The sequence below is a fragment of the Ursus americanus genome, chromosome 30 (assembly GCF_024610735.1).
Source record: "Ursus americanus isolate L20-20 chromosome 30, mUrsAme1.1.p, whole genome shotgun sequence".
In the NCBI taxonomy this organism is placed as follows: domain Eukaryota; kingdom Metazoa; phylum Chordata; class Mammalia; order Carnivora; family Ursidae; genus Ursus; species Ursus americanus.
The window spans coordinates 14,418,849-14,705,791 of NC_142156.1; the positions used below are offsets into that span (position 1 = coordinate 14,418,849).

The 286,943-nt window shown below is 50.2% G+C and overlaps 1 protein-coding gene and 1 pseudogene across 2 annotated transcripts; one reads left to right on the forward strand and one right to left on the reverse strand.

Moving 5' to 3' along the window:
- Positions 1–32,999: 32,999 nt before the first annotated feature.
- Positions 33,000–79,074, forward strand: TBX5 (T-box transcription factor 5). Of its 2 annotated transcripts, none has more exons than XM_087857317.1 (9): positions 33,000–33,072; positions 37,033–37,217; positions 38,884–38,978; positions 41,129–41,248; positions 42,067–42,214; positions 45,654–45,806; positions 53,261–53,352; positions 69,115–69,341; positions 78,055–79,074. In XM_087857317.1, the coding sequence occupies exons 2-9, from the start codon at positions 37,071–37,073 to the stop codon at positions 78,624–78,626; spliced, it is 1,554 nt and encodes a 517-aa protein (XP_087713443.1). In that variant the 5' UTR covers positions 33,000–33,072; positions 37,033–37,070; the 3' UTR covers positions 78,627–79,074. The 2 variants fall into 2 exon arrangements, with proteins under 2 accessions (XP_087713443.1, XP_087713442.1); XM_087857316.1 differs by lacking the exon at positions 33,000–33,072 and adding an exon at positions 34,744–35,331.
- A 44,741-nt stretch (positions 79,075–123,815) lies between these two features.
- Positions 123,816–221,617, reverse strand: LOC123778485 (small ribosomal subunit protein eS1-like; annotated as a pseudogene).
- Positions 221,618–286,943: the final 65,326 nt, after the last annotated feature.

A 286,943-nucleotide genomic window follows, 5' to 3' on the forward strand; every position in this document is an offset into this window, starting at 1 on the left:
TCCCTGACTCCGAAGGATATACCGGCTCCCAAAATTTCCAGATACTTGTGATGTTTTTTCTTCCCTTTGACAAATTTCCCTCTTCCCCGAGGCTGGGATGGAGGGAGGAGAGAGGGGTCTGGTGAAGACGGTGGTGAGAAGGATGGTCAGCTGGGCTTCCTCTCAATGGAAGTGTCAAGCCGATTTCTTGGCCTAGGGAAGAGCCTCAAATTCGGCCCCAGGTTTCCCACATGGAGGCACTCGTAGACTCCCCCCGCCAACTCCCCACCATACACTCAGAAATAGAAAAATTAAAGAGCTCCTTCTAATCATGCAGACACTCGAACTCCAAACTTTCCCCAAATATCCAGATCGTTAAGTATATATAGGGGAGGGGAAGCTAAGCCCCAAATGTCTGGCTCATTGTCTAATTTTTTCAGCCCCATTTACCCAAGGAAGGTATAGATACACATTTTATCTTGAAAGGCAAACACAGCACAACAAAACAAAAAATCCTGTATTCGTGTGTTCGGTGCAAACAACCCCCTCCCCGCCCTTGGCCGCGGTGTGCCCCTTCAACCCAGCGGAGGCAGTGGGCAGCAGGGACAGTCGGGCCGGGCTGGGGACAATTCTGTCGAATTTTTTTCAGCTTCGGAAGTGTCTGTCAGATCTCAGCCTCCAGCGGATACTGTTTTGTGGCAAAGGCGCCAATTTCTGACCCTTTCGTTTCCTGGAAGGCCCCTCTGGGGGAGAGGGTTTCTCTGGCATCATGTCTCTGGCAGAGCCTAAGGATAAAGGCCCATTTTACACTTACAAAGCCCAGTGAATTCGCGCGCGAAATTTCCCCAACCATTTGGGTATTTGGAAAGGAAACCCGGCCGGCCGGCCAGGGGCCAGGGGTCGAATCATCCAGGCAGGCTGGGTCCGAATTCCTTTCCCGGTCCTTCCCTTCCCGGGTGTAGAGCTCTGCTTGGCAGCAGGAAGGTCTGAAAAGCCAGGCGGACAAGTCCCCTCCCCCAGGCGCTCCCTGAAGACCTAGGCAGGTTACGGTCCTCTGGTCCTGGGGGACATTTGTGAGGGCACAGTGACCCCTTGGCTTTCACAACTGGAGGGAGGGGATGAAACGGTGTCCTCCAGCAGCACACAAAGAGGAGGGGAGGTTAGGGTACATGAAGGATCAATCCATCCTCTGCTCCGTTGTTCCCCCCTCCCCAGGAAGCCTGCGGAACAGTAACCGAGTCACAGGTGAGGTCCTGGACCCCAGTCATGGTTCCAAAGGCTTGACTTAGGGTTCATGGACCTCCTTCCTCTTGGAGAGGAGATCCAGAGTTTTTATTGCCTCTAACCAATCCTCTCACTAAAGCCTGCTCTCCACCAGCCGGCTTCCACCTACCCTTAGACTCCGATTAAACCAGGATGCTTTGGGGTGGGGCTGGGAACGTAGTAAACAAAATCAAAATCGTTCTGGAGTCTGAATGCCTGACCGGAAACTCTCCCCTCATTTGCTGAGAGGCGTTGGGCAAACTATCTAACCTCTCTGAACTTCCTCCTCATCTGTGAACCAGGAGGATAACACACCTTCCCTCGAAGGGTTGTTAGGAGAAGCAAGCCATGTCTGCCCTGGGTTCTCAGCCAGAGGGCTGTGGAACACAGCCTGGCAGCCGCTGGTCTCACCCACCCGGTGCCAATACAATAAAATACATCTATATTTTTGGTCTCGTCCAGAAACAGCAGCACGGAGTGTAGGATATCTTCCTACCCAGCTGTGAGGGGGGAATGTCTGCTTCTCACCCCTACGGCTAGTCTTCAGGTTCTGGGTTCCAATCCAAGCCCTGCCCCTTTCTAGCTGGGTTATAATGCTGGGCAAACGCTTCTCCTCTCCGTACCTCCAATGCGCAGAGGGAGAAATGAGTCCCGCCTCCAGGGTCTTTGCGGGGATCAAATAAGCCAGTAGGTGCGCGGCACATGGTAGTGAGATTGAGAGATACAATATCACAGCACGTCGTAACAAACACATAAGCACAGCCTAACACAATATACACATCCTAATGGAAGGTAAACGCGGTATAATATCCGATATTACGATGTGTTATATTGTATTATAATTCTGGGCACACGTGTGCGCACTGGGAGGGACTGACTGCCTTAGCCAGGGCAGGCTTCGCCATTGCAGTGCCCGTGAGGGACACATGGGCTTGCTATCCCCACTTTTCCCCCAGTGGTTGCCGACCGGCGTTTGCAGCGCGCATCGAGCCCTTGGCAAAACGCGAGGACTTTCGCTTTCTCCCGGTGGCGCTGCTCTGGGCTGGATGCAACAGGCCCGGGGAAGTTTTAGGAGACTCCCGGACACTGGGAAACGTTGGTAGGGTGTGGGCGCTCTGTGGCGGCAGCCAGTTACCCTTGGACACCTAGGAGACCGTGCGTCCGAGGGAATTCGCGAGGCGCAGCGCAGGGCTGTGCAAACGCACGCCGCTGCTGGAACGCACCCACCCCGCGGAGCGGCAAGTTTGGGGGAGGCAAAGAGAGGACCGGAACACACCCACCCTCTCCGCTTTCCCTTCGGTTCGGGGAGCAGGCAGCGCCCGCGGGGGAAGCAAGGCAATTTTTCTTTTACGCGCTGTTTCTCGGGACTTGGGCAGTCCCGAAGATGTGCAGTCTAACCCACCACCGAGAAACGATTTTTTGGAGCCCTTTCTTTGGCTCTGCATGGGCATCACACATCAGCACAGTTGTTTGCAGCGGCAGACTCATGGGCGCGAACACTAAATCACTTGCCCAAGGGACAATTTGCCCAAAGAATTATGTGCACACAGAGGTAGGAGCCCACCCCACCTAGCTGGCACGTCGGAATTATTTGCACATCAAGAACCGTTTGCGTATGCTGTTTGCACTTTCCGCGCCGCGGCTGATTTGCGCAATATTATCTGTAGACAGAATCATCTTTGCGCACACACGGTTATTTGCACGCGCGTTAGTGAGTACGCACTTCAGTATATACACGCAAATGAGGGCACACCGCCGCCATTGTACTTGTGCACAGCCTTGGCACGCACCCACACGCTCAGACCTCGGGGTGTTAAGAGGAGCGTGAGGTTGGGATCTCCTAATCGGGAAAGCCCCGGAGTTGAGAGGGGAAAACTCTCTCCAGTTCATTCTGGGTCTTTCTCATCGTTGTTCTTTTTTCCGGACGGAGGTCGGAAGCCAGACGATTTTCGCGCTAGGAGAGGCGGCGGGACAAAGGCCAGCCAGAGGGACGCGGGTTTTGAATAGAGGTCCAGGAAGGGTTCTAGGGTTCCGGGCAGCGCTCTGAGCGCAGAGCTCTCGGCGCGCCCTCCCCTCCTCCCCCCCAGGCCCCAGAGCCAGGTGGGGCCGGGAGGGACCCAATGCCTGCGCTCAGAGGCCCGGGAGTTGTGTTTATTTTCGAGTTATTCTTGGCCGCCGTCCACGCGATTATTTGGAGAGCGCAGGGACCTTCGGAGAGAGCTGGGGCCTTGGGGGTGGGGTGGGGGTCCCTTTGCCAGGCCCCACGAGTTTTATGGCGTCGGAGCTCGGGGGGGGGGGGCGAAATTACAGGCGGAATCAAAATGTGTAAATTATAGGTTTGTGTTGTAAAGAGGCCTAAGCGCGCCCGCCGGAGAAAGGCGCTTGTGGGTTCCTAGCGGACCCGAGCCAGCGCCGCGCGCGCCCCTGAGCGCCGGGCGTTCGCGGGCTCCGTCCCCAGGCGCGGGCAGCGGGGGCGCCGGGAAGCAAGGCCGCGACGCAGGCCTGGGACTCTGTCCCACAGCGCGTGGCCTCGCCAGCCGGAGAGAAAGGGACCAGGCCCGAGGACCAGCGGCCAGGACGGCGGGAGCTGGGGCCGCTGTCGCCGCCCCCGGCCGTCACCGCCGCGATGGCCTTCTGGCTGCAGCCCGGTGATGAGGTTTCATCGAAAATGCCTTTCTGTGCCCAGACGTGAGCGGAGCGAAAGCTCATTTAAGAGTTGAGATGTCGGTGCCGCCACAAAAGCGGGTGGTAGCAGCGTGTTGGAAAGAGTTTCAGAAACATCGCCGTTCAAAGCTCTTCGGACTTAATTTTCCATCATTTGGCTTTTCCTGGGTCTTTCCCGCTTTCTCTTCTGTCTTATCTCTTCTTTCCCCCCTTTCATCACGTTTTCCCTAACCGTCGCTTCCTTTCCCCTCTCCCCTCCCGGGCCAGCCTGCCTGCCTGCCTGGCAGCCTTCCCTCCTGGATTCCCTCTTTCCCATTAGATGCTCAATTTTTTTTTCTTCTTTCCTTTCTTTTTCTCCTCACAGTTGCAGGATTTCAACGCCCCCCCCCCCGTCTTTCCGGTGTCTTTCCCCTTATTTACACCATTTTGCATCCCCTCCCCCACCCCTGTTTTCCTCCCCCCCTCCTCTTCGGCACCCCCCTCCCTTGTTCCTTTCTACTTTAGCTTCTGGGCTTAGAATGTGCTGCTGTTTAACTTAAACGTTCTTGACTATGGAAAACCCAACTGCAGCAGGTTGCATTGGCCTGGAGAAAATTTAGGAAGGGGAGAAGGACATTTTAAGAACCATCCAGAAGTCCTGCATTGGATTAGCGCCAGCCTTTCCAGGACTGGCGTGTGTTGGAGAGGAGGAGAGGCTGCAAGATTACGAAGAGCTCAAAAGTTCCACAGTCAGCTGGACTGTCCACTGGGACGGTTGGCATATCCAGTTACCAGCCCGTCCACCCCGTGGGTTACTGCCCATGCATGCATACCAGGCTCTGCACAGGCCCTCTGCCCATTTGATCCCCACCTTTGTTCTGAGAGCCCAGGAGAAAGCCTTGCCAACAGTTAGCAAGGGTTTCAAGAAGGCAAACCATCCAACGTTAAAATCCTTCCTAAAACCACCTAGCTCCCTTCCTGGATGACAGATTTCTATTCCCTGCCCCCTGAGCCCACGCCTCCCCCTTTGCAACAGCTGTTCATCCATTGTTCTATTTATTAGGTAAATAGAAATCCCATAAATACACCTGAATGAAAAGCGTCATGTTCCATAATTCGCCGTTCAGAGCTACCAACATTCATCTTCCAACCGTTTCACTTCTTTGGTTTGACAAAGAGGGTAGGAATTCCACACGCTTGCCCCTTTCCTTAAGTGATGAGAATATTAACATCTGACCACGCTGCCCCCATAAGTAGCCTCCACCCCATCTACATTTCCAAAGCTTCCTTATTAATAAGAGGTCATTTCCTCCCCAGGCCTTAAACTCTGCCTGCAGTGCAGACCAGAAAGGGAGAAAACGACATCTCTGCCTGTGGCAATACCAGGGTGATGGTAGCCTCCTGCGGGGAGAGGCTGGCTGGGGACCCATGCGGGGCACTTCTGCTTCTAGAAGCGGGAGAAACAGGTGCTCCTGTGTGGAGATCAGGGAGGGGCCTTCAGGAAAGAAATACTGGTAGCACACAGTTCATTTCCCAGAGCACTTGCTTTTTATGTCTGGCTTTCTGGAATGACCCAAGCAGCTGGCTGATGAGTCCTATTTCTTTAAGTCATGATTGCCTGGCTTTCTTAAAGCTTAGAAACCAGTAAGATTGGTAAAGATAAACATGTTTAATCAACACATGGTGCTGGCCAGGGTGTGGGAAACAGGCACTCTCAAAAGTCATGAGTGGGGAGAAGGTAGATGGTTGCAACCAACGGGGGGGGGGAGTGGAATTTGGGATAGCCCCCCAAAACTGGAGAGCAGAGCACTTTGACTCAGCAATTCCACCCCTCCCCCCCAGATAGCGACTCTACAGGTATAATCAATTCTTCATATGCAAAATGACAGATGTATAAAGATATTCGATGCAGCACTGCTTTGATAGCAAAAAAAAATATTGATAGATTGATCGGTTTTAATGGTTAATTGCTAGATTGATCGGTTTAATGATCGGTTTTAATAATCTAATCTGATTAGATGAACTATGGTAAAAGGAACAGTAAAATACTATGCATCTGTAGAGAAGACTTGGGGGGGGGCGCCTGGGTGGCACAGTCGTTAAGCGTCTGCCTTGGGCTCAGGGCGTAATCCCAGCGTTCTGGGATCGAGCCCCACATCAGGCTCCTCTGCTGGGAGCCTGCTTCTTCCTCTCCCACTCGCCCTGCTTGTGTTCCCTTTCTCGCTGGCTGTCTCTGTCAAATAAATAAATAAATAAATAAACAAATAAATAAATAAATAAAAGAAGACTGGGGGGCTTCTGTCTGTATGTGAGAAGAGATCTCTGAGATATAAGTAAAAAAAAAATAAAAGCAAAGGGCAGAACGGTTTGTACAGCGTGTTCCTGTTTGTGGGAGGAAATGCGGTCATGTGGGCTAACGCGTAGACGGTTATACGAGACACTGTGACCCTGCCTCCAGTCTTACTTCTAGAGGCTAACTGGATGGGCAGGAGGGGGAAAATTCCTTTGACTCTATACTCTTTTGTACTTTTGCCCTTGTTTTGCCCTTTGCATGTCTTGCCTATGCCAGGAGCAATTTTTTTTTTCTTTTAGATTTTATTTTTAAGTCATCTCTATACCCAACATGGGGCTCAAACTCACAACCCTGAGATTAAGAGTTGCATGCTCTACGGACTGAGCCAGCAAGGGCTCCGGAAGTCATTTTTTTAAAAGATTTTATTTATTTATTTGAGAGAGAGATAGTGAGAGAGAGCAAGAGCAGGAAGGAGAGGGAGAAGCCGGACATGGGGCTCGATCCCAGGACCCTGAGATCATGACCTGAGCCAAAGGCAGACGCTTAGCCAACTGAGCCACCCAGGTGTCCCGCCCCAGAAGTTTTAAATGAATTGATAAAATATTAGAAAACGGTTGTTGTTCTTGTGGTTCCTTCTACTTCTTCTTTTTTTTTTTAAAAAAGATTTATTTAGTTGAGAGAAAGAATGTGGGGGTGGGGGTGCAGAGGGAGAGGGAGAGGAAATCCCAAGCAGACTCTAAGTGCAGGACCTGGTGTGAGGCTGGATCTCAAGACCCTGAGATCATGACCTGAGCTGAAACCAAGAGTCAGATGCTTAACCGACTGAGCCACCCAGGTGCCTTTAAAAAAAAAACCGATTTATTTATCTAGCGGTTCTTTTCTTAACAGCACCCCACCCCCATCATCACCTTCCCTGCCCCCCTAGCTTCAACATAGTAGTCCCCATCTGATGAACACTCACCACGGGCAGAGTCCTTTAAAAACATCTCATTTCAGGGGTGGCTGGGTGGCTTAGTTGGTTAAGCGTCTGCCTTCCGCTCAGGTCATGATTCCAGGGCCCTGGGATCAAGCCCTGGGATGGAGCCCTGCCTCTGGATCCTTGCTCCTCTGCCCCTTCCCCTGCTCCTGCTCTCTCTCACTGTCTCTCTCAAATAGGTAAATAAAATCTTTTTAAAAAGGCATCTCATTTCATCCCCACATCAGTTGTGCCAGAGAGACATCCTTAGCCCCATTTTACAGGTGGTTAAACTGAGGCTCTAGGGACACTCCTGCCCAGTCACATACTTCGTAGGATGCTTTCATATCCAGATCATCTGTTTCTGAAGCCTGATAAGATCCCTGCTTCAGCTCCCTCCTCCTCTTCCACCTTTTTCCTTTTCCCAAGTGCTCAAGTCCCTCTCCAACCCCTTAATTTCCAGCCTACCCCCCCCCACCACTCACAATCAGTAAATGAAAATAAAATGCTTGCAAGAGGACAGCTAAGTCCAGACCAAAGTGAATCAACGGGTTCTACCGTGAATTCAAAGACGATTGGCTAGAACACACGGTGGCAGATGGCATTGAAGTCGATTTGACAGACAGAAGTCAGTCAGGCACACCCCTTAGCTGTTCACAGGAAACCCACCCGTGGACTCGGTGCTTCAAAAGGATTTGGTCCTGAGCCTGCCCTTCTTCCCTGCAGTTCCCATAAATCCTAGCAGGCCTCCATTCCCGGAGCCAGTGCTAAGCCCTGAAAGGTAATGGGGTGTGAGAATATGGCTTTGAAAATTGCTTGGTTAAGATCCGGATGTGGGGCTAAGATTCCTGTGGGGATCCCTTAAACATAGGAGCTGGGGCTGTTACCGAAATTCCTCTTATCTGAGGTTCGGGCTTCTGCCGTGTGATGCCTTCAAACTTCAAATGCATTCCTTCGCTACCAGAACAACGCCCCAGGAAGATACCAGGAATCTTAGTTTTTTGGCAGGTGGGACTAACTCAAGGCCAGGTCAGCAAATAGCTCTTGAGAGCCCAAGATGTCCAAGCCGCTGCACACCCAGGATGCTGGAGTGTGTGTTAGTTTCACATACACTTGTATATTGTACAGATGACATCTCAGCTCTTCAAAAAGTTATATAATGAGGGGTGCCTGGGGTTGAGCGCCTGACTCTTGGTTTTGGCTCAGGTCATGATCTCAGGGGCCTGAGATCCAGCCCCGTGTGGCACTCAGCATGGAGTCTGCTTGTCCCTCTCCCTCTGCTCCTTCCCTCGCTCGCTCTCTCTTTCTCTCTCTCTAATAAATAAATAAATAAATAAATAAATAAATAAATAAATAAATAAAATCTTAAAAAAAATTTATATAATGAAACTATGTCTCCTGCTCCACTCCTCCCCCCACAGTCCAGTTTCCTTCTTCCCAGGCATTTCCAGCTGTGACCTCTCTTTGGTCTATTTTCTGGATACAATTTATGCACAGTTAATGTCTTCTGATTTGAATGGTAACCTTTCATACTTAACATATAGCCATGGCTTAGGGGGTGAGAGCCCAGGTGCCTGAATCCATATCTTGAGCCCCGACCTTTTTAGGTCTGTGTCCTTGAGCAAGTTCCTGAACTTCTCTGCCTGGGTTTTTCCCATCTTTAAAATGGAATTGATATTAGGACCCACCTTAAAGGTTTCCTATGAGGATCAAATGTGACAAAACACGCCAATACCCAGGATTTTGCCTGACACCTGGAAAACATGCAGGGACGATTAGCTTTTAATGTTTGCTACTAATATCGGAATTAATAATAAATAGTCATGCTCTATTCACTCTGAGTTGCTAGACCATTCTCCTTTGCCAGGTTCTTTCCTGATGTAGGTCATGGTGTCTTCTCCCATTGCTAGAAAAATAACTGAGGAATGCTTTTTATGGAAGAAGCTTACAACCTGTAACCTTTGAAAAAGGAGAAGGACACTAAAATTCTCTAATCCTGGCTTTCTCCAAAAGGATAGATGGGGGTAATGGCGTACAAGTAGAAGTGGTATTTCTGTGACTACTGTGTGTGTGTGTGTGTGTGTGTGTGTGTGTGTGTGTGAGTGAGAGAGAGAGAGAGAGAGAGAGAGAGAGAGAGAGATTGACAGTGGAAGCAAATGCCTAAACCCAGAATTCGGCCACTCCGAATGTGGGCAGACCTCAATAAGGAAGGAAGTTTGCATTAAACTTGAAAATGTTTGTGGTCATATTAAAAAGTAGGGTGGCATTTACAAATTTAAGGCTACTGCACGAACTATAAAAGGTCTATTGACTTTTGAAATGAACTTTTCTGGCTAAACACCCATTCCCTTTTATAAGTGCGTTGGAGCATTGTTTATTTAAATTAATCTTATCTTGGCATAAACTATGGGTGTGGCCTTCGACAAAGTTATTTTCTCTGCGTTCCTTTGAGAGAGCTTCAGGTTGGCAAAGGAGAGGGGGCTGTGCGGTTTAGGGAGTGGTCGAAGGTCTCTATACCTTATGGAGACAACCTTGATCGCTGGGTTCTTCCCTGGAGATGTGTTTTGAAAGTGACTTCCTAGTTCTTTGCAAAGTTCATCATACTTTTGGACAGAGACTAATGCTTTTCTTTTTTGGTCATTAGCAAGTAAAATCCATCCCTCCTCCCCACCAGGAAAGAAGCCAAAGAAACAGGAGGATAGCAAGGAAAATCGCAAATATGCTGAGTGTGAGCTTCTCATAGCAACATAAACAGAGACTTTGTGGGCCCTTTCTTTACACTTGGAACAAATTCTGTAAATACAGAAAAGTGCACAGGTTATTACATCTAATGCCCGTGTGTTTAACACCCAGAAAGAAAACACTAATTAACCTGTGGTCATATCTGCTTCAAATCCTTTTTTAAATAACGGAAGTAAAATATTATAAAGCTGAAGTGCTTTTCCCTTTTCTGATACCATCGCCTTCTCGCTTCCACTCCTTAAATGTAACCACTATCGTGATTTTGGCAAATATCTGCAGTTGCATTTTTATACTTTCATAAAATATGCACTTCTCCAAGAGTGATATAAAAATGGAGTTTGTGTTTTTTCTTAGTTTGCATGAATCTCATATTGCGTATATGGTTCTACAATTCGCTATTTTCCCCTTCCACATATTTCTGATAATTGTATTTCATTAGTACTGGTAAATAGATACAATATATAATTGCAGGTATCATAAACAGGTTTTGCTCGTCCTAATCACTACCCCGCAAGTTATTATATAATAATAATTGCAGCTAAGGCATGCACAGCGCTTTCCAGGTGCCAAGCAGTTTATTTAATGAATTTATGAAGTGCATTTATTTAATGAATTCTCACACCTATGAAAGAGTTGCTATTGTTACCTCATTATTCAGATGAGTAAACTGAGGCATACAGGAGTGCCTTGGCTGGCTTAGTCAGTGGAGAGTGCAACTCTTGATCTCGGGGTTGTGAGTTCCAGCCCCACGCTGGGTATAGAGATTACTTAAAATAATTTTTTAAAAAAATACAACCTGGGGCACCATTCGGCTAAGCGTCTACTCTTGGTTTCTGCTCAGGTCCTGATCTCGGGGTCCTGAGATCCAGTCCTGCAACAGGCTCCCTGCTGAGCCCAGAGTCAGCTAAAGTTTCTCTCTCCCTCTCCCTCTGCCCCTCCCTGCGTCATGCTCTCTCTCTCTCTCTAAAATAAATAAATAACTCTTGAAAAAAAAAAACCTGAGGCATACAGAATTAAGTAAATAGCTCAAGGTCACTTTCTCTGTTGATGGGTATCTAGATTGTTTCCTTTTTTTTTTAATCATTGTAAACAACAATAGAGTAAACATCTTTATACCTGCTTCTTCATATATGCTGGTTACTACTCTCTGTGCAAGAGTTTCTATCAGGTAGAAGCCCCAGAGAAGTGCTGCCGTTTAGAGAGGACGCCCTGCAGATTTTACTAAACATTTTCAATGCCATATTTGCATGTGTGACCTTGGGCAGCCTTGACCTTGGGCAGCCTTGACCTTGCCGATCCTCAGTTCCTTTGTTTGTCGAATGGGGACATACAGGCTGGCTTGCAAAGGTTGAGATGGAGATTGAAAGGGATGTCACATGGCACAGCTAGTCGTGGAGTGATACCCATAGTACTGATAGCTGTTAGAGTCACCAATGAGAATATTACTGTTGCATTACGCTACGACCATGTTGGCCAGACTTTGGTCAAGGATACAAAGTCCAAAGTTGAAAAGTGGTTGTGAGGACCGAACAGAAAAACTCTACTTAGTTAGTGTCTCATTTTATAGGATTGAAAATAAGCCACAGGAACTTCCGGTAAATGTTTCTAGCAAACCACACCAAACACCCTCGAGGGTGTAAAATGAAGCAGAGACTTGAAAAACAGAAATGGGCCATTCTGGGCCAGCTGGTGGCTGCTGTGTGACCCTGGGCAGACCACTCGACCTTTCTGTGTGTCTAGTTCTCCAGATCTCAAGGAAAAAGAATTACGCTTTCTCGCCTTGCAACATAAGGCTGCTGTGAACGAGCAGAAATGGGCAGGTGAGGGGTGGTGGATTGAATGAATCCTTTTTGAATTATTGAAAAAAGATTTGGCGTATATTTATGTTTTAAAAGATTTTATTTATTTATTTGAGAAAGAGAGAAAGAAAGCATGAGCAGGGGGGAGGGGCAGAGGGAGAGGGAGAAGACGACTCCCCACTGAGCACGGAGCCTGAATACGGGCTTGATCCCAGGACCCCAGGACCCCAGGACCCCAGCATCCTGGCCTGAGTGGAAGGCAGATGCCCAACTGACTGAGCCATTCAGGCACCCCCAATCTGGCGTATACTTAAAGATATAATTTTCTGTACCTTAGATTCTGTGTACATATTTACAACATTCCAGAAAATTCTATCCTAACTTTTGAAATTGGTTTTCCTTCGGCGATAAAGAGAACACTTTCTATTAGTGTGTTATGAGATTTTTCTTGTTACTCTGCCGACTTCTGGTTCATGAAAATATTAAGGCTTTGTGTTCCTACATAACCCGAGGTAGCAGAAAGGTGGGAGGGAGGGGAAAATACACAGACACGACTCAATCGAACAGTCGTTTTGCAAACAATTGGTTACTTGACGGAACTCAATTAGTTGCTTTCAAAACCTCGTGGCTGACCGAATTCAGTGTCTTTATCTATCTGCCACCAGTGCCAAGATGTTAACCACCCCCCCAACTAGTTGTGTTTAAGATTTCTTCAATCAGTTATCAGCTAAATTCAGCTTCTTTTTATGTCAAAAATAGCTCACTGGTCGCTTGAGTCAAGCCAGTTGGCATCTCTTCAAACTGGTTCGTCTGAGCCTTGGAGCGGCAGGAAATGCTCCGGTCCTGCTCCTAGCTGAGACCTCATTGATGTCAGTTGGAATGGGGCCATTTTCATTTGCTAATAAAGCCCCACAATCCACGGGGAAGAACCGATGAAAGACGCTGGCTGCTGCGGGTTACAGGGAAACAATACAGCAGATCCTCTGGGGAAGGGGGACGGTCAGAAGGAGACTGAACCGGTCATCCAAACCTCTCTTCCAGCCAAGTCCTGATGGTATCCTGGCTACCTTACTCCTCCGCAGGCACATGGTGTGGGAAAAATCGGACTGGAGACAGGGCGTGGGTAAGGGGGAGAGAGAGTGAGGGAGATTGAAAGCAAGGAGGAGGATGGAATAGAAGTGTTCTGTTTGGGTAAATCAGCCAGGAGAAGACTGCAGAATGCATATCACTCAAACGCAGAAGAGAGAGCGTTGGTGCTCTCTGGCATGGAAAGTTCTAGAGCAACATCAGTTGTTCGTATGGTGGTTGTGCCATGTCAGGCAGAAGTAAGACCTTGTTACTGTTGCGTGGTGGGCATTAGATATGTTTTCAGGAGACGTGTGTCCGGGTGGGAAGCTGACAAGGCGTGGCTGTGGTGGCTTTGTGATATGTTTGTATGGAGTTGAATGTTACGGAAGTCACTCCTCCCCCAAGTTCAGTCATTGTCAAGTGAACTCCGGCATTTTTGCCATCCGCAAGCCTTGCCCGCTCAATGGTCCTTTTTTTCCACTCACCTTCCTAAACCTGAAAATCCACTTTGGACTCATCCTAAGCACTCATGAGTTTGGCGGATGAGTTTACTTTTCCATAACAATCATTCAAATGGGGGCGCCTGGGTGGCACAGCGGTTGGGCGTCTGCCTTCGGCTCAGGGCGTGATCCTGGCGTTATGGGATCGAGCCCCACATCAGGCTCCTGCTTCTTCCTCTCCCACTCCCCCTGCTTGTGTTCCCTCTCTCGCTGGCTGTCTCTATCTCTGTCAAATAAATAAATAAAAAAAATCTTTAAAAAAAAAATCATTCAAATGATTGTACAAGTGTTAATCTCGTTTTCCAAAGTTCATCTTGTGACACCGAAAATCATCTCAAGCATGGCCACGTTAGGGGAGACATTTCAGGGTGAGGGTAAAAAACACAGGGTTTGGTGTCAGCCAGACCAGATTGAAACCCTGGGTCTTACACTGAGCCGCCATGTAACTTTGTTCAATTTATTCAACCACTTTGAGCCTCAGTCTCCCAATCAGTAGAATGGAACTAATAGTGCCATCTTTCTTTTTTTTAAGATTTTATTTATTTATTTGAGGGAGAGAGAGAGCATGTGCACAAGCAGGGGGGAGGGGCAGAGGGAGAGGGAGAAGAAGACTCTCCGTTGAGCAGGGAGCCCAACGCGGGGCTCTATCTCAGGACATGGAGATCATGACCTGAGCTGAAGGCAGACGCGTAAGTGACTGAGCCACCCAGGCACCCCAATAGTGCCATCCTTATGGGGCTCTCGGGAAAATGAAATGAGATGGGGGCATGTATAGTGTTTGCCGGGTACAGAATGACTCTAACGAGTCAGGAAAAGCCTGTCACCAGCTGAATTGTGTCCTCCCAAAATTCATATGCTGAACTTCTAACCCTTGGAAGCTCCGAAGGTGCCCTAGTTGGAGATAAGGCTTTTAAAGAGGTCATTAAGGTAAAACGAGGGTATTCAGGTGGGCCCTCCTGCGTGACACCTGGTGTCCTCACGGAAGAGGAGATTAGGACGCAGACAGAAACACACACAGAAGGAAAGACTGCATGAAGACCCAGGGAGAGGGAGGCCATCTGGAAGCCAAGGCGTGAGGACTCAGAAGAAACCAGCCCTGCCAACACCTTGGCCTTGGCTTCCAGCTTCCAGAGCTGTGAGAAAATAAATGTCTGTTGTTTAAGCCCACAGCCCGTGGTATGCGGGCTCAGGCAAAGGAGTATCAAGCAGATAGAATATAGGTGCCCAGGAGACTCCAGCTTACAGGCCTGGTGATGAGCCAGCTACAGACTGGGCCTGTTTAGATTCAAGACGCAGCTCGTGTTGTTAGATGTTTCTAACGTTCTCTCAGGCCTGAGAAATGAACGTTCATCAAAGAACGTGTTTCAGGCTACTCTGTCTTGGCACAATGCCACTGACCCCCCACCTCACCCCCACACGCCCTGCCAGTCACCAGCCAGACTATTCATATGACTTAATGAATTCCAAAAACACGGACTAATTATTATCACGTACCGGCGTGAACACACTTCACTCCCCACAAGCTGTGAGTGCCGTTGGCAAGGTAGGGCATGCAGTGTCTTACACCCCTCCTCACGTAAGTGGGTGCTTGATGGTTTGATCCCCATGGAAACAGCGGTCAATGAAGGAGGGTGAACTTGGCCCCTTCAGGCCAGGGTGAGATGAGAATTTGGATGGTGGAAAAAAGAGGAGAGGCTATTTCAAGCAAGGAGGAGAGGTTGAGGAAAATCAGATGGAATTGGATTGTAACTGTTACGTGTCCATCTCTTTATGAGACTGTGGTGAGACCATTACGAGTAGGGACAGGGACTCCCTCCTCGGTGGACACGGGTTGTGGCTCGCGGGGCCTGTAGCATAATGGTCATGCAGGAGAAGGTAGCAATAATCGTCAGGACCCTTGCAATCCTCCACATAGCTCACTTCATTGACGGAAACACAACTCAACCTGGTTGAGGCAAAAACACTTAAGAGGGGCGTGTTTTATTGGCTCGTGAAATTGGGAAGTCTAAGGGTGCCTTGGCTTCAGGCATGTTTGGCTCAAGGACCTCAACAATGGGTCAGTGCGCAAATAGTTTTCCGTTTCCTGAGCCACGCATTTGGACGTAGGTACAGACCTCTAGTTACCCCTCCATGGGGGTAGAACCCACCATTTGCTTTGAAAATAAAGACCTGCCTGGTCCTTTCCAGAACAGCACCTGAGAGAAAGCTAGGCATGATGCAATTGACCTTGACTTGCGCAAGCGCCTTATTCGGTCCTGGCTGAGTGCCAGGGTATTAGAACGTGAGCTGCTTGAGGGCAGAGATGATTATTGATTTGAGGCCCTGCTGTAACCTCAGCTCCAGGAACAGCGCTGGGCACACAGTAGACGCTCGGCCGATATTTATTTAAATTACAAGTCCCCGCTTGGTGGCCTTGGAAGTTGATTTTAGAATCATGTGGGGGTGGGGCGCCTGGGCGGCTCAGACGGTGAAGCGTCTGCCTTCAGCTCAGGTCAGGATCCCAGGGTCCTGGGAGTGAGCCCCGCGTCGGGCTCCTGCTCCGTGGGGAGCCTGTTTCTCCCTCTGCCCCTGCCTGCCACTGCTCCCTGCTTGTGCTCTCTCTCCCTTTCTCTCTTGGTCAAATGAATAAATCCAATATTTTTTTAAAAAAGAATAATGGGTGATGCAGTCGGTTGAGCGTCTGACTCTTGGTTTTAGCCTTAGGTTGCGATCTCGGGGTCATGAGATTGAGCCCCTTGTCGGGCTCTGCGCTCAGCAAGGAGTCTGCTCGAGATTTTCTCTCCCTCTTCTTCTCCTCTGCCCTTCCTGCCCTGGACCCCCACACTCTCTCTCTCTTCCTAAAATAAATAAATAAATCTAAAAACATTTTTTACGGAAGAATAACGTGGGGTTAGATCATTAAATGAATTCCAGGTATAGCTCAGATCTACATCTATGAAATGGCTTTGGGTTGGTCCAGAGAAATGGACGGAAAAGATGCTCTCGGTCTTAGAACTGCGGGGCGGTAACTGAATGCCAGCCTTTGAGCTGAAGGGGGGGCGGTGTTAAAGGGGAATAACAGTGAACTAAGTCTTAGTAAATGCAGTCCTGTGGAGTCCTTGGTCTGATTCGCCACTTAGGATTGCAGTCCTACCCCACTGCTAGCAATCGGGCTTCTCCGCTGTGCCAGGCTTTCCACAGCCTTACCTGTCACCCCCGCCCTAGCCCTACAAGGTGGGTGTTCCCTGTTTCATCTTTTCAGATAAAGAGGCTAGACACCAACTTTTCACATTGGTTTTCTCTTCCTATTAAAGGCCAGAACACGCTGTCGTGGGTTGAGGGAAGCACGTTCTCACAGTTCTACACACGGACCACAGAGAGGAAGAAGGGTAATTTCGCTACATCTGGTAGCCCTGGCAGTGGTGTGTTAAGTGTTATACATGGATTTCTTATTTAATCCTCTTGGCAATCCCAGAAGGGTGGTGTTAGCGTGTCCGTTTTGCAAAAGAGGAAACTGAGGCACAGAGAAGTTTAGTAACTCACCCATGGTCGCCCAAGTCTGCCTGTCTGTGCTCTGTGCCGTGACACGCGAATGCCCTTCACGGGGCATCTGACTCCTGAGCTCTCTTGAAAACATGCTTTGGCATTGAGAATCCCTTGCCCACCCCTGCCAGCCTCCAATAAGCCCTTGGCCGAGAAGTCTTGGGTTGTTTTCCTATCACACTGGAGACCATCCCTCTTCCTCCATGTCGATGAAATGAGACATTAGATAGTGCGCGGAAGCATTGCTGTAATGCTCAGGAAATGTCCACTGAACCCAGGAGTGGCCCCATGAAGGCACCCTTCTGGGCAACTGTCCAGACAGGGGCTCCTGAGATGTGGCAATCGGGCTGTGGCTGCAGTGAGTGACTACCGGCTCGACCCTCTGGCCCTCCAAGCAGGTAGGAATGACGGTCAGTCGGCTCTGAGCAAGACTGGCCCCCTTACTGCTTACTAACCTCCTGGGGGTCCCTGGGCAAATTCCATCCTTGCACTGTGCTTTCTTTTTAGGGGTGTGGGAGGGGTATAAGGCTTTCCTATAAACAAACAGAGACTAGTATTCTGGGGCAAAGAAGACATGGTCATTGTGACCCATGCAGGCTGAACAAACATCTTCTTTCATGAAAATGGAAGTGGTTCCAAGTAAATTACTGATGTTTCCTACGACATGGGTCAACACACAGTCACCCACTGTCTCTTCATATAAATCGAGGCATGGCTACCTGTTGAGTTATGAGGACGGGGGTGGGTCGGTGATAGAAAGACTCAACCAGACAGGGTATAGCTGTGCTGTCATGAAACGCGCCTAGATCTTTCCAGGTGTTTGAACCGACACCCTTGCTTTCGGGTTTTGGGCGGCTGAAGACATTTTACAATCTCAGCCTCACTTATGGTCACTTTACAGACACTTCCGTGGGGAATGCAGCCTGAGCTGGTGTCTCATCTGGAAGTTTCCTCTTTCCGAAGAATGTGTCCAACCTTTCCCCGGAGACTTGAGTCGAGTGGTCTGCAGCCGAAATTTTGGGTCATTTGTCTTGTTCGAGGGGGCTCAGCTCCGAGGACGTGTACTTCAGCCGTTCTTCAAAATTGGGGTGAAAGCAAGGAGCAAGGCTAAAACTGGGGCGAGGGGAGTCACTAACAGTTACTGAGCGCTCCGTGGGTTGCAAGAACGTATGTGATGCGTGTCATTTAGGTGTATGTAGGTGACACATACTATTCAGATAGTCATTTAACTAACTCCCTAATATGATAAGGCGAGTTCTGAAATTATTTTGATTTTAGACATGAAGAAGCCGAGGCTCAGAGTTTGTTAATCTACCTAGGCCACGTAGTCTGTAACTGTCAGAGGCTGGACTTGAACCCAGATCGTCACATTGTACATCAGCAACGTGCCAGGCACCTTCGTTTCCCCCCAGTCACTTCCTTTAATTCTTGCAGCATCTTCCCTCTACCACCAAGCTCATGTGACAGGTGAAGAAGGTGAAACTCAGAGAGAATAAGAAATTCATCCAGGGGCTCATGGCCAACGACAGGATCCAGGTCCAAAGCAGCTGCTCCCTCTTTGCTTTTCCAGAATGCCCGCCTCGGAGGCACTGCCCTCGTGATGTCCCTCTGACCCACCATGGCCGCGGATGTTACTTATCCAGACGCTGGAAATGTTCCTGTGGGTCTGGACGTGCGCTGTGGGCGATCACAGATGGTACCACCCCCTTGCTACAAGTTGAATTGTGTACCCCCCCTCCCATTCCTGCATTCAAGTCCTAACTCCCAGGACCTCAGAATGTAACTTTATTTGGAGAGATGTCTTTGGGGTGGTAATTAAGTTAAAAGAGGTCATTAGGATGGGGCCTAATCCAATACAGCACATATCCATATAAAAAGGGGAAATTTGGACACGGAGATGAAGGGAGAACACCATTGCCGCCACCTTGATTGCAGACTAGCTTCCAGAACGGCGCAATGATAAATGTCCGTTGTTTGAGCCACTCAGTCTGTGGCCCTAGGAAACCAATCCAGCCCTGGAGGAAGGGAGACATGGAGGATGACCCTGAGAATGAACTTGATCCGAACTCCACTGATGCTCATTGTCCGCAGGAGCTCCTGCAGGGGCCACGTCTGTGCCTTTGGTGACCACAGAGCGTTCAGGGCGGCTCATTTCTAACTACCCTCTCTAGGGCAAGCCTTAGGACATGACTGATTAGGGTCAGGATTCTCTTTTTTTTTTTTAAAGATTTTATTTATTTATTCGACAGAGGTAGAGACAGCCAGCGAGAGAGGGAACACAAGCAGGGGGAGTGGGAGAAGAAGAAGCAGGCTCATAGCAGAAGAGCCTGATGTGGGGCTCGATCCCATAACGCCGGGATCACGCCCTGAGCCGAAGGCAGACGCTTAACCGCTGTGCCACCCAGGCACCCCGAAGGATCAGGATTCTCTTTGCTTGGAAAGACCGGCTTGCATTTTTACTGGCGCATCTGGGAGCACATGCCCTCGGATATGTTTACCGGTGTCCATGTGCACATGGAAAGCATCAGAGAGACACTTCCAGATATCTGCTCATTTTGAGTTACTGGTTAAATGTCAGAGACTGATCTAGCCCAGTGATTGTGCCAAATGATTCACAATAGCTAACATTTATGGATCGCTCGCCTGGTATTTTTCATTGATTATCTCATGAAACCCTCACCACAATTCCATAAGGGGATGCAATTATTATCCTCTTTTCACACATGAGAAAACAGAGTCCTAGAGATGCCAGAGCCCTTGCCCATTTGGGCAGGCTCTTCCCTGTTGGTGAGGAATAGGCTTCCATCCTCCACTATTTCTGGAGAAAGTCCCTCAGGAATCTCTGATTGGATAGAATTTGGATAAATGCCCATTGTTGAACCAACCACTGTGGTTGGTGGATGGAAAAAGCTAGTGGCCATCTCCCGGCTAAGAAGAGTGAAAAGGGGGTTATTTCCCAGAGAACACCAGGGCGCTGTGGCCAAGGGAGGAAAAGGTTGTGGTCCTCTGTGGCATGGCCCCTTGTGTTAGGGAAAACCTGCCATTGTTCTTCTCAGGAGTTCACGTGTCCTGTCTCACTAAACCCAGGTCTGTGTGTTTTCCATGAACCAGGAAATTGGTTCAGTTAGACCTGGCCTTACGGGAATGATCCCTCACTTCTTGTCCACACAAGTTTCCATGGTTTGAAGCTAGAAGCCCCAATCTATTTCTTTTATTTTTATTTTATTTTATATGTTTTTAGTTTAAATTCAATTCAGAGCTAGAGTTCAGTATTTATCAGTCTTATATAACACCCCGTGCTCATTACATCGAGTGCCCTCCTTAATGTCCATCACCCAGTGACCCCATCCCTCCACTCCCCTCCCCTCCAGCAACCCTCAGTTTGTTTCCTAGGATTAAGAGTCTCTTAGGGTTTGTCTCCCTCTCTGGTTTCATTTCGTTTTATTTTTTTTCCCTCCCTTTCCCTATGCTCCTCTGTTTTGTTTCTTAAATTCCACATATCAGTGAGATCATATGATCATTGTCTTTCTCTGATTGACTTATTTTGCTTAGCATGATACCCTCTAGTTCCATCCACGTCATTGCAAATGGCAACAGTTCAATTTTTTGATGGCTGAGTAGTATTTCACCCCAATCTATTTCTGATGCTTTAAAAACCAACCGTGGAAAGTGAACCCAGGGCCTGAATAATTGTGCAGCTGGAACCTTAGAACTCCTTTCCTTGGCAAAAATGGGAAGGTAGGGATAGTCAGGGCTGGATTCAGATCAGGGCTGTGTATTAGTTATCTACTGCCACGGTAATGCCACGTAACATGTAACCACCACACCCGCGGCTTCAACAATCATGCTTCTTTTTGCTCATGTGACTGGTTTAGCCGGCTGGGTCTGCCAGGTGAGGCTTACTCGGGTGTCTGTGGTCAGTGGCAGCTAACTAGGTGGCTTTCCTGGTCTGGGCTGAGTTGTCTTACTTATCTGGGGCCTTGACTGGGACAACTGGTTGACTCAGCTCTGTGTCCCATCTTCCATCAGGCTGGCCCCACCTTTGCATGGGGATGACAGAGGGACAAGAGAATAGATACCTACAAGGTGTCGGGTTATTACCGTGCCATTGGCCACAGCAAGTTGCAGAGGCCAAATCCAGAGTCAGTGTGGGCGGCGGCCATGCAAAGGCGTGAGTAAATTGGGTCATTAAATGCAATCAAGCTTCCATAGGCCCCCAATCTATTCCTCAAGTTTCCTGATGAAGGCACACCCAGGAAGTGAGATACCCCAGCTAGCAGGGAAACGGGATCCTCTCACTCCCAGCCCTGGACCCTGGCCTCGTGGACATGTAGACCCAGGACCACAAAGCCAGAGGAAGGGCCTGGCTCCATTCGGCCATTCACAGTGAACGTTTCTTCAGGGGCTGGGGGCTGGGGGATGACCGGAAGGGCTGTCTCCTCGGGGAACCGGGCCTGGAAGTTGATCAATGGTAACAGCTTATGTTCTTAGCGGGAGTACAGGAGGTGCTGTCACAGCACGGGGGGGGGGGGCAGCCCCACGATCCTGAAGTTACAAAAGAATGGCTGCTCTCCCTCCCCCCACCCCCCCGGGAAATGAGGCCAAGTCTCGCTGGGCCCTTCCAGCCTCATTCTCCTGCCCTTGCTCTGCCTCCTGGGCCCCGAACCCTTGGTCAGAGGAGACTTGGCTCCTCCTCCCAGACACTGGAAGCTGGTACTACTGCTCTCCAGGGCCCAGGCTCTGACCTCTTCTCCCTCGTCTTCCAGCCCAGGGCCGTACCTCCAGGCTGCCTCCACTCACAGGGAGAGGATCCGCGTTCTTCAGCACCGAGCGTTTCTCATTGTATGCCTCGTGCCTCGATCGTTCTCTTGTTACTCTAAGTCAGGGCCAGACGTTTAAATATATCATTTCTTTTTCCCTCATGATAACCACCGAGCCTGGCATTCTTAGGAGACCCATTGTATAGATGGAGACATCGAGGCTGGGGGAGGCAAAGAGGCTTGCTCAGGTCACACGGCTCTGAAGGGACAGGGGTGGGACCTGAGCCCGTGATAATGCCTAGGAGCTGACGAACCAACCTTGCGGGATTCTTCTCTTCTGCTGGAGACCTTTCCCACCCCAGGTCTCTGCTCACTCCTCAATTCCCAGTCCCTGATCCTCTTTGTACTGTAACACGAGAAAGTCCTTCTCCAGGAGCCCAAGAGAGAAATGGAGGGATTGGTCTGGAAACAGCGGTTTGAGAAAAGCTCCGCAAATGCTCCTTAGGACATTTCCCTCAGCTTCCTAACTCTGTCCCACAAGGAACCCAGTTCTCCCCCTTCCTGCCCCCAGGAGTCTCCACCCGGGGAAATGGGAGGTCACAGGGTGGGCGACAGGCCAGCAAGATCAGCTAGAAACAGTTCTTTCTTTTCTACCAGTGACGGGGTCCACACCCTGGCTTCATAAATCCTTTCTTTTATTTTTATTATTATTATAGCCCAGGGTCTAGCATGGGCCATAAACGGATTTAAGAGGCTGCTAGAGTATAGAATTTAATATATTTGGCATCATTAAATAGTGGCGTAGCAAACCCACTTGGAGAAGGCCGGACCCCTCCCCCAACACCACCCCTCTTCCCCATCTCCTCTCACCCCTCCATCCCACAATTCCTCCTGGCAAAGGTTTCCTGTAGGGCAGCCCTCACTGGAGGGAAGGGTGGCAGGGAACAGAGCAGAGGCAAGAAGGCAGGGAGGGTGGAGAGGACATTGGGCAAATGACCAATTAGGGACACTTGGGGGAAACGGGACAAAGCTTTCTAGATAAGCGTGGTTTTTATCAGTCTATAAAAATACCGCTTTCACTAATCTCCTGGCTCCTTCTCCAGGCTCCTGGGACCAGATAGAAGGGGTGGACAGAAGGAAGGCAGAGGACAAGGGAGGGGTCCTCGGGGAGGGGGGGCACTTGGCACAGGGAGAGAGGAAGCATTTCAGGGCTTCAAGGCTCAGAAAGCCGAAACTATGCTGTGAGTTTCATCCCGCCTCTACACTTCCACCATTCAGACTTCAATCCTTATTTTATTGCGCGGAGCAGGTAGCCCTGTGCGTTTCAGTGATTCCTTATATATGTTCTATGTCGCCATATCTTTGAGTCCATCTGTCTGACACCTTCACATACTTCATTCAACAAGCATTTATCTAGCATCGACTATGGGAGGGGTGCCATGATCTCTGTCCTCAGGAGCTTAGAGTCTAAGCTGAAGACAGATACTAAACAAGCACATAGCAAAAATGATAGGAGGCACGGCCATGAGGAGAGCTGGGGGGTGGGCAGCCGGAATAGAATATGCAAAGGCCCTGGGGTGGGAACAAAGTTTGGTGCAAATGGGAAACAGAGAGGAAGGCTGATGGAATGTGGAGGCAGAAATGGGGCAAGAGATGCGGTGAGAGTGGTGGGCAGGGGCCAGTTCATACAAGGCCTTAAGTATATGAGAAGGAGTTGAGATTCTATCCTAAGACTTCAGAGGTGCCATTTGGAGGGCTGTAAGTAAGCAGGCATGGGACGTGATCTGATGCCTCATTTTTGCTTAGGGGCGGATAGCTCACTCTGGGGCTGCACGAGGCCAGTGAGTGGAAGGGCGATGGTGGCAGTGTGGGGGCAGTGTCCTATAATCTCTCAGCGTGGGTGGCACTGGGGACAGAAGACGGGGGTCCCAGTCCCAGCTCTGCTCCAAAGTCCCGAGGAGGTTTGGCAATTCTCTTTCTGATCTCGGCAGCTCTAGACCTCAGTCTCCCCACATGTGAAATGAGAGCGGGACTAGTTAGAGCTCAGGGCCCACTATAGGGTCCCTCCCTCCGGGACGGGTCTGTGTCAAAGCCCTGGGGCCTCTGCAGGGGTTGGCAGGGGGCTGGGAACGAGGTGGGCTGTAGGGTGAGGGTTTGTCTGGGGATGGGCTTCCTCCTCCTGGACTGGTGTTGTCCAGCGTGGGGGGAGCCGGCACTGTTGAATCTAGAGGTCTGTCCGGGGAACCTCCCCAGGCCTTCAAGAATGATCCCTGGCAGTGCCCACCCAAGTCCCTCTGCCAGGCTGGGGGCAGCCTCTGAGGGCTCCTGCGGGCATGACCGCAGCGGAGGAGATGTGGGGGTCCAGGCTGAGAGGAACGTGGGGTGGACTGTGGACGTGGGGGCTGAGTGTGGATCATGAACGCACAGATGTAAACGCAGCCGTGCGTGAGAGCGCGCATGCCCCCGCACACGGCCTGGTGACTCGGGGGAGGGCTTGTAATTGTGTGTGTGTGGCTTTTCGTGCGTGGCCGTGGGCTGGTGTGACAGTTTGTGATCGTCTGTGTGGCTGAGTTCATGTCCACCTATGTGTGTGACCACGATTGTGTGTGTGTGTGTGTCTGACTCGGTGTGTCAATGTGATGTGGCTGTGTCTTGGTGTGGCAGTGAGGAGGAGACTGTGTGTGTATGTGACCGAAACAGGAGTGTACTTGTGGATATTGCCTGTGTGAGGTTGCGTGAGACTGAGGACAGGTGTGTGTGTGTGCGCGCACTCACGTGTGCACAGGCTGGCTGGCTGTGCACGGCTGTGTCTGCTCGAAGTGACTCCCAAATGGCCGGGTCTGGGGCATCTTGCTGCTTGACCTCTTGAAGACAGAGTGTCCTGCCAGCCGCGTCCGCGAGGGGCGGGCTCAGGATAGCGGCTTCCTCCCGGCACCAGGGGACACAAGTGACTGAGGCTAGAGGCCGAGTTCAGGGGCGCAAGGGGCTGGGAGAGGGACTGGCTCAGCAGCCCAGGTAAGCGCCGTGCCCCCTCCCTGGCTCCAGGAGGATTTGGGCAAACTCCCTGCCACCCCTTCACAGCCTTTCCCTGGCGTCTGTCTGCGGGGCGAGAGGGAGCAGCAGATCCATCAGGGAGGGAGCCCTCCAGGCCCCCCGGACCTGGGGGACAAGGTCAAAAGCTGCCTGGAGTGAGGCACTTGGGGGCAGCCAGGCTGAGCACCGGATCCCTTGGGAACAGACTTCCAACATGCAAACGCGGTTACGATTTAGAGTCAACTCTGTCCCTCTGGGATTGGGGAGGGCCCTGGAGGTGTGCCCAGGGAGTGTGTGCATCGGGCAGCAAGATGGGCCCAGGGGTGGGCTGTGCTTTTGTGTTAACTCCCCGACATCCTTCGCTCTGCCTGCGGAGGAAGGAACCGGGCTCCACTGACCGTCTAGGTGTCTATCGGGGTCCACTTCGTGCACCTGACATTTCCAACCTGCCGAGGGCCTGGGGCTTCCCCTGAGCACAGTGGGGGCGGGCAGGGGGTTCCATTAACGACACAGGCCCCCTCCACTCCCAGGCACCTCTCACCCAGTTCCCAGGAAGTGAGTGTGGAATTTGTTTCCATATATAGACCGCGGTGGCCCAGCCGCCTGCGGACAGCCCCTCTGGCCTCCCGGGTGAACGCAGAGCCGCAGCTGCCTTCCAGGGAGCCCAGGCCTGCAGGCCTCCACTTGGAGTTGTGGGTAAAAATAATAATCATAAAAGCGGTCAATAAAAATGGAGGGGAGCTGGGTGCTGGGTTATGAGCCCAGGACACCACTTGACCTGTGGTGATATTTGGCTGGTGGCTGCCCTGTGGGGGCTACGCACACAGAGCCTTACACACCCACACCCACACAGGCTGGCAGCACTCACACTCGGGCGTGTGCGCCGCTGACTCACAGGTGTTTTCACGTAAGGAGGTATGCAGAAAAAATAGATCTATAAAAGACAGGATGACACATACACACACACACACACCATGGCAGAGAGACCCACAAATGACACACGGCCATGCAGAGAGACTCAAGGATAATGTCAGACTCAGTCACACAGAAGGAGACACACGGCCCATGCCTCCAGGCAGAGAGCAGTTCCTCCAGCTTTGTTACAGGAGATGCAGCCTGGGAAAGAGGTTGGGGACGTAGCAGGACCCATCCTGCCTGCACTCTGATTCAGGCATTCAGGGGTCAAGCCCTCCCTCCTGCGTCCTGGGGACTCACCAAGATGCACCGGGAGCCAGCACATGGGGCCCTCAGGGAAGCTGATGGTGGTGAGGAGCTGGCGTTTTAGAGGTCTGGGAGGAACCCCAGAACCACCCAGCTTGGCATGGTCTGCCAGCAACCGGAGGGAGAGGGGTGTGGGAGATCGGGGGTCTGGAAAGGTGGCAGCCTCCCAGAAAGCGCATTTCTCATGGGGCAGGAAGAATCATTCCCTGGAAGGCCAAGGGACTGGCAGGTCCCCGGTGGAGGGAACTGAAGAGTGGCTGCTGGAAAGGGGGGGACCCCTTGGGCCTCTTTGGGGTGCTCCTCTCAGGCTTTGGATCTCGGAGTCCCCACCTTCTAGAGAAGTCCTTCTCTTCCTAACTAGTGGCAGCCAGGGCTGCACCAGGGGCTAGCCTGGGAAGGGCAGGGGCAAAAGGGGGCAGGAAAAAGGGTCTAGAATCAGGAAAGTGAACGGTCACACCTGGGGAGGCCTCAGGAGTCACATCAGGCCTCTGGGTCTGGGATCTGGAGCTCGCAAAAGGCTTGGGACCTTCCCGAGACCCGCCAATGGGACCTGGAGAGCACAGGGTCCATGCACACCCTGAGTGCAGTGGGTCTGGACCAGAGACAGAAGGGTCACCCTGAGAGCAGGGCATCTGGGAAGGGAACACCAGGGACCGCAGATTTCGGCCTCTGTGCCTCCAAGGGGGGGGGGGGCGCCCTCAGCAGGCTGAGCCCACAGCCACCTGTGGGAAGTGGCTAAGGTTCCCTTTCAGGCTGTCCCTAAAGTTGCAGAGCCCAAGGAATGGCAAGGAGCTGGGTGCATTTCAGCAGAGGCTGTGTGACCCAGGCAAGTCTTCACCCTCTCTGAGCCTGATTATTTGTTTTTAAAAAATGGAGCCGGGGGCATCTCCTCCCGCCTCCCCTCTATCCCACCCACCCCCCTTTCCCTCCTGCCAGGGGACAGTGTGTGCTGGGGTTGAGGCTGTGATGACTGTGGGCCAAGGTCTGGGAACAGAACGGGGCTGGGAACAGAAGGCTGAGGTTTAGAGAGGGGAATGTCAGCCCCTCTGCACCCTCTCTCCCATCCTGCCAAGCTCTCCTGAATCTGGGTCTGCATGCTCACCCAGGCCCTCTCCTGCTTCCTCGGTGGGAGCGAGAGGAGGGGATGGAGAAACGACAGAGAGATCTGAGCCCTTAATCCAACTGCTAGGCTTCCAGCAACTGCCTCCGTTTGACTGAATGCACTTTTATTTTATTTTTATTTTTTTATTTTTTTTAAAGATTTTATTTATTTATTTGACAGAGATAGAGACAGCCAGGGAGAGAGGGAACACAAGCAGGGGGAGTGGGAGAGGAAGAAGCAGGCTCATAGCGGAGGAGCCTGATATGGGGCTCGATCCCATAACGCCGGGATCACGCCCTGAGCCGAAGGCAGACACTTAACCGCTGTGCCACCCAGGCGCCCCTAAATGCACTTTTAGATGCTTATAATGTGCCCATTTGCACTCACCCAGTTTAACAGGCCTCCTCCCATCCCCCTTCCCTTCCCTGGCGTGGTCCAGAAGCCTCGCCCGCCCGTGTACAAGAGTTACTCCTGGCTTCTGGAGTCAGACTGCCTGGGTTCAAATCCCACCAGAGGGTGACTGTGGCCAGAGCCCCAGGAGCCATCTCCTCCTCTAGCTATTGAGCTAAATGAGTGAGGGAAACCGTGGACCAACAGCTCCTAGCCTGCCGTAAATGTTAGCTATCATCACACCTCCACACGAGCAGATTTTTGAGCCTGGAATATCCGCATTTCTCTCTTCATGGCTGTAGAGACTCAAGTAGGGTGCTTCTGAAAATATTAATGGAAAATGCTGGGAGGAGAGACGATGGGGGCTGCCTCGGCTGGCTGCCTGGGGCTCAGACCGGAAAGGAGTGGATGGGGACAATGCGAGCCAGTTGGGAGCTTTTGGGGACATTAGATGCCCCAGTGGAAGCTGTCTTTCCTGACCAGCTTGGAGATGGATGGTGTCCCCTGCAGAGAGTGAAACAAGAGGGGAGGAGGACCCCAGAGGAAGAGTCACCCCAAACCCCAAACCCGCAGCCATGGGTCTCCGACCCACACACAGGCCTGCACCCCTTCTCTCTGAGGCCCTCTCTCTGGCTCCCTCGAGGGCCTCTAAGCTGGTCAGCGCCCTGGCTCTTTCTCGGAGCTTGCTGCCCCCAGAATGGAAACAGAGAAGTCGGCCTGTATTGTGTACTGCCCACCCCCAGAAAAAAAGAGGGGTATTTCGCTTTGCAGGTTCAAGAAGAAAGCAACGGAACCCCAACATCCAATTTTAATGTTGGTTATAGTACACCCACAATGGAAAATGTTTTCTCTAAAAGGCGTATAATGTATTCTTTCTCTCTGTAAGGCCTTCCAGACGTGAAAGCCACAATTTCACGTTCCTGACTTTTCTCGTTCCATTTAGAAGTTAGCCCAGGCAGGGAGCCTCGCCAGCGGACTGGGGTGAATAGTATGCGTGAAGACACCCAGCAGTCCTTGGGTCCCAGGTCCCTGGCTGGGATTTTGGGGCTCGGGCTTGGGTGGAAGCATCCCGTCTGACCGCCGCCTGAGCGCCACCTCTGAGGTCACAGCTGTCAGCTCCAAGCCAGGGCTTTTGCTCCAGACCTGAACCCACCCGGCAGAGATGCCACTATATTTCGATTTTTCTCCTCCGTTTCAAAAAGGGGGTAGTTTGTCAGTCCCTGCCGCGTTGAACCCATGCAGGACACTCGGGAAAGCCCAGAGCGACGGGCAGAAGTAGAGCCTTGCAGGCCTCGGAACTCTCCGGGAAAGCACGACGGTCCTGCGGACGCCCCATTGTTGCGAGCGTCCGAGGGGACTCCTGCGTTGTCATGGTGACCAGGAAAACAAGGGCCCCTGCGGAAATGGTCGCCGGGGAACTTTTCTTTGCCACCAACCTGTCAGGGGCACCCCACGATAAGGCTCGGTCAGTTTCACCCCAGGGTTTTCCGGGTGCGATTGTGCACCGCAGCGGGGCGTCTGGGGTCCCCGCTTCCGGACCCTTCCGTCGGGGCTGCCCCCAAAGGCCAGAAACCCAGCACCGGGAGGCCGGGAAGTCTGGGGGGGCGGCGGGGAGCGGATCCGCTGCGGAGCTCCAGGCCCCAGGCTGAAAGGGAAGAAAAATTAGAGGTCTTGACCAAGCAATCGTTTTGGTGACGGATCCTTCCAGTTTGGGGTCTGGCCGCCCTCGTCACCCGCACCCCCACACATGTCCCTTCACCTCCTCAAGGTCATTACTAGAGTTTTCACTCGCAGCTCCGGGCGGGGAGGCCACTCCGTCCTCCACCCCCACTTCCCCTGCACCCGTGTAGGGCTCCTGCGGCGGCTGGGGCCTGGAGCCGTCCTGGCAAGTTTCTCCCCGAAAGAGAGAAGCAAGGGGTGCGGGCCGTGGCCGTGCTAAGGATTAAGCTGGCTGTCCCAGCGGTAGCAGAGCTGTTTAGGTTCTCTTGACCCAGGCAGGTTCGTGATCTTGGTCAGACCTTGGGAATTTCCAAAATCACTGGCCTGGCTCATTTGGGCTATAAAGTCGATGTTACCTGAATCATTGGCTTGACCAGGAGGGCTCAAGATGAAGTTTCTTAAAGGGGGAGGGGGAAGTACGGTCACCACTCCTCTCCCCTTTGTTTGCTTTGCTTCAGACTGTCCGTCTGCGGACTCCCTGCGGCACAGACAGGAACCCTGTCCCTTGCCCCTTTGAGAAAGCGCTTTATGAAACATCAGATCGGGTTCTCTCCGGTGTGGACGTCTTGCTCTGTGAGGCCTAGGCTGGCTGGAAGGAGGCCCACGGGCAGCCAGAACTGGAGTCGCGGTTTCGTCTCTGGTTTTGAATCCGGCCCTTTGAGCAAGCTTAACACGTGTGGATTTAATTTCCCTTTCTTTCTCGCTTTCTTTTCTCCCCCCACCCTTGTGAGGGAACAAGAAAAATAGTCTGCCGTGTCGACAGCGCGACACCGTTCCCTTTGCCAAAGAAAATTTGTCTTTCCAGAGCCCCGGAGAGCAGTGGGTTCCCGAATTTCCACTGCACCCTCCAGTTGAGGGAGGGGTACCCAGACAGGCTCCCCGCCCGATCTGGAGGTATTAGCCCAAGTCTCCCTCGTACTGGGTCAGAGCCCTGGAATTCAGTATATTTTCCTCCCACATCTTTTGGGGGCTGTGGGGACAGGCTGACTACAAGGGAGGCCTTTCTGCGGGTTGGAGCGCTCAGGCTCATGCAGCCCACGGGGTAAAATGTGGCTCCAGGTTCTCCGTTCAAGACCCTCACCCTTCTCCTCCAGGGAGGACTCCCTGAATTGGAGGGGCAAGAACAGAGAAGCTCCTTCGCGGCCAGAGCGCTGCTCCTTACCACCTTCTCTGCTCTTGGGGTGCTTGCAAATCTCTAGCCTCGAGATCTCAGCTGGGCCTCTAGAATGATGCTCCCACTTCCATTTCTCATTTTATGACCCTGATGGAGGGGGGAGGGAGCCTCAACCGCCAAACTTGGGGGAGCAGGGAGGGATATTTCCAAAGCACAAGGAAGAACACCGATGTGAACAAGAATAGTAGCAATAAGAATTCTCCGTGAAAAGACTGGAGGAGAATATTGGATATTAAAATAATAGCAATCGCCAGTATTCTTCCCAGATGCTTCCGGTCCAAAGGGAAGAAACTAGGAATGGAATAAAACATTGGGAAGGGAGATACCACGGTTCTGGAAAAAAAAATAACAGAGCCTGATTTAACTGGGCAGGAGGGGAAGTGACCCCCTGAGAAACGAGAGAATTTCTCTCCCTTAGTCTGACTCCCTCTTTTGCAAAAGGAGTTGGTCCAAGTTTGGTTTGGTTATATCTATTGTTATAATTCTTATTCGCTTTCCCAGGCCCTTCTGCTCTCCTCCCTACTTCTTGCCTGCAAGAGAGACCCAAGTCAGGCAGGGACGCATTGGAAAAGATCCCCAAAGAGGGTGTCTTCTTAAGCCAGATCTTTTTTGGGAGGAAAGAAAGAAGGTGGTTTGGGACTCGACTTTCCTAGAAACAGAGGCGGGAGTGAAGCATCAACAGTGGTCTCCACTTGCCTTTGCCTGGTTTGGTTTTGTACTTTTTATGAGGGAACCTCACTCTTCTACCCAAGGTGATATTAAAATCAGGGCTGGAATTTTATAAAATGAGGAAAATGCGTTTCGGGGGCAAACCCAGCTAGGGGGCAGGTCGCGGAACGCGGAGATCCTCCCGAAGAAGGAGGGGAGGCTGCATGTTGCCGCCTCGCTTTGGAACTAACTGCCCAATGACTGGGGTAAAGAATGGAGATGCTCAACACGGGTTGAGGTCTTTCATTTATTCGGCCCGTGGTCCGGCCCCCGGAGCGTCCGGAACAGGAGGTCCGGGAAGCTGGGGCTGCGGAATCCTCTGCGAGCCGGTCCAGGGGGTGGCGGGGCCCGCGCCGGGGATGAGAGAGAAGGGAAGCAAACGGAAAGGAACTCGCCCCGCTCGCTCGGAGTTTCGCCTTCCCTTTCCAGCGCCGGCGGGGCCCGGGCCTCCGTTTCCGGCCCACCTCGGCCCAGGGGTCACACGGGAACCCAACTCGAGGCCTCGGGCGAAGGATTTCGGCTTGCACTCCTGGCATCTGGGAGCAGACGCTGCACCCAACGGGCCTCGGATTGGGGAAAAGACAATTGTGAATAACTTGGGAAACGAAAGAGAATTTGGGGGCACAGTCACCGCGACCTGGCCGGGCGGAGGGACGCGCGCGGGTCCTGCTTGCTGGAAGCGGCAGAGTCTGCGGCCCGGCTGGCCCGGGCGCCCGCGTCCGGCGCTGGAAACCACTGCCCGTTCTCCCCGCGGGCCTGACCTTGGCTCCTGGGGCTGCTCGGTCGGCTGCGTTCCTGACTTTTCGCGGCCGCCCCGGCCCCAGACGTCCCGGGCCTGCAGCCAGGGCCTGCTTCGGAAAGCCCTGGAGGTTAGGGGCGAGCGAAACCCGGGATGGAACCCCGAAGCCGGGGGCAAGGCCAGATTCCGATGTCCGCTTCCCTCTCGACCCCTTGGCGGGAAGCTTACCCTTGCGGAAGGCCGGGCGCTCGCTTGGTCACTCCCGGGCCGGCCTAGCTCTTCCCTCGGCGCCGCCGGGGGCGTCTACGCAGTACGTTTCGCAACAGCACCCAGCGCGTTTCCAGCTGTGCGCAAAAGCTCGAGCGCATCCGCCACGGGGCGCTTAGAAGTTATGCCCATTGGTGAGACAAAAAATAATGCTAATCCTTATTACAAAACCAAATAGAGCGTCTCACCCAGTGCAGGCCCGGTCGCTGTAATTTTTCTCTGCAGAAATTTCCCCCCTCTTACCCCCCACCCCACGACTCACTCGCACCCCGCCCCCGCCGGGCCAAGCTGGGACGAGTTGCATCCCGGACCCAGCCAGAGGAGCTCTCACAGAATGGACTTTTTTCTCAGCAAGAACTTTGCGGACGACTCTCTTTCTTCCCCTCCACGCCTCGATCTCATTTCCCCTGCGCGATAACCCGGTGATTACTTCTACGCAGGTCTGCAAGCCGGCGCTGACTTATCGCGTCCCGCACAGAACCAGCTCTGAGCGGCGCCTCGATATTCGTTTGCCGAGAGCTCCTCCTCGGAAAAAAGTAATTTTTTTTAAATAATAAAAGGGCTCCCGCGCCTCCTCCGAGGGACCTCGTTCCACCCCAGAACAATTTGATTTCTTCCCAATCGTGGGCCGACGTGGGCTCCCACCTCCCTTTGCCAAGAGCCCCCTCCCCCTCCCCAAGAAAATCGATCTTGGCTCTATTTGTGCCTGATGTTCGCCACCCCCATTTCCCCAGAGAGCGCTGGGTTTGTTTATTTCTTTATTTATTCCCGTGGCCGAGGCGTCTGGGACTTGTGGCTACGCAGACCCGGGACTGATAGGCGAAGACGGACAGAAATTAACCTCCCGCCGCTGCCCCCCAGTCGAGCGTGACAGCGCGCGGGCCGGTTGCGTGACTCGTGACGTCTCCAAGTCCTATAGGTGCAGCGACTGGTGAGATAGTCGGTATCGCCTGGTTGCCTCTTTATTTTATTGGGGTATGCCTGGTAATAAATAGTAATATTTAATTTGTCGAAGACCACAAACCAGCCTCGAGCTGGGAGGTACATACTACTCTTGACAGACGCTGGAAGAAGGCTTGGCCTAAAAGGGGTCTCTTTTGGGGGCCCTTTGCAAATTCTTCACTTGAACCCCCACTCCCCAGCAAGGCGCCACTGCTGGCTTCTGCACTGGAGAGAAGAGGTGGGATTTTTGGAGGTGAGTGTCCCCCTGGACAGCTATGGGGGGGGGATAGGTTTCGCTCAGCACTTTGCCTGGCTTCCCGCCCCAACTCGGTCCTGCTGGATACCCCCTCCCAGAGATGCTGTTTTTCACCATGGAAATAAGAATGCACTCTCTTGCATTTCGCCTTGGAGTGTCACCTGGCAAGAAGAGATTCCCGCTGGAGGTTTCAAAACCCCAGTTTCACTTGGGGGCCAGCGCAGCCTGCGCTCTGCAGACCAAGTGAATCTGGCCAGGCGGTTACTTGGGGGAGTTCAGATTTGCCCTCCCGGGAGGGGCCCACAAATTATTTATGGGAATCTATTTTATCCGCAAATCTCTGCGAATTTAAAGGGATTGGAGAAGTCTTTCTGGATTTCCCCTTCCTTTCGCCAGAGACGCAGAGATACAAGCTCATCCCGAAGCCATGTTTGTTTCTAGTTTTTGGCCCTGGGTCGCCTCCTTAGCAAGCCCGACGTCCTCTGAGCGGACACTCTGGAAGGGAGAGGGTGTTTTCACACAAGTAAACTGCGGTGGTGGAAGGTTGTTTGCAAACCAACCTGGAAGTTGGAGTGAGAACCGTAGCAGATGCGGGGCTTGCTTTCCCCCCTGGTCGCCCCACTTTCTGGGATGGACAGTCCATTTTGTAATTCTCCAACGGATGGGATGTGTTACAGCCAGCTGGCCACTGATCTCCAGCACATTTCTCCTCTCTCCATCCCTTGGCCTGCAGGCCCAAGTCTCTAATCAGAGCCCCAGAAAACAATAGGGTGAAGGGGTCCAGGAGACAAGGGTGGGAAACCGAAGGGAACCCTGACATTTATTCCAGGCACCAGTACTCGGTGCTCCAAACTGGGTCTGTTCAGGCTAAGACCTACTCACTGTGTTTATGCTTCTATTGACCTCTTCAACTCGCAAAATAATACATTTCAGAGACGGGGAGGGCAGGGAGAGGGGCCCAGGGGAGATGAAAACCCCAGCCAGTCTCCCATGACTGTTTGATTATTTTAATAAAACTGGGTACTGCCTGGGGTACAGCTCCAGCCCGGGAGGTCTAGTGGCCCTGGGGGTGGGAGCCCCTCGGCAGTTTCTGGGCATCTTTGATCTGGGCCCCCAATCCCAATGCATCTTTACCCTGCCTTCACCCTGGAGTGGCTGGGAGTTGGGGTGGTGAGTGGAGAGGGGGAGAGATGTCAGGGCGGCCGTCCGCGGCCAGTCGGGCCAGGCGGGGTCACGCAGCTCTGTCTTGAGGTCAGCGTTGGAGGGAGAACGTGGGCCAGGCTTCAGAGGAGGCTCGAGGCATGTGCATGCAGCACAGTGCATTCAGACCCCATTCTCTGCACAGCCGCGTCGCCGAGATTACTTCCCGGGCAGAAGCCGGCAGGGTTTGCGATGATTTGCGCAGGATTTTTTGCAGCCACTGAGACGAGCTCAGAGCAACAGAGATGGATGGAGGTTTGGGAAGGGGGTGGAGAGGAGGGGTGATCTCAAGGTCTGGGTTTGAGAGTAGTGCTGTGATTTGAGTGTTCGGAAAATCTAATGGAAAAGGTGGTTGGGGGAGGGAGTGAGAAGAAAGAGGGAGGGAGGGAGGGAGGGAGGGAGGGAGGGAGGGAGGGAGGGAGGGAGGAGGGGGGGCGGGAAAGAGGCAGAGGCAGGCTGTGTGCAGTGGGAGTTAGTTGGATAGGCAATTTCAGTACTTTGTAAGCATCAAGGCAGCCCAACGTCACTGAGCTCAGCTGAGTAGGCTTGTATTTCTGCGAGAGAGAGAGAGAGAGAGAGAGAGAGAGAGAGAGAGAGAGAGAGACTGACTCTCTTTCCTCGGATTCCAGAACTTTAACCCTGAAAGCGGCACCCAGAAAGAACCCTGACCATTCCCACAGCTGCCTCCTGTCTCCCAGCTTCCCCTCCCGAGGGGTGCAAGTGAGGAGCAGAGCCCCCGAGGTTCTAACGTGGAGCGTGCTCCCAGACGCTGCCGCTTGCTTTCCTTGGAGCCGTTCTGGCGCCTGACAACGTGCAAGTCTTTAGGGAGAGCAAGCGAGCGAGCGCAAAGCGGACGAGGTGCGTGCTGGAGGTGGGCAGTCGCTGCCGAGGCTCCAGCCGTGGGTGATCCTTTGTAGGCAGCGGTAGCGGCTAGTCTGGGCGAGCAGTCCCCGGCATAAGCCCCGGAGCCACCATGCCCGCGCCCCCGCCTCGCTGCCGGCTTCCCTGCTAGGAGCAAGAAGGGATGTGGTGAATGCACCGGCTTCGCCCAGCGAGGTAACCGCCCCCGCCGTTGGCCCGGGAGGCTCGGGGAGGGAGCCCCTCCGGGCCGAGTCGGCTCCGGGAGGCGCGGATGGCGGGACTCGAGCCCTGCCCGGGATCCTGCAGAGCCCGGCTTGCAGAGAGCTTCTGGCGCCTGGAGCCAGCCGGGGAGGCGCGCGGCCCCGGAGCGGCGTGGAGGTTTGCAGGACGCGCGGCCTGGTTCTGTCAAACCGCATCTAGCTCGCCCCCGCCAGCCCCGAGCTGCCGCCGACCCCGACCGGGGCGCGGGATGCGATTGTCCCCGCGGCCGGTGGCCGAGGCGAGTGCACGTGGGGGACGCCAGCTCCGGGTTCTTTTGTTGCAAGCCGGCTGCGGGGGGCTCCCATCACCGCCTCTCCCGAACCCCGAGGGTGTGGTGAGGGAAGCTGCCTGGGAGTCGGCCTCGGAAGCCGGCCCGCTCGGCCCCACTCTGGATCTGAAGCCCCCGCAGCCCTGGGTGGGATCCAGCCTCTTGCCGAAGCGGCTGTTAAGCTTTGGGGGGCCATCCTTGGCACTCCCTTCCCAGTCTAACCGGGTTCGGAGGGAGGAAATCCTTACTTGGAAACGTGGAGGAGATTGGAAAGGGATCAGAGCGAGAGGCAGGCTCCTCGGGGCTCGAACAGTTCTGCAGCTGTTACTTTTCGTGTGCCCACCTCCTAAGCCTGCAAGCCGGGCCATTCGACCCCTTGCGCCCCACCTAGGAGGCCGATCCAGCGTCTGAAGCCCAGAATTGATCTGGGACCCATCAGATCCTCGCTGCCCCCCCCCCCCCCCGCCAAGCCTGGGCCTGCACTTCCAGCGAGCCAGGCCCGGCTGAAGCTCGGAGAAACTCCCCTCGGCCTGGCCGCTAGTCAAAATGCCCGTCCCGGGCTGGAGAGCCGGGAAAGCCGGGAGAACGCACGGCTGGCCGGGGCAGGCGGCAGAGTGCGGGCCGCCGGCACCCAGGAGCGCGCCTCCCTCCGCACTGCCCCAGCACCGCTTTCCTGCCCTTTCCGTTTGGCTCCTTTTCATTTTTTTACCGTTGCTAAAAGTTGGGGGAAAGAGGGAGGACTCTTACTGTTGAAGGACTTTTAATTTTAAGGCCTGTGACTGATAAAGGATGAAGGTGAATTCTCCTGCGGACCTGGTCTCCCCATGTGCCAATCTTTCCCCTCCTCTGTTTTTGGTTTTGCAAGAGACGGATTCTTGCAGACATTTTGCCTGCTGCGGCAAAATATGCCTCTTGCGAGTTTTACTAAACAGAGCTGTGATGTCCTTCTGTGAATTTGACGAAGAAAAACAATTCTCAAAAGGACATTAGGTTTTTGTTTTGTTTTTGGTTCGTACCCAATGGCTTCCAAAAATACCCAGGCCTTATCTTTATTGGCTCTTCCAGAAGTCCAGACAAATTTGACGGGCAGCTGGCTTATCGTGGGGAGCCTGCGCAGGGGAGATGCGGGCCTCGCCTCCTCCGGGTCTGACCCGGGTCTTTCGCAAGAGGTTGTGCGTGGTCATAAAGTAGTAATAATGATAATAATAAAGGGACCTTCTGCAGCCTCCTTCAGCTGGGAACAGAGGTGCTGGGAGCTGCACACTGGGGGCCCAGCTGCTCCCTCCTGTCGCTAGAACAGCGTTTCCAACCTTCTTTTCTCTCTCTGCCTCTCTCTCTCTCTCTCTCTCTCTGCTTCCTGTCCTCAGAGCAGGACCCTGCGCGGGCACAGGGCGCCGGGCACACCATGGCCGACGCAGACGAGGGCTTTGGCCTGGCACACACACCCCTGCAAACTGAATCAAAGGATCTACCCTGCGACTCCAAGCCCGAGAGCGCGCTGGGGGCCCCCAGCAAGTCCCCGGCGTCCCCGCAGGCCGCCTTCACCCAGCAGGTAAGAAGACCTCCAGCCTCTCAGCCCTTTTGCAGAAACCGAAGGCCCCCCTGTGGGGGAGGGGCAGAGGGGTGGGTTATCCGTTGTCTGTAATGGTCCCCTTTCCTTTCTATCCGCACTCATTCCACCGTGCTATGCCCTGCGTCCCCAAATACCAGTATACTCCCATCCACTTTATTGTGACGATAATCTTTACGGCCAAGAGGATTTTGGAAATACACTGAAGTTGTTAGAGAAGTCTTAATTATCTGGCTATTTGGGGCCAGCTAACAATAGCCCAGATCATTCCTTTGCTGCTGCACTAGGTGTAGACTCAGCCCCAAGCACCTCATTAAGGGCTGGGTCAGCGGCCTCTTCAGGCCGGCGTGAGCGATGGCTTGACCCCTCTTCAGATCTTCCCTAGCCTTCCCCTCCGCCCGCCTCCTCTGTGCGGCCGCCCAGACCCGGGAGTTGCACTGTTGGTCTTGGACCGGGCTCTGGAGGGCTGGCTCACCCGGGCCGGTGGCGGGAAGCACAGGGCTGTGCCGGGAGGTTGCAGGGAGCCACAGACTCCGCTGGCTGGAAGCTGGGCCCGAGTAGAGGGTGAGGCCTCCGCGCACTCTCTGTGTCCTATTCCCCGGGCACTCGGGATGCTCAGGGCGGCCCGTGTAGCTCTGGATGATTTTAATAGGGTGTCAGATGGTGCAAAGCGGGGTGCCTTGACCAGAAGAGATATTTGGATGTAGCCAAAGCCTTTCTTTGGGATTTCGATCGATCGGTGTCCTTCCTGGCTACTTTATTACCTGTCTCTTTGCCCTTCCCGTCTCAGGAAAACACATGGATGGGTGGTTATAGAGAACAGAGGGCGGCGGGCCCAGAGTTTGGGAAACTCAGACTGTTTTTCTTTTTGGAAAAGCAAATCCATTTATGACACAGTTACGGATTATTGCAAAACAAAGATTTTTGTATATGTATTTTTCGCATCGGTTTTGTAAAATAGCTTTGAGTTGAAAGCTGGAATGTTGAATACTTTCGGCTGTGCCCAGAATCAAAACAGCTCGCAGTGAACGAAGTTGGGTGTGGGGAGAACCTAGAAGGTTTGCTAAGATAGACGTTTGAGAATTAATTTTTTTGGACTGCGGGAACCTATTATAATATCGAAACATTTTAAAATTGAGATTTTTCGCGTATGTCTCTGCACGCCATGGTGAGACTAAAGGCATGTTATGCACGGGATCCGCGTGTTTGTGTGTGCCCATCTGGGTGTCTATAGGAGGGTGTTCTGAGTGGGCTTTTTGAGATCGAGTGTGTTTGTTTTTGCTTTTGCTTTTTAGCTGCATCTTGGCTGAAAAGGATTGAGATTGGTTCCCCCCCTTTTCTTTGGCCTCAGTCTGTCCTCTGATGGGCTGATATTTGGGGACTTTTCTCTAGCCTTGTGGTGGTGACATTAGGAGACAGCAGTGCGCTGCGGGGGGGGGGGGTGCACGGGGCACGCACAGGGATTCCTGGGCAGGACTACCCTGTGCTCCAGAGTCCACGAAGCCCAGCCTTGGGCCGGCGGCAGTTCTCAGCCTCGGAGCCCAGAGGCTCTGGAGGGAAGGAGACGTCCGTGTTTGGGGGGAGTTTGGGGAGGGAAGGCCCACTGCTCCTGGGGCTTGTCTGTGTGACTTTTCTCTCTTTCCTGTAGGGCATGGAAGGGATCAAGGTGTTTCTCCACGAAAGAGAACTGTGGCTGAAATTTCACGAAGTAGGCACGGAGATGATCATAACCAAGGCTGGGAGGTGAGCCGGCTACCTCCGTGAGGGGCCTGGGGAAATCCTGTCGGAGACGAGGAGGAAAGGCGGCTCAGAGACCCGAGAGACCGAGATCCAGAGAAGGCAGAGGGGCAGAGAAAGGCGAGAACAGAATAGAGCAGAGAGAGAGAGAATGAATGTATTTTGTTCAACCCGTCTTGGGTTAAAGATGCCTGGAGAACTCCGCCAGTGACCTCCATCCCTGATGGGGGGAAATGCCTGCAAGACAGAGCATTTCTCCTGCTTCCTATAGAAGAAGAATTGAGAGCTTGTGGGGCGGGGCGGGGGGGCTGCGCTCAGTGGAACGATTGGTAATGGGAGAAAGTGGGACGAGGGGGAGAGAGAACGGGAAGCCAGAGAGGTGCGGAGTCGGCACAGAGATGAGACCCGCTTCCAGCCTGGACTCCTGGCCCCCACCCTCCTTCCTACCCTCCCTGACCTTGGAGCGAGTCCAGAGTCCCACCCGATTGCCAAACTCTGAATCTTTGAATGTATTCGCTACCTCTTTCATTGTTTATAGAAAGGAGGGAAAGGCTTTGAAACTGAACCAGGGCTCGGCCGGGCTCTATATACAGACACCGATAAACACGGCACTTTCGGCAGTTTCGCCAAGACACTCACCCCAGCGTTCCCCTTAAAAGCTCGCGGTTTTTAGCTAGAAATGCTAGACGGCAGGGGGAGGCTGGGGGAGGGTGGTGCAGCCCTGTATCTCAGGGTGCCAGTGTGCCCAGGCCGAGGGACATCCTCACCGCATGCTTCCCGGTGCTGGACTGGCCCTCCGCGTCCCAAAGGGCAGAAAGCCCCGAGTCAGCCCCCAGCAGACGTGTGAAGCCGGCGTGTGAAGCCGGCGAGGCCAGTAGGCCCGAGCCACCGAGTGTGTGAAGGGGGAGGGCGGAGCTGCCCCGCCAGACGCCCCCCGGTTCTCTAGCCGAAGCCTCCCGCAATAAACTGACAACAGTGACATTTATTATTATTTGAAATTAAACAACGTCTGCTCCCCCGCTCGGCCTGAGTGAACTAGGAGGCGCGGTCTGTTTATACTGAAGAACTGAGCTCTTCTTCCCATTCTGCCGAGGAAGGAAAGACACGGCCGGGCCCCCTCTGCCCCCAGCCCGTGCAGAGGGGATTTAACTATAAAAGGCCTGGGAGGCCTCCCGCGCTCCCGCCTGCAGGCACACGCGCTCGGCCAGATAAACACCACTAGCCTTGGGCTCCAAGGCCTCCCTTCACTCACCCCTTCCCGCCATCCCTGGGTGAGCCAGGATCCGGCAGCTTGTCCTTGCTGGCTTTCCGGGGCTCACGCCACCCCCCTCCACGGGAGGGCTGGGAATTTGGAGCGCGCCCCAGAGCGCAGAGGGAGTGGGTACAGCGCCTGCAGGGCCGCATCCCGGTTCCGGCCCCGGTCTTTCCGAAACCAAACCCACCTGGGTTTTGCGTTTCTTTGCCGAGGGCCAAAGGGTTCAGACTCTGCAAGAAGAGTGCCAGGCGCCTTGGAGAAGCTGGGGGGCATTTAGGAATACATTTTGGCTAGAGGCTTCTGGCAGAGGCCACCAGCTGAGCTCTACTCTGGGGACGGCGGACCGCAGCCAGGACTGGAAGTGTATGGGCACCCATGGGTGTGCGGTCCCGAGGGCGCACACAGCCCGGTGTCCTCCTGCAGCGGCAGCCATGGGCTCAGTGGCTGGAGCATCTGCCTGGGCGCGGGAGGCCGGCTTTTCCCCTAACAGGGCTCCTTCTGCCCCTAAATTAAAAAACAGGTTTCTGGCTCCGAAAAAAGCGTTTACAAAGAGCAGAATTGGGGGTTCCAAGCAGGGCCTTCTTCATAACTGGTTCTTTCTAGAAGCCTTGGCCTCCAGGTTTCTATTTTCCTCCTGGTTACAAATAGCCACCAGCCTCCCGCTCACCTCTAGGCCTATCTCCTCCCCAAAACTTCAAGGGAAACCTGGAATGGATCTTGCCAAGAGCGGAGCGGGGGCTGCTTTTCTCCTGCGTGCTCCTCCAGGAGGAGTTGCTTCTTCCATTAAGATGTGTAGACCTGCTCTTTACAGTATTGGCATTTAAATTCTCTCTCTGTGTCTTTCTCTCTCCCCTCCCCCTTCCTTTCTCCGGCTTCCTGCCTTCCTCCCCTTCTCTCCCAGGCGGATGTTTCCCAGTTACAAAGTGAAGGTGACCGGCCTTAATCCCAAAACGAAATACATTCTCCTCATGGACATCGTTCCGGCCGATGACCACAGATACAAGTTCGCAGATAATAAATGGTAGGCACCGCCCGGCGTGGGCAGGTGGGGAGGGCAAGGGGGAGAGTGGAAAGCCAGACTCCCCTCCCCCTGCATTAAACCGAGAAGCAGTTTTTGAATTCCCAACTGTGTGGGAGTGCCAGAGGCTTTTGCTGCTATCCCCGACCACCCTGAGAGGAAGAAATAGCAGCCATTAGCCCCCATTTTATAGACAAGAAAACTGAGGCTCTGTGGAAGTGAAGGGCCTGTGTCTGTTGCTACACCCGCGGGGTGTGGATTTTAAAAAGGGAATTGTTTCCAAGCGCTGGAGGTATTTCTGGGGGCATAAAACCATTTACAGTTATTTTTTATGAGTTACTTGCTTTGAACATGCCTTTTTATGAAATTGCAAAGTCGGGCCGTGGTATTTGAGTTAAACAGGCAAGAGAGGAGAGGTCCATTCCTTGTTTGCTCGTGTGGCTGCCAAGCGTGCAGAGGCTGGAAGAGGAAGGCCCATTTGAAAGCCCTCAAGGACTTTGCTTAGACTTTTTTGTCCAGGTTTCCAGAACCTACTGATGATGGTCCATAGGCAGCAAGAGGCCACGAGGCCCGGCAGTGGCGCCCCTGGTGCAGGGGGAGGAGTGAGGTGGAAGAAGAAAGAGCCGGGTGGGGGATTCACCTGGACACTGGCCACAGGCCTTCTGGGCACCTGGGCTTGCGGATGCCCAGGCGAGGCCCGAGGGTCAGGCCATTTCCAGAACATTCTCCTGTATTCAGCAGCCCTTGCCTGGCCCGGCACAGGACCCCGCCAGCACGACAGGGCGCTAAGTCTGGGCGGGTTTCGCCCCTCCTTGGTCCAGGTCTGTGACGGGCAAAGCGGAGCCCGCCATGCCGGGCCGTCTCTACGTGCACCCGGATTCGCCGGCCACCGGAGCGCACTGGATGCGGCAACTGGTCTCCTTCCAGAAACTCAAGCTCACCAACAACCACCTGGACCCATTTGGGCACGTAAGTACCTGGTGCAGCCTGCTTTCAGTCTCTGTCCGTCCTTCCGTCTGTCTTGTCCTCTCTCCTCTCCCTCTGCTGGCTCCTGAGTTTCTCTTGGCTCCTCACACACCCGTTTCTCCTTTCTTTGCCCCACTCCACCAGCCTGGGTCTTTTCTTCTGTCAGCCTCCCTGGTCCGGACTTCTTCCCTTCCAGCTCCACTGCTCTCCTGTGCAGTCCTCTGTGTGGGCCACGGTCCCATCCTCTGGGGCCGCCTTTCCCGGGGAGCAAGAGACCCGAGGCCTGGGGGAGACTGAAGTGCACATCCCTGCTTCAGACCTCAGTCCCATTGGTGATGAGGGGTGGAGGGTTGTGTGTTTCAGATCTCAGAAAACCGGGTCCTTCTAGCCCAGTGGGGACTCAGCACAGGCTGTCCAGGGCTGGTCCCTGGTGGGAGCCATAGATACCTTTCCTGCTCACTTCTAAATCCTGCCTTATTATTGAGATGGTCCAGCTGACAGGGAGACCCCAGGCCACCTGCTCCCTCTTTTAAAGATGGGGAAACCAACCTGCTAGAGGCCAACCTTGGTACCTCTTTTTAGCTGGTATCTTGGGTTTATCTGTTTTTTCCTCCCAAGGTCCAGCTTCTCCCCTACTCCCGCTGCGCCCGGAGCAGGCAAACCTGGACCAGAGTTCTAAACCTGGAGTCCGCATGCCCCCTCCCCACAGAGCGGCCTGGTTAACCCCCTGAATCTGCAGGCAGGGCATTGAGTGTGCTCCCCCCACCTTCCAGGAGAATGTGTAACGTTTAGTAGATTCGCTGGCTTTAAGTAGATTCTTTTCCTCAACGAAAAACAAATGAAGAACAAAACATTGATTTGGGGAAAAATGTCTCTAGATCTTTTCATTGGCAATAATTGATCAGCAGGACAGAACACAGTCTCTGAATTCAGTGTGTTCAGAACCCTTGGCTTTAATGAGCTCCTTTGTCTTTGGGCACTTGGCCCTCATAGCAGCCTAGAAAGGAGAACAGAAATGCGTAGCCTTTATAAATAGGAGTCCAGGGGCGGGGAGGAGACTCGCCCAAGGTCATGCAGCTTGAATTTGGGAGCAGGGATTTGATCTCTCTCTTTCCAAGAGGGCTCTCTGTCCTGCCCTGTGGTCTCTTTAGGGAACATCAACAAACACATGGTCCTCAGTTGAGGCAACTGGGTTTGAATGGATTTGATCTGGAGGAGGGACAGTTTGTGAAGGTCCAAAGAGAGAATCTTCTCCTGTGGGGCCTTGGGGCTAAAACCCTGAACCTGCAGGATCTGTGGTGGGGAGGGGACAGTGATGCAGGCCACTGGCAGCCTCTGCACGTGGTCCAGGCGAGCTTGAACTGCTGGCGGCTGGGGAAGAGAGAAGGCGGGCCGGTTCCCTTCCTGCGCGCCGTGGGGAAGGAGCAGAGGGTGCCGATGGGGCGCTTCAGGGCAAAACGCCCGGCCTCCTTCCCGTTTCAACCAGGCAGTTTGCCGGCAGCGTCCCGTGGGCGGGAGCATCCCCTGGCAGAATGCCCTCCAGCTTGCGGGGCGTCGGCTGGCCGGGGTGACCCGTACCTGCGGGGGCAGAACCCAGACTCTAGGGTAAGCGCCTGGGAGAAATGGGACGGTTTTCCCGCCTGGCTGGCGGCCTCCTGGAGGCTGGGTGGTACCCTTTCGTGGGGGACTCTGTGGAACCTTGGTGCCGGGCAGCGGGACTGTCCTCCAGCCCCACTCGCGCCTAGCTTTCCCCCTGCAGCCCCGGCAGTGCCCTTTGGGGTCTCGTCGGGGTGGGCGCCTGGGGAAGGCTCGCGGCCCCGCAACCAGGCTCCGCACTCTCGAGAATTTCCAGTCCTCCCGAGCCCGCGGAAGAGGGAGGGTGCTCGGGGCGGCCTCGGGCTCCCCCGCTGCCACGCAGCCCTGCCCCCCAACTTCGGACTCGGAGTCCAGAGCCGCCCTAATGAAATTAGGAGCCATTAGATCGCCCTCGCGCTGATGTCTCCACACTGTCCCCGGCCGTCAAAGCAATTTGGCTAAGCCGGGAGGATGGCCGCGCCGGCCGGGGGCTGCGGCGGCCCGCGGGGCCCCACTGCGTCTATCTGTCGCCACGCCGCCCCGGCCGGCGTCGCTATCGGCCAGGGAGGCGGCCCGGCCGCGGCGGCCGGAGATTAGAGCCGCGCGGCCGGGGTCGGGAGCCGCGGGGCCCCGGGTTCTCGCCACTCCCCGCCTCCCCTCCCCCTCCTCCAGGCGGGTCTCTAGGGTTGGCCCAAGGACCCTGCCCCAGGGTCATCAACGCAAATAATCAAAGACACCGGGACAGCCTCCGCCGCTCCAGTTGGCGGTCCTGGGGAAAAAGCAGGCCCGAGTGTCAGCGCGTTAAGCGCGGCGATTGGCCCATTCGGTGGGTACACATCCGAACGCCTTGATAAATGTTCGCATTCGCAGCTTCCCGCAATCATCAAAAGCCAGGCGTCCTCCAAACAGCGAAGACCGTTTTGTTAGCAAGATGCTCATCTCCTAGGACTAGCCCTGCTCCGCAGAGAGGGTGTGGGGTCTGGAGCCTTCCTCCCCCTGGATACTGATTGTAGAGTAGTCGTATTAAAGGTGCAGCTGCAGCAGGAGGACCCCGCTTGTCTCTGGGAGCACCCCAAACACGGAGGCAGTAGAAAGGAAAGAGAAAGAGCGCATTCCCAAAAAAGCGATGCAGGGGTTCTGTCCGGGGCCGAGTCTGGAGATAATTCCGACTGTGGGTCCTGAAACGTTGATAAAGTCTTAGAAAGGGAACCTGGAGAGAAGCAGGTCCTCCTCTGGTGGTGGTGGGATGGGGGGTGCTTCTTCCCCCTAATCTCACCATCCTTGGAGTTCCACTGGCCATCCCATTATCTTCTTTTTTTTCATTGACTCTACTTTGCACGTTCTCCTAACAACGGGCCAAACCTGTGATTTCTATTTTAGTTCTGCAAACACTGGTGTTTTCCTTTTCCGTCTCTTAGAGGGTTTTTTTTGGGGGGGGGGATGTTTGTTTATTTGTTTGTGTCTTTTCCCTTTCATTCCAAAACTGATGCTTAAACTTCCCCCTCGGGCACCAGTTCCTTGCTCCAGACTCCCGTCTCTCTCATTGGGGGGGGGAGTACCCTATGCAGGAGTTAATTTATTAAGCAAACTTTATTAAGAATTCTGATTTACTGCCGTGTGTGCTTTGGGTAGATTCCTGGAATATTACCCTGGCTTTTTGGGTTGGAAATTGTCATTTTTGAAATGTTTCTTTTTAATGAAATCACTGGCCCCTTTTCAAAACAGGAGAAAAAAAAATCAGACCTTTTTTTTTTTTTGTTAAGAGCCTGTATAAAGAGGTGAATTTTAGGGGTGGGGAGAGGGCATTTATCTGGAAACAAAGGGGTTTTGATTTTTCTTACAATCTCATTTTCCTTATTATTTTTAGATTATTCTAAATTCCATGCACAAATACCAGCCCAGATTACACATCGTGAAGGCGGATGAAAATAATGGATTTGGCTCAAAAAATACTGCGTTCTGCACCCACGTCTTTCCTGAGACAGCCTTTATCGCCGTGACTTCCTACCAGAACCACAAGGTAAGCGCGAGGCCCGGGAACCAGCGTGCTGGGGCCGCCTGTGCCTTTGCAGGAAGATGCAGGGGTCTCCTGCGGAAACTTTTAAGCTTTAAGGGTCGCCATTCCCTCACAGCAGGCACCAGTTTCTACCCCAGGGGGCTGGGGCAGGGACCAAGCTACAGCCTGAAGGTTGCCTATGTTTGTACTATATTCATGGGTTTTGTGGGACTCTCTCTCTGTCCCTCTGTCTCTCCTTGTCTCTCTGTCTCTATCTCTCTCTGTCTTTTGCACACACACCAGTTAGAAACAAACTTGTCCAGTCATAGGTGACGCCACATTCAAATACAGGAAGGCATCTCTCTGCACTCACGAAGCGATCGCCCGGAGGAAGAAAGGTCCTTTTATTGCAGGGCTCTGTGCTCTTGGGTGGGGGCCTGGTGCCACCTTTGTGGACCCTCTTTTTCGGGTGAGGGTCTCTGCTCCAGTTTGCCTTTTGGATGCATTTCAACTTGACCTGGGGCAGGTGGCAAAGTTGCCAGAAGCCTTGGGCTTGGATGTGCAAGATGCTTTCCTCATTGTGTCCGTGGTTGCTGGTCCCGGATCACAGTGAGGCCGGGTTGGCATTGTTGAAAACAAGAACGCAAACCAAAGCGACCTGTGCCCCCACTCCCCCAGCAGCTCCCAGGAGCTAGAGCAGACCACAGCAAAACCACAGCTTGCGGAGGGGCGGGGATGCCTGTCTGCCAGAAAGAGGCTGCAGTGTGGTGTAGACAGGAAGGTACAGCTCCATCCTGTCAACGTCAGACCCCATGCTGTTCAAAAATCCAGGCCCTGATTTCGGCATTTCCAAGCTGGACAATGATGCTGGAATAGGGTACCCCATCACTGCAGGTTGGGGGGGTATCTCTTCTTTTTTCCCAGGAGAAAGGGCTCCTCTTGACTTTTCATGGTTCACTTCTGTTCCTTCGAAACTTAAGTGCCCCTGGATTCATTTTCTTGGTGGGTGGGCGGGATTGAGGGATTCTTAATCCTAGTTCTGAAAAGACATAGGATCTGGCAAGGCAAGATACAGGGTGGGGGGCACTGTGGGGGTGCAGGTTGTTAGCTTTAAGTAGTGTGATCTGGGTTGGAGGACGGTGGAAGGGGAATGTAGGGGCTTCCATATGGGATCAGTGAGGGCGGGTCACTGGGGCAACATAAGGAGATAGACATGGAGATGGTGACGCCCTTCGTCCTCCACAGCTCCTGTCCCCACCTGCAAGATAAGGGCAGGGTGGCGGGAAGTTACAGGGGCTGTGTAGCCAGATGGGAGAGCCCGGGGCAGGGGTGAGGGGTGGGTTTAGCACCCTATAGCCTCCTGCCTACAGGCCCAGGTGTCAGATAACACCCCCCCTCCCCCCCAGCGAAGCCAGGGCAGTTACACGATGGTAAGCTCCAAATTCGGATTGTCAGTCAGCAGGCCAGGCTCTGATGGATGGTCCCTTCTAGACTGCAAGTCCTGTCTGGGGACCCAAGTCTTGAGAGCGCTTCCCTCCAGAAGAAAACTCGCTCTCTCCAAAATGCAATTATTTTTTAAAGGGGAAGAAGGATTTTTCTGAATTCCATCCCTGACTTGTCAAACCAACAAGAGCAAAAACATTAAGGTCAAATACTCTGAAAATTGCAAAACTATTTCAGGCTAATTTGGGTCTGGCTGCTAGAAACCTGTTTCCTCTATGGCTATTGTAAATCTATGTTTAACTTTGTGGTGACAGTCGCAGGGGAAAAAATTGGAAAAAATAGCAACAAGGACACTCAGTCTCACCACTCCCTCCCTCCCTCCCTCCCTTTCTTATGTATGCATATACATACACACATACGTATATATTTATATATTTATATATTAATACACACACACGTAGACCTGACAGAGCGTCCAAAGACATATCAGATTTTCTTTTTTTTTTTCCTTTCTTTTCAACTAAGAAAGCCCAGACTCACACAGAAAGGACAGGAAATGGTAGATTCCTGAAAGGGACCTGCTAAAGAAAGATGTGAGTGCTCGGGTCCTTTGGGGGAAATCCCTAAGCTCTCTCTAGTTATGGTCTTAAGGTCCATCAGGCAAGGCTAGATCTGAGAGAGCCTGTACTCTCTCTCTCTCTCTCTCTCTCTCTCTGCTTTTTTATAAAAATATTTATTTATTTGTCAGAGAGAGCGAGCAAGCACACAAGCAGGGGGAGCAGCAGGCAGGGGGAGAAGCAGGCTCCCTGCTGAGCAAGGAGCCCGAGGTGGGACTCGATCTGATCCCAGGACCCTGGGATCATGACCTGAGCCAAAGGCTGCTGCCCAACCAACTGAGCCACCCAGGCATCCCTCTTTCTTATCTTTCTCTTTTTTTTTCTTTCTTTCTTTCTTGCTTTTTGAGGCATAACTGTCGTACGATATGCTGTAGTTTTTGAGGTATACAATTTAACGAGTTTGACGTGTATGTAGCCATGAAGCCATCATTGCGACCACTCGTGAATATACCCCACTCCCCCATATTTGTATTTTTTTTAAAAACATGTCCTCCCCAATGAATATATTTAGAGATCCATGCACTTGAAGGAGTGTCGGCGTAATGGGGTGCGTACATGTGAGATTTGAGCACAGTCTAGGGGATTGTGTGTCTAAACGCTCATGGGTCCAAATATGTGTGTCTCCAAACCCACGTCTGGATAGACGTGTGTCTGATGACCACACAAAGGGCTCACAGATGGGAATTTGGGTATTGTGTTGTTTTGTTTTTGATTGCTTGGGCCATAAAGGTTTTTTTAGCCAGCCTGACATCCGGAAGAGGGATTTCATAGGAGACAACTTTCCGTCAGTCTTCCCCCACCCCATGTTTTAGTTGTGAAATACCAAAGGCGCCTATGTTCTCTGTCAGGAGGTCGTCTAAAGCAGTACGTTTTTCCAGCCCAGTCCAGGGCCCCTGTAGGCGTTCCTCGCGTGGATATAGGACGTGTGACTTAATTACTCAGGCCAAGCAGAGTGTGGTTTGTGGACTCTGTCTGGTCCCTTTATTGTCCCACCTGGGCGAGGTGTTGCGACCCTTGACGTCGTGGGCAGAAGCCACCTGCACTCTTACTTACCCTGGCCTAGGGTTCAGGTGGGACTCTGGGGGCAGAGTCCTAGGTTTAAATCCATTTGGCTTGGGCAAGTTACTGGACTCAGTTTTCCTCATCTGTTAAATGGGGATGATACAAGAATTGTGTGTTGGTCATCGTGAGGACTAAACGAGGTAATCCTTGGGCAATGTGGAACGCCGAGCATTACACACATTCCCACACGGAGGGTGAATGATGATGCCCTTGATTGACGGCCCAACCGATCCACTTATAACAGGACAGCTCCACCCAAAACGCAGGCCCTGGGAAACTCTTTGCCTTCCCTGATTACTTGGGAATCAGAAGACCTGAGCTTTTACCTAAGTTCTTCTTACCATGTTTGATAGACATCTACAAGTGTCGGTCTTTGTGGGTGAGTTCGTTCACCCCCTGAACATGCCATCAATTCAGGGACTCTTTGCCTCTCGTGATGCTTTGGATGCACGAGCGAGGACAGAACCGCAATGCACGGGATTAAATTGCCAGGACAATTTGGGACACTCGTGTTTGGTGTAAAGGGCCCGATGCCTTCAGAATGCTCTTTTTCTGCTCGGATGCCCGTAGGCCAGGTGGACGCAGGTACGTGGCGGGCTTCATGTGTTAGGCTGGGGTCCCGCACCCCTCCGCCATGGGGCTCCTAATGACACGACGTGTTTCCTCAGCCCAGCTGTGATCCCGAGCTGGATTTAGGAGTTATTTCCCCAGATGGCTGACAGCTTGAAAAAGATATTTAAAAAACTCGACTCTTCCGCAGCAATGCCGTTTGCTCTGTGAAACACGTTTTTGTAAGGTTTTCACTGAGGCTGTCAGCAGCGCCCAGAACAAGCCCTAGAAATATTTAGGTGTTAAAAAAAGATCACGTGGGCATTTCATTTCTCTGCTCTTGCAACAATGGCTGTGTATGCAAGCATGTCTATCCCCCGATATTAACTTACTTTGCCATTAAAAGGCATTTTTTTCCTCCTGCTTAAATCATTGTGTAAGGAGTCTGTATTTATGAGGTATGAGCTTTCTGGTTGGGACCAGGAAATGAACCCCTAATAGAGAGACATAATTAAGATTTTTGGCTCTCGTGAGGGTTTTTTTTTTTTCAAAAGCAAGAATTCACAACAATTATTCTCATTAATTTTTACAACCTCTGTCTCACTGGTGGGAGCTGGTATTTATATTTGTTTTAGCCCCCGCCCCCCACCCTCCCCCGGATATCCGGTTTTATGCTGATCTTGGAGGGAGTACGTTCGTTCGTGTGACGAGTGCAAGTCGGTTTCAGTGGAGCCGTTTAGTAGAACTCAGACACCCGAGCGTGTCATGTGCCCGTGAGCGAGCGAGCCAATGTGCGGCATGTTCGGAAGGGAATTCCAGAGCCGGGGTTGTAGGGAATCCGGCGGACATTTTCACCTAACATTTCTCAACGGGAATAATCCTCATATATGTACTCAGTCTACGAACAAGACATACGTAAGATCAACATGCCTCAGTGTCTATGTAGCAAACTGTGCTTGTCCCGTGCAATCCTATTTCGGCAGCTCAGACATCAGGTAGTGGTAGGACCTGTTTGAGGTGCAAGGAATAGTTTCGAGCAAAGGATTTTTGCAGATAAAAATACCAAAACCCACCTCGCCTCCTTTTTTTTTTTTTTTTTCCCCTCATGGTAATTGTTTGTCCCGAGCTCTTGGTGGAACAGTGACATCATGGACTAGGCATTAATTCAGCCCAGATACCACACCCGTGTTGCCTACAAAACTCACAGGGAGTGCAGCGAGGATTCCCTCCACCCCTTTTTGAATGATCTGATTTTTACTTCACATTTTGCAAATGCCTCCCCACCCCCCACCTTTAAAGAAAAGCATGATTTGTGGTCAGTTGGGTTGCACTTTTTTTTTTTTTTTTAAATGACAAAGCCTGAGTGGGGAAGAAAGTTCCACTAGGTGATGGGCTGTTGGACTCAAAATAGAAGTGGATTCGGGAGTGTACATTTTAAAGACCATTTTCCTAAGAGATTTTTACAGACTTTCGACTCATTCTGAAGGGTCAAGTCAAAATCAGAGAGTTGCAGGAGCAGGTCCAGTTTTTTTTAAAAAAAAGAGGCAGGAGGGAACGAGTGGGCACATAAAGACCCACACCTATTTTAAAAGTTTTAAAATAGGTCTTATTTTTTTAGAGTAGTTTTAGGGCGACAGCAAGGTTAAGTGGAAAAGTACAGAGAGTTCTTTTCGACCCCCAGTCCCTCCGTCCTCCACAAAGGCTCCCCCACCATCAACATCGCCCACCGGAGGGGGGCATTTATTTATTTATTTTTAAAGATTTTATGTATTTATTCGACAGAGAGAGAGACAGCCAGCGAGAGAGGGAACACAGGCAGGGGGAGTGGGAGAGGAGGAAGCAGGCTCCCAGAGGAGGAGCCTGATGTGGGGCTTGATCCCAGAACTCAGGGATCACGCCCTGAGCCGAAGGCAGAGGCTTAACCGCTGTGCCACCCAGGCGCCCCGGAGGGGGGCATTTATTACAATCGATGAACCTACACTGAGACGTCGTTATCACCCAGAATCTACATGAGAGCTCACTCTTGGGGTCGTCGATTCTGTGGGTGTCCATAACTATGGATGCGTATCGACCGTTACATCATCATACAGAAGAGTTTTCCTTAAAGTCCTCTGTGCTCTGCCTATGCACCCCTTCCTCCTCGCCCAGCCTCTGGCAACCACTGATCCCTTTTTACTGTCTCTATAGTTTTGCCTTTTCCCAAACGTCGTATGGTTGGAATCATATAACATATTTTTAAAACATTAATTTTACCTATATTTTTTATTGCAAGCACACACACATACACGTGTGTAATCTACTAATCTCATGTTCATTATAGAGTCTTGGAGTTAGAAGGAAACCTTATCAGGCCATCTCTTCTGGAAAAGAGAACATACCCGAATGCCTGCCCCCAAATGGATGACTTATGGGTGCATTCAGTCGTTAGGACTCCTGGTTTCTCAAAGAAACTTGCTCAGTTTCTCAAAGTCTGGAACTCTACTACTGGGGGTAGCTGGGGTGGTTTTTGTAGGTACTTGCGTATGATGGGATCACAGAAAATTGTTCTCCTTTCGATTACCTTTCTATTCACCTATCAGGGAGACAGTTCAGTACCAGTGTGTGTCAAATACGTCTCTAAAAGTGTCTCGTTCCCCCTTGCCACAAAGTGAGGGCAGGCCTTGGGTTTAGAACTTTCTGCGGGGGCCAGTAGAGAGAATTTGATACGATAGTTTTCCTTTTATTGAATAGCTCATGATTCTAGTTTGAGGTAGAGAGAAGTGATATCCTATTTTTTAATAAAATACATGTAAAGCGAAAGTGGTTAGATTTAAACCAAAATACTGAGCAGAGACTAGTGTACAGGTAGATATGATTATTATAGATATGACTTTATATTATACATATAAATAATATATATTATATACTATTATATAATAATAGGATCTGTGAGTCTGCGCTCACACTTATAGACCATGTGTTGATGGTGTCCGTGAACGTTCTGACCATCGAACCCAAGATCCCGTTCTGTTGCTAAGTTTTGTGCATGGCAACGAACATGTCCAAGAAAAGGGCTCTCTCTTCTTTCTCTAGCAAACTGAAGGGCTCAGGAGCTGATAGGCCGCTATCGTGCATGTCGCAATTCTCTCTATGGGTGTTTATTTAATTTGGCGCCCTCTCCCACCTGTGCCAGCTAACTTTGTGACACTGAAACGAACAAGGCATGAGGCACAGCAGAATTCTGAAAGCAGGGGCGCCTGGGTGGCTCAGTCGTTAAGCATCTGCCTTCAGCTCGGGGCATGATCCCGGAGTCCTGGGATCGAGCCCCGCATCAGGCTCCTCCGCTAGGAGCCTGCTTCTTCCTCTCCCACTCCCCCTGCTTGTGTTCCTTCTCTCGCTGGCTGTCTCTCTGTCAAATAAATAAATCTTAAAAAAAACAAAATTCTGAAAGCAACCACGTTTCTCCAAATGGCGATCCCCACGCTGCAGGACGAGCGACCCCACTCACCATGCCCAACTTTCCGAGGGGGAGGGGGGCGCCAAGCGCTGAGGCCTCGATTGTGTTTGAAACACAACATGCTAGGATTAAAAAACCAATCCAGCTGGCGTGAGGCAGAGTATGACTCCAATTAACGGGCAAACCGAAACCAGGTTTTTTTCCCCTTTTAAAAGCGGTCTGATCTAGGGCATTTTTCAAAGCCTCCTCTCTGAATGAAGTGGTGGGTCCCACTGACGTGACTGACTTAATTTGCTTCTTTTGGTCGCCAGAGGCTGAGTTTCCAGCCATCAAGTGAAAACCGACTCTCTCGGTCTCTCTCCTTCCCGCAGATCACCCAATTAAAGATTGAGAATAATCCCTTCGCCAAAGGATTCCGGGGCAGCGATGACATGGAACTGCACAGAATGTCAAGAATGCAAAGGTAAGAAGGTGCAGTGCTGGGCTCCCTTCTCTCCACGTCCCCCCCCCAACACCCCCCAGGAACCCAGAAAAGCCAGCAGCAGCCCAGCGCCTCCCTCCTCCCGCCTTCCTGCCTGCAGAGGCCCAGGCCTGTTGGCCACCGAGGAAAAGGAGAGATAGCCACCTTTAGTCCCAGCATCTGATAACCCCCACATTACTCGGTGGGACAGCCCTGGGCAGTGGTGGGGCGGGGAGGTGGGGAATGTGTCCTCTGGGGATGGGAGGGGGGAGAAGGCACCAGGGAACTTGGCGTTCTCCATCTGCCCAGGGCAACCAAAGCTCCCAACTTTCCCTTTTCTTTGCCTTCTCTCTCCTTCTCGTGAAATCAGTCCTTTCTCTCTCTCTTCCCATAAGTCACAGCCGATGAATGATTTTCTTTTTGGCAACAGCTCTTGGTAAATGAAAGGGAAGTTAATGACTCGATTTCCTGGGGGTGAAATGCAGACAAATTTGACACCACGTGGTGGTCCGGGGCACCGGGGGATTGGAAGCTGGTGATAAAAATTGCTCGGTATTTTTACATATCCTGTGGTCACAGTCGCTGATATGATGAATAGAAGGGTCTGTAGCAAGCACGCACAGTGGGAATTTGGTCTGATTTGAAAGGATTGTACGAGCATTGCCAATTTTGTCCAACATTCTCTCTACCTCTTGATATGCTTCCAAAATAACTTACCATATGGCAAGAGAATTAGAAATACATCTTGATTCCTTTGACCAAGAAAGTGTTCCCCTCCCCCCCTTTGGTGCGTTTTCGTGATTCAAAATAAAATGAGGTCACGTGGGAAGCTTTCCTTTATCCTTTCTGGAAGACATGAGAAGGGTGAGTCTGGCAGGTGGACTTACCCATTCAAAGAAAGATAAGGGATCTAAGAGAGGAACGGAGAAAAGCCACTGTATTGTCGTTTTCACACTGGTTTGGAAATTCGTGCCATGGAAATTGTGTTTAGTGAGTGGGCTTTCCCGATCTAATTTTGTGTGCTTTTATTTATTTTCATTTATTATTGTTTTTTAGAAGCACTTTTTTTTCTTTTTTAAGATTTTATTTATTGATTTGACAGAGAGAGAGACAGCCAGCGAGAGAGGGAACACAAGCAGGGGGAATGGGGGAGGAAGAAGCAGGCTCCCAGCAGAGGAGCCTGATGTGGGGCTCGATCCCAGAACGCAGGGATTACGCCTTGAGCTGAAGGCAGACGCTTAATGACTGAGCCACCCAGGCGCCCCTAGAAGCACTTAAAAAAAAAAGAGATTTTATGTATTTGACAGAGTCGGGGGGGGGGGGGAGAGCACACAAGCAGAGAGAAGCTGGCTCCCCGCAGAGCAAGAAGCCCCATGCGGCACTCGATCCCAGGACCCTGGGATCATGACCTGAGCCGAAGGCAGACGCTTAACTGACTGAGCACCCAGGCATCCCAAATTTTGCATGCTTTTAAAAAAGAAATACATTGTGACCTTTAGGGGTGCACATCTCTGCCCCACTCATCTGCTTTTCTGCATTTATAATCGGTTTTCTTCCCCATCACAGATTAATAAGATGCTTTTTGTGGCTCAAAGAACCAAGTTCTTAAATTATTATTGTTAAAAAATAGCAATTGGCTTTTTCAATGTCTGCATTTTGAAATTGGAGTTGGATTGAGTCTATGGTCCGTGGAGAAGTTGACAACAGGTATCAGGGAAAGCTGGTCGGGGCGGGGGAGGGGTCAACCTGTTTGCAGCCCTGGGCTCACAGTGCCGAGCTGGCACGGCCGCGGCGGTTTATACTCCCATGCCCTTCTGACCGCCAGCTGTCACTAAGGGATTTTAGGCTTTGACAGAGTCTCACCTCCATCCTCCTGCGGGTGAGGGTCGAGGCCGTGCAGGTAGGGACTGAAGGCAAGTCATCCCCGTTCCAACCTGCAAACCAAGGGTTTTCCCTCCTTCCCACAAGGTCAAGAGCAGGTGAGATCATGGATTTGAGGTGTTAACAGTCATCAGGTCCTGTTGATTCTGCCTTCCTAACATATGTCTGAATTCACCCCCTTTCTCCTGCCAGGCTGCCCCCATATTCTTGCCTGCCACAGCCTCCTGAATTACTTAGACCGACCCTTCCAAGACCTTCTCCAGGCAGCTGCCAGAGACATCTTTGTAAAACACACCGATCAGACAAGGTTACTCCAGAGTGTAGGACACGCCCAGGCTTCCTGTTGCCCTCAGTGTAAGGTCCAAACTCCTCCCCGTGGTGGGCCATGCCTTTCCCGTCTGACCGGGCCGCTGCCCTTCACCTTGTCCCCCACCAGTGTCCTCTCTCTGTCTCCATCACAGTGAAGGGGCCGCTCCCCGCCTCTATCCTTCCCACCATTTTTGGCCCTTGGAACAACATGTCTGGTCTGCCTCGGGCTTTCTCCCCTCCTCCTCACTCAGCCACCTCCTGCCCATCACTAGGTGTCCTTGGCGCTGTCCCTTCTTCCAAGAAGCGTCCCCTGACCACAGACTGTGGATGTCTATCCCCAGCACTCCTTGCTGCTTTTCTGTGTCAGGCCCAGGCCCTGCATGTTGGAAGCTGATGGGATAGATGATAGACACGGAGGAGAGACAGGTGGGGGAGTGCAGGTGTCTGAGAACTGAAATGTCAGGACCCCGGGGACTCTCCCCGAAAGTTCTAAACACTGCCAACGGTTAGGTATTTAGGCGGATGACTCTACTTTGGTCTGAATTGGCTGTCCCGATTGTACAGACTGGCTGAGGGGTCATCTAGGTGTCCTGTTTGGGTAAGCACTTGCAGAAAAAGGCCAGAAAGCGTGTCAGGTAGTCAATAGGCACTCCGTAATTGACATGTTGGGTCAAAACCTGCAGCCTAAGAACCACGTGTGTCTTTGTGGCCATGTTAGCAGTTGCGTTGGGGAGCCAGAGGGCTGACCTAAGCACTGACTGGGCTGGGAGCGCGGACCGGGTCATCTGCCAGTCCTGTGCACGTGGCCCCTGGGAAGGAGACAGAGTAAGGCAGGGTGGCTCCAACAGAAGGCTTTGGGACTCAGACAAATCTGGGTTCCATCCTTGCTCAGCATTTACCAGCATGTGACCTTAGGCAAGTGACTTTAACCTCCTAGAGCCTCAGTATCTTCATCTGTAGAATGGGCATAAATGATAGCCTCCACTTTCCAGGGTTCTTATAAGAATTATATGAGAAAATGTCTATAGGGTGCCTGGTTCCTAGTCCATGCACAATATAAGGTATCTGATTTGGGGGGAAGACTCCCCGTTACTCCCAATCTTGCCCTCCTTTGGCATTTATTTTGGGCTGTCGTCCCAACTCCCAGTGACAAGTGGGGAAGATGGCTGTCCAGCATCGGCCGTGATAACGGCCAGGCCGGAACGGCAGGCTCCCTGTTCGTCTTGTAATCCTGTTTCCTGTCCCCCACACACCCGGTGACAGCTGGCCCGCGGGGGGGAAAAAGCAGGAGGAATGACATTTCCTCTAATTCCAACAGTTGGAAGAAGGGAAGAGGGCCGGACACGGACCCGTGGTTCGCCCACATAAATAACGTCTGGATTAGCTTGGCAAATGTCTGGGCGCTCGCCCTGCTATCTCTCCGAGCCCCGCTCTCTGCCTTTGGAAAATGCAGATGGTGTCTTAGTTATTTTTCCACTGTTCATTTATGGGCTCTGGTTACAGAAACAAGAGCTGCTTATTATAAAAATGGGCGAGCTTTGGATAAAGCACAGGGAAGAAGATCAAATTATTTTAAAATCCTGTCTCTAGCTGACCGATTAGAATATGTGCCAAGGTTTTTGCAAAAGGTTAATCTGCAGCTTAAGAAAACATGTTCTCCTAAAAAGCCAGTATTTCCCAAATTGTAGGACCTCTACCCTGGTGACAGATAGGATAATTTTAGAAGGTGTACAGACACGGGCACGTCAGGGTGATTTTATAGACAGTATTGCTGGGAATGAGATTGACTTCTAAAGAAGGAAGGGGAGAGGGAGGGAGGGGGGAGAGGTAAGGCTGATTATTTAAGGGAAAATATTAATTAAATAAGAGTAGAACTGCTATAAAGGTTTCGTGAACTTGTCAAGGTGATATGCAAATGAGAGAAATTTGGAAAATACCCCTAAATGCTCATCCTAACAAGAAAGGTGGGGGAGCTTTCCTGTTGCTTAAAATGACCTAGGCCCTGGTTTTTCATGGAACATTGCTTTCTTTGACCTTTGCTTCAGTCTTTAAGATGTTTTCAGGCAAGTTGGGAACTTCCTAAGGGTCAAGGGTGCTGGGGGCCAAGGCTAGGGCCCCTGGGGGTAGGATGGGGATGAAGGGGGAGGGAAGATGGAGGAAGGAGGGGGGGAGAGGGTGGGAGCGAGGCCTTGTGGGAAGAGTGGGATTTGTGTGTGTCGGGAAGAAGGGTTTTGTGGGTTGGGTCAGGGTAGAATTGGGCAGGGATCTACAAGTCTTGGGGTCTGGAGTAGGGGTCACATTCTGAAGCTCTCCGAAAGCCCGCTGGGGTGGCACAGTGATGTGGTGGTATGGGGGAGGGAGAGTTGCTCGGAGAACATGGCTTTCTGGAGACAGAAGGGCCTGCAGGAGACAGCATCTCTTCCAGTTTTGCAGAAGGAGAAACCGAGGGCAGGAGAGTCCCTCATTTCTCTAGTGCGTGATTTGTCGATTTGCTCTTCGGGGAACGCATTTATGACGTGCTCACGCGATGCCAGGTCTTGAGGCTGCAAAGGCGAATCAGGACCCAGAGGAGCAGGGTCCACTGGTGGAAAGCTCCAGAGTTGGGCTCCCCCGACTCCACCGAGCCTCTACTTCCTCATCTGTGAAACGGGAGTAGTTATGGAACCCACCTCCAGGGCTGGTGCATGGGTGGAATGAGGTAACGCGTGTGTCCTGACGACTGTTGCATCAGGTTGAGAATGACAGATTATTCTCGGGCTGCCCTGGGCCTGGCTGGGAAGCCCTGGGCCGCAAGCTAGGCCGTCCTCTCTCTGTGTGTGACAGTAAACCCTGGACAGCCAAAGCTCTAGAGACCACTCACCCTGTGTGCCTCCACCGCCCGCTAAAGGGACCCAGAAGTGCAGGCGACCTCAGTCCTTCATGAGGCCCTCGGAGGCCGTCCGAGCGCCCCGAATCTCACCCAGGTGCAATCTGCTAGCCCTCGCTCGGTAATGCTTATCAGTATTACTGATGGTGAAAAGTCCAGGCATTGCTTGTCGCCACTGTATGCAAGAAGTAACAGAGAAGCACCTTTATTTTGTTCATGCTTTGTGGGTCAGGAGCTTGGAAAGGGCTCATCTGGGCCGTTCTTGCCTGCCGCCGGGTGTTGGCTGGGGGGGCAGGTGGCCGAAGGCACCAGGCCGGACGTGTGGGAGGGCTCGCTGCCGTAATCCACAGTCAGTGCTGGCTTTCGGCTGGATCTCAGCGGGGCTGTCCCCTGGAGCATGTACACCAGGCCCCGGGGGAGTCAGACTCCTTCCACGGCTGCTGGCTGCCCCCGAGATCGCCAGGAGGAAGCCGCGAGACTGTTTACCAGGCCTTGAAAAATGTGGTGTCCCTTCTGTTGCATTCTGTTGGTAGAACAGGACTTACTGAGGGGGCGCCCCGATTCCAGAGGCAGGGATCCCTCCTCTAGGCAGAAGGAGAGTCAAAGAGCGTGTCTCTGTGTTTTAACACCACCCCCACACGCGCGAAAGCACCGGGCCCGGTATCAGGCCCAGACTGATGCTGGGTTGACGTTAGGCGTTGAGACAGGTCCGTGCCCTCGGGAAGCCAAAGGCCAGGTTGACGTGCCCAGGGCCGCACAGCTGGTCAGGGTGCGGAGGCCTGGCTTGAGCTTGGTTTCTTCAGCGTGGAGAGAGTCTGGTTTTACTGCCCTCTTCCTCCAGGGTTGGGTTCTGAATCAGGGTCCCTTTTGAAAATCCAGTGAAATCCAGGGACTGTCTGAAAATCTCACAAGATATAAATAGACAAAAATTTCAAACCATTTGAAGGGATTCAGGGGTCTGGGGCCCCTAAAAGGTTAAAAGCTTTTCATTGGCACCTTCCCTCCTTCTCCAGGCCTGGCTTCCTGATTTTAAATTAATGTTCAGCTCCTTAACCTCAAATGGTCACTTTTCAAAGGGCTTAGCACTCTTGTATTCCCACGCTGCGGTGAGAGGTAATCGGAACACCCGGTTAATGAGGAGTGATTTCCAAGACAACATTCTGGAGATGGCATTAACTCCCTACTTCTTGCTGTACTTTTGGCTAGCCACACGGCTTCCCCCAGAGAAGTGTGAATTTATGGAAAACAAGACGGGGTTGTGTTTGGGAAGCCAAGCCAGCCTGAGTTGTGAGATTGAGGTTTGTCCCAAGGGGTCCCACGTTGGCTCGTGGTTGTCCGTTGAGGACACGGATGCTCAGAACAGCCCCCTATCCCCCGCCCCGACCTCTTCCCGTTCATCTGCAGCACTGTCCCCACCCTCTCCTCCCCCACCCTCTGCCCCTTCATACCTGCTCTTCAGGCCCAGTGTCTGTGGGCAAATCACTCATTCACATGGAAGCAGTGTTTCTCAGACTTTTGGCAAACATCGAAATTACCTGGGGGTGGGGGGAGCTTATTAAGAAAAGCAGATTTCTGGGTCTCATCCTTGGAGGTTCTGAGTCAGTGGCTCTAGGGAGGGCTCAGAAACTGCCCTTTGACAGGTTTTCTGATGGAGGGGACCCCCGCTTGCACCTGCATAGTCCCTTGGCTCTGCAGAACGAGCAGGGGCATCCGGGTAAATGTGTGAAACAGATCTGGAAATAGATCCCATGTGCTGGACTGTTTTATAAAAAGAACCCTTTGCTCTAAGTGCTCAACTTTGGCTGAACATGAGAAGTACCTGCAGTGCTCCCCCAATGTTTTATTATGAAAAGGGTGAGACATATTGTTTTATTATGAAAAGGGTAAGACATATAGAAAATACGGAAGAATTGTACAGTGAGCACCCACATACCCACTGCTTAGGTACTGCAGTTAATATTTTGTTATATATTTGCCCTGCCGTCCGTCCATCCATCCGTCTGTCCGTCCATCCATCCATCCATCCATCCATCCATCCATCCATCCATCCACCAATCCATCCATCCATCCACCAATCCATCCATCCACCAATCCATCCATCCATCCATCCGTCCGTCCATCCATCCATCCATCTGTCCGTCCGTCCATCCACCCATCCATCCATCCACGCATCCATCCAGCCATCCACCCACTTTTCCATCCATTTGTCCTTCATCCACCAGTCCATCCATCCACCAGTCCATCCATCCACCAGTCCATCCAGCCATCCACCCATCCATCCAGCCATCCACCCACTTATCCATCCATTTGTCCTTCATCCACCTGTCCATCCATCCACCAGTCCATCCATCCACCAGTCCATCCATCCATCCATCCATCCATCCATCCATCCATCCATCCATATCCACCTGTCCATCCATCCACCTGTCCATCCATCCACCAGTCCATCCATCCATCCATCCATCCATATCCATCCATCCATCCACCTGTCCATCCATCCACCAGTCCGTCCGTCCATCCATCCATCCATCCATCCATCCATCCATCCATCCATCCACCTATCCATCCGTCCGTCCACTGACCCATCCATCCATTTGTCTGTCCATCCACCCAGACATTCACAATCCATCCATCTATCCATTCATCTTATTTTTTTATGCATTTCATACTGAGTGGCAGACATGAGTACATTCCACTCCTCTGTACTTCTGCATGCATGTCATTAACTAAGATTCAATTTTTGCTCACGAATCTCTATTTTAGGTAAAATTACATACAGTGAACTGCACAAATCTTAAGTGCACCGTTCACTTTTTGACAAATGCACATTCCTATGAAACCCCAGCCCCTGTGGTAATATAGAACATTTCCTCACCCCAGACATTTCCCTCATGCCCCACCCCAGTTAATTCCTGCCTCCACCTCCCCACCAGAAGCAAGTCGTGTTTCAGCTTTTTTTTTTTTAAACTGTAAGTTAGTTTTGTCTGTTCAGAATTTTGTGTAAATGGATTCTTACAGTGAGTCCTTTTTTACATAAGGCTTTTTTCTCCTGGGGAGCTTTAAAAGAGCCTCGAAGGGCGCCTGGGTGGCACAGCGGTTAAGCCTCTGCCTTTGGCTCAGGGCGTGATCCCGGCGTTATGGGATCGAGCCCCACATCAGGCTCCTCCGCTATGAGCCTGCTTCTTCCTCTCCCACTCCCCCTGCTTGTGTTCCCTCTCTCGCTGGCTGTTTCTATCTCTGTCTAATAAATAAATAAAATCTTAAAAAAAAAATAAATAAAAGAGCCTCAAATCCGGGCTGTACCACAGAACAATGGCATCAAACTCTTGAGGTGCGAGTGGGCTTAGGAGTCAGTATTTTTTTCTTTTTCTTTCTTTTTTTTTAAAGATTTTATTTATTTGTTTATTTGAGGGAGAGAGAGAGTGAGTGAGTGGGGGGAGGAACACAAGAGGGACAAGCAGACTCCATGTTAAGCGGGGAGCCCCATGCCAGGCTCGATCCCACGACCCCGAGATCATGACCTGAGCCAAACTCAAGAGTCAGACGCCCGACTCACTGAGCCACCCAGGCACCTTGGTATTTTTTTTCTTTGCAGAAATTCTTTCTTTTTTAAAGTGAAGGATAATTAACGTACAGTGTTCTATTAGTTTCAGGGGTCCTGTAGTATGATTTAACACTTTTTTACATTGCTCAGCGCTCATCAAACTACTTCTGTGCTTAATCCCTTTTACCGATTTCACAGGATTCAGCCTTTTTTTTTTGAATTCCCCAGATGCAATGCACTCTTACAGCCGAGCTTGAAACCCACTCCTGTCTCTCTAGCCGTCCCCACCCTCAGCCCTGTATCTCAGCCACCCCGTCCCAGTAATGTTCTCACTTTAGAAGCTTGTTTCCCTGGAGACCCACTCCCTCATAGATGCGTGTGCTCGTTTTTAGGGGGAGAGACAGATTTTTGTGTTAGCACGCAGGCCGCTTAGCATTCCTACAGAAGCGGTTGCTTTAGGGTGACTCCACCAAGGTCGTCATGTGAGCTAAAGGTCACTGGGAGCTGTTTGACTTCCTTCTGCATGACCTGGAAGCCCCCAGGGGGTGCTCCTCAGAACCAGGGCCTCAAGACCGTCCCCTTCAGTATGGGAGGCAGCTTGAGAAAGAGCTGTTAGTCCGGGCCTTTCCAGTTTTCTGGCTTCCAGAAAGACCCAGGCCGAACCTCGGAAAGTCCTCTCTCCACCTTCCCATCCTCCCTCCAAAATCATTAAAACAAACCAACAAGCAAAAAGCAAACGACTAAGACAACGGCAGGGTTAGACTTGTCAAAATTGCTAGTTTTAGGAGACGGAACCGAAATGTCGAGTTCCTGTCCATAGCGTCACATCCTGGCTCTTGCTTTGGGGGCTCGCAACCAGGACGTGTGACGTGGGCCCTGTGACTCCCATTCTGTGCGTGAAGAGACTGAGGCAAAGGCTGGCGTCATCCGTGGTCCGTGCAACTACCCCGGGCTTCCTCCGCGATCCCTGCCTCTGTAGTGTTGCTCAAAAGCTTTTTTGGAACCATGGACTTCCTTTGAGTAAGTGATATGAGTCTGGACCTCTCCCTAGAAAAGCCAACAAGTTCTAAATATCTGCTATTTGGTGTGGGGGGGGCATTTAGAGCCTTTGCAAGGTAAGAACTTCTGCTTCAGAATAGAATCCTATGCGGTTTGTAAGCTGGTGTATATCGAGCCACGTGTCCCAAACAGACGCTAAGCCTTTCCTTGCATCGTATTCTTTCACAATCCCGAGAGGCAGGAGTCTTAGCATTCCCATTTTACAGACAGAAGACAGGCTCAGGGAAAGGTGGAACCTTCTGATTTGAGGCCAGGTACCGAAGTGAGGCACGTCCACGCAGCCTGACTTAAGAGCCCCGACTTCATATGAGCACCCTGATGGTAAATTACCTAGAGATTTAACAAGGGAGCCCCGGGTTCTCAAACCAAAGTTGCCATATGTGAGGGGTGCTCAAGGCCGGAGAGGGAGTCATCTTGGAATTTCTTGGTGCCCCTCGCATCCTCCAGCCCTGCCGGGATCAGCGTGGGGAAAAGTGTGCGGCTTCTCTGTGCGCCCCGTTCTCACCATGCCCTTCTCCAGCTTTGCCGGCTGGTGTGAACTGAGTAATAGAACGGCCCTAAAGCACTTTGTAGGCATGGGGGAGACAGCGACGATGACTTGTCGCGAGCTCAGTCCTGCCTGCGCGTCCCCGCCGGTTAGATCAGAATAATGTCCCCCGAGCATATTAGAACGTTAATAAGTCGTGAGAGCTCTTGTGGGATTGTGGGGCCCCTTTCTGAATTTTAATTGCAGATCAGGGTGCTGGCCAGAGGAGGCATTCGCTCCGGGAGGACGGCGATCCTGCAGTGCTAGCCTTGCCTGGCGCGCTGCTCTCTCTGGACCTTTGAGAAGGGCTGCCCACACTGGAGTGAGCCCCCCCCCCCAGCACCCCGGTGCCCCTGCCACCTGCTCCCGTGAAAAGACCAATTCAGTTGGCCGCAGTGGAAAACGTTCTCGGGGGCGTTCGTTAGCTGGCGGCGGGCTACGGATGCAGTTTGGCCGCGGATTTCAGTGTTCCCTTGTAATGTTTTACAACCCAGACCCGGCGACAATGGCGTCATTCACTGCACTCGCTCACGTGGAACAGAACGTGAGAGGGGGCCCGAGCCGGGGAGAAGCTGGTCTGCGGGCTCCGACACCCGGGGCAGAGCCGAGGTGCTGGGAGCCTCCGGCTGGTGTCGGCGGGGACGTGGCCGGGGGCAGATAGAGCAGTGCCGTTGGACAGCCGGTGTACAAAAGGTGGCTCACACAGGAGGACGGACAGATTGACCAGTAGAACCTGACATTGCCCTGTGCAGCCCGTGGCCAGCCGTTAGCACCAGGCTGCCCTTCTGTCGCCCTGTCGCCCTGTGTGCCCGGTTGGTGTGAAAGCAGCCGTTTCCTATGATCAAGTAGAAGTTCTCTGGCAAGGGCTTGGGAATAGCACTGACCTGTGGCCAGACTCGACTCTTATCTTCTTCTTAGCTGTGCAGTCTGGGGCAAGGTGCTCAACCTCTCTGAGCCTCGATGTCTTTACCTCTAAAGTGTATCGCATCCGACCGATGAAGTGGGTGTGTTGCCTGAATCAAAGGAGGGAACGCGCGTAAGGCACCAGGAGGGCGGGTGGAGCGTTAAGAGGCACCAAAGAACAAGGTTGATGAGTTGGGGGGGGACGAGGATGAGGAGCGGGCTGAAAAAAAGAGGCCTTTCTCCTGCCCCTCTTCCCAGACACACAGGGGCTTTTCAGCTTTTCCTTTACTTCCTTTGTGTCCTGGGCTCCTCACCAATGCTCTCGAGCTGCAGGGGAAGAGAGTCGGTCTTCCCACCGCGAGGACGGCCAACAGCGGGTCGTGTTGCCACGGACCGTGTTCCTTCGGTGCATCGAGGAGCCCGGTGAAAACGCCCGCAGCTTGTGTGATTGCGATGTGTTTTTCCCTTTGCCTCTGAACTCCCACACTGATGGAGAAGGCCCTTCACCCTTGCACGCTCCCGTTTTGACACCTGTCAGATGGCCCTGGGGACGTGGATTGCAGGCACTGAGAGCCGTGTTCGCGATTGACGGTGGGGAGGAGGTTTCAAGCACCCTGGAGGAAAACAAGCTGCGAGGGACGAGTGGTTATTGGGATAATATGGCTTTCCCACTTCTGTGAGTGTTAGTAATCAAAAGCAGGATTTGGCCTTTCCAGAGAGTAATTTTGCAATTTGGCAGCGTTGGAAGGGAGAATTCCATGGAGTCCACTGATACATTCTCTTGTAAAATCCCTCAGCCAACATTTTTTTTGGGGGGGAGGAGTTGTTTTCTTTAATTAAAAAAAAAATAACCATCCCCATTAAGAATATAAAAACTAAAAAGAGATTTCCCCCTTCCTGTTGGAGCTCTGGCAGCTCGGTTCTTGAACGAAGCAGACCTAAATAGATTTGCCAGTGAGATTTGACAACTTTTATAATGTTTTATTATTATTATAATTTTCCTTTTTCTTTTTCTTCTTCTTTTTTTTTTTTCCATTACGTAGCTGGAGCCGCAAAGAGAGGACTGTAAAGCTAACTTCATTCCTTTCAGACTTCTAGCCCCGGGGGAGATTCCGAGTGGCGTGGCTGCTCGTGATGGCTCCAGCTTTGGCTCGGAGGGGGTACACGCCACGGGAAGGCTCGGCCAGGGGACCCCTGGGTGTCGTGAGGGCTCTGTAGCCTCATGGAAACTTGGCACACACTCCATGTCCCCTGCCTGGCTACTCTGATGTGCTTTCACATGACAAACAAAGTCAGGGGCCAGGGTGGGTATCGTTGCACCCCGGAGGGGTGTGAGAAGCGGGAGAGGAATCTTGGGCCCTAAGCCCCCTGCTCCTTTAAAAGTCTATTGCATCCTAAAAATGGAAGGAAATCACAAGGTCCTGTCTAGGTGTAGCAAGGGGACGGTTGGGTTCGAATCCTGGTTGTGTCTCTTTCTAGCTCTGTGCCCATGGGCGAGTTGCTTGACCTCCCATAGGCTTTGGGGGCCTCATCCCAGAAAGTGGGGACAAAATCAGTACCAACTTCATAGGGTCACAGAGAGGATGGAAGGGGCCGGTGCAGCGTCCTTCGTGCTGTGTGAGATGTAACGTTCTTGGTATCTGACCTGACGTCAGGTGGACTCTTAAGACGTAAAAGAATAGTTGGTTTCTGGCAAAAGTCACAACTAAGTTGGGGATTTACTGATACGTATTTCTTCTAGGGAGGAGTTTTTTGTTTTTTGTGTTTTTTTTAAAGATTTTTATTTATTTATTTGACACACACACACACAGAGAGCACAAGCAGGGGGAGCGGCAGGCAGAGGGAGAGGGAGAAGCAGGCTTTCTTCTGAGCGGGGAGCCGGATGTGGGGCTTGACCCCAGGACCCTGGGATCATGACCCGAGCCAAAGGCAGATGCTTCACTGACGGAGCCACCCAGGCGCTCCTAGGGAGGAGTTCTTAGCCCGTTTGGTGCCATGGGCCTCTCTGCTGTTCTGGTGAAACGTGTGGGTCACACTTCTCAGAAGAATATGATTAAATGCGTCCTATCGAATGCGTAGATTGCAAAAAGAAAACCAGTTATCCTGAAACGTACTTATCAACATATTTTTAAATGGCGCTATGGAATCACGTGCGCTTTATAAATGTCTTATCCAGTAGCAGGTCTAAAACAACTGTAATTCTGAAGCCGCGATAAGCACAGATTGTATCTTGAGGCATCCGCAGCAGCTGCGGTGGAAATGAAATTATTTCATTTTCTGTTGATGACAGTCGCTAGGGCTGCTAATACAACCGTGGCTTGTTGCCTACATTTGTAACAGAAAGGAATGCTAAATTTCAATTCAAGATTAGTGAAAATAAAGACGTCATCTTAAAAATCCAAATTTAGACCCTTAAGTTTCCCCCTGAGTAAAGGCCTCCCAAGTGAAGGAGACAGGCGTATGGAGCCTGCTTCCTCCTGAGAAATTCTGTGGGCTGAAAGCATGAGTCATTTTGAGAAGGCATAACAGAAGTTTCTATTACGTGCCAGGTATTTTCTCGGGCATATGGTGGGATCTTTTCAACAGTCTCATGAGGCTCAGAAAGGTTAAGTGCCTCACCCAAGGCCACACAGCATTAGATGGCAAATCTTTTAGAGAACACATATCTTTCCGAATCCAACTCCTTTGTTCTTTCCACTATATCCAGATTCTTAAATATCTAAATAAAAATCAGGGTCCAGTGGGTTCTCCAGGGATAGGAAGGTGTCGAGGAGGCTCAGGGTAGAACGCTGTGGTTTCTCCACGTCATCTCTGTGTTCTCCTCATTTTCACAGTTGACGAAACTAAGACTTAGCAAGGCGACCTGCTTTATCTGAGCCCACAGAGTTAGCAAGGACATTGGGCTGGGTGTGCCACAGGCTTGGCGGGGGGGCTGGAGGACTCTCTCTGGGGGTTTTATGAAGACTGGGCATTTCCTGGGAAGTAGCAGCTTTCCTTTTATTTATTGTTTTTAAGATTTAATTATTTATTTGACAGAGACATAGCGAGAGAGGGAGCACAAGCAAGGGGGGGTGGGAGAGGGAGAAGCAGGCTTCCCACTGAGCAGGGAGCCTGATGCGGGGCTCGATCCCAGGATCCCAGGGTCATGACCCGAGCTGAAGGCAGACGCTTCACAGACTGAGCCATCCAGGCGCCCCTGACTTGAACAACTTCTTAGGAAAATGCATAGTCATTGGATTGCTGCAGCTACGTTGTCGTATGCTTTTAAGAAAAGGGGTGCTATCCAGTTGCCTGCCAGAAAGGAGACGCTGGATCACCTCTCCACCAGCCTGCACAGTGTCATTGTGATTCTCCTGCTGGCAATTTCCTCTCCCGGCCCCACACGTTGGCAGCCCCCTCCCCTGCGTGGATGAGCCCGTGTTCCAGGTCAGGCCATTCTCTTACGCGTGCATGCGGAAGCTTCTCTCCATTCTACCTCTGATCTTAGAGCCACCCCTCCTCCCAGCTCCTTTGCAGACTCCCCCTCTGACCCTCCCTTACCCACCTGGCTTCCTGTGGGGCTCCCAGGGCTGCTGAGCCCACCTCCCTCCTTCCCGGGGGGGGGGGGGGCGGTTCTGTTGACGTCTGCACGCTCTCGTGAGGCAGAGAGTGGGCGTACTGGTATGAAAACTCAAGGCAAGGGCATGTGGACGGTGTATCCTAAGAGGGTGAGGAACCACATTTTGAGCCTTTGGAAGGATGCTCTTCATAGGATGTCACTGGATTTTATTCTGCTTGGCTCACCCGTGTGACCACTGAGGCTCCGAAGGGCACATAGGCTGTAAGTGATGGGGATGGGGCGTGAGTCTGGATCTGCCTCATCTTAGATCCCATGCTCTGTTTCCTTTGTCCTTGCTCTTCCTTCTCCCTTCCTTCCTCTCTCTCCCTCTCTTTCTCTCTCCTTTTACTCTCTCAGAGCAATGGCGGTAGTGATGATGCTTGCTGTTCGTGGAGCACTTGCTGTGTTCAGCCTTTCACAACTGGTAACTCATTTCTTCTCTCAGCAGCGCTTTGAACTGGGGATTTTTACTAGCCCTATTTCACAGATGGGAAAACCGAGGCATGGAGGTGAAATTAAATATTATGTCAGTGGCGACAAGTACAGCCGCTCAAAAGGAAATTCGAAGGCACAGGCAGCAAACTACTCAGGTTAGGGGGACCGAGGATCATACCTGACTATCCTAGGTGGTCAGAGACTTCTTTACTAATGTTGGACGAAGACCTCAGCCCTGTTTTAAAGTTGGAAACCCAGAAGTTCAGTCTAGGTGACCGCTCAGCTCTTCCAGCTTTTGAATTAGGGAATTCAAAGACATATACATAAGATTGAAATATTTCAAAATGCCATGTGAAGAGGGGTTCCTCATGGGGGATGCTCATTTACCTTTTGGCATACACGTAGAACTATTCATAAACCTACTCGCCTAACATATAAGGCATGAAAAGTTCGTGCGTGGATATATGTGTCTGTGGCATTTGATGGACTTGGGTATAACTAGATCACTGTCCTCATCAAAGACTCCTTTGTTTATTATTCTGCGATGCATTTCTGGTGGATTCTTTGACCCTGTGGTTCAGCCAGTGGGGGGAAATCTGTATCGGGGCACTGATCAATGTTGTTTCCCATCTTTTCTCTTTCAGTAAAGAATATCCCGTGGTTCCCAGGAGCACCGTAAGACAAAAAGTAGCCTCCAACCACAGTCCTTTCAGCAGTGAGCCTCGAGCTCTCTCTGCCTCATCCAACTTGGGGTCCCAGTACCAGTGCGAGAATGGTGTGTCCGGCCCCTCCCAGGACCTCCTGCCCCCACCCAACCCATACCCACTGCCCCAGGAGCACGGTCAGATTTACCATTGCACCAAGAGGAAAGGTGAGTGTGATGACCCCTTTCTGGTTTTCCTTCCTTTCCTTGGGAAAGAAAACAAAGTACACATAACTACATTTATTTCTTTAAAAAATGTAAGCAATATAAAAATACATGGAAATTGTAAAAAATTCAAACTCTATCAGTAAAAGTGAAGAACCTCCCTTGACACGTCTCCTCCAGTTCTGGCCCCTTCCTTGGGGAAAGCTTATTTGAACCGTCCAGTCCTATTTAATTGATTTACACGTGCACACGCGCGCCTCTGTGTGCAGAGACACATAAAAATAGTTTTGTTTTTACTTTTAACGGTTCACATTATTCTGTCTGTATTTTGCAACTGGCATTTCTCAACCTCGAGAATATGTTGTCGATGATCTTTTCATGAACCTAGAGCTGCCTCGTGCTTTTAGCTGCTGAAGAGAAAATATTGCCTCTAAAAGGATGAAGCAGAGTTTATTTTTCACTCCCACGAGTGAACGGTGTGGCTGGTTCTAGCGTTTCTGGTTGTATTACAAGCCGGGCTGCAGGGATCCTACTGTGGTTGGGTGTGCTTTGGTCTATGTGGTAGGGTTTCTCTTGGGTGGATTCTGAGCTCTTTCCAGATCAAAATCAAAAAAAAAAAAAAAAAAAAAAGAAAAGAAAAAAATCACAACTGATCTTCTCTCCTTTGCATTTTGTCTTTAAATCTAGTTTAAATTCTGCCTGAGACCCTTCATTGTTTTCTTTGCCAAATGAGAAACGGGTGACTTTTCCTACGTCCTCTGAGTCGAGGGCTGTAATACAAAAGAAAATTTCTGGTGGCACATTTTTTGAGCCAGAGTCGAAGCAGGTGTGGTTGAGTTCAGCTTAATAGAACGTTCGCTTGTGTGAACGGCAGACCAGCATGGTGGGGACGGCATGGGCGACAGCACCAGACGACACAGGCTCGAGTCTCAACTCCGCCACCAGCTTCTTGTGTGGCCTCAGCCAGCTGTCCTGGCCTCTCTGTGCCTCAGTTTCCCGCCTTGTAAATGGTACGTGAGTTCCCCAGAGCACCTGATAGTCAGAGCGTGCCCAGCAGGTGTTAGGTCTGATTGTGTGAGTGGCAGGTACGGCTCCCTCTATGAGCAACCATAGAGGAAAAGAAGGGAAGCTGCTTCTCTGGGTAAAGCTTCGAGAAAGCAGATATGGGGTGGGGGGCAGGAACCACGTACAATTGGGATGAATCCCACCTTTGCCATCTGCAGATTTTTATGATTCGGGTCAAGTTCCTTAACTGCTCTAAGCCTTATTTTTTTCTAATCTGTAGATGTGGTCTCATGATTGGACCTGTCCCCTAGGCACGGTGTGACGATGTCATCAAAGGGCGCTTGCCGTATTTAGCACAGGGTTGACCCAACAAGCAGTCCCTGGTTTGCTCCAGCAGCCCCAGATCTTGGTCTTCGAGAGTGGCCTGTCATACCTCCCAGCCTCAGTGGCCATCTCGATGCCTTTAGAAGTCCAGCGCCCAGTATCTGGAACAACTGCTTCCTCCTCCTCCTCCTCCTCCTCCTCCTTCTCCTTCTTCTTCTAAATCAACTCCCTAACAAGAACGGATGGAAACGGATGCCTTGGCAGGCTTCTCTGAGCTGAGGTTACTTGGGGAAAGTAACACAGTTTGACTCTTTGACATTTACTGATCTCGCGTTTTGAAGGAGAGAAGGGCTGTCATTGGTTCAAGCCTGGGGCTGGGGAGCTGACCTGGGCGAGGCTGAGTTTCCAGACTTAACCTGAAGCCCATCCAAGCTCCTTGGATCTCAAAGGCCTGAACAATTATATCACCCCAACAGGCCCCCTGGCCCATCTCCCAGCGTGTCCATGGCCGCCTGGGCTGGAGCCCAGACGCCTGCAAACATGTCAGCCTCTTCAGGCACGAGCAGGGGTTAAGGACGTCCCCTGGGGCACAGGTACCCGCATGAAGATTCTGGTCTATGTCCTATGGAAGGGAAGCCCTGCCTAGGTTCTATGCCATAGCCTTTCGACAACACTATAAAGTACGTGCTATTATTCACCCACTTTACAAACAGGGAAACTGAGGCTCAGAAAGGTAAAATCATGTGTTCATGGTTCCGGAAGGTGGGAGCTCTGCCTGAGCTCCGAGTCACACTGTAGACGGTCCTCATTACCTTTGCTTCACAGCCACAACCTCAAAATGCCATCTTTCACCAGAGATCGGTCTTGAGACTGAGTCAGACGTACTGATTAGAGCTCACCGGGTTTGAATTAGGGAGTTCTGCTGATTAAATGAATGCCAGGCCGAAACAAGGGGAGGAAGAAGTTAGAAAGCATCCAGGTACTTTTTTAGGCTCCCTATGTACAGCGGCATCCTTGTAAGGTGGTGTGAGAGGCTTTGAATGCAAGGGGATCGACCCCTCCGTTGACGTGAGCAGATGACCCGCACACACAGGGTGTTTGGAGGGATCCTCAGGTGAGCTCAGGGTCAACTTGAGGTGGCCGCTGGGGAAGCCGGACTTGGTGGCCGGTCTGCCACAGGACATCACAGCCTCTGATGCTTTCCAGCAGTGGGGCCACGGGCAAGCTGCTTGCTTTCTCAGCCTCAACTCCCTTTTCTGCAAAATGAGGCTTACAGTAGCACCTCCCCCGTGGGGCCGTGATGAGATGGAATGAGGGGGTCCCTGCGAAGTGCCTGGAACCGCGCCCGACACACAAGTGCTCCGTGCGAGGTAGCGGGGCCACCGCTCTGCTCTCAGGATGCTCACGGTTGCAGGCGGGTCAGATGTGTAATTATTCATGGTGACATAATTGTCTGATTAAAATGGCGATCTGATGCTATGAAGGAGACGGGCAACGTCCGTTGCGTGTGCTGTGGGGGTATGACGCGGGAGGGGAGTCGGGGGATTTAAGCCAAGGTCTGCATAGCAGGGTCTGGGTGGAAAAAGAGGGTAGATAGGTGGGGATCCAGGCAGAGAGAAGGGGAGCCATCCCCCACTGGGGAGCGCACCCAGGGCCAGTGTGGCTGGAGCGCAGTGAGGGGAAATGGAGGCAGACGAACAACAGAGAAAGGCAGGAGCCAGCACGCTGCCAGCCCTTGTAAGCCATTTTAAGGACTTTAGATTTTTTTAAAAAAAGATTATTTATTTATGAGAGAGACTGAGAGAGGAAGAGAGAGAGAGAAAGTGAACGCACGAGGAGGGGTAGGAGCAGAGGGAGAAGGACAAGCAGACGCCATGCTGAGCAGGGAGTCCGATGCGGGGCTCGATCCCAGGACCCTGAGATCATAACCTGAGCCAAAATCAAGAATCAGAGACTCAAACGACAGAGCCACCCGGGGGCCCCAGGACTTTAGATTTTATCCTGACCCCAACGGGCAGCCATCAGAGGGGTTTCGACCTGGGAGGGACGTGATGAGGTTGTGTTTCGAAGCAGGTGCTTTGCTGTGACTGGGGGGAACGAGGATTGGCTGCAGAGCTCTGCCGCGAGCCTGTTGCAGGCTCCGAGGCGGGAAATGACGGTGCTCAGCCCCCGGGGCGGGCACGAGAGCTGCGGGCGCGGGTACAGTCAGGCCCCGGGGGACCCGATGCCAATAACAAGGTGAAGAATGACCCCCTTTCCACAGATGCAGAAACAGGCTCAGAGAGATTGAGTGACTTGTCCAGCGTCACCCGGCTCATGAGTGGTCCTGCCCCAAGTTCACGCCACGGTCCGTGCATTTGGGGCACATGGGACGTGCACCCTGCAGGACCCCTTTCACCTTGCCACAAACCTCTGCCCTTCTCACCTCCCTCCACCCCCAAAAGGGAGCTCCTGGGGACAGGGAACATTCCAGCTGAGCTCTGTCTGTCCCGCGTGACAAAAGCAATTCATCATCAGCCTCCATTGTAAGGTGATAAGGACTCAGCAAGGTTTCCTTCAGTTTGGGATTCCCGTGAAGCGATAGCTCCATGGGTGGCTCCCCGCCCCTGCCTGCCCCACTATCTGACTTCCCTTCATTGTCTGTCTCCTTTCCAATGAGCCCAGGAGGCAGGCCCAACAAAATGTCAAAGGGCCAGGCCAGCCAGAGGGTTTCTTGTGTTTGGACCCAGCTGTCTCCAAACTATCTCTCCCGATGGATGGAGCCGAAAGAGCCGGGAAGGTCTTTTATCAATGCCACTCAATCAAATCCAGGGCCCCGTGGCCCGGGAGAGCACTTGTCTGTCTTTCTTTCCCCCTCCCACCCTGATAACTGCCCCCCCCCCCCCCCCCGCCCAACCTTAGAAACCAGAGGCAACCCAAATAAAGATTTGAGCAAAGCCATTGACTGCCCTGGCTATTCAAAGGGAAGTGGGGGGTGGGGGCAGGGAGGAGGAAGGGGATATAGTAAAGGGCTCTGTGGGGTGCTTTTTGTTTTAGAGTAATTTCGAGTCGTTTCCTTCACTGGATCCTCATTCTAGCCCCTGAGCTGGGGTTGGGAGGCAGTGGTGGTGCCCTCCCTCCTCATTTTGCAGGCATAACAAGGGACTAGGAGGTTCGATTAGCTTCTCAAGGTCATGTGGCTGGTGAGTGGCAGATCTGGGATGCATTCGTGAAATAAATATTGGTTGAGCCTTTCTTTTCTACCGGACGCTGTCCCGAGTACGTGGGATAAGGGGAGAGCAAGGGGGCAAAGGTCCCTGCTCTCCCGAAACTTGTATTCTCATCGGGGAGACAGATAATAAGCAAATAAGTAAATGTCATGATTTTCAGGCAGTGGTTCAGCGAGGGTTGGACCCGAGTCTTTTGATTCCCAATTGAGAATCTTCTCACAATACCGATTCAGTCTGTCCCACTTTGAGCTAAGAACTAACATTACGGGGACACACACACACCATCCGTCCGTCTGTCCATCCATCTATCCATCCCTCCATCCAACAGGTCAAGGTTACCATCTTTTCATATTTTCTGGACACAGCAAGTTTCATGAAAGCCGAAAGGCTAGGCTGTCTCTCAGCGAGAGCACTATGTTGTGACTCAGAAGGCCTGTATCGTAGTTCCCTTTCTGACTTGCTGAAGGTCCCCCAGCCGAGGAATGGCGGTTCACCAGGATCTTTTATCTGAATGAACCCAGTCAGCAAAAGAAATGACCCACTTGGGAATAGTGACAATATTTGCTTAATGGGATGAGCAATTTAAAAGCAGCCTTGTGAGTTTTCTTGCTCTGGAATCCACCCAGACACCTTGAAGCATTGGACAGCGGCCACAGAGCCGTCTGTCCGATCTTCTAAGAGGGAAAAGAGAGGAGACCCGTGTTCCTTGGGCAGATAAGATTTGAACACTTTATTATCATCTCCTGCAAGAATTTTAAGCATTATCCCCCTACGTCGTGAAGAATGGAGATTGGGATATGGTGCAGTGGTCTGCCCAAGGTCACATAGCCAGGGAGAGTCAGAGACGTGCCGTATAAAAACTGTCCTCTGGAATGATCATTACAGCCACCTATCCAGACTCAGAACCCACTTGAAAAAATGCAGGGGGCGGGATATTTCACAGCGCTAGGTGGTGATGGGGCTCAGAATCAGGAAGGGCTTTCCTGTTATGCAAGAGACTCAGTTGGGTTTGGGACAGGTGGAATATAATTGACCGCTCTGACTACATACCGTTCTGAAACTGAGCTCTGGACCTGTCTCCTGCAAGACCTGATGCTTGACTACCCATTCCGTGGCCGTGGAAGGGAGACACGACTCGGCTGGGCAAGAGGTCTTTGCTGTTGACCGGTTATCAGGCTCCCAATAAAGAGAAAGAAATCAAACCATGACCCAAACAAACTCAGGGATTATATCCCCACCACTGATCACCACCGACCTGAAAATTGGATCTGTGCTTTGGAATTTCTTTGCAACGTGATGAGGTCCAAGAGGAATTTGAGAACGCTCGGGACCCGCTTTCATGAATAAGCCAGCCTTTTGCTTTTCTTAGGACTCTGCATCAGATCTTTGGGTTATTAAAGACTGGAATGTGTAATTTTATGATTTTCCAAAATGTGCTCCGGCCTTTTTCATATTATTCTTCCTTTTTTTGCTTGTAACAAATCTGGAAGGGGATCAGAAACTCGGGAATGGTTCGTTTGCCTTGTTTTTTTTCTCTTGCCAAGGGCACCCTGCAGCTGTACTCTTGATTATTGAAAAGGGGAACGCCCTGGTTAAATGGAAAACCCAAAGGTTATGATTCTAGCAACAATGGAAACATTCAGATTTATGGATCCGGGGGGGGGGAAGTTGAGGGGTGGGTTGGAAGGAAGCATGGAGGCACGAGGGAGGAGGTGGGGAGGACAGAACAAGTCGAGTGTAACCATGTCTTCAAGACTCCAAAGACAAATGCCCCGTTGAAGGGTGAGAAAAGTGGCCACCGGCTCATCTGGATGTCTTCAAACATCTGGGTGGTTGGCATGATGCAGATAAAGCACCTGGAAGAGAGGCCGCATTTTTGGCTTTTATTTTGGACAAATGTTTGGGCGTCCTATGGGGCCCAGATGTGTCCCAGAAAGAGTCTAGCTAAAAATAAATGTGGTGGCGGGGAGGTGGGTACAATCCCAGCGTAGATGGGTTTTGATGGGGCAGAGTTTTTATCCACCTGTGGGTGTCACTCAGGGTGTGACGCCCACGGAAGCGTTCGGCAGAATCCAAACCCAAGCTATCCTGCTCGATTTGGGGAGCTGTTTTAAAATCCGGTGCAAAACCGAAGGACCCCTTGTGGTGTGAAGCTTTATATGCAAGGACCACTTCCCATTCACCGGGTATCAGCCTTCCGTGGTCACTGCTCAGGGTGGGATGGAGAGGGTCCCCCCTCGCCTCCAAAGTACACTGAGCAGGACCCTGGCTATGTATTGACGGCTCGATGCCCAGCCCCTGGCGCTTGGTAGCGGCTCAGTACATCTCTGCTGGATGACTAGGTGAGTGGCGTTGGGTGTGAGAAATGGAGAGAGCTGGAAGCAAGGTGTGGTTGGCAAGGAAGCCAGATGTGGCTTCGATTCCAGCCCCTTCCTAGTTCCGTGACCTTGGGGAAGCTCTCTTCTCTGAGTTGTTTCTGCCTCTGTGACAGGCCTGAGAGGGGCCCCCTGGAGGAATTCCTGTGAGATCAGGGAAAGGTCGCTTAGTAGGTGCTCAATACATAATAACGACCATCTCCTGCCTTTATCTGGTTCCACGTCCTGCCCCCAGGCCCCCGACCATCACAGAGAGGTGCAGGAATGCCCCAGTGTTTCCTTTCTCTTCACGCCCCCCCCCCCAACAGACTCTTTTTCTTAACACGTATTGATTCGAAAGAGATTGGAAGATGAGGACGGAAAAATCTGCAGGTTGGGGGATAAAATTCCAGCGAAGGAATGAATCTGGGTTGAGGTTTACACCTTGGTCGAAACTCTCAAGCGTTGCTTCCCCGAAGGAAACACCTGGAGGTGTGTTAATCTGTATTAGGTCTGCCCAGAGACTGACTGGTGGTGTTTCCCTTGCAGCAAGAGCTGCTCTTGATGACAGATATCAGATTTACGTGCTTGATTTATTGAATTCTTAGCGGCCAGGTGAGGTAAGTATTACTAACTCTGATTTAGACATGCAGAGCGTGGGTCTCAGGGCACATGCCCTGCTGCTGGCCCACAGACAGGAAGTAGGAGAACCAGATCGAAACTCAGCTACGTCTGTGCTTCTTAACTTGGGATCTGGATTTTAGGGGATCCCTCAGCTCCCAAAATGTGTGCAACGCTGTGCGAGGCACACAGGCGGTTTTCAAGACGTTGTGTTTTTCTCGGAGAGAGCCCAGCCCTTGTGATCGTTCCTGAAAGAGGCAGCGACCTCAAAGTAGCTACGGAAAACCCTCTTTCAGAGACAGAATGATCTCCACGACACTACGCTGGGGACTAGCTGGTGTCTGGGGGCAGGGAAGTGACTTTTTCAATAAGGAAACGGTGACCCGTTAAGTTGTACCGACTCTAACAGATACTAACTGGGACTTGCCAACAGAGGTGTCAGGGAAGGATCTGGGGATTCGCCGAAGCTCCCGTCCATCTGTGCACTTGTCTATCTGTCCTTCCGTCTGTTGCACAGATACTCAGTGCATGCCTTCCTGCGTAGCATGGTCCCAAAGTGCGGAGACTTGTAATTCTAACTCCCCCCCTCCCCACTGTTTAGCAGCCGTGTAAGTCAGACCTCGGGCGAGTTGCTTGACCTCTCTGGGCTTCTGTTTTGTGAGCTGCACAACGGGGATCCTCACAGAGCCCACCCCATGGGGTTGCTGGGCAGGCTGCATGGGGTCCCTTCCGGTTAGCACTCCGAACAGCACCAGGCAGAGTATAAAAGCCGTTTGTGTGCGTTCATGCTGTTATCTTGGACGGTATTATCATTATTTTGGTTCTGAGGTACGTTCTGGATTCTGGGGGCACAGACAATGTCCCGCCTTTGGGAATGTTCATGCCAGGGCAGAGGGAAGATAATAGTCATTGTTACTTACTGGGTGTTTTCTGCTACGAAGGCCTGGACTCAGTGTTCCGTCTGTATTCTCCCATCCCTCCGTCCACACTCCCCCTCGGTAGAAAAGCACCATTATCGTCCTTTTCGTGTTAGAGATGAAACCGAGCTCAGAAAGGTCAAAGTGTTGGCTCCGGGCCTCCACCATTACGGTCCCCCCTCTTCTGATCGGAATGGGGAGGCTGGTGCTTAGGGATCCTTGAGGCCTGTGGCCACGTCTGCCTTCGGTCCCGGCCTCACCAGTCTCTCCCCTCCTGTCTCTGCAGATGAAGAATGTTCCACCACGGACCATCCCTACAAGAAGCCCTACATGGAGACATCGCCCAGCGAGGAGGACCCTTTCTACCGCTCGGGCTACCCCCAGCAGCAGGGCCTGAGCGCCTCCTACCGGACAGAGTCCGCGCAGCGGCAGGCCTGCATGTACGCCAGCGCGCCTCCCAGCGAGCCGGTGCCCAGCCTGGAGGACATCAGCTGCAACACGTGGCCCAGCATGCCGCCCTACAGCAGCTGCACGGTCACCACGGTGCAGCCCGTGGACCGGCTCCCCTATCAGCACTTCTCGGCCCACTTCACCTCGGGGCCCCTGGTCCCCCGGCTGGCCGGCATGGCCAACCACGGCTCCCCGCAGCTCGGGGACGGAATGTTCCAGCACCAGACCTCCGTGGCCCACCAGCCTGTGGTCAGGCAGTGTGGGCCTCAGACTGGCCTGCAGTCCCCTGGTGGCCTGCAGCCCTCCGAGTTCCTCTATTCTCACGGCGTGCCAAGGACCCTGTCCCCACACCAGTACCACTCCGTGCACGGCGTTGGCATGGTGCCAGAGTGGAGTGAGAACAGCTAAAGAGAGGCTTGCTTCCTCATAGACAGTTGCTAGAGAGAGAGGAGAGAGAGAACGAGAGAGAGAGAGAATGTACGGGAGAGGAGGAGAGAGACAGTAGCAGAGAGAACCCCACGGACGACATTTTTCATTTCAGTGTTCACGTCTGCACTCGAGAGCCCCGGGCGCTGATCTAATCAGCCGCTTGAAACCACGATTCAAAAAATGTGACTTTGTTGTTTGTCTGAAAACCAACCGAGAAAAAATGAGCCCCCACCTGCCACGACCACCACCCTCATCGGCCGGCCACGTTCACACCACCTCCAGATGTCCTCCGTGATTCCTTCTTTTGGTCTTCAGAAAGCCTTGCCTTATCGAGTGTTTTAGCCGAATGGCGTAGTCAGAGTCTTCCCTGTCTTGGTGTTAATGTTGACATTGTTATATTAATAAATAATAATATATTTTTTTTCTTTCAATTTTCTTAATGGGACCCAGTCCCTTATTTTTGGGGGAGGTCTGAGGCAAGTGTGTTTCAAAATATGTACTTGTGGGGTTCCCCCTCAAATATACCACCCCTGAAACCTAAATTTGCCACCCTGCCCTTGACTAAGGAATGACCTACCTCTGTTCTGTGACGTTCCCGAAAAGTTCCCTACGTCCCGGCTTTTGTCCGATTTTTCCTCCCTTGCCCATCATAACGGAGCCCAGTGTGGCCCTCTCCTTATAACGTTGGCCTCCATCGGGCCTCCTATCTCCCTCGGCCCTCCCGTCTTCCCAGCTCTGTGTCTTTCCAGCCGTCTGTCGCTGAAACGTGGCCTATAGCTTCCCGACCGGAAAGCTTGCTTTGAAAAACTTGAAAAGCCCTGGTTTACATGTGGGCAGAACTGTGATAAAGCAGGGAGCAAATTCTGTGCTGACAAGCGTTGCAAAAAGGCCAAAATAAATATTGGTCCTGATAAAACACAAAGCCAGCCCCAAGCTTCCAAACCTCCATCACCGACGACCCGCCCCGGATGCCCAGCGAAGCCCCACCATTCCTCCAGAAGAGGCCAGACGTGCTCGCCGATTGGTTCTCTCCAAAGAAATCACACCGACACCAGATGCCGACACAAAACTGTGGTTATTGAAAGCAGAAAACAGTATAAAAAAATAAGCGTGTAAGTAAAATGTTATTGCAGGGTTCTTCAGATGTAATATTTTACTGGTACTATTTATTTATAAATAGGAGTTCTAATTAAGTAATAACATGAAATGAAATCCAGCATGGGAGCTGGCCAAGAGCTTTTAATTTTATTAATACTCAAAACCAAGTTTGCGTTTGTTTTTTTTTTTCCTTTCGAATGTGCTTTGCTTTCTTGATTAAAAAAAAAATTTTTTTTTTAACTGACCCTAATAAAGAGAACAGGGTAATATGTGAGGCTAAGTATGTCCCAGTACGTGCGAGTGTGTGAGTATGTTTGTACGTGAATGTCTTCATGCGATTATGTCTTTTTATGTTGCTAAGGGGTGGGGTGAGGATTAAGTACTCGTTTCGTATATTTGTGTGACAATTAATGCTAATAAATACCATAAGCTTAAAACAGTACAAGGGATTTGAATACCCTTTTTTTTTTTTCCCTGTTCTTTCTACTGACTAAAGAGAGGGGAAATTAGGTGGAGGACATAGGAAGAAGTTGTCTTGCAGGTGCAATTTTTTACCCCAGCTTCTTTCTCCTGCTGGTCTCAGGGAGTATTTGGAAACCCGTACTTGCGTGTGATGGAGCTGAATATATTTATCTCCTGGCTTATATCCCTGGTATAGAGTTATTTGCTTTCATTGCATTTGTGTCAGCTTTGGAAAAGAAAAATCATCAGGAGTCTCAACCGACCAAAAAATATTGGTCATACTTTCTATAACACCTAGTACTTGATTTTCTGAAGGATCTCTTTCTTTGAACAAATTGCTGGAGTCACATGTTTTGGAGTTCCCAACGCAACCAACCTTAGGGACCTTCGATGGTTGTTTATTTAAAACCCCCAAATTTAAGATTTGTGGGTTTGTCCTGTATAATACATACAGGGCAGAGCAGAGCAGCAGAGTGGTGAGAAAATTCATGCTGCGGTTTTTAAAAATTATTGTAATTTCAGTGCCCTCACCTTTCAAATGATCAAGAAGCGTCAGGTATATCACACCCCCTTGAAAACCAGCACAACTGGATTGTTGATTACAAATTATTCATTTAATCAGATCCCCCTGGAACCCTTTCTTAGGCAAAGAACTCCCAAGACGTGTGAATTAATTATAAAGAAATGACAATTCAGCTTCTTGTAGGTACAGTGGAGAAACTAGGTCAGTGGCATTCTTGTCCCTGCAGAGAATGAATCAGTAAAGTTTCACTGAATGAATTCGGACCGTACCCTAAATAAGTATTTATTCTGATGGGTTTAAAAAAAAAAAAAGAAGAAGAAAAAAGATTGCGTTTGAGAAAATTACCTCCCAAAACACATCTACCAGCTATACAAGGTAGTCAGTCTTATTTTTTCACTAGAACATCACAAGAATACTGAATTAACACCCCTCGGGCGCAGCAGTCAAACAGTTCCTGCTGTTGGAAAATCACTAAAAACGTGCTCACGGCAAGTTTCGTAGATCAGAAAAGGGACATCTCGTTCCACGACAGATGCAAGTTAACTTCTTTGGGTTCCAAACAAGGGCTACAAAGGATGTTTTCACTAAATTGGTAAGATTAAGGGTGTCACATGCAAATGTTCATGTAGTCTTATTACTGTTCAGATAGCAAGAGACATGGTGTAAATTGCTATTTCCTGTAGTATATTTAGTGGATATTTCTGGGCCGGACATGTGTAAATGCCGAGGACACAGCAGTGAACGAGGTGGTAGAAGTTGTATCCTTCTGGAGTGTATGGTTTAGTGAGAGAAATAGCCCTTAGGTAATCTGCATGAGCAAGCTGCCCAGATGGATTGCAAAGGCAAGACCTATGAAGGCAGCATGCATGATGTCATAAAGGGGTAAGACAAGGAGTCCTAGCTTGGTCTGGGGGACATGTCTTCTGAGCTGAGCCCTGAATGCTGAGTAGGAATTAGCCAGATGAAAAGTTGGGAGGAAAAGCACTTCAGGCAGAGGCAACAGCTTGTGCAAAGGTCCTGAGGCAAAAATGGTGGTGAAGGAATGAGCTGTAGGCTTCATGAATGGGTAGTAATGATCTATTCTGCATTCATTCATTTATTCAACAAGTGTGCGTTAAGCTCCCAGCCTCTGTGGTAGACACCCTGACTTGTTGAGCACCTACTAATTGCGTTAGGCTCTTTTCCAGTTAGTTCCCATGACTGCAGAGAACTGGATCTGTGAGCTGGTAGGCTTCTTTGTACTTGAGAGAGGAGTGTTACAGTCCCTCCTGGCTTCCTGGTCCAACATTGAGCACTCGAGTCTGGGACTCAAAGTTATGGGATCACCAGAAGGATCACGGGAACTTTCAGAGACTCAGATCATTAGTATTCTTGAGCTCAGAGAGGTTGGGAGCACCCCCCAACATCACACAGCTGGTGTATGGCAGAGCTCAGCATGGAACCTCGGTTTGCCCAAGCCTTAGCTTCCTTGTTCCTTAAAAGGAGTGTACCTGCTTCAAAGGACAATAGTCCTTTGAAATTTAAGTGAATAATATCTGTAGAAATGTACCATAAAGTACCTACCACAGTACATGCTCCATTAAATGCCTGAAAAGACAGGCTTATCAATGAAACGCAAGGTAAGCCTAACTTGTATGCTTTGACTTAGCAAATGCATAGTCAAGTAATCACGATACCTATTGCTAACAAGAAAATAAATCCCGGAAGCTGTTGGCTGGAATGAAAATAGAAAAACCTTTTAAGAGAAGAATTTGGCAAAAGATACCAGCAGCCTTAAAATTGTACTAATCAGTTCATTTGGTAATTCCACTCGGAGGAATTGGTCCTAAGGAAATAATCAGGGATGTGCATCATACTAATTTTCTGGGAATTTCATCATGATTTTTAAAATCATTCAAAACTGGAGACAGCCTTATTATCCACTAATATGGTGCTGGTTAAATAAATTAGTATACACCCATGCAATGGAATACCACATGGCTTATTAAAAAATACATTTGTGAAGACAATTGGAAAAGGATATTTAAGATACATTGTAACTAAAAGACGCTGATTACAAGCAGCGTGCATGGCGGCTTCTCGGTCTTATTAAATGCAACTGCATTCATTCCAGCTTGCAGGGAAAACCACTGTTCATCTGTCGAACACAATAATAACAGTGGCAGGACTGTGAGTGTTTACATGTTCTTTGTGTTTGGGGGTATTTCTCAATTTTTTTTGTGATGAAGATGAATTATCTTCATAATTAGGAATAGAATTAGGAAAATAAAATCTAGTGTATGCTTTGGCCATTGTCAAATGGAGTTTGTGAGAAAGGTGGTGCCCCTGGGTCGGCTTTGAGGACAAAGGGGATGCAGATCCAGTAAAGAGTGCCGTTGGCCCGGGGACCGGGCAGAGCTGGGTACCGGTACCAGCCCGCCCACTGTTAATCGCAGAACATTCTACCGCAGAAACACAGAGACACCCAGATGCTTCCCTGTCTCCACTTTCTGGGATTGCCCCTTGCTGGCTTCTCCTCTTGGTGGCTCAGGCTATTGTCCTGGGGCGGACTCTCTCTTGTTGACAAATCCAACACACACAGAGGTACGTGCACACAGACTCTCTCACACACACACACACACACACACACACACACACACACACACACACACGTGTTGGCTCAGGCGGTTTTAAGAATCTCACCTTTGTTCTCTACCTGACCTGGCTTATGAAATTCACTTTGCCACTTACAGCTTCTGTGACCTTGGGCAAGTCACTTAACCTCTTTGACCCTTCTGTGACCTTGGGCAAGTCACTTAACCTCTTTGACCCTTCTGTGACCTTGGGCAAGTCACTTAACCTCTTTGACCCTCCCTGTAATCATCCATGGAATGAGGATAATAAGAGAACTCCCCCCTGGGGGCACGCAGGGAGCCAGGAAGTGTGAAGTTCTGAACACAGTGCCTGGTCTAGGGCAATAACTGTTGGCTGATAAGAAGATGAATCAGTATTAATTTTTATTGCTATTCATCCCTCCCTCCTCCTCCCCTCCTTCTCCCTCTCCTACCCCTCCCTCCCCCTCCTTTGCTGGTTGGGAAATTCACCCCTGTGATCTGCTATTATTTTTATAATGGACCTCAGCTCAGCGAGGGTCAGGAAAACATCCCCATCATCGTCATCACCATCATCATCACTTTGAACAATAATTAAAACACAGCTTTTCCACACAGGCACCATCTCAAGGATGATTTTTTTTTTTTTAAGACTTTACTTATTTGTCAGAGAGAGAGAGAGAGCACAAGCAGGGGGAGCAGCAGGCAGAGGGAGAAGCAGGCTCGCTGCTGAACAAGGAGCTTGATGTGGGACTTGATCCCAGGAGCTTGGGATCATGACCTGAGCCAAAGACAGATGCTTAACCCACTGAGCTACCCAGGCATCCCTCAAGGATGATTTGAATAGCTGGCTTTGTAAGTGACTACCAACCCTGTGGCAACAAAGAGGGACTAGAAATTTCTACAACCCCAAAAGTTCACAACCCAGCACCATCTCTTTTCTGACCTCAGAATGCCTTTTTCTGCCTCTTAAAAAAGCAGTCATACATGTGAATCCTGCCAGATATATGAATTTAAGAACACCTGCTCCCTGTTCCTAGAGCGGCGAGTGCTGGGGGCTGGGAGTGCCCGGAGGGCAGGCGGAGGCTCTTCCTGGCCGAGCTTCAATGTTTGGCTGACGTCCCCTGCTTTTGCTGTTAGGAGCGGCAAAGTAATAAAGAGCAGCTTTCATCTCCCGACCACACACCCGACCAGCAATGGTCCCCACACCAAGCCGCACACCTCCACAGTCCCTTTATTGGGAGGTAGGCATCAGTCTTATTCCCACTTTATAGAGGGGGAAGCACCCAAGCAGAGAGTGTCTGTGACATGTCCAAGGTCACTCTGCTTATGAGTGGCTTGGCCACTATCACGTGCTGCTGGCTCCGGAATGTGAGGGACAGATCTGTGTCATCTCTGCCCTTCCCATGGGCCCAGAGGAGAGAGGGAGGGACAGGGTGGCTGGAGTGTGCCAGGGCAACGTTCCGGACCTTCAGCCTCAGGGAAGGTAGAGGAAGTTGTGCGATTTTGCAGCTGGAAGCGGGGCAAGGCCCCACTGGCTCCCTGGTCTTGGACGCCCAGCTAGCCCCTGGTGTGCGAGCTGCTTAGTCACTTCCCCGAGCCTCTGTCTCCACGGCTGAGAAATGGGGGTGATAAGATCTGCCTTGCAGACAGGGATTACATGGGAGCCCTTATGGAATGTGTTCTGCAGGGCAGCTGGCCCCTCTGCGCCTTTAATAGAGAGGCCTAAAGACAGATCTTAGTTCAGCCCTGACGTCCTCCAGGAAGGCTTTGGTGTACCCAAGATGAGTCAGGAGAGCCTTCCTCTTTCCCGAACATTCATCGCCATTCACCCTTCTTACTCGCGTCATTTCGTATCTTCTCTCCTGGGGTCGGGAGGGCTTCGTGAGGGCCGGAATGTTCAGTCTTGCCTGCTTGTATTTTCATTTCGAAGGTGTTCCCCAACTATGCCATGAATGAATTCATAAGTGGCTCAAGAGATGTGCTGCTCGGAGAGCAGGGCTCCGCGAGGAGTCAAGGACTCTGTGCCAGGTGACTTATGCCTAGTTGGCGTCGTCTTTGTCTGCCTCGGATGTGAGGCGTAAAGGGGGACAGTGCAGTGCACGCTGACAGCATCCCCCGACCTCAAGCATCCAGCCGGCCACGGTCTGGAGCCACAACGGGGGGCTCCGAGATGGCCCAGCGCAAAGCCTCGGAGGCATGTGTCAATTACCATGCAGCGTTGCGCACGCGCAAAACGAGCAGCTGGGTGGTTTCGTTGTTGAATCGACCCCGCGGTTCTGCGGACCAGGGCCGAGTTCACCTGCGCTCGGCTGGGCTCCGGTGCCGGCGATAGGCTGATGATGCGCTGGGGGCAGGCGGTTCCCAGAGGCCTTTGCATGCGACGACTTCGTTCCGCCCCACGTGACCTCTCCTCTTCCACCGGGTCCTGTATCACACGGACGTTCAGACCAGGCCGCGTGTGGCGTGTAGGTAAGTCATACGCAAGCCTTTTCTTTCTTTTTTTTTAAAGATTTTATTTATTTATTCGACAGAGATAGAGACAGCCAGGGAGAGAGGGAACACAAGCAGGGGGAGCAGGAGAGAAAGAAGCAGGCTCATAGCGGAAGAGCCTGATGTGGGGCTCGATCCTGTAACGCCAGGACCACGCCCTGAGCCGAAGGCAGACGCTTTAACCGCTGTGCCACCCAGGCGCCCCTACGCAAGCCTTTTCTTAAGGCGTTTTCTCAGCCCGGCTTCCAGCCGGGCAAATACAGTAAGATTTACTGCAGGGGATTGGCTCATGTGGTGTGGGGGCCGGCAGGTGAGTGTGAACTCCGTCGCGCAGGCCGTGAGGAAGGGTAGTGACCCCGCCTGCTTCGCCGCGCCGGGAACAAACACCACAGACAGCACAGCCAACCAACAGAAATGTATGTCCTCCCAGTTCCGGCAGCTGGCAAGTCCAAGATCAAGGTGGCCTCAGGGTTGGTTTCTGAGGAGAGCTGTCTTTCTGGCTTGTACGTGGCCACCTTCTTGCCGCGTCCTCACCCGGCCTTTCCTCTGTGTGCGCCCGTGGAGGGAGGGAGACGGAGGGAGAGTGAGCTCTGGCGCCTCTTTCTTAGGAGGGTACCGGTCCTACTAGACCAGGCCCAGGAATCAGGCCTGGGCACTCACGGCACCTGCTTATACCCACCAAAACGACACACGGTGAGGGAGAGAGAAACCCCGCCAAAACATTGGGGTGCCCTTTCCAAGCAAGGAGAAATGGACGCAAGGAGGTCGAAAAATATTGAATACCCATCACACGAGGAATCCCGAACAAACAGAGTTTCACGCAGGGGTTCGGCCCACCTCTGCCACTAAATAGCCCCACGGCCTTGAGCGAGCCACGGCCCCCTTCCCTTCCGGTCTCACTGCTCTCTCGCTCTCTCCCAGACAGACCACTGCTCCCAAATCCTTGTTGCAGGCTCTGCGTTGGGGAGGTCCTAAAGTAAGAGAGTGGAACTGCTAACCCAAAGCTCCCCACCCCCTTCGACCAGCGAGTAGGAGTGCTTGACCCAAGAAAGGCTCATTGTCTCTGTCTCTATCTCTCCCAGAGAGAATCTTTGTATTGTATTTTATTTTTTTAAACATGGGGCTTGAACTCACAACCCCGAGATCAAGACCAGAACTGAAATCAAGAGTCGGACACTTGACTGACTGAGCCACCCAGGAACCCCACCAGAGAGAGAATCTTGAGTGGAGAAATAAACAGACTGACACTGCTAGTACTCGCTCACTCTGGGCCCTGACTAAACTCTCTTTTAGTTCCTTTCACCTGGATCCCCAAGATTGTCCCTTTCTTATAATTGTGGTTTTCCAATCATCCCTTCACTTCCGTGAGTTCCTTTCAAAGCTGTCACCCACAGTTGTATGGGTTGAGCATGGCGTAACCCTCAGAGCATAGCCTTCGCAATGACAGTCTATCTGAACAATGCCTCTTGGAGTTGTGGCAGTGCACAGCCTGCCCAACTGTTCATGGCCGCTCTGTACCACTAATACTCTCAATACATTCTTTTCTTTAAGGCTGTACCATAGCTGATAAAAATCTTGATATGGAAATCACATAGAGATCTTCTGTTCTAGCCGTCTGATAAGTCAATGTCTAAACCATGGGTATGAGGTAGTTGCAGTATACTTCAGTTCTACTAAAACACAATTCAGGTATTCTTCAGGTTGAACTTTGTTCTTAAAATAAAAATCTAAAGGAGAAAAAAGTCAGCTATCACAAGGGAAGCTTGGGGCAGAAGAGCTGACTTGGCTTTCTCAATACCAGTTGTATACAGGGGGCGAGGCTTATTTCCTGTTATGTTTGTATGCTTGAAGTAACTCAACCAGCTGGAAGCCCAGCCATTGGCAGTGGCCTTGTCCAACTCTCTCTGCTACCTGCCTCGTTTCCCTAGAGAAAAATGCAATAGAAGGGAAAGGGGAAAGAAAGGAGAGAGAGAGAGAGGTCAGGAAGACCTTTACGTTGCTCTAATTTCTGAAACATAAAAGCTATTCTTTTAGAGTAAATCCATTTTTTCCCTGTGGCATTAAGGACAGAGAAATTCCTATGAAAATAATTTGTCAAGTCCCGACTGATCAAAGATACATATGAAAGGACCCCACTTTTTTTCTTCCCAAAGCAAAAACCAGCCCCCATCACAGCTCAGAATGAATTGGCAATTCATTTACTGACTGTCAGATAAAGTAGCACGATCCCCATCACATCTTTAACTGGGACGGGACCAGAAGGAAGCAATTCTATGCCCACCGAGTGTACAAGCTGGGGGTATGTTAGTGATTAAGGGATCCTGGCCTGGGGGAGGCAGAGAGATATGACTCAGATTCACAAATGCACCATAAATCTCCCTCTTTTATTCAAAATGTGTGTTTTATAGTCGTTTCCTGGCCAATTGCTGCCTTGAATAAATATATAACATATCTGGACTTAGCGTTTAGGCCTAGAGCTGGGGTTTGTCTTGAGGGCCAAGTATTCTTGATATTTCCAAGAGCTAGCAAAAAGCAAATAATGAAGCTCCCCTTTCTTCCTGACTCACCAGCCACATTCTACATGGAAAAGAAAAGTAGAGGTTGGTGCTAATCGGGCCAACAGAGAGCAAGCAACGCCTGGTCTGTTGAGCTAATGTCTTCGATTCTTCAAATGGGGCTGCTGTTCCATCTTCTCCCCCTGCGCCCCTCAACCGGGCACCCACCAATGAAGCTGCAAACCTCTGACGGTCGTCGACCGCATTTGCTTAGATTCACTAACTCACACACTGGCCAAAGGGCTTGGCTTAAAGGATCAAGGGTTTACCAAAAAAAAAAAAAAAAAAGAATGTGGGAGATTTCTGTTTGTTCCTGAAGCAACCAGGTCCCCCGGATTGTACCCCATTGCATCGAGGCTGCTACCTGCAGAGGTGAGAAAGCCAGAAGACCAATGACCTTATTTACTCTTTTCCTCCCTCTTGCCATCAACCTAGTTGAGCTTAGATCCAGCCCCAGAGAGATCCAGCTTCCAGAGCCCTGTGTATTGAGGGTTGATTGTGTGCTGAGCCTTCTGCGTGGTGATCACGCACAGGCCCCACACCTGCCTTTGAGCTTTTTAGAAATTACGAGATTTCCCATACAGCCCTGTGAGTTTTGCAGAGACTGTTCATATCCCCATTTTGCAGGTGAGCAAGTGGAGGCTCAGAGAGGTGGTCACTCATCCAAAGGCTTCATTGCTTCCACCTTCTCCATTCACGATGCTAGGTGCTCACCGAGTGCCCAGCTACAAAGCCAAAACGGCAAGGTCCCTGCCTTCAAACGCATCTCGGTCCAGTGTGACGTTAAATGTCTTGTGTCTGGATTCCTGAGAGTTAGCTCAGGGCCTGGCAGGAAGTGGGTGCTCAGGGACTCTGCCAAATTCCCCAACTCCCCACAGGCTGGCTGATCTAAGTTGGAGAGAATGTTAATCTTGATATATATGCAGAGGTCAATGAATACTCTGTCATTTCTCAGAGAAAGTCGCGCCTAAGAACACTTGGGGGTCGGAGAAGATATTTGGGGGAAGGAAGGGCTAGTCTTTGTGTTACAATATCAGGTCAGGAGCCTGGTGCTCAGTGAGGCTCCAAGGACGAGAATGCAAGTGTAGGCGGGGGACCCTACCTGGGGCAGAGCTGCATCTGGCTGCCCAGGATGGAACCCCTCGTCTGCCTCTTCGCCTTGCCGGATCTGGTGGACTTCGTCAGCTTCCTGCGCTCTGGTTTCTTTACTTGTAAAATACTGATAAGTGGATTGTTTGTGAATTAAACCAGTGAAGGAGAAGGAAGGATCGATTTGCACGGCGCCAAACATACAAAAAGCACTCGGAAAACAGAGCTGATGAAGCTGTTGTCTCTCTGCTGCCTATTTCCGTAAAGAATCTCAAGCTGCAACATACATGCAATTCACAGATGACAGTTAATAAGATGACAAAGCCAGGCGTCATGAGCACAAATCAATGGACTCTCTTTGGTCCCCTGTGGCAGACTGTATTTTCCCAAAGTGGCCACAGCAACAATTTTATCCCTCATTGTCTTCCAGAACTGTGTTGCTTCTCCTATCAAGACGTGCAGCCCAATTTTCCTCTTGATTATGAGCTGGACCTGGCAAATAGACGGTGGTGGGGTTGACGCTGCCTAGCACAAAGGGCTGAGTTAAAAACAGGTCAGGTCAAGGGTAAGGGACAGGGAGTGGGCTCCTCGGTCGTGAAACCTTCCAAGGTGAGGTCATACACAGTGAGACCACTTCTGCCTGCCTTATGTCTGCACCGGGATACTCACTCTCGAGCCCCAGTCGCCATGCTGGAAGACACGTAAGCTAGCCCACGGGGAGAGCCCACAAGGAGAGGTCCACGTGCAGGGAGGCTGAAGCCTCCAGCCTGCCAGCATGTGAACAAAGAGCCTGCAGCTCATTCTGCTCCCGGCTCCTGACATGGGAGTCCAGTCTCAGTGGGCCTGCCCTACGCTGTCTGAATCACTGACCCACAGAATCCAGGAGCATCCAAAAGCGTAGTCTTAATGCCACTACATTTTAGGATATTTTACTTCTCATGTTTCGGAGCTGGAACTTCTTGTGTAGTTAATAGAAATGTATTTGGCTCTGAACGTCCCAGCTGCCAAAACAAGGAGAGAGTTATAGTTCGTTACAATGGTCCGAGAGTTTGTACAAGACAAACAAATCGAGATGTTTGCTAAAAACCAGGAGAGAGTTTTCCTTTGGGTTCTTGTAAAGACGATGTAGTGCTACGTGACATTTGGTGATGTTTTTGAGGATACTGTCACGTTAAGCCCAACAGCAAATATTATAGGACTGTTTCTCCTGGATTCTCTCGATGGGCTACAAAACCCCAGATCACAGTCTGGCAAAATCAAGCGGTCCAGAGGCCAAACCAAGGTCTCAGCAGGTCTGGCTTAATCTAAGGGGATATTTTCTGGAGATCAGGAAGCAATTGAGGCCGTGCCTTTATCACCAGCACCCAGAGTAGGTCCTGGCACAGAGACGATGCTTCAAAAGTATTTGTTGAATGAATAAAGAATAAATGGCTGTACATTATGTAATTCAGACAATCCTTCGTCCACCTGACCTCTCCTAACAGAAGAGTGCAAGGAATACCCTGGTTAAAGAGCTAAGAAATCAGCGCTGGAATCGAGAGAAATCTAGGTTCAAATCTCATGGATGTCTCTGATTGGCTGTGTGACCGTAGGAGAGTTACTCAACGTCTCTGGCTCTGATTTCCTTGCTTCTGGGACAGCGAGGAGACTAGCACTCATTTCCCAGTGTAGTAGGAGCCACGGTGAGTTTTTAAAGGATCCTGGGGCAGAGCTGAGGTCAGTTGGAGCCACAGACCTTTCCCTTTTGCTCACTCTCTCCTTCCTACGTTTCACACTCCCCTGGCCACTTGAGAACAACAAGCTTTGGTTTCAAGTGGTTCCCCTGGGAATGGGGCCCCAGGTAGGGAGCCAGGGCAGGACCATCTCCCCAGCACTCAGGGCTGATCTAAAAACAGGCGCGGGGGAGGGGGTGACCTCCTCACTCTGCACACCCGTCCCTGCTCTTTGGGGAAGCAGGCCAGCCAGGGCGCCCTGTCCTAAATGCCTCCCTTTCTCCCCTCCCCCCGCACCCCCATGTCAGGCTTCTCCTCTTGAGGAGGGAACTGTAAGTACTTTAGACAACAGGCTGATAGTGTCAAAGAGATGGATGGGACAGGCAGCTTATCTCGCTTAAAGAGACATGACCGGCTGGGCCTGTGGCTTCCCCCCTCCTCTTCCTTCCCCAGCCTGTGAATTTAATTTTCTTTCAGACACAAGCACAGATGCACACAGACCTGGGAAGCCTCTTTCTGTTTCTCTCGGCCGCTTACCATGCCTTCCTCTCTCTCGTTCACTGTGCTCACTGCCTATAAAACTCAGACAGCAACCAGAATACAGATTGTACCCCTAAGGAGATGGATTCTGGAAATTTCCAGCGTTGGGGGAGTAGGATGAGGGAAGTATCCTCCTCTCCCCTCAGCGGAATGAACTTTAAAAAAAAAGAAAGGAAAGAAAGAAAGAGGAAAACCAGAAAGAACTCGGCTCCACCTCACCCTTATTCCTAGTCCTGACCTTTAGGCACACATTCTAGATTCTGGATTCTAGAATTGTATTCCCAGGCATGGCAGCAGCATGCCCAAGCTTCGGGGCTGCAGGCAGCAGTGTGAAAAGTGGAGGTGCTTGAGGGTGTGGCCCCAAGTCTAAGTCCAGACACGCAGCGACGAAGGGATGGCACGTTTGCCTGCACGATATTCCCAGAAAATGAGGGACTATTCTGGGAAAAAACGTGCCCCCTTCTAATACAGCCAGTTTCCTTTGGGGCTCCAACCCCTGTTTTCAACCAGGTGCGATTGTGCTCCCCGGAATCTAGCCATGTCTGGACACATTTTTTTTTTTTAAGATTATTTATTTATTTATGTATTTGAGAGAGTGAGCACGAGCAGGGGGGAAGGGCAGAGGGAGAGGGAGAAGCAGACTCCCTGCTGAGCAGGGACACCCCCCCCCGCCCCGCCCGACGCGGGACTCGATCCCAGGACCCCGGGATCATGACCTGAGCCAAAAGCAGACGCTTCACCAACTGAGCCACCCAGGCACCTTTGGAGACTTTTTTGTTTTTTAATTGACATACAACTGATATACTATATCCTATCAGTTTCAGGCATACAACATAGTGATTCAATATGTTTATACCCTACAACATGATCCCCATGATAACTTCCATGGAAAGGGATCATGCAGCCCCGAATGTCAACAGTGCCCAGGTTGAGAGACCCCCGACACCCCCCGCCCCCCAGGAAATCCCAGCGCAGATGCCCCAGGAAGAAGGCAGAAAGGACTCAGGAGGATTTTTTTTTTTTTTTAAACAGAAAAGACTTGAAAACAGCTTAATATGCATGACTAGGAGACTGACTCCATGAATACCTCTTGACCCTGGTTGCAAGGTGAAATCACTAGGAATTCTAGCATCTGATGCCTAGAGCCTTCTCTCAGAGATCATTCAGTTTGCACACAGAGGGACCCAGACATCCCTATTTTATGAAGGACCCTCCTAACACCTGCACCTTGGCATTTTAATATGCAGTCAGAGTGGAATAAACTAGCTTCTGTCTACCTTCAGCAATGCCGTGTAGCTGTGGAAAGACCCAGGTGGATCTGCGTGCACCTCTACAGCAAGATCCCCTGACATTGTCCAGTGGAAGAAACCAGTTACAGAATCGTGTGTTCAAGGGGATGCTGTTTGGAAAAAACAAAACCAATCAACCCACCCCACCGGGGAAGTCTGAATACCGATAGCTACACGGGCCAATTAGCTGTCTAATGTGTGCAGTACAGTGTGTCAAGTGTAAAATGGACTCTAGAAAGATAACCCCACCCCCAACGTGCTGTCAGTGGTTACTTCCTGGGAGATGTTGCGGGGACCAAGATGGGGCTGGGGTCCCTGGGGCCTTATTGGCAAGGTTAACTTTTTTTAAGCAAGGAGAGCTTATTCATGATTTTATAAGTAAAATTTACTTACAGTGGGAGAACAGGAGACAATTGGGGATATGGTCAGTTAAAATTCAGTGCGGTGGGACATCGCCTGGGGCACCAGGGCTTTCTCTGCTGAGGCCTGGGCTTATTTATGTATTTAATATCTGGAGGCAGCGACTTCTTGCTCGCTCCCCTCCCACAGCCCCAGCTACGGGGCTGCCCCGACCCTCCATGTGTGCCCCGAGCGACGGACAACTGATTGGAGCAGAGGCTGACAGCCGCTCGTTTCATTAATAAGTGTCATGTCCAGGGAGCTTAAAGCACCAGATTTCTCTCTCGCGCTCTGTCTTCCCAGAAGGCTCCTGTTAGTGATCAAAGCCGCTCTGTGTCTCTGGGCAAGGTGGGGGAGAGCAGAGGGGCCGGGGAGGCTGTCCCACCACCAGGGGCTGGAGAGCCCCACCTGGACCGGAGAAAGGAGAAGGGAAAGGCTGGGAGCGAGAGGGATGGGCGGGGGACTCTCTAGGGAGCCTGTTCAGTTACTCTCCATTTCTTGCACACCTGTTATGCGCCAGGTCCTGTGTCAGGTGGTGACAAGCTCACTCGGGCTGCAGTGAGCGGGGGCGTGGGGGATTTCAGGACAGTAAATGCAAAGGATGGGACAGAAGGAGGGGATCAATGCAGCCAGAGAAAGCAAGTGGTCAGAATCTCCTTTGTCTTATGCACATTCCCTTCCCACCTCTGATTCCTCTCTGCTACGTTCCTCTAGCCGCGGCCCAAAGAGCCCCACCCGCTCCGCGCTCGGGCATTCTGTTTGCCCTGCTTTCTGATATGTGCCGGCAGGTGCCCTCGAATTGTTTCAGGCGTGGCTGTCTTGCCCTCGGAGATCGGATGCCTGCCCACCTTTGAGGCCTCTCAGGCAGATCTCATCGGTTCCTGCCCTCATCACGTCCTTTTGGCCTTGCCCTGCTCAAGGCAGCAATATGCCCATGGCAAGCCCATTCCTTTTATTTGGTCAAGTGCTTGCTTGTCGTCGGAAGCAGCCAGGTGCGGGGCGCCTGGGTGGTGCAGTTGGTTGAGCATCTGACCCTTGGTTTCTGCTCAGGTCGTGATCTCAGGGTCACGAGATTGAGTCCCGCGTCAGGCTCCATGCTCAGCAGGGAAGTCTGCTTGAGACTCTCTTTCCCTCTCCCTCTGCCCCTCCCCACCACCCTCTCTGTCTCTCTCACTCTCTCTCTAAAAAAATAAATACATAAATCTTTAAAAAAAAAGTGGCCATGTGATACATGGCCAAAGAATCATGAGGAATCCCATTGTGGAGGGGCTTCTTTTTCTTGACCCTCTTCTCCTGGATTTGGACACGGGAGGGAAGTGTGATTTTGGTGCTCTGGCAGCTATCATGTGACCATGAGACAACAAGGATAAGATTGGAAGCCAACATGTTAAATATAGTGAAGAGGAAGGATTAACAAAAATCTGCACTTTGGGGCGCCTGGGTAGCGCAGTCGTTAAGCGTCTGCCTTCGGCTCAGGGCGTGATCCTGGCGTTCCGGGATCGAGTCCCACATCGGGCTCCTCTGCTGAGAGCCTGCTTCTTCCTCTCCCTCTCCCCTGCTGTGTTCCCTCTCTCGCTGGCTGTCTCTGTCACATAAATAAATAAAATCTTTAAAAAAAAAATCTGCACTTTGATAAATTTGTGGAGCAGTTGCAGCAACAGATCGGAAATTTTTACTCTCAGACTTTTGTTAAGTCATATATTAATGTACAATCTATTTTAATATTGTTATGTTTGTTTGACTGTTACTTTTTGAAAAAGATTTATTTATTCATTTTTGAGAGACAGGGAGAGAGAAAGAGAGGGAGACAGCAGGGGAAGGGACAGAGGGAGAGAATATCCAAGCAGACTCCCACTGAGTGCAGAGCCCAACATGGGGCTCAATTCCATGACCCATCAGGACCTGAGCTGAAACCAAGAGTTGGACACTTAACCGACTGAGCCTCCCAGGTGCCCCTTGACTGTTACCTGTAACAGAACACATCCTAAATGACAGATCATGACAAGGAGAATGGCAGGTCCAGAGACCATTTCATTCAATCCCCATCTTGGACAGATGATGAAACTGAAGCTCAGAGAGGGAAGGGGCTGGTGCAAGGTCACACAGGAAGTCACTGGCAGAGCTTCTGCCTCGCTGGTCCAAATGGGAACCTAGGATATCCTAGTCTGGCACTCCTGTCTGTGATTCCATGGGAAGGTCTCAGTAGATTACAGGAACAGTCATGAAAAGCACATTTTCACTTTGTTTCCCATTTACAGAGATGTCAGACACATTAGGGAAGAAGCCAGAGAGGTCTCAGATTTCTTGTTGCCATTGACATAAAGGAAATAAAAAGGCCTTAAAGAAACCAAATATATTCACTAGGCCTTGTGGGCTAGGGTTTGAGAAACATCAGACTTGGCTATAAAGGCATCAACTGGCAAAGAAGGAAGTATTGTCATACACTGATCCATCCATCTGCCCACCCACTCACCTGCCCACCAGTCCATCCATCCATCCATTCATCCATCCAACCATCCACCCACCTGTCCATCCATCCATCCATTCATCTGTCATCCATCCATCCATCTGTCATCCATCCATCCATCCATCCATCCATCCATCCACCTATCCATCCATCCATTCATCCATCCAGCCATCCACCCACCTGTCCGTCCATCCATCCATCCATCCATCCATCCATCTATCCATCCATCATCCATCCATCCATCCATCCACCCACCTGTCCATCCATCCATCCATTCATCTGTCATCCATCCATCCGTCATCCATCCATCCATCCATTCACCCACCTATCCATCCGTCATCCATCCATCCGTCATCCATCCATCCATCCATCCATCCATCCACCTATCATCCATCCATCTGTCCATCCACCCACCTATCCATCCATCCATCCATCCATCCACCCACCCACCTGTCCATCCATCCATCTGTCCATCCACCCACCTATCCATCCATCCATCCACCTGTCATCTGTCCATCCATCCATCTAATCATTCATTAAAACAAGACTTACCAGGGACACCTGGGTGGCTCAGTGGGTTAGGCATCTTCCTTCAGCTCAGGTCATGATCACACGGTTCCTAGATCAAGCCCTGCATAGGGCTCCCTGCTCAGCAGGGAGTCTGCTTCTCCCTCTCCCTCTGCCTCTCCCCCTGGCTCATGCTTTCTCCCTCCCTCTCTCTCTCTCTTTCAGATAAATAAATAAACAAAATCTTAAAAAAATACTTACCAAGTATCACTTTGAGCCAGACACTGTGCTAGGCACTAGGGGTGAACGATGAGCGGCACACTACAGCAACTGCTATGCCCACCATTTGTTGAATGCTAATTCCTCACTAAGCTCATCTGTGTTAGTCTGAATCCTTTGGGAAGACACTAAGATGAGACAGAACCTTCAAGAGGGTTATTGAGGGAAACATCTTGGAGGGCAAGTGCAGAAGGAGATGGAGGAAGCTGAAGAATCGTTAGATCTGATGCAGGTCTGTCCCTTGTGAAGGAGGGGGAAGGAAGAAAGGAAGGGAGGAAGGGAGGGAGGGGAAGGGAAGGGAAGAAGGGAGGGAGGAAGGTTGGGTAGGGAGAGTCTCAGACTGCAGTGCAGTTCTAAGGAAGGTTCAGCAAAGCCAGTGGCAAGTCCTTATGCCAAAGTCATCGTCAGAGGAATCCCATGTCTCCCAGGAACACGCCCATCTTAGTATCCCTGCTCTGCTGAGCCCTTGGCTAGAAGCAGCCCAAGGGAAGTGTGGCCTGAACTTGGTGATGGATTTCACACGGCAGCCACTGGAGCGCTTGGTCAGTAACTCCTCCCATAGTGGCGGGGTCCTGCAAGGTGCATTTCACGGCGACTACAGCATCCTTGTATTCAATTCTCCCGACCACCCTGTGGAGCGGCCGCCTAAACTGATTCAGTCAGCATGCATTCAGCTGCCCTGCGGACCATTTGTGTCCCACAGCAGTCTTGAGGCAGGGCGGCACCAGGGCTGATGAATTCTGCAGTGCCAATCCGATGAAAGCCCAGCCCCCTTCCAACCTCTTGCTCCGCTGTCCTGAGCCTTCGGATAAGCTCTCCCCGTGGGTGTCAGCTGACTTCTACCGTTCCAGTTCCTACAATCAGGTCTAGCAATGTTCAGGGGCAATGGAGGGGCTGCCCCTCCTCTGTCTATTTCCTAGAAGCCCCTGACACACACACCTTCTCAAATCTCCTTGGTCTTGGCTCTGGAGCCTCTTCCTAAAAGGCTCCATGCTAGAAGAAAGGGATTACTATGGGATTTGCATAATAGGTTGTAGTCTAGTATGGACTCAGCCCAGGGGTGGCACCTGCCTCTCTGTCCAAGCACAGAGTCACTTTGAGGAGGATGGAGCAGAGGTTCATCAGGGAAGTGGAGAAGGAACAAGTGGATGTTGGACGTGGGTCCCAGGTTGGGTTCTCTGAGAAGCACACCCGGAGGTGGACTTCAGTGCTCTAGGGGTTTAGCAGTGAGTGCTCGTGGGACCGACAGCCATGGGAGGGAAGGAAAGGAAGCAGATCGGGCAGAGGGAGGAGCGGGGCTGGGATGAAGTCTTTTAAAACTTTTTAAAATTTCATTTTAATTCCAGTATAGTTAACGTACAGTGTTATATTCGTTTCGGGTGGACAATAGAGTGATTCAACACTTCTATACCTCACCCAGGGCTCTGTGATGAAGTCTTAAGGTAGGTTGCAGCCGACCCCACAGAAAGCCTGGTATTAGTCATTACAAATTTAGCCGCTTAAAATAGCACACATTTGGTATCTCACGGTTCCTGCAGGTAAAGAGTCCAGGCATAGCCTCACTTGTCCTCTGATTCAGGGTCAAGTGCCAGACAGGGCTACAGTCTCAGCTCAAGGCGCAAGTGGGGAGTGATCTATTTCTAAGCCCTTGTGGCTGTTGGCAGAATTCAGTTTCTTACTGGTTGTAGGACTGAGGACCGTGGTTTCGTGGTGGCTGTTGGCAGAGGGCCACTGGTTCTTTGCCATATGGCTGGCCGCTTGCTTCGTCAATGCCAGCAAGGGAGACAGTGCGATAGCAAGACAGACGTGACAGTCTTACACGCTATAATCATGGAAGTGACATTCCCTCACCTTCGCCGTGTTCATTCGTTAGAGGCAAGTTACAGGTACGAGGCGCGTTCACGGGGAGGGGATTATACGAGGGTGCAAGAATCAAGAGGCAGGGATAATCGGCAATCCTCTAAGAGTCTGTCTGGGATGACCCTTCAGAATTGTCCCAAGTTGTGTCAAGGGGGTCAGGCCTTTATGCCTCCTCATCCACCCATCACCGGATGCGTGCTGTCTCGGGGAAGGCTTGTGACCTTGGGCGACCTTGCAGGAATGTCCAGCATTTTCTCTGCCACACCCACCAACGTATCCAAAAGGGGGGCAGGCAACGTGGAATGACAATTCTTTAGATTGAACCAATATTTTTTTCCCCCTTAGGTAGCAAAAATTTTTTTTGGTACTTAAAATTGTTTTTTAATTTAAATTCAATGAATTAACATATAGTGTATTATTAGTTTCAAAAGTAGAGTTCAGTATTTATCAGTCTTATATAACACCCCGTGCTCATTACACCACATGCCCTCCTTAATGTCCATCAAGCAGTTACCCCAACCCCCTACCCACCTCCCCTCCAGCAGCCCTCTGTTTGTTTCCTATGATTCAGAGTCTCTTATGGTTTGTCTCCCTCTCTGGTTTCGTCTTGTTTTATTTTTCCCTCCTTTCCCCTATGCTCCTCTGTTTTGTTTCTTAAATTCCACATATGAGTAAGACCATATGATAATAGTCTTTCTCTGATTGACTTATTTCACTTAGCATGATACCCTCTAGTTCCATCCACTCAGTGCAAATGGCAGGATTTCATTTTTTCGATGGCTGAGTAGTGTTCCATTGTATATATATATCTCACACCTTCTTTATCCATTCATTTGTCAATGAACATCTGGGCTCTTCCATAGTTTGGCTATTGTGGACATTGCGTTATAAACACTGGGGTGCAGGTGCCCCTTCAGGTCACTATATTTGTATCTTTGGGGTAAATACCTAGCAGCGCAATTGCTGAATTGTAGGGCAGCTCTATTTTCAGCTTTCTGAGGAACCTCCGTATCACTTTCCAGAGTGGCTACACCAGCTTGCATTCCCACTAACAATGTGAGAGGGTTCCCCTTTCTCCGCATCCTCGCCAACATCTGTCTAAAACGAACCAGTGTTAACAGTTGCGTTTGGAAGACAGCACTTTGAGCTTCAAGCACCGGCTTTGGAGTTTAGATCCCCCGTGTGGAATATCTGCTGGTGGAAAGAATCAAATGGCCCATACTTACAAGCCTTTGGGCACTGAGAAAAACCATAGTCTCCTGCCGCAGGGTACAGCTGAGCCTCTGCTGGGTTTCTTGGAGCCCTCTGCAGTCTGTGGATCCTGGGGGTCTCCAGCCTGAACCAAGAGACCCTGAGAAGGAAGGGAAGCTATCTGGCTTTAAACTGTTCCCAGACGACGGGGCTCTTAGCGCCTAAGCCTCGAGGGGAGAGACGCTCGCCTTGCGAGACTGTCTAAGCCAACACCTGGAAGAGATTGATTGAGAGACAGTTAGTATGGCTGTGTGATTTATGACGACGAGATACTGTAGCCAAGGTGCGGGGCCGGGGGCGGGGGGGCGGCGGGAAGGGTGAGCACAGGCGATGGGAGGTACTTACTGCCATGCAGGAAACACTCGATAAGGGTCCACAGCGAGCTCAGTTGCTGGGGGACAGGGGGAAGGGCCAGACAGACGGCCTTGGGCTTGCTGGCTCCAAATCCAGGTGCGGAGGGGGCTGTGGGGTGTAGAGCGAGTCTCCCAGGGATGCTGGTTTCGCTGGGACCCGGGGCGCAGCCGCGCTGCCTCGCATCCATCATGCAGATGAAGGGTCCCGTGTGAAACATTGCATCTGTCAGGAGCCCTCCTTGCTGGCGTCCCTCGCATCAGCTCCAGCTCCTGTCCACCCAGCGTCTGCTTGGTGCCAAGTGCTTAATTCACACACGCGTCCGAAACCAGACTTCTTGGGGAGGGCGAGTGTTCCTTGGGCATGCTGCTTTCTGAACCTCGCTCTCTTTTTCTGAATTAACAAGAACACTCACTTTCAGGAGCTTGGCTGATCTTTGTGCCCTATGTGTGGACATATGAGTGACTTCTTGTGAATTTCCTGTCCACCGTCCATACCTCTGCAAAGTGGGCATGAGCAGGTCTTCTTTCTCTGCCTGATGTGCAAGAATGCAAGCATGATACTAGTTAAATGCTTAAGATCAAGGGTTTTAGGAGCCAAACAGACATAGATTGGAGCCCTGGCTCCACTCCCTGCTAGCTGTGTAGTCTTAAGCAAGTTACTTAACCTCTCTGAGAGAGACTCAGCTTGCTCACCTAGGAAATGAGTGCCAGCTGCCTCTTCATGTCAGAAGGAATTAATGTGATGATGTAGGGAAGGTGCTCGCCCCAGGGGCTGGCACACGGCATGAACTCACGGACGAGACATAAAATAATGACTACTGACTATCATAACATTAAGGGTGAGTAAAAAGCATGCACAAGGGGCACCTGGGTGGCTCAGTTGGTTAAGCGTCTGCCTTTGGCTCAGGTCATGATCCCGGGGTCTTGGGATCGAGTCCCACATCGGGCTCCCTGCTCAGCGGGGAGTCTGCTTCTCTCTCTCCCTCTGCTCCTCCCTCCGCTCATGCCGTCTCTCTCTCTAATAGATAAACAAAATCTTTTAAAAAAGCACGCCCCAAATTTACAAACATAAGCCATTGTTACCATTGATTACATTCCAGGGAATCACGCCCAGCTCTGTCAAGGAGAGAAGTTCTAGAATCCCCACTAACCTTTCTAATGCTTCCTTTAGCCAGTTTCATACACCTTGGCCAAACTTCTATCAGCTAGTTGGAGAATGAGCCTGCATAAATTCATATTTAGTTTCTATCATCTGAAGAACATTCTTCCGGAAAGCTCCATCCTGTCTATCTTCATAGGGTCAGCAGTGAAGCCATTTAAATAAACTAAGAGAGGAAAATATAGTCTGATAAGGACACCGCATGGACTCGGTACAGTGGGGGACCGAGGTAACCTGGAAAGGAGTGATCCCAGGATCATTTTCTGGAGTGACCCAATAAGGAATTCTCGGAGGTTGTGACAAGGACGATTCCCGAAGAGGCAGGCAGCTACGAGCCATCTGCTGCAGCAGTCCTGGCAGGTGAGGGAACGAATCCTTCGGTCCTAAGGGGGAGTCTGGGCTGCACAGCACATGATCCACTACAGGGGGGACCCGCTCTTCACCTCCCAGCGGCCCAGGCTGTGCCTTTCTCGTGGGATGTGTCCTGCACACTCGGCTTTGCCCATTCTGTCGATGTCGGGCCTGGGAGTTGAAGCGCATGGGAGAAAGGAAAGCCCGTGAGGAAAGCACATGGGAGGAGGCAGACAGTTCCAAGAGGGAGTCAGGTTCTCAGACAGGAGAAGGTACCAGCTGGCTGCACGAAGGTCCCATGAGGGCAGGACGCTGTTCCTCTGTCCACTGAGCTGTCCCTGGTCCCTAGTGTGGGACAGTAGGTGCTCGAGAAACATGTGCAACCTTCCTGAAACCAATAGGACCCTTGCTAATTACCATGGAATTATGCAGTCCCACGTAGAACTCTCATACCGGACCTGCCAGACGGCTGGAGTGGCTGGGTCTCTCTTTGCAAATAGAAATTAAAGAGACAGGTTAGCAGTCAGGATTCGAACCCCTGTCTGTCTGACTTTGAAGAGCTTGTCGCTGCAGCCCTGTCATACGGATGCCTACTGTGGACCCTTCGGTAAGGAAAGGAGCATGTTTGAGAAAAAAAATAGAAATAGAGCCACTGGAGACCAAGTGCTCAGAGGAGAAAGGGGTACGGTGGGAACAAGACGGAGAGAGACAAAAGCATTCATTTTTAACAATGTATTTATTCAGCAGATCTTAAAAAATAATACATTTAAGGCTAAAACAGTTAATAGCCATACATTTTAAACATGAAAACAGTTCATAACGATATATTTAAAACATTAAAATACTTAACAGTAAGAATAATACATCTAAAACACTCAAACATTTCAAAATAATACATTCAAAGCATTTATTTAATATTTATACATATTAAAACACTTAGTAATAATACATTTAAGATGTTAAAACATTTGGTGATGATAATTAGAATTCTAATTATCGAGCTTGGCCTAGACTACACACAGCTGTCTCATTTAATGCTCAATTGTTCTTTGAAGAAAATTCTATTATGACTCATGTGTGCTGATGAGGAAACTGAGCTTTCGAGAACACAAGTGAATTGTCCGAAATCCGAGTCTGCTGCCGCAGCCTGTTCCCTCCCCACGAGGCATCCGGGCCTGGGCAGCCCTTGGGGACAGACGCCAAATGAGACAAGGCCCCTTCTTGCCAGGAGCTACGGGTCAGGAGCATTGACTGCCCAGTAGGCACAGGGAAAAGGGCCAGAGGTGGGTGCAAGGAAGCAGAGAGGGTTCCAGAAGCCCGCGGGACTGCTGGCTTGTCTATTTGGCTTTGCCGTCACTAGCCCTTCCTCTTCTCAAACGTCGAATGGAAACAGGTGCTTATCCTCCATCTCTTGTTCAGTCATTTGTTCATTTGTTGAATTCATTCATTCATTCATTCATTCAATCAACAGATTTTGTTTACAAGCTGGAAACACAGCCGTAAACAAGAAAGAAAAAGAATCTGCCCTCTGGTGGCTTATATTCTAGTGAGGGGGGCACTGGCACAAAGCTATCCAACAACCAAACAGAGAAGGTAATTTCTCCTTGTGAGTAGGAATCAATTGGGTGATGTAATAGAGCCTACTCTAGGTCAGTGGTCAGGGAAGGCTTCCTGGAGGAGGTCACAACTGGGTTGAGATTTGATGTTGAGAGGAGGCATGTATGTCAAGGTCTGGTGGAGACTTCTGGCTGCAAGGCCACCCATTTGCCATGTCTTCCTTGAGGAGAGAAAGATGAAGGAGTCAGGCTCCTGGCCCCAAGCTGAACAGACTAAGGGTAGAGACTTTACGAACCCAAGGACACACGGAATCGGATCTACCCAGTAAGGGCTCTGGGGAGCTCTTTCCAGCTGGACATTTGAAGTCTGTCAGCTGGTTCTTCCAGAGGCCAGGCTGTAGCTTCCCGGAGGACCTTGGGGACCCATCAGCCCCAGAGCCAAGGTCGGAGGCAACCCATGCCCACCCTGCACTAGGAGGAAGAGAATTAACTCACCCGCTGCTCACCCCCGGGGTCTTTCACACAGGGACGGCCAACCCAGGCTGGATCCCAAGAGGGCTACCATAAGCTATTCCTTGCCTGCAGATAATGAAGACAGCTGCTTTAAAACCAATTTGGCTTCTCTGTTTTTATAGGGGAATGAGCTTGCTCATAGCTCCAAGGGACTGGAAGGTCACGGAAAGGCGCAGATGCTGGATTATTAGTTCTTGGGTGAGGCTGACGATAACACGTATTGAGTCCTGGTTACCGCCTGTTTGGGCTGCGGGGGCTGGGAGTTACCAGGGTAATCAGATCTTATAAAAAAAAAATAATAGAAGGAAAAGACAAACCCCATCCCGCCCAGTTGTGCTGGTCCTGCTCCATGGGTTTTTCTTACTGGATTCTCTATCGCTATAGAAACAGCTCTGAGTGGTGGTTTGTTGGGATGATTAAGAATTTGAGTCCCATTGACGAAGTTCAAATCCTGGCTCCACCCTTTACTACCATAGAACCTCAATTAGACTTGTGCCGCCTGTCTGGACCTCTGTTTCCTCATCTGAGAAATGGGGATGGTCATGATGGCCCACATCTCATGGAGTTATTGGAGATACGAAAGAGGCAAGACACTCAGCACGGCGCCTGGAACATCAGTGATTGGGATTTGTTGTTACTTTCAGTATTACTATTATTGGTAGTAATAGTCTTATTATTAGCGCTCTTCATTAGTAGAATTAGTAGCAGTAGGTCGAGCCGCCACTCCAGATGAGGACACTGAGGCCCTGAACGATCAGGTGACTCACTTCAGGCAAACCCGCCCAGCTTCCGTGTTAATAATGGGCTTTACAGATGCGAAGAGTGGGATTTAAAAAGTCTTCCCCATAAATAAGGGGCCGGAAAGCAATCTCCTGGCTCTGTAGACAATTTCCTAGCGAGGATAAGCCAGTAAGATATTTACGATGCAGCCTCAATGGAAGGATATTGTTCTGGGTGGACGGAGCATCTAAGACGCCCCCCACTGTTTTTGTGCCCGGGCTGTCTTTTTCATAAAGAAAGATCTCACTGCCTCACAGAGGGGCCACTGGGATCATTCCAGGGGGTAGCGTGGCTCCGGGAAAACCCCAGGAGAGTATCTCAAGCGAGGAAGGATTTGGGAGCGAGCAAGATGAATGACCTGCTCTGGTTCGCAAAGAAAGGAGAGGAAAACATAAAAATGGAATCAAGGTGAGCGAGGGGAATCAGCCAAGGGTCTCTGGGGGATGCGGTCGTAACAGGAACAGCAAAGAATTTGCAGGCTTGGAGCACCTACTGTGTGCGCTCATGGGTGCTTGATTTTCACTTTCCCTTAAAGGCTCCTTAAAACACGTTGGTCAGAAAGATCACGATTTGGGGTTTTTTTTTTTTTTTTTTTTACGTTTTGTAGAGGAGCCCAGAGAGAGTCAGAGCTAGAGAAGTAAAGGCATTCTCGACTGAGCCCTGGATTCCAGTTCCAGCCTGGCTGGCTGCACTCAAAGCCCGTGCCCCCGCTTGCTGTCAAAGCGCCAAGCCGGATAACACATGGGGGGCCCGGGGATCCACCCTGGCGGGCCGGCTGGGGGGCGGGGGGCGCATGGGGGGCTCATCCCCAGGGGCTGGCCTCCTTGCCGGCAGGAGACATCCTGGCCTCTGCCCACGGGGCCCTCCTTCCTTGCCAAGAGCCAGAGGCCGGAGCCCCGCTCACCGCTCCCAGTGCCCCCCACCCGGCCCTGGGGTCCCTTCCAAGGGTGGAGAGGCCTTTGAAGTCCGCAGTGACGCCGTGGAAGGCGAGGCGTCAGGGAACTGTGGACGAGGTGAACACGGGGCCACGAGATAAGCAACCTAAACAACCCTGGGCGCCCTCCCCGTCACAGAAGGAGGAATTTCCGACAGCGCGTCCTCGCCTGGGTTTTGCTTAGTCTAGTTTTTGGAGTTGTGAAGGATGACATTCTCAAACGCGGCTAAGCCAGAGGCGAAGGCAGCATGAGCGCAGCGTTTCGTTTGCACCCGTTTCCGGCCGAGCTGGGGCTCTGGGCTCTCTCGTCCCCTGAGCCTGGCTCCCCCGCAGCTTCCCCCCCTCCCAGCCTCCGAATGCATCACCTGGGGCTCACAGAGTTCCCGAAGGTGCACTGGGCGTGGACATGCATTTTTCTCTTGAGAGGGTCCATAGCTTGTATCAGACTCTCTGGGATCCCTCCCTGGAAAGAGTAAACATTTTCATGATAAATGCATAAAAAAATGCAAGCAGTTACCGAGTAGGTAGAGAATATTGACTGGTTTGTTGTTGTTGTTTCTTTCTTTCTTTCTTTTTTTTTTTTAAAGATTTTATTTATTTATTTGACAGAGATAGAGACAGCCAGCGAGAGAGGGAACACAAGCAGGGGGAGTGGGAGAGGAAGAAGCAGGCTCATAGCGGAGGAGCCTGATGTGGGGCTCGATCCCAGAACGCCGGGATCACGCCCTGAGCCAGAGGCAGACGATTAACCGCTGTGCCACCCAGGCGCCCCTGTTGTTGTTGTTTCTAATATTCATCTGTTGTCTTAGGTAGAGTCACCCTCAGAAGTAGACAAGGATCTGAACGCCAGGAATTTTTGTTTTGTTCTGTTCTGCTTTTGGAGGTGGTCCCAGCAAGCACCAGTGAGCACCTGGAAGGAAAGCAGCCGGTACAGAATGTGTTCACGGGCAGGTTACTGCTGGGGAAACTGAGGCTCAGTCCTGCCGGGGGCCTCTAAGAGATAATACAGAGCACGCTGTGGGGTTGACAAAAGCTGGGGTATCTGTCCTCCAAATCTGATCTGTCACTGTCTGAGGGCTACCTCGGGAGGTGCGAGCTCCCAGGACTGCGGGGTCACCCTGCGAGCAAAGGCCAGGGGGAGCGCTCAGGTGAAATGGCAAAGGCGGACACCAGGAATCCCTCCAAATGCATAGAAAGGATGTGTACTGAGAGCATATGGGTGAGCTCCCCACGGTATCCGCTGCACCCATAAATTCCTGTTCCCTTGTTTCATCGCTGAGTTCAATTTCTCCCCGTGGGAGACAAAGTTCTACAGATGACAACCTTGGCGTTTGTAGTAAATTAGGAACAGGTCTCATGTAATATTTATAATCTAAGTGTTTATATAAAGGTGGAGGGCTTATAGGTGAGCTTCTGGGCCACAGCATCATAAAACATTTCATTGCATTGAAAATAAATATTTGTGAATGTGGCAGAAGTACTCCGGGAAATGTGAAATGGAGGGATGTTCAAGTCAAATGAGCTTTCTCTAGCAGGCCCAAAGGTTAAGAGCCGGGGTCAGGATTCAGAGAGTTCGAGTCGTACGTCTGACACAGAGGACTGTATGACCTCCAACAAGTTTAACCTCTGAGCTTTCGTTTTTGTCTTTCTTCCCCCCCGTGTCAAATGATGACTCGTTTCGAATTTTTTTTTAACCTGTCCAATGATATAAATATTGCATTCAGCTGTCGCGAGAATTAGAGGCGGTCGTGCACACAGACGGTAGTTATCGACTGTATTGTTTGTTTGGAATCCTTTCTTTCTTCTCCACCCTTGCTATGGCTTACCGTGGTGGGGATATACGTCCTTATTCCATGGACGGTAGGTCTAGCCACGTGGTTTACTTTGGCCATTGGACATAACATGTGCTCCATCCGGGACTTTAAATGTGCTAGTATATAGTTTTGGGTTGTTCTTATGTGCTCCTGCCTGGAACCCTGAGAATAGCAACCCTGGGGTAGTTGTTGAAGCTTTAACTGGGGTCCCAGACATATAGACACAAAGAGCGGAATTGAATTCAATCCACAGCCTGAAGCAGAGGCACATGAGCTCATCACAGGCCAGTGAGTGAGAAAGAATGTTATTTGTATAAGCCCGGGAGATTTGAGGGGCTGTTCATTATGCAACATTATTTCAATATTAGCTGACCGTTACACAATGTGTAACATTTAGCATGAGATCTAACACATTGTAAGTAAATAAATCTCTATCGCTATTACTGTTATTACTATTAAAAAAGGGGGTTGTTAGGCAAATACATCTGGCACACTGTACACTGTATGTGATACCCCCTCCCCACCATGAAAGATTAAGAAATATCATTAGCATATGAAAGGCTCTGACAAGCCCTGTAGTTAAAAAAAATGGAAAATGTTTCTGTAATAAACGCGCATTTATATTCTTCAGAGCATTATGCAGGCTTCACGTTCCAGGTCAGAAATTGGTTTCTCCCCATCACTTATGCAGCGGAACGTGAGAAGCCTCACGGCCTACTGGCTACAGCAGCTGTTCACACTTTCCAGCATCCTGTTAGGGAGTGAGGGGATCCCCTTCTTTCTCACTGCTCTTCTCAGGCCGAGGCTCTGCCAGCCCCACGTGTTCCTGGCAGGGAGGAGGGCCGGCTGCTCTGTAGCACTCGGAGCTATCATTCTGTGGGTTCTTGTCATGTACCAAGAATTTTACACGTTCCATCCTCCCGCAGCTGTACAAGGCGAGAATTTCGTCAGTCTCACTTTACAGAGGAGGAAACTGAGGTGCAGAGAAATCGAATAGACTTGCCAGAGCCTACGCAGCTAATAAGGATGGTGCCAACCCTCAGCTGCGAGTCTGTCTGTTACTAATTGGCTGTAAGCATTCGACTGTATCGCCTGTTGCCGGAGAAGGCTGAAGGCGAATGCTTCGTTGTCCTTTCTTCCAGCCCTGCTGCACCAAGGGGATGGGCAGTGGTGGAATTAACCGTTCCAGAAGTATGCCAGGACCTAGACGTAGTCGGGCATGAGGTAAATCAGCATAGGGAAGGCTGTCGGGGAGCCACAGAATCAGCAGTGCGTTGCCCAAGGTCACCTAGCCAACTAGGGTCCAAGAGGAGACTAGACCCCGGGCCTTGTGACTCCCAGTCAGTCCTTCGCTGAGGCAGGGCCAATAACCATTTTCTCTTTATTCTCTGGTAAAAGTCCCCTGGTTGTTGGAAGCAGCATGATGTCGGGTCAAAAAGAAATGATCGTTTGAAGCATCCCGTGCAGATAGGAGTGCTAAATGAGGTGGATGTAAGCAGAAGGTAGCAAGTGCTGCTTCCAGAGAGTTCTTGTCCTTTTGTTCCTTCCCCTTCCCGGTATGACGGCGGGAGCTCCAGTGGCCACCTGTGATCATGGGCGCAACCGCGAGGATGAAAGGCAATGCTAAGGATCCGAGAGCAGAAAGACAGGAGCCAGAGGTAGTGGTGACGTCACAGTCACCGCTCAGCCCTCGTTGCTTGCCTCCAGGGGGCGCCACTCCCAGATGATGCTGCATATGGTGGTCTTTGCGGTAACAGGACATGGTGGTCCTAGCGGCTCCGGGAGTATTTTTCCGAGAGACAGAGCGAGGGACAAATCTCTCTCTTGCTTATTCTGTGTCTCTTTGATGAGCAGCGGATTGCAATTCAATTGGGTATGTCATTCCGCTAGGTTTCTGTGCCAGGAGTCTTCCTGGGTTCCTCCAGGCCCATGCTCCACCCTGCTCCCCCTAAGAGGCTGAGCTGCGTAGACTCCATCAGTAGACTCCCCGTCTCTGGCTTCCAGCTGGATTCCGACAACGGGAGACACCAGCAGGAGATGCCAGGGATGGAGGGCAGTGCCGTTGGAGTCTCTCTTTCCCGGGCTCCTTCCCAGCTAGGTGGTCTAGGGCGGGTGGTGTCTGCACCAAAAGCCCCCACTTTCAATAGGAGACTCCCCCGTCTCTCGCTTTCTCTGTACTCCGATGATACTCCCTCCTTTTGCTCCTTCGGGACTGGTGATAGTAACAGCTCCCCGATGTCACTAGTCCCTAGGTGCTTCCCAACCCACCCCTTGCTGGTTTCCTTAATCCTGCCCTCATCTTTATAAATCACACCGTTAGTAAACTGTCGCTTACCCCCCATGAGTGCGCCATCTGTTCCCTGCCAGGGACTGTCCTCGGAACACTGACTGCTACAGACACCCAGCCCATCGTGGCTTTCCCTTCCTCCCTTTCCCTTCTCTGGCAGCTTCTCTCCCCAGGTAGATGTTTTTGTCTGCTTCCCCTCACTATGAGTCTAGAACATTTCTCCTCCTATACACTCCTATACTGCCCAGATTCACTTTTATGATTTCCAGCAGCACCTGCTGCGAGCGCTTACGACATGACAGGTGCCACATGGGGTGCTTTACGGGCACTGTCTTGTTTAATCCCTGCAGCAGCCTGGTGAAGCGGGTTCCATACCCATGCTGTAGACGGGCAAGCGACTCACCCCCTGTCGCACAGCTGAGGGAGTGGGGGAGCTGGGGTTTGAACCCAGGATCGTCCGACTCGGATGCTGGTGTTAATGTTCGGCGTGACTCTGTCTTGTCTCTGGTTTGAATATAAATAGAGCCAGGACCCTAGTTGTCACGGTCCACTCGTGTACCTTAGGACGTTCCCAGAAGAGGGTGTCACATGTTCAAGGACGTGTAGGAGACCAATAACATTTCCTAAGGGTGTGAAGACCTGCCTCTTTTACTCTAAATTGTGAACATGAATCTGCCATAAACTCAAACATGTTCACACACACACACACACACACACACACACGCACGCTCACGCACGCCTCTCCGTGTCTGAGCAGCCCCAGAGCCACCCTGGGCATCCTTGGCAGAGGAAGTCGCCCAAGCTCGAGTCTGTGACAGGTGAGAACATTTCTGCTCAAGGCTCTTTTTTGACTTATGACTTAAAAATAACCTCACCAGCTTTAGGCACCTTGGCTCCACCAGTTTCCCCAAAGTTCACATCTGATGAGTTCCAAAGAAAACTTCACCAGGGCCCAGGGAAGCCAGAACACCTGCCTTGTCAACAGTGGGGCCAACAGAGACGTCCCCCGGGGGTTTTGCTGAAACTGTCGTGTCTGAGACCTTGGTTGGCACCTGCCTGCGTCCCAGGTAAGAAAGCAGAGTTGAGGTGTGACAGATCCTTTCCCTTTCCTCAGGCCTGGCTGGGCGTCAGAGTAATGAACCTATTAACATCGACCGTGTGGAGTGGGGCTAAGGAAGGGCTAAGAATCCGATGGGCAAGACCGAGGGCATATTGCTCTCAAAACCCACGCTTTGAATCAGATCCACCTAGAATCAACTCCAGCACTCAAGTTGGGTCCCCTGGGCATGTCACTTACCTGTGAAAGGGTCAATTTCCTGATCAGTTCACGGGGAGAGTGATAGCATCGTCTTACGGTTTCTGCGGGCATTAACTGAGACGATGCACCTAAAAAGTTGAGCCCAGGGTCTGCCACAGAGCAAGTTCTTATGGGAAAAGGGGAATTTATTTCTCAAAGAAAACAGACAAGACAGGAACTCAGAGTCCTAAGCACAGATTGTCCATGGCTTTAATCTCGCCGAGACCTGGAGCTAGCCACGAGAGATGGCAAATCTCCGTGCACAGCTGTTGTGCGAATTCTGCCAGGGGGGCCCTGCGAAGCTGCTGTGGGTGTGAGAAGGACGGGTCTGACCAGCTGTGCAGTCGGAGTGATGCAGGTCGGGAAATCGACGCTCAGGGACCACATTGCAGGATCTCCCAGCGGCCCTGCTTAGCAGTGGCCAACTCAGGAATGACGGCATATTGCCTTATCTCAAAGTTGGTCTGTTGGAATCAAACTGGGGAATCTCTCTTCAAACTGTCTGCATTCAAATTGTTTGACTCTCTGCTGGCGGTTAGATGAGGGAACAGGGGTGAGTTACTTTCCCTGTCTGTGCCCCAGTTTCTTCATCTGTGAAAGAAGCACGATATTCTCTACCTGACAGGGGAAATGGGGGGAAACGCCCAGCACAGTGTCTGGCACGTAAAGGGTCCTCAATGAGTAGGTCCCATTCGTGTAAAAGTGGCTTTGGATTACAGGAAAAACTTGGAGAAGGTGTTTGTATGTTATAAAGATTCTCTCTGGGTGCCTGAGGACTCAGTTGGTTGAGTGTGCAACTCTTGGTTTTGGCTCAGGTCATGCTCTTGGGGTTGTGGGATCGAGCCCAGTGTCAGGCTCCATGCTGAGTGTGGGCCTGCTTGAGATTCCCTCTCTCCCTCTGCCTCTGCCTCTCCCATCCCTGCTTGTATGCTCTCTCTATCTCTAAAAAGAGAGAGAGAGAGTAGATTCTCTCTGAATGTCTAAAGAAGTACACTCTTTGTGGACTTGGTCAGAGGTCTCCAAACTTTTATAATTATGCATTCCCATCCATCTAAGAAAGTTAGGATGGATTTTATATATATATATATAGCAAAGGTCTCAGACACAACAGTTCCAGCAAAAACACCCAGGGGACGTCTCCGTTGGCCCCACTGTTGACAAAGCACGCGTTCTGGCTTCTCTGGGCCTCGGTCAAGTTTTCTTTGGAACCCATCAGATGTGAACTTTGGGGAGACTGGCAAGGCCAAGGTGCCTAAAGCTGGTGGGGTTATTTTTAAGTCATAAGTCAACAAGAGCCTTGAGCAGATCGATCTATCTAGCTACGTCCATACACTATACATACATATGTATCCATAGGTAGCCACATAGATACTGTATAGACACAGAGACATGCATTCGTGTGCTGTTAGGTTAATGTATTATAAATACTCCACGTGCAAAGATTAGAAATGAGAGGGGTGAGCTACGAAATGAGTAGTAATAGAAGTTCTGATATGCTCCCCCAAATCCCAAAGGATGAGTCCATGTACCCCGCTTCGCATGCCACAGTCTAGGTCCCTGCTATTCCAAGTGTGTTGCCGGGACCACCAGCTCATAGGGCCTTCTTGGCACACAGAAAGTCGGAGCTCACCCCAGACCTGCTGAATCAGCATCGGCATTTCAACAGGACTCCCAGAGGACTGAGCACACCCCCAAGTTCGGGACCCACTGGTCTCCGGAACATAACTGGGGGAACCCCGCCGTTTTCACCTTCTTCCTCTGTCTCGTACCTTCTTATTACCTGAGGTCCAGTGAGTTCCTCTGATTGTCCTCGACCAGCATCTGGGGAAGAAGCTGGGCCCCCGTGGCCTTGCACCACGTTCTGTAACCCTGCCCTCGGGAGAGAGCGCGCCAGGCCAGCCTTGCTGACTGTTTTCATTTAGCCTATATTGCGTGGTGCCAGCCAATTTGGAGACATCCCCAAAGAAAGGGCTCCTGGTCTCCATAGTTTGAAATGTGATTGCTGAGCCATTCCATAAATCTGCTTCGAGAAGGCCCTGCGATTTTTTTGGAGGTAAAAAGCTAACAAAACTAATCCCTCGCTGTTCCTTGAAGTGGACTCAGATGGAAATAAAATCTTTCCACAAAGTGAGCTTTGGCCCCACTTCCTCATTTCAGGTCCAAAAATGACTTTCAGAGAGCATGTTAGCAAGAGCTCTGGCTGGAGCTCGGGAAGGCAGGCCCGCGGCGGGGACGTGGAGGGGGCTCCGTCACCAGGGAAGCACGCTAATGGGCCGGGCTGCACAAACATTAGCTTTTAATTCTGAGGGTAGAAGGAACTGTTAGAGAATTCATCAAACTCCAGACAGGAACAGGCCTTGGGTTTCTGCTGCCCTGGCACTGCCCAGAGCTCTGAGTGGAGTTAGGCTCCTACAGTTATTTGGGTCCCAGCCAAAGCCAGGCCTTACCAGCAGACCTGGTGGACTTTATGGGAGGAGAAGGAGGGGAGCGGTGGCCAGGCCATTGGCCCGGACTGAAGACTGTAAAAAGAGCCACATGGAGACTCTGGCGGAAGGCAGGATGTGCTGGGCAGCACAATGGCAGAATGTGTCTGTTTCTCTCCTCCGCCCAGTTTGCCCCTTTGGATGCCATGTTGGAAACCAAGAAGGGTGTTAAGCGAGACAGATCATACAGACGGCCCACTCATACCTTTTGTGCCAGTCACTTCTGTTAGCACATGGCCGACTGTCGCAAACTACAATTCCCAGTGTCCCTTGCCTCCGGCTAGGGTCAGCCAATGGGAGCCTCCTGTGGGAGGGACACTGGTGGATCGGAGGATGGGATGATGGGAGATGCTAAAGTCACTCTCCCACACTCGTGCTCTCTCTGACTTGAGGGGCCTCTCTGGGCGGTGGCTATATTTCCTACGTGGGCGGCTCTAGCTTTCTCGGGGTCCCTTCAAGGTCCCAGCTCCCCCCTGGGAAAGCCCCAGCTACTGGGTTCTGGTGACACCACCTCCTCCCTTGGTCTCAACTGTCCTGGAGTAGAAGTGGTTTCCCACTCTTGCTGATCTCTGAGTTGTCTCCCATGCCTGTTCGACTCGAAATCTCTTCCAACACCTTTGTAACTAATGACCTATATTAAATCCTTTCTCTCGGACTCCATGGGGGAGTGGCTTTGTCTACCATAGTAGAGACTGAGTAGTAAAGATTTAGGCTCCATAGCTGCAGCTTGAATGGCATCAAATGAGTAAGTACGTAGGGAGCACGCTCCATCAGTCAATGACTCGGGCTAACCTAACCAATTTATTACAAGGACACAGGTTATTCTAGTGATTTGAAAGGGAAACTGAACAGACCAAGAAGAAGTAGAAAGCAGGAAGCTTCCAATATCTAGATAGCAAGAGCTAATGAGGCAGTCTCCTTAGGGTATAGCCTCTCAGATGCATTGGTTCCAACTGCTTTCGTGTGTGTCCCATGTACAGGCATAACCTCATTTTATCGTGCTTTGCTTTACAGAACTTTGCAGATCATGCGGCTTTTTACAAATTGAAGGTTTGTGGCAACCCTGCATTGACAGTCTATGGGTGCCATTTTTTCCAGTAGCATTTGCTTGCTTGTGTCTCTCTGTCACTTTTTGATCATTCTTGCAATATTTCAAACTTTTTCATTATTGTTATATTTGGTGTGGTGACCTGTGATCGGTGATTACGACTCACTGAGAGCTTGGATGATGGTTAGCATTTTTTAGCAAGAAAGTATTTTTTAATTACAGTTAATGTCCCTTGTTTTTCAGGCAAAATGCTGTCACACGCTTAATAGACTACAGTATAAACATAACTTTTAGACGCACTGGGAAACCGGAAAATGCGCTTGACTTACTTTATTGCGATATTTGCTTTATTGTGGTGGCTGGGAATGGAACCTACAATATCTCTGAAGTTTGCCTACATTCATGGTTCAGTTTTTGGAAGAGAGAGCCTGTCATGGCTTTATCTTGGGTCCCAAGGCCACTGGTTACCCAGAAATCATAAGGCACCTTGACTGACAGTCCCACCAAAACCGCAGACATCTGGGAAAGGAGCTTGGGTTAGAGAACAGTGTAATGTGTGTGGGCAGAGGCATATCCAGTCCAGACCAGTTCCCTTGCTTAATTAATTTAATAAGAAGGGCGTAGGAAACTGCAAACCCAGACCACTTCGAACATAGCAGGTGCTGTTGGTGGGCTGTGTTGATTTGAGTGTCTACCCTCTTCAGCTAGCTGCACCTTGATTTTCCTCTGAATAACGGCTGTGTTAGACTGCTGGCTTACCTCCAGTAACTGTTCCTCTCCTTCCTCCACAGTAAGGAAACAAGTAAGTCCGTAAGAAATCAGTAGTTATGGAAAACAGAAAAGAAGAGCAAGGAAAATAGAGGATGACCAGGTGCGGTCAAGGGCAGTCTCTTAAGAAGGTGAATTTGAGCAAAGACCTGAATGAAGTGAATGAGCCACCCAGATAGCTGGAGCAGAGCATACAGGCAGAGCAAACAGCAAGTGCAAAGGCCCTGGGGCAGGAGCATGGTTTGCATGCTGGAGGAGCAGGAGAGGCCCATATTCCTGGAGTAGAGGGAAGGAGTGTGAGATCAGTAGGAGCCAAGGAGGAGATGCCAGCATGAAGCAGCTCCCATGGAGGCTGAGGATTGTGATTAGGGCTCTGGATTTTACTCTGAGTGAGTTGGAAGCCCCCGGAGGTTTTGAGTAGAAGAGGAATGGGATCAGATATGTTTTCCATCAGACCCCGCAGCTAGAGAATCAGTGAATGTTAGAAGGCAAAAAAAAAAAAAAAAAAAAAAGAATGGCTATTGAATGTTAAGCAAAAAGAGATTTCAGGAAGAATTCAAGACAAGATCAGCCGGGTCACTCAAGTGCGTGCGTGATTCACCACCAGTGTAGGGACACAGACAGGATTTACCCCGGGAAATCCGAGGTGGGAGCGCAGGCTTCATCCTGGGGAGAGAAAGAAAGGTGCTATGCAGGAGGTGGGGTCTGAGCAGGGCTTGAAGGATGAGGTGGGCAGCTCTAGTCCGTGCCACCACAGGAATTCTACATAAGCAGAGGGAAAGCATGAGCCAGACGGGTCTACCAGTTAGTTTCAGGCCAACCAGGATTATTAATCCATCCTGCTGTCACGGGTAGGAGAGTGATGGATGGCTCTTGGCTCCATTAGCACTGACTGGGTCTCTGTGTCTTCCTCTGAAGGCTCTGGATTCCAGCCTCTCTGGCTGGCAGAGGCTGGACTTCTAAGTGGAAAGCGAGTGGGTGAGGTAGAGGGGTCTACAGTGATGAATAAAACACACAAGCTGCCTCCCCAAGGAGCTTACAGATAAGTGGGAGAGTGAGGTATTAAACAAGTAAAAAGGAGAAATATATCATTACCAACAGTGGTAGATGTTATGATGGAAAACATCAGAGCTGGGGAGGAAAAGGGTAGAGGGAAGTCCTTCTGGGGTGAAGTGACATTTGGGTGGAGACCTGAAGAAGTCCCAGGTTTTGTTCAAAATTGGAGGGAAAAGCATTGGTGGCAGAGGGAACAGCAGGTGCTAAGAGTTCAGGGCTAGAAAGGCCATCCTGGATTCAAGGAAAGAAATGCAAGAAGACAAGTGTGGTGGGAACAGCAGGTGCAAAAGGAATTGTATACGTACAATAAAGACTCTCCAGGTAGTCTTTATTTTCCATTTATTCGGAGGAAACGCAGAGAAGGATGTATAGGGGGCGCCTGGGTGGCACAGCGGTTAAGCGTCTGCCTTCGGCTCAGGGCGTGATCCCGGCATTGCGGGATCGAGTCCCACATCAGGCTCTTCTGCTATGAGCCTGCTTCTTCCTCTCCCACTCCCCCTGCTTGTGTTCCCTCTCTTGCTGGCTGTCTCTCTCTGTCAAATAAATAAATAAAATCTTAAAAAAAAAAAAAGAAAAGGATGTATAGGCAGGAACATGGAGTTTCAGGGGGGCTTATTTATTGCAAATAATGATTTCCTCTATCTGGACTCATACAGGGTGGAGGTGTGAGTGGCTGACCATCAATAATGATGGTCACTGTACTGATTTCCAGGGTTCTCCTCCAGAAGTCATAACGTCCCAGCCTAAGTCACGATGTCCACTTTAAAACTTTATTTTGCCGAGCACAGAGTTTGGCCTTCCTGGCTCCATGGTGTGGCTTGTCTATGTCGAGGAGTGGTTTGTGCCCCAGACTTCGGTGGTCTAGACTTCACTGCTTTATAGCTGCTATGCTGGGACTTCAGCTATCTGGTCTTTCGAAGATGCCAGGGAGCTGCCCTCCAGCCTAGTCCAGGTGGCCAGTCCCAATCCCAAGGACGCACCAGGAGACGCCTGCTGTCACAGCAGCCTACGCATGGGGTGAGCTCAAGAACATGCCTTCAAGGAGTTTAAAAACCATTTGTTTTAGGTAGTGCAGCTGACTCCTCCATTCCTTAGCCAGTTCACATTCCACAGGGCTCAGATTCATTTGCACCCAACTCATCAGAATCCACACGCCATGGTTTGGTACCCAAAAAAACCTCACGATCTGTGCAGCCTCCCCAAACGGTGTTGTTCCATCCGTTCTGAACAGGATCCAGAGGGGGTTTAGAGCCCAGCAGGCAGAAGTTCTGTGAGTCATGGGCCACTGACTTCTTCCTTTTTTACTTTGTGTCCAATATGAGAAGAGGCTTAGTCCCTGACAGTGTTTTAAAAACGTTCCTCTCACCGTCTCCTTTCTCCGTGACAAGAATGAGCGCTCATTCATTCAACCGCTGTTTCGTGAGCACTTGCTGCATTCCAGGCGCTGAGCTAGAGCGGGGGCCATGCTGTGCAGCATGGGGAGGATTCATGCCCCCCTCCGTGGAATCCCTAAATGGCATCTGCAGTCCAGGGAAGGAGACGGACCATCATGACACTGCCATGACACACAGAGTGATTTAATTGCCAACGCAATTGTTCAGCGATCGACAAATGTCTACGGAGCATCTGGGTGTGTGCTCAACACCATTCTGGGCCCTGGAAGTATGCAGGAAACAAAACAGACGCAGCCAAACTGGGAGATTAATAGCACCGAGGCAGAAATGAGATAATGCACACACCACCCTGAGCTCAGGGACTGTTATTAGAAGTTTTTTTTCCCTCGCTCTAAATCTTCGATGGCTCCCCAGTGCTCAGAGGGCGATAACGTTCCATCTCTTTGGGTTATGAACAGCTTCGTCAAATTGGTCCAGTTTGGCTGTTCCCACTGCCCTGCTGTGCAGCTGTGGGTGAGTTGCCCATGCTTTTCTGAGCCTCAGTTCCCTTTCCTGCACACCGGGGACAACAGCCACATCTGCCACAGGGGATGGTCACAAGGATTAAAAGAACTGTACCCAGCACAAGACTAAACACTCAATGGATGTCAGCTATTATTATTATTATTATGTGTATTGTTCTAAAAATTATTGCTACTTGTGGCAGAGTCTTAATGATTTAATTCCTCCGTTTCACAGTAGTCATAGAATCTTTTGCTGGATACGTGGTGACTCAGCATAACCATCCATTTCCCAGACTCCTTTGCACTTAAATGTGGCCAAATGTGATTGAGTCCTGGCTGATGGAAGCACGAGCAGAAGCGATTTGTGCCATTTTCATGTTGTGCCCTTAAAGGGGAGGGATGTGCCCTAATTTGGCACCTACTGGCTGCTAGGGACCGTTTTGGGCTCTTTGGATCCAAAGGAGAAGAACATATGGGATCTATTTTCAAAGAGCTCTCAATCCTTCATCTGGGATTTCACTCAACAAACACTTTGTGGACCTACTGTGTGCAGGGCACTGGACAAGACTCTGGGAATTCAATGGTGACCAGAACAGAGAAGGTCTCTGCCCTTAACGAACTTACATTCTGGTTCAGGAAAGGGATAGACAATAAGCACATTATGCGATAGAGTAATATGATACGAAGTAAAGGGGGGATTTTAGTCTAGAAATGATCATCACAGAAGGCTTCTCTGAGGAGCTGACATTGGAGTTTAGACATAAAGGATGAGAGGAATCGTTTGTGGGTAGATCTGGGAATGCATGTCCTAGGCTGAGGAAACAGCAAGTGCAAAGGCCCTGAGGCAGGGTTTTGAACAATTGCAAGAAGGGCAGTGGATTGGAGCAAAACGAATAAGGCCTATGGTGCTGATTGTTAATATCAATATAATGAGAGTTAGTATTTGCAGAGGACTAATATTCTATGCCAGGCACTGTGCTGGACACTTCATCTTTACAGTCTCAAGTCAACCCTATGATGACCCTTTAAGGTAGATTTTTATTGTTACCCCCGATTTCACAGTGGAGGAAACTGAAGCTCAGAGAGCCAAGGGAAACGGTCCCTGATCACACAGCCTGTAAATGGCAACATCAGACAACCAAGCTTTGCACACCTCCACCCCCAGGCTCTGGGTTTCTTAAACAAGAAAGTTTCGGGGGGGGGTGGTGGTGAGGTTGGTTAACCCATCTTTCTTAAACAAGAAAATAGGAATAAATGGGTGTGCTGCAGAAGTCCTGGGCCCGTCCTATACAGGCTTTCTCACTAGCTGTGTGCCCTTGGGTGAGTGACTCCCCCGCTCTGCTCTCTCACCTGAGGTAGTGTCTGTAAACCTTGCTAGGTTGGGGTGAAGAGACTGTCCCAGACCACGGGGACACGTTCATGTATGTTCCTCTGCTGGCTGAGGGTGTGATGGATAATCTGTGGTCAGACACGTCTGCTCTCTACTTAATGACTGTGTGGCCTTGGGAGAGTTACTTGACTTCTCTGAGCTTCACTCGTAAAATGGGACAATAATGAGAACATCTATTTTGGTAGGTTGCTGGAAGGGTTGAAGGTGCGCTGGTTATTATCACTGTTATCCTACAAGGACAGGTTCAAGGTTAATAAGATGGAAGACAGGCTACTTCAAAGACCTCTTTTAAAAGTTACAAAAGGAAGCAACTGAATTCATCTCAGCATGAACTGTTGGTACTTTAGGCATCCTCTTGACCTGCCCCTCCCTCTACGATCCCCTTCCCTTCTTGTGATCTGATGATGCTGAACCCCGCGATTTTGGTCTGGGAGTCAGAAGGCAGGCAGTGCTTTGGAACTATAAGAGTTAAGCATCGTCCAGCTCACAGACGTGGAAAAACTCCACAAAGACGCGGGGGAAATATTTCCATCTCTGATAAGGAGTGAAAACGGAGCAACTCATTCCATATGGGTTGGCCCACGGGTCAGGAAGGAGCGGGCAGTGTCTGCAGCCTGCGTGGCCTTGGTAGGGGGAGTGAGAGGACCGGAGTCCTGGATGGGGAGGGGGCATTGCAGGGGTGCACCCAGGCTTTCTGATGGGTGGCAGCAAGAATGTGTGTCAACATCTGTCGTTTTGGAAGAAATTGCAGCTTTAACGAGAGCGGGCTGTGGGAAGGGTGGTTTTCGTTGCATTTCGGCTTTGAGTCCATCTGGGTAAGATCCGGATGGATTTTAGAGGAAAATCACACAGTCCATCTTGGTGGGCTGGTTGGCAAGACCGGAGAATGTTATTTCCCTTAAAGTCTGTGCCTGAAAAATAAATTAAATACGGCTCGAGTCGAATGTGATTAACCGGCCGTTTGGCTGGCTTCAGCCCACTGATGTGGGTTACATTCCGTGCTATTCTGATCCTGTCCTCCGGGCTATAACCCAGGCTGTGCCTTCTGCCCGGAGGACTCTTTCTCCTCATTTTTTACTGGGACACTTACTAACACTTACCTAATAGTGTTTCCTGGCCAGGCATTTTCTAAGTGCTTTCTAAAACATTAACTTCTCCGTAATCCTTCCAATAAAGCTATAGGGTCGGTTCTATTATTATCTCCGATCTGCTAAAGGGGACGCCGAAGTGACCCATCCACGCCACGCAGGTAGAGGGTAGCGGAGGTGGGATCGGAACTCAGGTGACATGGCCCCACATTCTAGGCAGTTGACCACCCTACTGTATACTTCCCTGACTCTCCCAGTGCCTTCTGGCCTCCGCTTAGATTTCCTGGCTGGGGATGCTGTGTTAGTCTTAAGAGTCAAGTGGCCTGACTCTCCTCTGATCTCTTCAGTACCATTTACCTGCCCTCCTTAGGGTATGAGAGAGTCCCAGAGGGGCCCCGTTCAGATTTCCCTTCGCCCAAGAGGTGAGCAGTGTCCTAGCGCACAGCCTCCAGCCGTGCAAAAGGCCCTGGTACTGGGGCCTGGCCATTTTGGTCCAGCGATCTCTGCTCTGGAGGGCCCCTCTGTTGACCGAGACTGTCAGTTGGAGGCCATTCTGCTTCCCCCGGCCCCTCTGTGGGACTTGTCCACATGCCCGTTGTGTGCTAGTCCCAAACTCTGTGCCTGGTAGATGCTCTTTTATTTTTTCACTAAGCGAAATATTTTTTTGGTATGTTGGTATTTACCGTTATGCTTCTGAGTATGCCTGCTCCCCCGTTTGGTCACTCCCTACCCCCATGTGAGCAAGGTCCTTGGTGCCCATTCCTTTAGAGAAGAACTGAGATTGCAGGAAATGAAAGAATATGGCATCTCATCTTGGCTTTTGAAATTCAAAATCCTACAACCTTTAATGGGGGAACTCAAGTCATAGACAATATGTTTGGTTTTGATTATGGAGAAGAGTGAGCTCTCATATCCTGAGTGAGAAAAAAATGCCCAGGCTGGGAGGGAGGGGAAAAGATGGAGAGAACTTGAGGATGGAAAAGAGAAGGGGGCCTAGTGGAGAGGACCAGCCCGAGAGGCTGAACAGACACCAGGGCCTGGATCAGCCTCCTCCTGAAGGCGCCTTCACAAACCAAGTGGGCTCTGAGCAGCACGAAATTGTCCAGTCCTGCTCTAGTGAGTGCTGGAGCCCACACTGGCCATCCTTCCTGGTGCTGTCCAGCTGGGACTTCCTTCCTTCCTTCCTTCCTTCCTTCCTTCCTTCCTTCCTTCCTTCCTTCCTTCCTCTTGCTTTTAAGGTTTTATTTATTTATTTGACAGAGAGAGAGACAGCCAGCGAGAGAGGGAACACAAGCAGGGGGAGCAGCAGAGGGAGAGGAAGAAGCAGGCTCCCAGCAGAGCAGGGAGCCCAATGCGGGGCTTGATCCCAGGACCCTGGGATCACGCCCTGAGCTGAAGGCAGACGCTTAATGACTGGGCCACCCAGGCGCCCCAGGGATGTCCTTTCAACTGCAGCCAACATGCCACATGTTGAACACCCAGTCTGCAGGGCCCTGAGACTTTGCTGGGTCCCAGGGTGACCTTCCCCTCTGAACAACCTCTCCTTCCATTGTCTCAGACACTTGTAAGATGGAGGGTGATGGAGATGGAGGCTGGGGCCCTGAACACCCCCATGATGTGAAAGCCCCCCATATACTGAGTCGGTGAGACTGAATGGGACCAGCACGAGTTTGCCCCTGAGCTGAGTGATTGAAAAACAGGTTGAAAAGGGTCTATGAGCTTCTAGCTTTATTTAGGTCTTGGCTCAAATGTCACCCTGTGGAAAGTTCTTCCCTGACTTTGGATCAAAGTCTCAGTTATTCACCAACTTATGAGTCTCTTTCTTCCCGTTTATCATCATCAGAAATTGTCTTCCCTGTGTATTTGTTTAGCAGCTCTGTCTGGCCTCAGAGGTGAGCTCCACAACTTTTGGAGCAGGTGGTCTTGTTCATGGCTCCACACCCAGTGCTTGGTCCAGGACGAGCCACATCTGCGTCCTGTAGGAGGCACTCAACACTCTAGAAGGAAAGAATGAAGCTCCTCTTGTCTTCAGAATTAAGTCCAAACACGCAGTGTGTTACTGCCGATGTCTTATTGGCAAAGAGAAAATGGATCCGTTCAGAGGGACATGAAGGGGAGGGGTGGGTCGAGCCCCTGAGAGGCTGGCTGGGGTCAGGCCAGTCATGGGAACAGGGCGAAGACCATCTTAGCCGGAGCCAGGGCCATGTTGGTGAACTCAAGAGGTGGAAATGGTCCAGGAGGACATCTCTTGCTCGAGGTCGCCGATCTGCCCATCACTGTCCTGTTACAGTGAGGTGGACCTTGGCCAAGTTTAACGGTACAACCTCCTCCCCACCTCCTTTCATTTCAATAGGATAAAATTCCTGATCACTTAACTCGCTTTATGCTCCTTTAAAAGCTTCTCTGTCAGAGCCACAAATCCTTCAAGAGCTACCCCAAATGGGGAACACCATCGGCTTGCTCTCTGCACAGGCCCTTGGTGGGCAGTAAATCAGTGTCCTTGGTTCACTCTGTTCTTAGAGCCAGAGGTAGGAGTTGCTTGCCGGAGAGGGTGAACGGGCCAAGGGCTCTCTGGAGAATAGATCCTCCCTGACAAGAGTAGAGGGGGGCTGTTTGGGGGCAGCTCAAGGGGTACACTTGAAAACACTTGATCTGTATTCTCTATTTGATTCTGGGACCCGGGAGTATCTCCAATCCCCAGTAGTCAGTCAAGGGGAGAGAAGAGAGGCAGGTCAGTATTCAGGGACCACTCTGTCCCGGCAGGCTAGTGAAAGACAAACAGCGTAAGAACTGTGAAGGTGAGCATAATTAACGAGTATTCAAAAGACCTTGACAAAAATATATTTGGAACTCTATATATTCCTGATGTAATCCGCGTTTTTGAAATAAAAATGAAAGAGCACAGACAAGCCAAGAGAAACAAAAATTATATATATACGGATAATCCCTCTACCTAGACATAACATCATTAATATGTTGTGGTTGAGCCTTCTAATAATTTTATGCAAAAGTATATATGCTTTTTATTAAAATGGAGTTGTATAATATATACCGTTGTATGGCCTGTCTTTCTCACTTAGCGTTATGTCAGGACACATTTCCTGGAAAATAAGTGGAGAGCGACATCATCATTTTTGATTGTTATGTAAGATTCCAATGCATGGATGGCCCGTGATGAAGTAGTAATTTAACCTGCTTACTATTGCTGACATTTAGGCCGTTTCTAATTTTTTTGCACTCCCGAATAACACTGCAGTGGGCATCCTTTTTTGTTATCCGTCACCATGAAATGTCTGAATTTTCAACAGATTCTTGGACTGGTGGCTCATCTCCATCAGCTGCTTCAACGTTAGCCCTGGTCTCACCCCCAGTAGCCTTTCCAGAGCGACTCCCTTCACTGTACAGCTCCATGAGCTTTCCCGATTCAAACGTGAGCTCCCTCGGCATTTTTACTGTCCCTACAAAGACATCATGGAGGGGATAAAGAGACTGGCAAGCCTTTTCTATGTCTTTTCCTATGCCATCTGGAATGAATCTATTGGCCACTAATTTCAGGTTATTTGTCTGCACCTCTCGGGTCATGATTTCCATCATCTTCTTCCAAATTCGGTGGACCTGTTGGCGCTGAGCTTAAGAGGGCTTCCGAATCTGATCGTTGCATTTTGTAGTAAAACCAACACAAAATCGAGGAAGCAAATAACTATCGGTTGTCTTGACATCAACGTGAGCTTCAGTCATGGTCCGCCATTTTTTGACTGCAGAGCACATTTGGTCACGGGTAGGATCCATGCCATGGAAATTAGCCAGGCAGTGTTTGCCCTGAACAGCCTCAGGAGTGAGCTTGAATTTTCTTTTTCTTTTCTTTTTTTTTTTAAATAATTTTTTATTATGTTATGTTAGTCGCCATACAGTACATCCCTAGTTTTTGATGTAAAGTTCCATGATTCATTACTTGCATATAACACCCAGTGCACCATGCAATACGTGCCCTCCTTACTACCCATCACCAGCCTATCCTATTCCCCCACCCCCCTCCCCTCTGAAGCCCTCAGTTTGTTTCCCAGAGTCCATAGTCTCTCATGGTTCATTCCCCTTTCTGTTTACCTCCCCTTCATTCTTCCCTTTCTTCTCCTACCAATCTTCCTACTTCTTATGTTCCATAAATGAGTGAAACCATATGATAATTGTCTTTTTCTGCTTGACTTATTTCGCTTAACATAATCTCCTCCAGACCCGTCCATGTTGCTGCAAATGTTGGGTAATCATTCTTTCTGATGGCTGAGTAATATTCCATTGTGTATATGGACCACATCTTCTTAATCCAGTCATCTGTTGAAGGGTATCTCGGCTCCTTCCACAATTTAGCTATTGTGGACAATGCTGCTATGAACATTGGGGTGCATATGGCCCTTCTCTTCACAGCGTCTGTATCTTTGGGGTAAATACCCAGTATTGCAATGGCTGGGTCATAGGGTAGCTCAATTTTTAACTTTTTGAGGGACCTCCACACTGTTTTCCAAAGTGGCTGTACCAACTTGAATTTCCACCAGCAGTGTAAGAGGGATCCCCTTTCTCCACATCCTCTCCAACATTTGTTGTTTCCTGCCTTGTCTATTTTTGCCATTCTAACTGTAAGGTGGTATCTCAATGTGGTTTTGATTTGAATTTCCCTGATGGCAAATGATTTTGAACATTTTTTCATGTGTCTGTTAGCCATTTGTATGTCATTGGAAAAGTGTCTGTTCATATCTTCTGCCCATTTTTTGATTTGATTATTTGTTTCCCATGTATTGAGTTTGAGAAGTTCTTTGTAGATCTCGGATACTAATCTTTTATCTGTAGTGTCATTTGCAAATATCTTCTCCCATTCCATGGGCTGCCTCTTAGTTTTTTTGACTTTCCTGAGCTTGAATTTTCTAAATGCAACTTCATCATTCTACAGATCAGCAAGGCTCACTTCAAAAACACAACCCTCGAGGCCATCAGAAGTGATTTTGGCTCCTTGAGTTCTCGTGGGTAGTGTTTTTCCAATATTTCTTATATTGAATCTAGTGGTTCATACCAATCTTTCTTAGAAAATGAATCAACCACTTTCGTCTTGGCTGCCTTTTTGCCGCCTCTCGTGAAGGCCCTGGTTCTTGCCAAACGTCATGGCACTGCTCAGGGAGCCAAGAGGGCTCTGCATATTTCATAATAAATTAATTTAAGTAGAATTTCTGAGCCAAAGGGTATGGGCGTTTTAATGATTTTTTGGGATAAATGTTGCCAAGAAGACTTTCAAAAAATGGGTATCAGTTAAATGCTCACGAGAAGTATTTATGAGAAGCTATCCTGATAGAAATTACTTTAAAAGCAACATGTGCTTGTGACAAGGCAATCAATACAGAACAGTAAAGTGGAAGTTGTTGCTTTAATTTTCCTTCCTAGAGAGGATCATAGTTTGACTGTGCTGATATCAGATCCCAATTTCTATCCAGTCCCGATCCTGCCAGGCTCACTGCACCCTCTTCATAAAATCTGCTTCCAGACTATAAGCTCTGGGAGGGCAGAGGCTATATCTGCTCTGTCCATTTTTGCATACTAGCGCCTATTTCAGGGCCTGGCACACAATGGACGTTTGTCTTGTTAGTAGTTCATTGCTGTGTGACTACTTATCCCCAAATTTAGCTGGTTAAAGCAATACACACTTATCACCTCAGTGTCTGTGGGTCAGAAATCTGGGAGTGGCTTGGCTGGGCAGGTCCGGCTCAGGATCTCTCACATCCCCCCAGGGCTGTGATCTCATCTGAACACTTGGCTGGGGCTGGATGCTCCCCTTCCAAGGTGGTTCCCTCACATGGCTGGCAAGTCATGCTTGCTGCTGGCAAAAGGCCTCAGTTCCTTGTGGTGCGGATTTTCTACAAGACTGCTCACAACATGGGGGCTGGCCTCCCCCAGACAAGTGATCCAAAAGACGAGGCAAGATGGAAGCTGTTGGCTCTTTTTTGACCTAGTCTCAAAAGTCACACTCTGTTACCTCCACAATATTTTCCTGGTTACCTAGGTCAGTCCCATTCAGGGTGGGAGGGTCTTCTTAAGGGCATTCATTCCCTCCAGACAGCAGGGATCGTTGGGGACCGTTCTGGAGGCTGGCCAACACATTTACTAAAATGAGCTGAGTGAATGATTGAGTGAATGACTCATAGCCCCAGAACTAGAAGAGGCTAACGGTGCTCCCTATGTCTTCCAGGCCGTTCTGTGTACAGATGGGATCATTATCTGAGAGCTGAGTTTGGGTTAAGCGGTGGACTTGCTGTGGAAGCTGCTGGTCTGAACACATTCCTGCGTTGAGTCAGGATGGGCAAGCAAAGGCTTACAACTGCCCAGGATATCTGGGAAATTTCTAGCAGGGGCTGGGGTCTTGTGATTCAGGCCATAGGCCCAGAGAAAAGCTGGTTCTTGCTGCTCTAAGGAATGCCAGGCCTGCATGTCAATCAAGGTAGGGTGGGTCATTTGGCCAAGGGAGGTCACTCTCATCATTGGAATACTCAGTAGTTTATGACCTCCATAAAGCTATTAGTCCTGGGAGATGAGGGGAAAAGTGGTTGCCAGCACCCTCTGCCTCTCTGGGGCCCATTAGCATTGGGGTTGTAAACTCGGTCTCAGGCCATGGGTGACTGCTTTTATTATCAATCAATTACTCGTGCTTGTCAGCAAGTCTCAAGCCTCCTACGAGCATAGAATGTGGCCAGATAACCATGGGTGACTCTGGGCAATTAAGGTCTATACCTCAGGGCTCAGTTTCCCCAACTGTATGGTAAAAGGGGTGTCCTAGATCAGAGGTCCCCACACATCCCACTTTGGAAGTCTATTTCCTTTCTTCCACTTCTGCTGTGTCTATTTCATGTTTTGCAATTATTTCTCGAGCAATCAGCATTCCTTAAAAACTTCTTTTTCTTCCCCATTAATATCATTAAAGACAAGTGTCTTTATATTAAAAGGAACATGCAACCGACAAGCACAGATCCTGACCGCCACAGGCAGGGCTGCACCCAGGATGTAGGAGGCCCTGGACAAATATTTTTTGCAGAGCCCTGTCTATGTAGGTAAGTGGAGTTACCTGAAATCAGCAGGTGTGGACCGTTTTGGTGGCCTGAGTCCATGAAACAAATATCATGCCAGCCTGTGGGGGTGATCTATACCCCAAAGCTGCCCTTCTGGAACTGGGGCTGGCCATGGGGCCCTGTGACAACCGCAGAGGTATGAGTCCTGGAGCTCCTCAAGGCATCTGGTTGGTCTCATGCGTGGGTCAGAGGGTCAGAGCGAGCCACACAGGGGAGTAGCAGGGACCAGGACCTGTATGGGTCCCATCCAGATTCAAGGCACCCTGCTCAGACACCAGGGCCAGCCCTGTGTGGTCCTAGGCATCAGAGGGGACTTAGAACATGTCAAGGAAGGTCGTTCAAAGTATGGGGGGCTGGGCCCGGGTCCCCTCTTGCTCAGATCTAAGGGCCAGACTGATCACTGGATAATTAACATTTTCGTGAGGAGTTGTAGACGTTCTGGCCAAACCCTGAAATGAACATATTTTTGTTCATTTGTAAAGCCAAACCAGTGCTAAAGGAACAATTCTGTCTGTGCACTGGAAATAAGAACAAAAGTTGAGGCTCAGTCTTGGTGCCTTCTAGGACTACGGAGGACCGAACGTTCCCATGGGTATGCTCACTACTCTTCACAGGGCAGCCATTTTGCCCAAGACCTTTTGTGCATACTATTTCTTTGTTTTTTGTTCTTTTTTTTTTTAAGATTTTATTTATTTGAGAGAGAGAGAGCACAAGTGGGGTGGGGAGGAACAGAGGGAGAGGGAGGAGCAGACTCCCCACTGAGCAGGGAGCCCGACACAGGGCTCTACCCCAGGACCCTGGGATAGTGACCTGAGCCGAAGGCAGATGCTTCGCCGGCTGAGCCCCCCGGGTGCCCCTGCACATTACTGTTTCTTAACCTTTATAGGAATCCTGTGAGGGAGTCCCTCTTTAGAGATGCTTGAACTGAGAGTCACAGCACCTTCTTTAGGCAAAGAATTTGCGGGAGTTGTTGGTCTCCAAGAATTGTTCTCTAATAACCGCAGCCCTCATTTCCTGAAGGCTTTCTGTGTTTTGAGCACCATACACGTACCGAGTTCCTCATCCTCACAACTATCCGTTGAGGTAGGAACGACCATCATCCCCATTCTACAGACAAGAGGACCGAGGCTCAGAGAAATTAACTCCTCGCCAAGTTCACGATGAGCTGTGGAACGAGCTGGAACAGAGCAGCACAGCAGCTTTGACTTTTAAAAGCACAAACTCTAAGGGCGCCTGGGGGGCTCAGTCGGTGAAGCGTCTGCCTTCGGCTCAGGTCATGATCCCAGGGTCCTGGGACCAAGCCCCACGTCGGCCCCTTGCTCAGCAAGGAGCCTGCTTCTCCCTCCGCCTGCCGCCCCCCCTGCTTGTGCATGTGTGCTCTTGCTCTCGCTTTCTGACAAATAAATAAATAAAATCTTTTAAAAAAAGAAAATAAAAACACAAACTCTAGAGCCAGATGGCCTGGGTTTGACTGCCAACTGCACCACCTATTTACTGTGTGGCCCTGGACAAGTTATTTAGCCTCTCTGTTCCTCGGCTTCTCATTTGTAAAATGCGGTCGGTCATACGTACGAACCACAGAGAGGTGGTGAGATGCTTAGATGACTTAGCACCTGTGGCATTCTTAGGACAAGAGCGGGCACACAGTGGGTCTTTCGTAAGTGACAGTTCTTGTTATTTTGTGTGAAGATGTTCCTATCACTGATCCCAGAGCTCCCACCCGTTTGAGTCCCACCATGGTGATGAGATAGCATGGTATCCTTTGACCACGGGACACTGGACAGAAGGGTCTGTACATATGTCCCTGGATCTGCTAACTTCGAGGTTTAAAGCTGCCGTTTGTGGCGCTTGTGATTCTGCAAGGTGGGAGATTGTGGCAGGCTCAGCCCGGTGGTGTTCTGGTCTCTCTGGGCTCATGCATGCATCCACTGTTAGCTGCAGGCTGGTTAGGGCGGGCTGGTCTAGAATGCCTCCCGCTGGCTTCTCTGCGCCCTGGGTAGTCTCTACCCAGCCAGCTAGCCGGGACTTGTTCCCACGGTGGCTGGGAGGTTATCCGACGAAGAGAAGAAGCTGCGAGGCATCTTGGGGCCTTGGCTCAGCGCTGGCATAGAATTGCTTCTACCATGTTCTATTGGTTAAAGTGAGTCCCATGGCCAGCTCGGGTTCAAGAGCTGGAGAACAGGCTCTGCCTTCTCCTGGGAAGAGCTGAAAAGCCACATTGCAGAAGAATGGATAGGAGCAACCACGTTTGCAAAGAACCCACCAGTTACTATATAACCTACAGTTGGGGCTGGTCCCAGTTTCAACTTTTCTGCTCCACCGTCATCGGAAACCATGGGCATGTGCTGTAAATACCCACCCTTTGCTGCCCACCTGTATTCATCAGTTTCTCATACTCTCTAATGAAAAAGACTCTCTTTCATTGCATGTGGCCAGAGTGTAGCTAGACACGTCGAACCGCCAGTAGAGTATTTACCAGGCAACTTTGGGGTCTGAGGCCTGGATTCAGATCACACTGCTGTCTGGCTGTGGGCGGACCCCGTCCCCTCTCTGAAACTCAGTTTCTTCATCTGTAAAATGGGTCTCATCACAGTGTCGACGTCTCGGGGCTGTAGGAAGGCTTATGGGAGACAGCAGGTGTGAAGTGCGTGGCACGTGGCCAGGTCACTGGCTGCTCGAGAGCTGGCATCATTCATCATTATTATTATTGTTGTTACTGTTATCGTTGTTGTTAATCACGTGGTGAGCCATGGACAGCCATTTCAAATCCCATTTCCTCCTGCTTCGAGGATAAAGTAAGGCACCTACGTTCTTGAGGCTGGAAAAACAAGACAGATAAGTAATAACCGAGGGCAGTGTTTAACCTCTCGGTGCCCGTGAGAGGGAAGAGAGGCAGGAGGGAGCCCGAGGCTGGAAGTACGGAGTGATGCCCACAAACGCCTCTTTGGCTAGTCTCCTTTTGTTTTCCTTCCCCCACGCCCATCTCAAAAGTGAAAGATCCAGACCAGGGGGTCTCACCACAAGCCACATTTGAAGGTTTTGCTCAGCATTAAAGAAAGGGTGATCTGGCCAGAGAAGCTTGTGCCTGGAGGCCTTCCAGCCCAGTTCTGTGGCTCTGGCGTGCGGGAATGTTTCTGATCGACACCCCAGCTTGGAGCCGTGCATGCCAGCTCCGGATCGGGGCAGGCACACAGGTCCTGGCAGGGGGCTGGGGCTGGGGGAGGCTGGGGCACAGGTTCCCATCAGCCAAGACTCTTGGGCTCAGCTTGGAAAATGTGCCAGCTCCGAAGAGCCTGCCCGAAATTCCTGATCTGCCCTAATTGGCTCGTTGCTTCTCTTAAGCCCGGAGCGCAGCACGAAGCTCTCTTCTCAAACAGCACCTTTGGGGCCGGGGAACGGATAGAAGGAGTCTGGCATTCTGCGTTGGAAGCATACGCCCTGCGGTGGCTGGGTGTGCGCTCTGAACCCCTCTGCGCCCCATCTGATCCTTTCCATTCCGGCAGGTGGACAGAACAGGCATTATGAGTTCCTTTCGTCGGATGCGGGAGCTGGGACCCACGGCCGGGCTGATGATAACCCATGTTTGCTGAGCGCTGAGCATTTCCTACGTGCCAGGCCACATGCTAAGTGCTTCAGATGCTCGGTCCCCTTCAAGCCCATCCATTTTTTCCATTTTACTAATGAGTTCGCTGAAGCCCAGCAAAGTGGAGCCACATGCCCCAGGCCACACAGCTGGTAAGCAGCACCAGGATCGTGCTATGCTCTTGTTCTTAATCGTGAGTCTTTTTTCTGAACCTTATGCGAGAGAGGTTCAGATTAGCTAATGAGAATGCTATCCCTCCCTCCAATTAGCTGCCCACGTGGCTTTGGCTAGCAAAGTCTCCACGCTTTTTTTTCCCTCTTAAATAAATGGTTCTAGTTACCTATTTCTGCATAAAAAACCACCCCCACGTTTGGTGGGGTTAAACAACCATTCTCTTACTCCCATGATGGTGTAGGGGGGACATACCGTCCTGGCAGAGGAAGGATGGCTCACTCGTGCTCTGCAGTGGCTGAGGCCTCACGGAGTGGGAATGGCTGGGGCGGCTTGCCTGGAGCCATATGTCTAGGGCCTTGGTTCTGGCTGTCAGCTTGGGGCTTTGTTTCTTCTCCACGTGGCGTCTGTTGGAACTGGGAAATCCAAGATCGCTTCTTCCCGCCATGTGGCGAGGCTAGGAATTCTGGAAGAGCTGGGGACTGTTGCGTTCCTCTCTCTCTCCATGGGCCCTTCCCCATGGCTCACCCGGGCTTCCTCGCAGCGTGGCCGTCTCGGGGTAGCCAGACTTCTTACACAGAAGTGTGGGTCTCCAAGAGTCCATGGTCCTAGAGGTGCCAGCAGAAGCCACAGGGATTCTTACAACCCAGTCTTGAAAATCCCAGAAAGTCAGCCAAGGTGCTCAGTGTAGCCTCCATGGAGGCGTGCGACTTGCAAGGCTCTTAGAATTTGTCATTCAGCTGAGGACAGGCTTCCATGGCAGCCTCTGACCGTGGCACGTTTAGGGTATCCCCTGGGTACCCCAGCCCACAGGGGCCTCCAGCCAAGGGGGCCTCCAGCCAAGGGGACCTCCTGAGGACCGAGCTTGGTGGGGGCTCTAGGGCCTGGCCCTTTCTCCCCAGGGCCAGACTCCGCTAGTGAGCCGTCTTTGCTCTGGAGCACCCCGCAGAGTCCCCAAGGCGATGTCAGATCTACATGGTGCTGTCAGGCTGTCCCTGTCCAGATCTGCTTCCTCTCCCTTCATCTTCCAGGGAGGCTTTCTTACTGCCTGCACCCTCCTCTCCCAAACGAACCTCTCGCACTCCTAACTCCATCTCACCATCTGTCTCTCAAGAGCTCCAAACCGGCATACTAAGGCCAGATCCAAGGGCAGAGAAGTAGCAAAGGGTGGGCGGCCGTTTTGCGCCAACTCCATCCCCTCTACAGTGTGTAACATGTGCTTACATGAAGAAAGGGCTCACAGAGCACGAGGGTACAGCCCCATGAACTACCACGAGGTGGACACAGGTATTTACCATCAAGGTGAAGAAATAGCCTTTACCAGCCTCCCAAATGCCCTCACTCCCACCAGCCTCCAACCCAGGGATAACCATTACCCTGACTTCTAACTTCAAAATTTTAATTTGGCCCGTTTTTGTACTTTATTTGCCTGGAAGCCCAGAGCGCACACGAGTTCGGGTCTGGCCTTGCCCACTTTACACTGTGTTTGAGACTCAGCCGTGTCGTGTCCATGTCAGTGAGTGTGGTGCCATTTATTCATTTTCACACTGTTCCAGCCTACGAGTAGATCACAGCTTGTTTATTTGCCCTATTATTGGTGAATACCCAGACTTTTGGGGGATCGCGCACCTTATCATTGCGGTACATCTTTGAGCATGTGCTGTGTATTTTTTAGGCATCACTGTAGTAATACACTTTGTATGTTGTAAAACACATACGGCGCCTTGTTGGAAGCAGACGACTGGGGCCGGCTAGCGCACAGGATGCCCTTGCCGGGGGTTTCCTGTGCGGGACCTTCCATCCATCCTGCGGTCTCTCTGCGCCAAGGCTCTCTCCCCACCCCCCCTCCGTCCTCTCCTCCACTGTGCGGTCAGAGGGGGCCCGGTCTCTGGTGGCAGGGGGAGGAAGTCAGAGCAGCCGGGGGAGGCAGGGAATGGAAGGGTGAAGGGCAGAGTGGGGGCGATGTCAGAGACCCCGTGGTTTCATCAACCACCCCTCCGCACACCCACCTAAGAGTGCCCTGCTTCTCCCTCCCTTTCCCCGAGTTATCTGGACGTGGTGTCTAATTGAAATTGAAGACCTGTTGCGCCGTGTGCCTACACAGTCTGATCTCAGATGTGGGCTACCACAAAGTATGTGCTGATGCTCCCCGTTCCCAGGAATCTGACAACGTGATTGATGCCCAGCCGAGCTCTCTCTCCAGAGGCGGGGGGCCAGTCTCTTGCCTCAGCCCTGGAACTGAAGATCCATCTACCACACTGGTCTCGTGTAGACGGAACCTAAGAAGACCGGAGGGAAACGGGTGCCCAGAGAGCCCTGAGAAACGCCTCAAGGCTTGAGTAAAAGCTGGGATCTGTGTTGTCAGGCCGCCTTGCCAATAAGCCTCGAGATTTTACCAGCCCACAAAACTGTAGGAGAAATGAGGCGTTTCTGTGAACCACGGTATGCAGACAGCTCCTCATCTACGGGACCAGGGTAGGTCTGAATTAGGGGACTGTTGTCTCAAAAAAGCAGGGCTTTGCTTCCCCCCCACCCTCACAAATCCCTTGGAATATCTGGTAAAAGATGTAAATCCTTTAGTCAGGGTGCATAAAATTGCACAAGAAGTTTTCATAACCACAGGGGGTCAAACTTAAAACAGGGCAGGTACTTTCCCTAGTTCTTGCTCATTTAATCCTTACGAAACCTCAGAAGGTAAATACTCTTGTTATGCCTATTTTTTCAACGTTGCTCAGATGCTAAGTAAGGCAGCTGGGACATGAATTCTTTTTTTTTTTTTTTTTTTTTAAGATTTTATTTATTGATTTGACAGAGATAGAGACAGCCAGCGAGAGAGGGAACACAAGCAGGGGGAGTGGGAGAGGAAGAAGCAGGCTCATAGTGGAGGAGCCTGATGTGGGGCTCGATCCCATAACGCCGGGATCACGCCCTGAGCCGAAGGCAGACGCTTAACCGCTGTGCCACCCAGGCGCCCCTGGGACATGAATTCTTGAGTCAGATCACTGGCCCCCTTCCTAACCCCGACCCTACCCTGCCTTGCAGGGGCCCTGGTGGGAAGTGATCGACTTATAATTCTCTTTGGAACTTGAGGGAGTATGTCACACTTGGTTTTAAAAATTCATATGTTACACATTCAGGCAGATGCCTGTTGGTTTGGCCTGTCCCATGTCCTTTCCCGTGTGAGCCACCTCCCTACCCACACCCACCTGCATTTCAGTCCTGGTTGTTCGGATCGGCTGCAACCGCTGTCTCATGGGATGGGCAGGTGGCATTCTAGACCAGGCTAATGACAGCCAACATTCTCCTGGCCACAGAGATTGGTTTTAGAGGTAGGTACACAATCCAAGCAAGACCGATGAAATGCCTGTGAGTGTTAGGGGACTTTTGATGGAGCTAGCAGGAAAGAGAAAGTCTCTTTTCTGCTGAGGTTGCTAAGAGGTACATGTTAACATGTTGGAGTAATCAAAGGAATGAACCCCATTGAGCACAAAAAAAAAAAAAAAAAAAAAAAAAAAAACCAGATGCCAAACATAAAGAGAGAGTCTAGATGACCATTGTTCAGTTTTCAGATAATCACCTTGATCCACCCATGCCTGATCTCCTCTTGAGACAATATTTGGAGGGGAGTTGTTCTGTTCCGTAACTGAAAGAGTCCAGATAAATACATAGACGTTTTATCATTTTCTTCCTTTCTCTATCTGTAAATACACTCTGTCTCCTTGATACAGATGACACATGGTATAGCATTGAGGAAAGACCGCTCCGCTTCATACAGCACTCACTGGCTATGAAGACTGGAGACACCTTGCCCTCTTAGTTGTTTTTCAGTCCCCTATGGTAGGTGTTAAGTCTCAAATATTTGTTCCCTACATGCTCAGCATGCACAGATTCTTAAACAGTAGGTGCTCCATAATTGCTTACTAGAGTAATGGGATTATATATAAAGCCTTTGCTATCTTAGAACTTGAGCCAAACTTCAAAGCTAAGGATAGCAATGCCTGCTAAGGGCTCACACCTTTTACAGAAAGGGGCTGGACCCTATTTACAGGACAAGCAACAGGAGACCTAACACTGGTTCTTATCACCCACTGGAAGGTGAGGAACGTGGGGGTTGAAACTGGAGTATGGTTTCCTTAAGGAGTTGTGAGACGCTTGTGTCTTTCTCTTTCCGCTGTCCTCTCTTCCAGGATTACCCACCCTCTGTATACAAGTGGCGAACACAGTATAACAGCTTTGGTGTGTTTGCCTCTAGGGAGCTTTCCGAGGCTTCTGTAGCTAGAGTTGTTGCTCCTGTGCCCTGGCCTTCTTCTCAGAGCCCTTAATACTTAGTGAGTTCTAGTGCTTGAAGATACATACTAATAGTGTACGAGTGTGACATATCAGCTCTCTGTTAGACTAACAGGGCCGGCCTGGCACAGACTTGCTCATCTCTAAACACCTGAGGTGGGGGTGGGGTGGAATTTATGTGGCTGTTTTCCCGCTAAAGGAAGGCCTTCACGTTTCATAAGTTTGGGTATGCACACATGGGCCGAGAGCTGAGTTTGGGAGTAGAGCCAGAGAGAGCGGATTCCCTCTATAAAACAGAGCACAGAGAATTAGGAGCTCTACGAGGTAGAGCGTAGAGGTGGGGTGGGGTAGAGATGAGAAGAAGGGACAGAAGGGGACACCGAGCTCAAGGAGCTGGGGACAGGCTGCCACATGCAATGAAGGGCCAGGAGGCAACCCCTGCCCCCCCACTGCCCCCACGGCAGGGTGGCCAGAGGCTGTAGACAGCAGAGACATCTATTATTAATTTGAATTTGGAAAAATATTTTGGCCTTGGAACCACCACACGCACACCCCTGGTATCTTTTCATCTTCAGTCGAAGCTTTGACGCAGCCAGAAAGCTTATGAGACGGTTTTTGCTTTTAGCGTGGGCTCGATTTGAAGTAAGGAAAAGGGCCGTAGTCCCCTCGGGTGGGCAGCGTGAAAAAGGGGCAGCAGAGTGATCACCAAGCATATGATTTGAACAAACTCAGGCGTTCAAGGCGGAGCATGGCCATGAGGTCAGAAGTCTGCAAGCGGCTACATCCTGAGCAGAGTTTCTTTGAGGCCCGGAGCAGGGGCTTGGGGCCGTCTTGCGTATAGAACTGACGGGCAGGGGGGTCCCAGGTGATGTGGTTCACCGTGTGCCCGGCCCAGTGGTTCTCAAAGCGCCGTTGCTACCCCAGCATCGGTGGCACTTGGGAGCTTGCTGAAAACATGAATTCTTGGTCCCCGTCCCAAACCTACTGAGTCAGAAACTCTGGCAGCGGGACCCCGAAAGCCAAGATCGACAAACCTTCCGGGTGACTCTGATGCCGCTGACTTTGAGAACGAGACATTAAGGCCTCGGTAGCTCTGTATTGAATTCATGAATAAAAAGCTACGGAAATGGAGTACCCTCCCGATGGCCTCTATTTTTCTATCTTTAAAAAGGCTTTAACTCTGTGCTGAATCATAATTCATCAGCAGCCAGGCTTGTAGCCCACAAGAACCGAGCTCGGGTTGCTTCCTCTCTACCAGCCTAAGGCCAGACCAGTTCCTATGCCAGGCAGAGGCTGAGCGTGGCCGTCTTTGGGTCTTGCCGGGAAGGTGGATATTTTGAGGCCTCCCTGGGCCCACAGTCCGATGGCGGATTGCCCGTTGGACCCAAGAACTGTATTTTTGTTCCTTGGTGCGTAAGGAGAGGATCGTGGTGGTTTTTCTTAAACATGTCCAGGGACTTTTAAAAATTGTCCACCCTGGCAGATTCTCCCAGAGAGGCACGCTTCTTTGCCTGTCAAGCAAGGATATTAAATTAAGCAATTTTCATCAGATAACCCATCTTCTGGTTCATGTAAATGTCCCACAAATCGCTGCGCTCGTAAGTCAGCCTGACTGAAAGCAAGCCGCTAATCAGCCTCACGTTGTAGACGGGTCCTGGGCTAGCTGGGAGCTTGTCCTGGCCCGAGAGCCCTGCGACAGCCACGCTAGGTCACCCCCTCCTCCGTGCCCTTCTCTGTTGGGCTAGAAGTGTTGCTTAGTGTCCAGTCCCACTGGCCGCAGACCCCATAACCGCAGGAGCCCTGGTCCCCTGGCGTCGAGGGGCAAGTGCTGCGGGGTGGGACACGCAGGAAGTACAGTTGAGATGCTCATGACATTCGCCAGGATGTCTTCCATCCCCCTTCTAACGTTTTGCCCCAAGGTCAAGTTCAGGGACCTCGTCCTTATTCTCGCGCCAGGCCCATCAAATGTTGGCTCCAGCCCTAAGCTGCTGCCTGCTTTAGTTTCCTTACCTCTAAAACCAGAAGACAGCACTCCTTCCGTATAGAGCGGGATCTGCATGATAGCACATGTCAAATATTTGTCTCAATCAATTTGGGTATTCTTGTTATTATGATGGTTTGCTCTATATTTTCATCTGTAGGCATCTGCCTCTTTAAAAAAATCGATGACCACCAGTTGTAGAGAACTTAATTTATCCCAAGCATTGCTCGAGGCTTTCAACATACCATCTCAGTTCACCTGGGCCACCAGATACTTTACATCACTGTGGCTCAACCGTCCCACGTGTAAAATAGAACATGGTTTCTGTGAAGATTTGAAGTCATAAGAATAAAGCATCCAGTGGCATGCCCGGCTGAAATGATGCTTGAGAAATGGCATAGATCTTATTAGTTACATTTGATCCACTTGGATGTACGTGACTTGGGAATTGAGAGCAGAGAAATATGACTTAGGTGAAGAGGGATGGGCGAAGGTTGGAGAAGAGATGGGAAGGCATCCAAGGTGGAAGGCACAGCAAGGTCGCAGGCGTGGCGCTGGGAACGAACACGGAGGGGGTGTGTGTGGTCTAGGAGAAATGCATTCCCCAGTTCTGTTTCTCTCCTTCTTTCTGACTGTACGGACATGAACGGGACCATGGGAGCCCCCTGATGGGATGGAGGCACAAACGTACTGAAAGGTTGACTAGACGCTGAAGTGGTCAAATTCATGTAGACACGTCCACTGCCCTATTTGTCACACCCATGCTCCCCCCCCCAGCTGTCATCACTGTGCCAAGCTCAGGGTAGGTGCTCACAATGTTTGTTGACTGATTTCATGGACAAGAGGTTAAGATCCCTAATCACAAAAGGAACCCTGCTTTCCCATTTAGAACTCCTACTTGACCGATTAAACCCAGCCTATACCCACCCTTGTAATGTAAAAAACAGGAAGGAACCAAAAATCACCTGAAACTCCGAGTGCCCACCTGGGATGCCATTCTCCCAGAATAGTTGGCAGGCACCCACCCATAGGGTCACCAGGTAAGAACTAGGATGTTCTGTCAAATTTGAACTTTAAATAAAAACATTTTTCTTAGGGTAAGTATAACCCAAATATTGAATAGGACATACTTATACCAAAAAAAAAAAAATACTCATTGATCTAAAACTCAAATTTAACAGGGGGTTCTCATATTTTTATTTGCTAAACCTGGCAACCCTGTCCTCTATGAATCTAGAAAAACTGAGCTTACCTTTAAAGATTCCCTACTAGCTCCTAACCCCCCTCTTCTTGGCCCGCCGCGATCTAATGCTTAGTGACACAACAATGCCATAGCATGAGTCATTTCATCTGGCATACAGATAGAGTTTCCCCTTCCTGTTAGATGAAACTGCCAACTGTAAATTGCAAAAGTTAAAGTTTTTTTCCCCTTAAATTTATGCTTACTGTGGAAAATCTAAAATCATGTAATAAACCATAATTCAACTATTTAGAGATAATCTCAATATTCCATATTGCCTTTTTTCCCCTCTTGTGGACACGTATTTTCTTTATATAATTGAGAAAAAAATACATCCTTCTGTACCATAATTTTTTTTTTAAAGATTTTATTTATTTATGTGACAGAGAGACAGCCAGCAAGAGAGGGAACACAGCAGGGGAGTGGGAGGGGAAGAAGCAGGCTCCTAGCGGAGGAGCCCGATGTGGGACTCAATTCTGTACCATAATTTTTGATTTAGCATGATACTACAGATATTTTCCATGTCATTAAAAATTCTGACATTGTCTTTTTAAAGGACAATATTATTCCACGTGTGGGTATACAAACGGTTTTTAATTTTTTGATCATGTAAGTGGCCCAGGGGTGAATATTTTTATGCATAAAGTTGCTTTCATACTTCAGATTTTTTCCTTAGAATGGGTTCTGAGTGGAATGTCTATGAGAATAGATCTATCTATCTATCTATCTATCTATCTCTCATTTTTTCTCCAAATTGTAAAAGAAATTCATGTTCTATGGGTAAAATTGGCATATGCAGGGAAAAGTGTAAAGGTGACAATAAACCCCATTTGTAACCCTGCTACCAATAACGTGTTAACATTTGCTTCTAGACTCCTGAAAATTCTTCCTATGGTGGCTTTCCAGATAGGTTGCCTCACTTTACCCTGAAACCGACAGAGAACAAGTTGTAAGTTTTCCACAATGTCACCATTACTTGATACTCTCTTTAAAAAGAATTGTTAATTCCATAGTAGTTTTCATTTGGGCATCTTTGATTTCCTGGCGAGTTGGGACATTTTTCAAAATACAGCGTATATTTCTGCATGAATGACATGTGCATGTTGCAGCTGCCTGAGTGTCTGGTTATCTATCTGTACTCACTCCTTAACAACCAGCCAGCTCCTGGCTTTGGCCAAGAGTGAGCTTCCAGTAGCTTGGGACCATATCCGGCACTGATTACCCTTCAGAAGTCCCTTTCAGTGATAAGCACGGAGTAGGCACTTTAATCACTACTAATTACCAGTTGACTCCCTCCATAGATTCCCTCCCGAAAGAGATGACTATTCAAGGACAGGGCTCCAGAAGCCCTCTGGGAGTGCTATCGCGCCATCATCCACTTTGGCTCACTCTTATCCGGATTAAGGTGAATAGTTTTTATGGCCTCCTGTAGGTATGTAGTAATCTATAAAAGGAGCAATTTGAAATACTTTTGGTTGCTACATGATGGAAATCAGGAGGTCTCAGACTTAGGCAGACTCTCTGGGCAGGGAAAGATACATGTTTCTCTCTGTGTCACTTGTTGTGCAAGCTCAGCAGAGGGGGTGAGTGGTATGGAACGTGGATGGAAAGCAGAGAAGCTTGCTGAATGCAAGACCTCAACATCCTGCCGGCGTTTAGGGCTCAGAGGGAAAAGGACAGCTAACTGCCCAAAGTGGCTGACAGTGGGGGACAACGGAACCCACCAGCCCCACATGGTAGTACATTGAATCCCAGTGCCTTTCTCTTAATGTTTGATGTCTTCCTTCTATGCATTACAAAGTTCCTTCTGCTGAATAGGGACACTGATATTGAGAACGTCTTTTCCTTCGACAAGTATTTGCTCAGTGTCTCTTTTGCACCAGGCACTGAAATCCAATAGCAAGCAAGGCAAAGGAAGGTCCTTGGTTCTCCTCCTCTACATTCTGGGAAGAGATTGCAACACCCTTAATCAGTACGACTCGACCAACTTCTGTGTTTCTGGCTTGGTTCTAGATAGTTGAAGTTGCAGGGGAAAAACATAGCCAGCGCAGGATTCCGGGTAAATGAAGTTACAGCTCAACATGGGCATGTCCCTGGAGCAGCACTTTCTCCTCCGACCCAGCTGGTCTGTTCCGTTCCCTGAGTACCGTGACTCTCTAAAGACCTTGCCAGGCTTCCCGTGAACGTGAGCCACCAGACACAGAGGGGACCAACCAGGACTGGAAACTAGACCAGTGAGAACATGTCTCTCCACTTCGGAGATGACCAAGCCCATCCTGATGATAGCTGATTCTTTTTCCAGTTCAGAGAGCGCTGCTCTAAAATGGGATTTCCTAAAGTGTGTTCCACTGAGCTGGCTTTGGGAGATGCCCATATTTACCGGGTGCAACCTAAGGGCAACAGTTGCCTTTTCCTGCAGGACTGCTCAGAGCCTTTATTATGCTAATACGCTTTGTGAGTTTCAGGGAGGGCAAAAACAATGCAGCATTCTTCAAACTCACTTGACCAGAAACATTCTTTTTGTCTTGTGCTTTCCTCTTCTGTTTGCAAAATGTCACCATCAAGTTGAGAACAGCTTTGGTTCTCACTGTTTCAGAATTCCTGTTAGCCTCCAGGTCTGTGCATGATGCATTCAACATCCATATTTTGATATTAGCACAAAGCAAACTCTAAAAAGTTTAACAACATAAAAACTTAAGACCAACCAGGAAGTTGCACATCGATGGTCGGCCCAAAGATTTATGCCTGACTCTTAAGAAGCCACCTAATTGAGTAGTTACAAGACTAAAGGTTAGATCTTCTATTCCCTGACTAGTTTCATCATCTGGATAGGATTTAATTGTGATATCTACGCTTTGGGGTCCCTTCCTGTCATCACAGTCAGACAGGTTGCCTTGAGAGAGGTGGCCATCCTGTGGTGTCTCTTCTTTTTTCATGAGAAAAACACATTGGGTGTTGCATTTTGGAAAATGTCCTATAAGCCACGGCTGCTGCCTGACCCTCCTCAGAACTTTAAAACCCTCAGATGGGCTTCATGCAAGAAATCCGCTTCGATGTTCTAACCCTGCCTCTTTGGGCAATAAATTTAGAAGGCACGGGGCCTTTCTCCTGCTCCCCACTGCCAAATGCTTAGAGGCTGTTGATGAGAGTGGATTGTGCATTGGGGTTGCTGCAAGTTCCTACTGGAAGTGAATGAATCTTTCTGGAAGCTCTCTGCTGGATCCCAGGGGATGTGCCTCTTGCTTTGATCTCTGAGACCAGAGCTTCACAGAAATGCACAAAATGTTGACATGACTGGGTCTGTGGCAGGCTCATCCTTGGAATTTATTGCTAGAATGGATAAGAGAGAGGCTGAAAACAGAGACACAGGGCTTGTGATCTCCCAGCACCGCTCCCAGAGGGTTCTCGAAAAGCTGCAAGCGACTGCCCTACAAGGAGGGCGTCCGCCGGCTTGCCTGCTTCTGCTGCCGTCCTTGTAAACCAAGCATGTGAACAGCTCATCCCAGGGGGCTGAAGAACTAGGATCCAGTTTGGAGAAAGGGTTCAAGAGGCAGAGAGAAGAATGGCAGGGCTTGGGGGTTGGGAGAGGAGAGCGTGAGCTCTGACCCAACCATGGATCTGCTTTGTAACCTGGGAGAGTCTTCCCATCTGCAAAATGGGAATGATACTCAACATTCACCCTTCCAGAATCATTGTGAGAATAAAATCAGATCATCCAGGCAACACTCTTACAACAGTGCCTGGCGTTCAGTGTCCTGGGATCTGCAAACCAGGGCTCACAGGCCAAATCCGCCCTCAGCCTGTTTTTGTAAATAACATTTTCCTGGAACACAGCCACACCCACTTGTTTATGTTGTGTCTATGGCCCATTTCACATCAATTTCACATGGCACTGCTGAACTGAGTGGTTGGGGCAGAGTCCCTATGGCCTGCAAGGCCAAAAATATTTGCCTTCTGGCCCTTCACAGAAAACCTTTGCCAATCCTTATGTTGAATATTAGCTATTACCATCCACATGACTAATAACAATTCCATAAGGATATTATAAGAATAAAATGAGGATAAATACATCAAGGACTTTAAATGTGTTGAAATGAGACTATGTCTGATGGAAAGGGATGGTTTATTCAACCATTCCTTCACATAATAGGATTTTATGTAAAACTTTTTATTTTTTATTATTATTTTTTAAAGATTTATTTATTTATTTGAGAGAGAGAGCAGGGGTGGGGTGGGGTGGAGAGATAGAGGGAGGGAGGGTCTGAAGAAGACTCCGTGCTGAGTCTGGAGCTGGACGCCGGGCTCGATCTCACGACCCTGAGATCATGACCTGGGTGAAACCAAGAGTCAGACACAACCAGCCAAGCCACCCAGGCTTCCCTATGTAGAATTTTTCAAATGACATGGGAAAGATGGTTTATTTGTATGGAAACACCCACGCACACAGGTACACACATGCACACACACGGTGCGTTACCAGGTATGGGAGCTCATCCTCAGATATCCTTCTGAGGCCGGTGCTATTTTTATCCCCATTACACAGATGAGAAAGTTGAAGCTCAGAATGTGAAAGTGATTTCTCCAAATTTACACAGGGAGTGGGGGGCAGATTGAGAACCCAGGCAGACCTATTGGTGTTAAAAAAAAAAAAAAGAATAAAACAAGTCATGCAATAATATCTAATTTTTGTAAAAATTAGTGTAATGTGTGTGTGTGTGTGTGCACGCACACACTCACATGTAACAGGGAAGGCATATGTTAAAATGTTAACAGAAATGATTTTGGGATCATGAGGCAATAGGCAGTATATATTAACATTTTCTTCCTTAGAGCTTGTACTGTATTCTCTTGAACGTATGTCATAAAGGGGGAAAAAAGATTTAGAAGAAGAAAATGGTTTTGGCACTGCTCGGTACCATGTGCTAATCCTTATACTTCAGACCTCATTACCAGCTAGGTTAATAAGGTTCAAAAGCAAATGTCAATTTTGGTAGCATTCTGGTAGATTCCAAATTAGAAGTTGGGGGTACCAGGACTCTGCATCTGAGCTTCCAGTTTCCCTCCATGGCTCAGACCCTCTCCCTTCCTCCAACCCCCACCTCCCCCGCACCCCTCACCCCATCTTCCCCCACCCCTACCTCTCCCCTCCCCTCCCCACCCCCACCTCTCCCCACCCCTCCCCACCCCCCCAGAGGTCACAAAGCAACCGTGCCTCTCTCCTTTCTTGGAGGTCTGTGCTTGCCTCCCAACTTTGAAGAGACTGCTGCTTTTTATAAATATTTTGGAAGCATCTCAAGCCTTAAAAAAAAAAAAAAAAAAAAAAGCCACTTAGAAAAGATGCAACTTGACAAATCAGGGAGGCCATGAGATCATCGTTCAGGTTTTTATTGTATTTTCCCTTACTCCAGAGAGTGGGAATACATCCAAACCAGAATGTGCACTGCCCTGTTATATTTCTGGGAGAAGAAAAGGAATCTGGCTATGTCCTGCGAAGCATCCGACATTCACATATTTTTCTGGCCCAGACGTTTTGCCAAATGTCAGTGTTCCTTGCAGAATGTGGCTGTTTTTATTTTAATCTGCAAATATCACTCCCGTGAATTATGACCTTCCCCTGGTTTGGGTATTAGAAGGGGAATCGGGGAAGTAGTGAAAGGTGATCCAGGCAAGGGAAGAACATTTTGGAAAAGGCGAACCAAAGAGGTATCTGTCAAAACAGTCTTGTTAAAAATGTTTTTTCCCTGCTTTGCTCATTTTGTGAAACTTTTTAAAAGAGGTTTGGAGCCATCCCCATTTCCTCTTGGGGTTTCAGTTTTTACTATACGGTAAATTCGTACAGGTGGGACTGGAAATACATATTAATTGAATGACAATTTATGACAAACACTCGGCTGGGTGCTGAGGATATATAAATGCACGGACAGACAGGCTCCCTGGTATTATGCACATTGTGAGCGAGTGCAGAATATAATTTCGTGATGTCAAGGGTGCAAAGTATTTTGGAGGGCTCTACTGGGTGATATGGGAGCATATGCTGGTTTTATTTTATTCTATTTTTTTTTTAAAGATTTTATTTCTTTATTCAACAGAGATAGAGACAGCCAGTGAGAGAGGGAACACAAGCAGGGGGAGTGGGAGAGGAAGAAGCAGGCTCATAGCGGAGGAGCCTGATGTGGGGCTCGATCCCAGAACGCCGGGATCACGCCCTGAGCCGAAGACAGACGCTTAACCGCTGTGCCACTCAGGCGCCCCGCATATGCTGGTTTTAACCTAGTCTGAGGGTCAGGGGAGGTTTTGAGAAGCAGTGACAATTGGGTTGAGTTACCTGAAGGCTGAGGGGATGGAGATTGGAGTGGCGGTAGACCAGGTGTCTTGGGCAGAGGGAACAGCTTCCATGAGGGGCTGGGGGTTGGGAGACAGCATGGCATATTCGAGAAACCAAGTTCTTACTGTAGGGCTGTAGGAAAGTAAATGGAGGGTAGCGACAAATTATGCTCTTTTAAGAGTTCTGTGACCCTTACATACCTGCATCGTAGAAAATTGTGCATTCGACTTCAGAGTTCACAGCTCAGATCATATCCTATTTAAAATCCGAGCAAGGGAGTCGAACATCTTCATGAACTTTGATTCATTTGTACTTCTGTTCTCAACGCTAATGACATAATGAGATTGGAAAAATCAAAGTCATAAGGTATCTTTTTGTTTCTAGTCCAAGAGGATGTGTGCACTCCATATCCATGCCATGTGTTTCTCCTGGGACTTGGGGAGCAGAGGAGTCCCTGCGAATGGGAGCAAAGGCACGCGGATTGGCACTCTTGCTTCGGAAAGGTCAACCCGCTGGCTCCCCTTACCCCAATAAATCCTCAACGATCTGACTCCCCCCCCCCCCCCCGATTTTAGCCTCGAGGTATTTGGGATTGAAATCAGAAACGGTTTTAATACATTTCTTTGCTGTAAGCAAGATCGCAGCTCTTCCCCCATTGGAGGAAGGGAGTGTGCAGAAATCGGCATTTATTGAGTACTTCCTATGCCCTGAAGATTGTGCATAATTCCCCTTGAAGCCTCACGGGTCCATTACTTCATCATTTCTGTGATCGTTCCCATAATGTAGCTGAAAAAAAAAAGCCGAGCTCCGAGCTCTGCGGCCTGGGTTTAGTCCCCTCCACCATTTACCTCTGAGTTGGATCATCCGTCGGCCCTCCAGAGGGAGGTGATCCCCACGGACCCCTCTCATCTCCTTTCCTGTGTCTCCCACACACTAAGCGCTTTCTGAAGTCAGTGGAAGGAGCAGAGGGTGTCATTTAAGGAATATTTCCCAAGCAACATCCCGATGGGGTGAGAGGCCGGGACGTCGGAGATTCCTTCTTGCCACAGCTGTACGGGGAGGCGGTGACAGCCTGCGTCACTCGGTGTGAGCATAACCGGTGCTTTGAACAAGTAGGACCCAAAGCAATTTTATTTCTGTCTCCCACCACCCTGTCAAATTTATCCGGTGGGGGCAGTTCGACTCCTAGGTTCCAATCAGGGCTCGGCCACTTGCAGCTGCGTGACACTTAACCTCCTGCTGACTCAGTTTCCTCCTTTGCCAAATGGAATTATTAATATGAGGCTCTCAGGAGAATCAGTGCGTGATGGGTTTCGACGTGCTTTGGAAATGCCCAAGCCCCCAGCAGGTTGTTTTAATTTTTATTTTATTGTCTTTGAGCGGTCTTTGACCCCAGTGGTCTCCAAGGCCAAGTCTCCCCCGCTTGGAGTTCTTTAAGAATTGACAATGACACAGAAGGTTTATGTCATGTATGGCCGCTCAGAAAGTGTAGCAGAACCGAGCAATCTGCTCGGTTTCAGAGGCGCCGAGGTGTGCATCTGATGTCTAGACTCAGAGTGAATTGCACTGCGAAGGGGCGGCTTGCTGAGCCTCTGAGCGCTGGCCTTGCTCAGGTGGACTCCTGAATCAGGGAAGGAAGAGCTGGAGTCTTAGAACCTTCCTGCTCATAGCCTCACATGCACAGCCAAGGCTACTAGGTGCTCTGCCCGGGGACGAGGGGGGCATGCCTTCCTGTGCCCACATTCCTCACTTCCTCCGCGGGTGTCCCCAGGGCAGGGGAGGGGGTGGGTGCAGGGATTGCTTTTCAGGGTGTTTTCCCAGCTTTATCCCTCCAACCCAGAGATGCTATGAGAGGACACACCAGGGCCAGGGCAGTGAACCCTGAGACACCCCAGCATTGACTAATCAAATCAGCCCAATGGACACATTTTCTCAGTGCCCGCAGGGGTCTTTCTTAACGTTGCATAGAAACAGCAGAATAGCTTACAGAGGGGGGTGGTTGACTGAGGAGAGCACCAAATTTTAAGGTTGATTTGGATCATGTGATGGTGACCCCAGATTCTAACGTGTCCTTCCTGGTCAAAACTGCTCCTTGTGAGAAGACAAGTTGCTCAAGGCATGAAGAGTCTGGGGTCTGGAAACTGCCTTGCCCAATTCAAATTCTGGTTCTATTCCAACCATGTGGCTTCAGGCAAGTTGCTTAACCTCGCTCAGCCAATGTTTGAATAAAGCTCCCCTGAGAGGCATTTCCTAACTGTACTTCTAGAGATAATCGTGCTGTATTCTGAGGTCCCGCAGCTTCTTGTTTGCGTATGATTTAAAGTCTTACCAAACCATAATGCTCATCTATCTACTTAACCATCCATCCCTCCATCCATCCATCCCTCCATCCATCCATCCATCCATCCACCCATCCATCCATCCACTCATCCATCCATCCACCCACCCATCCATCCACTCATCCATCCACCCACCCACTCATCCATCCATCCACTCATCCACCCACCCACTCATCCATCCACTCATCCATCCATCCCTCCATCCATCCACCCACCCACCCATCCATCCATCCACTCATCCATCCACCCACCCATCCATCCACTCATCCATCCACTCATCCACCCACCCATCCATCCACTCATCCATCCACCCACCCATCTATACATCTTACCTATCCATCCATCCATCCATCCATCATCCATCCATCCATCCATCCATTCCTCCATCCATCCACCCACCCATCCATCCACCCACCCATCCATCCATCCATCCATCCATCCATCCATCCATCCATCCACCCACCCACCCATCCATCCATCCACTCATCCATCCACCCACCCACCCATCCACTCATCCATCCACTCATCCACCCACCCATCCATCCACTCATCCATCCACCCACCCATCTATACATCTTACCTATCCATCCATCCATCCATCATCCATCCATCCATCCATCCATTCCTCCATCCATCCACCCACCCATCCATCCACCCACCCATCCATCCACCCACCCATCCATCCACCCACCCATCCACCCACTCATCCATCCACCCACCCATCCATCCACTCATCCATCCACCCACCCATCCACCCACCCACCCATCCACCCACCCATCCATCCACCCACCCATCCATCCACTCATCCATCCACCCACCCATCCATCCACTCATCCATCCACCCACCCATCCATCCACCCACCCATCCACCCACCCATCCATCCACCCACCCATCCATCCACTCATCCATCCACCCACCCATCCATCCACTCATCCATCCACCCACCCATCCACCCACCCATCCATCCACCCACCCATCCATCCACCCACCCATCCACCCACCCATCCATCCACTCACCCATCCATCCACTCATCCATCCACCCACCCATCTATACATCTTACCTATCCATCCATCCATCATCCATCCATCCATCCATTCCTCCATCCATCCATCCACCCACCCATCCATCCACTCATCCATCCACCCACCCATCTATACATCTTACCTATCCATCCATCCATCCATCCATCCATCCATCCATCCATTCCATCCACTCATCCACCTATCTCCCTCTATCTGTATCCATATCTACTAATAAGTATCTGTATTTATATACCAATCTAAAAATGAGCTCTTACAAGGGACCTCCAGCTTGTAACTAACTTTTTTAAAATTTAACAATATATTTTGAAATCCTTTCATGTTAATAATTACACATACATACCATTACTTTAATGAGTGCAAAACAGCTGATCAAACGGCTGTATTTATTAACTAATCCACTGTCATTGGATATTTCAATTTTCCCAGTTTTTCTCTCTTTAACAAACACTGATAATACAAATACGCCTAAATCTTCACAGACCTTCTTAATTATTTCCTTGGGTTAATTCCTAATAATGGAATAGCTGGGCTGTTTTTGAAATCCAAGGTATCAACGTGCCCTTCAGGAAGGTTCTACCGTGGACACTCCCACCAGCGATCATGAGAGTGCATGGCTCCCCGTATCTGGACCAATGCTTGATTCTGGTGCTGCTCGTCTTCTTGGTCAGTCTCCTTGTCCTGACTTTCAGGGTTTGCGGTAGGATGGCCATTTAGCATGCTGTCACGGGTCACTTCTTCAGGAGGGTGGGTTCTGTAGGGCTAGGTGTGCCAGCGGCTGACTTACGGAGCTGAGACCCCAGCCCCCGAGGCCATAGCCCGTAACAGACCCATCCTGGAGCTCTCGGCTCCCAGCCTGGCATCTGATAGGAAGAACCCACAGAAAACCATAGATTCCTAAATGGATCCTCTGAGTTTCGTAGAATTCTACACGTAGAGCTCACAGCCACTTTACAAAGGGGGAGACCAAGGCTCACAGGGGGCCAGTGAACTTCCCAAGGGGGCACAGAGCATCCTTGTGGGGGAGGGTCTCTCCATACCTCCCCCCCCCAGCTTGCTTTTTCCCCAAGCTAGCAGCCCCGAAGCCTTAAACCCTTTCACTTTGAGAGAAGCTCTCAGATCCTCTTGTGGTTTTGATTCCTCTTTTGCAAGAGCACTTTGCATTTTCTCCTAAATTCCTTCCAGCTGTCAGGTAGGAGAGCCCCCTGATAAGGATTTCCCCAGTGTGGGAGAGAAACATTTACCAGAAGTAGCTGAGCGCACCAGGCTTCCTCCCCGACGGTTTCCAAGCATATGGAATATATTGTGGTTGGAGGGAAATATATTTTAAGAATTTCTCCTGCATCTTTTCAGATACATTCCACCAAGGATTACTACAGGTGTCATGAAAAGTGGGCTTTTGCTCTTTCTCCCTGTGGAGGAGGCAGGCTTTGGCGGCGGAATGGGCTGCATGGGTGTGGGAGCCCGAACGAGCCTCTGCCCACGACCAGAGAAAGAGCCTGGGACCCGAGCTCCCCAGGGTCCCCAGGCGTGGTTGCTTCTCTGTTTTTCCCGGTGGGACGTTAGTGAGAATGATAAATATTTATTGAGTGCTGTCCCCGACTCTGCCCCATTACCATCTAGAGTTTCCCTCCTCACTTACGATGTTTTGGGCTTTTTCTTTGTTTGTGGTCTGCCTTCCCCCATGAGCGCAGCAACCTTCTCTGTGTTGTTCCTTCCCCAGCTTCTAGCATATCATCTTTCACATAGTTGATACTCAATAAATAGTTGATGAACGAATGCGCTGACCTTTTCATATTTCTTCTATTACTTGATGTTCACAACAACCCGATAGGGTAGGAACTGTTATTAACCCCCGTTTCATAGGTGAGAGGAATGAAACACAGAGAGGTTAAGCAACTTGACCCAGGTCACACAGCTTTTACGTGGTAGACGCTAGACACACACACAGGTCCATGTGATTTCAAAGCCTGCATTCTTAATAACCCATGGCAGAGACAAGGGAAGTACCTCATGGGGCATATCTTTGGGAGCACCCCATGTATGTCCAACCCTAGGCTGGGTGCCAGAGCTGTCGTGGTGAATAGGACACAGTTGCTGTCTACGCAGAGTTTATTGTCTGCTGGAGAAGAGCGAGTCAGCAAGCGATGACAAGGCAGTAGGATCAGTGTGATGATAGGGGAAGGCTCAGGGGACCAAGGCAGCACGGAGGACCTGTTTGCCACCAATCAGGGAAAGCCTCCCAGAGGAGGTGACATGTCACAGCCATCGACCTCTTCATCTTCACCATCGTTGTCCTCGGAATCGTAATTTACGGAGATCTTCCTTTGTTCCACAGCCCATGCAGGATTCTGTACATTTTGGAAATGTCATTGTCAAAATTACCCATCGGGATAGTGTTATACTTATTTTATAGACGAATAAACAGAGACTCAGGGAGTCACCTAACTCGCCACGGGAAGAGGCTGCACTGGGATTGGATCTCTGTTCTTTCTGGTGCTAGTCACTTGCCTTCCATTTCATCTAAGACCTGACGGGTGGCAGGGGGAGGGGGCGAGGGCAGGGGGCCATCCAGAGAAAGGGGAGGAAATGTGCTCTCCCAAGCGGGGATATCGTGAACAGAAGTGAGGAGGCAAGAGAGGTAGCTCTATAAGGGAGAGGTAAGCAGAGGTTTTAGAAGCTGTGCTCCAGGGCCCTGGCTACTGACGCGGCCACCTCACCCACGACCTACGGGCTCAAGACCCAGGCCTGTGACTCCGCTGCGTCTGATCTGCAGAAGTCACAAGGGTAGCATCACGTGGTGTATCATGGGGTTTGCCAGGCAATAGGAGTGACAGGCAGGGCTACTCCCGATAGCCAGGGTGCGCAGAGGGGGGCACTGGCCATGTAACACTCAGGCCAACTGACTTCTCAAGACCCACACTTCCAGGCAGGTACTGGAGGTTGCCTCATAATCCCAGCCTTAGTTCCCAGACCTTGGCCTTCCCTTCCACTGGATACATGGATCTTACCATTGGAATGATCAAGGGCCCAGACACTCAGATGGAGCTGGAGTTTTCTTTCCCTCACTCAGCCTTGCAGGGCCCGATTTTCGGTCTGCTTTCTCTCTCCCTGGCACTGTGTCGTGATTCTTTACTGAAGCAAGGTCTTGAGAATGGCGTGTCAGTCCACCTCTTCAGATGGATACAGATGCTGAACTCCTATCTCCTTCGGTAGGATTCCATCCACAGCTGGTCCAGGTGGGCGATGAACCAGGTGGTTTCTTTCTGATGGACCGCTGATTTGATTGTGTGATTCCTTAACCGTAGCTGATTGGACCAGTTCATTGAATTATGCTACAGCCAGTTAGACCACATGACCCATCAGCCCCATCTGATCCCTTAAAGGACAATAGGCCATTGTTCGGCAAGACACCAATGACCTGTGAGGACCAGCACAGAAGATGAGCTGTTCTTCTGTTACCTTCTTTTGTGTTAAATATTTTTTAGTGCATCATTTTAATTCTTCTGTTGATATTTTTGCTAAATTTTTTGAGTTATTTTCTTAACCGTTGTGCTCAGGGTTACAATATGCATTTTCATTTATCCCAGTCTCCTTCGGATCAATACTGATTTAGTTCTGGTACAATACAAAAATTTTACCCTAAGATATGAAACAATCACGAAGTTGTTAAAGTATATCAAGCATTCCTGTAAACCAGCCTCTATGCCTAGCACTTCCCACGGGCAATATCATTTATTCTGAAAAATAAAACCACGCCATAAGGTAGTATTATGATTATCTCTATCTCAGAGATGGGAAAAATGAAGTCTGAAAGTGTCTAGGTCATCTGCTCAAGGAGGTACTGCTAGCAAGTGGTGGAAATGGAATTCTGACCCATGCGGTAGGACTCTCAACCTTGGTAATGAACACAACTATTTCGGGTCAGGTTAAAAGGTGGCGAATCCAGCTTCACTCTAGAGTAAGACATGAAAAATTCAAGGTCGAGTTCTAGACCACAAGCTCAGAGCTATCACGTGGCTAAGAACTGTCAGCCTCTTCCTTCCTGAGCAGAATTCAGTTCTAGAGTTGATCAACACTTGGTGAGCGCCCACTGTGTCACTGGGACTGGGAGAGGAATGTCACAGATGCATCTGTCAGAATCTCACTTGTGCCCAGACCACCTCTCACTGGTAGCCTCGACTCTGAACCCCTCCCCCATGCATTCATTTGAAAGACATTGGATTGTCCCAGTAAGGGAGCACTGAAAATGCAGCCAAGTGCAACTTGCATATTTTCCAATTTCTCAGTGAGCCTGAACTAATGGGTCAGTCCAAAGTGGCTCAGAGGAAATCAATACTTTTCCCTTGGTCCCTGAGCTCCACAATGAGCCTGACTCGATTGCCTCCTCCTCTTTAACCCTTCCTTGCAATCTTTTCAAGAAGGCGTACATGATGACTCACTAAAGATTCTTTCTCATGGGGCAAAAACTCCCCCTGTGTTTACTCTCCCCAGAGCTCTTGCTGAGACCACTTTCCCCTCTGTCCTGCCATCTCTGAGACATATCTGCTTTGAATCATTGCCTTAACGTATCCAGGGAGCAAGGATTCCCCTTTAACAAAAGGCAGAACTTGACGCTGGGGCTGATTCAAATCTTGGAGTAATTCCACCCCTCCTTACTCACTTGAATCTAGAGGAAGTCAATAAATAGAATGGTGAGGAAGGTGTTGATGGGTCTGACCGCCCCCCCCCCCCCAAGGGCTCGTCACACACCCCATCATCTTCCCCCCATGAGACAGATCTGTGTCATTCAACCTGCTTTCAGAATTTGAAAGCACTTTCTTCTTTGGCTCTCAAATCATTTTTTCAATTATGATCAAACAGATCCCACTAATCTCTATTAAAAGCTGGTACGTGACTGAGCCAGGATTCGAACACAAGTTGTCTGACTTCAGAGACCAAGCTATGCCTTGCTGGTACCCATTACAGTCCATCATGGGACTACAGTGCTTGCTCCTGAGTGATGCCGATGACTGTTCTGCCAAGCCCACCCTGACGGCGGGAAGATTCCTGCCTTTTACAGAGGCATAGAGTATAGAGTGAGGGACAGGAGGGAAGGAAATCTGAGTCAAAGGATCCCAGGATGGAAGAAATAGAAATGGAAGCTGATGTACCTCCTTCCCATGCTTGCCACTCTCCACACACAGATGCTTTGAAAACATTCCTTTATCCTCTTCAGCACAAACTTCCTGACTTAGTTTGACATCTGGATGAATCAGGATACAGGTCCAATTGCTAATACAGAGACCAAACTGATGGTAACTTAAATGAGATCATTGATTTCTCTCTTCCCTACCAGTCCAAGCATAAGCCACCCAGGGCTGAAATGGCAGCTCTATGGGGTCATGGGCTTAGCCTTGTTCTAGTTGTTCACATCCCATTGGTCTGAACGTGGTCATATGACCACAACTAACTGCAAGGGAGACTGGGAAATGTAGTCTTTATCTGGATGACCATATACCAAGCTTAAATTTGGGGGAATCCCTTACTAAAGAAAGGAGAGGAGGGATAGTGGGAGACAAATAGTTTCTTTCACAAGTATTTCAGGTAATTGCTGGAAGTAACATATTTTATACACACACACTTGTATGTGTATTTGAATACCTTATATATTCACTACCACGCAGATAATCACAGATGATGATTTGGTGTGATTTTGTTCCCCAGATAGTTTGTATCAGTCAGGCCCCAGTAGGAAAGACATGACACACTCAAACGAGTAATTAAAGATGTTTGATAACTGAACTACCTAAAAGATTTGGACAGGGTACAATACCTCAGGGCTAGCAACACCACAGTCTGTGTTCTCTCAGGAAAGGGGGATTGCACAATCTTTTGTAACATGTCTATGTCCGTCTGTCTATCCATCTATCTATGTATCATCTCTGATACCTGTATATGTGAGTGTGCATTTATATAAGAAAGATGTGTGGGGCGTCTGGGTGGCTCAGTCGGTTAGGTGTCCAACTCTTGACCTCAGCTCAGGTCTTGATCTCAGGGTTGTGGGTTCAGGCCCCCTTTGGGCTCCATGCTAGGCATGAACCTACTTAAAAAAAAGAAGAAGAAAAGAAAAATGTGTACATCTTGTTCAAGAAGAAGCATCATTTTTTGTTTGTTTCTCTTCACCCCTGATTTCTTTTGGGAGTGGAGATGAGATAGATTGCTTTGCAATTGAAGACAAGCTTCCAGTCTTTCTTCCACGACTTGTTAGCTGTGTGATCTTGGAAAAGCCATTTAACCTCTCTGTGGTGTGCCATGCTGATTTGTCAAGTGGGGATACTACCACCTGCCCTGATTTCTTCTGAGAGCTCTGATGCGAAAGGTCTGATAAGAAAGGGCGGAAATGTTTTCTCAGGGTATAGAACATTCTACGAAGAGGACAAACGTATTGGTGAAACCCAATCAGGAATTCATAATCCAACACATCTTAGCTCCTTCCTTTCCAAAGTCATGGCAACTTCTGCAAAGTCAGCTTAGCCAGGCCCTTGTTTGAGGGTCAGGGCCATAGGAAGCTCCTTACCATGCCCTTCAAGGCTCTGTGGGATTTATCCTTGGCCACCCTTCAGCCTCATCTCTCATAGCTCTTCCCTGTGCTCACCACACTCCAGCCACCGTGGCCTTCTTTCTATTCCTTGACCAAGCTGTATTCATTCCCACCTCTGGCTGTTTCCTCTGCCTCGAATCCTCTGCTCCCATAGCTTCACATGGCTGGCTCTGTTGTATGATGCAGGTCTCTCCTTCAATGTCACCTGCTCAGAGAAGCCTTCCAGGATTGCAGAGTCTAAAATCCTGCCTGTGACAATCACTCCTACGTTGACACGTTGCTATATTATGCTAACAGCCCTCATCACGCTCTGAAAGCCTTATTCATTTATTTCTTTACCTTTGTAGTCCACCCATTAGGGCGCATCCTCAGTGAGAGCAGGGACTTTACTGCAGAATAGCATCTGGGACGTGTGAGGCACTTACAAATGTATTACATGAATGATTCAGAAGAACATGCCTGGGGGGTGGGGAGAGCCAGCTCTGAATTACCCGTTGGTGGGATGATGAGTACATATATAACGTACCCTCAGTAGACTAGCACGGCAGAGACTGCTACGTATCTCTTTTTTTAAGAAAGATTTTATTTATTCACTTTGGAGAGAGAGAGGGAGAGTGCACAAGCAGGGGGAGGACCAGAGGGAGAGGGACAAGCAGACTCCATGCTGGGTGCAGAGCTGGACACGGGGCTCAATCCCCAGGACCCTGAGATCATGACCTGAGCCGAAACCAAGAGTCAGACACTCAACCGACTGAGCCACCCAGGCGCCCCCTACATAATCTCTTAATACCCCTCTTCCCTTCCTGGAGGCCTCCAAAGGTTAGCTAGACACTTGACTGATTAGAATAAAGATTACATTTTCCAGCCAGCCTTGCAGCTAGGTGAGGCAATGCGTAAGTCAAAGCAGAAAAGATGTGTTCTTTTCAAGGCAAGGTCCTTGAAACGGAGAAGTATACCTACCCCTTCCTGCTTCACCCTTCTCAGAAAGAAGGCTGCAAGGCAGACTGCATGTCAGGAGTGAGGGCAGCCACCTGGGTCACAATGGACACCCCACGTTAAGGATGGCAGAGCCACAAGATGGAAGGAAGCTGGGTTCCCAACATAGTCGAGTCACCGAGCTCTTGACCATTGCCCCAGATTTCTACTTTCATGAAAAATAGACTTTTATCAAGTCCCAACCACTGTATTTAGAGGTATCTTTGTTAAAACGGCTTACTTTAAACCTCAATGAATATACGTCTACTTTCCCTACAGTTTCATAGTCAAGTCACAGATGTTCTAAGATATTTCTGATCTGTGTTTGGACAGAGTCCTCACAATAGTTAAAAAGGCCTCACTTTTGGAAACTGTGCTGGGTGGAAACAGCCTCTCCTTCTCCTCTGCATCTAGCAAAGCTTCTGACACAGACAAATGTTGGTTGAGGTTTGGCTCATCCTGGGACTTTGAAACCCGCAGTGGAGACAGATTCGCCCCCCCCAGTTATCTGAGATCCCCTCTTCAGAGCAACTGCGTTGGGTTTTGGTTTGCTACCTTCTCAGGAATAATTTATCTTCCCTGTTTGTAAAATTCAGGAAATGGAATCTGTGGACGTTTCCTAATCCAAGGGGGGAGAACTTGTCTTTTTACTTCCAACTTTCAGGCCGCATCAGAAAAGACAGTATCTAAATTTAAACTGGAACTTGAAACCTCTGTGCCTGGGCCCCCCAGGGGATGGTGGGGGGTGCGTGCTTTGAGGATTCTGGCAAAGGTTTTATTAGAGCAAGTTTCACGTTTTCTTCGGTGGAGTTGTTTTGCTCATTAATTTTTTTTTTTTTTTGTCTTTAAAAATGGACACACAGATATTTTCCGCAGGGACTCCTGCAAGCCAAAGCAGAATCACTTTCTTTGCATAACGTTGGCTGTGTTACCAAGTGTGGGCCGCTCAGACATGATTTCTTCTGGAAAACAGGGCCGGCCATGGAAATGTCTGCTATTTCTGGGTGGAGCTCAAAGCTGTCGCAAAGGAGTCTGGGAATCGTGGCTCCTGTGTGTTTTTTAGCGCAGATATATACGTGTACGCGCTGTGGCCCAGGGGCATTTATGAGATGCGGACTTCAAGGCACCCCACAGTGCCTTATGAGTGCCTTATAAGCCCCTTCGCCTGCTGGGAAGGGCCCAGTAATGTATGCACATGGCTATAGGTTTTATGAAATTTGCAAAAGGAGGGGTTAAAACTCCTTTCTCTCTCTTCTCTCCCTCCCTTTCTCTCCAGAGTCCTCTCTGTTATACTTTCCCTCCCATAAACTGTGGCCTCGGGGGTTGTTGGGATCCATGTGAGGAAAGTTGACTTGGTAATGTGTTTAGCTTGGATTTAGTGGTGTATTTTTCTGCGGTTTGCAGTTATTCTATGTATAGTTATTGCTGGGCTGTCTAGGAATATGCCTACTACCCAGACTGTGACATGAACCTGTCCTGTGTCACCTGGCCTCAGAGCTCTGCGGAGGGTAGAGGAAAAGACTTGCCAGAGACAAGGTGGAACTGTCTAGAGCGAATGACGTTTTAAAGATGCAGCATTTATATAAACAGACGGACTATGCAGCCCCGCCAGCCCCGCCAAAATGCAGGGAAAATATTATACAGTGTGTCAGGTAGTTCGTTAATAAAAAGTATCATGCTAGGGGTGCCTGGGTGGCTCAGCCGTTAAGCATCTGCCTTCAGCTCAGGTCATGATCCCAGTGTTCTGGGATCGAGCCCCGCATCAGGCTCCCTGCTCGGCGGAGAGTCTGCTTCTCCCTCTCACACTCCCCCTGCTTGTGTTCCCTCTCTCGCTGTCTCTCTCTGTCAAATAAATAAATAAAATCTTAAAAAAGAAAGTGTAAAAAAAAGTATCATGCTATTTTAATGGATTTTGTGCCATTTATGATACTTACCAGCTTTTGAAAATTTGTTGTGATCTCTTCTCTCAGGCTAGATAAATGTTCACTTTCATACTGGATTGTCCACCATAATTTTATTTTATTTTCCTTAAATTAGCCCCCCGATTAGTATAGACTTCAGGCCTCACAAACCGTGACTCTGCCCCGTTCATAAGGCAGGGACAGAGGTTCGGAAGAGAAGACAGTGGGACACATTCGCAGGCATTTCATTGACTCGACTTTCCATTTTACAGCAGAATGCATTGATATTTAAAGACTTCTCTAGACCAGAAATTGGCAGACCACAGCCTGTAGACCACATGTGGCCTGTTGCCTATTTTAGTAATAAAGTTTTATTGGAACATGGCTATGTTCATTTGTTTGTGTAGCCTCTCTGGTTGCTGTCGCACTAGAACGGCAGAGTCGAGCTGACTAGTTGTAATCCAAACCTCTGGCACGCAGAGCTTCCAATATTGACTCTCTGGCCCTTTACAAGGGAAGCTGGCCCTGCCCTATGCCACGGGCTCTTCAAAAAGCACTAACGGTAAGCTATGCTCTTAAGCAGTTTGTCCAGTGTCCTCACAGCCGAGTGGAGGAGTTGGGAGGCTCTCCCATGGACCACCCCCAAGCCAGGAAACGCCCATCAGAACCATCCTTTTCCAATCATGCTTTGATTGCATTCCTCTTCTCCTGCTCCAGCACTTCTGATGGCTCCCCAGTGCCCTCAGGACTCTAGACAGGCACCCACACGCTTCTGTGATCTGGCTCTATTCTATCTGTCCAATATCCTCCCCGGATCTCCTATACATTCTCTCTCCTGGTCACATAGCTCACTGTGGCTGTCTGTCTCAGTATCCATTGACCATGGGAAGAGATATGGGGAGCTGGGAATCAAGTCCCGGACTGCCTGACTTTGAAATCTATACTCTCAACCACTGTGTTAGACTGCTCCACTGGCAGAGAATTATTTCTAGGCTCCCAAGTTGTAGCCTGAGATGTGGTCACCTGGGGAAAGACTACATTTCCCAGTCTCCCTTGCAGCTGCTCATGGCCATGTGACTAAATTCTGGCCAATGGGATGTGAGGGGGAGTCATGTGGTCCAACCTCTTGGTGGTGCCATCAAAGACCTGGGATGTGTCCCTCCACTTCCACTTACCCCTTCTCTCTTGGCTGAGCGAGCAGCAGTCTTCTCAGATCATGGAGGGGAAGCCTCGTGTTGAGGATGCAGAGAAAGCCAATGCAGACCCCAACAGCCCTGGATCACTTATGCTCAGACTATTTCAGAGGAGACAAATGAACTTACATCTTTTTAAAGCTCATTTATTTTGGCTTTTGCTGTAGTGCCTGAACCTTTATCCTGACTACTAAAGAAACTTCCTCCACCATCACTCCTATCAATCATTACAGTTTTTTCTTTCTTTCTTTTTTTCCTGAGTTGCATGTGGCAAGAGGCTGGTGGAGTGGTACTATGGGCTGGTAAGCCTTTGGGAGGTACTTGTGGGGCAAGGGAATGGACACCCCAAACTCTGCAGGTGCTGTCAGCTTTCGGGGAGTAACTGCGGCCACATCCTCAGACCCCACATCCCGATCTTGGAGCAGCTGCCTTTGGAACGCGGCCTTTTGTCCGGTGCTCATTCCTCCGGCCAGGACTATATTACAGGCAAAATAAACAGGGCTGACTGTTTCCATCTCAACTTCACGCTTTGCAGGAAGGAAGTTGGAACTTGGACAAGGGACAGGTTTTCCCCAAGGGGAAAAGAGTGGGTTGTTTTGGACCCTTTCGGGAGTGGATTAGGTTGGCTCCTCCTCAGCTGGGATTAATAAGTGTCATGCTTCAGAATAAATAGGCTGAGGCTTTGCCTTGCTGACTCTCTCTACTTGGCCGTTCCCGAGCCCTCCTTCCTCACCAGCGTCGGTCAAGTGCGGCAGTAAGTGGTATTGTGCAGGAAGGCTGTACTACCGCAAAAGGCTTTTCCAACCCCAGGGTTACACCGCCTAACATTCCACCAGCAAGCAATGAATAACTTTGGCTTAAGCATTCCCCTCTTCCTCCCCAGTCCTCGTTTATGGGGAAAGAACAGCTGGCCCTATAAAAATAATTGGAGCTACAATTTATGTTGACTGGGTTTCAACTTCTAAATTCTGCACTGTGCTTGGTGGAGAAAGCCAAGAACAGGATCGCCCGGCACCCCCAGGAAATGCCGTTGAAAGAAGCAGAATGTGGGTAGCTCATTAGGGTCTCAGTGTGACTTGAACGGTCGGGTCCAGTCTTCCCAGAAAGGTGAACTTGCTCTTCTTGTGTGAGCCCCAGGGATTTGGGGCCCGTCTTTGCGATCACATTTAAAGACTGTGTGGGTTTCAGCTTGTGAAAGTGTCCAGAACATTGCTTGGCTTGCAGCATGGGCTCAGTAAAGTTTGTAGAATGAAAAGAATATGTCAGGGTCCCAGACGGAAAAAAGGACGCCTCAAATTGGGTGATGTGAAGGGAGTTGAAGAAGGAGCCCGTTTACAGGGGTGTGGGCAGGATGTAGGGATACTGTAAGGGCTAGGGGGTGTTTTGTGGATAGTAACAGCACATCGGGGAAGGGGTTCCTCGGTGTAGAGGGTAAGGGGGAGGAGCAGTTACTGGAACTCAGACAGAGACACTCATGTGAAGTCAGCTGCTTTGAGAGAAGCTGTGACCTTGCTTGAGGTCACATCCAGCCCCAGGCAAATATCCCGGAGCACATACGGGACCCAACCAGAAGCTGGTGAGCATGGGAGCCCATTGGTACGGCCCACGCACGTCCCCTTCTAGTCCCAGAGCAGGATGGAGAGGCAGAGGGATGGCCCAGGGCACATGGAAAATAAATGCCACAAGTAGGTATGAGCAATGTCCAGATCTAATTAGAGCTTCTAGAAATCATTTAACAGAACCCCTCCTAACATGACGTTATGTTCACGGGTGGAACACAAATCCAGCCAATAAGACGTAACAATTATTGAGTGCTGTCTGCATGCTGAATACTGCACTAGACGCTTTGTACAGATTATCTTATTTCATGTTTACAACAAACTAAAAATATGAGCCCCCATTATTCAGAAAGGAAGGCAAGGCATAAAGAGATGAAGCTGTCCAAGGTCAACACCATTAGTCACTGATCAGCCTCCCTGGGAAGCAGGCTCTGAGATGGAGTTGAACGTGCAGGGGGCTTATTAGGGGGTGCTCTTAATCAGCACCCGTGGAAGGGAGGGGAGGGATGCAGGGGTGGGTGGAGGGAAAGGCTGAGCTGGGGCTGAGGCTCCAGGTTTTCGTTGATTGCATGGAAAGCTCTGGAACTAGAATAGCCCTTTAAGGTTGTTTCAAGATGGCCCAAGATGGCCAGGCTTTTGCACTCCTGCCACCATCTGCCATTAGATGCGGGCCACCGCCAGAAAAGCGTGACCATATGCCACGCAGTTCTCTGCCATGGATGAGATCCCTGAAGAGCAGACAGTTGCAGACTTTCTGGGGACCGCACTCCCTGCCTCTGTGGGGGTCGCAGCATCGCCAGAGCAAGTGGCAGAGCCAGGGTCTCTACCCTGAAGAGACAGTGCTCCCACGCCACAGTCCCTAGAATGAGATGCAACACAGTCACACCGAGCATGCCGCGGGTCAGTGGCAGGCCAACCCTGACATTTACTCCACGGGGTAATCTCTTCTGTAAGCTCATTCCCCGGCCACGCAGCCACTGATGCTTTGTCCCCCTTTCTGGCCAGCAAGGGAGACCTTGAAGTGCATTTGTTCTGGTGTTCCTCCTCTCAGCTTTCTCGGGATACAATCGAATGCCTTGAGTCTTGGAATATGCCAGAACAACCTTTACAAATCCATCTCTAGTTATCCACCCCCTTTCTCCCCATGTAGGATCTGTGCAGCAGAATCTCTTCTAATGTAGTGGGGACTTTCCAAAGTCAGCCTGACTCATGATAACTCCCCAGAAAGTGCCAGTTTGGTGACTAATGTGCCGTCTCTCAATCAGGTCTAATGGGTCAGTTTTGCTCCCCAATGCTAGAATGGATCGCTTTACTGTGAGTGTTGGTGAAGCCTCCTGCTTGCCAAGCTTCAGGGCCAGGTTGCGTTAGGATGCATGTCTTTAAACTCTAGGGTCGTACCCCAGTTGGTGAAAGGCTCATGTGAGGGGAGGCTCATGGGAAATGAGAAGGATGGGGATGGCAGGGAGGTCACTGGACCCATTCCTCACTCTTCCCCACCCTGCCGTGTGCTCCCAAAGGGCTACAGTTCTCTGCAACTGGAGGGATCCCCAGAGGGGATGGCCACGGTCCCAAGTAAGCTGGGTTCACTCACCCTCTGGCTTCTGGTTCAGGTTGCTCAAGGGGAATCACCAGGAGCCTGGAGGGTGAGAAGAGAGGGGGTGTTTGTCCTTTCTCTTTCCCCCCTGATGCCCAGGGTTGGCAGTGGCTCCCTTCCTGCCCTTCAGGCTGGGGGTGGTAACTGCTCCCCACCTTACTAGCCCCCGGGGAGCATCACCTCCTCTGTGGCTTCCCTTTACCCTGCTGCCCTCTCTGTAAATGGTTCCTTTCCCAACTCCCTTCAGTCAGCTCTTGTCTTTGTGCTCGTTCCTACAAAGACACCGGCTGACGCCTGGCCCAGCTCACCTTCGCCCTGGGGAGGACAGTCTGCAAACGGAGTGGTGGAAGGAGCCGGGTACTGCCGAATCTGGTTCCCTTGCTCCCTAACCACACAGAGATGTGTTCTAATGGCAGATCCGATCTAAACCCATTTATAATTCCTTCACTTGCCATCACCCTGAGAACGACATCACCTGCCCGCCTACCTTACTCTCCCCCTGAGGCAAAACCCTCACCCCATCTCCACGCATCTCACCAATGGCTCTGGAAGACATAGTGTTGATCTAAAACCAGAAATAGTCCATTTGCATATATATAAAATGCAAAAAATGGTAAAATGAAGACAATGTATGATTTAGAGACACAGAGATATGACAAAACAGTAAATAAAAGCAAGATAACAATTCACCCCCCTCCCCACCAACACACCAAAATATTTAGGGTAGAGATTACTTTTCAACGGAGGTGGGGAGGAAGAAGGATGCAATGGGGGAGGGGCACTGGGGGCTAATTGCTAATTATTATTTTTATTACTATTGCTGATGCTCTATTTCATTGGTGTTCCTTTTATCATTGCTCTTTTAAGTTGCTCCTATATGTTTGTTATGCTCTTTAGAAGGGATAATATATTTCAAAATAAGATGAAAAAACCTGAAGCTCAGAGAGGTGAAGTCACTTACCTCAAGTCACACAGCTTGTATGTGGTAGGATCCTTGATTCCAAAGGCTCAAAGCTGAACTGCTACATTACACTGTTTCCATCTCTGGGTTGGCAGAAATATAAGAGGGCAAAATATCGCTAAAGGAAAGGGGTCCATAAGCAGATGATTTAGTTTTCATATAACAAATTATTTATTGAGTAACTGCATTGTGCCAGGTACTGTCCAAGGTGCTGGGGATGGAGAGGTGAATGAAACAGACCAGGAATCTGCCCCCAAGCACTTGGCATTCTAGGAGGGAGGCGGACTCAAAAAATTAGATAAGTATGATGAATATTCTAAGAGATAAATGAGGACCTGGGCAAAGGTCTTCACCCCTGCACAGTAAGGCCAAACCTGACCTCTTGACATGCTTTTGGGCAACCAGAGGAAGAGGCCACAGGACACAGGGAATTGTCAGCCTGGCTTTGTTGGGCTCCCTGGGGTGGTGAAGTGAACCCAAGGAGCCAAATACCCCAACTTCCCTCCCTCGTAGACAAGGAGGCATGGAGGAGGTAAGGAACCCACCAGGCACAGTGCCAACCACATCTTGCTTTTATAAGATGTCATATGCCCTAAGACAGGATTATTGGATCCGTTTTACATATTGAGGAAACTGAGTCTGGGAGGGATCCCACATGCAGTGTCACGTGGAGGCATCATCAACATTCAAACTCAGGTCCACTGGTCTAAGAAGCAGAACTCTTGGATGGGTGATTCCAGTGAGGTGGCCAAGGGTCCTGAAAGACCAGGACAGCCTTTGGAAGAAAGATGGAAACCATGCCCTTTTCCTCACCCCATCCCCCAGCTCTGAACCCATCCCTGTGGGGCCTGGGAATTGGGTCAGACAAATCAAATATACAAAGCCCGGCCTCTGTTTGACTGTCTTATCTAACATGCCTTCCCCTCCCCTGGACAGCTGGGTCCCATCAGATGGGTAGGGGCTGTTCAAGCATGAGCCTCTCCCCACTGGCTTTGGAATCCCCGAGTGACCAGGAGAGCTTAGGATATTGGGGGCATTCACAGAAAGAGAAGGGGGTAGGCTGCGTTGGTGGCAGCCTGCCCTAGACACTTTTTCCTCTGTTGAAGCCGAATGATTGGGTGTTGGTCTGGAGTCTCCGTGATGCCCTCTGCCAGGCTATATCATGCTTTCCCCCCACCCTCAAATCAGAAGGAGGGACACAAAATATTTGCCCCCAGTTTAGTCTATTCTAAGATGACTCAGGGACATCCCTCCCGTTCCTACCTCACCACTCAAGCCTAATGTTGTTTTTTAATTTGTTCTATGAACAGTAGTAGAAACAAACTTCGGGGACTTGCTTGGCTTCCCAAGACAACTTCAGCTTTAAGGGCTGAGACCCCTGCTTAAGCCAAAGTATAGCAACTCTAAGGATAAAAGGCAGGAGCTTTTAAAGGTGGGCACAGGCATTTTGCAGGTATGTGCTGCACATGCACAGAAGAGGGGCTGACCGGGGGGTGTGGCCGCGTCCCCTTCCCGTCTCACATTTTCTGCCTGGGTAAACGCTAAGCCAAGGCGCCATTTAGCACCTTGTGTTGTGATTATTAGTGTCTTTTAAAACAACCTTCTTTGTATTACCTGACGGTGGAAACTCTTTCCTTATCATCCAGGTTATTGAAAAACATCTGTTCTGTTCTCACACATCCTATTTCTAATGTCATATACGCTCCGCGCAAAAATATTGGAGAACTCAAAGAAAAAAAAACCCAATTAGCTCATAATCCTTAGACTAATAAATAACACAAGGGAGATGTATGGGTGCTTCGCTCTTTTCTCCCGAGCACGATGTTCTCGTCAATGGGGGAGGGAGTCCGTGTACTGATTTGTATCCTGCTGCCCACATACCGGCCGTCACACACACACTTGCTCATGCCCCCACATGACCTGCAACGACGTTTGTATTAGCTGCGTGGGCTGCCGTTGGGAGAAGGTACCTTCTTTATTGGTTCTTTACCGTGATCACTTCGGTGGTGCCGAGCCTCCACCGGTAAGTCGGCGATGTCCTCTGCCCCAGCGCCCTTATTGGAGTCCTTGTCCCCTCCTCGACTGGGACTTGCTCTATGGCAGCAACTGTATCCGATTCCCTGCTTCGTATCTGGCCCCAGCTCTGTGCTTGGCGGAGGGCAGGAGCTGGCTGCTGGCTGACACTTCCTTATTCTCTTTCTGGAAAGCCCTGTAACTTTCTGGAATAAATAGCTTCCTATCTCCTTCCCCCAGCTTCCTTTCCTTCTCCTCTCTTTCCCCTTGCCTTCTCTTCTGTTTACTTCTCTGTGCCTTGACTCCGCCCAGAGCATTGTAGGGACAGGCTTGTGACCTCTCACTGAGGTCCCCGATTTCCAGGAGTTTGGGGTCTCCCTAGACTACAGCAGGGGTTCCCAAGCTTCCAATCAGCAGACTCACCCAAACAGGTTGTGAAAACACAAGTTGCCGGCATCCCCCCGCCCCCCCACCTCCCCAGTGTTTCTGACTCAGAGGATTTGGGGAGGGCCCTGGGAATGTGCATTTCTAGCAAGTTCCCAGAGCTGCTGCTGCTCCAGAGCCTGTATTTTGCAAATCACCAGCCTGGTGCATAGCTGCTCTCGGTTGACCGCAAGCCGGGCAGGTGGCAAGGAGGTCCAGCCTCTAAAGCCAAGCTTACAACCACCTGGATAGCTTGCCCTGGGCAACTGGGGTCTATGTTTTTGTCTACACCAAAGCGACCATGACAGTATCCCCATCAGGGTGCTTGTAAAGACACCATTTGAAAGCGCATTTGGCAGTAGGCCTGGCTGGGGGATAGTACTCACTAGGTATTGTGACATCTTAGTCTGTTTGGGCTGCTGTAACAAATACCATAAACCAGCGGGCTTATGAACCGCAAACAGTTACTTCTCACAGTTGTGGAGGCTGGAAGTCCAAGATCATGGCGCCAGCAGATTTGGTGTCTGGCGAGAGCCCACTTCCTAGATTTACATTTATGGGGAGGCCTTGGCCTTCATCCAGAAACCCCAGGATTTTCGGAGATTGAATGAGAACAGCATGAGAGCACCGACCCCAAAGATGGTGGGAAAGGGGGTTCAGTGGACCCAGATACCGGGGAGGTGGCCCCAGCCTGGCTGGCTCCCATCTCTGGGGGCCACTCCTACTCCCCTGATGCAGACAGCAGCACTGAGCATGGCAAGAGAGGTTGAAAGTATAGAGATAAATGCTAATCTCCAGTGTAAACATTTCTCAGGGCTGGACACTCTCTGAATGCGCCATAATCCCCCCCGGGGAGGGGACGAGATAACTTGGGAGGCCGAGGCCGGTGTGGGCTCGAGGAAAGGGAGATTGGGAGGAGATGGGAAGAAACAGGGGCCAAGGACGTCCATCATTTATGTGCCTGACAACCCTGGGAGCAGCCTGACTGGAGACAGAGGGAATCTGCCAACAGGACAAGGGGTAGAAGAGAAGGACTGGCCAGGGTGAGGCAATGGCGGGCAGCAGGGACCCTCCTCTCAGATAGCCCAAGGAAGCCCAGTCTACATACTGTTCAGGATGATGTGCCATCCAGGAACTGATTGGTAATTTGAGCCAGGGACCTTGACTGTGACCTTGACAGGTTGTTTTCCCCTCTCTAGGTCTTGGCTTTCCCATCTTTGAAATGGGGACATAGTCCCTGCTCTACCTGTGAGAGTAGAGATGGTGCTCTCGAACTCTATGCATCTTTATGAAATCAGGCAAAAAGAGAGAGCTGGATCTTTCTGAAAAACAGTAGAATTTCTCGAGGACAGGCTGAGTAGGGACAGAGGGGAAGAGGAAAAAGGAAGTTGTAGGCAAAACAGCATGATGTGAAGGGCGTGGCTGGACCCATGAAGGTCTGGGTCCAAGCCCAGCTCCCCCACTGGCTAGCTGGGTTGCCTCCATTGTTCCAGGAGCATAAAGACAGTGGCTGCCTCATGGAATTGTGGGCACAAAGTACGATCATACATACAAACCCTGAGCATACTGCCTGACACATGATGAAGTCTTGGGAGACACTGGTTATTATGTCTACCCTGGGTTTGCTGGTAGTGCTGTGGGCCATGGTCCGTGGTATTTTCCAAAGATGCCTGCAGTCATATCCTTTGTCCACCATGCTTTTCTGCAATGTCACCCCACTCCATTCTCACCAACGGGGAACCTGGATGGCCGTAGTGACCCATTTGTAACTAACGGGAGTGACGCCACACAGTTTCTGAGCTGAGTCCAAAAAGGTCCCACTGCTCGCACCTCATTCTCTTGACATGCCTCTTCTCTAGCTGTTCCCTCCTGGAACCCCACTGCCATGCTGGGAGAAACCCAAGCTACGTGGACAGGCCACACGTAGGCGCTCTGGCTGATAGTCCCAGCTGAGCCCAGCATTCCAGTCACCCCAACGCAAGCACTAGACATACGATTGAAACGTTTCCAGACGATTCCAGCTGTTCAAGTCACCACTGGCCATTTGTCTTCGAAGTTGAAGGCCCAGATATTGGGGAGCAGAGATTAGTTATCCCCGCTGTGCCTTGTCTGAATTCCTGACCCATACAATCTCTGAGCTAAATAAAATGCTGGTGTTTTACACCACTCATTTTGGGATGATTTATGTGGCCACAGATAACTGGAATGTGGGCTGGACGAGGTTTAGGTCCCTTGTAGCACCAACTGGTCAAGGACTTCTTAGCCCTTTTGTGGGCTTACTGAAATTCCGGGAGCATAAATAGCAACCGTGCCTACCGAAAAGTGTGTTGGGGGATATCTAGGTCCCCACTCCCACTGGTCATTTAGTAGGGGTCCTGCCAGGGCACCGGGCATTTGGGAATTTGCCTGGCAGGATACTGTCTCTTCCCCTCCCTCTTCAGCAGTGTCACACCATAGTCTTGATGCTCACCTGTGATGTAGCAATGACACTGATGACAAGAGCCACAAATGACAAAGCTGGGTGGATAATAGCATCTTAGAATAACGGATCCCCAAGGGCATCATCTCAGAAAGAAGTTTCATATAATGGTCACGAAAGTAGGCTATTCTAATTGACACGTGATAATAAAGGCAACAGGAATTATATCTGTTAGAGTTTTCCACGGCAAGTGACAGAAAACCTGAAACTGGTTTAAGCCCCAAAGACAATTAATTGGGTGGTGTGACTGAAAAATCAGATGCATTGAGGAATGGCTTGATCTAGGGACGAGGTCTCTTTCTCTGTCTCCCTATGTTCGGTATCCCTCAGACTTGGCTTTCCCAAAGTCGTGGCTGATGGTAACTCCAGGCTTACGTGTCCACCTGCAACACGTCAGGACAACACGCTCCCCCACTGAAAGATGCCGTGATGGTCTACATGCATCTGTCTCATTGGCTCTAATCGGGTCACATGGTCTCTGCAAACCAATCGCAAAGGCAGGAAGAGGGGGCTGTGATTGGCCATCCTAAGTCACATGCCCATTTCCGTGGGTGGGGGGTGGAGTCAACAGCACCTAAGCCACGTGAACTGGTAGTGGGAATAGGGGCAGGTCCCTGGAGGGAAATCAGAGTGATGTTCTTAGCAAAGGCGAGCTGCTGAGCGGAGAAGCGCACCCAGGCCGACGATGGCATCTGTACTGAGCCTGGACTGTGCCCGGCGCTCCACCTGTGTGGTAATCATGCATCAAGTCATGATGGCCCCTATTTTGCAGGTGGAGAAACAGAGACGTGGAGAGGTCAGGCCACTTGCCTCAGGTCCCACAGGGACAGAACTGGGGTCTGAACACTGGTCACCTGACCACACCATTGATGCTTTGCATTTCCGGCGTTCCCTCTGGGCCAGAAAGCCCTCCAGTCCTTTCGTTCACTAGATACAAACAAACAAACACAAAGACGAGCCCCCAACACTTGGAAATGATGTTCGTACATACGACACTCAGGAGGGCATCGTGCCCAGTTCCTGCTATGAGCCATCCATTCTTCTCTTTTCTCCCTGGCTCCAGTAAGCATTCTAGAACGCAAGAGGATGGACATGAGGCTATTATCTGGTCAACCTGACGTTTTTCCTGTAATTTTTATCATGAAAGCTTTCAGACATATACAAAGTCAAGGGCATGGTAGGGGGAGCCCCACGCCCCCGTCGCTGGCTTCCACAGTACCAACATTTATAAGGTGGTTTCATCTCTGCCTCTACCCATGCCCCACCTCCCCACACCTGACAAGGATGTTGATGACGGTTGTCATAGATGAAAAAAAATCTACTTGGATTCATATTTTGAAAGTACAAGGAGTTACCTTTTGTGGAAAAGTTAAGTTCTAAAATCCCTGAGAAAGGCAAAGCCCACACATCCCCGAAATACTCCTTTACGCACCCTGGTCCCTCGGACATGGGGACAGTCTGGTATTTCTTCATCTAAAGGGGCCAGATGGAGGGGCTGGCTAGGAGCAGGTTGTACGAAACACTGTCCTCTTCACGTCCAGAATCCTACTCAGCACACAGGAACCAGGAAGAACCCAGGAGCCCCTGTATCCATTTGGCACTGTGCGCCCACTTTGGGGCCAGTGCTCATGGCACAGAGCGGTGGTCAGATGGAGAAACACACTCAGAGAGGTCACCCCTGCTATTTAAGTTCCTTTCTTCTCTCTAGCTCCGTTTCCCATACATGTCAATGCACGATACCTCTTCTCTGTCCTGGTCTCCCGTGCTATGGTATTTGAATCCCTCCCAAGGCCAGTAGCTTGAGACATGTGCTCTGAGCTTGGACCAGACCCACATTGTGCAGCGAGAGCCCCAGGCTCATCCTGGCTGGGGCAACCCGGGTAAGACGCTAGGTCAGAGGGGACAGGTGGCAGCCCCCCGTGTCCTGTGTCCTGCACCTCGGGGGCTCTTGCTAGCCAGTGCCTGACTGATGGTCTTCCCCCTTTGGATCGTCCTCCCCGTGCGCGGTGAGCCTGGGAGGCAAAGCAGTGAGTCTGCCTCCCATGGCTCGCCTTCTGGGGGCCAGTCGACTTGCTGGGCCATTAACCAGCAAAGCCACAGCAGCCATAAAATTAATTTCCTTCCTAATATATACAAGACTTTCTCTAGCAGAATTATGGGCCGATATGATCAAAGTGTGTAAGTGCTGTGCTTATGCTATCAGTTTCAACCCCTTAATGTCCTCCTGTCAAAACAAAATCCTCAAGAAAGGCTTTGAGGGGAATCACATGGGCATAATGGCTTTCCAAAAGAGAGCCCTAAGTACTTGGTAACATATACAGAGCCGACTATTAGATCGGCTGGTGTAATTGTCCTTATATTTTAATGTAAACACGCTTATATTAGCTGGACACTTCATCCCCCGGCAGACACGGAGATGCAGAGCAAGCGGGGGAGGGGCGCAGGGCTTTAGTGGGAACGTAGAGCAGGGGAGGAGGCTGTCAAGGCCGAGACACGGACAGGAGGTCAGGGGGCGTGGGAGGGGAGGGGGGCTGCCAAGGAGGGAGGCAGGGGCAAGCTGAGGAGACCTATCTGGCTTTTATTAATAACACGAATTCCTGGTTCCTGGGTGGCACTTTGAACTTTTGTTTTCCCCGGAGAATTTTCCCATCTAGGTTTGGCTGTGCCCTCGAGGTAACCTCGGCAAGGTGGACCGGGAGGGAGAGAGCCCATTTCGTGGATGGAGAAACTGAGGTTTAGGAAAGGGTTTTTATGTGCTGGCAGGAAAGAGGTGCACAGTGAGAAGCAGTTAAAGGGAGCTGAATGAAGTGGTTATTCACGGAGGTGTAGGCTGGGTTCAGGAACTAAGAGGGATGGAGGAGGTGACAGAGAGGTTGCCAGAGTCTGCTGAGAACAGGAGCTTACGAGAGCTCTGCCTGGAAGGAGGCATGGCCTTTGGCAGAAGAACACAGCCACTGCCAGACCCACGGAGGGCTGGCACGGAAAGACCCAGGGGAAGGAACGACACCTTCGACTCTCTTCCTCCTCCCTCCCTCTTCTGTCCGGCTCCTGTTGGCGAAATCCAACAGGAAGCCAGAGGACAAAGGAGCCCAGGACCCTCAGCACAGCCTCTCAGAGCACAGGCAGGGCGAAGGAGGGCGGAGGGCCAAGGGAGAATTTCCAGCCCGAGGTTGCAGGGGCAGGTGGGAGGCTCCCGGGGCTTTCCGCAGCCCAGCCTTGTTCTGCCCATACAGCCAGCATAGCTGCCAGTGCACAAATGAGCCCTCCCTTCTCAAAGGCAGACATCGGAAGACTGTTCCTGAGACAGTTTAGTTCATGACACCCAGTGGGTTGGATGGCAGGATTTGGAAACTTCTGGAAGTTTCGAACTTTGGCTTTATTTTACTCAGCCACTGGTGCTGCGCACCGAGGTTTCTCTGTGGGGAGAGAGCATATTTTCGCCCAGTGAATATAGATAAGAGGTGGGGTGCCCGAAGCCTCGGTAATGATAGAAAGACAGCTGATGATTTATCGGCGCTATTCGCAGCCGGCTGATATTCTGCCATCCAGCCGTCCCCCTTTGCTCTGACAATCCCCCGCCCTCACCCACAGGGATGTCTGCGCAAAAGGAATTTGGGGCTTCTGTGTGCCAGGTGGCGTGCCAGTGGATCCCTTGCAGTCGCTCATGTCGTGTTTATGTCCCGACGACGACCCCAGGAGATCCAGAATACATCTACCTTTTACAGGCAGAGATGGAGGCTTGGCTCAGCATCATAGAGGGACAGTGAGGGGCGGCAGGCAGGACAGCTCGCGGAGCCAGCCAGCCTGCGATCGAATCCCAGCCCTGCCACTTACCGGCTCCAGGATCTTGGACAAGTCACAGGGCCCTTCTGTGCCTCAGTCTCCCCATCTGTAAACAAGGACTAGTTACAGCGTCTACCTTACACGGTTCTCACCAATGTCAACCAAGGGCTTTGAAGAGTGCCGGGCTTACAGGAAGTTCTCTCTGAGTGTCAGCTCGGTACTAACCAAACTAAACGAATTCAGATTGCACAGCCAGGAAGGGGCAGTGCCGGTGTTCACACCCGCGTGCCCAGGCGGGACCTGGAAGCCGTGTTGTGCCCAACTGGCTTGTAGCCCCTTGCAGCAGGTACCTGTGACACCTTCAGGACGTTTGTGAACCCGTGGTTAAACACAGCTGTGATTCAAGAGTGTGTGATATACTTTTACCATTAAATAAATTACGTTAGACAAAAAGGCAATGAGCATTCAGAACGTATGACTTCCTCTGTCCTTGAGGTCCTTCGCACCTGTTGAAGCCGTGTGTGGAAGCCTCACGCGGTGGGGGTGCCCCCGAGCCTCTCTTCCAGCCACCTTCAGCGAGGTCAGCCGTGGCAGGAGTACTTACACCATGGAAATTGTCAGATGCTACCCATCGGAGCTTCTCCCCACCGCCAAGAGATGTCGTGGCTCAATATTTACCAGTGCGTCCTTGCCTAGAGCCCCGGCCCCCTCGCTTCTCCTCTGAGCCTTTCCCGAGCACGCTGCAGGAACATGGAGAGAACTGCTTCTTTCCCCAAACACAGGGCCACTCTGGTTTGGAGGGTGGGTGGGCATCCGGCCCCAACGTCAACTCATGCCAGATGGAGGGACACCAGGGACTGGGCAGGGCAGCTTGCTATGGGCCAGACTCACATGACGTCTGGCTCTTCGGGCCAGATTTTCAAGTGTGTCTTGGGACGACAAGAGTCATGCGTGGGGCCAAAGAGGCCATTCAGTTCTGGGCACTGCCACCATCTTTCATTTGGCGTCCTGCCCCCGCTTTGGGCAAATTCCTCGCCTGGTGATAAGCGTGGCTCCGTCTCAGGATTTTCCCATAGTGCTGACAGCTTTAAACCAATAGATTTATGAACTTTTAAGTAATAGAAATATTTAAGGCAGACCTATTTGTCTTATCTGCAAAGACTGGAACACTCCTCTTCGGAGAGGGAAAAGTAAACTCATAAAAGGGAATGATGCTGTTGAATGCGGCCTGCGGAGATGAGAGGCAGGACCCCTCCCACTGTCCAGATAGCGCCCTTTGCTGCCGCCCGGGTCCTGGGCCCGCTGCACCACGCTTCCTGGAGCTTCCGGGCGCTGCCGAGATTCTCACTGTGATTCCGTTTCTTCACTCATTCGTTGGAGTCAGCTTCTCTTGTTTGCCTCCCAAAGCCCTCATGGATATGATGACGATGGTACTGATTACCACGGTGGCTACCATTTATTGAGCACCTACTATATACCAAGCACTGTGCTAAAGGCTTCGGTCGTGTGATTTAATTATGGTCCATTTAGTGCCCTGGAAACTCTGGAGGGTAGCCGGGTGGGCTGTGGGAGCAAGGGGAAGGAGATCTAGATTTCTGGGGGGCTGGAAGCTTATTCAATTAGGGGGCCCTCTGTAAGAAAAAAATATGCAATTACCATTTTTGCCCCAAGCCGTATGACCCTGTGAAAACATCTCTAGGGGCCCCACCCAGAGTCCTGAAGGAGCCTGTGACATGGGGGGGGGGACCCCGAAGCTTAGCCTTCCTGATTTTCATTTTGCAGATGGGAGACTGAGACCCAAAAGGGTGAAGTGACTTGTTCAAGGTCAGATGGTTTCCAAAGGGTAGAGGCGGGATTTGAACCCAGGTCTGACTCCAGAGATTTTGCTCTTAACCATGACTTCTGACTTCTTGGAGCCGCCATCATCTTGCCCACTGGCACTTCGTTTTTGTTCTCCAACAGATTTCCTTCGGCCGCCTCACCGCTGTCATTGATGGTGTCATGATGCCATTTTCCTGCCCCAACTACTGGCCAGAGGGGTTCCTGGGCCACAGCCATGTGAACCCTATTCATTCCCCAAGGTGCCACTCAAGTCCCTGTCCCTCTCGTCCACCCTGTCTCCTCTCCTCCTAGAAATAAACCACTAATGCTCCAGCCCTCCCCATGCTGCCCCTCCCCTGCTCTTCTGTCTCCCCACCCAGCTTAGCCTTAATGACGTGTGGTTTTGTGTGTGCATGAATCCCCTCTCCCCCCAGGCATGCTGTTAGATTGTTGGGATAAAGACGGCCTCTTGTCTTTTCTGCACCCCTCAGAGCCTGCCGCTTGGTTTTCTGTAGCCCTTTACTATCAATATGTTCTGAGCATCTGCCCGGTGTCAGGCGCTTGTTAGCGCTGTGGATTCAGGCAGCATTGGCACAATCACTGTCCTCAAAGGGATGAAATACATCCATACAGTGAAAATGGGCTCTGACGGGGCAATACTGGGAGCTGTGGAAGCCCAGAGTGGGGGCCTCTGACTCAGGGGCAGGATCATGGAAGGCTTCCTGGAGGAGGGGACTTCCAAGATAAGGTCTGAAGCAAACCAATGGGGGAGGCATTCCAGCCAGGGGGAACAGCACAGGCAAAGGCCTAAAGGCAAGACGGAGTGTGGTGAGCATGCGGGATGAGAAGGAGTCCCCCAGTGGCTGGACAGGACTAACGAGGAAGGGGTGTCAGGGTGACTGAGGTCAGGAGGGTGGGCCACAGACCTGGGGCAAAAGGACCTCTGTGAGTTTCTTTGCAGAGTTTGGACTTCATTCTGAGGACACCTGGTATTTTAACATAGGGCACTGATGTGATCAATCCGATCACTTCAGTTGCAGGGGATGGACTGGGGCAGAGGGGGAAAGAGGTCAATTAGGAGCCACCGTGGCAATCTGACAGAGAGACAGTAAGGACAGGAGCCAGGCAGCAGAAGCAAGGAGAGGGAAAGCTCATTCACTGCACCCCCACTGATCTCTGACTCCACCACTCGGGCCTTCTCATCTTTCCTCCAGCTCACAAAGTTTGGTCCTGCCTCAGGGCCTTTGCATGTGCTGTTCCCGTCACCCAGAACTGCTCTTGCCTTATATACAACCATGGCTCCCTCCCTCCCTTGCTTCCTTCAGGGCTCTGGTACAATGTCACCTCCTCAAAGAGGCTTCCTTGGCACCCTGCCCCTCTGAAAGTAGCCCCTCCGCACCTTTCTGTACCCTCATTTTGCTTTATTCTTTTACTCGAAGTCCTTGTCACTCTCTGCACATTCGTTTGTTTATTTCCTCTTTCCCTGAGCAGAATATCCGGGACTTGGCTCCCTTGTCCATCACCAGATGTCCAGAGAAAAATGGTGCCGGGTACACAGCTGGCACTCGGGAAATATGTGCTGGATGAAGTTACATTCACTGTTTGCTGGGCAGGGCGTGTGGGTAAGTGGGGGTCGATGGGGGGTGGCAGAGGGGCACCGGGAAGAGAATGACTGGCTTTGTTTGGGGTGTTTGGAGTTCTAGATATTTTCAAGACCTTCAAGGGGAGAGATCAACCAGGTTCAAGGCTGAAGATATGAGGTCTGAGCTGGAAGTACCGACTTGGGGCTTGTCCTCAAATTGATGGAGTATCAGGCAGCCCTAGGAAGCCCTTAAAGACTGTTTATAAGAATGAGCAGGGAAGGGGCCCTCACACAAGGGTGCAGGAGCCCCTGGGGCTAGCCCCAATGGGGAGCCTTCACATGTACCAGTCAGGTTCTCCAGACAAACAGAACCCGTAGGTGATGTAGATACAATTATAGAGACATATATGAATATATACACATATACACATGTATATTAAAATTGATTAATAATTTAAAATTACAATCTATACATATATGTACTTTTTTTTTCATTTTTAATGTCAGGAATTGGCTTCTACTGTCATGGGGGCTCATATAAGTCTGAGATGGGTAGGGCAGGCTGGAAACTCTTGGGTGGGAGTGGTGCTGCCGTCTTGAGACAGAATTCCTCCCAGGAATTTTGCTTTTAAAGCTGTTCAATGGATTGGGAGAGGCCCACCCACATCATGGAGGGTAATCTTCTTTCTTTAAAGCTGATTGATTGTATGTGTTTGTTAATCACGTCTACACAGTACTTGCACAGCCAGGTTAGTGGGATTGAATGGAATTGAATAACAAGATACTACAGCTCAGCCAAGTTGACCCATCAAGCTGATATCGCACCACCCCAAGACCAAAGGCGAAGGGGGTGTGGTTACCAGGATCTGATAAGAGCTGTGGCCAAGGAGGCCCACTGATGCATCCACGCAGGCCAGCTTTGGGGGCACAGAGCAGGGGGAAGTGGACGAGGTGAAGGGTGGACCCAAAGAGCATATGGGAATACTCCAGCACAGGTGGCAAGGAGAGTGGTGGGAATCATCCGGGCCCAATGAGTCTAATGAGAAGGACAGCAGGGCCAAGACAGCTGCCTGAGGAACAAAATATCCCATACAGGGGATGGGGAAGGAATGGCCAGAGGTTTGGAGGAAGTGAAAAAGAATCCAGAAGAGAGTAAGGGAATCCACAGAGGCCATGGAGGCCTCAGCTAAAACCCCGGATGTAGAGGTGGGTCCTGGACATTGGGACTGGGTGGTTCCTAAGGGTGTTCAGATTAAGGACAGGTAGAACAGAGTCAGCCATGTCCTGAGGGGCTGTGGGGACCTATGTCAGAAAAGCTGTCCTTGGGCTTCTGGGGTGAACTTGGAGTCCAAAATAGGAAAGTGTGGAGATCAGGTCCATACATCTAGGAACGAAGGTGGAGAAGAGGAGAGAATGGATGGATGGGTAGGTGGGTGGGTGGATGGATGGATGGATGGATGGATGGATGGATGGATGGATAGAGGTGTGGTTGCATGGATAGATGGATGGGTGGATGGGTGGATAGGTGGGTGGATGGATGGATGTGTGGATGAATAGATGGGTGGATGGATAAATGGATGGATGATGGATAGATGGAAGGACAGATAGATAGATATGTGGATGGATAGATGGATGTGTGGGTAGATGGATGAATGGGTGGTTGAATGGATAGATAGATGGATGGATAGGGGTATAGATGCATGGATAGGTGGATGGGTGGGTGGGTGGATGGATGGATGGATGGATGGATGGATGGATGGATGGATAGATGGATGGGTGGATGGATGGATGGATGGATGGATGGATGGATGGATGGATGGATGGATGGATGGGTGGATGGGTGGATGGATGGATGGATGGGTGGATGGATGGATGGGTGGGTGGATGGATGGATAAGTGAGTGGATGGATGGGTGAATGGGTAGGTGGGTGTATGGGTGAATGGGTGAATGACTAGAATGTAAAAAGGAAGGAAGGAAAGAAGGAAGGAATCCTCATATTGTACAAGCTCTGCTGTATCCTCAATCTTCATAAGGATCCTGTGAGGTTGGATTGATTTATTCCCATTCTACAGGTGAGGAATCCGAGTCCCAGAGAAGTTATGCAGACTGCCAGAGGTCACACATCTAGTCGATGTCGTGGAGCTGGGACACGCAGGAGCCTTGCTGATTCTGCAGCTTGTTTTTACGGTGAGTCTTCCTGGTCTCGAGTACACAGGCCAGTATAGCAGCCAACCCCCCAATGATAGCAGAGGGGGGCAGCTTCTGGACCACCTGAGCCTGGACCTCGGTTCTCTCAGTGAGGAAGTAGATGGTCCTGGGCAGGTACTGACCTTTCCTGGGCCTCCCTTTCTTCAGAGAGACAATGGGAATGGCAATAACGCCGACATCACCATGGACAAGATGTTTTGATAACTCTGTGTCCATAAGGCGCAGAGAAGGTGCCTGACACACAGCCAGTGAGTAGCAAAAATAGGATTTGAATCCCAGATCTGACCAACTTTAAAAGTCCTTTTCACCATCTTTAAAAATCAGATATTTTTTTCAAACTGACTTTTGTTTGAACCCTCCTTTTCTTTGACCCAGGGGCCCGTGGGGACAGAAGTATTTCCTCCGGCCGAGTCCCGCAGTCACCGAGTTTCATTACAAACTTTTAAAAGTCAGAAAGCAGGCCCCTCGGACTGGCATTGTCTGTCCATACGTGGAAAGGCTGTGCTAGTCAGGGAGCTTCGCTCTCCCAAAGAACAAGGGTTGTCCATCAACCACGTGTCCCTGGTTTACAGAGGAGCACGTGAGATGGAGAGAGCAAGGAGTCTAAGTTAAGACAGCGAGGAAGTGTTGAAGAGGGACGCAAACCCACGTGTCTCCTGACCTGACCCCTACCCACCTAGGGCCCTCTTACCTGTACAGGGCTGCTTCCTGGGCAGAAGCTAAGAAGACAAGGTATGTCGGTCACTGGGTGTCGACCAGAACAACAAAGGGAAGAGGGCAAAATGTTCTGTGCACTCACTCACTGCCTTGACATCAGGCTCTTCACTTTGGCAGAACCAAAGCTGCTGTGTTCACCCAAGTGGGAGAGAGCCCCTCCCCTCCACCCCAGGAGGACAGGGGTCCAAGTGTTGTGTCTACAGACCTTGGACGGCTTTACCAAAGTCCTTGGGTTGGAAATGAGACATATATATGTCTCTGGTTCAGAGTCCTTAGAGGGGAAAGATCTTGCTCTGTCTTGGGCTGTGCTGCCAGCACCCCGATGGTCCTGGTACATAGTAGGTGCTCAAGAAACAGTCTGCTGAATGACTAAATGAATTAAATAGCCAATTTCTGTTCTATGGATTCCCATTAAGCATCCACATCTTCCTGCCGCACATGATGGAATTGAAATTGAGAGAAAACGGTCAATAATAGTTATAAAAATACTACTACTACTATTCATAATAGTGACCCCTTTCTCGCCCCTACTGTGCATTGGTCACTGTGCTTAGCCCCTGACACACAGCTTACGAAGAATCACGACATGTCCATGGGATGCGGCTTCTATACCCACCCCATTTTACAGACGGGGAAAGGGAGGCTCCCGGCAGTGAAGTCACTGGTCCAGAGCCACAGAGCGAGGGCTGCGGGTATAGAAGGGTACGACTGCCAGGCCCTGCGCTAAGTCTGCATAATGCATCCCCTCCCTGTCTCACTGGCAATGTGTCCTTTTTGTTAACTAAGGTCTGCACCTCTGCTTTGGAGACATTTCTGAGCGCCAGGCTTCCGCCGGGTGCTGGGGATGCTTTTTGCCCAAGAAACCCCTAGAGAGCCAAAGACGCTGAAAACATCATTCCCTCCTCTGGAGGGATGCCCAGGCTGTTAGGGGCTTTCATTACCCTGAAACTGGATTCTTCACCGTTTTCCCACTTTCTTCCTTCCTCTTCTACCTCCTGACAAAGCTCACGGACTGTCCCATCCTAACCGGGATTAGGGGGTGTCTTGGGCAGTACGTGCCCTGGGCTTCCCTAACGTGAGGGCAGGGGTCACGCCTCCATGGCCCGCTACCCCCCACATCGCCGGCTTCCCACAGTAGGTGCGCTGTACATGTTTGCTGATGGACCGCTGATTGATCTGATTCTGTGAAGTGCTTGCTTGGCCACATGAGCCCAGAGAGGCTTCATAAAGGCTTTTTGAAGATGATAAGAAACAGAGCTGCCTTGTTAAGATTCCGGGGGCCTCGGAGTCTTCTCCGACAGCAATATCTTTCTTCCTTTCTCTCTCTCTCTCTTTTTTTTTCCTTTTTTAAGTGCTGGCAGATAAAGCCTGCCGACTGTCCACTGGGTGACACTGGAGAAAGAGCTTTGGGGCTTTTTGATTTTTAAAGGAATACATTAGAAGCAGCTCACGACATTAAGATCTTCTAGGTTCTAGCCAGGGTTGACCGTGGATTGGAGGACTTGTCTCCATTCCTGGTCACAAAGTGTAGTCACGGTAAGTTTGAGCAAGACTGAACTTATAAAGGCCAAGACAGCTCTGGGCTGCCACTCGGGAGGCTGGGGTCTGAGCCCCTCTGTCACTACCAACTGCAGGCTAAATATACCCCTTTGCATGCCCGAGCCTCAGTTTCCCCGGCTGCAAAGCCAAGGGCAAAAAAGAGTGCGCTCCAGAGCCCTCTGCATCTCTGACTTCCTGTGTTCGGAGATTGATTTAGAGTAAGGTCAGGCTTCTCATTACCTGAGCACAAGATGGGAAGAGGGGAAGCCAGGAAGAGGCGCTGCTCCCACGGATGTGAATGATGCAGCGTGACCATCCAGGCAGGTTGCTGGCCAAGCCCAGAAAACATGGAAAGATGCCTCTTCCCCATCCTTAACCCGTATCCTGGCAGCTGCAGTGCCCAACAGAGGACACCGTCCAAGGAGGGCTTCCCTGGCCATATTACATCTAGGTGAAGCTAGCGGCTTCCAGAGGAGAGGGCAAGGGAGAGGGAGGGCAAGAGAATTGGTACACAACAGAGGATTTTCCTTTCTCCTGTTCATGGGTTTCTTGGAGAATCTGAAAAATCTATGGACCTCCTCCTCGGGAAAAACACACATTTGCACAAAATTTTACATCTAATTTTAAGGGGTTTATGAGCCCACTGATCCCAGGGTAGGAACTCCTAAAAAAAAAAAAGACTGTGTGTGTGGCCACCTTATGGGAGAAGAACAAGGACGAAGGCGGGACGAGGAAGAAGAAAGAGATGACGTAGAAAGGGGAGAGGAAGAAGTATCAAGAGAACAATCTGGTTCCCAGGTAGAAACAAGAAACCTTTTAGTTTAGAACATGGTTCTAGAATCTTAGAAACAGGAATTGAATCCCAGCTCTACTCCTTTCCAGCTGTGTAGCCTTGGCCACGTGACTTCGCTTTCTCAGCTTCCGTTTCCTATGGGGATGAGTATTTTCTTTGGGTTATCCTTCTCGGGTCCCATGGCGAAGCCTGGTGCTCTTAGCCATCGGAAGCTATTTTGGGAGAACATTTCCTCTCGAGGCCCCACCTTTGCCTGGAGCTCCCTCAGGGTTAGACCAGAGCCTGGCATGTGGTTAGTGTCCTACTCCAAGGGCAGTCCCCGGACCAGCAGCTGCAGCCGCACCTGGGAGCTCTAGAAACGCAGAGTCTGGGGTCGCAGCCCACACCTAGGGAATCAGCATCTACGTTTTAACACGATTCCTTGGAGGTTCTTACACTCATGCAAATGTGAGTTCGGGAGCCACGCAGCCTCAATGGCCCCTTTCTCTTCTCCTGTCTCCACCTTCTTGGGACTCAGATTTCAGCACTCAGCTCTTCCCCGAGCAGCCTCCTTCGTGCTGATCTTGTCACCCCTCCCTAAACCCCAGCAGCCAGGTAAGAGTTGTCACCAGGTACATATAAAGCCAGCAATCACTCGGCACGCCTGTAATAGGAAGAAGCTGCCGGCCAAGATCCCAGGGCAACGCGCTGGAAAAAGACCAGATCTCAGCATGGGGTGCAGGTGGGCCATTTGCCATGAAATCCCTGTGCCTGGAACATAAAGCATGAGTTGAACACAGGAAAAATCAGTAACAGCAACAATTATCACTTACTAAGTCTTACCACGTGTGGCACACCACACAGGGGCTTTGTTGCATCCACTACCGTGGATGCATCCCAACAACCGTGTGTGGCAAGTATCAGCATGGCATTTCAGGGCTAAGGGAATCGAGGCACAGAGAGGTTAAGTAACTTACCTGAGGTCACACAGCTGGTGGGTGGGAAAGGCACAGACCAAAGAGACCTTAGCTCAGAAACCACAAAGCCGGGGGGGGGGGGGTGGCTAGAGAGAGCTGGTCTGCACAGTGTTAAAAGTTTCTTGGAATCGATATTTTAAAATTTCATCTATAGTCTGGATTTTTGGACTCTTGGAAAATCAGAATGCTTTTGGTATTGCCCTTCTGTCTGCTGGAGTGAGTGGCAGGACATGCATTGTGGAGGTTAAGTCCCCACCATGCATAATTTATGAAGTCTACTGGGCATGTTGCATTGAACATGTCAATGATAGTGATGGTAGTAATTGCTAATATTTATTAAGGGCTCACTATTTACCAAGCACTATGCTGTAAGATGGAAAAACCAGGTAGATCGTGGCCTCAAGTGCTCATGGAGTCCACTCCATGACAGCCTTTCCTTGGTGCTCACCCAGCGTCTGCTTGATTTCCTCCAGGCACGAGGCACTCACTACCTGATAAAGCTGTCCTTTCCAGGACACCATGAGGAGTCTTCAAAATTCTTCTTTCTTTAGAGCCCGAATCTGTCCACTCCGTCTCCACCTGCGGACTGGGCTACCCGGAGTCAGCCTCGCGCTCCCTGTGCTGCTGCTGGTGCCACAGGCAGACAGACCAGACCCCACGGGGCTGCGCTGGGATATGAGGTAGGGAGGGTGCGAAGGCTTCCTCCTCCACCTGTGGGCGCTCCCCACCTAGTGCTCCCCTATCAGATTCCAGAGGACCCCTCAGCCCAGACCAGAGAGCCCGACCGGACCTTGTGCTCTGCTCCCCACCCTTCCTGGCAGAGGGGAACCCAGGAGCTCCTGGGTCCTGGTCCCTCACTGTCCTTATACTCCTCCTCTTCCCCTTTCTTTGCCTTGCTGCCTCATTTATAAACCCTATTTCCTCTGTGCTGTGTCCTCCTTCACCTCTCTGAGGCTCCTTCTCTGCTACAATCCCCTGTCCTGTTCCCGCTCTCCCACGGACACCGCCCCACCCACGCCCGCCTGTTCTTTCTAGACCCTTCCCTTCTGTATCTCTGCTTCTCTTTTCTCCCCACCGCGTGGTCCTCAGAGGTTGCCCTACACACATCTGGCTAGTAAGCCAGCCGCATCCGCTTAGCAGCTTCTCATTGAAAGCGCCCACCCCCACCTGTTTAATGTCCCTGCGCACTTTCTCTTAAGTTTTGATACGTACCTTCCCTAGGGTGTCCTTGGCCCTGTCCTTCTCACTCAGCACAACCCCCACGCCAATTGGTGATCTCATCCCCTCACGTGGTTTCAAACCCCACAAAATGCTACCAACCCTCACAGCGGTGTCTCCAAGCCTGCACCTGTCCCCAGGGCTGCAGACTGTAACACCCAGCTCTTGGCTGGGCATCTCCATCTGGGCCCACCTGGCCCCCAGTTGGACCCACCGTCTCTCTCTCCCAAACCTGGTGCCAACCTCCTTTCCCTCTAGCTCAGCACACGACACCAGCATCCACCCAACGTTCTGAACCAGAAACCCGGGGCTATTCCCATTTCACTGCTTCACTTCCCCATGTCCTATCAGTCACTGGCTTCTGCCACGGCCCCTTCCAGACAGGTCTCCAGTGAATCACGCCTCCTTTGATAACACAATGGATTGTTGAATGAATGCACTCGAACCCCCCCAGCTGGGTTCAGCATCCCTTGTGGGCTCTACTTAAAAAGCCCCAGCTCAGTCTTCCAGCCACCTCCCTAGCATCTCCATTCTATCCTCCATGCTGTGGCCACAGCCATCTTGTAAAAGTGCAGCCTTGACTGTGCCCCTTCCCTGCTCAAGCACCTTCAGTGGCTCCCTACTGCCTCCGAGCTGAAGTCCAAGCTGCTCAACATGGCCATCAGGACCTCCACCCTCTGCCCTCTGCCACTTCTCCAACCTCAGCGCACCCACCCCCCGCGTGGAACTCGAGCTCCCACCACACTGACTTGCGCTCCCACTCCCCTCCCTGCTTCGGCTTCTGTTACCCCACCCGGCTGGAATGTATGTACACCGTCCCTTTGCCCAGTTCACTCCAACACATTCTCAAGATTTTCCTGAAGCATCTATATAATTCATCTGCTTTTACATGACAAACAGAGATCATTCTGTTCCCCTGTCCTGCAGCTTATAGCCATCGGTGTTACTGTGGACGTTAAGCGAGAAACGATCGTTTCATGAACCATTTTGCTATTGCTACTCCGCTCGGTTGTTTTCAGGTTTTCTCTCTTACAAATGGTGCGGAATATTTCCGGGTGTAACTATGTATGGCTCTGCACTTAGAATTATTTCCTTGGGCTAGATTCTTGAAGGCCGAATTGTTGTGGATAAACGTGTTTTAGATTCGATATTTGGCCAAATCTCTTTTCTGAACGGCCAGGCCCACCTGCGCTGTAAGCAAGTCTATGGTCAGTTCTAGAATTTGGCCTCCCACCCGGGTCTCCCTGGGGAGGGGGGGGAGAAGAGTGAAATATGATGTTGGCATCAGAGCTCCTATTTAGATAGAAACAAACCCACGGCAAGAAGGCAACGGAACTCCATTTACAATGAGTCAAATTGTTTAAATATGGAACCTGAGGAGCCTGGAGAAGCAAAACGAGAAGGAGGCTGTCTGAAGCCCTAAGTGAGTGATTGCTGGAATCCATAATTGTTGGGAAAATAAGATCAATTTTATTGCATGAAATGGATGTGTGTCAAGGATGCTTTAGGTGAGAGCAGAAGACCCGATCTGCTGAGGGTCGGATTTCCTGCAGGTTCATGGTTTGGGCTTTCCGGCAGCCCCCTCCAGCTTCATATCATTTGAATTCACTTACCCAGAGCGAAATCCAACTGTAAGTAAAAAGAGACTTTAAAAAGCTTAGTTTTTAAATCCTCATAAGGTGTCTTGGACATCAAATGGCTCTTAAAAACCACAGCAGTACTTTCATGAGTGAAGCGTAAATGATTCTCAGGCATATGGACTACATTCTCCTGAAATTCCTTCTGGTTTTAAAAGTGAAAGGCAGAGTAGCCAAAGAGACTGTACCTTGCCATTTAGAGATTCTTTTTTTTTTTTTAAAGATTTTATTTATTTGCCAGAAAGAGAGAGAGAGAGAGCACAAGCAGGGGGAGCAGCAGGCAGAGGGAGAAGCAGGCTTCCCACTGAGTAGGGAGCCTGATACGGGACTCGATCTCAGGATGCTGGGATCGTGACCTGAGCCAAAGGCAGACACTTAACCCACTGAGCCACCCAGGTGCCCCTAGAGATTCTATCTGGGGGCAAACACCGTGAGCTGTGGCCGTTTGGAAGCAGGGCTCCGGATTTCTGGACACAGGGATGTTAGGAAGCGCTCCGCGAAGACCGTTCTGTGCAAATTCTAAAGTCATCTTGGACGTTGCGTTCCTGTGCGGGCATGCGGCAGACCCAAAGCGGCAGCCCTCAAGCTCTGATTAGTGAGTCAGATTTTCCTCAATTGCCAGCCAGAAATACAGATTCCAAGGCTGTCCCCCAGCCCTTCTGAATCAGACCTTCTGCACTGGGGGCCGCTGGAATCTGCCTTTTTAACAGGCTCTCCCGCTACCCAGTTGGGTTTACGGCTATTCTAGATCAGGATTTCTCAAGCTTGGCTCTGTTGACACATGGGGCGCAGATCATTGCTTGCTGTCGCGGACTGACCTGTGCGTGGTAGCGGGATGTGGGCTACCATCCTTGGGCTCCACCCACTCAACACCAATGGCCAAAAGCAAGCCTGGCCTGGATCACCAAGCCACAGCCAACCTGCAGACCCATTAGTGTAAAAATAAACGTTTGCTGTACACGTCTGGCATTTTGAGGTTGCTCGTCGCAAAGAAAAATACAACGACCCTGATTGATGCAATAGGTAGACACCCCAGAGTTTTCACCAGAAGACAGTGTGGCCCAGCAGCTTAGAACTCAAGAGTGGAGGCCTGAAAGACCAAGTCTCAGTTCGAATCCCAGCTCTGCCACATCCCAGCAAGTCACTCCGTGGCTCTGAGCTCCACTCCCTCATCCATGAAATGGACATACAGAATAAAACACAAGTCTCGACTTCCCTGTGGCCCAAATGGGCTTGTGTAATGGTATGTGCTTTATGGATTTGGGAGAATTAAATGAGGGGATGTGTGTAGATTGTTCAGCGGCAGGGCCCAGCAGGTGGTAAGCTCACCATAGACGTGAGCTAATTTTATTATACTGAAGGTTCCAGGACATGGTACACAGGCTTATCTTTTTCCCCCCTTTTTTCCCTTCCTCCGTCCTTCTCTGATCCTGACCATGAATCCCTATTGAATGCCTACTATCCATCAGACCCCAGGCTCGGGAGAACAGGATCTCGAGCCCACGAGGGTGGGAAAATCGGGCCCCTCTGGGCTGGGGCGCAAGATCACACAAAGAGTTAAGCCACAGATAACCAGGAGCCAAATAAATTCTGCCCCGCCAAACACAGCCCAATCATCATTAGTCACGGCTTGTTGGACGGGAGGCTCCTCCCTGGCGCTTATCTCCCAGGCTTCTGTCCTGGGCCAGGCTGCCATATTTCACGGTCTGAAAACAGATGACCCCAGGGTCAGGGAAATGAAAGCCCCATTCAACAGGTCCGCCAGGGGCTCAGCAGGGGAAGGAGGGCGAGGGTCAGTGCAGATGCTCTGTCCTTGCCAGGACAGGCCCAGAGCACGTGCTCTAGAGGCCCAGGACATGAGGCTTGCTCCTCAACACCCGGGGTCAGGCCCAAGGGACAGGATCAGGGTGACAATTAGCCCCAGGATTTGCCCGCAAGAAAGCAGCCAGGCTGGGGGCGGGCCCTGGAGGCCATATTTGCATAGTGCCTCCCATGATGCTTCACTGCAGCCCTGTGTCGCTGGGGGATTCTAAGATGGGACTCCAGTTCCAGCTTTGGGGCCCTGCTTGCCACCGGGAGCTGCACCAGGAGAGGGACAGACGTGATTCCTGACCTGATGGGGCTTGTGACGGGTCCACAGAAGGCCAGCTCACCCACCAGACACGATGGTGATGTTTCAAATTTACAATTAGGAGGAAAAACACCTGGGGTTACAGAAATATTTTAATTTTTCTCTTCATATGGGAAAAAAAGGCCATCCATAGAGCGCATGAAAATCGATTCAATTTTGCCTGCACAGAAAGAAAAAATCAGTGTTTCCATATTTAAAGTTACATCAAAGACAATATTTAATAGTGATTATTATTACGGTTATTATGGTGGAAGGGAGGAGCCCCTAAAAATCATCACGTGGCCCGGAGGGAGGGAAGAGAAACCATAAAGGTGGAAACCAATTGATGGGTGAGGTATTTCCAGATACTTATGGGCGGTGAAGGGAAGCGAAGGAGTGCCATAAAATAGAGCAAAGGTAAGAAAAATGACTTAAGAAAACATTACTTTTGTGAAGGGCTGGGGATATCGGAGGTCAATAATAAGAATTACGGTAAAATAATAGCAACGACATTTACCGAATGCATATTAGCAAGTTAAAATGTGTCAAGGGCCCGCATTTAAGAAATGTTCTCTGTGAGCTGCTATTAACATTATTTTTGTTAACATTTTTATTTTTATTTTAGACCTGCCAGGGATTGTGCCAAGTGGTTCACAAGGTTTGTACACCTCATTTATGGTCATGTGGGTTCTCCCCTAAGCAGATCTGGAAATCTGGGTCTGGGTGTTGGTGGTTTATGTGGGAGGTAATCCTGGGAAAGAGAGGGGAGAAGGAAGGGGAGGGAGCAAGGAGGAACACAGGTGTGGGGTGGACGGGATGCTTGTGTCCCCCCTAAAATTCGTAAGTTTAAACCCTAAGCGCCCTAGGAGGTGGCCTTTGGAGGGGTAGGTAGGTTTAGATGAAGTCATGGGTGGGGAGCCCCAGCGGGGGGATTGTAAGAAGACAGCCATCTTCAAGCCCGGAAGCTATAGGCACCATGATCTTGGACTTTCAGCCTCCACAGCGTGAGAAATAAAAGCCCGCTGTTTAAGCTGCCCCGTCCACGGTGTCCCATGAGAGCAGCCGAATGGGCTAGACAGTAGGTTAGTGAGTGGGTCACTGCTCCGGCCAAGCCAGGCTGGGTCTCTCTGCAGTCCCTCTACTGAGCCAGGTAGATGCATGTCCGAACCGCACCAGAGAGGGACGGGGAGGCTGGGCGCCATCAGCAAGCCCAGGAACCCTGCACTGCAGCTGGGGCTGAACCCCCCCGAGGTGACCGAGGGGTTATAGAGCAAGGAATCTGTGTCTGCCTCATTCTCTCATGAAATCCTGATAATAATGCTGTGCGGTGGGGCCTGGCAGGGTCCCTTTTTGCAGATGGGGAAACCAAGGCACGGATCAAGGGACCTGCCCAGCATCACACAGCTGGAACTGGAGCCAGAACCCTGGTCTCTCCGAGTTCTATAGCCTGGACTCCAAGACACATGGTAGCACCATGGCTCGAACCCCAGACTTCGGAGCCTGGCCCTCTGGACTCAAAGCCTGATTCTGCCAGGTATGAGTTGCGTGACCAGAGGACTTTTTAAAAGCCTTCTGTACCTCAGTTTCCATATTGGCTACTGTGAGATTAAAAGGTGTAATTTTGAAAGGAGCTTACAAAGTTTGGGGTGCTATCATGGATCCTCAGTAAATGCATGTTAGTATTGTCACCCGTGGTTCTCAGAGGGCGGTCCCCAGACCGGCAGCTTCAGCCTCGCTGGACAGATCCTTCCCCAGACCTACTAAGTCAGACTCCGCCTGTGGGGCCAGCAAACCGTGCTATAACAACCCACTCCCCAGGAGATTCACACTCTGTTGGCTCTCACTTCCCAAAATAGAGTCTGACATTGCTTTGCAAGTGGCTGCGGTGACTTCCGCCCCCTGAAGCGCGCTGTAAGGGTATCAGAAAAAACGTGTGCCTCTGGCTTTCTCTTGGATTTGCCTGAGAGCTTCACTCCTTTGTGTTGAGAGCTGGCTCCCCATTTACATGCAGAGACTTCTAGAAGGGGTAGAGAGGAAGGCTTTTAGTGGCTTACACCTTAGCAAGAAGTAGGTAATGGGGTAAAGCTGAGAACAGGGTTCACTTGAGGGGACACTGGAAGAGGTTCAGAATTTAGGTGCTGAGGGGAGAAGGTGAGCACTCAGGGGAATGGGAGACGGTGGTCAAAAGAAGGTAGAATAATGGTAAAGAAGGACCTTATCTGCATCACGATTTCCCATTTTAGCGTATGTAATTGACATATAACATTGTATTAGTTTTAGGTGTACAACATAGTGATAGGATATCTATCTATCTATCTATCTATATGCATAAATAATTTATTTAAATTGGATTAATGAGCCCATTCACTAGTCAGGCTCTAGCTAAGAAAACGATGAAACAAAGCAAAACACCCTAGGATTTTCCGGTAGCGGGAACTTAATACTGGGAATTGGTTACCTGGGAGACAGAGGAGGTGATGGGACGAGGGATGGTGATGTTACTCGGAGACCAGAGGTGTCGAGGAGCTGCTACTACTGCTCCTAGGTCTGGAGAACTGAAGGAGGAGGAGATGTTACCAGATGTTAGAACCATCTGGAATGAACTGGAACCACTCGGTAGGAGCTGGGATCACGGAGAGGAGGTTGTGTGGTAAGAGCTAGAGCCACAGAAGATACCCAGTCACTGCTGGAGATGCCATAGGAAGCAGAGACAGAGGTACAAGTACCTGGGATTCTCCTCTCTTCCCACCCTCCAATTTCCCATTATGGCCACCCATTGGCCGAACCTACCCAGAGACCAAAGGGGCTTGGGAAGTGTAGTTTTCCGAGCTGTAGAGCCAACTAAGGAAAGAGTGTGAATTAATCTGAGGTCCTCCCTCCCGCCCTTCCTTTCTTCATTCCCTCCTCCTTCCTTCCTTCCCCTCCCTCTCCTCTTTCTTTCCACATTGCCACCCACGCCTGTAAACAAGAGAATACTGGTAAACACACTGTGAACCAGGAGGTTCAAAGAGTTTAGACTAGATCCCAGAGAACATCCTTCTCTGAGCCAGCGGAGAAGCAGGATGGTGGAAGGGATGTCAACTGTCTGTGCTTCAGGCCCCAAAGATGAAGGGCTGGTGAAAAGGGCAACCCGGCAGCGTTCAGGATGAGAGGAGAGCTTCATGGTGAGGCCCTGCAGAGCCCCCCTCGCTTGGGCCAGCCTGGCTTTTCTCAAAGGACAGCTTTCTCTGATTTCTGAAGGCTAATGAAGCCAGTTGGGGCTTGGCAAGATTTGTCCCGCTTCAGATAGATTATTCCACGTGGGAAAAAGACGGGTTCAGGGGTTCACCTCTAACAATTTTCCCTGTTAGCATCTCTCCTATCGTATGAAGGTTTAGAATACGAAGGAATCCATAAACTAGAAAACGCAATTTCTGATACTTGGTTGGCTGTTATTGTAATATAATGCACAGTCATAAGGGCTAGCACTGCACGTAGAGAAAAGAAATCTGTTGTGTGTACAGCACGGTGACATCCAGCGCTCTCTTGCTGTGTGTGTGCGTGTACGTGTGTGTGCGCGCGCGTTCACTGAAGGAGCCTGACCTTTTCTGTTCCTTGACCAGCAGTTGCAAACAGCTGCTCTAAATTATTTTGATCGTCCAGCAACGTGCCGATTTGAGTCTGGCTTACTTGTGAGACAGTACTTCTCAGTGACAGCTCGGTTTTTGTGAGTTTGGACCATCCTTTATTCATTGTCTCAAACGAGTATTTATCGAGCGCCCGCTATGCCTTGGGCACCGTCTCGCAGGCTGGAGATGGAGCTGTGAATGGCAGAGCCCCGCGCGGCCGTCCACGTGCCACGGACAGTCAAGTGCAGCATTTTTCTTTTGGGTCTGCAGTGACAAAGCACACTGGTAGGTGTGGCAAAGGTGTTTATTGTAGAAGGGCCAGCAGGAGAAGCAATTACGTCACTGTGAGTCTGCCACCTGGGATCACAAGCACCCAATTATTTGTGCAATACGAGTTTTGAAAATGCAGGTTACTTGAAAATGCAAATGGCTAATTGCAGCTCAGCGGACCGAATTTCCTCTTTGGAGTTCAGCATACGATGCTAGATAGAGTCTCCTTTTCCATTTTCCTTCTGTGTAGAAGGATCCAGCCCCCTTGCAGCATAGGATTGGTTGCTCTGCTCTCTCCCCCCAACCCCCCATCTGTCACTGCTGTGCACTTTCTCCTCTGTTCTTTCCCTCCTGCATCTCTTCCTTAGCGGGCTGCCCTCATTTGCCAAAACCCGATTTGCCTGGATTTCCCAGATTGCTGAAGTGCTTGGACACTTCCATCTCCAGGCGGGTGGGGGCCATAGGTCTGGGCTGGGACCCGAGAGTCTGCGTTTCTAACCAGCTCCCAGGAGATGCCAGTGTTGCTGGTCTGAGGACCGTATTTTGAGCAGTGAGACTTGAAGCAAACCTTGGCACAGGCACTGATGCGGAGCAGGTGGTCTGTGATTATCATGACTGTTGTCATTGCTCTTGCTTGATACCCCGTTTCGCAGGGTAATTGCCCCTAAGCGACAGCAATGAGACATGTCCTCGGCAGGGTGCAGGAAGTCAGAACTACACGACAGCAGTCAGGAAACCAGGAATCGGAGCCTCTCACCCTACCCTTCCCTCTCCCGGTCAATGATGACAATGGAACTAAGATTTGGAGAATAGAATCCAGGGCTGGCCCCGTGCTTTGGTTTATCTCAGTTAGTCCTCGTGTTAGCCCTGGGTGTCGTTCACCTCCCGTTGCATATGAAGAAACAGAAGCTGACGGAGGGGAAGTGATTGGCCGCAGTGCCCCCTAGAAATGAGCAGAGTTAGGGTTTTAAACTCGGGCCCTCTGAAGGCAAAGTGCAGACCCATGGGCATTTCTCCATGCTGCCAGCAAAGGGGTGTCACCAAGAGCAGGGACTTGAAACCACTGGGCAGGAGCGTCCCGAGGGCCGAGTCGGTCTGCTGTGGCGTCTCCGCGGAGCCAGATACGTGGTAGGGGGTTGGCAGGTATTTGAGGAATAAATGAGTGGGCTGGTGGGGCCACGCAGGAACTCTGCCCCAGGACTTGCTGGTCGTGAATGGTGTCTGGCCCTCCTCTTGCCGACGCTCTGGGCTTCCCTGCGCCCACCTGCAGAAGAAATTCTGCTCGTCCATCCTGTTGTCCCTGGCACATCCGGGTGCACCTACCCCTGAGACTGGGCATGACCTCACTACGGCCAGGAGGAGGGCTGACTCCAGAAGAGAACCTCAGAGCATCGGCAGAAACATTTCACACCGGCGTAGGGGCGATCAGAGCCACCTCGGGGTCTCAGCACCCAATTTACTTGTGAACTGTATTCACACATGTTGAGGGGACACTTGCCATTCTCTTGGGCTGCTTAGTCTCTGACCCTCCTGCCAGTGTCCAGGGAGCTCCCCACTCGATGCCTCCCAGGGAAGCAGAGACCACCTCCCTCTGTGGAAACTGAATGCCAGGTGTTTCCTTTCCTGGCTTCTCTTGCAAGCAGGATGCTGACAGGGGACCTGGTACTTCCCATTAGGTGCACGCAAGCTAAACTGTGAATGGGAGAGAGAGGTGCAAGTTGGAGGAAGAGCGGAACCCTCATGTCCCCCCGCCCCTTCTCGCTCTCTCTGTGCTAGAGCTGTTGCTGCAAGATGGAGCACCTCAGGGGAAAATGGCGGCCAATGACTGTAGCCCAACGCTAAGCCATGCTGGCCACACTGTCCCCAGCAGGCCAGTTGTATGGCTTCCCCTAGCTGGCTTAGTCACCAACCTGATTCTCTGGCCATCCCAATAATTCTAGTGCTCATTTAATACACTCCCTTTCTGCTTAATCATCCAGGGTTGACTTGTGCTTTTGCAGCCAAGAACTCTGCTGGATAGAGTAGAGATTCACACAGATTTCTTATCTGATTCCTTATTCTTATCTTTCTGATTCACACAGATATGGGTTGCATGTAATAAGAACCTTAAATAACTTGCCTGTGTGATAGACATGTAGATATGGCACCCACTTCCCTTTCCAGGGAGAATGTCTGCTTAGCCATGCGGAGTTTGGGTCGCAGACCACCTCAGCTGCCGGCTACTTCAGTGTCTGCCTGAGCTCTGGAGGGATGTCTTACCCAGGATAATCTCATCCCCAGGCAGCCTGAATTCAGTGACTGAGTGAGGAGAAGATATAAAGGTCCAACCATTTTGCTCCAACAAGGGAACCCATGACAGGCAATGCTCACCTCAGACATTGCCCTGGGTTGGCCGAAGTTTTGTCAGGCCAGGAGCACAGTTTAACCTCTTCTGTCCTATCCTGACCTTTCTCTCTTCCACAAGTGGTTGAACTCTAATTAACACCTTGTACCCCAAATTCTGTCTCAGCATCCAATTCTGGAGAACCCGATCAGTGATCCCTTGCCATCTCAAGATAATCTCCAACGAATCAGGGTAGGTTAACTTTTGCTGCAGTAACAACCCCCAAATCCCAGTGGCTTCATTTTACAAATGTTTATTTATTTTTTATTTGCAATACACGTGTATGATAAGTCCACTGGGGACTCTGTTTTCCATTGTCCTTAGTCTGGTCCTAGGAGGACAGAGGAGCCACTATGTGGAACGGTGCCTTAGCAGAGGTAAAGAGGGTGCGGGGTGGTTCTCATTGGCAATTAAATGCTCTGGCCTGGAAATCATCACTCATTGGCCAGACCTAGTGATGGGGCTCTACTCAACCAGAAGGGGGTCAAGTGTAATCTACCATACCTGGAAGGTAGAAACGAGGATGTATTTGATGAATTCTACAAATGACTACCACTCTCTTCATTTAAACAGCCAAGCCAGGTGTTTTATGCCCATATCCAAAGAAAACGAGCCAACCTGACACAATTTGGATGCCTTCTATTGTTAAAACTTGATCTAACGGACATCTAACATACATTTTTCAACTTCTCATTTTAAAAGTAGTTACAAAGTATTTTCAAGTGAATTTTAGACCAATATTTGTGACTCTAAAGCTCCTCCTTCTCTGCCCGAGCTCCCGCCAACCACATTATTAGAAACACAGGCTTTACAGTCGCTCATCCCTGGGTTTGCATCTTGGTCTTACCTGCAATTAGGTAAGTGACTTTGGGCAAATCAGGTTGCCTCTCTCTGCTGAGTTTGCTCATCAGTGAAGTTGATAATACTATCGATCTTGCCGGATATTTTTGAAGATTAAATCACATAATGCATTTCAAGTGCTAAGTATCAAGAAGGTGGGATTTTTTGTTACTGCAGCCAAACCAGGCCCCTCCTGACTAATACGCCGACGCTCAGATGCTGCTTGTGCACTGACTCATGTCCTCTGTGTCTCACTTCTAACTCTTGTTATGGCTACAGCAAGCTCCAAGCCTGTGCAGTATCTTATTCCCTTTCTGCCCCAGGGCTTGTCAAATGCATGGCTTGGGGTGGTTAAAGAAACTGCAGGCTATTCACACAGGCACAATTCAGAAGGGTAGCAAAGTTAAGCCCCATGGGGCAACCCTTAACCAAAGGGCATAGGAACTGATGGGGCCAATGCTTCTCCCTTGTATCCCTTGGAGGGACAATTCTGATAAGCATTCCATATGTGCCTTGGAACGTCCCCTTGGATTGAGCACGGGTTGCCCATAGCAACAGCCTCCTCCATAATGCACCCTTGTGTTGGCCCTCTCTCCTCCCTAGATGCACTTGCCCTCATCCCTGCTCCTAGGGATCACGTTCTAAATAAACTGTCCATTTATAAGCCCTTGTCCCGGGCTCTGATTTGGAGTGTATGTGAAATCCTTGCAAAGATACCTATTAAGGCTCCTCTCTAGGCTCCTGATTGCCCCTTCCCAAGTTAGTGTTGCTCAGGTATTTCTAGAGAAGAGCTCTGTTTTTAAATTCTTTCTTTGAGGAATGTTAGTTGGAATTCACGCTCCTGGAGGCAAGAGGTATTGTCTATCATGTTCGCTGACATAACCACAATTTCCCGAACAGGGGTTTGGCACACAAGAGGCACTCAGTCCATAATCATGGAACCAATAAACTCATTTTATCTCTCTTCACCTCTGTTTCTTGGCAAGAAATAGTGATGAGAATATTGACTCTCCGAGCCTGGCATGGAAATTAAGTCAAAGCCATAAAAAGTGTGACCTTGGGTAAGCTACTCACTATTGTAATTTCTGTCTATAAAATAGGGATAATAGTATCTGGCTCTTAGGGAGATTCTTGCTTTAAGAATCTGGTAATGCAATTGTGCCCACAGCATGTAGTAGTGAATGCTCAGTGTTGGCTCTTCCTGCTTTCTCTCCCCCTCTACCATCACCGCCACCAGCACCACCTCATCGTCATCATGACCACCACTACCACCAGCATCATCATCATTGCTACCATCATCATTCTCACCACCACCACCATCATCACCACCATCATCATCATCACCACCATCATCATCATCACCACCACCATCATCATCACCGTCATCATCATCATCACCATCATCACCATCATTATCATCATCGCTACCAACATCATCATCACCACCACCATCATCACCACCACCATCATCATCACCACCACCATCATCATCACCATCATCACCACCACCATCATCACCACCACCATCATCACCACCACCATCATCATCACCACCACCATCATCATCACCATCATCACCACCACCATCATCACCACCACCATCATCATCACCATCATCATCACCATCATCACCATCATCATCATCACCATCACCATCACCATCACCACCACCATCACCACCAACATCATCGCCACCACCATCACCCTCACCACTACCATCACCATCACCACCACCATCATTACCATCACCATCATCATCACCATCACCACCAACATCATCACCACCACCACCATCATCATCATCACCATCACCATCATCAACACCCCCCCCACTGTAGCCTAGAACAATTCTGGGTATTCAGTAGGCACATGATAAACCACCCCTTGAATCTGAATCTTACCAACAAAGAAATTGCCTCTTCCATTTTTTCCCCTCAAGAGAAACTGGGACCAATTGTCCAGGTGCATCCTGCAAACTTTCCCTTAAGAGCTGTCAAAGTGTGCCCCAGTGACCCCAATATCTGGCTTGGTTCCTTGGGGCCAGGATGGGGGATTATGCTGTTGGTCTCTACCAGCCCTGACAGGTTGATTTGGATTCGGATGGGGGTGGGTTGGATAGTGCAAATCCTGGGGGGGCAAGAGACCGTCTTCTCGCACCATCACCACCCCCACCCCAACCTCTCTGTAAGCAGAGATGGGGTCTAGAAGGGACTCGGTCCTCCAGTAAGTGGTGAATCCAAAATGCTGTTCTGCGAAGAACATGAGAGAGTTGTGCTCAGTCCAGTAAATGCAGGCCTTGGGGGCCAGACATTTTACAACAGGATAATTTGAGAGGTGGGACATAACCAGGCTGGCTCCAAATGTTCCCTCCGGGAGAGTTTTTCTAAAAAGCCATCTTGCTCAGGGCTTGTTCCACAATCCCTTATTTATGGTAACATGCATTACAGGAAATTTTTATATAAGGCATTAAAGTGCAAGCAATTTAGGACATTTGATCGTCTTACCTCTCCAACTTCCTAACCCCCCTCATGCAGCCCCCTCCGTCATCCCCCATTCTTCGGTCTTTGAATTTCAGCTGGATGGGAAGGCTGCTAATAGCTAAATTACATTGCAAACAGGTGCGGGCCTCTTCTGCTCTGGACAGCTGCCACGGTGATGTGATTCCTTAGCTGGGGGCGTGTGGTTTGCCTGGCTTGCGAGGCTGGGGGCGGAGGTGAGGGAACTGGTCTCCCCTGGGTCTCTCTGCCCGCAGCCCCCTCTCCCAAGCCACGCGGGGCCCTCGGGAGGTGTATACAGATATCTCACGAGGCGGGCAGAGTTCCCTCTCCTTTCTTTGTTCTGTGTCCAATGTGGTATCTGTTTCCCCCATCCTGTGACACAGGCATCAGTTACCTGGGCCAGCTGGACACGCTACAGTTGGTAACAGCAATAACAGCGTCCACGAACAGCCACCCCCTCAAACGCAGTCCCTGCTAGGGCTTGCTCAGGGATTGCTAGTCTTGCCCTTCGTAAACATGCATCATCTCTGTAGTAACGGTCGTTAAGGCCGCCCCTGAGCTTGGCAGTTCAAATTCTGACTCTACCGCGTAGCAGCTGGGGGACCTTGGGCCTCAGTTTCGTCCTCTGTAAAATGGGGGTGATCGGATGACCCACTTCCTGGGTGGAGGGCATTTAGAATGGTACCTCTTGCTTTTGTTGTGATTCTTGTATTCTTACAAACACACTGAGGGAGAGTTAGGACAGTGATCCCCACTTTACAGGTGAGGGAACAGAGGCACAGAGAAGTGGTCCCTTGCCCAGAGTCACAGGATAGTGAGAGGACTTTAATCCATTGGTTGGCCTTGTATAAATCGAGGGTGTCCATTCACACATTCAACAAGTTGTTGGTTTTGTGCGTGTGTGTGCGTGTGTGTGTATGTGTGCTTGAGTGTCAGTTGTGTGTCAGGCACTGTGTTCGGCTGGTGTGGAGTGGAGCAAGGGGAGCAGGTGTCAGGCAGGGATGAGAAGACAGTGAGAGTGGGTGTCCCACAGGAGGAGGAACTAGGGACCAGAGGTGACCGAGTATGTAGCTTGCACATCTGCAGAGAACTTCTCCCCATGGCTTCCCTGTCCTCACGGCTTCTGGGAACTCAACTCCCGACACCCCCCATAGCCTGCAGCCAAGGCTGTCTCCCTGCCAGACTGAGAGCATACGCAAGGCTGTGCACCTGCAGTGTCCTCTGTCTGCTGGAATTCCCTTCTTTCAGAGAGTCTCTCTCTCCCTCTCGAGCTGGTGTTTCTCTTCTTGGTGGCACCAGTCACCCTCTGATATGCTTCTGTTCTTTGGTTTTGGTCTCCTATCTCTAGAAGGAATCTTCTATAAGAACAGAGACTTCATCTTTTTTGTTCCTTGTCCTGTCTCAATGCCCAGAGGAGTATCTGGCATGCAGAAGGTTCTCAGTAGATTTTTATGGAATGAAGGAGCAGGAAAATGATTGTTTGAAGTTTGGATTTTTCATCAGCAAAGTTTGGGTTATAAAGGAACATGAACTGGTAGGAGAACAAAGCCCTGCATGTCTTAGAAGGATGGACTCTGGAATTATTTATCAGGTAGGAATGCTTATGTCTACAAGGAGTGGTTTAAACCGAAAGGATATTTAGGGTTAACTAAAATAAGACCAGAGGTAAGCAGTTGAACACTGGTACAGCAGCTTCACAATAGCATTAAAATCCTATGCTCAGCCATTCTTATCCTGTTGGCCTCCATTCATCATGCCTTTCCTCTCACAGTCTCAAGGTGGCTGCCACAGCTCCAGCCATCACACTAGGATCCCAAACAGAAAAGATGAGGTAGGAGCAAAGTGATCCTGGAAATCTCTGTCTTCTTATTCTTCCCCAAAAGGGATCACATCGTAATGCCCAGCTGCAAGGGAGGCCATGAAAGACAGTCAGTCTCTGGCAAACCACAATGGGCCATCAGTGGTTTGCCTAGAAGGAGATTGTTCATCCTTTGAGACTGGGGTTACTTTGGGACTGGGGTCATTGTTTTCCCAAACAAGGGTGATGGGACAATGGGTGTTGAGTAAACAATGCTTGCTACAGATGCATTTCCAACAGTTGTTGAAAAAGCTTCAACTTTATTTCCTGTACATCACACTCCTAGGATGTGGTTTAAAAAAAAAAAATTGACCCAGGGGCACCTGTGTGGCACAGTTGTTAAGTGTCTGACTCTTGCTTTTGGCTCAGGTCGTGATCTCCAGGTCAGGCTCTGTGCTCAGCACAGAGTCTGCTTAGGACTCTCTCTGCCCCTCCCCCTCCCTTAAAAAAAACTGACCCAGTTGGTTGACCTGCCCTATACCAGCCTTGTCCCTTAAGTGGCCAACAGCATAGGGTTGGAATTCAGACGAACCCTTGAATTCCATTGGGTCAAGTGGCTTTACTCCAGCACAGCCAGAATTGGAGGAGAGTGAAGTTTACTCCCAGAAAGTTCAGAGAGCATAGAGGCAAATTGTCCTGAAAGTGTTGTGTTTTGTGATAAAAATGATTGTGATACAGTCAATATGGAAAAACAGAATTCTGCCAATTTACTCGCATGTGTCAGAATATCTCCCTGTCCCAAATCCTTCAGTAAAACTGAACCTCTCGGAAAATTTATTCTATTTCACACATGGTTTTAATTCAACGCCTGCTATCGTACCCGAGGACCCCAGGGGTAAGAAAATTCACATCAAAAATGAGAGACTTGCTAAGATTTTGCCAATTCCCCTGCAGAACAGGGATAACCATATGTCACTAGGTTTGGTTGGGGACGATTAAAAGGGAGAATGTGTGCAAAGTGCCAAGTAGATTTTGAAGAGCAAAAAACAGAAGACTTTCTCGTATCGGGTCCTGATTGGAATAGTACACCCTGCAAGTGCTTATGACAAAACACTGATTGCCGCTCCTTTTATGCAGCTCAGAAAATTTTTTTAATTGAAGCGTAGTTGACATACAGTATTATATTAGTTTCAGGTGTCCAGCATAGCGGTTCGGCCATTCTGTACGTTACGGAACACTCAGCACAATGAGGGTAGTTACTACCTGTCATCACACAAAGTTACTAAAATATTCCTGACTCTATTCCCTGTGCTCTACTTTTCATCCCTGTGGCTTATTTATTTTATAACTGGAAGTGTGTATCTCTTAATCTCTTCCACCACATTTCATCCATCCTCCCACGCCTCTCCCTTCTGGCAAGCACTAGCATGATTTATTCTCTGTATTTATGACTCTATTTCTGGTTTTTTTTGCGGGCTTTCTGTCGTTGTTGTTGGTTTGTTTTTTAGATTCCACACATCAGTGAACTCATATAGTATTTGTCTCTCTCTGGTTTATTTCACCTAGGAAAATACCCTCTAGGTCCATCCATGTTGTTGCAAAAGGCAAGATTCTATTCTTTTTTATGGCTGAGTAATATTTCATTGTGTCTATATACCACATCTTCTTTTTCCATCCATTTATCCATGGACCCTTAGGTTGTTTCCATATCTTGGCTCTTATAAATAATTATGCCTTTTTGTAAAATAAGGCTTAATGCCATTCTCAGCACAGAGGGGGCTGATTGAATTTATTTAGCAAATATGTCAGCTGCCTACTGTGTGTGGAATCTAGAAATTTTAAGGAACAAGGTCCCTGATCTTAATGAACTCACGGATGAAGTCTGTGGTTCTCAAAGTGTGGTCTTTGAACAAGCAGCATCGATGTCACCGGGGTACTTGTTAGAAATGCAAATTCTTGCCCCTATCCTAAGCTACTGAGTCAGAAATATAAGGGAGAAGGGCCCATCACTCTGTTTTAACAAGAGCGCCAGGGGAGTCTGAAGCAGGCTCAAGTTTGAGGTCATGGCCCCATGGGAGAGAGGCAAGTCAAACGACAATTATAATTCATTGCGATGAGTGCTGTGGTCCAGGTCAATCCAAGGGGTTAGGGGAACACAGGAAGGAGCAGTTAACTCAGGTTTCATAGAGGTGTTGGGACATAAGCTGAATCATAAAGGATAAATAATGAAAAGGCCTCTTTCCTGGAACCAGGAGGATGAATCTAATGATCTCCCAGATGACCATGAACTTTGAGAGTTCATGGGACTGGTGGGCAGAATGGGCATGAACATCTGGTCTACCCCAGGTTGGGTCATCATGAGACTGTTTCATGGGGTTGCCCCTGATGGAGAGCCTTCAACGAGTCCAGCTTGGAGGAGCCAAGCCTCAATGCTACAATGACCATCTGGAATCCTGGGCTTGGTAGGGAGAACTCTGAATTTCACTGAAGTATGACAGACTGGGGCTTCTCAGAGGGTGGAAGGTTCGGGATAGTGTCTCAAGAGTGAAAACGTGGCAAGTGTAAATGAAGAATACCTTTGCCTGTGGGTGTGGAGAGAACAAAATGAGGATGCTGGTCAGAGCAAGTTAAAAAAAAAAAAAAGCCTATTGATTTTATATATCGAGCAACACTTCCCAGTGGGAAATGGGCTGGGAAAAGATTCTTACGTACAAGGCTTAGAGACAGTCTCACACATCCCTGGAGCAGCTCAGTGTTCTCTAGTCTCCAGTGAACTATAATCTGGGAAGGGAGATAGAGGCCCCACGCCTGCCACATCTAAGACAATGGCCACAGGTACTTTGTTTGGCTAAGTCAGAAGGAAATCAGGCCTCTGCCAATGAGGCTGTCATGCACCATTGATTGTAAGATATATCCTATTTCCAGAAACAAAAAGATGTGGGAGGGGCGGCTGGGTGACTCCGTCGGTTGGGTGGCCGACTCTTGATTTCAGCTCAGGTCTTGATCTCAGAGTTGTGAGATCGAGCCCCACATCAGGCTCCACACTGGGCATGGTGCCTACTTAAAAAAAAAAAGATGGGAGAAATGAACAGCTACAGACAGATAAATTGCAGTAATTGTGCTCCTAAGAGAGAGATCAGGAAATTATACCCTTTTGGGTCTCAGGACTTTGATCCTGTCTTCGAATCATAGACTTTTAGAGATGAAAAGGAGTTAGCAATGGGGGTTTCCAGTTGCAGGACTATTGACAATTGGGGCTGCACAATTTTTAGTTGTGGGGGGCTGTCCTATGCCTCGTAGTGTGTGTGGCAGCACCCCTGGTCTCTACCCTGTAGATGCCAGTAGCACAGCCCCTCCTCCACTTGTAACAACCAAAACTGTCTCCCTAAGCCAACAAATACCCTCTACCAGGGGGCGATATTTGCCCTCTGGTGAGAGCCCCTTGATTTAAGGCCTCCTAGGTCAGCTCTCTCCAAACCCCCAGCTCCAACATTGGTGATTCCATAGCTGGAGAAACTGAGACCCAGCTAGGGGTACCCCATTGCCGTCAGTGGCTTCTGTGAGCCCAGAGACCAAGGAGTCATTGTCACGGGAAGCTTTTTCTTTACACGCGTGCATTCCTGTATTCATTCCATCATTTGTTTGAGAATTACTTTTACAGAGTTCTTCTTATGCATTTGTATCATGCTAGCTACTGCAGAAAGATTGTGTCTTCATTTGGGTTTTTCCCTGAAACCCAAAAGTTTGAGGACAAGTCAGGTGCAAGTACAAGTGGTTTATTGGGAAGTGACGGAAGCACGCACAGAAAAATGATGACGCGCGTCCAGGAAGGGAGGGCAGACAATCGAGAGTGTATTATCGGGCCAGTTACCGCTGTGGGCAAATGGAGGTTAGTCCCACTGGGGAACTTCTGGGAACCAGGGCAGGACACGCACGTCCGAGTTAGCTACCCAAGGGCGAAGAGCTGGGAGTGTTCAGGTCAACTCCCACCATTCGTTGGTGGAGGCTGCTCCTGGTTAATTACCCAAAACTCTGGCTTTCCATTTGGGCAGACATAGACTTTAGTACCAGAATAAACCCTAAGATACCTAAATCTAAACCCTAAAGCTTAAGATAAAAAGATTCAGGGCCTGGCAGTAGGAAGTAAGGTCTGCTTGACCGGAGCGGTAAGGGGATATGGGGGAGCACCCACCTCAGTCAGCTGTGGTCCCTGTTTTCATGAAGCTTATCAGTCAGAGGGGGTGGCAGACACCAATCACTCGCCTAAGTGTAAAGTCACACAAATTATAAGTGTTGTGAAGAACAGGTGTGTGGAGGCGTGGATGAGTCTGTGACACCATAGGAGGTTGCCCTGGGGAAGTAACATTTGAGCTGGAATTAAAAACTAAGGGGAGGAGGCAGAGGGACAGCATGTGTAAAGTCCCTGTGGCCACACTACCTATTAGAGGAACTGAGCAGAAGCCAGTGAGGGAGGGCGAGGACAGGGGCTGGAAAGCAAGGACGAGAGTGGCTCCAGCTGTGGTTGTGGCTGGAGAGGTCTGCAGTGGCCAAACCTTGCAGGTTATGCTAGGAAATCAGGAGCCATAGGGAGCTATCGAGGATTTTAGGGAAGGAGGGACACATTCAGATCTACACTTCAAGATAAAGACTTTGGCTATTTTAAACAAGAATGGGGAGGGGGGTGGGGGTAAGAGAAGCAGGGAGACCAGCTCGGGTGCCCCATTTCCCAGATGGGGGATGAAAAAAGCAGCCAGCAAGTTTTGAGATCTATTCTAGGCACTGTTCTAAGAGCTTTGCCCAGGCTAGCTCACACATGCCATTCTCACAAACAAACAAAGAGGTTGGTCCTTTTATTACTCCCTATTTCAAGAGGGGGAAAAATGGAGTCTCAAAGTCACCTAGGAAGTGGCAGGAGCAAGATGAACGTGACCCCAGACCCCACACTCTGAAGCCCTATGTTATGCTGCCTCTCTGGCTTGGGTTAGGAGGACGGGAAAGGGAATGGAAGGGAGAGGAAATGCTTTGGGGACGCCTTTCCTACAACAGCATTCATTCATTCATTCGTTCGTTCGTTCAACTCATGCTTGTTCGATGCTTCCCGCATGCCTGGCATTGGTCAGAAGGCTTGTCCACAGTGAATTGCATCCTACCCAACCTGCCCAACAATCCTGTGAGGTAGGTCTTGCTGTTGTCCCATTTTACAGATGGGAAAACTGAGTCTCAGAGAAATGAACTCACCCGACCCCAGTCACTTAACCAGCAGGAGCACAGATTTGGGATTTGGATTGGGTCGGTCTGATTCTAAAGTCCACATTTGTTTTCTTAACCCAATGCCATTGACTCCCGGGGCCCAGCCCGGCCTAGGAAGGATTAGACTGCAGACCCAGACAGGGGTCTGGGAGGTCTGGGAGGTGTTGAGCGCTGACACGGTGCCTTTGACAGGTACGGTGTATAGTTTAATTAAGGCTGTAGAGGTGAAATCTGAGAAATTGGCTGTGGGCGGCCAGGGGTCTCCCCTCAGGGTGAGTCCTTCAGTTCTCGGCAGCCTTCCTGATGCACTATTCTCCATGTCCCAGGGACAAGCACCTGGCTGAGTCATAGAATGTTCCAGAATCGGTTCTCCAGAGACAGGATCTGGGTATTAAGGGTGAGTGGGGATGGATGGCATGAAACCAAGAGGGGAGGCAGGGACAGGAGAAATTGGGCAATAGTCCATCTCCCGCCTTCTTCTTGGAATATATTCATTTGGGGCTGCATATAAGTTGTCCAGGGTTAATGCTTCCCAGGGTAAGGGCACGACCCAGTTCTTAGGAACTGTCCTCCTGTGTCTGGAGATCATCTGGGGTCTCTTCAGGTAGCCCTGGGCTCAGGAATAGAGGCCGAGTCAAAGCCCAATTCTGCCTCTAATTTTCTTTGGGGGACTTTGCCTACTTCTTTCCCCTTCAGTCCTTCTGGAGTTTTCTGTGCCCTTAGGAATGGTGCCTCACTCTATCTGGAGCCCCCAGTTCCTACAGAGCTTCAAGCACACTCCCATCACAGCCACGGTCCTGGGGCTCCCCACCTCCTGATCCTCTCCGACGTCTGTCCGCAATGGCCCCTTGGATTTGTGGGTGCAGGGCTTGCACAGTAAAGGAGCTAGTCTGATGGGGGAGGCAGGAAGAAGGAGAGGGGGTCCCAGAGGACCAGGAAAGGGTGGGCCCTATGACTGAAAGGGAAGTATAGGGCCCTCAGCCAGGGCCCACCTTTGTATTTCCTGGGGGATAGGAGTCAGATGGAGCTGTTGCCCGGCTTCCTTGTGGGGGTCTGTTTTCAGACCACAACCTGACAGCTTGGACAGTTGAAGAGGGGCTGGGGAAGGGGGAAGATAGACCCAGAGCCAGGGGGGTGGGCAAGTCAAACAGATGGGGTGCAGAAGAACTCAGCACTTGTAGGAAACAACCATGACGCTTTAACACAACGTGGAGCTGAGTTGGAAACTCAGGGCCATTGAAGGTGGTTTTAAAGGACTTTGGTTAAACTTTGACTCATCAAGAGAGGAACACTTTGATAAAGTAAGATGAATCCACGCCACTGGATATTACATTGCGGTTAAATAGGATGCAGTGGATTTACACATTCTCGAAGGTCTCGGCCTCTAAGGCTCCCTTTGAGTGGGGACAAAAGGCGAGTGGTGGGAGAGGAGATCGGTGTGTCGTTTCGTAGTGCGGCCTTAGCAGAGCACCACAGAGCGAGTGGCGGCAACGACAGAAATTGATTCTCAGTTCCGGAGGCTGGAAGTGCGACATCGAGGTGTGGGCAGGACCGTCCCTTCTGTGTGCCACGACGAGGAACCTGCTTCTTGCCTCCCTGCGAGCTTCTGACGGTTGCTGGCGATCTTTGGTCTTGGATGCTTTGTAAAACCATCAGTCCAGTCTCTGCTCTCGTCTTCCCGTGGCCTCTCTCCAAATGTCCCCCTCTTTGTAAGGACACCAGTCGGAGGGGGCCAGGGTCATGCTACTGACCTTGGTCACCTTTCATTTTTACCTTGATGACCTCTGTTAAGACCCTGAAAAGACCCTGTCTCCACAAAAGGCTGTGTTCCTGGGTCCCCGGGTTCGGACGTCAACAAAGGAATTGCAGGGGGTGGGGCATCCGAATCCACCCTTAACCATCAAGAGGATGCGATTTCTGCGTACAAACAATACTGTTTACAATATAGCGTGCGTGTAGATAAAAACCACCACCACCACCAGAAACCCAACAACCTGGAAAGACACAAGGGAATTGTGGGTGGGCGTTACTTCCTGGTGAGAGGGAGGGCACGGGACTTGAATGTCGTTGGGGACTTCAGTCTAATCTATAATATTGGCGTGGCTTATTCTGCCTGAGGTGGCAGGTGCTGTCAGTGCCTGGTGGGGATGCCTTCCCCGGGCTGGTGCCCCCCACATCCCAGCTGCTGGGAGTGTTGGCTGCTGACAGCTCCTAACCACACCTTTTCCTGGACAATTGTCCTCTTGCCAATGATGCACCCCCACACCGTGGGGAGGCAGTTTTGAATGACTGGTTCATACAAAGTACAAAAGGCCAGCGTCCCGGCCCTCAAGGGGACAGGGAGACAGCTCTGTGACACCACCCACATTCCTGAGCTCCGGAGGGACCAGGCTAAGACAGGACCTCAGCCTGAATCACACCATCCCTTCTTTGGCTTCTGAACCTGTCCTGCCCTGCTCCCTCACCTCCTTATGGATGTTCCCTAGTGAGTTCTTGCTTAGAAATTCACTCTGCTAAAGATCTCTGTCTCAGGCTCCATCCCTAGAAATCCTGCTAGGGTCTGAAAGTTTGTGCCGCCCCCACGTTCATATGTTGAAATCCTAATGTCCCAGGTGAGGGTATCAGAAGATGAGGCCTTGGGACATGGTTAAGTCAGGACGTGGAGTGCTCGCGAATGGGATCAGTGCTTTTATAAAAGAGGGTTGCTGGAGGGGAGGGAGGTGGGGGGACGGGGTGACTGGATGATGGGCATTAAGGAGGGCACGTGATGTGATGAGCACTGGGTGTTATAGGCAACTCATGAATCATTGAACACGACATCACAAACGATGTACTCTGTGTTGGCTAATTGAATTTAAATAAATTAAAGAAATAAAAAGAAAGGGAGACCCCAGAGAGCCCCCTCATCCGTCCCACCGTGTGATGAAAGAACGAGAAGTCTGCATCCCGGAAGGGGGTCCTCACCTGACCATGCTGGCATCCCGTCTCAGACTTCCGGCCCCCAGGACCATGAGCTATAAAATTATACTGTTTATAAGCCACCAAGCTACCCAGTCCATTCTATTTTGTTACAGAGTGCAAAGGGACTAAGATCGAGCCCAACAAAGACATTAGGTGTTTAATTTTTTAAAATGTTGATATGCTTTGTAAGGATGACTTTTCTCATTCAAAAAGGCTTAATTTGAATGTATTATCACTTTAGGGGGCTTGGACCACCGGCACCTGTAGGAAATGTGGTCGGGGGCAGTTGACGAGTCACTGCCAGACTGAGGAGTTGGGGTTCCTGGCTCCAAGGCATCTCAGGACAGTCCTTCATGTCCAAAAGGGTCAGCGATGGCTGGACGGAGAGCGTAGCTCATTGGACAGTGGAATTCCAAGTGCCCCCAGAGGGAAGGGGGCAAACTTGTTTTGACGTGCCCTGGGGCAGATCAAAGGGGTTGTTCGTGACCGGCGTTAGGCTGTGCTCCCTGCCAAATCTTTTCCAATTAGGGCAAACGAAATCTCTGCTCATTTGGCGAACCAAAGCAGAACAAGGGTCCCTAATGATTCTTTTGAAAGGCCACAGTGATGCAATTAAATTGGTATAAACTTCCTGACAGTTGGGATTTGCCCTGTTACAGCAAGAGCCATAGGATGTTCATTTTGACCAAGAAATTTGACAGCCATGAGTTTATCCTGAGGAAATGAGACAGGACGTGTGCACGATTTGCACGTGAAAGAGGTTCATGGGAGCATGACTTGCAAGGGTGCGAAGGAAAAGGGCTAGTGTCTAACGTAAGGGGTTGGCTAAGTCATGATACTTTTATAAGATGAAGAAAAGCAGCCATTGTAAAACTAGGTCGTAGAAGAATAATTAAGGACCAACACCTTTTAATGACATACTGTGAAATGACAGAGACAGGTTTTAAAATAGAATTGGACTATAATTTTCTAAAAAAGATTTTAGACAGAGAGGGCGCGTGCCTGCGTGTGCCTGGGCGAGCAGAGGGGAGGGGCAGAGGGAGAGGGAGAGAGAAGGTCAAGTAGATTCTGCTGACCTCGGTCAGCAGAGGTCGCAAGGCTCGATCTCATGACCCTGAGACCACAACCCTCCGATCACGACCTGAGGCAAAACCAAGAGTCGGATGCTTACCTGACGGTGCTCCCTAGGTGCCCCTGGACTATAATTTTTTTAAAGCACGATCACAAAACAAGACTCTGGAAATCGACACATCGCAACGTTGGAAGTCGTCTGCAATAAAGAGTTGATTGTGTTCGATACCGGCTTCCTGCCTTTCTGCTCTTCTGCATTTCCACGGTCTACTGTGAGTCAAAGAAATACGCCCTCTGGTTGCTTATGTTGTAGTGTGAAAATGACTGGAGGGTTCTCAGCGCTGCAAAAATCCTTAGCTAGATTGAAACTTTTTTTGGAAAAATTATTTTGCCATCTCATGGACGTGGCAGGGGGGCGTTTTGTTACCCAGAAGTATAAGCTATTCTCCCCAGGTCACCCAGCAAACCTGTAAAAGGGATGTAGAATTAGAAAGTCTGGTCTGTGCTCTTAAAATAACACGTGCTACTGTGAGCTGGGGCAGCATTCAAAATTTTTTGTATCAATTAAAAATAAAACCATGTCCCGGTCTCCCCTTCCCTCTCTCTACCCTCCCATTGTTCCAAAAATACCTTAGGAAGCTCACGTTTTCTTGCAATTCTATTTTCTTTCAGTTCTGGCAAAGGTAGCTAGCTAGCGAGAATCACGTTTTGTCATCTGTGCCCCTCTCCTTCTCTTTTCCTGTTCCTTCCCTCTCTCTTTCCTGTGTATTTAGGTTTCTGATAAATTGTATTGTTTGCATCCCAGACGAGTAAAATGTTGCCTCCTATTCTTGCCCTTTGCCCAGTTCCTACCTCCATCCTCCCAAAGTCACCTCTGTTCTTTGTTTCTTCTATATTCTTCCAAAGTTTCTTTATGCATCTACAAATAAATATGCATATAAAACCCTCATTTCCCCCATTTTACACAAAAGTAGTAAATTATATACATAGTCTTTGAATGTAGCTTTTTCCACATAAGTTATCTTGCATATCTTCCCTTGTTGGCACATAAGGAACTTTCTAGTTCTTTCTGATCATGGTAGAACGTTCCCCTTATGGATGGCTACACCGGTCACCCACTGATGGACACGTGGGTTCTTTCGAATCCCTGACACAGATCACTTTGTGTGCAAGTAAATCTACAGGGTACATTTCTGGTGGTGTAGCTGCTGAGCCCAAGGGCATGCGCACTTGTCCTTTTGATCCGTATTTCTAGATGGGATGTGCATCGGCGACGTACGTTGGTTCAAGTGCTGTGGAAGGACCTCGGAGTCTTTGGAGTCGAGAAATCCACACGTGATACAGTGAGACCCTATAGAACAGTAGGGACGAGAAGGGGGAGCGTTGGCAGTGAGAGTAGGAGAAAGGCAGGGGTGAGGTTGGACAATTGACGTACCTTTGGAGATCCACGCCCTTGACGCTGAGCGTCTTTCTTGCGGACGCACAGAAGACACAATTAGCGTTGCTTTTCGAGAACACAGCTCACACTAGGAGCGAAACTCCCATGACCCGGATACATATCTCCCCTCTGCCTCAGGCTCGTCCCCATTGACAGCACACAGGCCACTGGCTTTTACTCAGATCAGGAGGGAACTCGTGTCCCCACGGCTGGACAGTGGCTTCTCTGCTCCCTGAAGGGTGACAAATGAATTTCCTTCCAGTGGAGCCTGTTGTTCTCCCGGCGCCTTTTCATTGAACCTTAAAAATCAACAATATATTAAATTAAATATAATTTTTGCATTGATCAGGGATGCAACCTTGTTCTCTCCACGCCTTCTCCCCACGCTTGCTCACATGAATTTAGGACTGTAAAAAAAAAAAAAAAAAAAAGACCACTCTGTGCTCCTGAGGACCCCAGCAGAAATTCACCAAAAACAATTTTTTTTTTTTACACCAAACTTCCATTTGGGGATAATTTCAGGTTTGTAGAAAAGTTGCAAAGATAGTGCAGAGAGTCTCCAGAGACCTCTCGCCCAGTTTCGGTTTTCCAGAATGTTACGGTTTTACTTTCCCATAAAATGGTACACGGCACACCTGACATCTGTCAAGACTAAGGTGTGTTACTATGAACTACACTCCAGACTTCCTTCCGCTCTGACCCGTTTGCCCTCTGAGGTCCTTCTGTGCCAGGATGGAATACCGGATCCCACACTGAGAGTTTCTTGGTCTTTCCGCGGCGTGGCGTGGCCCCGAGGGTGCGCACCGTCTGGTCAGGTGCTTTGGAGAATGCCCTCCCTTGGAGCTGGATGGTTTGGCCACGATGTTCCTGCATCATGGGATGTGGGAAAGACGCCCACAGAAATGTAAGGTCCTTGCTGTGACATCCTATCGGGGGCACCTGCCATGGGAAGATTTTGAGCCGTCACCAAGCAGAACATTTTCCTACCCTTTCCATCTGAAGAATCGGGATCCAAATCTCAGTCCCGAGTAGATACAAATTATACAATAGTTAACACTCACCCAGTTCTTTCTGTGAGCTGGACAACGCGCCGAGGGCTTTCCCTGCATTATCTCATTTAAAACTCGTGATCCTCTGAAGTGGGTGTGCTTATTGCCCCCCATCTTTACACATGGGAAAACTGAGGCCCAGAGAGGTCAGGTCCCATACCTGGGGTCACACAGCTGATGAGTAGCAAAGCGAGATCAGAATCCTAGGCAGTGTGAGCCCCGGACCCACCATACTGTGCTGCCCTCGGCTCCTGTGTGGGGGAGGTGCTTTGCAGAGCGGTCGGCACAAACAGAACTTGAAAACGGCTGGTAACATCACCATCTCAGAGTCTGACATTTACTGCGTTGTCTTAGCCAAGGGATTATTCTCGGAGCCAAATGCGAATGGTCTTGCCCGCGTCTGGCCGGGCGGGCTGGCGGTCTGCCCTGCTTCACCCCAACTTCCCAGCAAGTCCCTATTCTCCTCTGCCCTCCAGGTGGACTCGGCCAGGGGGGAGGCTGGCAGAGGAGTCCAAGGAGGGAGGAGCGGGAGGTGAGGGCATTTATTCCCCCTCTCCGTCTGCTCTGGCTGGCTGCATCCATCCTGGAAGGCCGGCTCCTGCCAGCAGCCCCCTCCCCCAGGGTGCTCTCTGCACCTCCACACCCCTACTTCCTCCTTCAGGCCTCGGGGTGCGTATGGGCTTCCTGTGCTGCTGTAACAGACTCTACAAATGGGCTCACCTCACAACGTAGGTCTGTTATCTCACAATTCGGGAGGTCGGAAGTCCAAAATCAGCTTCAGGCTGCCGGAGGCTCTGGGGGAGAATTGGTTCCCTTACCTCATCCAGCTTTCTGGGGTTGCCTGCCTTCCTCGGCTCCTGGCCTCTTCTGTCAGCTGCAAAGTGTATCAGCTCCACTTCAGATCACATCTTCTCTCTTTGACCTTGACCCTCCTGCCTCCCTCTTATAAGGAGCCTTGTGATCAATCGCACTGGGCTCACCAGATAATCCCCTCATCCCAGGATCCTTACCTCAATCCCACCTGCAAAGTCTGTTTTACCATGTAAGCTAATGTAGTCACAGGTTCTGGGAATTAGGACACGGACATTTGGGGGGCCGTTACTCCGTCTGCCACAGAAGGAGGGTGTAGAGATCCCTTCCTGTCTGTCATTGTCCCTGAGATACCAGGCAATGAATGTTGACCGTAGCATTCCCGGCTTGGTGTTTCTAACCCTCATTTGAGAAATGAAGAAACTGGAGTGTGTCGAGTTTCTAAAGGGACACCAAACTAGTTAATAGTTGAGACAGGACTTGAAACTAGAGCTGATTCCTACCTGCTACACACATGCTTTTGCTGCTATTATTATTATTATTATTTTTTAAAGATTTTATTTATTTATTTGACAGAGAGACAGCCAGCGAGAGAGGGAACACAAGCAGGGGGAATGGGAGAGGAAGAAGCAGGCTCCTAGCGGAGGAGCCTGATGTGGGGCTCGATCCCACAACACCGGGATCACGCCCTGAGCCGAAGGCAGACGCTTAACGACTGAGCCACCCAGGCGCCCCTGCTGCTATTATTATTAATAATTATTTCCAGTACCCACTATGCACTAAGTGACAGAGTTTCCTATCCATTCACCAAAAAAAAATCCATTCCCTCTTCTTTCTCTAGCTCTCCTGGACTACGTGTCCCAGCCGCCCTTGCACATGTCATGTGACTGATTTTCAGCCAATGGCATGTGAGTGTGAATTCTTGGTCCAGGCTTTCAAGAAGAAAGCGTGGCTCCTCTACCTTCTTCTGTTCTCTACTGCCAGCATTTTGAATTTAAAAAAGACAGCGAGAGAGAAAGAGAGAGAGACCCAAAGGAAAGGCAGCACAACAAAGGAAAGAGCCTGGGTCCTTGAGTCCATGTATGATCACGTGTGGAAGGAGAGATGAATGAAAAAGTCAGGAATCCTCAGAGTTTGCCTTAAAGGATGTGTAGGATCTGAATGGGTGGGAATCTTTGGGAAGGTAGTTAGGCTCACAACCGGTGAGTTCAGACGGCATTAGGCTCGGCTCCTCCTCTTTCTGTCTCTGTAACTTGGATCAAGTGGCTTCACCTCTTTGAGCCTCTTGGGACAATAATGGAACTTGCTCTGCAGGGAGAATTAAACAGGATGATGCACGTGAAGTATTTGGGTCCAGACGCTGAGAGCAGGCTTACTAAATGGGCACTGTTGTCGTGATTAATGTCAATCAAAATTGCTCAAGAATGGAGAAGAATACTATGGTGGGGAAAAAGAGCCTTGTGGCTTCAGGTCCCTGGACAGGTCCCCAGAGACCGGTGTCACAACAGCTGAGACACCTAACAGGGAGATATTGGAACTGGTGACTCATGCTTGGACTATTATAAGAACCTCTTAATTATCCTCTCCCCTTCCCTCATCCATCTTCACACCTCTGCTAGACTTGTCATCTGAAAACAGTGTTTATCCTGTCATTCCCTGATGACACCCATTCAGTGCCCATCCTGTTTACATGGGCAAGTCCAAGAGCCCTCACTTCATGTTCGGATCATGTTCTGTGGACACACTGGACTTCCAGACACTTGTTGGAAATGCAGCTTCTGGGGCCCCCACCGTAGCTACTGAACAGAACATTTGGGGGCCCCAGGAATCTACGTATGTGAGAATCACTGCTTCAAGGCTGTCTAGTTTGCCCTCCCCCTGCCCTTTAGCCCTTCTGAATGTATTGCCCTATTGCCCCCCAACACAAACCCCACTACTGAGCCACAAAAGTCGACTTGCTTTTTAGCAACGCACCGTAGGACTTTGCAACCAGATAATAGGAGACATTTTTTTAAAGCCCTTGCTATGTGCCAGTTTCTGTATTTAAATTTTCTCATTACACTCTACCTGGGTGGTACGCGCCATTTTTGTCCCCGTTTTATAGATAAGGAAACGAAGGCCCAGAGAGTCTTCATGGTGGTCCAGGGTCCTATACTGGGAGGTGATGGAGTTGGGATATGACCCAGTTTGGGCAGAGTCCAGGGCTGCGGAGCGTGGCCTCTGCCGGATACCACCTCTCCCTGAACCGTGCCCTGTCCTTCCTGTCCCTTCAGCTTCTTGGGTTCCTCTTCTTTCTCATGTCCCCTTGGAAGCTTTCCTGGACCACCCAAGGGTGAGGGTTCCCACGTGCCAGGCAGGACTGCACGGATAAAACTGGGAGTCACAGGGGAAGCTGGAATCAAGAAAGATCAGGAAAGCTAACTGATACAGTTGTGCACTGAAGAAGGAGGTAGAGTCTTCCAGAAGTAGGCCTGGGAACCAGAGGGTGTGGCAACTCTGACAATACTGGGCGAGGCAGGTCTCAGGGGGAGAATCTCCCCATATTAAAGTGACCAGGCAGGATCTGGAGTCGGACTGCCTGGTTGCAAATTAGGGCTCTGTCTCGGGGCTGACACTGATCAAGCACTCATTATGGGCTCAAACACTTGCAGCAAATAACTAAACATTCTGGGCTTCTTTGTTCCTTCGTCCCTAAAATGGGAACTTACTTATTCAGCGGGGAGGGAGGGAGCCCTTCCTGGGAGGCAGGCCCTCCTCTGGAGCTGGAGAAGACAATGCCAGCAGCTAGGTCCTAAAGTTTGTGTTTGCATTCAATGGCTTAATACATAAAACAAACAAAAACAAAAACAAAACATAAAGAAACTGGCCCTTAAAAAGCTTTTAATTAATGCTATTTATTAGGATTATTTATTTCGATGTTATACTTCAATTTGGGAAAAGCTTGCCAACATAATTGCCAGGTAAGGTTACCAGGTTCATATCTTGCTAGCTGTCTGTTATCAACTAATTCAGGCCCCTCCACCTATCTTTGCAAATAAAGTTTTATTGGAACACAGCCACTGTAACCCTTTGCATATTGTCTATGGCTGCTTTCTCCTTACGATAGCAGAGTTGTGCAATTATGACAGATACTGTATGGCCCACCAGGCCTGAAATATTTACTATCTGGGCCTGTGTAAAAAAAAAAAAAATTGCAGACCCTCGGACAGACTCACAGAAGACACAGGGTGAGGGTTACTTATGTTTTCTCTCTTTATTGTTGTATTTGGCCTCTAACCTTTCTCCCATCCTCCGCAAATATTATGGTTAGCAATGATATTTCCATACAGGAATAATCCTAAGTTCTTTTCTATAGGGAGGTTTATGGTACAGTGTGAATTCTAGATGGATTAAATTTCCCCCAGGTGACTATCAGAGGAGAAAGACCCCGGATCATAGGTTAATTCCCATAAAATGAGAAATCTCTATGCAACAGATTCCTTAAATTCCCTCTGTTGCTCTCATTACATGATGAAAAACCCAGTCCCGTTCTTTTATTAAGCACGGAGCTAAACAGATTTTCTTTAGGTGTATTATAAGGAAACAGATCACATTTCCTTTTTTCCTCCTATCTTAACAGCTGGAAAATTTTGAATAGCCAGATTTGGATGTGAACTTTAATAGCGTGGTTAAAAGTAAGTTTAGGGGTCAGATCACTCCAAGTTCAAATGCTGCCGTGGTCACTCGCTGGCTGTGTGGCCTTGGTCAAGCGATTAACATCTCTGGGCCTTTCTTACTTATAAAATGGAGATGAAGGCATCTGCCTTATGAGGTTATTGTGAGAATTAGTGGGATAGTGGGATGAAACAATAATAAATGAATGAGAAATAGCATCTAGTCTCTTGCTGTGAGTCGGCACAATCCCAAATATCAAACCGATTCAGCCCCAGGGCGGACGTTCTCCTTCTCTATCAATGATCTGGTCGCTGTCGTGCCCTCGGGGCAGGGTCTGTATTTTACTGAACTTTACATACCAGGGCTCTGTGCCCAGCACTTAGAAAACCTTCCGTCAGGCTTGTTGACCTGACCGAACTGGGGCTGCGAGATCGTTCAGACGAACATAGACAGGACCAGACAGGGGCTAGAAACATCTCCCCACTCCTGGCTTCCCCCTGCTAGTCCAGAAGGTTCAAGCAATTGTAAATGGATGCTCCCTGCTGAGCCTCCAGCTGCATTACACCAGTCCCTCTCTGCCTAGACCCCTGATACCTCCCGCTCAGGGAACATCTGCCTCAGATCCCCCAGGAGCCTTCTCCTCGCCCAAGAATCAGTGAATCTGCATGTTTGTAGCCTGGAAATATTGATTTCAGGCCTCTGTTGAATCACATTCCCTCCCAAACTCCTCCCTCTGTCATCCCCCCTCATCATGGTGCACTGAGCACTTTCTAGAAGGTTCTGACACAGACTTTTAATTTGGGCAGGAGCTGGGGCCGGGGGAGCTGGGGCCCAGGGAGGTGGGGGCCGGTGTATGGGGCAAAGAGGTGGTAGAAGAAGATAAATTCCCCTTCACATAACAATCAGAGGAAGACAGTCCCAAACAGTGGCCAGACCATCCTCACAGGCAATGATGACAGCCGTTTCGAAGTTATCACACCCCGGCACTATATTAAGGCCCTGAGATTACAGTGTGGTTCATTAGAGGAACATCTGTTGGAAATCAGCACGGAGAGGCCAGATATGATTGCTAAAAAAGCCTGGCGAGGGGAAGGGGGGAGGCGGGCTGAGACAGACCACTTCTCTGCAGGAGGGAGATGTCCAAAGAGGCATCATGTTTTGGGCTCTTCTGTGGCTCGCCTTCCCCCTCTGCCCTGGAACCAAGGATCTCAACGTAAGCGGGGTCAGAAGCATACATCAGGAAGCGTTTTCAAGAGCCAGAAGTCAATCTAAGTAATGGGAAAAGTAAGAGCCATCGCTAATTAGTACTTCCCATGTGCTCAGCCCTGGGGTATGTCTGCATACACAGTATCTCACTTAATCTTCGCACTGACCCTGGGAGTGCGTACTATTGTTATCCCATTTACAGCTCAGGGAACTGAAGATCCGAGAAGTCCAGGGACTTGCACAAGGTCATGCGTCTAGTGGTTGATGGATGGGGGATCAGCTGTTTTGTTTCATCCAGACAGCAGGGCTTTCAGCGCTGACCAGGGGATGGTCTCGGGCAAACCCGGAAGGAGCTTGAGTTGCAGTCGGCATCGGTCTGATGTTGAAGGTCAAGTTCTTATTCATTCTGCTACACCGTTTCCTCCATCCTCTGCCCCCGCATTCCGTCATGCATTCACTGTCATTGCAAAAGTACTTGCTGAGCACCTACTATGTGCCAGGTGCTGTTCTAGGCATCAGGGGACACAGCAGTAAAGAAGACGAGCCAAGATCCCTGCCATGGAGGAGGGGACAAGATAGTGGCTCCCTTGTTATAATTGGTGGGTATCCAAATAGGCTTTCAATTTTCCCAGGACGATGGAAGGATCATTCTAGAATTTTCTGCCTGCATACTTCAGAGAAGGGTCTGGAACAACCTCCAGAAGGGGGACATGTGCAGAAGACTCATTAACTCTATCACGGTGCCTCTTCAGTCTAGACATAGGATGGCCAAAGGGGCATTGCGGTCAAAGTGCGCACAATCAGGAGGGTTATAAATAGGGAAAGTCAGACTTCGCTGAATTCCTGTGTCTCGGAACCAGGAGAGGCCTTGCCGTTCAAAGGTTTGAGCCGAGCATCAGTAAGATACTTGCTCAGTGGGACAGTAGAAGGGGTGTGGAATTTAGAACCAGCTAGACCCGTGTTCAAACCTGCCACTTTCTGGTTGGGTGATCTTGTGCACATCCTTTCACTTCTCAATTTTTGTTTCCTGTAAAGTGAGGAGGTGGGCAGTACGGATTTCTCCAAGGCTTCTGCTGGGAGTGCATTAAAACACGTAATAAGTCAGCTCATCGATGAAATTGAAATATCACTTCCGTCTCTTTTCTCTGTCATTTTTGATGAATGGAGGCTTTTTATAGCATTATTATGGTCCATGCACTGTTCCAAAGACTTACAAATATTAACTCGTTTAATCCTCCTGATGTCCCTAGGCTATGAGGATTCTCCCAGATAGGGACACTGAGGCAAGAAAAGGCGAATGAACTCACCCCGACTTCGCAGCTAGTCAGTGGAGGAGCTGGGGCCTGGACCCAGGGTAGGGTGGATTCCAGTATAGGTTAAGGAGGATTTAAATCAAGCCACAGGGAAAACGTCCCACATGTGGCTATTGAGAGCATCCAAAGCCAAAGGCATGACTAGCATCTGGGCTGCTGGAGAGAGAGAGCAGGAGTGGGGACTCATAGGGGAGAGGCCAGAGGGTAAGATGGAGCCTCGTGACATTAGCAGATTTCGGCCCAGGCTTCGGGAAGGCACAACCACAGGGGCCGGAGTAGTCCCAACATGTCCTCCTAAGCCCTCCTTCCCCGCTGCATCTGCTTGTGTCCTTGACGCTGCCCTCCTGGTGGGAGAGACTTTCTGCCAAGGGTTGGGGTAGGTATAGAAGGACACACCTGTCCCTTTATAAATTGGGTCCTTTGCATATTTGACCGTGGAAGGCAGCACTGTTCATAATTACATCAAGGTAGCAGCATGACCTGGGAGCTCAGGGTCACTCTGCTTATAAACAGCACCTGGAACTAAATACTTGCAGGAGCTGCTCCTTGGGCCCAGGTGAAAAGCATTTGGGTGGAAAGCAGCCAGCCAATGGGCAGCCGCCACGGCACCAAGGCTAGAGTCAAAAGGACCGCCCCTGGCCCCACCTTTCCTTCTGAGTCTGCTGTCCTTTCCGGGGTGGGGGGGCTAGACGTGCTGCTTTTATTTCTTCCAAACCAGGGACACCTTATGGGGTTTTATTCTTTTGGGGGGGGGGTGTTGCTGGTTAGGCTTTCTTTCTACCTCTTGAAATTTTCTACGTTCTTAAAACGTTCTAGATTCTGGGCAAATCCACTGTTGTTTTCCTACCTGGGGGAGGAAGGAAGAACAGTAATGAAGTCAGAGGCAGGAAGAATGTGTGGAAGCCGGGGGCCTAGAGCTGTCTCCCCCGCCATGGAAGCCTGCCAACCTTTGCTCCTTGGCCTGGGGCTGCCGCAGGGCTGTGGAGGGGAGGTGGGGAAGGAAGGGAGCGGAGCTGTTTGTCCGGGAACCCACTAGGTGAAAGCTGGTCCTTCCTCTTCTGTGAATCTTCTAAGAAGTTATTTCTCTGCCTCCCAGAGCTTTGTCTCTTGCAAACACACTATGCACGGGCAGGACCCAAGCCTTGGGGGGCTCCCTGTGGGGTGTGTTGACCACAATAGAGGGAAACGGGGTGACAAGGATGGGGTCTGCTAGCAGGGCTCTCTAGCAGAAGGCATGCTCTGTGCCCCTGCAGGGCCCCCCACTCTCTTAACCCAGCTTGGCCAGTGCGGGGGGGGCTCCTCCACCCCGGCTGCAGGGGGCTCCTGGGGGCTCCCGGCTGGCCGCTGCAGACTTCTCAAGGACCCGGGGCTCTGAAAGTCCACCGCCTGGGGGTGGGGAAGGGGACGCGCGGGTTCCTTACCTGCAGCTCTGCTTCTAACAGCGGCGAGCAGAACTCAGACGGGTTAAAAGCTACCTGGGTGTTGTCCCTGATTGGGGGGGTGGGGGGGGAAGAAGAGGCTTTCATGGTAGCTGCAACCTTGCCATGTTCTGTTTTCCTAGGCATTTCTCAACTCACAAATGACTGTGACAACTAAGGCTAGAAAGGGTGTGCGGAGCACGGCTGCAAACCCCACGGAATTCTGAGTCCATGCAATGGGGGGGGGGGGGGTGAAGTGTAGGGGTTCCGGAGCCAGACTGCCGGAGCTTGAGTCTCGGCCCTGCTGTCTCCTGGGGACCTTAAGCAAGTTGCTTAACCTCTCTGTACGTCTATTTCTCCACTGTTAAACTGGCATAATACGTAGTCCTAAGGTCATGTAAGCTAAGTGGGTATCCTGTTCAAATGACCCACTCTTTGCATTAGAACAAGGCGGAGGTTAGAAAAACTGACTCCAAGAGCTACTCCGGGGAAAAGCAGCGCTTTCCGAAGGGTTGAGCCTCAAATCGGCAGGTGGCTCTCCTACTTTCTCCCAGGCAGATTCAGGTGGAGAGCCCTCCTTGCTCGGGAAGCACATCACCTTCTGGTGGCAACAGCTAGCCCAGCTTGACGTCCCAAACATCCCTACATTGCTTCTCCTGCCTCTTGCCTGAACCCTGCCCCGTGGACGCTGGGAAGGGGGGACGCAGGCATGCCTGGTAGCCCGGACAGCTGCGCGTTCTCCCTGAGCCCCACGCGGATCACGCAGAGATCAAGACCACATGGGTCAAGTGGGAGCCTCCCTTTCTTCCCAAACTTACCCTGTGTTTTGGCAGTGCTTCTGGAAGAGACCCTGGTTCCACCGGGCCACCCTCTTACACAGCTCTGCTTTCTTAAGCTCTCGTGCCGTGAGTAGTAAGTCCGGGCCCCCGGGGGTAGAGGCGTGCCTCTCGCCCGGTCTCTCGTCCCGCCTGGTTAACATCAAGTGGGAGGCTTACCTGGTGCTCCTAGGGTACCAGCTCCTGCTGAGCTGAAGCAGAATCTTAAAGAAGGGGGGGTTGATGACCGGCTTAACTCCACTGCAGTGAGGTTCTCAATCCTACTGAAGCATCCTTTGGGACCTCCTCAGCAACTTCTCTCCTGTTCTGACTTACTCTACCCACACCCCACAGCCACGCCCTCTACATCCCCGATCTCCTCCTTGGAATTGGGTTCGTGTGAACACATGCAGCACAACTAGTGTGTACAACGTAAACACACGGTCATGGCATCCTGCCGCAGCCTCCACCAGGTTTCATCCGGGACTCCTTGCCCGACTGCTGGTCTGGTTTGTTGCCCGTCTTTGCTAGGGGGGTCAGGCCCTAGCAAGTGCCTACCACATCTTGTTCTCCCGGTGGTGGGCAGCTGTGCCCCCAAAGAGGGCGTCTAGCTGCTTATGCTGCACTGCCAGATGTGAGGTGTAGGAAGGGGGAGGTCCGCGGGGACGAGTCCTTAGCCTGTGCTGTGAAGGGCATATGGGGCACGCCAACCCCAGGAGGCCTGGCCCATTTTGTGTTGATGAGACAGGAGGACCTACCTCCCCAGTTCCAATGCCCTGCAAGCTCACGGTCTCCCCTCCCTGTGGGACCATGCAGCCTACTGAGGTCTTCCTTACTGGTACATTTAGCCTTCTAGAAGGCCACCTGTCACTGCCCCAGCTATGGGAAGTGTCCTTAACAATGCAAAATCCTACTTCCCTTTGGCATCGTGGCTCCCACAAGACTTGCCCGTCATATTGCTGGTACCCCATGGGTCTGTGTCATAACTTGCACTCCCCTGAAAGTCAAGACCTCAGGACAGGCAGGTAGCTTGCTAAGCTGATCCTGGGAGTGGCAAGAAAGGAACAAAACCAGTGTGTACGGAGGTGACTTCTTTGAGCCTCTGGGGCCACCGTACCTGGCAGAGGGGTCTATCCCAGGTATGCAAAGCAGGCCACTGGTTCATTGGCTCCGATCTCCCATTGGGCGGTGTGGGGGGGGAGAAGAGTCTGGGCTTGAACTTGGCTGCACTGGCAAGGGACACGTGCATCCGTGGGGCGAGCTGTGCCTTGAGCAGAGAGTAAAGCTGGGTTCGTGGCAAGACCCCACACCTGCCTAAAACTGCCCATCTTTGGCACACCTGAGGCTGGGAGAGACTCAGGGTGAGCAGCGGGGGCCATGTGTCTGCTACGCTAGCTGACTTTGCTCTCTGACCACCCCTTTCTCCCCCCCCCCCACCACTGGGCTGTGAGTTCCTTTAGGTCAAGAATAGCCCTGTTCATCGAGGCTGTCCGTCAATGGCTGGCATGAGACTTCCAAGTGGCAACCCTGAGGTTAAGCTTCAGACTCCAGACGAGTGATCACGGGGCCCGTACATGTATGCACGGGGAGGTAGGGGGAGAGTCAAGGCCACAGATCTTGGTGCCCCGTCCTCTGTCCTTCCTGCAAGAACAGGCTATGAACCGACCTAAGCCTTTCCTGCACGGCCCTCAGGATGGTTTGATTCCTAACCTGCCTGTGATCCCTCAAAGGCTACGCTTCCAAGTGCATTCTAGAGCTCCAGCTTTCACCGAAGCCCTCGTGTGTGTTGACCCTGCTAGTCCAGCCGTCCAATCACTCAGGGCTGGGGACGCAGGGCAGGTGACTTAGGACTCTGGTCACAACTGACCAGAGTGGTCCCATGAACCAGGGACCCCAGAGGCTGTGCTAACAGATGATGTGACTTGGTGTGAGGAGCATAACGAGGGCGAGTGGTGGTTGCTATGTCTCCCACCCCCCTCCTCCTGGACTGGGGGTTACCTGAGTGACTGAGGACCCTGGCAGTTGGCGTTGAAAGCCCATGCCGATGAGGTGGTGAAGCTGTGCTGGGCGACCTGCTGGCAGTTAGGGGGGAACTTTCTAGGTGGGAAAACCAATACTCGTAGGTTGGATGACACTCAGCAATGTATGGCCCCTAGGAACGCATCCGTTCTTGGACTCCAGACTGCGTACGGTCCTTAGACAAGCCAATCTCCAGGCACAGTAGCCTTGGAAACCCAGACAGACTCGGGCGCTGGGCTCAGCGTGGGCATAAGGCAGAGCTGGGAGGACAGGTGGCTGACCTGCGCCGTCTCTCCTGACCATCACCCACGTTTCTGATGGGACCCACATGGATGTGATCTGGAGGTACAGTTCACAGCACCCCATTGGGAGTCCCAGGTCAGCCCCCATGCTTGTGCGTGTTAGGGGAAACCTGGCCAGTCCCTTTTCCTCGCCTGACTGGATGGCCGGCCAGCACTTCCGTGTGAGCATTTAGCATGTGCTTACGTACTGTTCTGCCTCCCAGTCGGCACACTTGCCACCAAGTCGAAACTTAAGCTGGGCTCTGAGCTCCAAGTTCATAGTGTACCTTCGACTTCAAAATCTCAGGTTCCACAAAAATCTAGATCTGCCCCGTGGGGACTGCACGCTCCATGGATCCTTCTCACCCAGGCAACTAGGTACTATCCTCACCTTTGTTAAATGAGTAAAAAGTTCGAGGAGGAACCCACTTGCCGTGGGTCCCAAGACTCTGCCCAGGTGTGGGTTAGAACTTGGTTTGGAGGACTCCAGTAAGTCGAGCTGACCTATTCCTCGTATCTTTTCATCCTGCTGGGCTCTAGGCAGGGGATAACTGACTGCCAACATTAGTTCTGGGATTCATCCTGCCTCTGCCATCTCGGTACATAGGACAAGCAATGGGCTTCTCCTGTGAGCCACTCAGTGTGTCCCCTAGAGATTCTGATGTGGGGACTTGGCTGCCTCTAATGCATTCCCACCTACTCGGTTACCTCTTCTCCCCAGCCCCAATGCCCCCTCTCCCCACCCCCGGCCCAAAGAACTTGGCAACTTCAATACCTTGTTTCAGCTAATTCCCACGGCTATGGCTCCGTACTAGTCGTAAGGTTGGGCACGGCTTCAGGCTGTTTCCAGCAGTTAGTGGCTTTGATCGCCCTCCGTGGCACTGTATAAATCAGGGCAGGTGGATGGGGGGGGCAGAGCTCAGGTGCCATCACAGCCCTGAAGGCTTTTGCCCATCACCTCTTTGTGGCAATCAGGGGCCCTGGGCAGGGTGTCTCAGGTCCTGGAGGAGGCAACCCCGTGGAAAGCTGGAACATTGGCGGTTCAGGGTTGAAGACTCTCACTGATGGCATCATGGTGGGTGTCTAGGAGAGGCTGACCACTTCAAGTCCCTACTAGAATCCATACCAGCTTGGAGGGATCATGGGCCTGTTTTCGAAACTCAAGTGTTCTCTTGCTCCTAGACCTCTGAAAAGGTTCTGTTTCCCAAGCCGGTATCACCAGGGATTGAAGTCAAGTTTAAAAAAACCAAAATTGCCATCTAGGTACTAAAGGGAATAAGATAATTTGGACTGTAACCACTTGAGACATGCCAGGCATTTAAACCAATCCCAAGGGACACCCTAGAGTCCCTGTAAACTTGGACTCCAATTCTGCCATCTATTCTGGCCTTTCATTTGCATTTGACTTAAGACAATACCTGCTGTAGGACCAGAACTTTCAAGGGGAAAGGGCAAATCTCCACCTGATGAATTTCAGTAACCTGTAAAACTGTCTCGACCAAAGGCTTGGAGAGGAACAGACTGCAACCTCTCTGCCGAGATGATACTTGATCCTGAATGGTCCTCCCTGCAAGGTGGTCACATGCCTGAGGCTTTCTAACTCTTCCGGGATAAAGTACTAAAAACCAACTTGGAGAATGCCCTACACCAGCACAATCCTATGCTGTCCATCCAGTGTGATTCCAGCCCCTGCCCTTGAACCCAGCATGGGGTGCGCTGGCAATTTCAGATCTGGTAGTCCGTGAAGGCTCTGGCAAGGAACATCTGTCCAGATGCCTCCGAATTGACAGAGTCCACAAAAACTTCCCTTCAAGGCGAAACAGCCAGTGCAAAGGTCCTGAGGTAGTGGCGAGTTGCACAAACAAGACTGGAGCATAAGGAGAATGGGCTTGGTGGCAGTGGCTAGAACACGAATACACAGGTGGGCAGGAGTCCGAGTCTGTAGGACCACGATGATGGTGATGATGATGATATGGAATTTGAGCTTCATCCCAAAGATGTGAAAGCATCAGCAGTCCAAAGCTTGTGAGCGATGTGTGCTTTGTCAAGCACTGGGGGATGTCTAAGTAAGACCTGGGTGTATCCACTGGGAAGCTCTTCCAGTTATCCAGGTGAGGTGGGATGTAAATCAAAATGGTAGCATTGGAGCGGCACAATGAAGTGGGCTGGGGATTGAAGTGGTGGCAGGATTTGCTAGAGGACTGGATAGCGGGTAGGAAGGGGAGCAAGCGATCAAGACTCTAATTCCCAGTGCATGAGCGAAGCAGAAGGTAGCAGCATGGACAGGGACCCGAGAGTGAAGGGTAGGGGACGCAGGCTGAGTGGTGCTGGTGGGGCTGAGCCCCTGACGGGGCTAGTTCCCCAGGAGTAGGAACTAGGGATTCCTTGAACTAGTTCCCGTCCAAGCTGGGGATCTCCAGTGTCTCTGGAAGAGGCAGGAGGAACGGGGCGCGTAGGTGCCATAGGCAGGGGTGAGGTCACCATACCACAGCGGTCCACAAGAATGAGCAAAAGCCTCACCAGGGAAGAGGTGAGGAAAGGGAGCTAATAACTAAAACGTCCCCTCCCGAGGACTGCAGAGTTCGAGGAACAAAGATCTGTAATGGCAAAACCAGGCGCCCAAATGCCTACTAGACACGCAGTCAAGGCTACATTTCAACTCCCAGAAGCCAATCTTGACCCAGCGAGTGACAACGCTCTAACACCAAGCCAGCCCTAAGTCGAGATAAGGCTGGAAAGACCTGGGAGGCTTTGCTGATCTCCCCTACTGTTCTCCACTTTCCAAGCCATCTTTTATGAGCACGGATGCCTTTTTACAGCCTACTAGAAATGAGCTCAACCCTCGCCCTCGGCAGAAACGTCTAAGCAGCCCTGCCGATCACGGAAAGCATGATCCACACTCAGTTGCCTCCGGGTACATGAGTCACCACTCCTGTTGTCGTGAAACTAATGGCTTTTCCAAAGCCACTTCTGAAGGCGCCGGAGCTAGTTAAACTAACTAGTTTCAACTGCTCTGGACATTTCTAGCTGTTCTGGGAACAGTCCCTGGAAACCTCTTCAAGTCTTAACAGTTAAAAAGATGAGTGTTGGGAGGGTCCTTGGATCACTTAGCCTGACTGCGCACTTTGTGCAGATGGGGGGGAAACTGAGGCCTGCCTGAGCGAGGACTGCAGACCAGATCCTGCCTCTCCTCCTCCTCCCCTTTGTTCACTCCGCCCTCTACCTACCGACCGAAGGTGGAGGCCAGGGCGGGGCGGGGGGGGGGGGCGTCTGATGAAATCTCTGCTTCAATTGATTCATCGATGCCTTTGAGTAACTCAGCTCGCATTAGCGATAAATAATGCATGCCCCAGCGCGAGGTCTGGCGTGGCATTGATTGAGAACCAGGGGAAGGTTGGGGCAGCTGTCAGTGCGATGTGAAGTGTGGTCTAGGAATCGAAATGACTCCACTAGACCAGACAAGAGCCTGTGTGCTTGGGCTTCGGCAAAGACGGTCTGCAGTGCCAGAGAAGTCCAATGAACTTTCTTTGAGCCTCGACCTCCGGCCCTTCCTCTAAGCCCTGCTCTAGTGCCTCACTGTAGACCTCCATAAAGCGGCACCTGCTTTCCTATCCTTCCAGAACTTCTTGAGTACATGCCACGTGCCAGCTGCTGGGAGAGGGTCCAGCTTGATCTAACTGGGGTAGGGGGCAGGGAGAGGGATAAACAAGACTGTTACCTTTCAGGCTTCGGTGGGTCCCTCTTCCGGGAGAAAGCCTATGGGCCCTCATGCTACAAGAGCTCCGTTCTGGAAAGTCAGGTGAGTTTGGAGGCCTTCCAAACAGAGGGTAGGGTTTGGCCGGCTGGAGCAGAGCCTAAGGCAATGAGAGGCCGATGTCTGCTGGGGAGGAGAGCCGGGGCTGCCCGCCACAGGGTCTTGCAAAGGTGTTTACTGCACTGTAGTCTACCTAGAAAGTCTACTGCACTGTAGTCTACCTACCCCTTCCCGAATCCCCCTTGGAATCGACTGAGGCCGATCCTGCACTGGGGTTTTCTTCCCGAGTGGGCTCCCCGCTGGAGGATGACCCCCTCGCTTGGTCTTGCCAGCATTTTAGCCCAGAGCAGGAACACGCCGGTGGAAGCCAGGCGGTCAAGCATGAGATCCTGCGGGGTTTCTAGGCTGGAGGGGAGACCCTCAGAGGTGGCTGAACTCCAGGTGGGGTCAGAGCATGCCCCCCCTTCTCTGGAATGGAAGGAATGTTCTTAGGATAGCAGGAAATCTTGAAGTCCTGTGCACCCACTGCGTTCGTCTTGGAGTCTAACTTCCACATGAGTCCAAATGCAGAAATGAGCAGGCTTGGCTGGTCTTAAGGGCTTAAGAGTTCTACAATAGCAAGAAATCGGAGGCCCTGGCTTGCTGAAGATGCGTGCCAGGCAGTGTTCGGTGGCTTCTTAAAGGTATTTTCCGTCTCGATGTTGGGCTTGTGAAGCCCTGTCTTCACCCCCAGGAGGCTGGCCTGCCTTCCCTAGTCTAAGGGGGCACCAAGGATGAAATGTTAGAATAAGCTTAGCACAGCAGGTGAATTCCACCCTCTGAAAGCTCTTCTGCAGAAAGCGCACACCCCTCCCTCCAAGGGAAGCAGCTCAAAGCCCCTGGCCTACGGTAGACACTCCTCAAATACCTGGCCTCTTCTCCCGGGTTAGGGACTATCTCTTCCCGGGGGGATCCGTTTGAGAGCTAGACAGAGGCTCAGATTCCTGTCTAACGGGGGAGAACTGGCATCCGTGGGGGTGACTCTGGCTCAGACTGGAGAGAGCTGTGGACCTCCCAGGATGCAGTCTACGTGACTCAGGTCTCCGAACAGATGGACAACAGGATTGCAAATGGATCTTCTGTTTGGATGTTGGTTGATGGAGGCCTTCTAACCTTGGTGGAATGAAGGGACGCCCCTCGTCCCTGGTCTAGTAAGACTTGCTAACCATCTGAAGCCTCTGGCGGTGGCTTGAATGTCTAACAGAAAGTGGTAGAGACGGAGTTGTACCATCCGGCAGGCATTACTTCAAGGGGGGAGGCCCCTAATCCCCACAGCAAGCTTCGGCGCCCTGTAGTGCTCGTCTGCATTCGGTCACAGCACTCGGGACAGCTGTGGCTACCCAGGGACTCAGCGTGAGCCCTCTGCATCACCCCAGCTGGCAGCTTGAAGATACCTCTACTCGCTTACAGTAGTGTAGGCGCTGCCCGGCCCAGTGGGGCTGCTCCGGTCTCCCAAGGCTGAAATCAAGGAGTCAGATGGGCTGCGGTCTCTTCTGGACACTGGGGGCAGATCTGCTTCCCAGCACATTCCCAAGGGTATAATCCAGTTCCTTGCAGTGGAAGATGGAGACCTCTTTCTTGCACGAGGTCTGCTGAGGGCCACTCGGCTCCCAGAGGCCGCCTGTATCCCTTGCCACGTGGCCCCCCCCATCTTCATGCTGGCAACCGTGTCTTGTGAATCTGTCTTGTCTTCAAATTTGGGTCTGGAACTTCTAGACCCACATTCAAGGGGCTTGTGTGACTAGGTCAGGCCCCCCGGGATGATCACCTCTTGCCACACTGGACCGATACTAGGTGTGAGCTCTCCTACGCACATCCCTCCCCCCCTCCCTCCCACCCCCATGCCAGGGGTTAGACGGGCATGTGCATACGGGTGACTGTCTTGGGCCATCTTGGGGTGCTGCCCACCACCACTAAGTCTCCCGATCCTCTGCTAGACATGCTCAAGGACTGGTCTTGCCTCCCTTGCTGTCCTCACACCTATGACCGAGCTGCGGCAGAGGAGAGGTGGGCACTTCTGGGACTTTGAGTCTCTGGCTCGGGAACCAAGGCTGTTCTTCTAGACTTATCTATGCCTTCCTGTTGATACAGCCTTTAAACGAGGACCAGAAAGTAACCCCGACCACACACCCTGATTTACTTGAGAGGGCTGCCTTGTGAGATTTTACTTAAAAACGACCCAAAACACAATCTGCATCCTCCCTTCAGTTTTGTATGTTGTCCCGAAAGCCTTTGCGAAAGTCCCACTTGAACTGGTGTTGCTATTACCGCCATTGTCCACACCTTCTAGGGGCAATGACAGGCCTGGGCTTCCCTGACCTCCATCCCTTTGCAGCATGTGGCCGTAAGAATAACTCCGCTTAAAGGCTACTTGGAAGGAGCCCAGGGTTTTCCTTTTGAGCACAGCCTGTAGTGCTTTTGCTGGTGAAAATCTCTACATTGGGTGAGTGCTGCCCCCTTTGGGTCAGAGGGAGTAGTTTTCATGCTGGCCTTAGGTTCACCTGAATGGGGTCAGGAATGCCAAGTGCTAACACCTCCTTTCATCCTCTTCGGGGATCAGTGCTATGTCCCTTGGTGTCTGCCCTCCCCCACCAAAAACTAGGTCCTACCCATTCCTCCCCACCCAACCCCCCATGTTCCTAGGGGATTAGTTTGAAGGCCACGGGAAGTGCTGGAGCGAAGGCCGGGAAATCCACCCAAATTTCAGTCCTGAGCCCTACTTTTCCCTGAGTGTGTAGAACAGTGAGAAGTTGCTGACTCCTGCCCGCAGCAAAGCTGCCCCCATTCCTCCTGGACCATTGCTAATTCATTAGTTTGGTCCACCACGAACTTGTACACGGATGTGGGATCCTGGGCATGTGGTGGTCTCGGGCGGCTACAAGCAGAACTGCAGGTCAGCACCTGGGCTAGTCCCTCCGCTCTGCTCAGGTGGGTCTGCTGGCATAGTAGCTCCGTGGGTCAGCCTGGGAGCGTCCTGTTCCGTCTCCCTCTAGAAATCTCCAGTGGGAGTAGAAGGGAACCAGGATATAGGAGTTCCTATCTTGACCCAAGTTCCGTGAGGGTAAAGGATGGAGAGTAGAAGGTCAAGGACAAAAGCAAGGCTGTCTCCAGTTCCTGGATCAAAGTTTTGGGACTGTGCTTTCGGGAGGAGACCTGGACCCTCCGACATGAGTTGCAGCCTGGGTTTTGTTACCGACCGCTGTCTTCACCTGAGTCATTTAAACTCTTGAGACTTGCTCCCTGGTCAAAGGGATGAATGTCTACCTTCAGGCCTTTGGGGACGATGCACTGTGGGTGGCAGTGGTTAGCTGCCAGGTGGACAAAGTCTTCTGAGTCCGGCTAACCTAAGGCTCTCCAGCCTTAAGGGGAGAAAGTTAACTTCTTCCCGGGGGCTTCAAGCTTCTCCCTTGGAATGTTGCCTGTGTATGGGTCCTCCTTCAGCCCTTCGGAGACCTTGCTATCCTGATATGCCGCAGGTCACCGTGTCTCTTTGGGGGTGGGGACTCTAGGAGGTGACCGTGTCAGATGCTTGAGGGTTGACAGCAGCAAGGCACATCCCATGTTCTTTCCAGGCCTTCAGCCGTTCGGAGATCATGAAAGCTGTTGCAGAATGTAATGACGAAGTCTGGCCCTTCTGGGCACTGCATACTCCCAAAGGATCCATTCGAGTTTGGCTGCTGCTCTTAGAGCCACACTTACACCTCAATATTAGAGCTACAGGGTCTCTGAGGCAGAAAGTTACCAAATAATCGGGCTGGAATCAAATCTGGGTTAATACCAAATCTAGAGCCTGGCGTTCCTCAGCCTTTGAGATGTGCACTCCTTATTTGATAAAACGTCTGTAGATCAGAATAGAAAAATGTGTCCCAAGTCTCCTTGAACTGAAGCCTGGGTGTAGTAGAGTGGGTAATACACTCAACAAATAACAAGATGCCTGCTATGCTCTAGAGACCATTGCATGAATAATCAGTGAAGGAGGGAGTCCCTGCCCGCATGGAACATTCTAGATCAATATGCAGAATAAATTGGATAGCAGTACAGCCTATGAGGGGGGAAAATGAAGCAGAAAAAAGGATAAAGAACATAAGGCAAACTTGCACTTGATGTCTAGCCAAGATCTTGTGTAAACTAACCATGTCTGTTCTCTGATCTGCAAAACCATTTTTCAGAGGAGTACATGGAGTCTACAACTGAACTGTGCAGTATGAAAAAAGTTGACACCAAGGGAGTTTGAGGGAAATACTACCCTTCTGGAGGTTCACCTCCATGTTAGCATATGAAAAGCTCTGATAAGGCCTGCAAAAGAACACCTAAGGCTTTGTAAACCTGCCCTCAGACCTAGTAGCCACAAACCTGTGGGGTAATAGTAGAACCAGGGTCTTGTGGATCAACTTGGGAAACGTTCACCTAACCTACAAAATGAGAAGAGAGGAGATGAGAACGTAGAGTTAACTCCTGTCCCGTTCGAGGTCTTTGACCATAACCTTCTCCCGATCAAATGATCATCTTTAAACCTATGACTGAGGACTAGTTTAAGGGGAAGGGGCCACCTTGTGTTCGTGACTTTTTCACCCCAGTGTCTAAGTGGTTACCTTAACCATTTCCGAACAAGGAAGCACAATTCTGAGTGACTTGGAGTCCTCCTGTGGGAGAGTCCTGGTATCTGGAAGGCTAACTCCTTGGAAACCGTTTCTCATTCCACCTTAAAAGAACTTGTCCTCCAATCCTGGGCAAGATGCCCATGTTTCCACGCTTAAGGAGGCTTACTAGAAACTCTCATTAAGAGCACAGAAATATTAAACCTAAAAACCTTGAATGAGGGGGAGAATAGTTGAGTTTAGGGAATGGGGGGTCTCTAGTGCTGGAGTCCCAGTCACCATTTGGGGAGCTGTCCTTCAGCTCGTGTGGAAGGAACACGAAGTTTGATACTTTGTGGAGGGGTTCTTTAATTCTTTTTTTGCTTGGGGTTGAACAAGATTATGCCACTGGGCTTCTAGTCTGAAGCACGGCTGGCTTTGGGTTTTCTGAACTCTCTAGACACCGGTTCATACCTTGGCCCAAAGATGCCATAGGGCCCCGGCGATGCTTACGGGGCTAATGTTTGATTTAGCTCCTGACGCCGCTTGGTGGCTGGGGGTGGGGGTGGGGGATAACTGCTATTTGCTCATTAGTGGAAGGTACTAGAAGTACTACAGTATGTGTTCTGGATCATAACTCAGAGGCAAACAATGAGAACATGAAAGTACACAGACTATAAAAAAAACAACGTGGAATGTTCCTATAGTGGGTGTATGTGGAAAAGATTAAAAAACCATAAGCCCGTGCAAGTTAATGAGGACAGATGGTCGGCACAACGCATAGGAGAATAAATCAGGGCCTTCCCTGACCTGTCAGCCCCATCTTGGACTCCGGGCTAACCTGCGTCTTTGGCGGCTCTCCCTGCCCCCTCTGTCCTGCCCCCCACTTCAGAGACCAGCTGGAGAGGAAATGGAGAAGTTCCCAAACGGAGAAAGGAAGTTTACCTCGGAGTTCCAGCCCTGGGAGGGCGGGAGGGAAGAGATGGCATGGGAGCAACTGGGATTAAGGGATTTGGCTATCAGGAAAGTCCCCTCATTGAGCTAACTTTGCTCGCAAAACCCCAAGGTCTTAAAATTAAGGGACTCCTGAAAGCTCACCTCTTTGTGGTTTGGGTTGCCTTTAGGTGAAAGCTCTGAGTGTTTGCTACGGATAGTTGCTCCCTTTTGGAGAAGCAGAAAGGGGGATCGCCGCATTCTACCCCGATGTCCTGTCCCTGGAGCACGTGGGTAGCATGAATGTATAGATTCCTTTAATTTTTTAATTTAAATTCAACTAACATAATATGGTGGCTTCAGAGGTAGAGGTCCGCGATCCATCGGTCTTCTGTAACACCCCGTATCATTACATCACGTGCCCTGCTTAATGTCCGCCGCCCAGTTACCCCCTCCGGCCAGCCCCTCCCCTCCAGCGACCCTCAGTTTGTTTCCCATGATTAAGAGTCTCTTATGGTTTGTCTCCCTCTGATTTCATCTTGTTTTATTTTTCCCTCCCTTCCCCTATGATCCTTTCTTCAATTCCATACACCCACGAGATTGTATAATTGTCACTGACTAACCTTGCTTAGCATAATGTCCTCTAGTTCCATCCACGTTGGTGCAAATGGCAAGATTTCTTTTGATAGCGGGGAAGCATTCCACTGTGTGTGCATACACACCCACGTGTATAGATTAAGCAGCACGAGGACCGTAAATGCCCTGAGGGTATAACGCACTGCTCACACCTGGAAGACCTGTGTCACCCCTTGCCTCTGGGTCCCGTCCAGTGTGGCCCTGGGGAGCAGGTGTGGGGTTTTTTATTTTGTTTTCTTCAGAAGGTCTTCTCTATCAGCCCCTGGAACGAGGCTCTCTTCCTTCCAGTCTGGGCCTTCATGCTCAGAACGGAATCTGAGCTCAAGGTCTTCCCTCCCGCGGGGCCGTGGAGGCCAGCACACCAGATCGCTGCGCTCTTCAGCTAGGCTCTCCATCACCCCATGAGCTGGCCCCCAAGGACTCCTGATGCTGGCATCGGGTGCGGTGTCCTTCATGCCGGGAGGGGGTCTGGTGTGCGAGAACCCTTACACTCAGGGAAGCTTGACTTGTGGCCCTGGAGCCCATGGGCTTTGACCTTGGGGTGCTTAGGTTCCCGTAGCAGCCTTTTTTAGAGTCATGCTTATTTCGTGGGAATGAAGTGTGAGGATTAAGTGGATGTTGCCCCTTGCAGAGATAGACCGGGGAGGGTGTTCACTGTGGGAGTAATCCGGGTCCACTGTGGACAGTGAACTGCATTTGAAATGTACCCTTCTGGGGCGCCTGGGGGCTCAGTAGTTAAGCACCCGACTCTCGATGTTGGCTCAGGTCTTGATCTCAGGGTTGTGAGTTTAAGCCCTGTGTTGGAGCCCACTTAAAACAAAAACACAAAACAAAACCACAAAAAACACAAAACAAAACGAAAACAAAAAAACACACCTTACCCTCCCAGTGCAAAGGCCCTGAGGAGCATTATGCACGGCTACGACGCCTCTCCCCGAACATCAAAAACCAGCCCGTGCGGATGGGAGGAGGAGGACAGAGCTAGTGTGAAGTACACACTATTTGCGTGACTGGTTACCACCTCCCTTCTATGAAACTCCTGAGAGCAGGAAAGGGTCTCCTTTATCCTAGTGCCTTAACCTCACTTGTCCATCGGACCCCCTCTAACCAGACTGAAGTCTGCCGGAACAGGGACTCCGGCTGTTCGCCAAGGGACCTGTGCACCAGGGCCTGGCCTAGAGCAAATGTTGGACGTTACACGAAGTGAACACAAGGGGGTTTTCTTCCCCAGTTCTCTCTCCAAGGGGAAAATCTTACATTTGAGGCTTAAAGTCAAACCAGCCTGAATCTTCGAAGCGCTGTTCTGGGGAACCCTCACTGAAATTAGGGTTACTTCTTTACAAGTGCCAATGGAGGCTAACTATTCTCGGAGCGTAGCCTCCCATCTGCAAGTGTTGAAGGCCCTTGTCAAACTAGACTGGTGGCTTCGGATACAATTTCTAGCTGGAGCCTCATATACTCAAAAATACATCTAGCTATTTAGGTGGAAGGAGAGATAGACCCTGGAAAACCAAGTAACTAAGAGTCTCCAGTTAAAAAATCTTTGAAGAGTGTATAAAAGTTGAATAACTGTTCGTTTATGAAGGAAGAGGATTTTCTAAGTATACAATGACTTCAAATGTGGCCTAATGTTATAGGGAGGTATTGAATTACTTCTGCATACTCAAATCTTGATAAGACTCCATCTTATGTCCCCCCCCCCCAAAAAAGCCATCTGGTGGCCTTTGAAGTGTCAAATCTCAAATGACAGTGTATGAGCTCAGGATATCCTGCTCCCCATAAAAAAAGGCCACTTTTCTGGCCCTCTGTGCATCAAAGTCTGTGAGGGTGGAACGGCGTCGTTTCCTCGAGTTGTATTCTTCTGATAGCCCCACAGCGTGGCCTAAAGCACGCTAGGAACGCTGCACCTTATTTCTGCAATCTCCAGCACATGCGCACTCATGGGGGTTAGACACTCAAGGAGGAAGTGGGTGATGGGGGCCTGGCCAGGAGTAATCTTATTCAGAGAGCCCATCTCTAGGTGACTCTGACTGGGGCCATGGAGAAGTGCCGACCCACACTCTAAGCCCAGTCCCACTTGCTTCAAGAGAAGCTGCAAATCCTGGATTTTGTGCGCTCCAAGTTCAAGCGCCGGCAACCTCATTCATGCCTTAAACCTTGCAGATACCTCTTCCGCAGGATGTGGGCGACCTTTTGACATTCCTTGGCTCCTGGCAGTGTCCAGAGTATGTTGGGGCCTTTGTTTCCCCATCTGTGAAATGGGAAGAGTTGTACCACTGGTCAAGTGCATGAATGTCTGGCCCCCTAGGCTGAACTCCCGTAGGCATTTGAGAGAGCAGGGTCCTTCCCTTGGGCCCAGGCTTTGAGAGACCGCTTCAACGGTCTCACTTTGTCTTCACTCCTCGTGGGCTGCCCCCATCTGACTGTACTGGCCGCCTTGACTTTCTGCTGACCTCTTTGGTACTCTCTAGACTTCAGTGGGTCGAAGACCCATTCATGCCCTATAGAAGCAGATACTTGACTAGCCTATATTTTTTCCCCTTCTATGGGAAACTGTCTTGGTATGTCCCACCGATGACCACTACAGATAGGGTGCTCCTTATGCATAAGGAGCCATAGCCTGATAGGCAACTCAATGCCTGTGAGAGCTTATACACGGCCCAGGGTTCTGTGGAAGTTCCTGTCGTATGCACCCAAACGTCTTGTACAGAGAGCATTCACACGAAGTACCAGCAGTACTTCAGTCACGCTGGGGGCTTGACTATGTGCCCATGTTAAACGTGAAAGACTAAGGCTGAGAAGCTATAGAACGGAGTTATATATCACTGCATATTGCTATTTACCGGCTTCATTCATGTCCGGATGAAGGCGATACTTAGTTTGTGTACTTAATTTTTTTTCCCCCGGTGCAGACTTACAAATCCCTGCGGAAATGCAAATTGCCCATCAATCACACGTGAGCCTCACTGTCCGGATTCTCCCCTCGTGGTGTGCACTGTCTTACTCTGTCCTGGCCACGAGGAGGGTGGAAGACCACTATGTATGCCGTGCTCCCACTGTAATGGCTCTAATGCCAGGCCCCAATCCTTGGTGGCGTTTGTGTAGCCGCCGAGGGAAGTACTTCCAAATAGAGGAGGCCTGAGTCCAGCGGTCAACACCGGGTGTATAGGTGTGCCCTTCCTGTCCGGGGCCTCCCTCAAGGAATCCCAGGTTAGAAAGGTGCACTTGCTGAAAAAGGTACATGTGGGGATCAAATTACAAGGCCTGTCTTCTCTGAGCCTTCTAGGCTTCACTCGAAGCTCTTCTGACTTTAATTCAGTATCAAAACCACCTTTCTGTGTCCTTCTTGCTGACTTGTTTCACCTTAATTGCGAGCAATGCCTCCATCTTGGCCCCCCCACTCTCTTCCTAGCTGGAGCTAGGGCAACAAGAGCCAGCCAATAGGCAAGCTGCTTTTGGGTCAGGTGACTGCCTAGGTCCAATCAGCTGGGCCCTGAATACCAATATCCGGGTACAGAGAAACATGGCCTCCAGGATGGCGGGGCCTGGGTAGTTTCCTTTCCCAGGGGCTCTGGGTAGGCAAGATGATGAATAAGTAGAATCATGTGAAAAGTTCACTGTAGGGACTGGAAAAAGCTGCCTCAGGCTACTTTTTTCTAGTATCCAGTGGACATAAAAGTGACGGGAGCAAGATTCCAGGCTTCTCACCGGGAAGATGTGCTGCCTCCATTCCTCAAGCCCGAGAAGCAATGGCTTGGCCTTGTCCTTGTGGCTCAGAGCCCGGACTTAGACTCTTACCTAGAACCCCAAAGCGGAACACCTAGCAGACATTCCACGTGGACATACAGCCTTCGGTCAGGCTGAGGGTGTATATCGGGGGAAGGTCGGCACAGACTGCGTGTTCTTCATCTACACAACCAAACTACACACGTGCAGTCACCCACAGGGGATCAGTCACTTTCTTCGGATCTAGCTTTTCCGTGGCCTAGAATGTGGCCTATCTTGCTGAATGTTCTGTGTGTGCTGGGAGGACTGTATTCTGTTGCCTGAAGCACTCCAAGTGTCCATCAGTTGGCTGATTGGTACGATTTAGTTCAATTGCCTTGACTGAGTTTTCTGCCTGATGCTCAGTCAGTCCCTGATATGTGTGTTTGGGGGGGGACTTCAACACCCCTCTCATAGTGCCTTTTCTCATTTCTCCTTGGCGTTCTAGCCGTTCTTTCCCTGTTTGGGCGCTGTTATGTATGCACACTAAGGATTGTCTGTTCTTGGAATGGACGCCACCCTTATGCAGTGTTCTCCTTTATCCCCAGTAACTTGCTCTGAATTGTGCTTTACCTAAAATCTAGCTACTCTACCGTCCCTCTAATCGGGGTCAGTAGGGTAACTTTCTCCATCCCATTACCTTTACTTAGTCTTTAAAGTGTGTTTCTTGCAGATGGCCTATAGTTGGGTGCTCTAATTTAATAAGGGCTAGGTTTTTCACAAAGTCAACGGGCTGTGGCGGACTCCCTTCAATGGTACAGTAACGGTCCATGATGGCCCAGACTGGGGGGAGTTCTGCTTTTGGGGACTTGTGGCCCTTAATTCTGAGCAAACCTCGTTGCATGTACAGCAGTCCCCCTCCCGCCCTTATCTATGAGGGGATATGTTCCAGGACCCCTAGTGGATGCCTGAAACCATGGATAGTACTGAACCCTATTTCCTTTGTAGACCTACTTATGGAGAAAGTAACTTAGGCACAGAAAGATGAACAATAGAACAATTATACTAATAGAAGATGACCGTGGCTACAGGATATCTTGTACTGTAGCTGATAAATGCCTACGTGAGCTAGAGGTAAAGATGGGGCACTGTGATGGAGCGTCAGGCCACCATTGGTCTTCGGACCGCGCATCGGAAGGGGGATCCTCTGCTTCCGGATCAGGGCTGAATTGCAGGGGCCAAGGACCACCACGGGTCTTTGAGCCAGTGCTTTTATTACTATAGGATGGAATCCCAAGAAGAGGAGTTTGAAGAGTGTGTTGTATGTAAATAAGTCTACTGGCTGTTGCCAAGTTGCCTTCCAGAAAGGATAATAGATACCCTTACTGCAAACAGTACCCTTTTTATTGGAGCCAAAGGCAGAATGCAGCTGGGCAGTCATCCAGGGACTTGGAATCCTTTTGATAAGGTATCTGGAGCATTCAGACCCCAATCATATCTTGTTGGCAAGCTTCTTAAATTTCAGTTCACTGTCCCAGCACCATCCCTTTTGCCCTGCCTGCTCAGGCATCCCAAGCCAATTACTAAATACTATCCTAAATCACATACATGCAGATGTGCCAAGTCCACTTCCAAGCCGTGTTCCTCGCAAGATATGTCTGGATGAGAATTATTTTGTGTCAGGAAAACCTGAATTTGGCTTAACACTTGAACTTATTCAGGGTAATAAGAGTCTAAGTCTTTAACTGTCCCCTGAACGGAATTCAGCAAATAGTTAATAACCCCTGTCTCTCCGGCCCATCTTATCCACCCACCCCACCGCCCCCCACCATGGATGGGTATTTAGAAACTGCAGTCTGCTCACAGGGAAGCTATTTGGATGGAATATAACCAGGGTGTTAAACCAAATTGTTTGTGGCTTTGGAATGTGGGGCAGGATTTTTCACAACGGCTTTATCGCTATCCCTGCTTGCCACTAATAGGTCATTCACTTATCTGGGCTCCGAATGCATCCCCATTGCATATGTCCATCAAACCATAAACTCACAGCCACCCTGGCAGATCGCACACGCGATGCTGCGGAGGCCTCTGTCTTGGAGCCAAGTGCTTTATATAACTCCACGGTGTGGTTCCAACCAACTTACTTTTCAACAGCTCGGCGTGGCACCCTTGCCTGTCTCTCAGTGACAAGCCAGGACCTTCTTCAGGCATTTTCTCAGAGTTAATCAAATGGCATCAGTGGGAATGTTTACAGCTTGCTGCCACTTAGGGAGCTTTATCAGGGCCCTTTTAATATCAGCCCCTAACCCTAGGCTGATAACAGAATAGGAGGGGGCAGGGGATGGACAACAGCTTCGGGAGAGCTGGCGAAGACCAGAAAACAAGATGTCAATCTAATCTGAAAGACCTCCCATAGGGTCCCTGCTGGTGGGGTAGCAGTTTGGTCTGGAAATTCTTTTCTGGGGATGTCCTATCTCTAGTGCCAGACAGATGCTTGGCGTCCAGTGCTGTTGGTCCATTCAGCACTCCGGCACCTACCATGCACCAGGCTCTGTTTCTATGGGGAGAAGATGTTCTCTACCTGTTCAGAAATGTGTTGGGCTAAGCGTTAAGCCTGAGTACTACTCTTTCTGCCTGTTACAGGACTTCGAGCAACTTCTTTCTTGACTCCCTCTGGTAGAGGGTATATCTTCTGAATTCTGTGTATATAGTTAGGATCTAACGAGACCTGAAAGGCTGAATATCAGCTTTGACCCTACTATCCCGGGGAATCGTGATGATTGACCCAGGCTAGACTTAGAACCTGTTTGAGCTGTACCAGACACCTCGGAAGAACGGGATAAAGTCATTAAGGAAAAGCTCAAAGAGATCAAGGGGGGAGCCTCTTTGAAAGGCCCAACTAGCTTTTACTTTCACTGGAAAACATACCATTTGTGTCACCCTTTAAAGAGCAACACTCACTATGGATAGTCAATATTAGAGGCATCTTGTGCTCAAGTAGGCAACATGCAGGTATTGGGTTGTGGATTAGCTGCCATCATTAATCCCAGGAAGATTTTCTGGCTTCAGATCCAGACTTCCCCTCCATGACAACAGTGGTGGGCACCCTGGGGACAAAGGTAGCCTTGGTACGTGGTACAGACTGGATGTCGTGCAGTTCTAAAGGAGCAAAGGCAACTATAATGCACCGGAAGTCCGTGCGCATTCTGAAGTCTTGGGGTGGATCCTTTCGAGGTGATGCTAGTTCTGAAATGGGCTATAGGCTAGACACATATGAAGGTACAGTAGGAAGTATCTTAATCACCCAAGTTGGTGATCTTTACCCCATGCACCTAAGTACTTTTCTGAGATGATGGTGGTTCATTGAGCTGGGACTGGATCTCCAGACGCTTACGCAAGCCTTTCTGGTGGTGGAACTCCCACTTTACAAATGAAGTCCGCAAGGTCAACCAGTGAGTGAAGGGGAGAAAAGGAGCTCCAAGCTCAAGTTTAAAGGCTGCTCTTTTATGTACAAGACAGGCAGGGTCTATGCAGTCAAAATGCAGTGAACTCCTCACCAGATCAAGGAAGTGGCCTAACGGAGGTTAGAGCATGACCTGGGTGAAAGTTCTAGTAGCAGGGAGAAGGCTGAGGGTCCCTCAACTTGGTTTCAACTTCTGCTTCTCGCTCGTCACTGTATCATGAGTTCTAGCATCTGGTCAAACTCTACCTACAAACTAAGAATCTTCAATGGGTATGGGTCTCTGGAGGTGGCAGCTGAGGGAACTTTGTCTCTGCTTCCTATCACACCCACTTCTCAGGAGCTGGGGCTGCAAGCCCTACTGGCTGGATTGGTTCACTTTGGTCTTTACAGATACTAGTTTTGGCTTCTCCATTCCTTTTAAGGCAGGTGTGCCATTTTTGCTTATTCCAGAAACTTCTAAGTCTCCAGTGATCTTTGTCTTTCTGCACATAATCCCTGTTAACTCCTTTGGGATTTGGAAGGAAGAAAACCTATCATCAGTCTGCCATACTTAGGTGGAAGTTTCCAGTGGCCTCCTTACCTGGTATTTGAATTTTTAAACTTTGAGTCCTTGATACACCTAAACCACTCCTTGAGATTCCTAGCCTTTTAGTCCTAGCATTTGTATTAAGTGCTATTGTTCATAGTTCATGAGGACCTTGCAAAAAGTATGCTCAAACTATCTGGTAAAACTTCTGTATCTCTTCCCAACTTGATAATCAGATGAGTGGAGGGAGGCCAGTCACGGCGATAATGAAGACTGAAGTGGAGGACTTAAGGCTAAAGAAGTGGAACTTAATGACTAGTTCATTCTTTTTTTCCCTGAAAAAAATGAAACGCTTATTTTCGAAGTGTAACTAGAGCGGATCCATCCAGGACAAATTGGGAGTGGACTTCTGCCAGTCTCACATGCTCCGTGGCATCAATAGCTACTTTCACCTGGTCACCAAAGGGCGTCTAAGTAGCCTTTCTGTCAAGGGACTGCTAGATATCTCATGGTTCTGAAACGCCAGTAGGATCACCCACTTGTAAAGGCTACGTGGTCACAGGGGAACCCGTAGACTTAGCCCACAGGCAAACCCTACTGAACTGGAACAGTCCTAAGTAATCCTACCCGTGCATGCCTCACTGACATTCCTTCAGATGGAACATAAATCCGTGAGCATTCTAGGCGCCTTTGATTTGTTAAAATGTATTGTGATAGTTTGATATTCCCCATAGTCCATACCAAGCTTTGAAGCTGGTGATCTTGGCTAGTGTAGACCTGACTTCGAACACTCCAGAAGGGGCTAATCTGCCTGTTCGTTCACTTCCTTTGAGGTGCTCCATGTGTCCCAAGGCAGCAGTTTTCACCAGGAAATCTGCCTTTGACTTCTGTTGGCTGGTCCTGGTTTTGAACTCTAAAACCAGTTTGCTTCCAGTGCTGGTTGGGTTTTCCAGGAAACGTGCGGAGATGGAGGTAGGGGTGTTAAAAGGTTATTTGGGAGTTGCAGCCTCGAAGGGGAACAAGGCAGGGGCAGGAGGAGCAGGATTGGACAGAGGGAACCACTGGTCCATGATGCCGATCTGGCAGGTGCCCCAGTGAGGGGCTGTGGTGCCAAGACGTCCTGCTTAGAGCAGCCTCGCCTTAAGCTGGCTCCTTTCATGCATTCCCATATCTGCCATACTTCCTCTGTAGCCAGAAGAGCTATCATGTTTAACAGTCCTTCCCTCAATCTGCCTTAGAACACCCACAATTGAACATCATCTCCTTAGAGGAGGCCTCAAGGATACCAAAGGTAGGGCTGCTAGATTTAGCGAAAGTCCAAAATTACCAATGAAGCTTATCAGAAACCTTCTAGTATAAGGACATCCCAAATACTGCATGGGACACTGTATTTGACAACCTCCATTGGTACGGAGAAAGTAAATCCCAATGTTCTAGAAGTTGTAATATCGAAAGCCCAACTGTGAACTCACTTTGGCAATGACGTGGTTGACTTCTGTTGAAGTCAAAGGTTCTAAGTCTCTTCTACTTAAATGTTAGGAAAACTTGTTTAAGTTTTGTTCTCTCCCTTAATCTTGGTGAAACTAGAAAATTGACGGACAAGGAGATTGCGACAGTCCGTGTCAAGTTCTTAGGTCTGATGGTGTAGTTAGTAAAGTAATGTCTTTGTCTAAATCACTGGTAAACTACTGAGCAGGGGGTGTCCGTTCTGGTGTCCTGCCCTGAAATGATCTCCCGGTGGAGGCAAATCCATGACTCTAAACTCTGGTACTTCCTCAACCACACTTCGTCTACAAGGATGTTCCTCTCGCTGTGTTTCCAGGAGCAAATATGGCTGCTTAAAGTGTTCTGGGTCTGGGTTCATTCTAGAATCTTACAGGATAGAATGTCCCAGTTTATCGATAACTAGTCCGTTGAGATTTTTCCATTGCTAGCCATGCAGGGAGGGGATCAGCAGGTCCCTGGGGAGGGTGTGTTAGCGGTTAATACTTAGAGGCTTTAATCACTAAAGCAAAATTCTTACAGCCTTATTTGTATCGTTGTCTGCTTCAGTAGCTAACGAGTATCTGATAACCAAATAGAGCATAATCTCCTAGCTTAACATTGTACTGAGGTTACTACTTAATTTTGATAACTAATGTTAGATGTTAAGGGGAAGCCGGGTCAAGGATATATAGGAATTTTGTACCGTTCTTCTGACTCAGTGTTAAATCCTCTCCAAAGACAAGACTGGGTGTTGAGGACTTGAAACAATTTCCTAACTCTGATCTCTGCTCAGAAAGGCCCTGCTTGTCCTGGAAAGCTGGCCCGGTGTCCTCTCTGACACATGGATAAGAGAGGAAACACACGAATCACTTCTGCTTCAGAATATTTCGTGCCCAAATACTTAGTTCCCCCTTGGTATTACTTACAACCGAGTATCCAGGAAGAGCCCGCTTTACCCAAAAACTCACGGTTAACGTCACCATGGTGCCTATCGATGGCCTGTGTCTCCTGGTAAGATGCACTAGTCAGGCCACAGCACCATTTCTGTAGTACCTTTCCCCAGGATGCAGAGCCTCCCTCGTGAACATCAGAAAAGCCTGAGGGAGATTTTACAAAATAACCAGAACTCTTTAAAAAAAAAAAAATCACAAGACAAAGACTGAGAGACTGGAAGAGATGGAGACATGGCCATCAAATGCAACATGTTATCCTGGAACTGTCCAAAAAAAAAAAAAAAAAAAGTCATGACCATGGATCATGAGCCAGCTAGTTAGCTCTGGGGACCAGAAACAACCAGCTCCTACTAGAACATGAAGGGCTTTCCTTCGACAAGGGAAAATACATGAGAAAGTTTCCACGATGACTGGAGTGGTTTAGAGCCCAAGCTAGGATAGGCCCAAGCATCATCGTTGGATACTCCGAATCCTACCACCAAACAAGCCAGGATCCTGGGCTAGCCCAGGTCCCAGGAATCCCTTACTGAAGGCTCCCTTCCACAGACTGGACTCCTTTATCTTCTGTCAATTGTTACCTCTTGGTCCCCATAATCATTCCACTGTTTCAAGCTCTCTCAAAAACCTTGGTCTCAGGGCAGGCTTGCTGTCCAGTCTGCACTCTCCATATCCTTCAGACGTTCGTCTCCTTCCTCCCGGTCAGTCTGTCTCCCAGGTGGATGAAGCTTTATGGTGGTGGTGGTGGGGTGATGAAATATCCCTGGAATGAAGCTCTTCGAGCCCATCTCTCGCAGTGCAAACTGTTTGCCCTGGCTCATGCTTTGCTCTCAAAATAGGAATGAGGTCGTGGACTCTGAATAAGATAGTAGCGACCATGGCAGAAGCTAGTTTATGGAAAATGCTATTCAGTGCTCCAACTCCATACTGGGTTTGTCTACTGAAGGTGTTGACTAATCCCTTTGTATTGCCTTGCCTTGTCACCTGTTTGGGACCCCTGACTTTGGGGCTCTGCAGGTGTGGGTAGAGCAGATGGCAGTGTCCGGTTATTAATTTCCTGGGCTAACAGCAGGAGATGGCATGCTGACCACTCACCAGAGACCCCTTCATAGGTACGAAATCAAAGCCTAGGCACAAGGAACCCACCTGGAACCACACAGTTGTGTACCTATAAAGACCCACTCTCGCCCTGCCAGGACTTCCCTGGATTAAAACACTAGGGACAGAGTTGAGACTAGAACTTGAGTCTGATTTGCCCATGACCATCATTTGTGCAACGTGGACATCACTATGCCAGGCATAGTGGGTCAGATTTGCCTTCTTGGCACAAACTAGTGGAGAGTATCTGTTCTAGGCAAGTGGCAGGCTGGAACTATGACTGTTCTATGAAGGACAGGCATGCAGTACAAAAGGGTCTGTAGCAAATGTCTAAACGATGAGAAGTCAGCACTATGGGGGGGGGTACACTTAAGCTGTAAAGGGAAGGATGGGTAGGGCTTGACCAACAAACGGTGGAGAGAGTGTTTCTAGACAAATGAGCAGGACTGGAAGGAGGCCCATGTGGCTGGCGTGGAGAGCGTGGGTAGGAGAGCCAACATGATGAGGCTGAGAAAACATGACCGTGGTGGTGGCTGCCGTGGGGTGTAGACAGCAGACATCTGGGGGTGAGTCACCAGAACCAACTCAAGGTCAATGAAGTTCAGTGAAATTGACAGCTCCTCAAATAGGAAAGTCTTGCCAAGGGGGAAATCAGTCCAGGACTGAGGCATTGACAACCCCCGCCCAGCTGCAACTCAGTTTGGCTCAAGAATTAGATCTACTCTTTGAGCTGATCTTGTTAACTCCTCTTCTGAGTGGATAGCCCTGAAACGCCAATGATGGGGGTGGGGGGAGTTTTAGTTAATGTAACCTCACCTTTTAGCCAATAAGGCTAATTGTTTAAACCATAACTCAGCTGAAATCTAAGCTCCACTGTGGGGTTAAGACCAAGTTGGGGGAAGCCGATCAGGTTATTTGGGCCCTGTGCCCTGGGGTCAAGTGTAACCCTCCCCCCACCATGACCGTGTTCTCTGGGCTGCTCATCTCTAAAATCCAATATGATTTCCTTTTCTCTCCTAATGGACTCTTTTCTCCGGTCTCACATCTGCATCAGAGAAGTTTTTCCAGCTTGTTTTCTCAAGTTAAATTTCTCTGCTCAGTTGGGTAGACCAGTGTTTCCCAACCTCTTTCTACTTGTGTTTCCCACTGGGAACTGGCTGACATCCCTCCAAGGGTCTGCTGGTATAGTTCTTGGTACAGACTGGACTGTCCTAGCTCTTAATGTTCTTCTGTATTCTTCTGAGATTCATGATAACCTAAGCCTGGAGTCGGGTGTGTTAGCGATGCTTTCATGGATGAGAACCATGCTTAAATGCCAAGTCCCTCATCTAGAGTCATGCATGGCAGGACTGCATCACCTGTCCCTAGGGCCATGTTGGGTGGATGGAATCCAACCAGAAGTCTGACCTTAACCAGTGGGATAGTGTCGACTCTGCATGGGCTGGATTTACTTCTCCAGTAATCAGCTGTTCTGTCAAGCCCTCTGTCTGCCGAACACGGTTTCCTTTTTTATAAAGGGAAATTCAGACATGTTTTTGTGACTTATAAAACTGGAGAAGGCTAGGGAAAGACGAACACCAGGCTGATACATTGACCAAATGTGCAGGGGTTGGGGAATGGAAGTATGGGAGATGGCCAACTATTTCTTCACACGTCACACTGATGCGTTGGGGGTGCTTGCTACTCTTTCCTGCAAAACATTTGAAATAAGTGTGTAAAGATAAAACATAACTAAAGCCAAGACATACTGAGCATACGTAAACGGTCACATAGACCCCAAGGGCTATGAACTTGGTTCCAGGCTTTCTATCGGCCAACAGCAAAGCGCAGTCTGTGGAGGCTTTATTTATTACTCAGGTAAACTCAAGTCTGCTCAGAAGGAACAAAGATCATCCCCATGCCAAGACCCATAAGATCTATCAATATTCTAGGAATTGAGCCAGCGTCATCTTATCACTTAATGCAGAAGATATGAGGTAGGTTTCACCATCTCCATTTTACAGTGGAGGAGACCAGCTCAAGCCCCTAAGTCGCTGTAAGAGCTGGCAGTGAGGAAAGGGCAGAATCACCAGTCCCAAGTGTGCTGAACCCTGAGCCCGTGCTCTTAATGCCGCCTCCCTTGTTTTGCAAGGAGTTGGGTTCCTGGAAGTGGCTTTCTCAAAAGGAGTCAAGACCCAAGAGCTTCTGGAAAGAGCATCCTCCTGGGAGCTGAAATGACCATCCAAGTATGTATCCCACTGGCCTGCAGTGAGCAAGTGGCCAAGGCCAAAATGCAGGAAAATGAGTGAAGCTATCTTCCGGGCAGTCCTTGGGTTTCTAGAACACAGCCCCTGGATCACAAGGCAGAATTGAAGGTTGTGATCCCAGCCCCACCTCCTGAGTTTGTGGCTCGTATCTTAAAGGGTGGGGTTAGGCATGTGCTTCCTTTAAAAACAATAAGCCTTTCCTGTTTGGAATTTAAGAGTTGTATAGAGAAGGTACAGTTTAGAAATTCATAACTTGAAAAGTTAGTCTTAGAGAATCTTTGTTTTTGAGACAACCATTGTGAAAATCTGAAGCAGCCCAGTGGTTTTCTACTGTGTTCCATTAGCACAAAGCAAAAGGGATTCTGTAGAACCACTTGTTTAACAGCAAGTTTCTTTCTGTATTTTACTTTAATACAACTTCTCTGTGAGATCGACAGCTAGGAATAGTAGGAAGAATTCTCCTGTATCTTTTCCCTGAGTCAAACTGTTTACATTTTGTGCCCTCTTTCACTCTCTGCGAAGTTGTCTTTTTCTGAGCCATTAGAGCACGTTGGAGCCCTTGGGCCCAGTAACTCTGTCCTAGTGTGCATTTCCTAAGAATAAATACAACCTCTTATGCCACAGGATGAGATCAAAATCGGGTAATAATCTATAATCCATAGTACATAATACAATTGCATAAATTACATATTGTCTTCCCGTGTTGTCATAAAGGTCTATGTTGTTTTCTAAGCTATAGCCATGGATATACCATAATTGAGGGATATTTAGGAAGGTCCTGACATTTTCTTGAAGTATGGAGTTTACTTCAGTCACTGAAACAGTCCCCCCACCTCCCTCACTGGCTCTTTCACAGCCATGTATGGTGTTCATCTGAGGGTCCTGGGCTTCTAATGGTAACTAAAGGAGATTTGAGTAACGTCAAGGGAGGGCCTAGGGATGTGTAGATGTTAGAGGCTCCATACGTCCTAGGTGGTTTTCCCTTATAGGTTTATGTGTCTTCTCACCTATCAAATATGTGGCCAACGATGGACCCCAGCTCTCAGAATATGCCTACACTTAATCTTTCCTCCACCTTTATCCAGACCTCTTTCCCTTCTCTCAAAAGCCTCCAAGTCCCCCATGAAATGACCAGGCCTCCCTTTGGGGCTCCCAGTTTCAGCACAGACTGTCCACATCTTAACAACCATCCAGTTTGCCCGAATCACACTCCTGTCATTGGCTATAATCAATGGCAGCTATAGCCAAAAAAAAAAAAAAAAAAAAGCCATCCTGCCTTTCCTAAACTATTCTGCAGAGGACTAAGGTCCCACAGGACTAGAAGCCAGCACAGCAACTGAGTGTACGGGAAAAGTCAGGTCCAAACCCTTCTAGCATCCATGCCTAAAGTGGCAGGACAGGTGTGCAGGGGCCGCAAGCTCAGCCGAGACGCCAGAACGCATGAAAGGAGCATCACCTCGGTGCCCTCTTGAGGGAGGGGCCCCATGAGAGTGGGAAGGGGCCAGTCCTTCCTAAGGGCATGGGCTTTAGTTGAACCAGTGACTTGTAGCCCTGCCTCACCATATGGTGCAGTGTGTCCATGACCTTGGAGCCTCACCGTGCTCTGCCGCCCCACCCCCTCTTAAAAAGGACGACGGTCCGCCTCTCCGAGCTATTTGGAATAAGCATGAATGCAAAGAAGCCAGGAGCTGCCCATACACATGGTAGCTAGAGTGATAAAAGGAGACGAGCCCTCCCTGGGACCTTAGGGAATTTGAGAAGGCTAAGCTTGGGTGTTGCTAGACGACGGGTCCCCACGTTGAATGTCCTTGCTAGGTGCTCCGAGTTGGACCAATCCAGCGCCTTGCTGACAGAGGGCCGCAGCCCGGCCGTGGGGTTGGGGCAGGGGCTGTGTAGAAAGGAAGTGGGGGTGAGATGCCGAGTGCCTGGTGCTTCAGCTGTGTGCCATTACCCTCAGCAGTTGGGCTAGGAACCGTCCTAGCGCTGGCCACTTGTCCATACAGTTTTATTGCTTTAATCCCACAATACTAGCCGGGGCCAGGCCCTGATAATATATTTCAGTAATGAGGTCTGACAGCCGGGGCCTGCCGTGGTGATTAGAACACACCTAGCAGAGTGTGAGAAGGTCCAAAGGTGAGGCTCCTAATCCCTAGGCAAGGCCTGCAACTGTGAGATGGCAAATGAACAGAACGCTTAGCCCCAGCATGGAGCGGTTCGTAATTTCCAGCTGGAAACGCCTGGGGCGCCTGGGTGGCTCCATCCTTAAGCGTCTGCCTTCGGCTCAGGGCGTGATCCTAGAGTCCTGGGATCGAGCCCCACATCAGGCTCCTCCAATGGGAGCCTGCTTCTTCCTCTCCCACTCCCCCTGCTTGTGTTCCCTCTCTCACTGGCTGTTTCTCTCTGTCAAATAAATAATCTTCTTAAAAAAAAAAACCCGATCAGGCCCAGTAACCCCGTGTCCAAGAGCACGAAGCGCTCTTTGAAGGTCAGGCGGGTGATCGTTTTTGGTAGACACTCACCAATTCCGTGCAGAAGATGCTTAGACGTCAAACTGCCCAAATACCTCCTAGTGCTTATTAGAAAAGGGGTTTAAAGAATTAAACGTGATCCGTTAAAATGGAGTAATACACCTGTGCTAAAACTCCGAAAGCACTGTTCTATAATGAAACTTTCCTCCTAGCTGGGACTGCTAAGGAAGAACTCTGACATCCTCCACGGACAGACAGATCCCTTTCTGTGTAACAGAACAAGCTACAAACCTCCCCCGAACCTTAGCTTCATCACGTGCTTCTGGCTATCCTCCCGCATCGTCTGCAGATGTCTTTGGAGCCCTGCCTTTCTATCAGTAGGGCTTGCCTAAGTGAGGGGCAATGCGGGCGGGGTTCATTCTGCAGCAAGGGATGCGATGCTTTCTTTTGGCTCTTGAACCAAGGTGAGAGGAGCACTAGGCTTAAAGGGTTTGGACTAGAGTACGGAGCGTCCAAGTTCAGGGTCACAGACTGGTTCTTGAAAGGTCCACGGTTGCATGTATGGCCACAGAAATCTATATGGAGGCCGAAAACGGAGCCTGTGCATCTTTTCATATACTGACTTCATAACTTCATAGGATAAAGGTGAACATATGCTGATGGCCACTAAATGGAGTCTTTAAAAACAAGCAGGTGTCTCCTTGGGCAGCCCGGTCTCAGGACACACCTGAGAACACGCTCCAAAAGTAGAGAAGGGTGACCTTTGTAGGCGGTTCCTTTGGGTTCTCTGTTGGAAGTTAATTGGACACTTAACTGTCCCGGCTTTTTTGCTTTCTTGCTGGGGACTCTGCCGCTGACTCCCTAAGACAAAACTGCACTAGGATCCTGTCTTACAGCTTTGACAAGGCCACAAGAGCCTCCCGTCTAGGAGTCTCTGCCGGAGTGGCTTTTGCAAAACATCCTGAAACAAAACAACCGTAAAACATTGGTCACTATCACAAATTGAGGCCGTTAGTCTCCAGATGTCAGCCCAAAAGACCAACATGTGAACAATACCCTGATAAGTAGACAGGTGTGATCAAAGCCACCCTTTAGCAGCCAGCCCACAGGGGGCCCCACTCGGAATGCTCTAGTTCTGCAAAAGAGCTTATAAATCCCCTTCCCCCTGGATTTGAACACCAAAACAGCAACCCTCCTGGGTCCCCTCCCTCTCTGGGGGCTTTGTACGAATAGCTTAAACTTTGCTGCCCAGCACTCTTCGTCTGGTCTGCCTCTTCATTCTTCAAAGTGGCGTGACCACGGGTGCTAAGGGAACAAATTCTATAACTCATTCTTGGTAAGCAAAGAATGAGAGCGCCCTACATTCTAGAAGGTAACTTGCTAGCTTCCTAATGCCCAGAAGACTGAGCAACCTTGTCCCTTAGAGCAAGGAACTTTGCCTGAACAGCCTGGATTTGGGCCAAATCAGAACTGGACTAGAGTAATTAAAACCCCAAACTCTAGTCTAAAACTCTGGGTTCAATTGTTGATAGCTGTGTGACCTCAGGCAAATGCCTAACCTCTCTGAGCCTTTTCCTTTACCTCTAAAATGGGGATCGATTCTTGTTCTCTTGGAAATGCTAAAGCAGAATTAGACTTGAAAGAGATCTATTAGGGGAGATGCCTGTGAGGGGAAATGGGGGAGGGAGCTGCGGGGGCCCTCAGGTGCAGTGCACAATCCCCATCAGAGCCCCAAGTAAGAGAGGAGGGAAGTGGCAGTCAACTCAAAGTGCTGGATAGCCTAAACTCAGTAAGGCTGTGAGGGTGTCCTCAAGCCATAGTCCCCTGTCAGAGGTATCTCTGGACTCCAGAAAAGGCTCACTTGCCTCCTTGTCCCAGCGGGGCCCACTCACTGACAGAGAGCAGCCCATGGGGTATAGGCCTCTGTGAAAATGTGCCCTATGGCTCTCTGACCTCCACAGCTGGGTCATCCATCAACTAAGTATCCAGTGGATGCAGATTTGAACGTTCTGGTTTCAAAGTTGCAACAATACATTCTGAGATGTAGAGATCAACAGTGTATCAAAGGCTTAGCTCAGCCCCGTACACAGTTGCTGTTTGAGAAATGCTCTTATTTGGGGGAGCTGTTCTAAGGTCATGCTCCATTTGTTGCCCTATGTGAACTTCCGCGCCTCACTGCTTCTCTCTGTACCTCAGTGTTCCCATCTGTAAAATGGGGCTACCCATCTAAGTTACAATGAACTTGGCACGCACGTGAAGTGCTCAGCCTGGCACAGTGCACACACAGGGCAGGAGCTCATCTCTTGGATTATGGTCCGCCATTACTACCACACTCCTCACTTCCGGTCAGCCTGAGAATCCGCCTCCTGTGGCGGGAGACTGAGTCTGTATTGCCGGCCCTTCTCAAATGAGAGCCCACTTCTGATTTCTATATTTGCTGTATCTGGACAGCCTCTGGTCGTCTCCCTCTTGGGCAAGGAATCCCGAATGATCTTGCCAAAGACCCATGGTGGAGCCCTTGGCCGTCCCCTGAACAGGCCTGGGAGGGAAAACCTTCCCGTCTGAGCAGATGCAGGACCATGGTTCACGACTGCAGGCTGGGGAGTCCCTAAGAGGCAAAGGCTTAGAGCCCTGTGCTTGCTTGAATGCTCTGACGTTGGGCGCCTTGAAACCAGTATTTGAGCAGGGAGTCCAGGTTTTCACCTTGCACCAGGCCCGGCACATGAGGCCCCCACCCGGGACCAGCTGCGGTGTTCAGGGTCCTGGGAAGCAGTTTGCTATCCAGAGAGATCTGAACAAACAGCCTGTGGGCAGAGGTGTGAGCAGAGTTAAGGGAACTGACAAGGACTGGCCAGGCGCTCACAGTAACAGGGGAGCACCTGCCACCCCTGGCTCATGCCTCCGGAGATCAAGCATATAACTGCAGGAGAAGGAACATCCCATCCCGACAGGGCCCGGATGGAGCAAGGCAACCGGCTACCCCCGAAGCGGAGGTCCTGAAGGAATCGGGAGAAGGACTTCCAGATTTTCTCTTCTGCCCCTTTGCTTCCAAAGCTTTTGGTTTGCTGCTCAAAGGAACAGATGGCTGGGACCCGAGGGGAGGCATCCACAATGGTCATCCCCTGGGGCAAAGTTCTGGAAGGGCAAAGACTATTTGCAGAAGCAAAACAGAAGTAAAACCATAGACCAGGCAATGCAATGGCCTCTAATGGTATCGTTCCCTTATTTAAAGAAATCCAAGGCTCTGTCCAGCGGTCTAAACCCAAACTGAATCACCCCTAAACAGCATGGCTGATCCATGGTTCCCCTGAGCACTGTCAGCAGAGCCCTGAGGGTTCAGACTTGCTTTCCTGAAGCAGAAGAAAACTTTTTCCTAGCTAAAAATTTTTTCCTAGCTGAAAACTATTTGCTGGGCGAAAAGTTGAAGCTCTCCAGCAGCTATCGTAAGGTAGCAATGTGACTGAATTTTCTACATCAGTCTTATCTAAATCTTAGGCTTCAACATGCAATGGAGCTCTCTGCTGGATAAACACGGGGGGGGGGGTCACCATCCTGCAACAGATAATGAGTGTACTTTGCTTTGCCCCTACATATTCCTAAAAAGAACATAGACCCTATATTTAGAAGCGGTCTTGTCAAGGCCCTCGTGAAACCTGTCTTCTCTTAGAATTCTCTTAGAATTCTAGGGATGGTAACTTTCACCACTGGTTTGACTCCTCTAGACAGACGTCTTAGAGCTAAGGCTCTTGTCGGGAAAAGTTCTGGCAACATTCCTGTTTTCCTTGGGATTGTCTTTCAGCCTTCACGTTCCACGGCAAGGTGTCCAAGGTTTCCCGAAGGGGGTGATGTCTACACGAGACTTGCCGTGTGTCAAGTTGGCACCTGAGATGTGCCAAGTATTTGAGAGGAGGGGACATATTGTTTGGGCTTCATGAAGCACCCTGGTCAAATTCAAATGGCTGACCCCGTCGCAAGCCTCCTTTACTCCAGAAGAATCCACTTGAGAATGAATAGTCTCCCCGCCCGTCCACACCTGCCACACCAACCCACATGGGACAGGGAGTAAGGGAGACAGAGGGCAACTTGGGCAGGCATAGGAAATCACAGCCAAGAGGTGTGCCATTATCCCAGCTCTCTGGACCCCTGGGGGTGGAGGGATGGCTACAAATCAGGTGGTTCCCCCTCCCCTGCCCTGTGCACACGTCCAGGGTCCCAGCACTTCCCACCACAGCTAGGAAGCCAGCCGAGGGGCTCAGCAGAGGTCAGCCAGCCTTCTCCATCTCTTATCCCCTTTCACCTCCCTCGGCAGCAGAAACCCTAGGACAGGCTGCCAGCAGGCACTGCCTGGTGCCTCGCACCCCCCCCCCCCACGGCATCCTCCCAGACGGGCGCCCCCCGTTCGAGCCCAGGGAGAGCGCACGTGTGTCCTCCCTGCCCGCCATCCGCAGGAAATACATTCATTTCCAACCTGCTGGCAACACACTGACAGGAGCCACAGCTGTGGGTGTGGAAAGGCTGCAGGGGAGGAACGATTCCCCAGCCCCGAGCTGCTGCGGAAGGAGAAATTGAACACTTACTTGTAATTTCCCCCCTGAGGTCTGTCGGGGACTAATTTAAATAGGCACTCAGGCTGAAGGGCAAGGACTCCAGAGGCTGGGACTTCATACAGTGGCCCCTGTCCATCCCACCCCGCTTCCCCCACCGGCTCGGCTGAGGCCCTATCGTGCAAGCCTTGCTGATCCTTAGAGCGCAGCCTTCTTCTGTGGAGTTCTGACTGCAAAGTCCAACTGCAGTCTGGGTTTGCCTTGGACAAGGTCTTCACGGCTTTCAACTTCAGTCTCCTTTACTCGAAGACTATTGCAAAGGTAAAAGGAGAACGCATATGCAAGGCACGAGCCCGGCCAGCCGATGGCGCCTAATGGCTTGTGTGGTGGTTTTCGTTGGGATTTGCGATGCCCCTTCCACCTTCTGGGGACCCCTAGAGATGGAGGGAGGAGTGGCAGGGTCCATGAGAGAGGGTTGCTCACGTGCCTGGTGCACAACAGCGGGCTGTGCACCTGTTTTGGAGGGGAGAGGTTGGGTGTCAGCTACTAGTCAGGAGTCAATCTAGGTTCTGACGGGGGGGGGGGGGTCCCCACAGTGACACGGGGAAATGCTGACTTGTTGACAAGAAGAAAGTGTGCAGTGTGGTGACCGATACATCCTTGCCTTTCTGAGCTTCTAGGACCTTTTGTAGCTTATATGCCGAGGTTCAGAGCATGGAGACTTGGGGAATCAAACCCCAGGAGCTTGACTCCTAACTTGACCCCAGCCCCCCCACCCCCGTAAATCAGCCCTCTGCCCTGAGTTGCTCCCCTCAGTGAGCTCTTCTAGCCAAGAAGCCTTCTGGGATCCCGACACCCTCATTCCTAAAACTTTGAAGACGTTTTGTCAAGGGAGTCAGAAACCATACGCTCCAGACTCTTGTCCCCACTTAGGACTCGGACGACTAGGTGGGAAGAAGGTACCCACTGGAGATGAGGACTTTGTCAGTAACTGGGTGGGTGAGCCCAGGGCCAAACTGGGTGGCCACCTAGGAACATGGCTCAAAACATGGCCTGGGAGTCCGGAGAGGCTGTTGCACACCTGGCTCTACCAGGAGCTGGGTGGCCCCAGGCAAGGTGACTGCTCCCGGAGCCCTCAGGTTCGTCTTGCCAGAACAGCTCCTCTGAGCCTTTGGGAGTCTAGATAATGTCATAGGTGTCAGTGCTTGACATGACAGCTATCGGTCTCTGAGCACTTCGAGGACTGCCAAGACTCCACCCAACTTCTAAAAGCTATTACAAACTCAGGAGTTAGTCTGCCCTTACTTGAAGTGAGATCCGTCAAGCCAGACTCAACTCTGAAAACTTGGCTAGACTGCTAGCCTTTCACACGCTTACCATGTGCTCAGAACCGTGGCTCAGATTCCATCTATAACGTCTCCACCTAGCGTGGGTGGAGGGTCGCTGACGAAGGGCACCCAGGACCCCTGCTGACCGGGCATTCTTGTTTTTGTCCATGCATTTTGAGGGAGGTGCTACATTACTTTGTACTCAGTCTGTCCAGTACTTGCTAACTCTAAAAGGGCTGTGACTTATCCAGTTTGTTACTAAAATCTAGAGGTGGTCTGTATAGGGCTGGCATGAGGTTCCAAGATGCAGGGACTCAGTTTCCTCCAGTCACGTGCCTCTGCTGTGCAAGGCATAGCATCCCAAATTCCCCTCATGTTGTTAGGTGGCTGCTGGAGCTCCAGCCATCCTCTAGAATCCAGCCAGTAGGAAGGTGAAAGGGCTGAGTAAAGAGGTGCCTCCTTTAAGAACTCAGGCTGGAACCTGAACTCACAAATTCCATCTATATCCTGTTTGCTAGAATTCTAGCGACCTCACTAAATCCAAGTGCAAGAAAAACTGTTCCTCTTCTGGGCAGTCAAGGTCACCCAACTAACAATGCGCAGTTCTCTTAGGAAGGGTCAAGAACTGATATTGTGGGTTGACGATAGAAGGCTTTGGTCGATGGCTTTGCGGTTCTAAAACCAATGCTGCCCCCTCTGTGCTCTTGGCAAGATGATGTATCTCAGCTACTTTCATACCTGTAAAATGGGCACGCTATCAACTGCATGGTCTCCTAAGGATTGATTTAGATGCTGGGGTGTTTCTTTAGTTCTAGCACCCAACTCCTGTTCGGATCCTTCCTTCCAGAATTGTGTATGCTGGCTCGCACATTCTACCACCTAGACCGTAGTGAAAACCCCGCTTCTCCAGAAAGAAGAGTCTTCATGGAGAAATGTGAGTTGAATGTCAACATCTGGGCCTGATTTAGGAAGTCTTTGAGATGGATGCCTTGCAAAGAACAATGCCTTTGTCAGAGGCTGCCAGCATTGCAGGGACACTTAGCTGCTAAGTACAAACAGCTGTCCCACATCTGCAGGATCCATTTCCAACAACTGTATACAGTAGACAGTGCTGATAATGAACTCGGGTCCAGCAAGGCTGCGTTCATTCCGTGTACAGACCCAAGGGCGCAGCCGGGGGTGCAAGGTGCAAATGCTGATCCCAGATAATGTTGGAAGCCCTGGGAGGGGAGGGCTGCTCTGCCTTCAGTAGTCCGTTTCTGGGCTGCGGGGAGGAGGACGTGGGCTGCTTTCTCGATGCTTCCCTCGGTTTGTGAGGTGGGGCAGAACCGTACTACGCTGCCAAGGAGTTTGAAAGCCACCCCCCTCCCTCTCCCTCACCCCCAAAGAACTTCGATACAGCCAAGATCAGTATCGTGAAACGCTCGAGTAGAGAGAATCTATAAAACCACCTGACCTATTTCCCTGTCTGGGCAGGAAGATGTACTTTACAAGTTTGACAAATATCCATCCATTTTGTGGAAGAAGATTCTATTTTATGTAGCTATCTGTTCTTGTCCTACCTATGACCCCAATAATAGAAGGGGCTTAAGTTTCTGCCGAGGATCTCGGGTGACTGGGAAGACACTGGGTTTCCTCTAGGTTGAACTTAGGAGGGTTACTGAGAGTGGTGCCCCCTCCCTTCGCCCCCCCTCCACCCCCCCTCCACCCCTGGGCGGCCCTGCCCACCACAGCGCTCTGTGCAGGAAACCTCAGCCCTACTGTAGCTTTTAAAGAAGCTATGTAGGAAACGTCTGCTCCCCTTGCAAATAAGGAGGTGTGTCTGTTTATCGAGAACTTGAATGGTTGTCTTCAAATAGGTAAATTGGAGCTTCTTTGTTTTAAGCGTGCCTAAAAATGCCTTTGCATAAAATCGTCAAATATGGTTAAAATGGTTTTCTAACTGTTCGGCGATATGCGCTTCCCTCTGCACCCTGTACACATCAACATCTTAAAATCACTGTAACCTCTGTGGTAGAGGCAGTAGGATTCGTGTTGCAATGAGACTGGGGCCGGACGGCCTGAGGGAGCGTTCTGCCCCATCGCTGATCTGCTGAGGGACTTGGAGGCACAGATGTGTTAAGCAACTCATTCTGGTTTCTTCGGTGTACATGAGACAAAAAGAGTATTACTAATTTAATCCTCAAAACACTGAAGTAGGACAGAGCTTACTATAGTGGTCATGGATCTGTACACTTTATTGGAGTTAAAAATTGTTTATGGAACACGGGAGTCCTCTGCCTGGCCCCATAAGACCTTGCCGGGCGGAATGGTTTGAAACCTACCTGTACCCTTGAAAGGAATGGTGGGTGTGGGTGTATATAGCGTCTGGCTTGTCTGTCTTTACTCCTTTCTGTCTTGCAAATGAGAGCAGTTTGCCACAGACCACTCCAGGAGGGGTTAATAGCCCCCTCTCACCTCCGAATTACTGAACATCATTTCCAGAAGCTTCTGTGTAAAACCTAGAACTTGAGAACCGAGAAATCCATTTCAGTTCGCTTAAATGGCAGGGGTCTGGGAAGGAGAAGAGAAGAATCTGTTGGTTTGCTGGAAAAACCCGGAGTTAAGAATCCAGAGGCAGAAACCGGAGTCTTTCTGATCCCTGCGCTGGGTAGGTGTGCGCACCTATGCAAGGGCATGGGCGGGGGGGACTTAGCTGTGGTTCCACCAGACCTGTCTTCCCTCCCCCCATCCCTCCCCAAGCCTTATGCGCTTGCTGGACCATTCAGAAGGCAAGGGAACATGGACAGAACTCCCAGCAACAGGTCTTTTTTTTTTTTTTTTCCTTTTTTTTTTTTAATAATTTTTTATTGTTAGTCACCCTGCAGTACATCCTTAGTTTTTGATGCAGTGTTCCATGATTCATTTTTCAGCAACAGGTCTGAACTTCATGCTGGAGGGGCGCGCCGAGTGCTGTTGCTTCATGACCCGAGACCATCCCAGTGGTGGAGGGGGTGCGAGTCCTGATGGGTCCAAACGCGGGGCTGGGGCTGACTGCCTGTTGGGTGGCATGCATTCCTTTCTGTCGAGAGATGGGCCCCCATTGCCCATCCCAGGTTAGGACATGGTTCAACCTGCGGGTGCCTTCAGCAATGACGTCCCTCCCCCGGCTGTTCGGTGCCTCTGGTCTTTTCCTTTGGAGTCACCCACAGCCCACCCAGGTGTAGGGGCGGAGCACTGCCTGCAAGAAAGGACGGTCTCCCCGTTGTGCTTATTCGAGCTTGTCTGACTCGAACCTTCGGTGCCCACAGCCATCTCTGCGGGAGGGGGCTAGTGTGTACCCCACACCACGTGAAGCCGGAGGCTCCCTGGGTCACGAACCCAGCGGGGGCAGGAGCAGAAACGTCCCTGCTGCAGTAGACTGCTCTTCCAGAGGCTCTTCTGACCTGGCGCTGGGCTGGGAAAACCATGCCAACAGGCCGAGCTGCTTGGAATACACGGTCCCTTCTCCGGGAGCCACAAGGAGTCCGAGCTTTCAACTTGCCGTCTTGGCCAGCAGGGTCTTTCTCTGCACCTCGCTTTCCTAGATTCTTCCGTGACTAAATTTCCTTGGGTAGAAAGTAACCATCTGGAGACTCCCTCGGCCTTCTCTTTGTAGAGAAGGCCATATGTAATCCTATTGGAATGTTCTATGGAATCTGTGCCTCACTGCTACCTCCACCCCTCCCACCCCAGATCAATATCGGGCACAATCTGGAGAGAGGATGGGATGAGAGGCCCTGGTGCTTTCTTCCATGCTAGAAAAATGCTATCAGGAACGTGTTTTTACTTGACAAGAGCCGCCCAGCTAGTAGGGCTGGTTCATTTGGTTCGTCATGGTGAACCTCCTCTCTAGAATCTTCTCCTGGAAAATGAGTTCATTGTTTTTGGGGGTTTTGCCTCCCTTCTGTGGGCCTGTTTCCTGGCCACTGTCCTCCTGGGACCATGTCCTTGGAACTCCACCTGACTCTCCGTAACCTCATCTAACATTTGGTCTCAAGTGTAGGTCTTCTCTAAACGACCAAACGAGATGCTTAAACTTCGCCAAACCTGTTGCGGTTGGGTTGACGGAGCCTATCCCCTGCATGGAGTAATGCCCCACACGATGTATTTCAGGAGAGACCTTTTCCGTGCCCCTTATCTTATGCCTGTGCGTTCACCAAGATGGCGCCTTTGGGCTCAGGATCAATTAGTTTCTGGGCCATGAGGAGGGACCTGAACAAAGCTAGACATAATTGCTCAGTGCAGGAGGACAAGTAACCTCTCCCGAGTCTGGCCTTAATGAGCCTGAATCCTGAGTCCAGCGTGCTGCCCCCCCAGCCAGACTCCCCGTGGAGGTGATTACCCCATCTCTGCCACTTTAAGAATGGAAGAAGGATGCTCGGCTCCCCTAACGAGAGCTGACAGTGGCTCCAGCCTCTGGCTGCAGGAATGAGGGGAGGCGGGGGCTTGGAAGCAGACCATCTCTTGAGTGTCTCCTTGCTGACCCAGGAGAGCCAAAGTCAGTTTCCCTGCTGCTGTGGGGGGGGGGGGGCACGGATGGGATCCCTATCTCCAAAGAAGAAAGGGAGCACGGTGTTGGTTTTGCATCAGCTCAGAAAGGAGGGATTAAACTCAAATGCCAAAGCGGTCAGACACAGAGGAGGGGCAGAGATCAGGGGAGCATTCTCTGAGGCTAATCTGAGCGGACGGGTTGTCTCGGATTCCGAACCCACTTCCTGCTCTCGGGGGACTGAGTGCCCCAGGAACAGAAGCTGATGGGAGTCACAGAATCCTCCTGGAGCCTCTCCTCACCCTTTTGTGTCTAATCTTCTTCCCTGCCAGGGGGATCTGGGGCTCCCAATGTTGGGGGTCCCCCAGGTGAGTGGCATCTGGCCTTCCTGTCATTTCTTCTTCTTCTTCATTCTCCCCACATTGGTGTCTGCAGGGGAGGGGAGCTCAAGCTAATTCTCTCCTTGCTTTCAGACTCTCAGATATTGGGCAAGTTATGAAATCTTTTGTGAACTTGTTTTGACCCCCTCCAGCTGCCGGGCTGGGGGGGTGGCTGGTGCATTTGGCTCCCTGGGGACCTCTGTGGCATCTTCTCTTGGAAAAGAAGTCTGTTGGTTTCTTCGGACTCATGTTGTACCTCTGGATTTCTAGTTCTTAAGCTTGACTTCCAGATCCATCTGGGGCCTCTTGTCTCGAGATGTATAAAACACAAGCTCTTCTGTATCTTAATAGAAACCTAGTTCTTCCTCCCCCACAGTTCCGTGTGTCCATTCATGGTCACCAGGAGACATGGGCATCGGTCCTGTCATTTGGGGGACCCATTTGGTCCATTTGTGTGGTTCCCGTCTCCTAGAACTTCGGTGTCTGCTCTCTGTTGGAGGGGGCTGAGGGGGACCGGTGCTCTGCTGCTGTTTTTCCATCACAAAGGTGCCACCCGGCAGCCGAAGCTCCTTGCAGCTTGGGGGGGAACTAGGTGAGCTAGAGCTTACCTCCCATTTAGAGGACGAAATCTACTTAAGAAAAAGGTACCCCGGGGTACAGTAGACCCTGGTGGACGGTGTGAGTTCCCTCCCCCCACTCTAAGACCAACTTTCACTTTGAGGCCAAAAATTCCTTTGTCTACCAAATGTGCCAGAGAGTCTCCATTTGTGTGTTCCCTGGGCTGATGGGTTTTCCATTCTTTCCTGCTTTGTGCCGAGTCACCAGATGCGACTGTTCTTCCTCGCTTAGTAACTTCTAGGCCGCTCTGGCCACCAGTAGAATGTTTGGCCAGTGCCACCTTCAGTCCAGTAGGTGAGGAATAGGGGAGAGTACTCCTGTGGAGGCCTACAGATGGTCAGATGGTCACCTACAGCCAGACTGCCACCTGGGGGCAAGTAGCTGCGGCCTTTCTCAAAGTCTCCCCAAAAGTAAGGGCAGGCTCAGAGCCACTCTGGCCCTCCTAGGTTGAGGACCCCAGTAGATTAAAAAAAAAAAAAAATCCATCCCATGCTGATAATTTCCCCTTTTAAAAGTTCTTGTAACTTTGCCCAAACAATTTCTTTATGCCGATCTTGGCTGAAGCCAGTAGTGATTTCTTTCCTCTCTGAATCCTATTCCCACCCCCACCCCCCAAATCCGTGCCAGGAACAAATATGGAGTCCATTCTGTACACCTGGGACTTGGAGGTCTTAACCGATGATCGTGACGGCAGACTATAGCAAGCATCCGTGGAGGAGCCCCTGGGTTTGGGAACAGGTTGGTGGCAGAAGTTTCTCCAAGGATTCTTCTCCTCGCTCTCTGTTCTGCAGAGCAGTTACATAGCACTAAAAAGAGAAAATTATTGCTGGTTTCGAGAGGTTTGATTGTTGAAAAGAGCAGTTTGGGGACACGTGGCTCCAGTTGGGGGTGGAAGCCTCCCTGCTTTTCTGCTCTTCATTCTTTTAGAGAAAACTGAGTGTGTGGAGGAGGCCGGGCCTACGTCTTCCTCCCCAAGCCCAAGCTGTCCTTGCAGCTAAACTACACCTGCCCCAAGTTCAAGATTTTTTCTCTGGGATGGGTCTTTGCCTTTTGGTCCCATGGAAACTCTTGGGACAATTGCTCTTCCAAGAGGGAGCTCAGGAATTTGCTATCATGAACGCTAAGTACAAAGCTACCCAGACCCGGGCCGGTTGACTTTCCCCCATGCTTGGGTGAGCTTGATTTATTTTGGGGGAAGATGATCCCATCATGAGAAAAGGGTTCCTATTGAAAAATCCTGCTCTAGATGCCTCCTGAGTGCCTCAAACTGAAACAACTAATAGCCACCTGCCCTCTTACGTGTTAGGATCTATTTGCAAGCTTATAAAAACCATCTAGATAGCTGAGGCTCTTCAGATAGAACTGGAACCACTGATGATGGCTTCGAGGTCTACCTCTGCTTCCCACTCCCCTCCCCCCATAATCATTCAGAAAATGGGATTCATTATTCCAGAAAGTCAGGCCTGGTAGCCTGTGCCCACTGGTCAGGAATGGATGGCACTTTCAACACTGCTTTGGTTCAGATAAAGGTGTTGACCAGGTGGTATTTAGCAACTCACAACAGAATCTTTTGTGCTATAATATGGGACATCTCGGCTAGGTTTCCTTGCCTGATGGGATCTCCGAATAAAGCGTTCAGTAACCCACATTGAAGACTGGGACTCTAAATCCTTTCCACATCTCCTGAGCCAGGCCCCTTTGATAGAGTATTATGTCCATGATGCCATTGATCTAACCTGTCTAGGTCGGGCTACTATCCCCTGGGTCTATCTTGGCAATGAAGCTTATAGGGGAGGCCTTCGGAATTCAGGTCCTCAATGCGGGTGAGACTATAAACCGCGCCCAGAAAGAATATGGTGAATTAATGAAAGGTGTAGATGTCCCTCTGGAAGGTATGGTTAGTCTCAGATCCAGAGTCTGGAGATAGAGCTGGAACTTCAGTGACCTAAGCTTGCTCTGCAAAAAGATGCCTACTAGACACTTCTCCAGAGGAATGCCGTAGAGGGACTCCTTGTGCTCCTAAAAGATCTGGTAGAAGCTTCATCTCCTAAAACCTAGCCCCGTAGGCCCCACCTGACTTGCATACTTCTCTGGAGATGTGCCAGAAGGCTCATCACGGCTGCTGCCCCCTCAGCCTTACGGTTCTGCTTCAGCTCTGTGCTCAGATCCTTGCTGGCTAAGTGAGCTCCTGTGGAAAGGGCCCGCATCCCTGAGTTTCCAGCTCTGGGAAGCAAATCTGCCTACTCCCCCAGCATCCGATGTTGCCTGGGGATAAAGCGGGGGGACCTGACCTTCTACGGTCTGTACCAAGCCTCTGCTCCTGGTCTCCATGACCCCCAACAGTGACATAAGTGGAGATCTGAAGAAGCTTGAGAAACCAGCCCCTTGGACTTCTGGGAAGAGCAGGGTGAGAGCGGGAAAGGAAGAGCTTGCATGAGGGGGTAATGGGTGCCTAAGACTCTGAACGTAGATCCAGCCTTGTTCTTTGGGGGGAAACTCAACCACCAGACATCAACGCTGGAACCGCAAGCAGGATGGGAATATAGTGGTTGTTTTAATATTCAATCAGCGTACCTCCCAAGGGACCGACAGTCAGAATTCAGAGGACTTGTGTCCACTACCCCCCAAAAAGGAACTAAATCTGCTACCCTCCGCTTGACCTTAGTTTCTAGAACTTCCAATAGAGAATGGGGATAAAGCATTCTTCTAGAGCATTCTTCTAGCAAATCCTAGCGCACAGGAAGCCCGGGCTTTGTCAGCTGCCCGGGCCCTGTCCCTGCCCGGGCCCTGTCCCTGGCATACTTCGCACTTCATCTGTCTTCAGTGAGTCCGTGTAGTTAATATCGATGACCTCGAGTATCCACGTTCCCCCGTGATGGACGAGCAGAATGCCTTTCTCTTCACAATGATGATTTTAACACACTCTAGATCTCCAACCGGGTATAATGATGCCCAAGTCTGTGCTTCTCCCCTTGGCTACACGGCCAAGGGTGAGGGAGCTGCTCTCCCCATGTACACGGCCCAGAGACACAGATATTTACTGAAACAGCGAAAAAGCAATGGTGTGAACAGAAGCCCAGAAAGGTCAGAGGGCGGTGTCGTGTTTGACCTTAGCCTGGTGTGTAACACGGCGTGAGCGTTGAGCTAAGGCTCGCTGAGCGAAGTCCCACGTTCGCCCTGAGCTGGGAGAGCCTGCCTCGCAGGACGGTGTAGGTGCCCCCTACTACCTAGCTCGGTAGTTGCCTTTGGCGGCGGACTCCTCACGGCCCGATGGTTAAAGCTCTATCTACTGCTGTTCCTCGTCGATCTTGTCCCCGTGGGGGACCCCGTGGTGTCTACTTCATAAAGGAGGGCAGGCAGTTGGGCTCAACTGCATGTGTGTCTGTCCCCTCGGGCCACTTGGCACATGGACGCATTCCACTTTGAAACTCAATGCATCCGACAGCACAAGGGCGCCCCACGTAGTCCGGGGGTCTTTGTGGCAACTCTCGGGCCATCAGACGTTAAATCCGGGACCGCAGGAAGGACTGAAGTAGGGGTGCCTAGATACTCTATCCGTGGCGCTCCTGTCCCTTGGGAATGTCACTGATGGATATACTGAAACGCTCGGCGTTCAGGTGAACTGTGTGTCCTCCCGGATGTGCACACATGACGCTCCGGGGGCGAGGACGGTACCTCTAGGTGGTTCTTCATGTTTCTGCAACACAGAGCCAGCTGAGAAGACCAGAGATGGGGCGGCAGCAGAGGGCAGGTGGAAGGACAGGGAGGTGGGCATCCTTTCCTACAGGCTTTCTGGTCTACACGCCTCACAGTGCCCGACACTGCGTCAACTACCACTTAAGTCCCCGGGAGCCATGTGGGAAGTGGTTGCCGTTATTTCTTGATTCCGGGGTTGGGGGAGGTGTGGGGTGGCTCAAACGCTCTAGGATGAGTAGGTGGCAGCCATGGCCACATGCTTGTGCAATGCGGGTGGCACCGGTGTGTCAGGCTGCTGGCCACCTTGGGGAGCTGTCTTTGAGAGAGCAGGACACAGATGTCTGGGTTTCTGGAAGTGGCCTTGCTTTCTGAAGTGAGAAAAGAATTCATGTAAATCCATGAGGCCGCATTGCACTTGGAGGCTACCGCTGTGCGGGGGGATTGGACCTGCTTTGAATGAGACCAGCGCCCCTCTCTGGATGCTTTGCAGCTCTGCTTCCCCTAGCTGTCCGGCCACTGAGGCCAGGCACGCACCTCCTGGGGGAGTCTCTTACAGCAGAGGCACCAAGACCCTTGGCTCTGGTGATGGGGGCCGTGGCCCTTGCTTGGCCTCTTACTGCCTTGTTTGTTCCGTGGATACCTGATGCTCTTTCCTGCTCCCTGGTCCTGGGGTCCAGAGTGTTCTTGGGATTGATGCCTATGGAAATGAAGAAGAAAGATAAGGGGCAGGCAGAGAAGTCAAAGTGTGATGCTCTCTTGATGGAGGCCTTGGCCAACTGAGCAGAGCTGTCACGTAACCTGGGAGAAGGTAGCCCTTCGAGACCACATGCGGCCAGGGAGGGGACTGCTGGGGGCTAGCTGTTGGCAAGTGGGGTTATCGAAGCAAAGGGTCTGAGGGGAAATCCGAGGGGCTGGTCTTGGCAAGCTCTTGGCAAGAGTTTCCTGGAGTCAGTATCTCCTCCTCGTCTAGTTTGCTTTATCCTGGACTCCCGTGTAGAATGAATGGAACAGATCCCTTCTCCCTATCGCCCCCATCTCCCCCATCTCCCCCATCTCCCCATCTCCCCCTCCAGCAAGTGAAGTTTGTATACAACTGGAGATTGTAGCGAGTGACAACATGGCTGATCCTTACCGAACCTTAAAAGGCTGGTGTTTGAGGTTTGCCCGAGTATCTCTAAAGGATAAACAGATGCTGTTACTCCGCTAGAGGTATTTGACTCCTGCGGTTCAGTTCTCTGCCAAGATGGCGCTTGTCAAATGCGGGCCCTGCCAGGAGGAGGGTCACAGCTCCTAGGGTTGATGTAAAATAACTTCTTTTTCTTAAGTTGTTAGAAGTCCTGTTCTCTTGATTGCCTCTGTCCGGTCCTGGACCAGGAAAGGAGTTTGCGATCCCACCTCCTGGTCCATATGACATAGTGACTTGACTAGACTGGATTTCTCTGCAATTCCAGGCTCTGCATCAACTTTGGTTGGTTCCATTCACCGAAAACTGGCTGAGGCTGTTGACCAAGGCAAATAAAAGGAGACCGGGTATAAACGGTAAAACTCCATACCCGGACGGCCCATGCCCAGCTGTGCTAGTGGTTAGTCTTTCTAGCCTCGGGTCTGGAAATGAAAATGTCTGTTTCCCAATTTCTAAGCCCATGGGGTTTCCCTGAGTGGGAACACATGTGCTGGCTGAACCAGGCTGTGAATGTCAGACTGCCCTTGTGACCGCAGCCACGGTGACCATTTCCTGGCTTATGTGGTCAGGAGGCCTTTCCAATGGTCTGTCAGTTGATGAAACACCCCATGGGGAGAGGTGTGGTCTACAAAGCCTTGTCCTCGGCCCAGCCTCCGTACTGACTGCAGCGGGGGGCAGAGGCGGTGACCAGGGCAGAGTAGGAATAGGGTGGGGGAGAATAGAAGGCCAGGAGTGGGGCCCTGGGGTAGAGCACTCCCTGAAGACCATCTGGTTTGCATTTTAAGTCGTAGTCACCCTGGTTGTGGTAGCTCTGCATAGAGGGGCCAGGTCTGCAAAGGGACCTACCCTGTGCCACTGTACTCCAGTTTTGGCCATAATGTTGGAAGGTAGGGGACGGACAGGATCCCCCAGACTGAAAAGGCATTTTGAGGCTGGCAAATGAAGCAGGTGATACCATACGGTTCAGAGCTTTATGGTAAAGATAGGGCAGCTGCGCGGTTCTCCACAAAGTCCAGACCTTAGTCCCCAGGCCTCAGAGAGGGGACACACACAGAAGGAAATTAGTGAGATCAAAGGTTTCACATGCACCTAATTGACCTCTAACTTCTGCTTAGCTCTTGTGATACCACCTGTGTATCAGGAAGGGGAAAATAGGTTATCTCTCACAGCTTCATGGGAGAGCAAAACAAGACTCCCCTTCCCCACCCATCCTTGTCTTGATAGGCACTTCCACAATCATGTACATTGATCTCCAAGCGACCCAGAGCATGTAGCCCGAGAGAAGTCATCGAGCGAGCATGAGCAAGATGGAGAGCCAAAGATGGAATCAGGATGGTCAGCCCTCCTACACATAACGAACTCTGTTCCTGGCCACCAGATAGCACCCGTTATGTGTTTTGTGGAGACCAAGATGAGATACTCAGTAACAGGAACAGTTACTCTTCCTGCCACCTCCTCCTGTAAGCCGAGAACTTGATCAGCTGGGCTTCCCGAAGTCAAGCCGCTCCTCCTTGGCACTCCTTGGCATTGCTCATTCCAAGCTCTAGAGTTACCTGTATTAAAATAAGCTGCTGACCCAGAGTTGCAATGAGTGTCTCTGTCCTCCAAGGGTGCATACCGAAGGGCTGACTCCGATCCCAGCTACCCTATCTGCTGTTGCTTTCTGCTACCCAACCAGGGTTCAATCTGAAAGAGACGTCGACGCGTTTCCCCAATCTGAAACTGAAGTGTCCTTCTCCGTGTGGGTAGGACCAAGTTTCAAATGGGCAAAAAAACATGTTGCAGTGATATCCAGTCTCAGTGGACGGTATGTGGAAATTCTCCCCAAAAGTACTGGGACTCTTCTTGGTGACAAGGCCAGGTAGGGCAGCAACCAGATGTAAGTCAGTGTCCCTTGACTTAAGCTCAGGGCTGTGTGGTCCTGTGACTATTCCAGTGAGTCTGCACTTTCTGATTTTAGAGCTTCATTGGTCTGCGCAAGCTCATAGCAACCCCAGGGCCAGGACACAGACCTCTCCTTGAATCGGTCTCTAGACTGATAGAGAAGACGTTAGACTTCTCTATAATGAAATGTCTGTTAGGCAGGTGTGCTGGCTTTCCCCCCAACTGAACAGGAGGCAAATCTCCTCGGGAGGACTTGGCATTGAGCTGAGAGCATCTCTAGGGCTTTGTTCTCAGGTGGGGGGTACAGCTGTGTGTTCAGCCGGCTTCACCTGCCCGGTCACTGTCCTTGGCGATCATCTTCGGAAACATCCGTCGCTTTTGAGCGCAAGCCCCATGCCCACGTCCACCGAGATTCTGACTCCAGGCAAGCAATGGAACAGGAGGTCCCTGGGACCATTAGGAGCTGGTGTAGAAGATTACACTTGGGGGGAAGGGGAAGCTGCGGTGCTTCCCGAAGTTCCTAGACCGGAAGCTTCCTAACCCTACTTGTTGGAGAACTCTGGCTCCCTCTTCTCGTGTGTCTGGAAGGTTAGATCGCCAAGGCTTGCAAGCAGCCCTGTGGCTTTGGGTCTGGAACTGGAGCTCTGGAAGGACAGACTCAGTTGTGGCATGGGAGTTTGATTCAGTGAAGGCAGGCTCGGGTCACCAAGGCCCCCGCCACTGCTCTCAGCTACTCCAACACAGGCTGGCGTTCACAGATAGGGGTTGTCTGTTTTATGTTCTAGCTTTTGTCTTGGTGAAAGCTCTTGCCTGCCGTTCTCTGCTTTCCTGGCTTCTCCCTCTTTCTCCAACTCTCCTGGCACAGTGAAAAAGCCTGGAAGACCTCACGCAAAGGAGGAGTGAGGAGCTTTTTCAGGAGGGTTCAAAACCTCACACCATGGTGGTAGGAATTGTGGTCTGCGAGCTTTGGTCCGAATCTGTGCAAACTAAGGATATCCTGTCTTTACCTCTCTATTGCTTCAATCCTCCCTCTCCCCCCACCTCCCCCATTTAACCCTTGATCATCTGGTTAAACAGAAGCCACCTTCTGGAAATTGAGGTTGGCAAGGATCTCCCACTTAGTGTCTGAGCCCGGGAGGCTGAATTTCAGAGGGCAGAGCGGACATCTGCTTGGAATGCTAACATCGTAAACAACCTGAGGCCCCAGAGCCCAGGGGGAGGGAAAAGTGGGTGCAGATTAACCTGCCCAGAACCCCCACAGCCCGTGTCCTTCTCCTTCTCTGTAAAATCCTAAAGCAGTCCTCAGGTGAGCATGACTTTGGCGGCTGGGACCTGAAGGCGGAAGTCTGCCTCAAAGGGAGTGCAGGGCTTTGATTTGATTGGATGGCCTCATGGGCGCCATTGTTCCTTGGCGAGTGTTTCCTCACCTCGACTCTGGAATCTACCTAGAGTTTGCACACTAGATGTGAGCCTCCTGGCCGTGTTGGGCAGGCCCCTTGCTGGTGTCCATTCTTTCCTGAGGTGCACATTCCCTCTCTTGTTGGATGGGAGACCCTGTCGTTGCCAGTGGGTGATTTGTGTCAGGACCGGTTCTAATAGTGGAGGCTCAGGAGGCACCTGTGCTTGGTTCACCCCCGCTTCCCTCACGTAAGCCTTAAGGTGTAAGAACCTCCTATTGACCAAATAGAAACTTCTGTGTTATCAGAAAGTGAAACACAACAAGGTAAACATGCATTCAAGATTCTGTCAAAGGGAATATTTTCATATAGAAAAGGCAACTTAGTTCCCAATCTCATTCTTTTAACCAGTGAAAAGGATAGTTTCAAGGACTGTGGAAAGATAATATTTTAGAGGGGCTTAGGCAGAGCAATGTGGGATACCACGTGCTCTGGCATCTTGGGTGGCCAGCAAAAGGTTCCTGTTTTTGCTGCTTCAACAACTCTTACAGAAAACTGCAGAACTCGACAAAACGGTAGCCCTAACTCTCACATCCGTATCCAAAAACGATCTCACAGTGAGTCATTAGGACCCATCCACTCCCCATCCTGTATTTTGAAGCAAACATCATTTTCCAAAAATAATAAGGGAGCCATGCCAAGTTCTGCTTCCAGCACGACAAACTCTGGGGTAGACCCATTCCTTGGCAAAACTAATGAAAATAGTAACCATCTAAAGGCTCCTGAAATGGCCTTAAGGTCCTATAGGAAATGAACGTCTAACAAGAAAATAAAAAACTTAGAGCTGCAGTTTGTGGTATTTGAACCAGGCAAGACGTGCCTGTTCCTTTCCCCTCCTAGCTCGGGGAGAGGGAAGAGTGCCCCCAGCATGGTACAGTGGGGGGCGCAGGGCTGCCAGCCCCCTCAGCTCCCAGTTGGAGGGCTTCCTTTTAGAGAGGTGCAGGATGTCCACATTTCTCCTCCTCCAGCAACCTGTTACTGGGATTATGTTCTGGATGAACTTAACTTCTGCCCAATCCTACCGAGGAGCCAGATTCTGTCTTGGGCTGGGTGCTGCTGAAAATACGGGGACTCCCGGCACGAGGGCTTCAGGTGACGAGTCAAGCGGGAGACCTAGGGTGGCCACTGCCTCTTTGCCAAACGCTTCGCTCCTAATGTGGGGGTGTCACTGAAGCTCACCATTGACCTAACCTGTAGCCTCAGAGCCATGGCTCAGAGTTTGCCCTGGAGAGAAAGCCCTAGAACAGAGAGCCCCACATCTCTCCCCAAGGAACTGACTTCACGTGCAACAGAACCTGGAGAAGTTCAAGCCCAGGGGCAACCACCAAACATGGTAAAGTTTCTAGTGAAAGGCAGTTGGAAGATTGATCGTGTCACTGGAGATACAGGCTAAACCACAGGCTGGCCAGTGTGCCAGGAAATGAGGGAAAGAGGGCCTCAGCTGGGAGGGGCCCTTTGGGGGTACGAAGGCTCTTAAATCTTGCATGTGGGTAACCAGGAGGAAAGGGATGGCTTTCCCTTGAGGCTGGATAGGTTTGGGTACCTGATGATGATGTGGTCTCTGATGGGCCCAGCTGGTCGTATTGTGTCGTCTGTGTAACAGGAGACTTCTGTGTAACAGGTCCCTTGGCTTAGCGATTTCTCCAGAACTCAGAGTGGGTTAGAGAAAACTGCTGTAATTTCCTTCGAAGGCTGTGCCTGCAAGGCCTTTGGAGGGAGGAGCTTGGGCAGGAGTAGAGACGACAAGAGCTTTTGTGGCTGTTTGAGGCCTTTCCAGAGGCAGTGCTGAACTCACCACGAAGGCTCTCCCTGAATGTGACTGTTTCTTGCACATCTATTGATGTGAGCGTATTCTTGCCTGGCGTTACCAAAGGATCCGGACCATCCCCACTAAATCGGGCTCTATCCATTGGCTCCCAGATAACAGAGAGCATGAGGCGTTAGGATGCCTCTCCATCTGGCTTCTCATGGAGGAAGGGGCAGACCGGCCACAGATCTGGGGATTAGAGTGGCTGGACACTGAAGAACGTCTTTGTCTGTGTGGTCTCCCCTCCAGGTAGCTCTGAGACCAAGAAACCCTTACCCTGTTAGCGTGAATATCCTACAAGCTTAGTTACCCTGGTGTAGCCAACTGTGGATTCCTGGAGGCCAGCTAAGGGATAATCCTATGGAAGAGGGAAGCAGCAAAATTCTGGAATGTTCCCTCCTCCGGGTGATTGGAACACTCCTGTATCTCGTCCTCAAAGAGTCTTTGTGAGTGCCACTAATTCCGTCTCGTCCTTTGTGAAGTTTATGACCAGTTAGTTAATGTCTTTGTGCTTAACAGGACAAACTGGACTGACCTGATAGGATAGATACCTTGATGTGAAATGAGAAGCACTCAATAGGGTTCTTCAGTACTTATTTTTCCAAAAGTAATTAAAGTAGAAGCCTGGAAGGGGAGGTGTGGTGAGAGCATAAAGGCAGCTTTCTCCAAGTACCTCCGTTCTACCTCAGATGTGTGTTTTGTTTTGTTTTTCTTGAACGGGTACCTTTCTCCAGTAAAAGTCCATTGGTCTTGCTGGTCTTTCTTCAGGTTTCAGAGGTGAGGCTTGTGGCCAGGGTCAAGTTTTCAGCAGTTGGGAGGGAGGGTACAGTCTTCTACTTCGTGATCAACAGGTTGGAGAGAGTGCCTGGTGGAGCTCCTGCATCAAAACGGCGCTTGTCACTAAAGGCCACACACCGCCCGTGGGTTCCCCTCTCTCCATACGGAACAAGCGTGAGATGCATGTGGAGGCATGTGGTCAGGGGACAGCATTTCTTCCAAGTAGGCTCTTCACCTTGGTGACCTCTGAGCCTCTCTGCCACCTACCTACCTGGAAGGTGGGACCTCAGAAAGTCTAAGCCAGCCTTTCCCACCATGCTTTGGTCAAGTGTTTCATGATGGACTGATCCAGAATGTAGAGGAGAAAGGAAATCCTCTGCCTTCTCGACCCAGACACACCGCTTCACTCGCCAAGCAATTCTGTGACACCAGTCGTGTATCCTGTAATTCAGCTCTTCGGACACCATCTTCTCGGAGAGAAGCGTCTGGGCCCGCGGGGATGGGTTTGATTACTTTGCCAGAGCAGCTCGCAGAACTCAAGAAGGCGTTTTGGTAGATGACTAGCTTATTCTGGAAGGCTGCAACACAGGAAGGCCCAGATGGAAGAATTGCATAGGACAAGGTGTGGGAAGGGGTCCAGGGCACCCATGACCCCCATGACCCCCTCCCAGGACCACTGCATGTTCACCAACACGGAAGTCCTCGAACCCATCCTTCTGGGATTTTATGGAAGCTTTGTTATGGATGTGGGATCCTTAATAGCCAATTCCATAATCTCCAGCAGTTTCTCTCTTCGCTGGAGGTGGAAGGGGGTGGGTAGGGCTGGAAGGGCCAAACTTGTACTCACGAGGTTGGTTGCCTTGGCAACCAGCCCCCATTAAGCCCCTTGGGGGGTGTCAAGTCACCTTGTGAACAAACTCACCGTGGTTGAAAGGGGCTTGTTAGGAATAACAAAAGACCCCATTTCACCTCTTTAGCTCTGGAACTAAGGAACAACAGAACAGGAGGTGAGCCTATGGCTCTGAACTAGGAAATAACCAGGGTTTTCGGAGCCATGAGCTGGACTTAGACCAAAACTGAGTATTACCTAAATCACAGGATCGCAGGGGCTTATCAGCAAGACAACTAATCTGGACTCTTTCTCTTAAGCACTTTGATTCTGTTTAGTGGGTGAATTTTTAGAATGAAAGACCTTAAGAGTGGGTGTATCTGCTGGCCCAGGACCTGCCCCATTTCAATAAACCACATGTTTTTCAGGACCGGTGGTGATAGCAACACCAGATCGGGGGAGATGGTGCACACTTGTTAACAAGCTCACTTTAGAAATCTCTAAGAATGTAAGAAAATGGCAGAGAAACATACGGTCACTTCCCAGGGGCGCTCAGGTACTCCTGGCCAATAAGGAGGAATCTGGCTGTCTTCTCATGCCAGCGTTTGCCACGGTACATTCCGTTTCTGGCTGAAAGACCGCATCCATTCAATGTGTTCATGAAAATCAAACCAACGTGAAAGCATCTAACCAGGTGATGACTTACTCCCCTTGCCACCCCCTTGGATGAGGGGGGGATTTGGCCAGGCTGGATTTCCCAGAGTCTTGTGGTTCTAATTAGGGTTTCGTCTTCAGTTCCAGACTCAAGTGTTGACCCAAGAGCAGAGGTGGTGACCACAGAGGAGAATGGTAATGTGTGTCCATCCCAAGAGCCTAGACACGGATTCTCACACTCCTGCTAAAGTGTACGGTGACCACTGTCCTTGTGGCTGGGTCTAGGTCAGACAGGGTCCTTGCCTTTCTCTCCCCAGCTCAGACCATGTTATTTTGGGGTCAGTGACTTATCTGGGTAGACCCAGACTTGAATGGGCAAAAAAGTAATCCACAGGGTCACCAGCTCTGTTCTCAGTAAGGAGTATGGGATTTCCCACATGAAAGCATGTGATGAGTCTCCAAGATGAGGACTTGCTGGGGTGTGACCTTCCTACTTCCCAGCCACCCAGCTTAAACCTGGTGCCCTTTGACTGGCTTAAGCTCCAGTACTGGAGATATAACTTAAACCACTGGTATTCCTGCATCATCACCCACCTCTTGGTCTTAAAACCACATTGATCTAGGTAAGCTATCAACACTAGGGCTAAAAGCAGACCTCTCCTCTGAATCTGTCACTAGTGTTAAGGGAAATGATAGTCTATAGATAGGTCTGACAGTTCTTTCTGGGTCTGCTACTTTTTCTGGTGCTTAGGCCACCTTTTTGTGGAAACTAGGATCATGCTGTTCAGGGGGAGCCTGAGAAAGCCAAACATAGCTCCAGAACTCTGATCCTTGAGTGGTTGGTACAGGTCTGCTCTCCCTCAGCTTCGTAGCTCACCCTCCTTCGTCGTCTTCCATGCTCCACCTTGGAGAAGTTGGTTGCTGTTGAGTGACATTTGTAATGAGATTCTTCTATTTCGAAGAGAATTCAATAGGAAGTCCCTAGAACCATTGGGAATTCTGTGTAGAAGGTTAACGTTGGCCCACGTTTGGCCACAATTCCCACCCATGTAGTTTCCTGACTCCACAGAATTCTGACTGCCTCTTCTGAGACTAGATAGATCAATCTAAGGTCACGGGGAGCCATGTAGCTTTTTCTGTGCTTAGAGTTAAAGCTAAAGGACAGGTACTAAAGGTTGTGACACACATGGGTTCTCTGTACTTCGAGATCAGTCTCTGGCCACAAAGAGAATCTTCCTAAAGAGAAACCACGTCCAAGGATGGGATGCTCTATTTTGCGTTCTAGGCTTCATCTTGGAAGAGCTACTTCTTGTAGCCATTGCTGTCTTATGCATGTATCTCCCTCTCTGTGTACTTGGCGTCTGATGACAACAAGGAGGCTGTTTGTTGCTTGGGAAGACAGAGCGGGTATCTTCCTGAGGAGCAGACGTTGGTCACTGATGTTCAGACCTCACAGTGCAGAGGCAGATAAAGCTGCTGCCCGCTAACCTGCCCAGCCCCCCAGGGTTCCCATCTACTTCCTTCTCTCCAGAAAATCCTGACACTGGCTCTCAGGTGAGGAATGACTTTGGCAACTGGGACCTGACTGTGGAAGCTGATCATAGAGGGAGTGCAGGGCTCCTAACTGTGGTTCCTTTGGTGTCATTTGGGCGCCATTTTTGCTTGGCAGGTTTTTCCTCATCTTGACTCTGAAATCTACCTAGAATGTGTGGACTTGGTGTAAGGCCCCCTGGCTGTCTTGGGAAGGCCCCTTGCTGGCGTCCATTCTGTCCTGAGTTCGATTCCCTCTCCTGTTGGAGAAGGAAAACCTCGTCATTGCCACTGGGTGACTTGTGTCAGATGGGTCTGACCCTGAAGGCTCATAAGGTGTCCTAGGTTTGCCTAAACTTCCCTGTTATAAATGTAGACCCGCTACCATGTGCAAGAGCTTTATTAGGCAAAAGGAAGACAACATAATGGAAGTGTTCATATCTGTCCAAGACAAATTTTCAGGTAGGATGGAATTTTTCAAATTCTGCTTGGTTCAAGGAAATGTCTTGGGAGTAACAATGAGATAGTCTCCTGAAACCTTCTTTCCTAAAGTCTTTGAACCTGTGTGAGATATAAAATGCTCTGGCCTTTTGGGCGGCCTAGAAAGGTGGCGGTTTATTTTTTGTTTTTAAACTCTGGGTCTAGGGGCGCCTGGGTGGCGCAGTCGTTAAGCGTCTGCCTTCGGCTCAGGGCGTGATCCCGGCGTTCTGGGATCGAGCCCCGCATCAGGCTCTTCCGCTATGAGCCTGCTTCTTCCTCTCCCACTCCCCCTGCTTGTGTTCCCTCTCTCTCTGGCTGTCTCTCTCTGTCAAATAAATAAATAAAATCTTAAGAAAAAAACAACAATTCTGGGTCTAGAAAACCTCTGATGTACCGAAACTAGACAGTGATCATTCTTCCTCTCGTGCCCATGTCTACTAATTCTTGTTCATGGAGAATCTTTTTCATATATGCCCTATCCTACTTTCCATCCTGAGTCCTTTTGATGTCACTTCAGACCTCAGTTGACTTAATCCAGTGTTGCAGTATGGATACGTATCTCTCAAAAGATGAAGGCCATCACCATACCTTGATCATACCAAAGAATCCAACCACAATTCCATTATGAAATAATGCATCAGTTTTTAAACCTCTCAAGTCTAAGGATTATACATGTTTCACCAGGCTATTTTAATCAGGATCCAAAAAAAGTTAATCCGGTGTAGTTGGTTGCTGTGTCGTAAGTGTCTTTTAGAGGCTGTAGGTTCCCTTTTCTCCTCACCATCCTTTAAGACGTTTTAAGAACAGCCGTAGTAGGTTCATAGCAAAAATAAAGGGAAGGCACATAGTCCCCATATACCGCCTGCCCCACACATTCATAGCCTCCCCATTATCAGCATCCCTCGCCAGAGTGCTGTATTTGATTCAGTTGAACCTACATTGACACATTATCACCCAAAGTCCATACTTCCCACTGGTGGGGAGGTCACCCTTGATGTTGTCATGCATTTGCCCAAACCCATGAAATACACATGTATTCCTAGTATCAGAGAGTAGCTTCGCTGCCCTAAAAGTCCTGTGCTCCACCTGTTCATCCCCCCCCCCCAATTCCTGGCAACCACTGATCAGTCAGCTTCCTGTCTCCCTAAGTTTGTCCTTTCCAGAGTGTTCTATTTTGAATCCTAGCATTTAGCCTTTGCAGATGGGCCTCATTCATTTAGTAATGTGTAAGTTCTCTCCATGTTTTCTGGCCCAATAACTCCTTTTTCTAGCACTGCATAATTACCATATACTCTTGAAAAAAGATGGTTGATTGTCCTATGGACGGTCTCACATTCTGGGTTTTCTTTTTCCCCCTGCACATTCATATTGTCATTTAATGTGTTCCTCTGTTTAAAATATCTTCTTGTCTTTACTTTCAGAATAAGCAGGTATTTCTTCCCCATTTTTGAGTGTTCCTTCTCTATCCCAGGCCATGTGCAAGAGTCCCTATTGGAGGGGCGGGGAGCATTTTAGGCCAGAACCCAGAGATGATAAAGTTATCGATTCTCCCGTTTCAACAGCACCAAGGACTTAGGGATAGGGTAAGAGCCCATCAAACATGGGGGGCTAACATTCTGCAGTGGCAACTGTGAATCTTGTCATAGCCTCACTGAGCGTCCTTCTGGCTGGCTGTATCTCGTTCCTTCTCTTCCCCCCCGCCATGTCGTAGTCTTCCCACTAAACCTGGTTTCTGAACGCAAAGCAGAACATACTGTCCTTAGTTTGAGGATGATAGATTGTGTGTAGGTAACCTCTTCTAGAGCAATCGATCTCTCTTGATGCTGGATTTGTTCTAGTTACCAGATAATCAAGGTCGAGGTAAACCACCTGTTTCCAGGGAGGTCTTGATCATGTAACGTGTACTGTCTTGACCCAAATATTTGAGTTAGACTCAGAAGGGTCACAAAGTTGACTGAAGCCACTGCTGTAAGGTTGTATAATCTTTTCTTGAAGGCAACGTCTTCAAGTTCTGTGTGTTGAAGGGTTCATCTCAATTCCAGAAGCTTGGAAGTGGGGGAAGGGCTACAAAAGACGCTTTGTTGCTGTTCTAAGCCTTCGCAGGGCTTTGCCCAACTGTCCACCGTTAAGGCTCTCCCTGTATGTGAACATTTCTTGCCCACCTCTGTTGAGAGGAGGAATTGCTTTAGAGGAGATGAGTGTGTGGAGAGTCTGCACCTCATGGTTCCATCTGTTTCTTCTAGCCGTACTAGAAGCTAGAGGTTTCTACCAGAGGTCTACAGTGCGACCTTTAGCAGACAATAACTGTTGGCCAAACTTGATGTAAGATCCATTCTGGAGCAACTCCATTCATTCTGGGCCATGGCCTCTAAATTTCTGCCTCTTATGCTTTCCTGGGTCTAAATGTTTTATACTAAATCAAAGAATAACAAATTTACCCACCAGCCACTCAAAATTATAATCCTAGAAACGATTCTTGAATCATGGAAGACCATGCCGAATAAGGAAGTTCCTGGCAAGTAGACAGGAAGTCTGTTGGTCACGTGGAGGCTTGAACCAGCCCTCAGCAGGGTGTTCTAGGTTGCTCTGGAAGCAACTGAGGACCAGGGATTTGTCTATTCGAAATCTCAGACTTATGAGAGTTAATGTTACCTGATAGTTCAGTTCTCCAGATGAGAACTCTTGCAAGTTTAGTCAAAGACTATACTCCAGACACTTGTGCCCTTAACAGTCTTTTCTAGATGAGACTTGGCAAGTTTTCAGGGCCTCACGCTGGTGTCAGAAGAGGGTTTGCCAAATAGCTGGGCCGTAAAATAGACTTTCATGAGGTAGTAGGTGAATTCTGCTTTCATGGCATTATCTTTCCTCTGGAGGACTCTCTGGCACTTGAGAAAATTCATGGTGTGTTAACAGGCAGAATCAATCTGACCCTATGTGCATTTCCCAACTGAGGTAGGAACTTGACAAGGCTGCATCCCTCTGAATTGGTCCAAACGAATCTGGGCTCCAAGCTGGTACTGCTGCTTCCCAAGAGTGGAACGTCACTTTTGGTAATGATGATGTGGACTGGGTTATCTGGTCTCCATAATGTTCAGGCTGTCTTGCAAAACTAGACATCGAGTTCATGCTGTCACTGGAACTGGACCATGATACAAAATCAAGTCGTGTTCACTTCAGATCCCACAGTAACATCAGTTGAATGGAATGGAAGAATTCTTCCATTCAGTTGATATATTAGACACTTCAGGTTCATTTTTACAAGACTTCATGCTTTTCTTTTTTCTTTTTTTTTTTTTTAAGATTTTATTTATTTATTTGACAGAGGTAGAGACAGCCAGCGAGAGAGGGAACACAAGCAGGGGGAGTGGGAGAGGAAGAAGCAGGCTCACTGCGGAGGAGCCTGATGTGGGGCTCGATCCCAGAACGCAGGGATCACGCCCTGAGCCGAAGGCAGACGCTCAACCACTGTGCCACCCAGGAGCCCCAAGACTTCATGCTTTTCAAGCTAGAGGATGCCTGGCAGGGAAAAATTCCCTTCTCCATATCAGGAATTTAGGCTAGGGCTCAGAACCTGTACAAATACCACCTGCAACCTGTGGGGAAACCAGACTTTGCATCTGGGTTTGGTCTTCAAGTTTCCTTGTACCCACTGGGATGATGTCCTTAGTTAATGGAAACCTTTAAGATAGCAGGGGAAACTTTTATATTGAAATTCTATATTCTCTGGTGGCTATCGATCTGCTCTACTTGTCTCAGAAGCCACAGAAACCAAGCAGAATGGAATTTTAAAAACCGGTGATTCTTGTTCTATCCAACAAAAATCCCAGAGCCACAACATTGAAACGGATGAGGCTTGGGAAGACTTTTCTGATAACTTCTCAGCCGTCGAAGAGTGAGTATCCTCATGGTCCTGCTCTAAGCAACCGTAGACCCAACCTTGAGTTAAAGTTATTGATGAAAACTTTTCATAGGACCAGTAGAGCCCCAACTTGATTAGACCAGCAAGGAACGACTAAATAGATGAGACACTTAGTAATTCAGCTAGACTGAGTCCATGTGTTGGGAGGGAATGGAGTGACAGTGGTCTCTGAAGAGAATGTCGAGTTTTGTTCAAAACTTTCCACCATCTTTTTAAAATCTTCTATTTAAATAGTGGTTCCATCACTACAAATTCAAAACCGGGCAGGAGAAATATGCAAAGAGGTGTGGCTTGACTTTCAAGGACATCAGCCTGCCTTGGTGAATTCTTGCTAGTATCAACTTTTCCAAATTTATCCGGAACATGAATTGGGGTCCACGTATGGCCCTTGAGCAAGAACCTTGGCTGGTATCCCCTTGGGTTTGAGGTCCTCCCCATTTCTGAATAAGGGGCCCTGTCTTCCACTGAGTGATTTGCATGAAAGGTGAGGACACGTGACTGTGTGCATACACGTGTAATCTTATTAGGGGAGTTTGTGAAAACCTGTAGGAAGACTGTCTTTAGTTTGCCTAAAGACTTAGAATGCTGTTACCTTCTCAGCCATTAATAGGAAGCCCTCCTTGCGTCACCAGGGTCTGCATTCCATGTTATTTTATGAAGTAGATTTGGGAAAGGTAGGTGTCGCTGGGGCTTATGTTGAAGCCCCATGGGAAGATATGCTCTGGTCTCCGGGATCCTAGAATAGATTTGAATTCATACTAATACTCTTGTCTTCCTAAAGATCATGATGAGACCGTTGTGACAGAAGGTAAACATGCACTAGAATGACTCCTTCATATGAGGTTAAAAATGCTATGAAATTGAAATTACCCCCAAAACATTTTAAAGAATAAAATTCTGAAATGTCATCTAGATGGCAAAAGAGGGTTATAACTCCAAATAGTGTTTCCACTCTTGTTCTTATGTTTCACACCAAAGGAGTGCCCCTCTCCTCCAAACCCAGAGCCCAGCCGGGCTTCTGTCCATGTCCAGAGCAGGCAAGCAAGCACCAGCTTATGCAAGAGGGACCCAGAGTTCTTATTTCCTGTCTCCCACAAGACCGTGGGCGAACAGGGCCTTGGTTGGATCTTTGACACCCCCTGTCCGGTCTCCCTGTGCAGGACAGTCCCAGCCTTTGCAGGGACCTGAGACAGCCTGTTAGGGGAAAGCAAACCCAAACTCCAGGTAGTTCAAGAGGTGGTAAGACCCAGGGACACCTGTTCTCGGAAGGGCCCCTCCTGAGTCCCCTCGATGCCATTGGTCTATTTGCCATTCAAGGCAAGCCCATGATGGAGAGGCCGAGATCTGTGAGGGGAGGACCCTCCCATGATGTTTTAGGTTCAACCCCTGTGAGATGGGCAAGGAAGCAGGATTGGGTTGAGGGAGAAGTGGGATACCGCAGTGCAGGCCTGATGAAGCCTTGGCTAACTTGGCAGAGAGTTCCAGAACAGAGCACGGTGAGGTGTCCTATGCCAGATCAAGATGGCGGGGCCTTTGTACTCCCATCTCAGTCATTCAGCGCAACTCAACACAAGTCCCTCCCTGCTATAGGTGTGCAAGCCAATCCCCTTCCATCTTCGGAGGCCACCGGACTTCAGACTCCGATGCATACATCCTAACAACCTCTGCATCCTCCGTGTTCTGAACTAGCCTCCACTCGGAAGGGATTGAAGGAATTTCTTGAGAGAAAGCTTCCTGTGTATTCCTCAAGCTGCTACGGAAGTGGTGGGGACGAGGGAGTTTCCACTTTCAGAGAAAACTTCTACATTGGTCATCTCCATACCTTTGGACATCCTGCTGGCCTGGGAAGGCAGGATCTCTTTTGAAGAAGGGAACTAGGTTAGTGATGAGCAGCCCTGCTATTTTTCCCATGTGGGGTTATGGCCACTCCAGTGTTGTGGTGTCTTATAATTTTTTTTAATGTACTGGGAAGGGGATATCCATACCCACATCTTGAAATTACCTGTAGTGTGGGGAACTATCTGGGAAACCTTTGGCTACCTTTTCCTTCCCTGCCTTAATTCTTATTTCTCCTAAGAGAAAGACTTGGGGGCGGGAGGTTTATTTGGAATCAGATTCCAGGGATCAGGAGCTAGGGTGAAGAGCGGGATGAGGAAGGAGAAAAGCCCACAATTGTGACCGACTCATGGTCACGTTTTTACTGGTAAATGGAGCTCATCCGGAGGGGGTGCTCCACATTGCCCTAGAGAATTGACCTCAGACTGAACCTCTGAGGACAGGAGGCTGGGGCATTCATCTAGTCACTCTTTCCATGGGCGGAAAGCTTTCTGAAGAAGTTAACTCCTTGAGTTTCCAGGCTACCTTGCGTCCCAAGTAATTTCTTGCAGCTTTGAAGGAAAGTATCAGGGTCTTGAGTTAGCAGCTTGATTTCAGGTCAGCTGTGATCAATAGTTCCCATACCCACTGACACGGGAGCCAAGGGGCTATAGCACAGGTCCCCTGAGCCTACAGTGCGCCCCTAGGACTGTTCACGGTCCCACGTTCCACATTGTGACCAGCCTTCCCTTGGAGGTGCAGAAGCAATGTGAGCTTTACTGTTGAGAAGGGTATAAACCAGAAAGCGAGTAAAACTAACCAGCTATTGTCCCTGCTGTGAAGCGGAGACCGTAATCCATCTTCATTATCTCACCTGTGCCCCCACAGCCTGGACTTGCACAGCGGAGTGACCTAGACCCTCAGCTTTGAGGAATCTGAGCCCTTGGCTGTCTTGCCTTTGTCAGCCTGGCTTGCTGCCGTTGCCGGTACCCCAGTGACCCCCCCCCCCAAGTTCCAGATCTCCTCTTCCATGTTCCTGTTGCATAACAAGAACTCTCTCCCCTCATGAGAGCCAGGTCCAGCTGCCCCTGCTGGCAGAATTCCTTTTTCTGCCTGCTAAGCTACGGGCAGGAGGGCCTTCGTCACTGCCACCTGGGTTACCATGAATCTGTCGTCAAGTACCCTCACTATGTATGATGGTGGAAGTATCCCCGATCCCTGCCCTGGATCTGAGACCCCTGATCTAGCAAATTCTCAGCATCAAGGGGTGGGAGAGAATATGATGGGCCACCGTCCCTCCCTTTTTTTCCCCCCTGCCACACACACCCCTTGGTTTCTAGATGACGTTTTGGCGCCCATAGCCCACAGGAATAGAGCCGTAGACTCTAGTTATTGTAGCTGGAAACTTCGATAACACAGGTGACTTATATTGAGTTGTATCAAGAACCTAATACAGTACTGTCGCAAAAACTCTCTTCAAGGAAGAAGTCCTAGATTTCCTGTGTTGTGTGGTTGTAGAACTCCCTTGAACTATTCTGCGTGAGAACCTGTGGCCTCACCAACCTGACTTTGTAATGTTGTAGGCAACGGCCGGGGAGAGATCTGTACCTGTTTGTTCTCCTATGCCAGGCTCAGGAAGTACCTAGAGGGGTCTGGCCTGTGGCCTCCGCTAATCAGAGTCGTGGTTAATGTCAAATGGGGAAGCACAGGCAGGGGAGGCAGCGATCACCTTGTTCTGGTCACTGCCTGTGATGTGTTTGTCATTGCATCGAAAGCTGGGCTACAAAGACCATTTGCACTTAAGTGTGTAGGACGATTCTAGAATCGGATGTGGGGAAAAACACCTTGAAATGATGCCTCCTTTCCCATTAGGTCGTGTTATTCCCCCTAAAGTAATGTTTTAGGGCTATTTTGGGGGAGCCACGTGGTGTTAAGGCTGTAGTTATTCTGGAATAGGTGTTAGACAAGTTCGAAGGCTCTAGGGTTAAATTCATATTCAAAATGTATGTTCATGGTCTTTCTCCTACAGGCTTGGGCATCTGGTCCCTCCCTGACGGTCTGTGAACCTTCCACTCTTGTGGGTCTGGAGCCTCAGACACTTGGTCCTAATTGGGTTGTACTGGCTGCAGTCCACCCATGTGCCCGTTTCATTTCCGTATCCCATGAACTTTCCGAAAGCCTAATTGAAGTGGGCATAAGGAGTTATATGGTCATGGTGTCTGGGACTACAAGCCTCTCAGGGGCTCCCTGTTAACACATGGACAACTTCTCCGAAGGCTAAGTAGTGACTGTCGCATCAAGTGCCCCCAAGCACCTTTTTGCCAAACCCAAATACATCTGAGTTCACGAGAGGATTGCCATGTGTTTGAAAATACACAAGCAGATGGGGCGCCTGGGTGGCGCAGTCGTTAAGCGTCTGCCTTCGGCTCAGGGCGTGATCCCGGCGTTCCGGGATTGAGTCCCACATCGGGCTCCTCCGCTATGAGCCTGCTTCTTCCTCTCCCACTCCCCCTGCTTGTGTTCTCTCTCTCGCTGGCTGTCTCTATGTCAAATAAATAAATAAAATCTTTAAAAAAAAATAAGAAAATACACAAGCAGAAACGATGTAATAGGGAATAATTAACCTCCTGTGTGTTTAGGAAACAAGCTGTGAGCTTAGTCTTTTTTTTTTTCCCCCCGTAAAAAGCCAATATACAAATAGCTGATTTTGAAAGTCAGTCCCCATCTAGAGGGAAACTTTGGATTTAGGCTGCTGTTTTGAAGTCCGGCTTTCCTGCCGTGGCCCCTTTACTTCACCGGAGTGCTTGTCTCCTGGCTGTAACTAGACTTATTCCTGTGCCAAGAGCAGGTAGTAAGGCAGGGAGTAACCAGAGCCTGACCTTCACCAGTGGAAGGAAGGGACCCAATCTTGCCCGTTTGGCACCTGCTCCCCTCTGAAGGGCCTTGGCTCTCACTGGCGTTCCCAGAAGGAAGACGAGTCAGGGACAGGGGCTGCCTGCTATATCCCAGACAGACCTGTGACTTTGCAAACACGTGCTTCTCCGGGTCTGCAGGTCCTTGTGTATGGTGCACATACGGGCCTAATGGCCCCCAGGTGCCCTGAAGCCTCCAGCACCATGGTGCGTGCTGGCCCGGCCATCTAGATTGACCCAAAGCCCCTGACACCGAGTGACCTGCCGCCCCAGAGCCCGGGACCGCATCTGAGGCCACAAAGCTGTACGGGCACTGTTGGTCCCCAGCAGGCCCGTGAGTTTGTGGAAGTGCTCGCCTAAGTACCCTGTCCTCTAAAGGCCTTACTCTGCTCACAGGGTGTCCATTCAGTACGGATGCTGCCCAGACGGCCCACGGTCTCCACCCAGTTGAGGGTCTGTTGGGTATCTTGTCTGGGTTGGTCATCTTAATCTTCTAATAACTCCATGAGGTTGAAGATGTGTTCCTTGGAAAACCCAAGGTCTGACCTTAACCTGCTACATTTCCTTCTCTGTGGGAGCTCTGTGGATCCAATTCCCCTGAAAAAATGGCTTGGTTTTCTTTGCGGCTAGAGTCCCGACAGGATGGCATTTTCATGGGTTGGTTCTCCAACGTAGTTAGGGTGCCTTGACTTGTTCAGACTTATTTTTTTTTCTTTTTTGGACAAATACCCAACCTCAAGTCATGTAGTCACTCAGCGATATATGGTTTTGTTAATGCAGGGCCAGGTTCTAGATCTTCTGAATAGCTCTGTGAAGTCCTCTTTAATCCCAGATTGTGTCCTGTTGGCTCGCTACGGAAGTTCTTGTGACTTCCCATCTCCCCACACACATGGTTCTGAGACCCTTCACATTACAGCCGAGCTTTAATCCTCAACTTTAAATCGTGGTTTGCCATTAGCCTTTGACTTCCTAAGCACCCTGTGAGTCTGAAACCAGTGGGGCCCTGTGGGAATCATCAAGCCCTTAGGAGAAAAGGGTATTGGCATGTGTTGTAATCTTGTCTTTGCAATATTGATGCTATCTCCTGGTCAGGAACTGAACTTATTTTGGTAAGGTTGCTGTGAGAGCCTTGCTCACTCCATGGCTTCTCTCTTTTACAGAAGTTAAGTCCTTCAAGGAGATGGAAGGCATGTTATTTTGTGACTGTCTCGAACTCCTGCTGAACCAGTGGAATAGAATGTGGGGTTCAGTATACTGGCTTTCATGACCAGCCACTGGGATTTCTCAAGGTGGTATCACCACAAAAGCATTGTTAGTTTTTAGCCCCAGGCTTCGGGTTTGCTAGAATGATTGCTCTGTAGCCTTGCCTGAAGAGATCTGTGATGTACTTCCTGATATAGACTCTGAGGAAAGGATAGGTAGGCTGGGATTGGAAAAATCTCATGGTTCGTCCCTGTGGCCCAAGTCTAGAATGGAAGAGACCTTTGCCTCTAGCAATAAGTGTGTGGGATACCGAGACTGGACACGTGGGAACAAGGCCAGGCTGTGGATGGCTAAGACTTTGTGGAATACCAGCTCTGTTCCCTGGCACAGAGCGCTATCTTCCCAAGGAAATCCTTTTCTTGAGCGATAAGGGTTTCTTTCTCAATGGGGCCATGCAAGACACGGCATTGTCCCTTCCGAATGTGTGAATATAGCTGTGGGTCCCTCTGCCCAAGGTCCTTTTATGAACCTTGTTTTGGGGTAGACCTCCCTAATACTGCCTGTATCCAGTGGAGAGGGGGTCCTGCTCTCCACTGGAAATTCGGGTTGTCACTGCTGGGGGGCACTACTAACAATATTTTGTTGGGGGAGTTCTTAACAGAAATGATCGTTTTAGTGACAAGCTCACAAGTTCAAAAACAGATCTCTCTCTGTTCTCTGTAGGGGAGCCACTGGGACTCCTGTCTTGGATTCAATCACTGTATATTCTCCAAGCTGGAGCCTTCCCCAAATTGCCTCTGATCTGAGCCTCATTAGGATCTCTATAGACTTTGGTTTGCCATTTGCTTTTGTTCCCCTTGTTTCCATGGTTCCCATTGTCCATTTTTACTGAAATTCTAGACTGGCTCAAGCCTGAAAGAGTAGCAACTTGTAACTGATGTTGAGACTGTTTCTTGGTCCCTCCCATGATCCCGTCTCCATAGAGCTGTTTCCCTGGAGCAAAAGGTATGACTCTTATCAGAGCTCACGATCAGCCAGCAAAGACTGACCTGGGTAGAAGCCTAAAGCTATTTCAACATACCTGCTCTGAAACAGCCGGAGTAACCTTGAGGCAAAGCCATGGGTCACTTCTGACCAGTGTCAGGATTTGAGGGAACATTGTAGCGGCTCTATTCGTTGTCTGGGTGTTCTATGCCCCTGACTTTAGATCTGAAAGAAAGTTCAAAGGAAAGAAAACATTTAACCAATGTCTAATAGAGAAGGTAAAATGACAGTCCTTTTACTAACAGCCTTGCTTAAGTCACTCTTTCCCCCCAGCCCTCTTTCAAGCTTTCTGAGCCACAGCTGACCAGGCTTGCTCAGGTGGTAAGATCTTCCAGGCCAAGGGATTTGGTAGTCTGAGGTTTTGAGCTGGGTGTCATCAAGACCTTATCTGAGGTCTGGGTCCTTTCCCACAAGACCCTGGGGAAGAAACGGCAACATGGAAGCTGGATTTGGGGGGATATTGGTAGCAGGGGTTGGATCTGTGGGATTTGGAAGTCCAGCAGTTTGCTTTTTTGAACAAAAAGCACCAAAGACATGTTATTACAAAGACCACTTAGGAGGCGGTAGACCTGAAATGTCTCTAAGACCAAATACCTCCTAGGAGTTCTTAATTTCATCCTCTACAGTCTGGGTTTCTAAGATAAAGCTGACCGATCTCACCAATAGCCCTGCTCATTCCATCATTCCTCATTTAAGCAATTCTGTAACATGGGAGTGGTAGTAAAGGGTTAATGCTGGTAAGATGTGGGTCAAAGAATACAAAGTTTGTTCGAGAGAAATTCTGAAGATCTAATGAACAGCATGGTGACTATTGTTAACAGACTAAAAATACTAAGGACCAAGTGCTACCTCCATGAAGGCTTAAAAAATATATAATATATAGTCCTTTAGAAGGCCAGTTTGGACTTCTGGCCAAAATGGAATAACAGGGACCAGGTTTTACCTTCTCACCTGGAACCACTAACTGTATAAAACAAGAATTTTTAGACACTTGATACCAAGAACACAAGAATGTGTTCTGATAAATTTATCCGATAAATCCCACCTGAGGAGGGATTCACCTTATTTTCCCTCTAACTTCCCCAGCTTACTCTGGAGTGGCAACATCCCTGTCCAAGCAGATTGTAGAGCAAGGAATATCACCGGGTGTAAAGAAAGTCCTTCCTTCCGTAATAAGGGATTAATTTCTCACGAGGATGTAACAATCTTGTTTATGTATGTAATTAGAAATCTGTAATCACAAGTCTAAATAGATCAGTGGAAGAGCCCAGAAATAGACCCACACATTAGAGGTAAATTGAATTTTTTTTTAAAGTTACAAAGGCAAATCAATCGAGAAAGGATAGTTCTCGCAACAGATGTTGCTGGGACCATGGAAGGTCCATATGCAAGAGAAAAACCTGATTTATACCTCACAACATATACAAAAATAATCTCTGGATCGTAGACCTCAGTATAAAACCATTACAACTTCTAGACGAAAATATCAAGTAACAAATCGTATATTTTATCAATTTCTGCTTTTTTTATAATAACTTATGTTAGTCACCATACAGTACATCCTTAGTTTTTGATGCAATGTTCCATGATTCATTACTTGCATATAACACCCAGTGCACCATGCAATACGTGCCCTCCTTAATACCCATCACTGGCCTATCCCAATCCCCCACCCCCCTCCCCTCTGAAGCCCTCAGTTTGTTTCCCAGAGTCCACAGTCTCTCGTGGTTCATTCCCCCTTCTGTTTACCCCCCTTTCTTCTTCCCTTTCTTCTCCTACCGATCTTCCTACTTCTTATGTTCCATAAATGTGTGAAACCATATGATAATTGTCTTTCTCTGCTTGACTTATTTCACTTAGCATAATCTCCTCCAGTCCCATCCATGTTGCTGCAAATGTTGTGTAATCGTTCTTTCTGATGGCTGAGTAATATTCCATTGTATATATGGACCACATCTTCTTAATCCAGTCATCTGTTGAAGGGTGCTCTTTGAAAGACAATCAGAAAAAGAAAAGCTACAATACTAGGGGAAAACACTTGCCAGTCCTATCTGATAAAGGACCGGTATCAAGACCGTATAAAGAACTCTCCAAGCAAAATAATAAAACACCACTTAAACTAACAATCACTCATTGGTGACTTGCTCAAGGCTTCCCAAAGCCATTCCTGTCTCATTTGTGTGGTCTTCTGTCCTAGACTTAAGGACCACTTGATGGGCTAGGTTTCCAGCCCTCATATAAAGGGAATTAAAAGGTGTAGACACTTCTCAGACCCTGCTTAGCCACTTATAATATTGTGGCTATGCTCAAGTCTGGAACAGAAGAGCCCTTGCCCACGAGGCCCCATCTGAGAATGGTAAAATTCTTTGGAGTGACCCTGGCTCTGGAAATGACCGTGCTAGGAGCTATTGAGAACCCTGTGGTTGCAGCCAGATGGTAGTCTTCTAAACTAAGACTTCGGAATTAATGGGGCAATGGGACCCATGTACAGCATGATTTTAAGTGTGTGTTGGGGGAGGGGGCGTGGAGCAAGGAGAGAGGTTCAGGCTCTAGAGTTCCCGGAGCCTTTGGCCTTATATCCAGTGCAATTCATACACACATAAATTGGGGTGAACTTGATGGTCTCCATTAAATCCTTGGGTCTCACCATTGCAATCGCCAAGACCATCGCTCAGTAGGACGTGGTGCTCAGAAAAATCCAAGCAAAATACGTCCCTGGGGTTTTTTCCTAAAGGTTTTACCTCTCAGAAAACATGACACAAAAGGTAATTTTGACCTTAACCAATTCATGAGACTTCCATGCCTTGTTCCTTCCCCTTGTGTTGTCCCAAGGAGGAAAAGCTTTGACCCGCCTCCTTAGAGGGGAAACCCTAAGAATATCACTGTTCATAAACGTCATGCCTAGGACTGACAGTAATTCTATGCTGAGAATTTGAATTAGTGATTTTTGAAATCTTACTCCCAAATTTGGATAGCTGAGATAGAATTGCACTATGACATGACGTGGTGTAGGTTTGTCGTGGTTGAGCCTGGGAGGGGTCCTCTCTGCCTCTTGGACACGGATGTTTGTTTCCCTTGCTAGGTTAGGGAAGTTTTCAGCTACAATTTGTTCAAATAACTGTTCTAGACCTCTGTTTTTCTCCACCCCCTCGGGAA

Bases quoted from the DNA above. Each gene is read 5' to 3' on its own strand.
- TBX5 (XM_087857317.1), top strand. From the start codon at position 37,071: ATGGCCGACGCAGACGAGGGCTTTGGCCTGGCACACACACCCCTGCAA. The intron at 37,218-38,883 runs GTAAGAAGACCT...TCTTTCCTGTAG, and splicing joins AGGCCGCCTTCACCCAGCAG to GGCATGGAAGGGATCAAGGT. The intron at 53,353-69,114 runs GTAAGAAGGTGC...TTTCTCTTTCAG, and splicing joins AGAATGTCAAGAATGCAAAG to TAAAGAATATCCCGTGGTTC.